The sequence below is a fragment of the Hemicordylus capensis genome, chromosome 1 (genome assembly GCF_027244095.1).
Source record: "Hemicordylus capensis ecotype Gifberg chromosome 1, rHemCap1.1.pri, whole genome shotgun sequence".
Taxonomy (NCBI): Eukaryota; Metazoa; Chordata; class Lepidosauria; order Squamata; family Cordylidae; genus Hemicordylus; species Hemicordylus capensis.
Genome location: NC_069657.1, coordinates 347969995 through 348210673, shown reverse-complemented (window position 1 = coordinate 348210673; position 240679 = coordinate 347969995). Strand labels below are relative to the sequence as shown.

The 240679-nt window shown below is 43.4% G+C and overlaps 2 protein-coding genes and 1 long non-coding RNA gene across 5 annotated transcripts; 2 read left to right on the top strand and 1 right to left on the bottom strand.

The window, feature by feature from the left end:
* Positions 1–23237: 23237 nt before the first annotated feature.
* LOC128341999 (uncharacterized) lies at positions 23238–28512 on the top strand. Its single transcript, XR_008314712.1, has 3 exons — positions 23238–23908; positions 25229–25285; positions 26942–28512. It is a non-coding gene; the product is annotated as an uncharacterized LOC128341999 (long non-coding RNA).
* A 22996-nt stretch (positions 28513–51508) lies between these two features.
* Positions 51509–157567, bottom strand: ENPP3 (ectonucleotide pyrophosphatase/phosphodiesterase 3). The gene is made up of 25 exons (XM_053281260.1): positions 157416–157567; positions 152413–152491; positions 149577–149699; positions 146036–146161; positions 142758–142821; positions 129964–130061; positions 127960–128039; positions 123287–123406; positions 118748–118857; positions 117331–117396; positions 114595–114667; positions 103155–103263; positions 102926–103054; positions 100227–100258; positions 95657–95784; positions 91464–91530; positions 90338–90425; positions 88384–88553; positions 88243–88294; positions 83693–83847; positions 66448–66586; positions 64729–64806; positions 63415–63547; positions 54976–55132; positions 51509–51685 (listed from the first exon to the last, which is right to left on the bottom strand). The coding sequence occupies exons 1-25, from the start codon at positions 157530–157532 to the stop codon at positions 51509–51511; spliced, it is 2670 nt and encodes an 889-aa protein (XP_053137235.1). The 5' UTR covers positions 157533–157567.
* Positions 157568–176045: 18478 nt separating this feature from the next.
* MED23 (mediator complex subunit 23) lies at positions 176046–240215 on the top strand. Of its 3 annotated transcripts, none has more exons than XM_053287197.1 (30): positions 176046–176298; positions 180672–180703; positions 180803–180890; positions 181533–181657; positions 181779–181890; positions 188507–188605; positions 189414–189515; positions 190157–190226; positions 191569–191681; positions 193146–193241; positions 193826–193843; positions 209165–209362; positions 210223–210366; positions 213631–213776; positions 215933–216178; positions 216370–216512; positions 217758–217932; positions 220325–220488; positions 222848–222972; positions 223436–223641; positions 224870–225050; positions 226951–227121; positions 228201–228417; positions 231453–231689; positions 233189–233354; positions 233653–233725; positions 234591–234805; positions 235090–235210; positions 237379–237510; positions 239199–240215. In XM_053287197.1, the coding sequence occupies exons 1-30, from the start codon at positions 176155–176157 to the stop codon at positions 239367–239369; spliced, it is 4230 nt and encodes a 1409-aa protein (XP_053143172.1). In that variant the 5' UTR covers positions 176046–176154; the 3' UTR covers positions 239370–240215. The 3 variants fall into 3 exon arrangements, with proteins under 3 accessions (XP_053143172.1, XP_053143182.1, XP_053143192.1); XM_053287217.1 differs by lacking the exon at positions 176046–176298 and adding an exon at positions 176504–176592; XM_053287207.1 differs by lacking the exon at positions 193826–193843 and having other exon boundaries at positions 176047–176298.
* Positions 240216–240679: the final 464 nt, after the last annotated feature.

The following is a 240679-nucleotide window of genomic DNA, read 5'->3' as shown; positions in this document are numbered from 1 at the left end:
AGTACACTGTTCCTTAAATACATATCTAAATAAAACTTCTTAAAATTGGCTTACCAAACAAAAAAGAGTGGTTTTGTTTTTAAATACTGACCTTGAATTTTGTTCCGTTTCTTTCTTTCTTTGGATGTACACCTGTAATAGGAATAATTTCTAGTGCACTTTCACTTTTCTTTTTGGTTATTTCTGTTTACTGATAAATTGTAATAGTAGCAAACTGACTCCCCACCCCCACCCAATTACATTGCTAACAAGCAGTAGCACCTACAGCAAACACCTGCACTTTACTCCTCCCAGGTCTGGAAGTTGTTTGAGTCTTTGTCGTGTATGTAACTGGGTAAAAGGCCAAGTACATTAACGATGCTGCATACACACACACGCGTGCACGCACACACCTACTCCTGTTCAAAACATAAGGCTACTATCCTAAACACACTTACTTTGGAGTATATTGAACACAGTGGGACTTTTGAGAAGACATTCAAAGCTCTCCACTCTGTATGGTCTCTTCTGTTAAATCATGCAGGCCCTATCACCACAAGTCATACATGGTCATTAAATTAGCTTTGTGGGAGGAAGACTAAAATAGGCCAAGAACTCCTGAGCAGAACATTATGGGACAACTTTTGTTTACAGGACAGTTCAGAAATGATGCCAATAAACACCAATAGCAAGCTTTTACCAGAAGCTTACTTGAATTTGTCATACAAGATCTACTGTTAGATTTAGAACTGCACATCAAGGTGGTGAAGTGATCTGGATTCAAATCCTTACTCAGCCATGACACTCCCTCTCTTGCCTCATCTACCCCATAGGGTTTTTCTAATGATAAAATAAGTGGGAGGGGATGGGGGAGAACCATGCGCACATGCTGAGTTTGTTGGAGGAAGATTGGAATAAACATGTAATAAATAGCATTATCTAATATTTCAGGGTTAAGAGTTCTTTTCCTATTGAGGCTTAATCATTATTTTCATGAATGTAAATATCTAACAGACTGGATATATTTTCTGATACAAGAAGATCTTTTATCATTAGAAACTGTAGTAACAATTCTGGACTGGGCCCCCTCTGCAGCTTTGGCACCAATGGGATCTTCCTTCCCTCCTCAGGAAAATAGCAGTTATGGCTGAGGGAATCTGATCCAGGCTGGGACAGGCAAGGGCTAAAGTCCCTCCTAGATCCCTAATCCAAATTCTCTCTCTCTCTCTCTCTCTCTCTCTCTCTCTCACACACACACACACACACACTGCAAAAAACAGGAAGACAAATGATCTAATAACAGTTCAACAATTATGCTCAATTCTGTTTCTTCACTTGTAATTTAGTATCTATGTTCACAAAGAAACAGACATTTCCTTCCTTGTGCTGTGCTGGTTCTGAAAGTGAATCCATGTTAAACAAAAATTCAAATGCAGGTTTCAGAACAAACTGTGCAAAACTGAGCAAAATTTTGCAGTGTACATATATGATAATGATTTTCATCAGTACTGTATTTAATTTTAGACACAACACTGCACTGTATTTGATCTCCATGTCATATAACAAACAAACAATTTATCATATGATGGGAGCGGGGATGGTTGCTAGTGTTGGAGAAACACAAGCCAACATCCTTTTGGGCCCACAGAACTACTTGTACAATCTTTGGATTCCAGTATATGTAAACAAATTGTTCTAGTAAGAACTAATCTGCCTACTTTCCTTTCACTACCTCTACAAGTGAACTTAGTTTGGCACAAGCCAGTTAGGCAGTTCACAAGTTAGCCCACTTGTGCCTCAAACGTTCATGCATCTGTCATCTTGAACTGGGGTGGATGACATAATCACAAACGATATGTTTGAGGTGTCCCTATGCGTCCCTACAACTGTACCAAATTTGGTCCAAATCATTTCCCATTTGCACCTCAAACATTCACATGTCTGCCCTCTTGAAACAGGGTGGATAACATCATTACAAAGTATGCCATTGAGCCTATGTGTCCCTACATCTGTAGCAAATCTGGTTCAAATCAGGCGGTTCACAAGTTAGCCCAATTGTGCTCAGGTGTTCACATGTCCACCATCTTGAATTGGGGTGGATGACATCATCACAAACTACACCACTGAGGTGGCCCTGTGTGTCCCTACAGCTGTAGCAAATTTGGTTCAAATTGGTTAGGCAGTCCACAAGTTAGCCCACTTGCACCTCAAATGTTTACGTGTCCACTAGCTTGAACTGGGGTGGATGACATCATCACAAACTATGCCCTTGAGGTATCTCTATGTATCCCTACAAGTGTACCTGATTTGGTTCATATTGGTCCAGGCATTGTGAAGTTGATAGAGGGGAACACAAACACGGACACACACGGACGGACAGACAGACACATGGAATGTTGGGTGATCTCATAAGTCTACTGGAAAGTAGGCTAAAACTGGCAACATTCCATTGAAAAACCAAAAGCCAATACAACAGCTATCTCTTAGCCTAACACAAAATACAGGTAGGAAAAATAAAGTGTCCTGCTCTGAGCTCCTTTGATTAAGGATGAGATACAAATATCTCACAATCATGGAAGCACCCATCATCATGAATAGGGTGCTTACTGCTTACCTATTCACACAAATGCCACCCTAAGCATGAATGGTGGGAAGTGACAGTGATGGACAGGTTGGGGGCAGGACTTCTATTTGTACCACTTACACACATACAGCAGCATGTTTTTGAAGGTCTGAATGAGGCTTATGGGTTGTATCCAAAGAAAGTTAGTCTTGATTAAGCACCACTGAAATCAATGACAATCAATTGTGCTTAATTTAACTTCAGTTAATTTCAACAAGATGTGCAATGCAATCGAAAGGCTTATTGACTTGGAAATAAGTCCCACTGTTAAATGGGGCTTACTCCCAGGTAAGTGTGCATAGCATTGCAGCCTTAGTCATAATAAACTAACTTTCTTTTGATGGCAGCCAAGATGGCTATTGCTTTAGCAATAACATAAACGAAAAATTTGCCTCCTCCTAAATTAGGCTGGCTAAATTGTGTTTGGAAAATCGTGTCTATGATTAAGTTGACCTGTTATAAAAATCCAAATGAGATTGACACTACAGATAAATTTGTGCATGAATGGATTCTATTTATTCAGTATTGGAATAGGAGGGTACACTACTGTGTATTTCCTTACAATTTATTCTCAATGATATGAGATTTCAGTGAAGCATTAGCTAATTGTTTGAACGATGACAGGTGTGGTATGTATTTTTCTATGTTTATAATACTTTCTTTGGATGAAATTTACATACCTCAAAAAAATCTAAACAAAATTCCACAACCTTCTAGATAATGGACAGCTCAGTAGCCTTTTTAAACTTTTGAACTGTAGCCTTTTTTTAAATGATGATGTTCTATTTGGCTGTAGCTAAAATTGTATTAGCTATGTTCAGTAAACCAGACATGAACATCTCCAGTCTCCTAGAAAGAACACTTCCCGTCAAGGATAAAAACCACAGTTGCTGGTAAAAAGGCCAAGCAATACATATGCGAAGCCCATTTATGTAATTTCTATGAACCTTCTCTAAAAAGCTGAAGATTATGAAGCTTCCAGGTTTGGTATCACATGAGGCAAGTTCAGGAATTAATTCTGTCCTCCAAAGATGTTTAACATTCTAAAAATAAATTTATTTATTTTTTTAAGCCTCATCAAATGATTATTATGGCTGTTTTACTGATCTTCAAAAATACTTAGGCAGATCTGTTTATGGCAATGGGACTAGACTGCAACTGTAGCCCCACACACCTGTGAGCAGGGATGTCTCCCCATGAGGCAAGGGGGCACAATGAACTGAGTTAGCGAGTATGCCATGGGGAAGCAAATCCAGGCCCCCTGCCCACCAATTCGGGAATCACCCCACCTGCCTGCTGCCACTGCCCCACCTCACCTCTACTGCCACTGCCCTGTTTTGTAGCTCCTCTTCTGTAGCTGCTTCCTTTGTAAACACAGATAATCTTATGATGATAATGATAATTATCATCATAATTATTATGATAATCTCACAGATAGTCTTATAACTACGACTTTATTCAGAAGCAACTCAATTTTTCTCCTCCTTTCTTTCCCTTTTCTTTCTGACTCCACCCTCCACACTCTCTAAAGGATCCCCGCTGGGACAAACGTCCAAACAACAAAAGGCAAAATATGTCAGGCCTTTGTTCAAGGACTCAGAAGAGGAGTGGGAGGCAGTGAATTTACCTGAGGATCCCGAGGGCCAGCTTTGTGATCAGAGTGAGGAGACACTCGAGGAGGGCTTGGTTCAGGAGGCAGAGCAAAGTGACAAATCTTAGGAGGAACTCTTGCTGCTGGTGTTATCTCCCAGGGCACGCAGGCTCGAGAAGCAGCATGACCAAATCAGGGAGTTGAGATGCAACAGTTGCTTGCAGCATGCATGAGACTGATTGAGGGTGGCTGACTGGGCAGAGCACTGGTTGATTCCAGCTGGCAGCCTTCTATCAATCCTGCAGCTTCACTCTGCCACGCTGCTGGAGGCAACTCGTCAGACCGCCTTGATACCTCCCTCTTTGACACCTTGGACCCAGGATCTCTGGAATCTGGTGAGTGACCTTGGTTGTGGGGGAATGCAAGTTGAGCTTGGTACTTGGTAGTGATTTGTTCTCTTGTGCTTTTTACAGATGCTGGATGAAAACCTCATGCCTGCCTGAAAGAAGTATTGTAACCAGAGTCATCTCTTCACCTGCTGCTGCATTGTAAATTATGGATGGCTCATCAAGTGTGGCAAGTATATGACAAAAGATTACAAAAGCCAGCATAGCATAGTGGTTAGAGTGTTGGAATAGGACTAGGAAGACCCAAGTTCAAATTCCCATTCAACCATGAAACTTACTGGATGACTCTGGATCAGTCATGTATCCCTCAGTCTAACCTGCCTCACACGGTTGTTGTGAGGATAAAAATAAGCTCTGAACTCCTCGGAGGAAGAGTGGGATATAAATGTTTAAAAAAAATTACTAAATAAAACACAACACATTCCTCCCATTCATAACAATGAAAATTGCCACTGCTCCACTTCACCTCTACTATTATTGCCCTATTGGTTTGGTGGTAGCTTTGCGCCCTCTCGGCAGTTCAAATGGTGATTTTCCTGTAGTGGAATGAGGAGTAGTTTGATAAGCAAATAGAGTTTATTGGATTGCTTCTTTCCAGGATTGTTGTTGCATAGTAAACCTTCCTTCATTAACTTGTTCATTCTTTCCATTAAGCCATTGCCTTGAGGATGGTACAAGGAAATAGACTTGTGTTTTAACCCATGGTTATGAAAGTATTGCTCTATTTCAAATGAGGTAAACTGTGTCCCATTGTCAGTCACTAGTTCTTTAGGAAGACCCTCTCTCACAAAAACTGATACCATGAACTGGATCACCTTATTTATAGGAATGTTGTCAGCAAATGAAACTTCTGGCCACCTGGAATACTAATCCACCATCAAAACAAATCTATGTTTTGTGGGTTGATTATCAAAAGGCCCTATTATATCCAGAACAAGTTTTCTCCAGGAACCATTGGGATACTCTACTAGAGTCAAGGGGTGGTAAAAGTCTTCTATGATTTGTCACATACAGAACAAGCCATACAGTGCTGAGTTACATTTTCAATATGTTTGTCCATACTTCGCCACCAGAAATTTTCTTTGATTCAGCTTTTAGTCAAGCTCAGGGGACCTTTGCAGACCATTTTGATCACTTTTGCTTGTAAGGAAATTGGAACCACCAAACGATCAGTCCTCAACACCCGCTCATTTGGAAGGGACTACTACATGCATGTATGCTTGAAGATGTTCAGGTACCTTGTTTTTGCATGGACATCAATTAGTTATGTAAGATTTCAGTTCAGTAAGCACCTGATCAGTACTGAGGCCGCTTTCCACTCAGAAGGCATGGACGAAACTACTTATGCAATAACTACTCCTTCATCCTCTTCTTCTGGGATCTCCTCTAGTCTTCTTGGCCTGGTAGTGGAAATTGAGATAAACCATCTTCAGTTATATTCCGAAGACCTGGAAGATATTCCACCTGGAAATTGAAATCCATATGTCTGGTGATCCATTAGGCTATTCTTGGAGTTGCTCGGCTTGATCCTCAAATAGTAAATAAAGCAGCTGGTTTATGTAACAGTAAAGTGAATTTTCTGCCACACAAGTACTGAAATGTCGTACTACCCAGAAACAGGATAGAACTCCAACACCACCACTGCAATGAAAGAATACATCTTCTCTGATGCAGTAAGCACTCTTGAAGCAAAGGCAACTAACTTCTCTGTCCCCTTTTTGATGTGTCAAGACAGCACCCAAACCATATTCAGAAGCATCAGTAGTTACAGCAGTATGCCTGTTGGTGACAAAAGAAGTGAGAGCAGGGCTTTCAGCAATGGCCGATTTGATAGTCTTGCAGGATGCATTCCAGTTAAATGCTACATTCGATTCTTGACTTCTGGTTAAGATGCTGATGGGAGGACAGCGCTTTTGTGAGCTTGTTCTTTTAATCTTTTAGCCTTGTTTGTTTTGCTTTTTATCAACTTGGCTAGCTGCCCTCAAGGAAAGCTTGAAGCACAGCAGTTGCTGTTTGGCTTGTTTTAATCTGTTTTTACTCTATTTGAGTTAATATCTACTTTACAAACCACGTGAGAAAGAGAACTGAGCATTGAGCATGGCTACCTGATTGTTTTCTACTATAAAGAGATTTCCTGACTGGTCTCCAAGGTGTTATGACTAAGAATAAATCTTCTGTATTTAGATCACGAGAGCAAGGGCTGAATTCTGGATCTCCAAAGCATGCCTTTGTTCAGACTACATTGGATACCTTCTTATCAAAACAATGGAATGCTCATAAAAGTGATGGTAATGATGAAGTCATTTTATGCCAAGAGTTTTGAGTTCTTGGGGAATGAGACTCTCCCTTCTGAATTAGATGTAGCTGGAAGGCAGAAAGGGGATGGAGTTAGAGAGAACTTTGCTTCTGCCTTGTCTCTATCTTTATCCACTCCCACTCCCTTTCTGCTTACAGACTCTCCTCAAGCACAGAATCTGTCTGATCCGACTAAAGAGTCCTTTTTCCCCTTGGCTAGCGCAGCTACTGATCCATGCCTTAAACTCCCACTTCTTACATCAGAGACGCTTATTTGTTTATTTCAGTGTATGTCATCAATTGTTGCTAAGCTTGATGAATTTAAGGTTGCACTCAATAAACTATCTTCAATCTCAACTTCCTCCAAACATGAGACTATGAAGTCTGATTTATATTCTGCTGAAGGATCTCAAAAGATTTGTCAAGAGAACTCAGGTGATTTGGCTAATAATGTTAATTCTAATTTTGCCTCTACTCATTGCAAGGAGACTCTCAATGAAAGGGCAGCCCCTATAGGCTGTCTCAGTAAAGTTTTACAATTGAAGCAAGTTTCTCTTTTAATCTTCTTAAACCGTTTGAACTCAAGCGGATGGTCTAGCCAGTTTTTAATTAAGCGTTCTCTTACACAACTTCTTTCATTCCATATTAATTTTATCTATCTCCAGTCATATGATATACAACCCACCAGAAGACTGAATACTCTTAAGCTTCTCCTTACTTTTAAGTCATCCTTAATTCCGCTTTCTCTTCTACGTATGCATGATTTTTTGGCTATCTACAACATTCAACCTCAAAGAGTTTTTGCTGATGTTTATTCTAAATCATTTAAAAGGAAGAGCTCTCCTGAAGTGTCAAATAGGAATCTCACTATGGCTGTTAAATGCTCTGTATTTCCTAGGATATTGTTCAGGACATTTTCCCTTTGGCTGATTCTGCTATGAATCAATTGCAAACTTTATCTGCTAAGATGGACTGCGAGTCCCTTAATAACTCTGGAAACAATCTTAGTATTTCTCTGGATGAATTGAATAGTAGTCAGCTTTTGACCTTATCAGAGATAAATTCTTCTTCTGATCATTCTTCTTCCGCCTCTGGAATAGATGAACAATTAATTGTTATGCAGGAGGACCTGGAGTCTAGTCAGAGGATCTGTATTAAATCAGATACTTTGCCAGAATCGCCAATCCTATTAGACAGTTCATCCCAAGACAAGAGGGACCTTATATTGGAGGGTCAAGTATTGCCTTTCTCTGCGGATCCACATTTTGATCAATGTATGTTACTCTTAAATTCAGGTTCATTCCGTCAGCCTTTGCAGGAAGCTATTCAAACTAGGGAGCACTATCTCATATGCCTGCCCTACTGAATTTGCAAGATTCTGGTTCTCCAGCTCTTCTTTCTTCTCTGCTAGACCAGTCATTTCAGCCTGAGGTGGAGGATCTTCAGGCACTTGCTGATTTTACTGGTCCAGATTTGGGACATAGGCAATTTTTGGATTATGCTAATATTGTAACTGAGCATTCTGACTGACAACTTTGTAAGAGCCGTTTTCTCAAAAGTCTCTCGTGGAATGTGGCCAGACTAAGGACAAAACTGTTGGATTTTGAATTTTGGAAATTTCTGGCAGATGCTGACCTTTTTCTGCAGGAAACTTGGATGACCGAGGACCTGTATTTGAATAGTTTTGTTACCTTTTCACTTGCAGCTATTCCTCCAATGAATAGAGGCAGAGCGACTGGTGGTCTCTGTATATCAGTTAACACTGCTCTCAATTTTGAATGTCTTTCATTACCAAGTTGTGATCAGTTTGCTTTGGCCCTTCTTGTTAAATCTAAGGCCTTGCTCCTATTACTCATTAATGTATACATTCCACCTTTGAATCAGATTGTTTGCATTAAGACAATATGGTCTAAACTGAAATTATATACAGAAGGTCTTCAATGTTTGTATCCTCAAGCGCATTTGCTGATTGCCGGTGATTTCAATGCTAGACTGGCTGACAACAATCAAAAACTATTTGCTAAATTAAAATCTTATTCATTTGATGGGGAAATTCAATACCCATTGTTAACTCGTCAATTTAAGGACTCAAAGGGAAATTTTGCTGGGCTATGCCTGTTACAAACTTTTGGTGAACTTTTCAACAATCGATTATATGGTTATCTCGCCTTAGCTTTTTTCTCGGCTGGTAAATTTCAGAATTGTCATCCGGTGTGAGAGTGACCACCTCCTGGGGGAATTACTCCTAAATTTTGATACTTTACCTAAATTGGATGTGATTTGTACCCCCACAAACTGGAGGTTTGTCCCTCTTGGGTGAGATGGTCAGATAGTTTAAGTGCTCGGGTGGACTCCTTACTGACTTCTCGTAACATTGATATGCTTTGCTCAGTTATACTATCCGGTGATTGTGAACGTGGGCCAGACTTTTTAAGATCTTATGATAAAATTATACAGGCCCTACAACCTATTCTTACTCGGCCAAAGCCTGGGGGAGCTGGTGGGATCTCAAAAAGCTCCCATGGGAGGTTTGATGAGGAGTGTTACAAAGCTAAGCACCAACTTACTGCCGCCCTTTTGGTCCACAGAACTACTCTGACCTCCGCCTCATTGGCTGAGGCGATGGATAAGAAGAAAGCTTATCAACTTCTTTTAAAGCGTAAAAAGGGTGAAGCAGTTAAGGCTGACTGGAATCAATTAATTATGGCAGCTAAAGCTAGAAGCTCTGCGGTCTTTTGGAGACTGATAACCTGTCAGTTACGAAGCAATACTATTCATTTTGATTATGTAATTCCCCCATTAGTCTGGGAGCAACATTTCATGAATTTATTCCGAAAGGAGGACGATTTAGTCTTTCATTCAACAGACACTTTGGCCCCATCATCAGACTGGCCTCCAGTGTCATGCAGTGAAATTAATGCTCTTATTACTAGGGATGTGCAAAAAATTTCGGGCACAGAACGATCTGTGCCCGAAACGAGCAATTTCGGGTGATTCGGGTCCGAGCCGAATAACCCCCGATGCCCCCCGATATTTTTCGGGGCTGAGCCGAATCACCCAAATTTCGGGCCCGAAAAATTCGGGTGATTCAGGATGACATCTCTTTGAATTTCCCACCTTTTTGCATCCATTGATTTGAATGCAAAAATGTCTGAAGTGATGTCAGCCCGAATTTTGGGTCCCAGGGGCAAAATAGTGGTGTGGGGTGGTGTGGTATTGCCTAATGTTGGAGGCTACCACCAAAATTTCAGGGGAATTGGGCAAAGGGCTTATTTTTGGGGAATTTTTGAAGTTTTAGTGTCTTTGGGGCAGTTCGGGGGCATAGAGTGGGATCTGGGCAAAAAGAGTGGGGTGGGGTGGTAGTGCCTAATGGGTGAAGGCTACCACCCCAATTTCAGAGTGATTGGGCAGAGGGCTGATTTTTGGGGAATTGTTGAAGTTTACGCTTCTTTAAGGTTTTCCCACATAGAGAAGCATTGAGGTGTCAGCAGCCCCAGAAGTGAACTTGGGGGGTGCTGGGGTGGCCCACAGCGAGTGGTAGTGTAGTGCACATAGGGTGCCAACCACTCCCATGGGTTTCTAACCCATGGGGTACAGGGTTCTGTTGTTTCAGAGGTATTCTGTGTGTGGATTCTATGATAGCTAATCATTAGCTATCATATAATCCACACTCAGAATACCTCTGAAACAACAGAACCGTGTACCCCATGGGTTAGAAACCCATGGGGGTGGTTGGCACCCTATGTGCACTACACTACCACTCGCTGTGGGCCACCCCAGCACCCCCCAAGTGCACTTATGGGGCTGCTGACACCTCAATGCTTCTCCATGGGGAAAAACCTTAAAGACGCGTAAACTTCAACAATTCCCCAAAAATCAGCCCTCTGCCCAAATCCTTTGAAAAAAAATTCAGGTAGCTTCCTTGACCCTACCTGGCACTATCACCAACCCCACACTGCTCTAGGCCACCCCTTTGCCCCCTGCGTGAAGCTAACCATTTGCTGACACCTCAATGCTTCTCTATGTGGGAAAACCTTAAAGAAGCGTAAACTTCAACAATTCCCCAAAAATCAGCCCTCTGCCCAGTCACTCTGAAATTGGGGTGGTAGCCTTCACCCATTAGGCACTACCACCCCACCCCACTCTTTTTGCCCAGATCCCACTCTATGCCCCCGAACTGCCCCAAAGACACTAAAACTTCAAAATTTTCCCCAAAATAAGCCCTTTGCCCAATTCCCCTGAAATTTGGGTGGTAGCCTCCAACCATTGGGCACTACCACCCCACCCCACTATTTTGCCCCTGGGACCCATTTTTCCTTCCCGAATTGATTTGGATTCAGATTTAATCCAAATCTGAACCGAATCAGGGGTGATTCAGGTGGCCCAGATTCGGGCGGCCCAGATTCGGGCACAGAACAGATCGGGGGTGATTCGGTTCGGGTCCCGAACCGAATCACTGAAAACCCGAATTGCACACCCCTACTTATTACCCAGTTGAAATCAGGTAAAGCCCCGGGTATTGACCATATTACCGCAGAGATACTTAAGAGTGACATGGCTTGGTGGTCCCCTGTTTTAGCTTCCCTATTCACTTTTATAGACTGAACTACTCTGATTCCGAGTGATTGGGGCATAGCGGTCATTATTCCTATCTACAGAAAGGGAGATAGGAGACTCCCAGAGAACTATCGCCCAATTAGTTTACTTAGTACTATTGCTAAACTCTGTGCTAGGCATCTATATGGTAAATTAGTGGATTGGTGCGACAGAGAAAACATTCTATCAGGTGAGCAATTTGGACTTATTGCGGATTGATCAGTTTTGGATGCGGCTTTAATCCTTCAACATCTTGTTGGGAAATATGTGCTTGCCCATAAGGCTGCCCTTTTTGCCGCCTTTATCAATTTTAGGGCTGCATTTGATTTGATCCTATGTGATAAATTATGGTCTAAGCTGTCTGAATCCACAGTTGATCGTCACCTTTTATGCCTCATTCGTAAGCTTCATGATAATTCTTGGATTAGAGTTGGTTGTTCTAGATCTTACTAAAGAAGTACTGGTATCTAGAGGAGTTAGACAGGGATGCATCCTGGCTCCCTTGCTGTTTAACCTATATATTAATTATTTGATCGCTCACTTGAATCAACTGCATAATCACCCTCCTAAGTTAGGAACAAGACATTTATCCATTTTGCTTTATGCTGATGATGCGGTCATTCTATCTAGAACTCAAGTGGGTTTAAGGAGAGCTATGCGTGCCCTTGACGATTATTGTAAGTTGAATCTGTTGGAAGTTAATTGTTCCCAAACCAAAATTGTGGTATTTGCGAGGCACCCTAGTTTACATCGCTGGTTCTTTAATGGAGTCCAGCTTGAACAAGTGAAACAATTCAAATATCTTGGGATTGTTTTTTCTGTTACTGGATCACGACTATTGCACAGAGTTTGTTATCCAGAGTGGAAGAAGAAGTGCTAATTTGACCCAGTCCTTCTTCCACTCTAGAGGTGCTCAGTATGTTCCAGCAGCCATCAAACTATTTAATGCAAAGGTAAGGGCTCAGCTACTGTATGGTGTTCAATTGGGGCTATACTCCAATTTTGAGAAAGTTGAGGCAATACAATCGACCTTTCTGAAAAATATCTTCCAAGTACCTGGTTGTGTGCCCAGAGTAGTGCTGCGCCTTGAGGCAGGATTGATTAAGGTTGAAGCTTGGGCATGGTTTTTCATTTTGAGTTATTGGCTCAAATTGATGTTTAGGCCTATTGGTATTGTCTCATTGATTTTTCAAGATTCTTAGCAGTCAGCCTGGTTGGAAGCTATTGAAGGGAGATTGCAGTATTACGGATTTTCACCTGCAGCCATTCTTAGTTTACCTTATAAGGAGGCTAGGGGCAGACTTAAGGAAAGGATTCTGGATGTGGAATCTCAGATTGACAGGAGTCTAATTCCTAGGGGTGTTTTCCTGAATGTTGAAACTGTAAGCTATTCTCCAGCTAGATATTTATCTCTTCTTACAGTACCTAAATTTTGTAGGGCTTTAACTTTGGCCCGTTGTAACGCCATGAATACGGCTGTGCTGCAAGGGAGATTCCAAAATACTTATCATTGTCATGTTTTTCCGTGTGGATCAGGAGAAGTTGAGACGACAGATCATGTCCTTTTGTATTGCCAATTTTACAGTGACAATAGAAAGAAATACATTTCACCTCAACTTATCCTGTTTCCAGGATTAACTGAAATGGTTTATTTAAATTTAATTTTAAAGGATTGTAAAGAGGAGAACTTACTCAATGTTGCTAAACTCCGTTATATTTTTGGTGTTATTCGGAATGAAGTTGTTAATTCTAAATGATTTTATTTTTGTGATTCTGGCCATTGGCTGTACTAATAAAGACTAACTGCTACATTCTTTTTAAAAAGAAGAAGCAATGGAGCAACTTTTGAGGCAAATTGTCCAAAAAAATTATAGTAAGACTAATAGAGTCCTAAACATGAAAGAAGTGCATCTTTGTTTTGTGACTCTGGTGTTTCCCGATTGCACTGTGAATTAGTTTAAATCCTTGTACATCCTCCTGTAGATCAGATCAAACCACCACATCAAATACTATTTGACTGAACAATGGGCTTTCATGTGTATAAGTAATCATCAAACTGCTGACTCCTTCCACTTGGCCCAGAGCTTCTCAGTTTCCCTAAATGATGCGAGAGGGAATTGCCCTGTAGTGATAGATGTGACAATGTTAACCATTATAAGAGGAAAAGTATAAAACATTATTCATGTAATAAAAAACACACTAGGCAATATTCATTTTTAATTCAGAAGTGGAATATCCTGTTCTAAGGGCACTGATGATATCATACCTATTTCTATAAATGCTTTTTAAATCTGGAAGTTAAAAAGATAAAACTGTAGGTTATCAGCTAAAATAACAGAGTATGTTTGGAGTAACATTAAAATTTATATATGATATGGCACTAAAGGACTTTATAGGGGAAAAAATCTCATTTCCTGCATTCTCTCACTGCAGACTAACACGTCTGGGAGTGTTGCTGATATTCCAAGGTCAAAGCAAAATGCACCTTCCCCCTCTTTAAAACAAGTTTTAAAGTATTGTAAAAATAAATTTAAAAAGAGTTCTGGAACAAATATTTGCTTCCTGAGTAACTCTATATTTATGAGCCAAAATTATGCTTTAGCACCCCATTGTCAAAGCATTATGAGTCCCCTAAATGTTTGTTAGTTTTGTGTTGAGAGGGTGCAGGAGAAAAGAAGAGCAACACACCTAAGAGAAGGGGGAGGGGAGGAAGAGGAGGAGGAAAAGAAAGGAAGAAGTGGAAAGTGACTATTTCCACACAGGTCTGTCACTAAGACCCTGCCCTGAGCACGGAGTTGGACTAAAAGATGTTTAAGATCATTCCCAATTCTGAAATTCTATGATTCTGTTATTTCTTCTGGCTTTGCTTCACTGGATTAAACCTTGCATGGGGGAAAGAGCCACAGGGGCAAATACACTCTCCATATGGAATTTCTTTGATATCTCCCTTCCAACACAGCTGTGCACAAGGCACTGCATCAGGCACATCATTGCACAAGGCAATGTCAGGGCTCTGTGGTACTTGGGGACTGTTAGCTGGTTTAAATAGTTGGCATGGGTAAAGCTCAAAATTTGATTGCCCAAAAAGACACCAACTGGAATGGAGCCCTGATCAATTTGCCGCTCCATATCATAAATTTTCCCCCTTATTTTGAGTCTGGCATTTTTATAACCCAGGGTTAGCAGTGCGTTGAGAGAAAACCCGTAATAATATAGACTTTTCTCCCCCCTCCACCTTTTCCCCACTTTGAGTGATATATGTCCTTTAGCACCAATGGAGCTAAACCAATGGAATGGAAAATCAGCTTAAGCCATTATTCAAAAATAATAATCCAAGCCCTAGCCTCCACCCTAGGAACACAGCTGGCGACCTGAAATATATTCTTCAGGAAATTAGATTGAACCGCTTCTAATTTAGAGAAATTAGGGTATATGCCCAGCTGCACTTCGTACAAGAGCTGTGCACGGACTTTGGCCTCAAAGAGTTTAATAGCCGCAGGGATAAAATGGGCACCCTTAGTAATAAGATTGAATCAATAATCTTAGTAATAAGATTGAATTGCCTGTGTGCTCTTCTTAGCATTCTGTCTAACATATTCTCTGTGTGCAGATCTGCAGCCAGAGGCCTGAAATATTACACCAAGATACTTAAATTGTTTTACTTGTTCCAACTTGTACCCATTTAGTATCCAATTGTAAATTTTTGGTCTTTTTGCAAGCACTAGAATCTTGGTTATACTATAATTAATTTCAAGTGAGTGCTCCTTACAATAGGAGGCCTAAGAGCACAATGCTCTTCTTAAACCTATTGGTGCTTGCGAAAGAATGACGGCATCATCTGCGTAGAAGAGAATAGTGAGATGCTTATCCACTAATTTGGGAGAGTGATGATCCAAATTGTTTAAATGGGAAGCAAGGGAATTAATGTAAAAGTTAAATAACAGTGGAGCCAAAATGCATCCTTGTTCCTGCTCCCATAAATGTTAGAATTTCCTTGGTGAGGTGCCCCTGTGCACTACAGTGTACTCTTATACGGAAGTTGTTCTGAATCTCTGAGAGCACAACTAGATGAGATGGTGGGCTTTTAAAAAATCGTAAATGCAGCCATAAACTACTTGACTGCTGCAATGCACTCTATGTGGGGCTGCCTTTGAACTGCATTTGGTACTGCATTTGGTACAGAACGCGGAAGCCAGGTTGGTCTCTGGGTCATTTCAGAGAGACCATATTATTCCTATTCTAAAAGAGCTACACTGGCTACCATCAAGTTTCTGGGTAAAATACAAGATGCTGTTTATATAAAGCCCTAAACGGCTTAGGCCCTGGGTATATAAGAGAATGAGGCTATTCTCATGATTGCAGAAAATCAGGCTAGCCTCCGCTAGCCCAGTTTTCTGTAATTGTGAGAACCACCGGGCTCTGCTGTGAGCCTAGTGGTTCTAGAGCAGGTAACCCGATCAATTACCCTTCCCCTAAAACCAGGTTTGTGGAGCGAGTACTCTGCAAACCTAGTTTTCAAGATTATGTGTAGCTGCGGCACGGCTCCGCACCGTGCCTACTCATGAGGAGACCCCTGGAGGGAAGGCAAAAAGCTGCCTCCCAGCTCCGGGGGTCTCCCCAATATGCCCTGTGCACTTACACAGGGCATACTGGAGCTTCCAGGAGCTCCCCAGCCCCTGCCAGCTCCATCACGGAGCTGACAATTGTGAGGGCAGCCAATCTGGCTGCCCAGGGATCCTGTTTGCTCGTGTGTGGGGACAGCGGGCTTAGCCCGCTCTCCCCACTCAACTTCGCAAACCGGGCCTCACTGATCATGAGATCTGGCTCAATGTCTTCTTCTCCTTGAGCCCACTGCCCATTGAGATCATCTGGAGAGGTTCATCTACAGTTGCCACAGGCTTGTCTGGTGGCTATGCAGGGACAGGCCTTCTCTGTTGCTGCCCCAAGACTCTGGAATGAGCTCCCTGATGAAATAAGAGCCTCCCCATCTCTGACAACTTTTTAAAAGTCTCTAAATACTTTTTTTCACCCAAGCTTTTAAGCTGGACTGTTGTTATAAATTGTTTTAAGGTTTTCATTTTTAGTCTATTTTATGTTGCTGTAAACTGCCCAGAGACAGAAGTTTGGGGCAGTCTACAAATTAGATAGATAGATAGATTCAGATTGGGCAGCATTTTCTTATAATGCTTTCCCTCTCACCATTTTCCTGATTACAGTCCTTCCCCCTAGCTGCTATTTGCACTGCAGGGCAAAACATATATGGATATTTATAATTCAACTCATCTCATGTTTTATCATCTTTCTCCTACAAACTTTTTCAGCATACGTACACTTCACATGTTGTATATTAAGCAAAAGAATGTTGGGTTGTATCTATCTACTCTCTTTGATTTGCTTTCTTGGAATTCCTAAGTAAATATTAGCATAACTATTTTTGTTCTTAATAAAACTTCGTGAGGATAAGTCTTTCTATGGAGGATAAATCTACAAATTTTATGTAACCACTTAAGAGTTTTATTTAGATTTTGTTTTCTTTGCAGTTAATTATTTCTCAGCACAGAGGATAATATATATTGATACGATATGTTAATAAATGAGAAAACTAGCAAACAAGGACAAACTTTGCAATTTCCTGAGCAGCTTAACCCATTTGTTGTGGCTGGCAGTCACCCCTCACCTTTTTGGAAGCACCACAATAGATTTCAGTAGTGGAGAGAGGAGGTGACAACATTTTAATACGGGGTTAATGTTCTCAGAGGCTTGCTCTTGGACAATTGCCTTATTTTGCCTCATCATAGAGGAGTCAGCCCTAAATAGAATGCAAAAAAGAATGCAGGTCCCCCATTTTGCTTTCTACCAAACTTCCATTTGTAGATTGGTTTTGCTTCATGAGCTGAATAGTTGCCATAATCTGGTCTGGGAAAGAAAGATGAGTATGCAAAAAAACCCCAAAAAAGCATTAATGTATATTTCTAACATTTGTTGTTGTTATACCTCATAATAATTATAGCAGTGTCAAAAACAGAGACTCGTAATCAATGTCCCAGTATTAAGCAGGGAGAGACTGAGAGAGCAACTGTCCCTATGTATCCGAGCATGGCATCCCTCCAGTGACTGCTGCTGGTGTCTCCCTTGTGTTTCTTTTCAGATTATGAGCCCCTTGGGACAAGTTGCTATTTATCATTCCTTTTACTACAACAAGATATTAAGACCACTTTAAAGAGTAAGCAAAACAATTAAAAACAAAGATCTTACCCAACTTGAGCAAATGTGTTTCAAGGTTAAAACATCATTCTCAATGCTCTCTCTCAAACAGCTGAAAACTCTTGAGATTAAATACAGCAACTGAAACCAGTGGCGGATTAATGGAGAGGAGGAGTAGGCATTTGCCTACGGTGGCAAATTTTAAGGAGGCCAATTTTGCCACTCCTCAAATTTTGCTGCCTTCTCTGGGGGTGGTAGCAGCTGCAGCTAGGGTGGGGCCGAGGGCGAGGAGAACCCCCCCCCCTTTTTACCTTTTTTTTAAAAAATGCTGCGGCACTGTGGTGGCAGTAGCTGCGGAGAGGGAGGGCGAGGGGAAAGTTTTCCCCTTTGCCCTGTAAAGAATGCTGCTGCGAGTGGCAGGTTGGGGTGCGGTGACAGTGGCTGAAGGGAGGGAGGATGGAGTAGGAGGTGAGGAGGGGAAAGATCCCTCTTTTACCTTTGAAAAGGCCACTGTGTGGCAGGATGGGGGGGGCAGCAAGTTCCTTCCAGCACCACTCCTCCTAAGGGACTGACTGCATTGCTTCTCTGCAGTGCAGCCCATTTTTGAGAGGCCGTGCAGTCAATTGGGAGGAGGGGAGCTCACGGCCTTCCCCCATCCCACTGCATAGGGGCCTTTTCAAAGGTAAAAAGGGAAGCTCCCCGCCTCACCCCCACCCACCATTCCTGCAGCCACAGCGGCACCCCATCCTGCCACCAGCAGCAGCCTTCTCTACAGGCCGAAAGGGAGAACTTTTCCCTCACACACACTCTTCTCGCAGCTACTGCCATGCAGTGGCACTTTAAAAAATTTAAAAAGGTTAAAGGGCAATTTTTGCCTATGGGCAGCAAAAAGCTTAATCCGCTCCTGACTGAAACTAAATAACGAATCCAAAAACAAAGGGTGGGGGAGGAGGTGATGACACTGCAGAACAATTTTTTAAATTAAAAAAAAACCCTTTTATAAACCAATGAATTGCATTGCCTCTTTCATTTCTTCTCTAATATTAATAGTTGGCTGCAGCTGTTTAATATACATTGCTTCTTTAATCTTACACTTAACTGTTTCACCTTCTATAGCACCCCCCCCTTATTGTTCTCTTGTTCACTTGATATAACTCTCCATGTTTCACTCGATATTAACAAGTGTATCTATTTTCATCCCAAAAATGTTGGAGGATATGATTAGTCTGAGAATTGCAGTTTTACTACTGTGAAGATCATGACATGATGTTCAGCACAGGCCTCTGTATGCCTCAATACTGAGGTAGGGAGATGGGATAAATAGTTGCTGGATCTCTCATTTGAGGGCTTTAAGCCATCAGGACCACAAATTCAACACTCAGTGTGGGCAATATCCAGATGAAGTTAGTCATGACTAAGCCCCATTGAAATCGATAGGACATCAGTTAATCATGATTCTTGCCTCGCTGGCCAACACCTTGACTAAATTTACTCAAAGAAGTCCCTTTGAAATTTTAAAAAATAAATTCTTTTTTGAAATGAAATATTAATTTCAATGGGACTTGGAGTAAATTTAGTAAGTCATTGATTTCAATGGTGCTTAGTCATTACTACTAGTCTGGGTGTTGCCTAATGTATTTTTAAGAACTGAAGAAACAACATCTGGAATTACTAGAGATTCCTGTGTTGTGAAACTGCACTGAAAGAAATGTAAATGTTCTCGTGGTATTGATGGAACATCTACTTTTAGTCAGCAGAAGTGAAATTGAGGAGGATATGAGTGGCACTTAAGCATAATAATGCTGTGGACTGTATTCCTGACTATCTGAGGTTGGTTTCACAACATATACTGTTATGCCAGATGGAGACGATCCTTCTTCTTCTTGGAAGAGAACACTTACAGATGATACTAACATGAACTTCTCTCAACTTCTGTTCTTTTAGCAGACTATACATTCCTGCAAAACTATTTCACTGTGAATTGTCTTGCATACAACTAGCATCCTAAATTATTGGAATGTAATATAATGCTCTCTGGCTCCATTTGATTTTTGTAGACTCGTGAAGAAGTGGTTCTAATAAACTCTAATAAACTCTAATATATGACATGCATTTGGCTTCTTCCATTCCACCAGTTTAGTATGAAGAGCTCCATAGCAGAAATCATCTATTACCACCTGTGGATCCTAAAATTCTAACAAATATTTAAGCAATACTTTATTAATGGCTTCTTGTAATTTTAGGAGAGCAACCTCCTTTTGGAAGAAACTCTGTATTGCATACTGGTACACGGTGGTACCCATGAGGTCCTGGAAAGCAATGGCCAAAAACATTTTTTCATTTAAACTGAAGGAAAAGCTTCTTAACTGCAGTGTTTTTTGCTAATCAATTCCTTGATCCAGGCCAGCTTTTGAATGGTGCTTTAGTTACTTTCAGTCCAGTCCTGAAGTGGAGGCAGGGCTAACACAACCAGCAGCAAGAGAATTGAAAGCAGTCTGCACTTGCCTTTCTGTAAATAATATCCATTTCATTGAACCCAGGGGCATAACAAGGCTGGAGTGGGCCCAGAGACAAAATTTTAAAATGGGCCCCTCGCTGATACACACATACTCACTTCACATGTGACTTGCCTCTGGGGGGGGGCCTCGAGGGGTGGGGGCCCCCAGGCAGCCGCCTCCCCTTGCCTAATGGTAGTTACGCCCCTGATTGAACCATTAATGTTCCTGTTCCTATTCCACTGCATTGTCCTTGTGTGCCACAACTCTTTCATCTGGATTCTACACTAATTATCAGAAATAGCCAGGAAAGAACATTTCTTTACCAAAGCAATGGAACAGGTTGCTAACACAAGGTGTGAAAAGTAGGTTTTCCTGTCAAGGAAGGAAGACCTTCCCGACAAGCAGGAAAAACATGCAAGTCAGATTACTTAGCTAGTAGAGAGGGATCCTACCCAAGGGCAGGTAAATTGGGCTGGGGCTGTGCCAGATTTTCACTCTCAGACATTTTCAGGATGAAGAGTGTGTTCTTGATGGGGCAAAAAAATCTATTCTATCGCTCCTTACTGTTACTCTAAACTGAATGTGATGCCATAAATGTTACAAAGCTTACTTTGCTTCTAATCTGTGTGTGTTTTATTCACTAGGCAGTGAGCAAACAAATGCAGGGGTGTGGTCTAGTTTAGTCTTGCAACTAAGCTGTCGTCAGGCTGAAGCTGCAAATAATTGGGGGGGGGCACCTACTAACACCAATACGTGATCCCAGCTACTTAGAATCACATAGTGAAAATGACAACATTCATCACAATCGGATTTGGCTACATTATGACATCATTGAGAGCAAATAAACACCATCATTTTGAATATGTGCTAAGGTGGGGGGAAGGAATGTATCCCTGTTGCCAAAGTAGCTGGCTACATGCTCATTGTCTTGCCATGCTGCACTGCGTCAGTTGCTTTTTTTATTGTTTACCCTCACCATTGCCACTACTGAGCTGCACAGCAAGACGGGGAGTGCCAGCCATTTGTCTTGGCACTGGTGACCCATCCGGTTTGCTTTAACAGCCACCCCCACAGTATGAGTGAACACTGTTGCTTCCTTTCACAGGACACACCGCATCCAAGTGAAAGAACTGAAAGGGGACATTATTCCTTTGCAAAGCTTGATAGGCTTCTGGTTTACTTACAGCTTCATGTTTTCTGTGACTCCATAGATCTTGTAGCATGTTTGGATCACAGACTGCAGATTTGTTAATGGGAGCACAGAACTGGGACAGATTTTTTTTTAAAAGCACCATGTAATCCAATCTCTCCAACAAAGCAGCAGCATTCAACAACCCTTCACTGCATCACAGCACACACTCAGCACATTATGGACAAATGCCTGCAAATCACATTGCTCCTGCGCACTTTCCTGCTTACATGCTGCAACGTACTTGCAACGTGTCTAGAAAGTGCCTGTCCATATTGCCCATGTCTCCACATCTGTATTTTTCCATAGTAGGGAGGCTTGATACAGACTTTGGGCGTTGCAGAGTGTGGCAGTCTGGACAGCTTTTTCCTATTTCTTTTAAAATTGAATTCTTCTGCTTCTTCCTGCCTCTTGAAACGTTTAGCACTTATGACAGGCAGGGAGTTGGCAGGTGCAGCACATGGCGGGGAGGGCGATTGTCTCCCTTTCCTTCCACCCCCACTGGAGGCCGGTGAGGCAGCAAGTGCTGCTTACGGTGGCGAGGGGGGATAGTCTCCCTTCCACCTCCCATTCCCCCCCCCCCTTATTGCCTCTCTCCTAACCCTCTTTGCCCCCATTTTAAAAGTGTTTATACGTGGGGTTTTGTGCAAAGATGCAAGCTCATCCATCAATTCTTTCGGGCTGCTGAACCCGAAAGCATCTGTTGTTATTTTGCAGACACGTCAGACCCTTTTCTTGGTAAGCAGCTGGGTTAGTCAGGGTCTGCAGAGCCAGATATCAGCACGGAAAGTGGTTTGGTGTTTTTTTTTTTAACCATATATAGACACATGGATTTCTTTCATGAGTCTTGTCAGCACTTCCGTGAATTAGCAAGTGGAGCAAATGACTTTGGCCAATTTCCCAGTTCTGGAGTGCATGGGGGGTTGAAACTGTTCGTGTATTGAACCCTTTTTGTTTTAATAATTTTTAAAAATAAAACATTAGTTCTTGCACAAAAGTGCAGACTATATTTTCAAGAAATGTATTCATCCCTTCAATCTGTTTCTGAAATCGGTCTATTCAATCATGACATTGATCTCTACAGTTTTACAGAGTATCCAGCAGGGGAGGGAAGAATTGCCTCTGGGGTGGGGGTGGGGGTGGGGTGTGTCTCCCCCCCCCAGTAGACCCATGCCTTTCCACTGTTTCCATCCCCCGCTGGTGGACACGAGTTGCTGTAAAAAAGGCATCCTACCCAGGGGCGTAGCAAGGTTGAACTGGGCCCAGAGACAAGATTTTAAAATGTCCCCCCCCCCACTGAAGCTCAGCTCCTGAAGTAAAGAAATCTTAAATGAGGCTGAATAGTGGTAACAAAAAGCATAGTAATATAACACAGCTATGTGCCACAATAGAACTTCATCCTAAATTATGTTTTAAACAGTTTTGTAAATTGTGGATGATGCAAGTCATCTAAAGGTACTAGAGAAAGAGATGCGGTTCTGGTAGATCCAGGTCTTAACACCCACATCAATTTCGGAGGATGAATACAACTGAAGGAAGCCCGGGCGGGTGAGCGGCTGGGGGTCAGTAATGTGACTTGCCTCTGGAGGGCCCCCCAAGGCAGTGGGCCCCCAGACAACTGTCTCCCCTTGCCCTATGATAGTTACGCCCCGATCCTACCCAGCAAGTATATTCTGCTGCTAATCTCAACTCTGGGGGCATTTTCTGTAGGACCGAGGGAGGCTGCCCTTTGTCATTATTCCCCTCTATCTATGCAAGATCTGTGAGCTCCAAAGGGGCATTTTTTGGGGGGGAGCCCCTGCCTAGCAACAGGAGAACACAAGCTGTAGACTGCTTGGGGAAAGCAGCAAGGACAATTCAACCCTGTTTAAAAGGGGAGGGAAGCGCAAAGTTGTATCTGCTTTCAAAGGCCTGCTCACTGAAGAGGGGCTAAGAACTGCTTTTGTGAAAGGCATAGATTCGTGGAAACAGTTGCTGTTGAGGCAAAATCCCATACTCCACGAGATAAGCTTTTTCTTTGTTGTTTTTTGCAAGAATTGCATAAGGGGTGTATTCTGAGCAGAGTTCTTCCCACCACATACAGCCTCTTTTCCCATGACATATGTCTGTACACAGGTAGCTTTGCACAAGCGCTCATGAGAAGATTGGTTCGTGTGATTGCATGGTGCTACAGAGGGTGTGGTTTCAGGGGGCGTGAAGGTACTGCTTTTGTGCATGCCTGGAGTACAATTGCCTGCTTGGCCACCTGACCCTTGATGACCCAGGGCTGGGCTGATTGACCTGCCCTTCCCTGTGAGGCTTCTCTTCATCCACTTTTAGGGAGCATGGGTGATACCCCCGAGACAAGGCACAAGGGAACCTGGATGTTGTCTTGGAGACACGGCGCAGTGATTGATCTCATATCTATCTGGGAGGGAAAGGAAGTCCTCAGCAGACTTTGTGGGAGCCACCGCAACATCAGAACATATTGCTAAAAAAATGTGCGCAAAGGGACACAAGAGGACAGCGCTGGAGTGCAGGACGAAGGTGAAGACACTAAATCACATTTATAAGACCATCAGGGTGAACAATTCAAAATCTGGACGTGCGCCAATGATGTACTCCTTCTATGAGGAGCTCGATGTCTTCCTCCAAAATTATTCCAGCATCTTGGTGTGTAGCGTGGTGAGCAGCATTCGGCTCAAGTACTGCCAACTGGCTACCAGCCCAAGGCAGGAGGGGGAAATCGAGAACCATGACTTGACTACTGTGAATGCAGCAGACTACCTTGTGTCCAGCAGGTTTCTCATGTTCCATGATATTTGCTAGGGAGGAGGGATGTGGGTGAGGAGAAAATTCTCCATCAGCCTGACATGCATTTCTAGTAGTGGATAACACTGAAGATACCACGATGGATCAAGGTCAGTGTCCTGGTGCTGGGTATGCAAGATTCCCGCTCTCCACCCCGGCCCTTCATGAGATGTCCCCGGTTAACTCATGCCGGGACTCCAGGATTACCGAGTGTTCCGCACTAGCGCAAGCATGAGAGGAGCTGCACAAACACTTGAGACCTGCAGCTTGGTTGGGGGAAGGGGCAGATTTACCAGATGTTGGTGGGCTGTTTGCTCCCAAGTGGCTGCTTGTGGGCTTCATCTCCCCCAGATTAGTCCCCAGAAACAGGGGCCTCTTGCAAAGGGGGTTCTCAAGAAGGTACGGGTGGGCATTCCCTGCCTCGGAAGTGGGGAAGGGCATTTTTTCGGCAGGCCATTGGTCCTTTTAGGCTCGACGGCACAACTTTATGTATTTCTGTATCTGACAGAAAGATTGAGAGAGGCAGAGTGCGAGAGAGGGAGACACAACACTGTGAGCAATCTGAAACAAGACCTTGTTCTCTGAAAGAAGAGTGCTGCTTCAATGCAGGAGAAGTAGTTGCCAGAAATGTGGCTTGCTTTGCTTTGCTACCTTAGCCTGTGGATGGTTAATCACCAGTGTGACTGGAAGCCTGCTTTTTCTCCCCTCCCTTCCCCCAAGCTGTGGAGTGGGCATTGATGAAGTGTAATTGTCCTTGCAGAGCTGCATATCCACCACTGCAAGATTTATTTCCCTGTGCATGCACCCTGCCCCAAGGAAGACTGTTCTTTGTATACACAATTCCTGAAATTGGAAACTACTTTGCTCCCCTTATGAGGACTGGGATTTTTTCAGGGAACTTTCCAATGGGGAATTATTCATCTAATGCATGGGTGGCATTAAAATGCCAAAGATCCGTGAAATACAGCTAAGCCTTCTTCTGCAGTGCATTGAAAATTATTTTTATCTTGAATTCAATTATTCTCTGTTCTCTCCCCTTTCCTCCATACCTTGCAGATGCCTCCATCTTGATGCCCATCACAGAATGCGAAGTTGGTGAGGAAATTACTGAAGGTAGGTTGTTCATTGAAATTCAGAAGTTAGGGCGTTGAGGTTTTCCCATTCCCTGTGGCCGGCCCTTCATAGCTGAGAACAGCAGACATCTCCTCCCTCTTCTCTGCTCAGCAGAGCCTGCACAACCATCGACATCACACAGCACAAGCAGAAACCTTGTGCAGACTCCACAACCTCAAGAGACCCCCTCGAGGACTGCACACCAAACTGACTCTTTGGGAAATCATGTCACTCCCAACCGGTCCTATGGACCTGGACAGAATGCATTGCAAGGTAGTTCCATGATGCAAACTCTTCCTCTGTCGCGCAAAAGGCTATCATGCACAGCTAACTTTGTGCTAGGACCTTCTGCATACAAACTGGATGCACCAATAATTAGCAAGGGCACCACACCTCAGGACAGTCAGTGCCAAACCTCATACATTCATCCTGAGTTCATCTGTGGTGTGCTGATAGTTGTTCCCCCCTGAATGTGTGAGTCTGCAGTGTGTTCCGTTTACATGGTGCAGGACTGCTCCATTGAAATTAAGGGGAGGGATGACCTGCATCATGATATTGTCTTAGGGGTTTTCAGGGAAACACATACGTTGCAGGCCACAGAGGATTAACTGGAACAGCATGCAGGACCAGCTATGCTTCCGTCAACAGCAAGCATGACTACCATAATCCCCACCTGAAATGGCTTATCCTTGGGGGTTGTGAGAGATCTAGTCAGCAAATTCTTGTATTCTGGAGAACTGATTAAGTTCCTCTTATTTATTTATTTCTTTTTAAAAAATATAACTAGAGCAAGGCACACTCCGGCACACAGGTTTCTAAAGTAGAGTCTTCAAGGATCTGCCCACAGATACAGAGAAGTGCATGATTTACCAGCACTTGATTCTGACTGTGATATGCAGCAGCAAGACAAAAACTAGGGTCCATGACATCCAATGAAGTCAAACATATTATGTTTTTATTATTTACATTGGAAAAATAAACGATTCTCAATGAACGTAAAATAAAATGCTATGTGCATCCAGCACACATTCCTTATCTTAATAGAAAGGGGAGGGGGGAAATTTGGGACTTATGGCTGCCCTGATTCCACAACCCATGATGCTGAACCACTGATGGTCTGCAATGAAAGGGGAAAATACAACGGGGTCTTGGCACGTGTAGTGGGTGATGACTATGTTTGGCTGCATTGAGCACTACTCACCTACTGCGTCCTCACCGAGGTGGCAAGCCCTCTCGGAGTTCCTGGAGGCACGGCTGCATGAAGGCCATCATGCGCTCCTCAGTGCTCAGCTCCTCTGCAGCAAAACAAGAGTGGGCTGGCAGGCATTACCAGAGGCATCTCCAAGATAGGGCTGAGAGAGATTCCTGCCTGCAGCCTTGGAGAAGCCGCTGCCAGTCTGAAAAGATAATACTGAGCTAGATGGACCAATAGTCTGACTCAGTATATGGCAGCTTCCTATGTTCCTATGTTCCTTTGCCAGTCTGTGGGGAAAACCCGCATAGTTAAGGCTGTGGGAAAGAATACGGGTTGCGGTGTTCATTTGCTTATTAGTAAGCAGCTCCTGCTTCAGAATTGCTAAAAGCAATATGCACTTATGTGCAATTTGCCTCCTTCAGTCCAGTTTCTAATGTTGTTTAAATACTTTTTAAATCTAGTTATCACTTTTTGGAAGGATGCATCAGGGTGTGCTTGCTTACCTCTCTCTGCATCAGTGAAGCTTGCCTCCCGCTGCTCAAAATGGAGATCTACAGCCTCCTGGACATGCCTCCCTAGATCTGAAAATGACAAGCAGAGCATAAGCAGTTATATCGTGGTGTGGTTGGGGGTGGGAAAGGAATGTGGTATCGTGCTGCAACATACTTTGCTCGATGGCAGCAACATGAGCCTCCATGGCCTTGAGCCGTGGCCACCACTCCACCTGAACTGAGAAGGAAAGAGCACAATTCTGAGTCACATGCATTTCGCACACATGCAAGGGGGGGAACACGCGAGGCAACATGCGGGAGGAGTGGTTCTAAGCATATCACACACACAAACACACACACACACACACCCCATTCTCTAGGGCAGCAAATCGCTCCTCCATGTTCTGCAGCCCGAACAGGCACTCCTGGAGTTGTCCCACTCCAGCCTATTCCAGCTGCCCCCCAGGAGGACCTGCCAAAAAATTTAAAAAGGACATGAAGATATGAAGCATCCACAAGGAAAGGTTGAGAACACACACACACACACACACACACACACACACACACACACACACACACACACACCTCTGCCATGGCACAGCACCCACCCACCCCAAAGCACAAAAAACTCATAACCCTTAACATATCCTACCATACCCTATCATTCATTATGGATAAGCTTTATTTCCCATGTGGAACCAGAGTTGGCCCTTGCTGCAGACGCCATTGTACCCATACGGGAGCCTCACTGGGTTGGTGACCCTCTCCCAGTCACTCATCTCTGTGCCCAACCTACCTCACAGGGTTGCTTGGAGTATAACAGTCACCATACACATCTCATGGCTCCTGGGAGGAAGAGCTGGATACAAAATCTTGAAGACACCACTAAAATTTGTCAACCTACCTGGCAATGACACCTCAGAGATCTCTCTCTTCAATCTCCTGCTTTTGCTCCACCTCCTGCCCCTGCCCCTCCTCTGTGTGGGGTGCCAGCCCTGCACCCCCCTCTGCTGCTGCACATCTGTGGAGGATAGAGACAATGCAGATAATGCTCCCTGCACATCAGAGCACTAGAGGAAAGGAGTAGGGTATGTGTGCTGATGAAGCACAAGACTGCAATTGTCAGCAAACTGGAGGCATTCTATATGAAACGTATTTATTTATTATTTATTTTTCATGTTTCTGTACTGCCTGATACATACATCTCTAGGCAGTGTGCAATAGATATTCCCACTAGAAACTACAAACGTTTTTTAAAGCAAATTCTTTTCCAAATGCACACACACACACATTTATTTACTTAATTTTAATCAACATATTTTTGAGATGCCCACAAATGGCATCTCTGGGTGGTTTGCAGTATACATATTAATAGACAAGTAATATAGTATTGCCAATAGGAAGCTCAATTATTATAATGTGTCCTGAGTATACTGAATACATGGAAAACATAGAAATGGAAGGGTATGAAATCCCGCAACCAATATTTAAATCTCAGTTTCTACAAAAACAAGAATTAAATTCAGGCTTGGTTGATCTTTTATGCTGTGTTTCTGTGTTTCACTGTGGCTCTGGGGCCTTGCAGTGTTTGGGGGATGGGAGAGGGAGAGAGAGCGTGTGTCAGGGCTGAGTAAGGGGGAGGGGTGATGTGCAATGGCACAATCCTCCTCTAAACTACTTCAAACCTACTCGTACAGTCACAGTTTGGTTCCTTAGAATTTGCTTTCCTGTTATAAAGGGTCTCTGGGTTCTTGTGTTTGGGGGCGGGGCTGGTTGGGTGAGAGAGACAGAGAGAGCAGGGCAGGGCTGAGAGGAGGGGGGTTGAGCACGTAGGATGGAACTCAAGTTTCTACCAATGAAGTTTCATAATTCTTAAAACTTGCAATGATCTTTCAACTTACTTTCTGGGTGCCTATATTCCCAGCTTGGCTTTCCAGCCAGCTCTCACAACTGCCGCATGAACCAATGGTGGGGAGGGCATGGCAGGCTTGTGGTGGCTCCCCCTGGAATAGAATCATAAAATGAGGGCCCGAAGCACCCTAAAAAATATGCCCTCAGAGGGGAGGCAGGAACTGCCCATGAACTGTGGCAGAGCAGGAGATCAAGCATACGTTCCACCTCATCGAAGAGCGAGTACTGACCCTTCCTGGCTGCCATTTTTTTCGATGAGTGGATCAATTGCGCTAAGAGGTCCTCCCTCCCAGACAGCCTTGTGCAAGGAGGAATTCCCTACGCAAGGCAGACAGCAGCCAGCAGCCGGAACTATGTCCAACTAATATGAATGCAGAGGTGTGAAAAGCACTCAAGGAACACCCCATGCAAAGGCCAATACAGCACACACACAGGGGCAGGACTACAGGGCATGTCCACCTAGGGAATGTTGGCTCAAGTTTGAAATACAGCCAGCGAAATCGCCTTGTCCATCAATGAAGCAGATGGAAAGTCTCACAACAGATCACTCACGTCCTGATCAATTGACTTTCCGCTAATCATTGACAATCCCCCATTCCTTGACCATCCCCCAAGAAAAGATATCTGGAGGGGCTGTGATCCTCACATTTCTGTGCACCAGGGCTCCGCAACCGATGCAGAGGACAGAGGCAGATTGTCTCATAATGCGTGCTGCAGGAGGTTCATATTTTCCCACCAGTGTCTTGATGTAGCTTGATTGGCCATTGGAATCCCTCTGTGCTGTCATAACAAATTAAAGCTGTACTGTGACACACAGATGACTGACGATGGCATAAGCGACTAATTTAGTGGCATATAATGTATGCAGTGATATCTGTCATGAACTGTATTTAACTTCAAACCGCCGATTGTGCGGAAACAGGGAGACACGGTGATGAGGATGGGAAGCGGCAGTACAGAGGCAGACCATTGGTCCAGGCACTGTCATCACACAACCAATATGTTACCATCACTCTTGGTTGTGCACAGATTGAACTATGCTTCCCCCTACTGACGGGCTTGTGCAAGAACACCGATTTTTTTTTTACCCTTGCTGTGTCAGCGGCTCCACACACACCCACAACCCAATTGGACCGAAGAGGAGGAGGAGTGGTAAAAAAAATTCAACTCTAGTAGAGTATGGACACCCTCCCCTTTGGAAAACCCAATTCATCATAAGTCTATGGACGCGTAAAACCACTCACCGATGCATATAGGAACAGCTTGGGAAATGCTGCATTTGCTGTTTCAGTCTGCTGCCTCACATCGTTGTTTCACTTAACTTTGCAACACTTTAACCGGCGCAAATCTCTAAGTCTGGAAAACACCCTGATGTGATGACTCAAGTACCTGTCATAGGTGTAAGCCACATGCTACAGGGGGATGCAAAACACAGGCCCAAGTTATGGCAGCCAAACAGCTCATAAAGCAAAGCGCATCTACCAATCGGAGTTTGGGGATCATCCACACTAGGCAACTTGATTCCTGTAGTTGTGGCAGTTCCTAGTATCTCAGAGGAGGCGCAAAAACCAAGGATCAAATGTGGTTCAAAACGTTTTCCTGCCCACAGACTGCAAACAAGCCACAAGAACAGAACACCACAAGACAGTCTTCATAAATTCAGCTTCTGGTTCACAACTTTACTAGAGGAATCACTGACATTTCAGAGGCACATTTCCAGGCTAATAGCTGGGATTTCCAGGCCACTGAGGGTATGCATTAGAACATTTATGGTTTGTATCCAAACATCTGGGCTGGACAGAAATTAGTTCTCGACAATGGAGATGGCAAATCAGTATAAGCTTATTTTAAGACATGATGCAAAGACAGCTAGCCAGTCTCTGCAGTTAAATCTCCTGTACCTGAATGAGAAAAGAAGGGCTGGAAGTGATATGGATGTGTCAAAATGGGGTGAGGCAGCCCCAAACACAGAATTAAAGTTGGGAAAGGAGCAGAGAGGAGGAGAGTGGTCCAACCTGAGACCAGCAGATGCACTCCAGTTCTCAGGGACAGAGAGGCTGTACTCATGAAAAGCCAAGTCCAGGCATAATTTTTATTTTTTATTTAACACATTTGTATACCACCCAAAATGCAAGATTCTGGATGGTTTACAACAATGAGGCAGCCAAGCCCAGGCTTATGCTTAAGCCTGGGCTTGGCTGCCCATGAGAACTAGGGATGTGCACGAACCGGTTCGGTGCTCCTTTTCTGGAGTGCTGAATCAGTTTGAAAATCCCGTTCGAGCTGGTTCGGAGGTGGGGGGTCCTTTAAGGGGCGTGGGGTGCCATTACCTGCCCCGCTGCTTTTCCCCTGCCAGCACTCTCCCCAAAAGCATTGGCGAGGGGCTGCAACGTACCTCCTTACAGCCCTGGTGAACATCACCGCACAAGTGGCCCACACACATGCGCAGGCTAAGCAGGTGTGAACCTGATCACTGTCTCAATGGAAACCCCAGCTGAGCCTATCTGAATTATATTTTAAAGATATAAGTAAGTATTATTAACAAACAAGCACATGCATATACATAAATAAATCCATTTATATGTCAGAGTGGCTGACTTGGGTCACAAACTGAACTATTACACTAAGTGGATGTCCAAGATCTGGTGATCGACTGCCAATTATAGTTAGGTGGCTATCAGTACTTATGGGGGTGCATTTCTTGATTTACAGACATTTACAAAACTGATCTGGGATTGTTAATCATGTTTCTGTCAATCAGTCTAATGTATATGCTACTGAACATGTCACTTATGTCAAAAGCAGTAGTTCCCGACTTCTTGTTCTCTACGTTGTCAAGAACTGCAGCATGTAAAGTATAGCAAGCTCTGGGAAACTATTTCCACCTCACTGGGAAAGCTTCTCAATGAGCAGCTGCTGATTGCAGCAACCACTTGAATACATGGTAAATACAGAGAAGATTCTATTTATTCCAGAAGTAGTGGGAGCATGTCTATGAGTGAGGAAATTAATTACAAGAAAACATCAAGGGGGCCTATTTAAGGACATAGACAATTTTTCTTGGCACTTTTTGTGGACCACTTTTTGGAGTCTACTTGGGATGGGGGACTTGGGAAACATAGCAGGCTCCCATTTAGTTTATCAAGAACATTCACCTTTGACTGAGACATAGTGGTGAAAGCAAACCATTTGCCTAGCTGCAAGGCAAACCAGTTTGTTTACAAATGGCAAGTCCTGTACTATGTGAACTAGGATTAACACCATGTTTCTGAATTAGTTACCTAGCAAGGTAAGCATAACTGAAAAGGATAGCAAAACTGAAAACTTAAGCTTCAAGCAAACTGAGCTGAATGCCTGAATCAGCAAAGGTAGCTTTCTGGAAGACTGTTTTGAAGCTTTCAGTTAATGTTGTTAACTGCGACATAACCACAACAAATAACCACTAACAGATTATTTTATGTGATATGAAACACTAGGCAGGGTGGTTTGCTGTGACAAGCATGCTCTGCTCCCAGGATGGGCCACAGTTATCTCTTTAGGCAGAACAAGACATGCCTGATAGTACAAGAGCCCATGTCAAACAATTTACCTGATAAGATACAACAGGTTTGACTATCTAGAGTTGTTAAACTAGCTCTGTCATTTCCAAATGCACCCGTCTTATGAGCAGCTGCTGGGGCTTCAAGGGGGTGCAAGCCCCTAAAACACCTTCTTAGGGCCATTACTTACATTTAAAAGTACATGGATGAAACAAACAGTATCTGTTGGGGAAGAATGAACATAATTCCTATCTAACTGACTTTGTTGGGGCTTAACCCCTTTCAGGCTGCTCCGAAGAGGGGTAAAGGGAGGCATCAATTACATCATAAGGTACATGGCTGAAACTAATACCATTTGGTAGAAATGACCTTCCTGCATCTTAAAATGTGAAATCCAAATACTTTATGTATGGCTAATCCCAAATCAGACTATTTAATGTGTTTGGGGCCATAACTGCTTCCACAGCACTGGAGCATGTTCAGATCAGCTGGAATATTTGTGAGGAGAAAAGGGGAGGGGGAAGCGAGTGCTGATCTGGAAATACAGACCTCATTTCTGAAATTATGAATTATCTTAGCAATTAAGTCAAATACAGTTGATTTCTGGTGGGATTTTAACTTCCTTGCTTGATAACTTTCAGCTTTTTAATTTGGTTTTAGCTAGGTATAGTTCACAAAATTTCAAAATTTTCATTTATGGGATCATTCATAAGGGATTTATGGGATCATTCATCGGGGATCAGATTGTTATGAAAACAAACTGCTCCAAACTGTATGAAAAACTGTTATTGGAGTGGAAACATATCTTGGATAAAAATATATAGAGATGGCTAGTGGGGTGGAAAGTGCTCTTCACTGTGCCAAATCACTCGTTGGTACCCCAAAACCAACTTCCTGGAATACAGCCTGTACAGTCTAAGTCCTTCCAGACAAATTGTCCCATACAGCACTATTATTATTATTTTTATCATTATTTTTACATTTATATCCCGCTCTTCCTCCAAGGAGCCCAGAGCGGTGTACTACATACTTAAGTTTCTCCTCACAACAACCCTGTGAAGTAGGTTAGGCTGAGAGAGAAGTGACTGGCCCAGAGTCACCCAGCTAGTATCATGGCTGAATGGGGATTTGAACTCGGGTCTCCCCGGTCCTAGTCCAGCACTCTAACCACTATACCTCGAAAGTGGTAGTACAAGAAAGGAGGAGCTAGCTACCAATGTGGAGACTCTGCAGACAAAAGCAATCTTGCTCACTGTCCTGCACAGAAGGTCACTTGCAACAGGTCCAAAAAACGGGGGATGCTTTGCTAAGGTTTTCAAGTCTGCTGTCGACTCCCTTACTGATTCACCATATGATGAGGCAGATTAACCACTCCCTGACAGTGTTTTAAGTGTGACAGAATCAGAGTCTGCTTCTCCACATTGTCAAGTAAAAAGTAATAGCCATGAAGTATGGATGACGGCTGATTCTGGTTCTCTGTACACTATCATATCCTGTATGCTTTACAAGAAACTTCTTACAACATCAGATCTGCACCTGCAGCTTTCAGACATCCACCCATAGGGATAGAGAGGTTCCCCTATTGCCATAAATGGATACTTCACTGCTGTCCTGGAATACAAAGGATGTATGGCAGAAGGGAAAGTGTATGTGTCATAAAAGAAATCTAAATATTGGACTGAAAACATCAGAAAGATCTGCAGATAGTGTTAGACCCCAATAGCATAGAACCCGTATTACAGGTGGAGCATCCATTTGCTTAAATGGCTGCTGGTTTCTCAGACATTTTTGCTAATACTGCTGGCACTGCCATACATTTCAAACATACAACTCAGATGATGGCAAATGCAATACTTGTGCAACACAGCGTAAGGAATGTACCCATAGCATTGCACCAACAACTTAAAGAGGAGCTCTTTAGACTACAGCATGCTGACACCATAGAGCTTGTTGATTCATCAGAATGAATCTCTCCCATTGTTCTTGTGCAGAGATCCAACAGTGCACTTTGAATGTTCATAGATTTAAGAGATGTCAACTCCAACATGGTAGTGGGTTTTCATCCATCACCCAATATCAATTAAATGCTGCTTACTCTGAAAGAGGTCTCAGTGTTCACAACTTGGGGCTCATTTTCGGCTATCATCAAATTCCTCTGCTCAACAGTTCTCACTAATACACAGCCTTCATTACCGCAGAGGGTCTTTTTCAATACAAAAGACTGCCCTTTGGATTAGCCTCTGCAGCTTCCGTATTTCAACAAATGATGCATGCAATTTAAGGGACTATGGATGGCATCACTTAATTTCAGGACCACAATTTAGTGTATGGCAAAACCATTGAGAAGCATGATGCAGCTAGACAGACAGACTGACATGGACTTACTATCTCTGCAGAGAAATGTCAGTTTTGCACACACTCTGTGATGTACTTGGGTCACACAATGAAGCTATTCTCATGACCAGCAGAAACCGGGCTAAGGGAGCCCAGCCTAGCCTGTTTTCTTCTGGTCGTGAGAACCGCTGGGAGCTGTGCAGCTCTCGGTGGCAAGCCCGCTTATGGAGTCTGCTGTTTAACCTGGGATTGAGATGTGAATGAGCCCCAAAAATGGGTTATCCAATCATGTGCCTGCTGTGGTTGCTAGCGTGGTGCATTACTGGGGCTCCGGGGGTGGGGCACCACACGGCAGTGCTTCCCTTCGCCTGACCCCCAGAGCTGCCGGACAAGGCATGGGGGGATGGGAAGAGAGCTCCCACTTGTCTGCGCCGCCAATCCACCCATGCAGGGAACCCCTTCTGATCATCTGCAGGGAAGGTAAGGTTAACCCTCCTTCCCTGCAGTTAGCCCTTAAAGCTCTTCTCACTGATTCTGAGAAGAGCTTCAACATGTCAGAGTGGCGTACATCCCAAAACAGACTCGGTGAAAGCTATTTGGGAAGCAGCAGAGCCACACAGCAAGGATGCAACACTCATTTTTAGGACTTCGCAAGTATTACTCTGAATTTGTTAGACAATTTGCCTCTAAAGTTGCTCCATTGCATCTTCTGTTATTGATTTATCATATGTCTATACCACCAGATATGTACATCTCTATGTGGTGCACAAAATTTAAAATATTTAAGAGTCACAGATTAAAAAACATGATACAATAAAAATAGAATAAAATAGTTATTATAACATGTTTTTAAAATGATTAAAGTTAATCCTAATTAAAAGCTTTCAAAAACAGGAGAGTCTTGAGGTTCTTCCTGAAAACCGACAGAGAAGGACATGCTCTTATTTCAGTAGGGAGCATATGCCAAAGCCTCAGGGCAGCCACACAGAAAGCCCAGGCCTGGATCACCACCAAACAAGTCGGTGGCAGCCATAACCAGACCTCTCCAGAAGATCTTAACAGGCGGCAGGGTTTATGACAAAGGAGGCGCTCTCTTAAATAGCCTGGACCCAAGCCGTTAAGAACTTTATAAGTAATAACAAGCACTTTGTATTTCACTCAGAAACATATTGGCAGCCAGTGCAGTTCTTTTAAAACTGTTATATGGTCCCTGTGTGTTGTCCCAGAGACCAATCTGGCTGCCGCATTCTGTACCAATTGTAGTTTCTGAATTACGTACAAAGGCAGCCCCACATAGAGTGCATTACAGTAGTCAAGCCTGGAGATTATCAGCATATGTACCACTATTTTAAGGTCATTCACCTCTAGAAATGGGCATAGCTGACGTATCAGCCGAAGCTGATAAAAGGCGCTCCTGGCCACTGAGAAACCAGGGAAAGCTTAGGGTCCAGGAACACTCCCAAGCTACGTACCTGATATTTCAGGAGGGATGTATCCCCATCCTGAACAGGAAGATCTAAACCATCTCTTGGGTCCCACCCCACCCAGTCAGTACCTCTGTCTTATTTGTATTCAACTCCAGTTTGTTATCCCTCATCCAGCCCATTACCTCCTCCAGGCAGGCATTTAGGGAAGATATGCCATTTCCTGATGAGATCGACATGGAGAAGTAAATCTGGGTACCATCAGTATATTGATAACACCCAGCACCAAATCTCCTGATGATCAATGACAGCAGTTTCATGTAGATGTTAAAGAGCATTGGAGACAGTATGGAGCCTTGTGGGACTCCACTCTTCAATTCTTGCTTAGCAGAACAACATTCTCCAAGCAACACCATATGGAATCTGCCAAAGAGGTAGCAGCAGAACCACTGCAAAACAGTGCTACCCAATCCCACCTCCCTTAGGGGTCCCAGAAGGTAACCATAGTCAATGGTAACGAAAGCTGCAGAGAGATAGAAAAGGATCAGCTGTCACACTCCCTCTGTCAATCAACTAGAGATCATCCACCAAGCTGACCAAGCAGTCTCAACTACATTGCCCCCACAAAAGCCAGTTTGAAATGGGTCTAGATAATCTTCATCATCCAAAACTTGCCTGGAGGTGAGAGGCCACCACCTGCTCAATTTCCTTGCCCAACCATGGAAGATTAGAAACAGGTCTGTAATTAGCCAACTGAGGGATCCAGTGTAGTTCTTCAAAAGTGGTCTAATAATAGCCTCCTTAAGACAAGGAGACACCCTGCCCTCCCTTGGAGAAGCATTTATCATATTTCCCAGACCCTCTCTGATAATGATTATCACATGAGATAAGTCAAGTTGGGCATGGGTCAAGGGAATAGGTTGTAGGACACACAGGCCAAAGCAGTTTGTCCACTTCCTCAGGAGTCACAAACTGAAAATTATCTAATCTAATCCCATAAGAGGAGTTGCTGGACACCTCCACAATAGACTCCGTAGTAACTGTGGAATCCAGCTCAGCCTGAATATGGGAGATTTTACCCACAAAAAGTTAAAAATGTCAGAGCAAGTGACCAATGGTTCCAAGTTTGAATTCAAGGGAGGAGAGGGTACATACTAGCCCCCTCACAACCCTAGACAACTCAGCTGAACATGAATTTGTGGAGCTAATGTGGGCAGAAAAGAACTGCTTCTTTGCTGCCTGCACTGCCAGAGCATAAGTCTTCAAATGTACTCTGTGTTGCACCTGATCAGACCCATACCAAGTCTTCTACCACTTATGCTCTCATTGCTTTCCTAACCGTTTCAGCTCCCATAACTCATCTGAATACCAAGGGGCTTTCTTTAAAGCAAGTCGGAGAGGATGCTTAGGAGCAATTGTGTCTACTGCTCTAGTGAGTTCATTATTCCATCTTTGTACCAGAGCATCAGCAGAATCATCAGCAGAGCCAACCCTAAGGCTTCTTGGAATCCTATTGGATCCAATAGTGGTGATAGGCCTGCTGGAAGGGGAAGCAGCAATTAAATTTCTGAATTCCCTTCCCCTATAAAGGCCCACTGGCCAACCAATGCCATATGGGGCCAGGGATGAGTGACTCAGCAGTTCCTGGGGTCACCTGCCCAGTGCTGGGTCTTGATAGAAGTACTGCCTGTCTCTCAGTCTCCTAGAAGCCTAGCAGAGGGGAGGAAGAGTCCATCTGCTTCCCATCCAGTGCTGCCCGGTGTGAGAGACAGAGTGGGTGGTGGTGGCTCCTGCTGCTGCCTGCCTGCTTCTCCTTCCCCTGTGAGACTGCTTCCAGCTGCCTATGGGTAACATCCGTGGGAAGAGTGTGTGCAGGATTGGGGCCAGGGGTGAGTGACTCAGCAGTTCCTGGGGTCACTTGCCCAGTGCTGGGTCTTTATAGGAACGCTGCCTGTGGTGGCGGGCCCACCACCAGCCGGGTCGCCACCAAAAGGGCGACACCAAAGATCTATGCTCAGGTGATACGTGCAGCAAAGAAGCAATTCTTTTCCTCCCGTATTGCATCTGCAAGCTTTGTGTCCAGAAACACCACCAGACTGCATACCTGTTCCTTCTGAGGAAGTGTGACCCTATCCAGAACTGGCAGATCAAAATCATCTCCCGAGTTCCGATCCCACACAATAAGTATCTCAGTCTTATCTGGATTCAGCCTCAGTTTGTTACCTCTCATCCAGCCCATCACTCCCTCCAGGCAGGCATTTAGAGAGGTTATGGCTTCTCCTGATGATGTTGACATGGAGAAGGAGATTTGGGTGTCATCAGCATACTGATAACACCCTGCACCAAATCTCCTGATGATCTCTCCCAGTGGGTTCATGTTTAATATCTACATGAAACCGCTGGGAGAGATCATCAGGAGATTTGGTGCAGGGTGTTATCAGTATGCTGATGACACCCAAATTTGTGTTTCTGGACACAAACCTCTCCCTGGTGTCCCAGGCTGAGGCAATGGCCAGAAGTGCCCTTTATCAGCTTTGGCTGATACACCAGCTGCATCCATTTCTTGAGATAAATGACCTCAGAACAGAAGTACATCAGCTGGTCACTTCCAATCTTAACTACTGCAATGCACTCTATGTGGGGCTGCCTTTGTACGTAGTCTGGAAACTGCAGTTGGTCCGGAATGAGACAGACAGGTTGGTCTCTGGATCATCTAGGAGAGACCATATCACTCCTGTGCTGAAAGAATTGCACTGGCTGCCAATACGTTTCCAGGCAAAATACAACAAGCTGGTTATTACCTATAAAGCCCCTAAACAACTTAGGCCCTGGGCATTTAAGAGAATGTCTTCTTCACCATGCCCCCCACCATCTGTTGAGATCATCTAGAGAGGTTTGCCTGTCATTGCCACAAACTCGTTTGGCGGCTGCTCAGGAACAGGCCTTTTCTGTTGTTACCCCTGGACTTTGGAATGTGTTCCCTGTTGAAATAAGAACTTGCCCATGTCTGGCAACATTTAAAGAGGTGCTGAAGACAGATTTATTCACCCAGGTTTTTGATTAGATTCATGGTTTACATTTTTAAAGCGGGTTTTAAATGATTTTGATGTTGATGTTTAAATGACTTTGTTTGTTTGTTCCGGACTTGGTCGCGGAACTTGCGTTGGAGTCTCCCAGACTTTTGGTGCTGGGGGACTTCAATGTTCATTTTGGGATCAATTTGTCTGGGGCAGCTCAGGAGTCCATAGCGGCCATGACAACTATGGGCCTATCCCAAGCGCTCTCTGAACCGACGCACACTGCAGGTCACACGCTTGATTTGGTCTTTTTCTCCTATCAGGGTGGTGTTCCGTAGGTGGGGACTCCTATGATTTCCCCATTGTCATGGACGGACCACCATCTGGTTACGGTTGGACTTACGACCACTTCCCACCTCCGCAGGGGCGAGGTGCCTATTAGAATGGTCCACCCAAAGAGGTTATTGGATCCAGTAGGATTCCACGAAGCCTTGGAGAGATTTAATGTTGGCTTTGCCGTTGATCCTGTTGATGCCCTGGTTGAGAATTGGAATAACTTGCTCACCAGGGCAGTAGACACGATTGCTCCTAAGCATCCCCTCCGACCTACTTCAAAACTGGCCCCTTGGTATACGAAAGATCTCCGGGGGCTGAAGCAGCAAGGTAGGCGACTAGAGCGCAAGTGGAGAAAGACTCGACATGAATCTGACAGATTACGACATAGAGCACATTTAAAGATCTATGCTCAGGTGATACGTGCGGCAAAGAAGCAGTTCTTTTCTGCCCGTATTGCCTCTGTGAGTTCACGTCCAGCGGAGTTGTTCAGGGTTGTGAGGGGACTAGTATCTGCCCCCCATCCCTTGAACCAGAACTTGGAGTAATCAGTTACCTACTGCGATGTGTTTAAATAATTTTTCGCAGATACAATCTCTCGGATTCAACATAGATGGAGACTCCACAATTAATTTGATGTCTGAACTGGAGGTGTCCGACAACTCCTCTTATATGATTCGACTGGATCAGTTTCAGTTTGTGACTCCTGAGGATGTGGACAAGCTGCTTGGAATGGTGAGGCCTACCACTTGCTCTCTTGACCCTTGCCCAACATGGCTTGTTCGATCTAGCAGAGAGGCTGTTGTAGGCAGCCTGGTGGAAATCATAAATGCTTCTCTGAGGGAGGGCAGGATGCCTCCTTGTCTTAAGGAGGCAATCATTAGACCTCTTCTAAAGAAGCCTGCGTTAGATCCCTCAGAGGTGAGTAATTATAGATAGGCCTGTTTCCAACCTCCCATGGTTGGGCAAGGTAATTGAGAGGGTGGTGGCCTCTCAGCTCCAGGCGGTCTTGGAGGAAACTGATTATCTAGACCCATTTCAAACTGGTTTTCGGGTGGGCTATGGGGTGGAGACTGCCTTGGTTGGCCTGATGGATGATCTCCAATTGGGAATTGACAGAGGAAGTGTGAAGCTGTTGGTCCTTTTGGATCGCTTGGCGGCTTTTGATACTGTCGACCATAGTATCCTTCTGGAACGTCTTAGAGTGTTGGGGGTGGGAGGCACTGTTTTACAGTGGTTCTGCTCCTACCTCTCAGACAGATTCCAGATGGTATTGACTGGAGATTGTTGCTCTTCAAAATCTGAGCTTAAGTACGGTGTCCCTCAAGGCTCCTTACTTTCTCCAGTGCTTTTTAATATCTACATGAAACCGCTGGGAGAGATCATCAGGGGATTTGGAGCTGGGTGTTACCAGTAAGCTGATGACACCCTGATCTACTTCTCTATGTCAACCTCTTCAGGAGCATATCCTCCCCAAATGCCTGCCTGGAAGCAGTAATGGGCTGGATGAGGGAAAATAAACTGAAGCTGAATCTAGATAAGACGGAGATACTTATTGTGTGGGGTTAGAACTCCTGAGACGATTTCAATCTACCTGTTCTAGATGGGGTCACACTTCCCCAAAAGGAACAGGTTCGCAGTCTGAGAGTACTTCTGGATTCACACCTCTCCCCGGTTTCTCAGGTTGAGGCGGTGGCCTGGGGTGCTTTCTATCAGCTCCGGCTGATATGCCAGCTGCGCCCATTTCTCGAGATCAATGACCTCAAAACAGTGGTCATTTCTGAGAGACCACGTTACACCTCTGCTGATGGAGTTACCCTGGCTGCCTATAGGTTTCCGGGCAAAATACAAAGTGCTGGTTATAACTTATAAAGCCCTAAACGGCTTAGGCCCTGGGTATTTGAGAGGACGTCTTCTTCATTATGAGCCCCACCATCCATTGCGGTCATCTTTGGAGGTCCGTCTCTGGTTCGTCAGGTGGCCACACAGAGACGGGCCTTCTCGGTTGCTGCCCCGGGACTATGGAATGTGCTCCCTATTGAGATACGATCCTCCCCATCTCTGACAATTTTTAAAAATCCATCTTTTTACTCAGGCCTTTTCAGCTAATTAATAATGCATAGGTTTTAATTCTGATATTTATTTTTAAATTGTTAGTTTTAAATTGTTAGTTTTTAATTGTTTTTATGTGGCTTTATATGTGTTTTAACTGTTTTATCATTGTGAACTGCCCAGAGACATGTGTGTGGGGCGGTATAGAAGTGTAATAAATAAATAAATAAAATAAATAATAAAATGAATAATAAATAATAAAATGAATAATTGATATAGTTTTGATTTTAACTGTTAGATTTTAATTTTTATTTCTTGTAAACCACCCTGAGCCATTTTGGAGGGGCAGTATATTAATCAAATAAATAAATCTTCATCAATTCCCCACCACTACTGGTACAGCTGCCCCAGGATCTTCCCCCATCTCCCCATCTCTGTTCAACCCCAAACACATATCTGTACCAGGCCTAACTCAATACTAGGCAACAGTGAAGTGAGCAGGAGTCTTTCTTCCAGCGATCCAAGATCATAAGTCAGCCCCAGCCTTCAGTCCCACCCCTGAAGACCTCCACCAAAGGCCAGCCCTGTTTGGCAGCCACCTACAGGCAGCCTGCATCAATGGCTGTGCCTCTGACTACTGCCCAGCCTAATAAGGGCCAGAAGATCAGAAGCTCAATGGGTGCAGCTCCCACCCCACCAATCAAGCAGTTTGGCCAGGGGCAAAATATCAAAGCACAATTAGAATGAGGTCCACCCCAGATAACAAACAGCCTGCAGCCTTTCCCTTTTTCTTGAGGGAAAAAGCACAGCAAAGCCTTGGCTGGACCCTTTTCCCACCCAGGAAAGTGGAGCATAGAAGCCAGATAAAAGCTCCTTACTCCACAGCATGTCTTCCAGTTACTCTTCTGAGTTCCCTCTGGCTGTTGCCCACCCTAATAAGAGCCAAGAGATCAGAAGCCTAATGGGTGTGGCTCTCACCCCCACCAATCAAGCAGTTTGGGCAGGTGCAGAATATCAAAGCACAATTAGAGTGAGCTCACTCTTATTTTTAAAAAGCATGTAGCATTTAACTGGGATGTATCTGGCAAGGCTAGTTTTTAGCAAGTTGGCCAGACTAGCAAATTGGTCATTGTTGAAAGCTCTGCTCTCACTTCTTTTGACACCAACAGGCACACTACTGTAACCACCGATGCTTTTGAATATGGTTTGGATGTTGTCTTGGCCTAGCTAAAAAGGGACAGGGAAGTTACAGCTGACCTTGCTTCCAGAGTATGTACTTCATCAGAGAAGATGTATTCTCTAGCATGTTTCTGGGTTGTGAGGCACTTCAGAACTTACTTGTGGGGCAGAAAATTCACTTGATGATAAGACTATAAGCCCTTATCTGGTTTATTTACTAGTCAGGGATCTTATGGATTTTGTTTTCCAGGTGGAATACAACTGCAGATTGTTTATATCCACTTCCATTTCTAGGCCAAGAGGAGATTTCAGAAGATGAGTATGAAGGAGTAAAAACTGTGCAAATAGCTTCATCCACATCTTCTGGAAAGAAAGTGGCATTCAGTGCTGATGACATACTTAAACCTTACATAACTAATGGATGGCCACGCAAAAGGTAGCTGAACATCTTCAAATATACGTGCATGTAGCAAGTGAGCTGTCTCTTCAAAAGTGATCGGAATTGTCCATGAAGGTCACCTGGGCATGAGCTTGACTAAAAGGTGAATCAGAGAAAGTTTTTTATGGCCAAATATGGACAAACACATTGAAAATGTAACCCAGCACTGTATGGCTTGTGCTGTATGTGACAAATTGTAGAAGACCTTTACCACTTTTTGACTCCAGTAGAGTATTCCAATGGTCCCTGGGAAAACTTGCTCTGGATATAATGGGGCCTTTTGATAACCAACCCACAAAACAAAGATTCCAGGTGGCCAGAAGTTTCCTTTGCTGGCAACATTACTACAAACAAGGTGATTCGGTTCATGGCTGCAGTTTTTGTGAGAGAAGGTCTTCCTAAAGAACTAGTGACTAACAATGAAACACAGCTTACCTCATTCAAAATGGAGCAATACTTGCAAAGCCATGGGATAAAACACAAAACTATTTCCTTGTACCATCCTTAAGGGAATGGCTTAGTGTGAAGTTGTTTGAACTGCTGAGCTTGAATTGCTGAGAGGATGCAAAGCTACCACCAAACTTACCTAATTACAACAATTGATAGGGATTTCCATGGCATCTCACTCTGAGGATGTGGAGATTCATGACTGGATAAGGGATAACCAACAAAAATACAAATTGTATGTGGATTGGAAATGAGTACAAAACTGTGGACATTTCTGGTACGGGACATTGAGTATGGCTGCCTTATCAAGTGAGAAAGGGATGCTCCCGATATTCTGGACCAATGGAACAGTTTGAGACTTTCCAGCATGCATACTATGGGGAATAGGAAAGGGAGTCTGATCTCCAGAGAGGAATTTGATCTTGCCTCTAGTTTTGACCTCTTAGAGGAAGCTGATGAAATTAGTGGACAGTCTTTTATACTAGAAAAAACACAACTTACAGCTCTTGTGCCAGATAACCTAAGAATTTGAAGAAATGTGTGTGACAGGAGACCACCTAAGAGATTTCAAGTCTTGTCACTAAATTAATTCAGTTCTGGTTGTTATAAAGGGGAGGGATGTGTTGCATTCTATCTAGTAATCTTTTATATTTTGTTGTTGGGAAGTTTGTCCCAGTGGGATCCTGTAGAGTGAGTTGGAGGTGGAGTCAGAAAGGAAAAGGGAGAGAAAGGAGAAAATGGAGTTGTTTCTGAATAAACCCTTAGTTAAATCTATGTAAGATTACTTTGCATTTATGAAGAAAGCAGTTATAAAAACATGGGCCTAGATTACCCTTGGGAGAGATGGTTTTGTTACCACACCTTATTTATACTCCCCAAACCCATATCAGTTTCAGGGTTCCAAAGACATGGGGCTACTTTATGGCAGTAAGAAAGAAATGAAGGCAAAGACTGTCTACAGACTTTCCATCCAGACCATTTGAAGTCTCCAGACATGTCTAGAGTCACTCATCATGACTCGTCTTGTTGAATTTAGTGGCAAGACATTTTCCCATAATGGTTAGTACAAATAGCAGAAAATATTATGTTTTTAAACAAGCATATGGTTACTTTGAAAAACAAATATAATGGGCAAAAATCTTGACAAAATATTATTAGGAACAAATATCAAAAGATATTATTACAAACTGGGATATAACTGTAGTAGCTAGGGAGAATCTGTTAAGAAACCTTCTGTCAACCCCACCACTGGACATAAAAGTCACACCTTTTGTGACACATGCTCTGAGCATGTGTCTGCACAAGCATGAGGAGGCAAGCATGCATGTGCAAACACTTGTTATGTGCCGTGTTATTGAGCAAGGTTGTTCAGGACATAAGATATGATGTACTTCTGAGGAAGACTGTTTCGAAACTGGTGAGATTACCTAGGACACCTGTTAAGAGATTCATTTTCCAGTTTGTGAAGAAAGGGATTCATATTTCCAGTTTTGTGAAGAATGAGGATTTGTTTGGCATCTCTGGCTTCAAAGTACTGTGCATGTTTTGTACTCCAGCTGTGAAGATTTGGCCTTGAACTTTCACACTTGTATTTTGTCTACCCTTCCCAAGTCTGTTTGTACTGACATAACATTTTCCAGTCTGCTGCATTTGTTGTAACTCTTTGCAATTATATCTTGTTCTGTAAACCTGGTAAATATTTGTAGCATGCTTTCATGTTTATTCATTAGTATTTATATGCATATATATGTTTACCTTGTTTAAGGTTTTTTCACAGATTTCTGTTTACGCTTTGGCTTTTTGTCCGTGATTCCCTGGTTTTGTTTGAAAAAGCTAGGCCCACCAGCACTGCTTGTCTTATTGACCCACAGAAAAATGTCCAGATGCAATTATTCAGTTAATGATATAAAAGTACATTATTATGTTTCCCACTGGTCAAGCTGAATGCAATCTTTTTCAGCTAGCTGAGGTTACCAGGCCTTGGACAGCAGGTGCGTAGGAAGCTGTCAGCGCCATGGGAGCGACCCGCCATTGGTGGCCCCTGGTGCACTAGCCACGCCCCGTTTCTGACATCAGATGCGCAGGGGATGTGGCAATATGCGGAAACATGGCATGGCCCAGTTTGTAACACATTTCAGCCAGCACTAAGTTTCCATCCTGGCTTGGGAGTGCCTTTCCCTGCCTTAAAAGGCAGCGAGATGCATTCTCCGACAGGCTAGGAACCCAGCGCTGGCTGAAGCTTTTTACAAACAGGGCCTCATGGCCCATTTCCGCATATTGCCATCATGCCCCCTGCATCTGACGTCAGATTATTATGTTGGATTATTGATTGGCTAGAACCCTTATTCCTTAACCTTTTGTGTCACCTGATATGTGTACATCAATTGTGGGTTTTCACTTTATGTAACGGTGCAGAGAACATCTTTTGATGTAGGTGAACATAGCTACTGTGGTGAGCTTAACATTTCCTAAGCACTTGTCTTGTTTCCATTGATGGGAAAATTTTAGCAGCAAGTTGTCTGTCTGAAAGATGAACTTGGGGAGAACTCATGGAAATTGATCTTTTGCTGGAAGTGGAACCAATTAACCTTTTAAGGAAGCTGAAATCATAGGTCATACTGCCCTTCTTGTAGCCCAATTGCTTTGCTCAAGGTTGACTCAGCCTTCCATCCTTCCGTGGTCGGTAAAATGAGTACCCAGAATTTTGGGGGCAATATGCTAAAATCATTGTAAACCGCTTAGAGAGCTCCGGCTATAGAGCGGTATATACATGTAAGTGCTATTGCTATTGCTATTGCTATTGCTCAAGCCAAACCAAGCTAACACCTTATCTATTAGCATCTATCAATACTGAACCTATGTTCTATTGATGCTAAATATTTCCTCTGCTAATAAATTTCTGCAATAGATACCACTTGGCCTTGGACAAACATTTTAGTCTGTGGCTAAATGCTCTGGATGTACCAGAGCAATGCCCTGCAGACATGCCGGAAAGAGCGTTGGCAAGCTTTTCTAACTGTGCAGCATTGGGCACGCAGTAGGGGGAAGTGGATGTTGCCACTTTGTGCTGCCTCCAGAAATACCCTGTGTTTCCTGAAAATATTCCCTAGGTTGTGCTGTGTAGGTGCAGTGGTAGTAGGAAGCATTCCATGGGGCATTGTTCTGGATGGCAGCCAGTATACTTAGCCCCAAACAATTATTACAACATTCCCTATTTATTTTGAATCCAAGACTAGGTTCCCCACCCCCACTCCAAGATCTATGATGTAAGAAATTGACAGTTATCTCAAATTCAGTGTCCTCCTCCTTTCAGGTAAATATTGGTTACACCTATAGTGAACCTGTATGTTTTAAGGGGGTTGCCTTAAATTCAGCATCATCTTCTATTTGGGTAACTATGGTACTTGCCTGTTCACTGGAAGAGAGCTGGTCTTGTGGTAGCAAGCATGACTTGTCCCCTTATAGCTAAGTAGGGTCTGCTCTGGTTGCATATGAATGGGAGACTTGAAGTGTGAGCACTGTAAGATATTCCCCTCAGGGGGTGGAGCCGCTCTGGGAAGAGCAGAAGGTTTCAAGTTCCCTCCCTGGCTTCTCCAAGATAGGGCTGAGAGAGATTCCTGCCTGCAACCTTGGAGAAGTCGCTGCCAGAATGTGAAGACAATACTGAGCTAGATGGACCAAGGGTCTGACTCAGTATATGGCAGCTTCCTATGTTCCTATGTTCCCTGTATTGGCAGTACATATTACTTTTTCATGTTCCTATTTTGGCAACAGTTAAGCTTTACAATTTTGCTAATTCCACTACTCAAAGAAAACTGCTTTTGAAAGATCAAATACTGACTTTTCCAAATCCAGTTGTTCATATGGAACTGAATAGCAAAGTGAAATGTTTTAAGCAACTCACTGGAATGTTTTGAGCACGAAAAGCCTAGCCCAGGCTAGAACAGGGGCTAGCACTGTGACAAGCAGCACAGTGAGATGGAGCTGGGAGGAGTGAAGCTTGGCCTCCAGGAATCCCACAATACAACACATAAGCAGCGTGGTGCATTGAGAGAATGCTGGCTGCCGGGATGCTCCTTCCTCCCAGCTCTGTGATTGAGCTGGCTGCTGGCTGCCCACTCACCCACATGTCCAAGGGGCGTATGTTCTATTGGGCAAGGGAAGACAAATGTCTCTAGGCCCACGGGCCCTGGAGTGCTCCCCAAGGCCCCTTAGCCAGTCCCTCTTGCCTTGCCTGCTGGCCCCCTCTCCTGCTAGCCCTCCTGCTTTGGCCAGGGGAGTTAAGCAGCCTGCAAGCTGCTGCAGCCCCTTCAGTCTCTGTCAGCTGTTCAGCAGGTAAGCAGGGCATCCAGAGAGGCCTCCATGCAGGCCTCCCTGAAGCCTGAACTCGAATGCTGGCAGGCAGGCAGCAAGGAAGGAGGGAGGGAGGGAGGGAGGGAGGGAGGGTGGCCAGCGCTGGCTGCCCTTGCCCACCACCACTCTGCCCAGCTTTTGACTCCTCAGGCTTAGTAATGGAGGTAGGATGCAATTTCCTTTTTGTGGTTATTCCCCTCCACCAGATATTTAGGGATTGCTTGCCATAGAGCAGAGTTTCTCAACGTGTGGGTCCCCAGATGTAATTGGACTTCAACTCCCATAATTCCAAACCAAAGGCCACTGGGGCTGGGGATTATGGGAGTTGAAGTCCAATAACATCTGGGGACCCACACGTTGAGAAACCCTGCCATAGAGTTTTAATATAAGGTGGGGGAATGTAGGGCAGATTAAAATGACACTGAATATTTAATTCAGAGATTGAGGAATTTGCTGGTTTTAAATTTTTTTTTTTTAATTAAAGAAACTATTTTTTAAAAAGTAGTTCCACCCCGATATGGAAGAATCTGCCTTTTGCCTTCATAAAAAAACAACCTCATTTCAGCCCCAGCCTTTAGATCACCTGGAATGAATGGGCATAGGGCTTTGGTTTTGAGCAGAGAGGTGTGGGAGGAATATGTATATTTAAATTGAAGTGGATTGGACAAATTGTGGATTTTAAATATTTTTTTAATTTAAAAAGCATCAAAAACGTCCATGTTTCATGACAAAAAATTGCAAAGTCCTTTAGGTTTCAGTGAAATGCACTTCCAGCTAAATGTGCTTAGATTTGCTGCCTGAGGCTGCAATTCTCTACACACTTACCTGGAAGCAAACTGTACTGAATTTGTTAAGATTTATGAGAAAACATACATAAGATCGCATTGCATGGTTGAAAGTCTCCTTTGTTAATCAGCAGTGAGGGGCCCATTTTAAAATCTTGACTCCAGGCCCACTCCAACCTTGCTACGCCCCTGTGCCTTCAGGCTACCCAGCCGAGAAGCACCGGAATCACAACCAATCCTGGACGTTCTCATGACATGCCCTGCTCAGGTAGGGCAGTTCTAGTCTGGATAAGGTTGGTCATCAGAATGGTCTCAGTGTCAGGTAAATGAAAACACACACACTACCAAGGAGCATGCTGTGAGAATCTGGAAGTTTTTCCTGATCTCCGGTTGGCACTGCACAGAGCAACAGATGGAATTCAGATGTAAAATTTACTATATTAGGTAAATAAATGCATCTTTAGAGACTTTTTCAAAGCTGTCAGAGATGGGTAGGCTCTTATTTCAGCAGGGAGCTCATTCCAAAGTCTCAGAGCAGCCGAAGCGCTGTCCCTGAGTAGCTGCAAGACAAACAGGTGGCAGCTGCAGATGAACCTCTCCAGGAGGTCCATTGGATCTCCATGGGCAATGGAGCTCATAGTTAATTTTTCATCAGTTCTCATGATTGACAGGAGAGCATGCACCACTGAGTTTTCATTTATTGGACATTATTTTGAACATGAGAACTGGCCCTAACTCTCTTAACAAATAAGCCTTCATTTCAGCCTTTTAACAAGAATGCCCCACTGAGGTCATGCACACGACCTCAGCTGTGCACTCCCCAGGGCTGTGGGGGGGGGGCAGGAGCATGAGTGCAGTCGCTCCCCCACCCCCAGCTTGCTGCTGGAAATGCAAGTGGGCTGGCATGGGGAAGCCATTTAACCCTGCAGAAATTGCTCATATGATTGCCGGCCGAGGTTAAGCACCAGTTTATTTAACCTTGGCTAAATGCTGGGTTTCAAAGTTAGGCTCGTCACGGGGGAAGCACTGAGAGTGACCTTGCTCCTGGCACTTCACATGGGCAGCCAAACCCAGGCTGGGCTGCCCTAGCCTGGAGTAGGCTGCTCATGGGAATACCCTTACTGTATGATTGTGGAATATCAGTTTGCAAACTAAAAAAGTGACTGTTGCAAATCTGTTAGTTCGGATAACCCAACTGGATTTACAACCACTTCAGCTCTCCCCCTGTGAGTTAAACAGAAAGTAGCAGTGTAGCTGCACGAAGGAAAATGAAAGACTCACAAAGAAAAATAGTAGTAAACGAATAAAATCCCCTGAACTAAACTAGGTACCCCCCTCTATGATAACTGAGTAATAACTGAAAGGAAAACAACAAAGCAAGGAATGAATAGAACAAGGGACAATGGAGCAAGGAATAGAACAGAACAAGGGCAAACTGGAACTCGAAAGGTTGAGGAATTCTAAATAGGAACATGGTCTGCGGTAAGCGAAAGTTGCTGACAGCAATTTGTGCAAATAACAGACTGCTTAATATAGGGCTCAAGATAACTGGCAGCCAATCAGGCTTTCCTGAGTCAGCACTTCTACTTCCTCTCCTGTGATATCCTGCGCCTGCGTGTCTCCCACTGAACCTTCCTCTTGAGACGTCTTCTCTGATCAGCCTCCCCGCCTCCTCCTGATCAGCCTCCTCCTGATCAGCCTCCTCATGTCCAGAAGCTGTTCTGATTCCACAGCTCCAGAGTCTGTTCTCCTTGCCAAATCCTGTTGCTGTGCCTCTGAGCCTGCACTCCCAACTGAGTCCTCCTGTTCCTCCTCTGACTCTTCTCAGTCAGAGGTCTGGGACATGACAGTGGCCCTTTTGTATGATTTAAAGATCCCTGTAGCCCTTTGGGGACAGGAGACCATTTTATTTAAGTATTTTCTTCGTAAACCGCTTTGTGAACTTTGTTGAAGAGAATAATAAAACTCTACAAATCATACATAAATTTATTATACTTCATAATTGCCACTGTACTTTTGTGATATACAATATGCTTTAAATTTGTGTGTGTGTGTGTGTATACACACACACACACACACACACACACACAACCTCCATAGTTTGATGTAATCTGAAGGCTTGATATCATCAAAAAAGAGACAGAAAAAAACCCTGCAGGAAACATGCAGAACAGGTAACTGCAGGAAAATCATGAAGTATTTTCTGTATTGATTTTATCATCTTAATTAGTTGTAGCAGGCCCATCGTTTAGGTGAGGTGAGTGGAGTGATCATCACCAGTCCCTTGCTCTCTCAGGCCCTAGGGCCAAGCTCAACCACCCCACACTCCCTGACAGCTGCTGCTCCTTGCCCCCCTTCCTGCTCCATGAAATGAAATGAAAGGAGTGCTTTTGTAAAGGAAAATTCCCTAGTAGCTTAAGGGTTAATTTAGTATCCAGTAGGACAGCACGAAGGCAGGAATTTTCCTCTACAGAAGTACTCCTTTCATTTCATTTCATTTCATTTCATTTCACAGAGCAGGGAGTGGGGTGAGGAGCAGCAGCTGAAAGGGAGTGTGGTTGAGGGAGAGTGCCACTTGACCCTAGCCCCACATCCTCCCAGGGGCAGTCCTGAGTTGAAGTTCTGAAAAGGATTTATGATTCCAATGGGTTCTTCCAGCTAACAAGGAAAGAACCTATTTAACCAGATCCCACCCCCCACCCTCCACCAATAAATTAGACATGATCAGTAAATAACAGTTTCAAACGTTGGCAAAAATGTCTTCAGTTGCAGAATCTCAGGAAGAAGAGTCTGATTTCTCTCCTGGTAGAAATCCAGGCCTGTCAGAAGCTCCACATCGCGGACACGTGCTACATGAGCTTGCATCCTTTCTTCAACCCACAACGATTCGGACAATCCATCCTGCTGAAGCAAACAAATGAAACAAATTCTAAGTACAGCACAACATTCTAACAACATTCTCTACATCAGCAGACAGCAACTTGTCAGTCATGTAAAAAATTACACTCTACAGATGCCTTTTGTTGATTTTTCCTATATAGCCATGCACTGGGGTATCTGGGCAATGGATCCAGCGAATGCTTTCTTTGCTCTGGGACCTTGTACTCTCTTTAATAGTTAATTTCCCAGCAGGTAAAAGAACAATGGTTACTAAAGACGAACTATGGCCTATAAGAATCAACAAACAGGACACATCTGTTGAGGGGTGTTTTTTAAAAAAAAGAAATAAATCAAACAGGATGTTTCCTTTGGGAAAATGGGTAGAGACAAACGCTACAAGCAAAAAGCAGTCACAAGAAAGCAAAACATTAATGGCAGAAAGTTCTGGTGGTTTTCCCTACTTCAGATACTGCCAGTATCTGAATTAGTGCTAACTGTTGTCAGGTGCTTTACAGACTCTCAGAGCTAAACTTATGTAGACATTGGCAAAACTGGTCAACCCCTGATAAAAAGATATAAGGAACATCTGGCAGACATACAGCATAGAGATAGAACAAAACCATGGGCAGTGCATGTTAAAGAACAACATCAACCCCTGCTAACTGGGCAAAGAGGCACCTTTTACCATGGTGATTCTCTTTATTTAGTAGGGGGAGAGTAACTGGCCCTATCCACCCCCAGCACAGTACTTCCAGTGACTGTTGCTGGTGTGTGTCTTATGTTTCTTTTTAGAATGTGAGCCCTTTGGGGACAGGGAGCCATCTTATTTGTTTTATTTCCCTTTGTAAACCGCCCTGAGCCATTTTTGGAAGGGCGGTATAGAAATCGAATTAATAATAATAATAATAATAATAATAATAATAATAGGCCGAGTAGTGAATACAAAGATATTCACTTTGGCTGTGGAGACAGATGTGAGGAAATGAAAAATCAGAGAAGCCATATAGAGAGCAGTTTCACCCAACTATAAATGTTAAAGAGGAAATGAGGAAAGCAATGAAATTCTATGAGGTAATTCACACAATCGAAAACTGTGTTCTACCTGGGTTTGGAAACTGTGTGTACTCCCAATTTTTGATTGTGTGGAAGCAAGGTTAGAGGAAAACCTGGGTAGAAGTGATTGTGTGGAAGCAAGGTAGGAGAAAAAGCTGCCCAGGCTTTCCTCTAACCTTGCTTCCACACAATCAAAAATTGGTAGTACACACAGTTCCCAAACCCAGGTAGAACACAGTTTTCGATTGTGTGAATGACCTCATTGTTTATTGAGTATATGAACTTCATCATGCTTTTGTGTTCTTTTCCCTCCTTCCACAGTTTTTGGTTTTTTCTTTTTCTCCCCCCCCCCCCCCCACCATATGTGATATTGGGAGCTGCACAGGGTTGGTTGATTTGCCTTCAGTTCTTTAGCTGAATCATGGTATGGAGTTGTATTTAAGAACAAAACCCAGCCACCTTTTTATAGCACTGAGGATGATGTCTTACATTGAAATGTTTGCTATTTTGTTACATCTGTGGTTTAGTTTTAAGTTTAAATTTAGAAGTTTAACTTTTGAATGTTTTTAAACTTTTAACTATTATTGCGCTTTAAAGAAGGTCATTGAAAAAGCTTTGCTATGTAGACATTTCCAAGCACTTTAGTGACCGCCTGGAAATCTTCCTCTTCTTCAGTTAAGATGCACAACCACCATTCACAAGTTATGCCTTTCCCACTTTAAATGTCACTACATTACCTCCAGCTAGTCCAGAAGAAGATAGGCCCTCATTTGCCCACCTCTGTTGCTGGCTTCTACACCCTGCAATTAAAATCTGAAGGTAACTCCATCCTGACATGCTTGGTAGCAGTCAGAGTGTGCCATTTACCCTTTGCATTACCTAACCACCCCTCTGCCATTTTCCTTCACTGTCTCCCACTCTGATCAGTTTGAAACTGTCAAGACAGAGGCAAAGTAAAGGGAAGTTTTACAGATGCCTCATCCTTGTTTTTAAAATATTAGTCTGCTCGCCAACACTAGTACAAGGAAAGAAACACATCAGTGAAATTGACAAGGGTGCCTCTGCATATCATTGTCACCAGAGATGGGGTGAACAACACTTAGGGAAATGTCATGCTGCATGGTCATGGAGAAGGTGGAGAAGGAGAAACTCTGTATGTAAGTGTAAGGGATCTATACCTACATACAGGGAAGAAGGTTAAAATGTGGAAGAGCCTTCCCACAACTCTACAAGACAGGTGGTGTTTGAGGACTAAAAATGCACTTAAGAGAGAATGCATCTGTCCAAAAGTGCCACAAGTAATGAACTTGGTCAGTTCATTGGTCAGTTCAAAAACCTGATACGTGTGCACATTAAAAGCTCTGACTTTCACACATGCACACTAACAGCAAAAAAGGAAGTTAAAAGGTTCTCTAAGTAGCACATGTGAAATTGGTCTAATCAATACTACTCATCATTGTTTTTGATGACAATAATTGACAATGATGACAATAATTAACATTTATATCGTTCTTTAGAGTTATCCTTACAAAAATACTGTGGCAGGTCAGTAATATTATCCCTAGTAATACAAAATAATATAATATAACTGTGGCTTACATGCCCTGCAGTGTAGCATGGGTGGTGCCAGACCTGCCCGCACCATTTAAGGGCTCTAACACAGACAGCCATGCTGCAGCACAAGAGAGCAGTATTGGGACTGCTACCTCTTGTGCAGTTGCACATCCTCACACAGGGCTTCCATTTTTCCCAATGGAAGTCTTGCGTGATGTGCAATCACGCAGGGGCAGCAGTCATGGTACTGCCCTCTTGCGCGCAGCATTGCTGTGCATTTTAGAGCCCCGCAGCTGTGTGAGCAGGTCTGGCAGTGCCAGCATTATGCTGCAGGCCATGCACACCATTATCATTATTATCATTATCATGATTATAAATTCAAAGTTGAAACTGAGTCAGTGTAACATGCCTAAGGCTACTTCTGAGTCCATGGCAGCGACCAGCGATATCCTGATTGGTAGCTTAGTCTCTTATCCATTATGTTACATCAGCTCCCAACTACTATATTGAAAAGAAAAATGAGTTTGACAGAGAAGACATGGTTCCTAATAACTCAGTTTCATGCCTATCTTTTCCAATCACAGCCAGGACTACCCATGTGGGTAGGTATCGAATCTAAAGATCTCCTAGGTGACAACATTTGAAGGAATCACATATCCAGTGACAAGAGGAGACTTGCCCAAAGTGCACAATGCTATACTTACGGCACAGCTCTCAGTGTTGTCAGGACGATGAGGAAGAATGAAAGGCAGAACATTCAGAGAGCCCAAACAGTTCAATGGAGTGCTGGATTGATTCTCACAGCTAGTCAGCACAATAAAGTAATGGGTTGGAATGGGAATCTGAGTGCCATTCACATGCCTACAAAAGATTAGCAGTTAAGGGCTAGGTACCAAAATCTAGACTGGAGAATCATATCTACACTCTTCTGCTCAATAAAATCACACTCACACACCCAATGAAAATGAAAATATCTCATTATGGGTCCCCCCCACTTTAATTCAGAAATTGTTGCATTCATTGGGTTGGTTCATATGTCATGCAGAAGCATGGTTAAATCTTGGTTCCACCATGTGACATCTCCAGACTCAAACATATGCTCCTCCCTCACTTGCCTGCATGTGAGATGGAAGAATTCTACAGACTCTGATTAGAACCAAACCAAGATTCGTTGGTTTTCGTTTATTCTAACCAAATTGCTTGAAATAAACTGAGATACAATATCCACTTCAAACCTTGGGTTCAAGTCACAGTTTATATCACACAACTTGGTTAGAATAAACTAAGATAGGTTGATTTGGATTGGATGTCACAATTGACCTTTGCTTGTTTGTAATCACAATCAGAAGTTGAATTCTTCTGATTTGTGTGCAGGCAGGAGACAGGGAGTGTGTGTTCCTAAGGGCCAGAGAAGCCACACAGGGCCAAGATTTAACCATGTTTCCATGTGACATCTGAACTGGCCCACTCTTGCAACATTAATTAGCAAATGCAAGAATCACCCACACCTTGACTTACTCTCTAATAATGTAACTTATGAGTGTGACAGATAGATCTCTGCAGTAAGATGTGTGTGCTCCAAGAATCACTTTCATGACATAGAAATGACAATGGGTGAGCTTGATATAAAAGTAATTGGCATATTGCATTCTTAGTGGGCAAGTGGAAATGAGAGCTTCAAGTTGTATTGGGTCAAACAGCTTCAAGACTAGCACACTGGGTTTCCATTTCATTTGACTGATATTTGAAAATATAGTAACATTTAATCAGTAATAAAATAGTAAAGATATTAGGAGAAGCAGAAGGAGAAGGATAACATTTTATTGTGCAGCCACAGGTCATTACAACAGAAAATCTTATACTGATGAGTAAGGTATTAAGATAATGACATCCTGATGCCCTCGATGCAGTTAGGATTTATCCCTATTTGTATTCTGGAAAGTGAGAGTCATAAGTATATGAATGACACAAAGATAACTTCCAAATTTCTCTCTTTCTCTCCATTAAATCACTGGATAGGGTTCTCTTGCTATGACTAATTTTGTACAGATTTTGACATGTTTGGGAAGCTTGTAAATTGCACTGTGTGGTGGACAGGATATGAAAGCCCTTTGACTAGGAGGAAATTCTAGTCTGTCATCTCATCTATCCTCCTACATTGTGGCAGAAATTCTCGCTCTCTGTCCAAACCATCATTGACCAGTGCAGCAGTGAATCTTGCCTGGAAGACAGGATCTCTAGTAACACCAATGCCACAAACCTTCAAGCACTGACATGCATAGCCAAACTGTTCAAACATAGGAAAGCTTTTTCCCCTTAATTTTTACATAACTAACACTGGGGTAGGTAGTACTTTTGAACACAGCTCAAGCCAAGAGAATTTATTGATTCACTTCAGTGGGCTTTGCACTTGCATACATATTCAGCAGTGACTACCAAATCACAGTGGGGCTATTCACACACACAGGCAAAAATGGGCTAAGGAGGCCCAGCCTGGTTTTGCTGGCATGTGTGAACCATTGGGAACTGCATGGCTCCTGGTGGTGGCACAGCAGCAAACCCACTTAGGAAGCCCATCACTTAGCTGGGGCTTGGGGCACAAGGGCGCCTAGAAATCGGGCAAACGGATCGTGTGTCGGTGAAGTGAGGCTTCACGTGGCACCCACACACAGGTCCTCACAGCCGGCACCGGGAGACTCCCCACAATTCACCCACTGTGCACTCACGCGGAGCATGATGGGAGTTCCGGGGGATTCCTGGCCCCCAAACCTCTGTGCCGCCAGAAGCAGGCGGCAGTAGTCTGGGCACGTGATCCGCCACCCAGCAATGAAAAAGGAGATTGTCAGTGGGGGAGGTATGTATTTCAAGGCTTCCTCCCCTCACCCCTTTGAGCCCTTTCTCCTGATCACGAGAAAGGGCTCAGTCAGTTCTGACAAGGAAAAGTATTTGCCCCTAGACCAGGGGTGGGGAAGCTTGGCCCTCCTGCAGATGTTGAACTACAACTCCCATCATCCCCAGTGGCTGGGGATAGTGGGAGCTGTAGTTCAAAAACAGCTGGAGGGCCAAGCTTCCCCACCCCTGCCCTAGACAGTGGTCCAGAGGGTTCTATTTCCTGTGACACACCAGGCCAGATAAGAGAACTATACTAAGTGCACCAGCTTCCTCTGCAACGGGGGTGAGGGGTGGGGGGGGGGAAGAGCTGTAATTATTCCACCTAAGCTACAGTGAGGCTATTTACACTACCCGTACTGCTCCCAGCAGCACAGATCAACAAAGGCTGGGATTCATTCTCCCCACCACAAGGCACCACACAACAAGCACCCCATCAGACAGGCACTCGAGGCACCCATCTCTGTGTCTCCTTGGGCTGTGTTGTTACTGAGATAGCTTGTTTGGAAACTCCCAGGGAGGAGAGCTGGTCTTGTGGTAGCAAGCATGACTTGTCCCCATAGCTAAGCAGAGTCTGCCCTGGTTGCATATGAATGGGAGACTTGATGTGTGAGCACTGCAAGATCTTCCCCTCAGGGGATGAAGCCACTCTGGGAAGAGCAGAAGGTTTCAAGTTCCCTCCCTGGCTTCTCCAAGTTAGGGCTGAGAGAGATTCCTGCCTGCAACCTTGGAGAAGCTGCTGCCAGTCTGTGAAGACAATACTGAGCTAGATAGACCTATGGTCGGACTCAATATATGGCAGTTTCCTATGTTCCACCCTTACACCTGGTTTGGAGGTACAGGCTTGTAGTTTGCATTTCTGCAATTTAGAGTTCACGGGATTGTGAGTTCACCATTTGATTCACATGAGCTAACTCATGGGGTATGTCGCCTGGCATGTAGCCTGGGAAAGAAGTGACTCTAGGTCAAACCCGGGACTGCAGGACTATCCCTGTGCTCAACCCCCCTCTCGATTAGTTTACCTTAATGGAGGGGGGTAGATTAGTAGTCTATCCTCCTGATTAGTGGGGAAGCTAGAGTAGACACAAGTTAATTAAGTGCCATTCTTCTCAAGAACCAGCCAAATACTCTCCCCTATCACAGGAAGGGACCAATAAAAGGTAACAAGTTCATCTCGTTTACTAACAAAGTGTGAATAGCTGGCACAGGGCATGGGAAGCAAGCCTGTTAGAACATTCCTAGTTACTCCCAAGATTTTCTAAAGCCATGAGATAAGCTCTGGTGCACCCATTTCATTTTGCCCCACACAGGTTTCTCAAACCTATTCACCTTTTGTGCTGAAAGAACACACCGAGCTAAGTTGGGCCGGACAAAGATGTGATTCTTTGTCTATTCCTATTTTCACCTTTGTCAACATTCTGCCTCAGGGCCGGATGCTGTCTACTTCTAGGCATGACACAATCAATCAGTGTGTCTCTTCCTCGGATTCACCAGTTGAATATCTGTACGTTTGGGCATTGGCCACCCCATCTTGCCTTGCTTGGACTCTTGCTCCTATTCCGTTTGTCGCCTCCAGATCAGCCCTTTTCCCAAGCCCGATCTATGCAGCATGTTTGGCTGCAATGAGATACTGGTCTTCCCAGATCAGATTCCCTTTGGATTTTGCCTGGTTCCTGGAGCCTTGCTTGGCCCTTGGTTCCTGTTCCTGCCTTTTGCCTGCTTGCCTGCACTGGAGGAGAGAGAAACCTCAGCAATGGCTAAGCTACAAGGGTCCATTCACCCCACCAGATGGATTTAGGTAGTATATCTAACATCTGCACAGATCCTGGCACTCCACATGAACAGCCTCAGTCTGTAGTAAATGCTGAGGCAGAGGGAAGGGTCTTCCTCTTTCTGCCTTTCTCCACTTCTGCTCTTTCATTCTTTTTCCCTCTCACAACTGTGTGGATTGCTGGGAATTGTAGTTTTCTGGGACAGTGGAAGTTTTCTGGCTTGGATTAAAATATGGACTGGAGAAGAACTTGGGAGTCATAATGACTATTTTTTAAGGCTAGCTTTCTGAGTTGTTGAGATTTGTATTCCAGCTGAAGGAATTTCAAAGCAAAAGAGAGGAGAAGTCATCTTGGGCAGGACCTGACTGTTTGTCTGCCTCTGCTCCACCCCTCCAGGGAGTTATTTGCACATGGCTTTATGGTGCGGGGTAAATGTTGAGTGAAGCCACTTTGAATTACAGTCATGGCATTGAGGGAAGAAGCCCCTCCCCTCTGCTCTTGTTTTGATGCAAGTTCATATGGCATCCCTTCGTGTTTTCCTTCTAGCCAAGCGGGGGGGGGGGGAGTCCCTCTTATCATGCTAATGATTCCACGTCAGTGCCTCTCACTATTTGCTCGGGCGTTTTCAGAAAGAGTTACTTAAAACCAGCATTTTAAAAACCCAGAAATACACCGAGATAAGCTAGAATTCATAAGACAAAGCCCGATTTGTGTGTGGAGTAGGTCCAAGGATCTCAAAGGGACTTCAGGGTAAGTTTGGCTGGTATGTGAATGCACACACTCTCTCCCGAAGGAGATTTGGAGTAGAAGCCCTGTGCATAAAGCCTCCTGGTGATCCTCGCTGGCTATAAAGACCAGGCTGCACCAGGGCCTGAGGGAAGGGGGGAGAAGTCATCTTTTTTAAAAAAATGTTTTGTACACCACCTTGAGATTATTTTAATGAAAAGTAGTATAAAAATTTAACAACAAATAAAAATAAAATAAAATATAGCTGAGCAATGTCTCCACACACAGTAAATGTTTACAGAGGGCCATCTGGCTAACCTACTTGAGTCTGGATATCAAATATTTGGGCAGGGCTAATTCCATATACATTGATTTTTTTCTTGCCTACCTTCATTTAATAAATATAATACTATGTATTCTTTATTATCCCACAGTGGAACTTATTGTTTTTATTCTAGTTATTATTATTAACAGAGAAAATATAAGAATTAAGAAACTGGCCTATATGAAGAAATGTGCAGTAAGGGAAAGGTATATAGAAAGGTGAACATGATTATGAAATATATTGTTCCAAAACAATCCGAAGAATATCAGTTTTTCTATTAAGGTTCATAGCTTGAACATTCTATCAATATTCAAAATACTTACCAACTATTCTGTATTGATACCAATTGTTTGTATGTCATCTTCACATATGCATGTTTAATTAAAAAGAACTGGTCTACCAATTGGGGTCGGCAGGTCGACCACCTCCACTCTGGACTTCTTCTTCTTCTTACATTTCTATCCCGCCCTTCCTCCAAGGAGCCCAGAGCGGTGTACTACATACTTAAGTTTCGCTTTCACAACAACCCTGTGAAGTAGTTTAGGCTGAGAGAGAAGTGACTGGCCCAGAGTCACCCAGCTAGTTTCATGGCTGAATGGGGATTTGAACTCGGGTCTCCCCGGTCCTAGTCCAGCACTCTAACCACTACACCACGTTGGCTCATATGTCACAGAGACATGCGCGCACTCGTCTCTGTGACATGTGCACGCGCGCCAAGGACTCCTGGGATTTCAAGCAACGTCGGGGAAGGGGCGGCAGGGAGGTGTCCTGCTGCCCCAATCACTCTACGGATTACGGGCGCCAGAGTGGGAAAGCGGTGGGAGGGATAAGTAAACCCTCCCGCCGCTCTTAAAGGGACCCCCCCACCTGAACCGGACCGCCCAGGTCCGGACCAGTCCAGAGGCTATTTTAATGGCCTCCGGACCGGTCCGGGCCCATCCCTAGAGGAGGCAATTGTAAACTCCTCCTATATTCTACCAAAGAAAACCACAGGGCTCTGTGGGCTCCAGGAATTAAAATTGACTTGATGGCACACTTTACCTTTAGTACATACATACATTCTTAAACCGCAGGTGGTACTGCTTTATTTCCAGTTACTGCTACACAAATGTTTCTGGATGTTAATAAATCCACTATTGATCAGTATCTTGGACAATAACAATATATTTTAGGTAGCCTAATAAACTTGGTTTAGGGATTAAAGGTAGAGCACAACCTGTCCTCTCATTATAAAGAGGTAAAATCATTTCTTAAAAATTTGGTATGGTGGGAAATATCCAAAATATATGTATAAATGTGCATATGTTGTCATACAGAAGTGGAATGTATTTCATAAAGTATATTTGATCAATTCTATGTTCCCATCTCAGTCTTTATTAAAGGTAAAGTGTGCCTTCAAGTCGATGTCGACTCCTGATGACCACAGAGCCCTGTGGTTGTCTTTGGTAGAATAGAGGAGGGGTTTAAGAATAGACAATATGGAGTTCCAATACTTTGTGAATATATAACATTCCCAATAAACCTAATATTTAGAATGTGAATTGGATAACTTTAACAAAAAATTAAAGTTTTAGGTGTAAATTATAGAGTGACTTCACATGATTGCCACCAAGTCGTTAAGCCAGGCACCAGAGGTTTCTGGTGAGTGGGTATTCCTAGAAGGTGCTTCATGTGAAGCCACCAACCACTGGTAGCCATAAGAACATAAAAACAGCCCTGCTGGATCAGGCCCAAGGCCCATCTAGTCCAGCATCCTCTTTCGCACAGTGGCCCACCAGATGCCTCTGGAAAGCCCACAGGCAAGAGGTGAGGGCATGCCCTCTCTCCTGCTGTTACTCCCCTGCAACTGGTATTCAAAGGCATCCTGTCTCTGAGGCTGGAGGTGGCCTAAAGCCCTCAAACCAGTAGCCACTGAGAGACCTGTCCTCCATGAAGTTATCCAGACTACTCTTAAAGCCATCCAGGTTGTTGGCTATCACCACATCTTGTGGCACAGAATTCCACAAGTTGATTATGTGTTATGTGAAAAAGTATTTCATTTTGTTGGTCTTAAATTTTTGGCAATCAATTTCATGGGTTGGCCCCTAGTTCTAGTGTTATGAGAGAGGGAGAAAAATTTCTCTCTGTCAACTTTCTCCATACCATGCATGATTTTATAGAACTCTATCATGTCTCCATGCTGCATCACCAAGATTCCACCATGTTGCATCATCAAGACTCCCCCAACATTCACCTGACTTCTGTAACCAAGATTCAAAGTTGGTTGGACAAAGTCAGGACAATAATGCAGCATAGGAACCAGCAATTCACACAACATCCCCATTGGGAGCACACACTCACAGAGAACCTCCCGTCCCCAGCTTTATGATTTGGCAGTGATTGTGCAAAGCCAACCATATAATTTCCTACTACTAACTAGACCTCTGCAAAATCAAATCGGTAAAATCTGAGGAGTTCAGAGAGAGTCCAGTTGGCCAGCCCAGTTCAGATTGGATTTCCAGAGCTCCAGATGGTAGCAGAAGTGTGTGTGTGTGTGTGTGTGTGTGTGTGTGTGTGTGTGTGTGTGTGTGTTGGGTTTAAAGTGATTGTGGCTGGGGGGGACATCTTCTCTCATACACACACACACACACACACACACACACACACACACACACACACACACCTACCTATATCTATCTATCTATATCAGCCAATTCCCCAGTTTTTCTTGTGATTCTTTGGTGTGAGGTAACTTCCCCTTAGGCTCTCTGGTGTTAGCTCATTTCCCTGGTCTTGTGGTAGCAAGCATGACTTGTCTTGTCTCCTTAGCTAATCAGGGTCTGCTCTGGTTGCATTTGAATGGGAGACCACATGTGAGCAGATATTCCCCTCAGGGGATGGAGCCGCTCAGGGAAGAGCAGAAGGTTTCAAGTTCCCTCCCTGGCTTCTCCAAGTTAGGGCTGAGAGAGATTCCTGCCTGCAACCTTGGAGAAGCCGCTGCCAGTCTGTGTAGACAATACTGAGCTAGATGGACCAATGGTCTTACTCAGCATATGGCAGCTTCCTATGTTCCTTTGTCCCCCTGAGATTCTCTGGTATTAAGTTAGTTTTCTTCCAGGTTCACAGTGAGTATCTGCAATTACTTATAAAACTTTTAAAAAGTTTTGTCTGACCCTGACCCCAATCCCAAGTTATCCTGACCCAACTTTGCAAAGAGTCCAAAGGACCCCAAACTGACATTTTTAGGGTCGGATTAGATAGGGTCAGACCCAATCCTGACTTTTGCACTTGTGCACAGGTCTACTACTATATACTACTATTGGTCTTATATAAGCTGCCTGGATATATAAGACACTGAGCTCCTTGGAGGAAGAATGGGGTATACGATATTTAAATACATAAAAGAAAATAAAAGAGCCTGACAAACTGGTTTCCTTTTTTTCTTTACTTACTGTGTGATTTTATCAAGAGAATCAAAATGGCCATCATAATCATAATCGAAAATAGGCCCACTGATCACATTCAGTCCATTCTTCTCCATAGCATATTTTGGAAGCAGTGTATCATGAAAGTAATTCCATAATCCTGTGGTCAAGAGTACAGTGAGATAAAGTGAGTTTCAAGGGGATCCCTTTTCAGTTACATAGACAAGTGATAGCTGCAGGTGATGAGAACATGGATACATTGCAGGTTCACATTTAGCTCAAAATGTGCGATTTCGGGGCTTCTGAGACCTGCTCACCTTTTAAATGAATAGTACTGGTTTTTATTAGCTGTGGTATGCATTGTGTGAAAAAGTATTTCCTTTTGTTGCTCCTAAATTTCTAATTGGCAATCAATTTCATGGGTTGGTCCCTGGTTCTAGTGTTATGAGAGAGGGAGAAAAATTTCCCTCTGTCAACTTTCTCCATACCATGCAAGATGTTATAGAACTCTATCATGTCTCCATGCTGCATCACCAAGATTCTGAGATCTGCTGACCATTTAAATGAATAGTACCGGTTTTTATTAGTTGTGTTATGTCTTTGCTCTTGTGAACTCTGGCTAAAATAAAGCTGTGTTCATATCTAAAATGGGAATCCCCAACCTAATGCACAGAGATAGAGCTCTACAGGGATCAAAGGCTCAGGTCTGATACAGAGTTTCTCCTGACTCCAATGTATACCCTGTTGCACTGCTAAGGAAGCCTCCTCGCCATGCGATGCATATTGTTTCTGGAGTAACAGGCATCCCTACAGTCAGCTATCAGGGCCATCATTGCTTACTTGAAGTGACTGCAACACAACTCCGTAAGCCCATAGCAAGGGGCTAGAAGAAACCCTCCTGGGTGTTAAAAGCTGACAGGAAATCCTCCCCATTACCTCACTGGAGTTATCAAGGTGTACAAAGCTATAACTTTTCCCCAGCAACTTGTGACACAGGGATTGCTCCAATCTTTTCAAATCAGAGAAAACTCGGGGTGGGGTGGGGTGGGGTGGGGTGAGGGAAATACTGAGGCTGTTCTCACAGGCAGCCAAGACCGGGCCTGGCTGCCCATGAGAACCACCAGGAGCCACTTGGCTCTTGGTAGTGCCTCAACGGCAAACCCACCTGCAGAGCCCATACATTCACCAAGGTTAAAGGCATGAGTGTGCCATTAATTGGGGCAACTGATCATTTGTCAGTGCTGCACCGCACTGCCACAGGAGTAGGCTCAAAAATGCATTGCACACTCTTTAGCAAAAATAATGCAATCCAAATTGTGAATCAATATCATCAGAACTTACTTTTGAATTCTTTATACATGGGAACAATGTTGCTGGTAAGTAAAGCATCTAACTGTTCAAGAGCAGATGAATTCAAATCTGTGGAAAAGGGTACATATTAATCGCTTGGATCTAGTGAAAAATGTCAAAACTCCATCTTGGCTCATATTCTGCAGTACTTCGAGGGTAGAAGAAGGGCTCTGCCCTCGTACATCAGCTGGATTATGGCTGTGCTGAAGCCTTGCTCTACAGAGAACAAGGCTTGGGTACAGGGGAGGGTAGAAGTGATTTTTCGCTTCTCTTCCCTACCTCCCAAAGTCCTTTTTACTTCCAGTAATATGTCCTGAGGGCTGCATGACCCTCAGGGACATATTCTTGGTTATGTGTGATGCTTCTTCATGTCTATGTTGAGCTTGACCTGATTCCGCAATTTGTCTCTAGAACCAAGCATGGGGAATCCTAGGCCAACATGTCTTTCAGACCACAACAATAAGTCTGAAACAGATAGATCCCTTGACTGTGCAAGCGCGCAGGGCATATTGGAGAGACCCCCGAGCTGCCCACCGCGGCTACTCACAGTTTAAAAAACCAAGTTTGTGGAGCACTCGCTCCGCAAACCTGGTTTAAGGGGAGGGCTAATTTGGCGGGTTAACCGCCAGGAAGCCACCGGGCTCACCTGCGAGCCCAGTGGCTTCCACAATCAGGCAAAATCAGGCTTGGCTCCCATAGCCTGATTTCGCTTGATCGTGAGAGTAGCCCCCCTGTGTTTATTCTGGCTATGTGGACAAAGTAATTTGGTGGTGAGCCTCCATCCTCTAGTTTGTGTGAGCAGAAGAGAGATGAAGCTAAGCTCTTATTAGGGGTGTGCATGGTCTGGTTCACCCCCAGTCTGGCATGCGGGGGACTGTTGCTTTAAGTGGGGGGGGTGGCAGTACTCCCCCCCCCCGCTCTTCCCCCTCCAGCGCTGTGTCATTTGAAAATTTCTTGGGGCAGCAGAGTTCCTCTGCCGCCCCTACCCCGTCGTCGTTTGTAAAGCCTTCAAAGAGCCGAGCGCTAGCGGCGCGCACACTCATCTCTGACGCTGCCGCGCGCGCCGTGATGTATGCAGCACGCATGCTGTGACGTATGCAGCGCGCGGGGGCAGCGTCAGAGACGAGCACGCGCGCCGCGCAGGGCACATGCGCACCACTAGCGCTCGTCTCTTTGAAGGCTTTACAAACAACGAGGGGGGCAGGGGCGGCAGAGGAACTCTGCCGCCCCAAGAAGATTTTTCAAATGACACAGCGCCGGAGGGGGAAGAGCGGGGGGGGGGGTAAAGTACCTCCGGACCAGTCCGGCGGTCTTTTGAATTGTGCCGGACCGAACCATGCACATGTCTAGCTCTTATCAGCCCCCTGTGCTGTAAGATAGATATCTCACTAGTACTTTCCTATTCAGCTCCTTCACTTGTTCTGACCCAGTGTAAATCTAAATTTGCTGAAAAACAACAAAAAATGAATGGAAAGTGGGAGGGAGGCAATGTGGCCTGATTACTCCAAATACAGTGATTATTATATAGCAAGGCTATTCTTTTTTCAGGCAAGAAACACCACTGAAACCTTCTTTTCTTTTTCCCCCCTTCCCTGAATACCACGCTTATCCCAAGTGGGTAGTTTCAGTGCTGCATATATGTTTAAACACTCAGCCACATCCAGCTGATTAAAACGTTAAGGCTCTTTCTATATAAAGAGCTCTACTAACTGGGAGGATAGAGGAAACCGTGGGTGATGTTCAGGTCTGGCTGGTAGATGGAGCAGTTTTGGCTCTGAGCTGTAGGGATTCTAACATCAGTCCGCAGACAGTCTGGAGCAGTGGGAGGAAGGGAAGGTACATCTCCCATCTGGAAGGAAAGAGGTGGGGGGGGGGGAGAGAAAGAGTATTACACCCACGGTCGTGGCTAACCTAAAGTTTTGCGACTTCCTAGGATAGCTTTCATTGATTCTTTCTTTTCCTATTTTTGTAATGAATCATGACAGTTCTAAAAATAGGAACTGGTGTTTTTCCCCCCAGACTGTTTATCCTTGGTTCTTTAGCCTTTCGATAATGGACGGGTGGAGGGGAGGGGGAAGAAGCAGGCAGGAACCTTGGCCTATATAAAGTTGTACCAGCAAGATCATAACAATTGCACTTTTATCAAATGTAATACATTTACCCCCTGCAGTTTTCTAAAACACAAAAGTTGTCCGACTGTAAAAGACAAGTTAAGGTGTATGACTCACGGTGAGACTTTATAGAGATTACCCATTGGTCTGGTTGAGATGAATGAAGAAACCATGGTTTGTGAATGCAGTCTAAAAAGCGTTTGAGCTTATGTGCTCCCTCTTTCCCCACACCCATGATCTCCTGACTTCACAATCATAGATTGTTAAACCACATCTGTTGTTTCCTCAGCCTGCAAGCAGAAGAGGTAAGGGAAGGAGGAAGTACATGGGCTCAGGATCTTTGATTGAAAAAGCCATGGTTTGTTCGTTTGTTTGATCATGTAAATTGGCCCTTTGTTGCAATACATGGACAGAAATATTTCCCAAAGGATAAATGCTAAAAAAATTAAAATGCATACATAGCAGTGAGGCACCTAGTGAGGGAGAAAACCCATACCTACATCCATTGCTGCTTGAGTGGAAACCAGAGCAGAGTGAGGTTGATTGGAGATGCCTGTTGTTAATGGAGGGTGTCATGTGGCAATGGTGGAGGCAAGCCTGGAGGACGGCTCAAAGAGTCTGATGTGGGGTGAAAACATCACTGGCCCCTACTGAGTAGCAATACACAGTTTCTAGATATGGTGGCTACAGTGTGCAGCCTGCTACAGCCTCAGTGCACCCTCCACCATGGTTGCTATGCAGCAACATTGGCTCAGCTTAACAGACTTTCCATACAATGTCTGAAGCCACGTTATATATTGGTTATGTTACCCTGTGTTAAGGATGTGTGAGCTGGCTCAAAATTGAGCTGGCTCATCTTCGAACCGGCTCGGCAGCTCAACCTTAAGCCAAACCTGATCCAGTTTGGTTTGAGCTTGAACTGAATCAGGCCAGCCAATCTGGAGCTGGCTCAAAGCCCTACCGGCAAAGGGAGGTCTGGTGAGTATCCCCCTTTACCTGTAAAGTGGAGTCTCTTGGGCCACCGACAGCCCAGTTTGGACTTAGTTCAAGTCATTTCAGGCCTCTGTGCAGGCATGGAAGCTATTTTTAAATCTCTGTGCATGTGCACAGACCATTTGCATCATCACCATGCATTTATGTGGTGATGCGAATGGCCCATGTGCATGCACAGAGGTTAAAAAAATGATCTCGATGCCAGCGCAAAGGCCTGAAATGGGCCCAGACCAAGCCCAGGAGACTCTAGGTGAGGCCAGCAGGGTTTGGGGCCACCTAATGCCAAAACTAGTGCCAAAAGCAGATGAATCAAACAAGGATTATACCCAGTAACAAACAACAGCATAATTATTTCTTCAGTTTGCACCATAAGGTGTTCCATGTTTCTTCTAGCAAACAATGGACGTTTAGGTAGATGTCATTATGCTTTGCATTGCTTTACCCCACCCACCCTCATAACCAATAGCCAGTGATGTGAGGCAGGAGCAAGCCAACATAGCAGCAGCAACTCAGAGTCTTTCCTAATTTTCAGTTAAGGTGAGACTCAGAGGGAAAACACAGTCATGGCCTTCAGTAACAAGAATTTGCTTTAAAAGGGAGCTAGTAATCAATGTCAAGAGGCATAATTTATTTGCGTTCTGTGGGATTTTAACTATAGCATTTGAAAGCCAGTGCTCTGGTCTGCCAAGACATCTCTCGGCCACTTCCAGGTTTGCGTTTGTTTTTATATATATATATATATATTTTTTTTTAAAGGAAAGTTTTATATATATATGCCATAAAAAAGAAAGATCCCACAAACTCATTGAACCAGAGATGTTAAACCTATTAAGTTCCACTAAAACCTCAATGCCCTTTTAATTTTGTTAGAGCGCAGATTTTATTATTATGGGCCCAATTTCAAAAGCTCATCCAGCTAATCTTGGGTTTACTCCATACTCAGAACAATATCATCAATAAATGTTTACCACTCCAAGAATGTAGCAACCAAGTGATGAGTTTCATGGATGATGCAGCACAAATCTTCCCACACCCTTAGAACTTTCATATCATGCAAAGCCACATCAAATGCCATAGTTGCCAATGGTGGAACTCAAGTTTGTGTTATATAATCAAGCAGCACATATGGATGTTGCAAACTGGCCTCCTAGTGGTTTCAACCTACAGATCTTCTTGGGAAATAGTGAGCTGCAGGGGTACCATTAAGCACAGACCTGGCGGCCCAGCTCCGTGAGTCCACTTTCCTAGAGGGCCCCATTATTTTCTCCAAGGGAAAAGAAGGTTTTTTTTATATTTCCAGAATGGCTTGGTCTAGAGCAGGGATTCTCAACTTTGGGTCCCCAGGTGTTATTGGACTTCAACTCCCAGAATCCCCGACCAAGGTCACTGGGGCTGGGGAATGTGGGAGTTGAAGTCCAATAACATCTGAGGACCCAACGTTGAGAATCCCTGATCTAGAGTGCTGAAATTGGGTTCAGATGTAGAACAGGTAATGGAAAGGGTTACACAACCCCTCCTAGATTTTCTGCTCTAAATTCTGAATGGCAAAGTTGCTTTTCATTTTAAAAAAAATAGCATCAGGGCCCAATTACACATGTTTGCATGTAACAAGCAGTTTATCCCTTATTATAATGAGCTTACTATAGGTGAACTTAAATATTCTGCTGCAGAACAGTTACAGTGGAAAATAAGCTTATGTTTCTACAAGACTGTGAGTGTGTGTTTGTCTCTGTCAGTGTGGGAGATGTGGGGTTGATCAGATACAACCAAATCCTTCCTCTCCAGGAAATGATTGTTTTTCCTTATAAACGTTCCTGGTCTCCAAGCAGCCAGAGGTAAATCTTAGCTTTTCCTCTCAGTCATGGTTATATGTCTCAGAAAATCTGGCTGCTGTGTCTGCTGTAATGCCTCTGACTCATGATAAAAGTTCTTGAGTCACTCTTAAAATACAAGGGGCTTGTTCTGCTTATTGCAGGCCTTATTGACCCTAGCCTGTGCCTCGATCTACTGTTTATTTGGGCCAAACTGCATTCACAATGTGATTGGTCCATGTGTGCTTGATTTTTCTTCCATAGACAGCAGCGACAGGGACACCCAATTTGTATCAGAGCCATGTCATGGTGATTTAAGACTTGGCCTCCACCACTGTCTCAACAGACTGCTCCCACACTGAAGCTATTTGCCCCAGAAGGAAGGCTTCCATTGGTTCCCATTGCAGCTGTGAGGGAGGAAGATCCTCATAAGGACCATAGAAGAGGCAAAGGATTATAGACACCCCACCCCACCCCATGCTACATTCCCAAACCAGATTGGGCACCTGTGCAGCTTCTATTTACAGAAGAAAAATGCCAGTGCAAAACACATTCTTAACATATTTAACATAATTAACATATGCAAATTTGATGCAAATTCTTGGGGGGTCCTCTTTTTTTATAATGATGAATGTCCTCTTCTTTGGTGATGTGTACATGGCCACTATACCTCCTCCCCTTACCTCTTCTCACAATTGTCCTCTCCTGAAGCAGTTTTTCACTAGCAAAAATTGGTTTGTTAAATGCATTTGTGTGTAATAAGTAGTCCTGCCTTTAGAAAAGCACTCCAAAAAATTCACTATGAAGAAGAGTTAGGCAGAGACAACAGTCATTGTATAATTCGTAGCAACCAATGTCTTCTCTTTGAAAGATGTGTTTTCCAATCCAGACTGGCACAGCTTTTATTCAAAAACCTGATATTACTTATTGGTTAAAATATGAAAAGAAAGGACAATAACATATAAATAGCCACTAAGTAGTGAAAGAGAAAGTGAACCATTTCTCCCTTGGCCAAGTAACCTCTGGTCTCTCCCCTCATGGATTCCATCATTGGCCAGCTTCTATGTATGGGACAGAGGGAACAAGGGATCCTTTTTAAGTAGCAATACACCCTGACACAGGACAGGAAGCCACAGTCCAGGCGGAACATGGTGAAACAGACTGGTTCCAGATCAGCAAAGGAGTAAGACAAGGCTGTATACTTTCTCCTTCTTATTCAATTTATATGCTGAACACAGACTGAGATAAGCTGGATTGGAAGAAGATGAGCATGGTTTTAAAGTTGGAGGAAGCAAAATCAAAAACCTGCGCTACGCTGATGACACCATTCTGAAAGCTGAGAATGAGGATGATCTGCAAGCTCTAGTAATTAAAGTCAAGGAGCACAATGAAAAAATGGGTCGAGGTCTAAATGTAAAGAAGACTAAACTAATGACAATGAGTACAGCAACCAGCTTCAGAATTGACAATGAAGACACTGAAGTGGTGATCTGCCTTTTAGGTGATCAACCATCAACAGTAAAGGATCAAAGTGGTGATCTGCCTTCTGCCTTTTAGGATCAACCATCAACAGTAAAGGATCCAGAAGTCAGGAAATACACTGTCAGGAATTCCTCCCCTCCCCCTCAAGGCAAGGTTGTGTACCCAGCCAAATGGCAGGGTGCCAAGGGAAGCCGGGGGCTCCAAACACCAAGGCAACCCCAGCAATTACCTCTCAGGATTCAGGGATGATTCAGAGAGACGTGCAACAGCTGCTGGGGGATGGGCAGGGACAGCCCAGGAGACGGCAGCTTGGTAGAGAGGGAATAGCCACGATAGTAACTCCACAGCTACAAATGGGTGCAGGGATATTAAGGAAGGGGATGGAGTTAGAGAACAAGTCCCTTTTGGGAGCCAGGTGTTGGCTGGCCACGACACCTGCCCAGCCAGGGAAGACGGAGCAGGTTGGAAGTTGGTGGGTGGGGAGTGTCTGAAATGCAGGGCTCTATTTAAGCCTGGGGCTGCCGAGGATGAGGAGACCAGCCAGGATGGGCTTGTTGGTCTGACTGTCTCCCAGGGAGGAGCTCAGCCCTTTGTGCTCCCGCTGATAGGAGAAGAAGGGAGTGAATGAACTTCCCTCCTTCCCCAGCTCTGGGGCCATGCACATGCCCAGGGGCCTAACTACTATTAGGCAAAGGGAGGCAGCTGCCTGGGGGCCCCCACACCTCAAGGGGGCCCCCAGAGGCAAGTCACATGACTATATATTGTGAAGTGTGTGTATGTGTATCAGCGAGGGGCCCATTTAAAAATTTTGTCTCTGGGCCCACTCCAGCCTTGTTACGCCCCTGCACACACCTAGAAGTTAGTGCTGGAAGGTGGAAAGTTTGCCTTAAAGAATTCCTTACCCCAGGAACGCTGACATACGCCACAGACTAGCACTTGGTAGGGTTGCAATGAAGGCCTTGGAAAGGATATTTAGATGCCATTACGTGTCTATACCTACAAAGATTATAATAGTTTGGACAATGGTTTTTCCCGTGGCACTCTATGGATGCGAAAGCTGGACTTTGAAGAAGCAAGATAGAAAAAGTATTGACACTTTTGAACTTTAGTGCTGGAGAAGACTTTTGAGGATACCATGGACAGCCAGGAAAACAAACAAATGGATCATAGAACAAATCAATACAGAATTTTCACTCGAAGCACAAATGACCAGGCTCAAACTATCATACTTTTGACACATTATGCGAAGATCCAGGTCAGGGGCATAGCAAGGTTGTAGTGGGCCCAGAGACAAGATTTTAAAATGGCCCACCCTCACCCTATGTGCCACAATAGAACACCACCCTAGATTATTATTTTTTAATTGTGGACAATGCAAGTCATTTAATGGTACGAGAGAAAGACATGCTGTTCTGGTAGCTCCAGGTCTTAACACTCACATCAATTTTGGAGGATGAATACAACTAAAAGAAGCCCGGGTGGGTGCGTGGCTGGGGGAGTCAGTCATGTGACTTGCCTCTGGGTGGGGGCCCAAGTCAGGGGGCCCCCAGACAACTGTTTCCCCTTGCCCTATTATAGTTACATCCCTGATCCAGCTCCCTTGAGAAGTACATAATGCTGAGAAAAGTTGAAGGAAAGAGAAGGAGAATACGACCAGCAGCAAGGTGGATGGACTCGATTACGACAACAATGAATGCACCACTGAGAGACCTTAAAGGCCAAGTTGAAGACAGATCATCCTGGAGAGAATCTATCTATGTGGTCACTAAGAGTCGCCACCAACTTGATGGCACTTAATCAATCAGTCACAGCCTGACTTTCCTCATCTGATTCTCCTTTCCTTTTGCTCTTCTTTCCTTTTCTCTCTGGGGTGTCATATCTTTCAGTTGTAAGCTTGAGAGCAGGGCTTGTATTGTTTCTAATTTTTATACAGTGCCTAGAAATTTTAGGCACAAATAATGAAAACACCACCTTTATTTTTTAAACATTTTCTCCTTGGAGGAACAATAAACTATTTTGTCATAGTCTCTTCTATTTACATCGGTTGCTTCCTGCAGCAGCAACTGGCAAAACCCCAGGGCTGGAGTAAGGACTGTTGCCACCTTTTCCCGGCTTGGAGCTGCTGCAGAGAAGAGAAGGCAGCCAGGGGTCATTCTTACATCTGCAGCCCAAAGAAGAAGAAGCCCCATGCTTGAAACCAACAGCTGTGTTCTTCCTGTTTGCCTATTTCTTGAGGGCTGTTTACATCAGACCTGCTCCATTTTAACAACCACCAACAGCAAAGGCTAGAAACCTGGTTATTTTCTTTTTTTAACTGTATGTTACTGCTTTGAGAGGCCTCAGCTTGAAAGGCAGTGTTAAAAAACGCATAAAATAGATGTGAATTAATGGATGGTTTCATGATTAAAAATCTACCCAAATGACACCGCCTGGATTTTGATGGCTCGTCATTTCTTGCATGACTGCTGTTGCTTTGGACTGCATTCCTGCAGTCACTCTAGAGAGAGACAGTAGTTTCTTTATGGTGTGGAACTGTTCTTCTGTCTACTCATATTTGAGCATCTCTCCCAGTCTAGGTAAGCACACACTGTCACCATATGGATTCTTAAATGTCAGTTGGGCAGTAGGACTAGCAGGAAGAAGACAGTGGAGATGCTGTGTTCCAATATAATCACAATTAATTTCTGGATTATCTGGGATTGTGTTAGGAACAAAAGAAGGGCATGTGTATCAGGCCAAAGGTAGGATTGCCAACTAGGGACTTTTAAAGAGGACATAAAACTATTTTGGGAACCAAATGAGGGTTTTTGGGTTTTTTGCATTAGGGGGAATAGAGACATGACATCACGTGCAAAGAGGGCATGGCCTCGGGCTCCAAAGAGCCCGAGCGAGCACTTCCGTGTCATTTCAGGCAGCGCTTGCTGCCTGAAAGCACCTATTCTCCCTTTCTTTCCCTCTCTGGAGGGAGAGAGGGAGAAATAGATGCCTTCAGGTAGCACTGCCTGAAAAGGATGGGGAAGCACTCTCTCGGGGCTCTTAGTAGCCCGGGCGTGGGGAGTTCGCTCGGGGCTCTTCCGGAACCTGAGCCATGCCCCCTTGGGGGCTTCAGGGGAACACAGGGGACATCGCTGGAGGGGCCGTCAGGTGGGGCCAGATCCGAACCCAGGCCGCCGCTCAGCTGGCTCCATTCCTGGCTTCAGTGGCAGGTTCCATAGTCACATGATGCAGGAGCATGGATAGGTGGGCCCAGCAGGTGCAGCTTGCGTCCTTCATGTGGTGGCAGTGAAAAGTTAGCAGTTAGCTAATTAACTTTATTCAATTAGCAGTTACCCCTGCTAACTGAGTAAAAAGGCACTTTTTAAAGTGGTGAATCTCTTCTATTTTTCATGGGGAGAGCAGCTAGCCCTATCCAGCCCCAGCACAGCATTCCTTCAGTGGCTGATGCTGGTGTTACCTTCCATTTATTTTTAGATTGTGAGCCCCTTGGGGACAGGGGAGCATCTTATTATTTCTTTTTCTTTGAAAACCACTGTGCATGTACTTCTGTACCAGCATGCAAAGAGGCTGGCTCAGCAGCTTGCTGACTACCCTGCCTCGAGCCAAGAGGTGAAGTTGCTGGCCTGGCTGGGGAGAGCAGGCTGGGTGACCTGTGGGAAGGAGGAAAGAGGACTGCGTTAGGGATGTGCACAAAACTGGTTTACACAGTTTGGTTCAAGTCTGAACCAGACTTAAACCGAACTGGTAATGTTCTGTTTTGGCACCCCAAATGAGGGGCCCAAACTGAATTCAAATTGGTTTGTTCCTGGTTTGGGGGTGCCAGGGACATCTAATTTTTTTTTAAAAAGGCAGATTTACAGCCTCAGAGGGCTTCCACAGCTTTGGGGGGATGCAGCTGCAGCTGCAGGGGGAGTCTCCAGTGGTTTCCCCTCCCCCCACCAGCCTCCCCCCAGGTCTTCCAAAGGCTGGTTTGGCCCATTTCGGGGCCATTTTGGCTCGTAGTGGCCATTTTGGAGGCTGCTGCACATGCGTATGTGCAATTTGTGTGGCTAGGTCATGACCCAAAATGGCCCCCAAATGGGCCAAACCGATCTCTGGGGAGGCCAGTAGGGGAGGAGGAACTGCTGGGGACACCCCCCCACACACACACACACAGCCGCAGCAGTACTCCCCGGGGCCATGGAAGCCCTCAGAGGTGGTAAGGCTGCCTTTTAAAAAAAAACAACAACACCCAAACCAGCCCGAGAAGTCTGGCTCGACCTTGAGCCAAATCAGGCCCGGTCCGGCTCAAGGGCAAGCCCTTGAACTGGGCTATTTCAACCACAAGTTGGCTCACACATCCCTAGACTGTATGCGTGGTAAACCTAACCAGGAGCTGCCACGGCTCCATGCACCCCCCGCTGCCAGTGCCAGCCTCCCAAATGGCCAGCCGCGATGTGGCCCTTTTCGGGCCTCTATGCATCTGTGCACAAATGTTGCCTTTCAATTGAAAAATCCCGTTGTGTGTGCCAGCAGAACTGAGCTTGGGGAGGAGAGAGATCCCTGCCTTGGAGCAGAAGGAAGGACGGCTTTGATCCAGTAGGAGCTTCCCCCCATCTTGGTTTGGAGACTCCTCCTGGATCGCAGCCATCCTTCCTTCTACTCCAAGGCAGGGATCTCTCTGCTTCCCCAGCTTGGCTCTGCCTGTTGATGGACGCTCACACTGTTGATGGACCTGCACTATGTTTTAAGTTTGTAAATAGGTACTGGTAAGAGTCAGTCAGAAGCAAAGTGCATAGACTCTTCTATGGAATATTCCTGCTTATTTCTATGCTACCCTCTGTTTCTCCTGCTTGTTTTTCTTGCTGCTTGAGCAAGAAAAGCAAGTGAGAGAAAAGGAGTTGCATTCGCTCTGTGTCCCCTTTTTAATCTCCCCCATCTGCTTCACTAACCCCTTTTTTGGTTCCCATATATTGATACGCCATCAAGTCTTCTAATCCTCTTTCAAAGCCATCTAAGGGCCAAATTCCATGTGCCATAAACATGTTTTTTTTTAAAGGTGCTCGTACTGTGGAAGTGGACCAGAAGTGATCCTTGTTTCTTTAAAAGTCAGTCAAAGGGGGGCCAATCAAGGCTAGGAGTGTTGCATGCAGTGATGGGGGCTTAGTTCTTTCCCCGGGGCTGCCCCACCCCAAATTGCTCCCTAAACAGCAATTTACCCCTAATGCTGTGATTTGCTGCAAATTGCAACTTTGGAAGACATTGCTGTGTGGGGGGAGGAATGATTTTCTGGGCAAAAGTAGCACAAGGAGGAAGTACTGCCCTCCTCACCACCACCACCCCAGCATGGAATGCCACACTCCCAGCCCACATCAGGGTCCTATTCAGCTTATTTTACAGAGAAAAGTACCACTCCTAGTCCATTTCTGGGTTGAGCACATTTTCTAAAGACACTTTTAATGTAGTTTGGCCCTAAGTTGGAAGTCATCACCACAACTTGTTTGTTGATGTCTGAGTGGCGGTCTAGAGAGCACTGATTGGTCTTTGGCATTTTATCCTCTGGCATCTTTCATTTCTTGCCAATGGTGTAGTAGTCCCCCTGCTGACTGAAAAATCTAAGTGCATGAGGCACAGCAGCACAAATTTATCTGGCTCAGGCAGTCTCATTTTGTGATTAACACTTTCGTTCCCACCTTTGCTGCAGTGACTGAAGTTCAGCTCTGGGAATTTCCCTTGCAGTGATATCTAGGAGAATCAAATTATGGCACCCAGCTTGATTTAGTAGAAAGATTATTGGATTTTGATCTGGAGGATTCTGATTCAAGCCCCACTTGGCCATGCATCCCCATTGGGGCCACCTTGGCTGCCAATAATTTACTCTCTGACTGTCTGATTTCACATGTGCCACTTGTAGTGTTTTGCTGTCTCTCCCATTACTGGTGTTCTGGAAAAAGTCAGCTATGCAGTTGGAAATGTATCAAGTTAGCAAATTAGTTAGAACATAAGAACAGCCCTGCTGGATCAGGCCCAAGGCCTATCTAGTCCAGCATCCTGTTTCACACAGTGGCCCACCAGATCCCTCTGGGGAGAGGCACAGGCAAGAGGTATGTGCATGCCCTCTCTCCTGCTGTTGCTCCCCTGCAACTGGTATTGAGAGGCATCGTGCCTCTGATGGACAGGGAGAAGAGTGGATTTATAACCATTCCAACCTTCCTACTATGTTTGTGTCACTTCTGAATAAAAGTATCCTATCCAAAACATGTTTTTAATTCCTCCAACCAACACAATTTTTCCACAGAGCTGTTCACTTTTCAGACATGGCTTTTTCCTCCTTATCTGGAAGTGTCTCTTGAATCACTATTAACTTATTTTAACAAGTTTTAAAAATGTGTCTTCGAGGGAAGACAGCCGCTCCCTGAACCAACTGGCTGGTGCGGCTTGTTTGCCCCAGCCCCCTTTAAGGAGCACGGATGCCTGGGAGCCTTGTGATCCCCCCCTCCCCGGTGCTCCTGGGGCGAGGCCCACAAGCGGCACAGAGAGCGTGCGCCTATTCAGTCCGTCTCTCGAGGGCAAGTTCCAGAAAAGCAAAGCAGAGCTCAGAAGCTGCCACCTTGCTCTGGTGCTGGTTTTGCCTCTCAAGGGTATTCTACACACACACACACACACACACACACACACACACACACACACTGTAGTGACTGTAACATAAATACAACGTAATAAAGGCAAATGGGTACTTCATTTCCGTCCATGCCTGCGAGCATGTAGCTGGAAAGTGACTCATTAAAGTCGTTCAGGAGCCTCTGTCAACATACTTATGTCATAAGGAACTGATTTGGCTATCTAGACATGTTCAACTAGTTCTGGCATTTCCAAAACTGCCAGTCTTATGTGCAGCTTCTGGGGTATTTAGAGGGTAGCAATCTGTGTATCTGCCTTCCAACACATCTCCAAGCTGTTTTTAAAAAGAATTTTTTTTAAAAAAAGATCAGAGTGTACCCCTGCTAACTTGGCAAAGAGGCACCTTTTACCGTGGTGATTCTCTTTATATAGCAGGGGGAGAGTAACTGGCCCTATCCACCCCCAGCACAGTACCTCCAGTGACTGTTGCTGGTGTCTATCTTATATTTTGGTTTAGAATGTGAGCCCTTTGGGGACAGGGAGCCATCTTATTTATTTATTATTTCTCTGAGTAAACCGCCCTGAGCCATTTTTGGAAGGGCAGTATAGAAATCAAAATAATAATAATAATACCCATGCACCATCACCAAAGCACATCATGACATTTTAATTTTTAAATAAAGAAACAGAACAGTGGTCAACATAATGTTTCTTTTTAGATTGTGAGCTCTTTGGGAACAGGTAGCCATCTTATTTATTTATTAATTCTCTGTGTAAACCACCCTGACCCATTTTTGGAAGGGCGGTATAGAAACTGAATTAATAATAATAATAATAATAATAATAATAATAATAATAATAATGGCACTACCTTGGCGTGGTTGTGGGGCTTGCGTGCTCTGAGGAAGGTGAGAGCTATGCCAGAGGTCCAACCATACTGGACAGGTCTCACCAGAGGAGCCAGACAAAGAGTGCCTCTCCCATCAACAATATGGTGAGACGTAACTTTAATAAATCTATACCGGATCGGTCGTCGCCCGGGTCAACAAGGACCGCGCCAGGTACTGGAGTCCCTGGACATCTGGTGGCAAGTGGGCAACAGGACTCAGGATCTTCAGTTGAGCAACCAGGGCTGAAGACAACAAAGTTACTGGAAGAAACGTCGCTTAACCGAAAAAAATATACGAAAAATGCCAACAAGGAAATAATGATCTGCTATTACAAGTCTAGTCCAACTAGAAGAGGTTATTTAAAAAGAATGTACCAAATTTGGAAAGCGAAGCATCCAGATACAGAAATAACAGAACAAAGGCTAGCAGACGAGAGAAGGTTCATAATAAGAAATAAAGTATTCACAGGAGTCGAGCTGGAAGAACTGCAAAGAGCAACACAGGCTCAAGATATGGAAGAAGAATTACCACCAACTGAAGCAGTTGCTCAGGCATAGGTGGAGGAGGTGTTGGAAATAGAGGATACCACTGTTGCTGAACTGTTTCAAAATAAAAACCAGGCAACCTCCCCTTTGCCTTCACCTCTAAAACCCGAATGCCATTTAACAGAAAAGCAACAAGAACTAAAGCAAAAAATAACTGAGCACATGAACCAAACAACCACCAGGGTTCGACTTCCAGCTCTAAAAACAGTTGCCAAAAAACAACTTGCTCAGAATCTCCAATTCCAGTCGAATCAGAGACGTTTCTACCAAAGCATAGAAGGAGAAACTGCAAGAAACATAGAAACACCAAATAAAGAAGAAACAGTGCAATTCTGGGGGAAATTATGGGACAATCCAAAAGATTATAATCAAAAAGCAGGCTGGATGAAAGAGGTCAAAAATGTAACCAACAAATGCAAGATCTAATAATAACACCAGAATTAATAAGTGAAAGAGCAAAGAAAATTAAAAATTGGACTGCTCCAGGCGACGATGAACTGCATGGCTTTTGGCTTAAATGCCTAACAAGCCTTCATAAACAACTATTAAAACAGTTCAATCACATTTTGCAAGGAGGTGATATTGAACAATGGCTAACAACTGGGAAAACCCATCTCATAATGAAAGACCCAGCAAAAGGTGTGGTTCCAAGTAATTATAGACCGATAACCTGCCTGCCAACCATGTTCAAATTATTAACTGGAATAATAGCAGATGAAGTAATGCAACTCTTATTAACTAATAAGCAGCTTCCAGTTGAACAGAAAGGAAATTGCCCGAACACCAGAGGCACAAAAGACCAGCTGCTGATTGACAAAATGATTTTAGAAAATTCAAGAGAAGAAAAACAAATCTAAGTGTTGCATGGATTGACTACAAGAAAGCCTTTGACTCATTGCCTCACACATGGATACTAAAATGTTTAGAAACAAATGGTGTCAGCAAAAACATTCAGATATATATATAAAAAAAGCAATGAGCATGTGGAATACACAGTTAACAATCAATGGCGAGACACTTGGACAGGTTAGCATTAGAAGAGGTATTTTCCAAGGGGACTCACTATCCCCTCTGTTGTTTGTAATCGCCATGACCCCACTTTCACAAATGCTAAACAAAACAGGCCTCGGATACCAAACATCTAAAACTTCAAGTCAAATCAACCATCTGCTGTACATGGACGATCTGAAGTTATATGGAAAGTCCCAGTCAGAAATCGAATCACTGCTAAACACTGTCCGTATATTCAGTAGCGATTTAGCAATGGAGTTTGGACTAGACAAGTGTGCTGCATTAATAATGAAAAGAGGAAAACAAGAAAAACAGAAGGAATAGAACTGCCCAATGGAAGCAAGATCAAGAACCTGGAAGAGAAAGAATATTACAAATACCTGCGCATTCTCCAGGCTGATAACATCACACACACTGAAGTTAAAAGAAAAATGGGAAGTGAATACATCAGGAGAGTTAGAAAAATCCTCAAGTCCAAACTCAATGGCGGGAACACCATACAAGCCATAAACACCTGGGCTATACCTGTTATCAGATACACTGTAGGAATAATAGACTGGACCCAGGCAGAGCTAGAGACGCTAGATCGTAAGACCAGGAAAATCATGACCATCAATCATGCTCTGCACCCCCGCAGTGATGTCGATAGGCTCTACCTCCCTCGCAGCTGAGGTGGAAGAGGAATGCTGCAAGTCCATCAAACAGTAGAGGAGGAGAAAAGAGGCCTTGAAGAATATATCAAGGACAGTGAAGAAGATGCACTTCAAATGGTCAATAATGCGAAACTATTCAACACCAATGAAACAAAGCAGGCCTACAAGAAAGAACAAGTCAAGAACCGAGCAGAAAAATGGAAAAATAAGCCACTGCATGGTCAATATATGCACAATATAAGTGGAAAATCAGACATCACCAAGATCTGGCAATGGCTTAAGAATGGCAACTTGAAGAAAGAAACAGAGGGTTTAATACTGGCTGCACAAGAACAGGCACTAAGAACAAATGCAATAAGAGCAAAAGTAGAAAAATCCACCACAAACAGCAAGTGCCGCCTTTGTAAAGAAGCAGATGAAACCGTGGACCACCTAATCAGCTGTTGTCAAAAGATCGCACAGACTGACTACAAACAAAGGCATGACAAAGTAGCAGGGATGATACACTGGAACATCTGCAAAAAATACAAGCTACCTGTAGCCAAGAACTGGTGGGACCATAAAATTGAAAAAGTTGTCAAAAATGAAGATGTAAAAAATATTATGGGACTTCCAACTACAAACAGACAAATATCTGCCACACAGTACACCAGATATAACTGTAGTCGAGAAGAAAGAAAAACAAGTCAAAATAATTGACATAGCAATACCAGGGGATAGCAGAATAGAAGAAAAAGAAATAGAAAAAATCACAAAATACAAAGATTTATAAATTGAAATTGAAAGGCTGTGGCAGAAAAAGACCAAAATAATCCCAGTGGTAATTGGCGCCCTGGGTGCAGTTCCAAAACAACTTGAAGAGCACCTCAACACCATAGGGGCCACAGAAATCACCATCAGCCAATTACAAAAAGCAGCTTTACTGGGAACAGCCTATATTCTGCGACGATATCTATAATAATAATAGCAACAACATAGATAAAATTCAGCCATCCCAGGTCCTTGGGAAGGACTCGATGTCTTGATAAAACAAACCAGTCAATAACACCTGTCTGACTGTGTAAAATAATAATAATATGCAGTGTATTGTCGAGGTTGTGAACTGGGCTGGGGCTGTTGCAGACTTGTAAGGCAGCCCTGACATTGCTGAGAATAAGCAGTTACAGAAGGGGAGTGATCACGACCCTTCCCATGATAGATGTGAATCACATGGCCATTTGTTCTAAGTCCTGTTTGTTCTCGAGGCTACATCACAATTCCACAGCAGCCCCAGTGCACTTCACAACATCGCCGGTACCCAGCGCATCATGTCAGCCATTGTAGAATTGAAATTGACAGGAATGCTAAATGTGAGAAGCAGCTGCTGAGGCACAGAGGCATCAGCTGCAGCTTCATCTTGTAGAGGAAGCAGCAGTGGGCAAACTGTATATTAAGGAAATGTGTCTGCCATTACTGATCTTCTCATTTTGGGAACTCCTGATAAGCTGCTGAGGAACCCGTTTCCCTCCTAATATGGCTTGAAACCTACTGCTCTAAACTGTGACCTCTACAAGGTTTGCTTTGCTCAGCTCCAGCAATGAAAAGAATTCATACACAATGTCATTTAGAAAGCCTAACTCCGTGCAGAAACTTCAGTGGAGTAAACAGTACAGAAGCTCTGTGTATATGAAATAGAAACATTGATAAGGAAAATGATTATGTCCATGGCCTAGATTTTAAAAAAATGGGATCATGCATGAGGAATTGGAAAAGACATGTGTCTGCAGCTGAAGTTTCACTTGGTTTTCTTGATGATAACAATCCCTACACTGCCAACAAAACAAATATTTTTACAAGTTTAAAGCGGGGCTTGTTTCTCCAGCAATGGGGATTGCTGCAACAAAAAACATCAACACTCCAGAGTATCTCTCTGGTCCAGGGATCCTCTAAATGCAGACTATGTTCTCTGCCATTGACCTGCAGCCCAAGCCCTAGACTCAGTTCTAAAGACTACAGAGGGACCATTTCTTTGGATTGCCCAAAGGGATTATTACAAATAATCAGTGGAAACAGGGATTTATAATTCTAGTCTCCATATATCATCTCCAACTTTGATTTATAATAGGTTTGCACAACTTGTGATGCACAAATCTGGTCACAGGCCACTAGCCATATTTGGCAGCTCATTAAGGGTTTGATCATTTGCCTTGTTGTTGGCAGCAGCAAGGAGGTGCAGCACAAATGGGGATGGAGGATTTTGAAGCACCTGGCAAACCAAAATGCATGCATGGCTGTGTGAAACATGGTGGAAACACTGTGTGAAACATGGTGGATCACCAATTGTGCAGGCCTGTTGGATAAACTTAGTACCTCTGCTAGTATCTGTCAGCAGCCACCTTGTAAGAGTTCTGAGCTCAGATGATGAATATGCATCTTCTACTTGGCAATCAAAAACAGTTATATTGCCCAATGTTCCTAAAACAACCAGCTTTGCTATGGGATGCTGCCCTTTTATTTTTATTTATTTATTTTATTTATTTATTAACATATTTTTATACCACCCAAAACTTATGTCTCTGGGCAGTTTACAACAAAATAAAAACATTAGTTAACACTAAAATGAACAGTTTAAAACATTACAACAATTTAAAAAATTTTAAAAGAATATTTTAAAACAGCATTAAAACCATTAAAACAATATTAATTAAAAGCCTGGGTGACCAGATGCATCTTTAAAGACTTTTTAAAAAGCTGTCGAGATGGGGAGGCTCTTATTTCACTAGGGAGCGCATTCCAAAGCCTCGGGGCAGCAGTGGAGAAGTCTGCTTTACTGTATTAGCCTGTCATTCTACTACGAAAAGGTAAATATATCTGAAAACTTACTGTTTTGTTGACAGTATATGAGCTCCATAGTGGCATCCAGATGTTCTTGCTGTATCCACTCACATATTTATCCTGGTAAAGGAGGTAATAGGTATTTTGCTTCTGTAGAACTCTGGGTCTACCGTAGGGCAAATTATAAGCCTCAGCCTTCTGCTCTAGAATTTAAACAATAAATTACTGAGTTCCACATTTGTGTGATCATGTTGGGGATGGGCAGACTGCACATGATAGGAAAATTCCTAGAAGGGATGTAATAACTGAATACAATTTGTTAACTAAGTTATTATAAAATAGATGTGTTTATGCACCATCCTTGCTTTTCAATACAATGGAAAGAGTATAATAGTTATAAAGAAGTTCCCATGGATAAGACAAAACCTATCTACTCTATTTATTTATTTAATCCATTTCTATACCGCCCCAAAACGTAAGTTCTCTGGGCAGTTTACAAGAGAATAAAAACAGCCAATAAAAGATTAAAACATTTCAACAATTAAAATTAAAAAGTTAAAACCATTAAAACACAATTAAAGCAATTAAAACAGTATCTAATTAAAAGCCTGGGTGAACAAATGTGTCTTGACTGCCCTTTTAAAAGTTGTAAGAGATGGGGAGGCTCTTATATCAGCAGGAAGTGTGTTCCAAAGCTTCAGGGCAGCAATGGAGAAGACCTGTCCCCAAGTAATCACCAGACGAGCCGGTGGCAACTGCAGAGAAACCTCTCCAGATGGTCTCAATGGGTGGTGTGGTTCATAGTGAAGAAGACGTTCTCTTAAATACCCAGGGCCCAAGCTCTTTAGGGCTTCATAGGTTATAACCAAAACCTTGTACTCTGCTGGGAAACTTACCAGGAGCCAGTGTAGATGTTTTCAGATAGGAGTGATATGGTCGCTCCGAGATAACTCAGAGACCAATCTGGCTGCCGCATTCTGGACTAACTGCAGTTTCCGGGCTATGTACAAAGGAAGTCCCACACAGAGCACATTACAGTAGTCAAGTCTGGAGGTGACCAGCAGATGTAGTACTGTTCTGAGGTCATTTATCTCAAGAAATGGACGCAGCTGGCGTATCAGCCAAAGCTGATAAAAGGCACCTCTGGCACTGCCTCAACCTGGGACACCAGGGACAGTTTTGTGTCCAGAAGCACCCCAGACTGCATATCTGTTCCTTCTGGGGAAGTGTGACCCCATCCAGAACAGACAGATCAAAATCATCTCCTGAGTTCTGACCCCTGCACAATAAGTACCTCCGTCTTATCTGGATTCAGTCTCAGCTTGTTACCTCTCATCCAGCCCATCACTGCCCCCAGTGCTCCCTGAGTCAGCACTTTGTCTTCCTCTCTAGTGATCTGCACCTGCGTGATTTCCACTGAGCCTCACACTTGAGCCGTCTTCTCAAGACAGGTGAAATCCCAGGTTCCTCTCCGTCAGAAATCATGTCTGGCAGCTGTTGTGAATCCTCAGCTCCAGAGTCTGGACTCCCTGCCAACTCCTGTTGCTGTGCCTCTGAGCCCTTACTAGCAGGCGAATCCTCCCGTTCCTGCTCTGACTCTTCTGAGTCAGAAGTCTGAGCCATGACACATACTGATAACACCCTGCACCAAATCTCCTGATGATCTCTCCCAGTGGTTTCATGTAGATGTTAAACAACATCAGAGACAATATGGAGCCTGAGGGATACCATACCGAAGTTCTGTTTTTGAAGAACAACAGTCCCCGAGAGACACCATCTGGAATTTGCCATAGAGGTAAGAGTGGAGCCACTGCAAAGCAGTGCCTCCCACCCACAACCCCCTCAGATGTTCCAGAAGGATACTATGTTCAATAGTATCGAAAGCCGCCAAGAGGTCCAAAAGGACCAACAGAGTCACACTTCCTCTGTCAATTCCCAATTGGAGATCATCCATCAGGCTGACTAAGGCAGTCTTCACTCCATAGCCCACCCGAAAGCCAGTCTGAAACAAGTCTAGATAATCAGTTTCACCCAAGACTGCCTGGAGTTGGGAGGTCACCACCCTCTCAATTACCTTGCCCAGCCACGGAAGGTTAGAGACAGGCCTATAGTTGCTCAACTCTGAGGAATCCAGGGCAGACTTCTTCAGAAGTGGTCTAATAATCCTTAAGACAAGGAAGCATCTTGCCCTCCCTCAGAGAAGCATTTATGATCTCTACCAGGCCTTCTACAACAACCTCCCTGCCAAATAGTATTAGCCATGTCAGGCAAGGGTCAAGAGAGCAGGTGGTAGGCTGCATCGCTCCAAGCAGCTTGTCCACATCCTCACGAGTCACAAACTGAAACTGATCTAGCTTAACCACATAAGAGGAGTCACTGGACACCTCCGATTCAGACACTGCAGTAATTATGGGGTCTAAATCCAAGTCAGCCCAAATACGAGAGATTTTATCCACAAAGAAATCATTAAACACATCACAGCGGGTAATAGATGGTTCCAAATTCTGATTAAAGGGAGGAGGGGCACTCACTAGCCCTCTCACAACCCTGGACAACTCCACTGGATGTAAACTTGCGGATGCAATACAAGCAGAAAAGAATCGCTTCTTTGCCGCCCGTATTGTCAGAGCATAGATCTTCAAATGAGCTCTATGTTGTAATCTGTCAAATTCGAGTCGCGTCTTCCTCCACTTGCGCTCCAGTCATCTACCTCACCACTTCAGCCCCTGTAGTTCTTCCATATACCAAGGGGCCAATTTTGAAGCAGGTCGGAGAGGACGCTTAGGTGCAATCATGTCTACTGCCCTGGTGAGCTTGCTGTTCCAGTTCTCCACCAGAGCATCAACAGGATCACCGGCAGAGCCAACACTAAATCCCTCCAAGGCTTCTTGGAACCCTATTGGATCCAATAACCTTCTTGGGTGAACCATTCTAATGGGCCCCTCCGATAGCAAGGGCTTGCTGTTTTTTCCTCTGACAGTTAATTCATATCCACACCCCAACTTCCCCTGCTTCTGGCTCAGCATTTATAGTTACAAACTGGAAGAGTAGCAAACAGTACCTGTATCAGGGGAGGACAGTGAGGGTAGGGTGGGGTGGGGTGGGGGATCACCTAGTCGTTGTACTGTGCAATGCATGTACACATAATTCTGCATCTTCCTCTTAGCTGAGTGTCAGATCAGAACGGTGGGTTGGAAGGAGGAGAAAAGTGACCCTTTACGGGTCAGAATGCTTTCATGGACTTCACCCCCCCCCAAAGCCACACAGCCATTGAAGTTTGTGAAGCTCTCAAAGCAGGTATGCGTGTAAACCATAGTCCCTGAGCTGTGAAGCCTCTAAGGACCAATGAATCACTTGCCTGTTTTAAATTAGTCCAAGGGTGTTCACCAATACTAACCCCACTATTTCTGAACCCAGACATTTAAAAAAAACACCTCCTGGCCAAAGATCAATCATGGAGGAAGCAAAAAAGTCCTACTTGGCTCCCAATAGGACAATCAGTAACACCCATTCTGCTCCCAGGATGGGAGGGAGGGAGATCGTGAGAGCCTGCCTGTCTGGCTAAGACTGACCCCAGGAGGGAGTTAAAAAAGGGACAATGCTGCATTTTTATTATCTAATCAGGCATTGTCCCCCTCCACCAGGGTTCTGACCTTTAAATAATTAATCAATTGTTGGTTTTCACAGAAACCATTTTAGCACAGGGAACACTAAATATGACTGCTAGCCTTGGGAGAATCTGTGTCCCTTCTAATGTCAATGTACTTCTGTCTTGATCTAAAAATAAGAAGGTACCTTTCCATTAATTTAAGGCTTAGATCAGTAGCCTTCATCTTCTCCAGACCTGGGAAGGGCTTTTAAACCTCAGTCAGAGCTCAACCTTTTTCTTCTTCCCTCTTCCTTGCCCATCTTTCTCCTTCTCTCAAAAAATCCTCAAGAAAAAAAGAATGGTGATGATGCCACTTGTGCAACCCCAGTTTAGATGTAGCCATGGTTTGGGGCCATATGTGAGCCCCAACCCACTTGTAGGCAGACCAATGGTTTAGATCCAGTGGTGAAAGTAGACCATAATGATTTGACATTGTTCCTGTTCATGACAACTTCCTCTCTTCAATGTTACCCATTTGGAGCCTGTAGCAACTACCACATCATCTCTTCACCCCATTAAAGAAAGGTTTGAGAGAAAACTTGGTAAAGGGCATATATGCAACTCAGCATGGGGTGCCTCAGAAAGGGGGCAGGGAGGCCCCTTCACCACTGCTTTGGCATGTACCGCCCTTAGCCAATCAACATTGCATTGGCCTACCATTTCTCTTTTTCCCCCTCAGTCTGTTGCTTCACTCATATATTCCACTCTCTGTAGTCCACCCTACCTGGTGCCATCAATCTAAGGAGATTAGGACAAAGTTTCTCCCAGGCCCTAATGCCTGCTTTCCCCCCACCGCATCTCATGCTGAATCATAAATGAACAGCAGCAAAACATTGCAGAGGTAAAAACAAATCACACATTTGCCACTGTTTGGACATGGCAGTTCTTCACACCCTGGGTAACTTCACTGAAACTACTGCTACTCATACATATCATTTCCTATACTCACTTGCTTCACCACTGAGGTTCAATCTTTTATTCACCGTTTCTAAGTCAGTTATCTGCAACAAACAAACAAAAAGCAGGAGAATCATCAGGCATAAATAGACTAGTTCCAATTAAAAATGAGTATCTGTAGGTCAGGACTTACTGAGCCGCAAACACATCCTGAAGCATTTATGGAAGAAGAGGGGCTGAAGGAAGAGGGAGAGGGAGATGACTCCTCCTTAGCAAAGGATGGCTTGTAGAAAGGAGCTTTCAGAAGGTGATTTAAGCTGCCATGTGTTCCATTGTTTGGTGCTGGCTGAATCTGAAGTAAATCTGTTAAAGGGAAAATAGCTGTCTTTCACTGTGCACGTATACTTTGATTTAGTCTGATCTGTCTCTGTCCAAGAATTCATTTGAGCCAGAGCTCAGACCCAGATTTGGGGAAGGGCAGAAGCACATGCTTTGCATGCAGAAGGCCCCAGGTTCAATCCTTGATCTGGGAAAGATCCCCTTCTGAAACTCTGGAGAAATGCTCATAGTCAGTGTAGACAACGTTGAACTAGATGGACCAATGTTCATGTAAATGTAGCTATAAATGAAACTGCCTAAGCATTTCCTGCTGAAAGGTTAGTATTCCCCAACCCCACACGAGCACCATTGCCAGATTCTGTTAATCTTGTTCTTTACAAGGAAATATAAGGGGATAGAATAGCATGTACTTATGATATGTATGATGATCAGATACATATGCTACTAGAGCAGTGTGATCCCAAGATTGGATCTTAACCCTTTACTATGGTAGAGTTTGATGGGAAACAAGGACATGGAGTGGGGTGAATCATGTAGAAAATACTGTTTGTTTATGTATTTCATACCACCTAATAATTGTTTCCCTCTAGGCAGTTTACAAAATTAAACAAACCATTAAAATATCAATCAAAACCGTCAATTAAGCAATTTAAAACCAATAAAACAAAGTAACCATGACAATGACCTTTTCCCTTGATGGTCAGCTGTGTGATGGAAATAAGCTGTATCTTTTAAAATTTGCTTAACAGCCTCCAATTTGGAAGGCTTAAAACCACATTTCAGAACAGCTTGCTGCCTCAGGCTCAGACATGTTTATCTGTGTGTGGACACTTATTTAATTACCCTGTACAAAAGGAGTATGTCATCTTGGCAGAGATTGTCCAGACTTCCCCACTATATCACCATTTGCTTCTGCTCACACTCCTTCTCGATCCCAGCTTCAAATGTCCCCTTTCTCCCTGCTTACAGGGGGCAGGAAATGGAGCCACAGTGAGTCCATACTTCCTGTTGCTCCATTTCCTACCTTCTGCAGGCAGGGAGAGTGTTGAAGTTTGAGCTGAGAGAGGGACAAGGAGGAGCATGAACTGGGGCAGTGGGAGCATGGGAGAACTGCAAGCTCTCAACACCACTGCCTACAGTCCACCACCTAAGATGACTGCCTCACCAGGGCTCATAAAGGTGCAGGGCCAGCTCACTTTTATGAGTTGGCCCTGAACCCTGTGTAGATGCCTTCATCCAAACAATACTAAGTGGCATGGGATCCAGCCATGAGTAAGTGGCAACTAAACTGCACCAGTAATGTGTGGATCGGACCTGTGTTACAGGTTGTGTTGCATCAGAAGCACACATCACACACTCTAGTTTTGGCCATGTCACTTCAGGGTACAACTGGAACTGGTGCTCACAAGCATCAGCTGTGGACATTTCTCCCTACCCCAATTTTTGGCTCCCTAAGCCTGAATCCCCCATATCATGAATAAGGTGCAACTATTTTCTCTACACTTACACACTCAAAGAAAGATTGCTGGAAAGCACTTTCAGAATGCACTTCTCTCACTTCTGAGGAACCTCAGTTTGCAGGGCACAGATTCCACAGCAGGCAGCATGGATTCTTAATTTGCCATGCACCCCCCCAGCCTCCAGATCGCCATGCCACTCACCACAGCAGTAACCATGTGGGCATGCAAGTGGTGCGACAATGGGCTGTCATGTGGGGGAAGGTAAGTATGGTCCTGCCTTCCCCACAGCCTATCCAACCCTAGAGAGTATAGTCATGAGAATGGCCTTAATATCTAGTTTATACTTACCACACATTAAATTGTAAACTTCAATGTTTTCAAAAGGCTTCACCTCCGTTTTTTCTTTAAATCCTGGCCCATGTGCTACAAAGATGGCCTGGATCATCATTATAAAAACAACAACAACAACTGTGTTACTTTGTGGCTTTCAATGTCTAAAACACTAAAAAAAAGTATTCTATTTATATAATAAACCAGTTCAGTAAAATTTTTAATTCAAGCCAAATGTGGAGGAAATGACTAGCGATTATAGATTTGAGACATCCATGTTCTAGAAAATATTCTAGAAAAAAAACCAGTGGTTGATGTGATGTGCAGTGTTAACATTACCATAATGCTCCATCCTGGGACTGATGCTGTTCAGAACCAGTGGTTGTGTAAGCAGTGCTACCACAGTTTCCCCCATTGTGGCGAGTGGGGACAATTGTGGTAGCACAGCTTGTACATCTGCTGGTTCTGAACAGCGTCGGGGGTGCTAACAAGTCTGCTGCAGGCATGGGGTGGCACATTACAGCAGCGTAACACTGCTCATCATTTCAGACCACAAAGCATAGTCCATCTCAGACTATTTTTGGTACATATGCAACATAGGTCTCATTAGTAACAGCAGGAGGGAGGGCATGCCCTCAACTCCTGCCTGTAGGCTTCCAGCGGCATCTGGTGGGCCGCTGTGTGAAACAGGATGCTGGACTAGAGGGGCCTTGGGCCTGAACCCAGCAGGGCTGTTCTTTATGTTCTTATTATTTAATGTTAGCTCTGAACAGTTCCTTTTTCCTACAAAGATTTCTCACAACACACTTGTGTCACAATTTGGTTGTGGAGCTGCTCAGTACTCCCTGACCCATATAATGTGGACCTTGCAAGAGGTCTGCTCAGTTGTGTGCTAAGTGTATAACCATACAGTAGGACAGGGGTTCACAACCAGTGGTACTCCAGATGTTGCTGAACTCTAACTGACATAATCCCCAGCCACAGTAAATTGGAGCTGGGGATGATGGGTGTTGTAGTTTAGCAATATTGGACTACCACCAGTTGGGAACTCTGCATAGGACATGAGAGGCAGTTTGGATGATTTCTGGGGAACAATTGTTTCAAAAGTGAATATCCTCCCCGCCCGCCGGAGGGGGGATCTTACCTCCATACTTTTGAATTCATTGTCATAGCCATGGTTACCACCACCACAGAAGCTGTAACTTTTAAACCTAAAAACAGAAATGTATTGAATTAATATATAACACTCAACAAAAAATAGAGTTGTCTTACTGTCTTTTTATGGATCATGGATTGCTAATTCCCATAATGCATATCTTCTCTGGCATCTGTCCTCTTTCTCCCGGGATTTCTCCCCCCTGTTCTTTAGTGACATGCATTGCTCCCACACCCAAAGGTATGAGGCAAATAAAACACAACAACCAACTGGAAGAAAGGGCCACAACATTATCAATGAAATACATGAACTATTTTTTAAAGAACTCCACCCCCTGCGTGTGGGCCTAAACTAAGATGGGGGTCAGACTTTCTTAACCCATTCTCCCCTAGGTTTTTTTGGGCAACACACCCTGGCTCAGAGCCTAGAATCAGTGCAATGCTGATTCCTGCTCCTTCCATGGACTTCACACACTTCAGAACCCTTTCATGGACTTCACACACACCTCAAAGCCACACAGCCATTGAGGTTTGTGAAGCCCTCAAAGCAGGTAGGAGTGTAAACCATAGTCCCTGAGCTGTGAAGCCTCTGAGGACCAATACTAACCCCACTATTTCTGAACCCAGACAGCAAAAAGAAAAAAGAAAGAAAGGAAAAGGAAAAGGGGGAAAAAGAAAACACCTCCTGGCCAAAGATCAGTCAGGGAGGAAGCAAAAAAGTCCTACTTGGGCCCCAATAGGACAATCAGCAATGCCCATTCTGCTCCCAGGATGAGAGGGAGGGAGAGTGTGAGAGCCTGCCTGTCTGGCAAAGACTGACCCCAGGAGGGAGCGCATCAGTCCAATGGCTGCCTAAGCCCAAGCCCCTCCCAGAGCTCAACCAATCAGATAAACTTCATGCTTTCTCAATTTGGGGTGAAGCAAAAACACCACCCCATGAACAAGGCTGGTGAGTGGCCACATTCTGACAGATATTCCCCCAGACTCCCGAATTATCTTAAGGTTAAACTTGTTTTAATGCTGTTGCATAGAGCTGGGAACTTAGGTGGGGAGGTAATCCTACAGAAAACTAGGTTTCAATAGAACCAGGGGTCATCCCATGAAATTGATTGCCAGGAAATTTAGGACCAACAAATGGAAGTACTTTTTCACACAACGGATTATCAACTTGTGGAATTCTCTGCCACAAGATGTGGTGACAGCCAACAACCTGGATGGCTTTAAGAGGGGTTTGGATAACTTCATGGAAAAGAGGTCTACCAGTCTGAGGGCTATAGGCCACCTCCATCCTCAGAGGCAGGATGCTTCTGAATACCAGTTGCAAGGGAGTAACAGCAGGAGAGAGGACATGCCGTCAACTCCTGCCTGTGGCCTCCAGCAGCATCTGGTGGGCCACTGTGTGAAACAGGATGCTGGACTAGATGGGCCTTGGGCCTGGTCCAGCAGGGCTGTTCTGAGGTTCTGAGGTTCTTTCTCTCCTTTTAACACCCTGCAATGAGTATCAAAAGCCAGCTATACAGACAGTACAGTTCAAAGTGTCCCGTACTGGTCCCTCTCATACTTCTGGACTTGCAGGAATGAGCTGAAGCACCCATGATTGAATGGCAGAAAATGAATGCACTAAATCAATGCTGCTGATTACAGAAATTAGAGTCTTTGGACACATTCCTAAATAAAAGAAAAAATAACAGCACTTAGGCCATTCATATGTTAGGGAAGTGCTGCTGTTTAGAGTGGCTTCACACTTAATGCAACACACTTAATGCAAGTGTTTTTGTGGTGGTGGCGGTGGCAGTGGGTGTATCAGTGTTACTGCAGGGTTTCCTGAGACAAACCATAAAGTGACACACATCCTTAATATATACTCATGCACATACGTTGGGGAGCCATAGACTGAGGACTTTTAGGCACATGCATACAGGTGCTTAAGAAGGAACACCTGCCATTCACACTTTGAGGTCATTCACACATTCAAAAGCTGTGTTCTACCTGGGTTTGGGAGCTGTGTATGCTCCCATTTTTCAGTTATGTGGAAGCAAGGTAGGAGGAAAACCTGGGCAATTTCCTTGCAGCATGGAACTGCTCATAGGCTTCTTGGAATATATCCAGTAAAGACTGTGTAAATCGCTACTCTTTAATAAAGGAGTATACATATTTTAGAACTGGCTGCTTTTCAAATCATCGTTATATTCTTGCCTTTGAGAATCAAAGAAATTGCACAATATTTTGACTAATAAAGACTTCATTTGCCTGGAAATTTTAACTTACTCACTTTTAGCTTATTCATCTGGGAAACACAGAGCTGACAGACTAACATAATGAGGCAAATCTCACGATCAGTGAGACTCGCCAGAAGGGGCTTTGCAGGGAGAGCTGGCTTAGCCTGCTCTCCCCTTAGATGATCAAGCTGACAGCCCTGGGTGACCGGATCGGCCACCCACACAACTACTGGCTTCATCACGGAGCCAGCGGAGGCTGCGGGGATTGGGGGCCGTGTGGCCCCCGGAAGTTCCAGGATGCCCCGCGCAAGCCTGGCCGGCCGGGGGTCTCATCATGTGTTGCCGTAGCACAGAGTCGTGCCGTGGCAATGCACGATTTAAAAAACGGGGTTAGTGGAGCACTCGCTTTAAACTTACCCATTGAAGGGGAAGGGTATTTGAGGGGGTTACCCGCTTTGGGGAAACTGGGCTCGCCTGCCTCTGGTCTATGCCTAGATGAGTTTAAACACATGGATCTGCCATTTAGGCAAGTCTGCTAAGAACCAAAGAGGAGCAACCTCTCCAGAGAGTTCTTCAGACCTATATTCCTCATCTAGCTGTGCTCCATTTACCAAGCAGGCAGCTGTAGCCTGACAACTCTTTAGCAACTCTTTTCAAGAAGACTACAGAAGGAGATGATTTGGCTAAAATTATGAGAGGGAATCAGGGGGAATGGTCTCCATCATTTAAGCATTGTACCCTAGACCAAAATTGAGGGAAATGTTCTAGGAGAGAAAAATGGGCATTTGTGTGCTTAATAAAGTTTGACAATGGTGACAAAGGAGACTCCTTTGACACCTAACAAAACACAAAGTTCAGACAAGATGTGAAAAAGGCTCCTGGATTGCAGACCAAGATGATTCATTGCAGACCACGGTGATTTATTTTCCAGTGCAGGCAATTGGAGGCATTACAAGATTATGAAATAAGGCCATACAAATCGCCTTGCTGAATCAGGCCCAAGATTCCTCTTTCAGCATCAGCTAGCCAGAGCCTTTGGTGTGAAAGTGATTGTGGCCTTCCCTTGTTGTTTGTTTCCAGCACTTGTTACTGAGCAGTGTTCCCTCTAACACGGATTCCAAGATGTTGTTGACTACAACACCCAGAATCCCCATCTGGAATGGCTTTTGCTTGGGGATTATGGGAGTTGTAGTCAACAACATCTGGGAATCCCTGTTAGAGGGAACACTGGTACTGAGAGGTATACTGTCTCCTTTCATAAAACTGCCTGCAGTGAGTCCTGACAAAGGCACATCATAATTCATCTGTAAAGAAGCATTATCACAATTTCCATAACTCACATTTGCAGTATCATTTCTATAATTCAGAGAGTACGTCTATGGGCATCCTTTATTTGATTTGGCTGCCCTTCCTATTTCCATTCTCAGAAAAGCTAAGGTGGAAAGTCTTAACACTGACATTTGTTTTCCCTACCCAGCACCTCCCTTTTTCACTGAATACCAGGAAAGCTGATTTCCAGCATCCTACAGGAATAGTTCATAGCCACATGAGAGCAGACATAACACAAATGCATTATGCAGTTTGATTTGTAGAACAATAACAGGTTTATTAAGTGGTCCACCAAGACTCCATGAATACAAAACATTTGAGAATTTCTGGCTTTAAAAAAAAATGTTCCCTTGGCTCAGAATGTTCAGTCCAATCTGATCTTCAACTTAGACTATGAAGCTGGCTATATTTTCTCTCCTCGTGGATTCCAAAAGCAACATGCTGATCCATCACATGGTTCTATGATCTCATCTTATTTTTTTAAGAAACACAAACTGATGAGCTTTTCAGCTCAAAGTCAATTCTATCCTTTTGAAGATAAAATATACCCTAAAATATGCCAGCTAAGTGGGCCATCTCACCCTGCCTGACAGTAAGGCCAGCTCTGAATGCAAGTTTATCACCAGGAACATACCTCACAGCCAACCACTGTCGATCCACCATAAGATGAACTCTGTCAATACGAATGTTGTTAACATAATGGAGTCGCTTTGGTAAGTTTGGAGTCAAGTAGGCTTTGAAGTGCTGATTTGGCTTCCGGCACTGAAAATGGCAAAGTGAACTTGTGAGATTTGTATAGCACAGAATATAAACACTAATATCCAAACATACAAGCTGCAAGGATCTCAAAAGCCCTTGGTTCTTTGTGAAATATCTATATCCTTGGAAAGCTGGGTGGTATTAATGGACATATAAACTAGGGCTGTGCAATTCGATTCGCTCATGAATCAATTCAGGTCAGATTGAGGGTGATTTGGTTATTCTACCCCAAATCAAATCACCCTGAAAACAAAGGGCCAGATTCAGGGTAGAACAGAATCACCCCCGATTTGACCCGAATTGATTGGTGCTATTCAGATACTATTTTGATGTCCATTTTGCTGGGAAAACAGGCCTCAAAATGGCACTTTTTTCCAGGGAGAGCTGGTCTACCAATTGGGATCAGCAGGTAGAACAGCCCTCTGATGCACTGTCTGGAGAGGAGGGTTGGTCTACCCCGCTGATCTCAACTGATAGACGAGCTTCCCCAGAAAACCAGGAGAGCTGGTCTATCAGTTGGGATTGGCGGATAGGCCAGCCCTCCACTCCGACTTAGTGTGGTAGCCCACCTTGGAGGACATGTCTACCTGAGTAGAAATGTTGCTTGTTTGTATTTTTTAGAAAAAAATACTTCCCAATGATCTGCAGATTCCAAATTTTGCACTGGCAATCCTGCCACTTAAATTAGCTGGATACATTACTTTTTTACACCAGAATATGCTTAGAGAAAATAGTATAAATACAAATGAAAAAATGTTTTAACTGTTATTGTTCTCAACATATTTTTAACAAGAATAATCATATCAGAAAAGCAGAAGCTTTCCCTCCCTTACTCTCCTTTACATAAACCCTCTTTTCCCCTGGTTTGTTTCCATCTGATGTCCATTTGACAACTGGGTATGAAGCCCTGCCTGATGATAGCCACGAGATTGAAAACTTGAAACTGAATCTACAGCTAAAAGTCTTCCAAACCCAAAAAAGAAGCTACAGAATGTGCAAATAGCAACATTATTTTCTGTTTGAATTCATCACCATTGCTACATTAAGGCATGTTATTATTCAGCTATATTAAATGATGAGAAATCATTTTTTCTGTAGACAGGTTTATGGTCTGACTGTAAAGTGAATTTTCTGTCCCACAAGTAAGTCCTGAAGTGCCCAGAAACATGCTGGAGCTTCTTTTTCAATGACAGAATACATCTCTGATGCACTACACACTCTGGAAGCAAAAGCAATTGTAACTTCCCTGTCCCCTTTTTGCTGGGTCAAGACAGCACCCAAATATTCAGAAGCATCAGTGTTTACAATAGTGTGCTTGTTGGTGTGAAAAGAAGGGAGAGTAGGGCTTTCAGCAATGGCCAGTTTGATAGTCTGAAAACTAGACTTGCAGGATGCATCCCAGTTAAATGCTACATTATTTTTAAAAAGAAGACACAATGGAGCAATTTGGAGGCAAATTATCTAACAAATTTAGAGTAATACTCACAAAGTCCTAAAAATGAGTGGTGCATCCTTGTTGTGTGGCTCTACTACTTCCCAAATAGCTTTAACCAAGTCTGTTTTGAGATGTACGCCGATCTGAGATATTGTGTATCCCAAGTACATCACCAAGTGTATGCAAAACTGACATTTATCTGCAGAGATAGTAAGTCTCTGTTGTCAGAGTTTTCTTAAGACTCCTGTCAGTTTAGCATCATGTTCCTCAATGGTTTTGCCATACACTAAAATGTCATCCAGAAAGTAAGTGATTCCATCCATAGTCCCAAAAATTGCATACATCATTCATTGAAATACTGAAGCTGAGGAAGCTAATCCAAAGGGCAGTCTTTTGTACTGAAAAAGTCAAAACTGTACTGAAAAAGTAAAAAAAAGGCTTTTGTACCGAAAAACTCTGGGATAATGAAGGCTGTGAGAACTTTAAAGCAGAGGAATCTGATGATAGGCCGAAGACAAGACCAAAGTTGTGAACACTGAGGCCTCTTTCAGAGTAAGCAGCATTTCATTGACATTGGGTAATTGGGTAATCCACTACCATATTGGAGTTCACATCTCTTAAATCTATGCACAGTGTACATAGTGTACCATTTGATTTCCTCACAAGAACAATGGGGGAGGCCCATTCTGATGAATCAGTCGGTTCCATGTTGTCAGTACACTAAACACAAAGAGCTCTTCTCTAAGTGGTTTGTGCAATGCTCTGGGTACGTTCCTCACTTTGTGTTGTACAGGTATTGCATTTGCCATCATCTGAACTGTATGTTTGAAATGTATGTCCGTGCCAGGAACAGCAGCAAAAACATCCAAGAAATCAGCAATCATATCAGCATGCACCATTGTCTGTAATATGGGTTTTGTGCTATTGGAGTCTAAAACTATCTGTAGATCTTTCTGATGTTTCCAGCTTGATATCGAGACTCCTTTTTGTGGCACATACACTTTCCCTTCTGCAGTACATCCTTTGTATTCCAGGACAGCATTGAAGTATCCATGTATCGTAATAAGGGCACCTCCATATCCCCATGGGAGAATGTTGAAAGGCTGAAGGTGCAGATCTGATGTTGTAAGGAGTTTCTTGTAAATCATATGTGAAATGATAGCGCACGGAGAACCAGAACCAGCCAGCATCTGCACTTCATGGCCATTTAACTTGACAATGTGGAGAAGCAGACTCTGATTCTGTCACACTTAAAACACTGTCAGAAAGTGGTTCACCTGCCTCATCCTTATATAGTGAATTAGTAATGGAGTAAACTGCAGACTTGCAAACCTTAGAAAAGTGCTTTTTTTGCACCTGTTGCAAGTGACCTTCCATGCAGGAAAGTGACCAAATTGGCTTTGAGGGCAGAGTCTCCACATCGGAAGCTGTGATAGTTCCTCCTTTCTTGTGCTGCCATTTCTGGAGCAGTGCCATTGGGCTGGGAAGGAATTAGACTGAACAGCCTGGATTTCAGGAGGTTGGTTTTAGGGTACCAAAGAGAATGATCTGGCACTGTGAAGAGCTTTTCCCACCCTCCTAGCCATCTCTTTATCCAAGGTAGGTTTCGGCCCCAACTTGGAGGCAGTTTATCACACAGTTTGGAGCAGGTTTTTTTCATAACAATCTGATCTCTGATCATTTCAGCATTAAAGTTGGCAAATTCAGGTTACCCTGAAGACACACAATGCTGTGACATACTGATCGATAGATTAACCAGGCAGATGGAATCTAGAATAGAACTTATTTATTTATTTATTTATTTATTTACATATTTTTATACCGCCCAAAACTTGTGTCTCTGGGTGGTTTACAACAGATAAAAACAACATTAAAACATTAGTTAAAAACAAAACAAGAAATTTAAAACACAACAATTTTAAAAATTTTAAAACAATGCTCTAGAACAACATTAAAAACAATCAAAACAGTATCAGTTAAAAGCCTGGGTGAACAGATGCATCTTTAAAGACTTTTTAAAAGCTGTCAGAGATGGGGAAGCTCTTATTTCACTAGGGAGTGCATTCCAAAGCCTCGGGGCAGCAACAGTAGCAAGAATGTTCAGCACTCGCATTCAAAGTGGGGTTGAAATGATAATGAAGCTTGAAGATTAGCTTCATAAGAGGTGGCTCTCCAAGTAGGCAGGAAAGAGCAAATGTATATATACTATTTGGCCTTCAGGGCCCAGGCAGTAAAGCAATATAGACTTCTGCTTTGCTGGATTAAATTCAGGGGTCTGTATAATGAGGAGGTAATTGCAGAAATAGGACCTCCATTGTTTACAGGGAAGAACAAGAAAAAGGGTGGTGGTGGGATCTGAGTGATGCTGCAGTGGGCATCCAATGAACAACAGGGTCCAAGACTGAGAAGGAAACAGTACCTTCAGAGGTTGTGCAGGTCAGAAAGCTGGAGAAACAAGCAGCAGCAGCAACAGTAGAAAGCAGTTCAGGAATGTAGGCCCAGTAATGCAATGAAATAAGGTCAACTTTTCAAGTTCCACACATCATACATATGCATCACAAATCCTGAACAGACTTCATCCATCTGATCCATGAGCAATGTGTGTAGGAAGGACTTAGGTAGGTCCCACCTACATAATGCTCCATCGTTAAATGTTAGGCTAACAACATGGGATAAACCCATGGGGTAAACTCATGTCCACAATGTCTAAAAGTACCTGTATATTCAAGAGAATGAGATTCAGACATTAAATGTATCTCTGAGCCCCACCAATGAAGTGATAACAGACTATCCAGTAAAGTGATGAAACACTGAGAATTCTTTCTTCCAATCCCCATTAAGACATTTCACTTGAAGTTTTATTGAGGATGTATACAACACAACTTCTAAGGAAAACAACGTGGACTTGCTGTAGAAATCAGAATTCGGGTTCACTACTGCAGAGTTATGCATGGTGCTACAATACTATTAATATAGCTGCAAATTAAAAGGTATAAAAATGTTTACTCACTGTAAGGTTTTTAACAATTCCTTCTGAATCGACTGTTTAAAAGAAAATAAAGGTAAGTTAGACACTATATTTAAGATACCATGTGATTCTGCACCACCGCCACCCTGCAGTTAGATATACACTCTTAAAATTTGCTATGAAACTTTATTAATTTTGGGTTTGCTCTGTCAGTCCCAGTCTGTAAGACTCACCTACTTATTGTCAGAAAATGGGATTCCACTACATTGTTATGATCGTGTACTATTCTTGTACATTCAACAGAACCATTAAAATTCCACACAGCACCCTTTTACACAAGCAGAAAGGGCTGGACAGAGGGGAAAACACAATCTGACCTGCCTTTCTCCCACACAATCCGTGCCTCTTCTGGGCTCCGCTGCTCATGCACCCACAAAATTGGTGCAGCAGCGGCCTCCCAAAATGGGATCAGGAGGAGGAAGTCCTTTTGTATCCCACAATGCAATATGCAATTAATAGAGAGGCTGTTTCCAGCATTGTTGCCGCTCCACTCTGCCCAGCCTTTCTCCCCAACTCACTGATTAAAATGGCATCGGGACACCTAGGAGCTCCAAAGCCCAGAGCGACCATGCACATGATAGCCTGCTGCTGAGCCAGGACAAGGGGAGCAGGTTTCTGTCCTATCTCAATTAAAGCTTGGGCTCGAAAGCTGAGCTACCTGGTTTGGCAAGCGCTGGGTAGGTCCCATGGCTCCACACAAGCTCTGTACCCTGATTTCCCCACTCCTACCCAGCTTTGGCTGGTTGTGAAAATGACCTCAACATCTTCAGAGCCTGTTTGGGCCACTTGTGGTACTTATTGCAGTGTTATCACCTGAAACAACACAACCCAAACCAGCATGAATCAAAAACCTTCCTTCAGAAATAACATGTGAATGGGAAATCTCACCTGGTGTGGGTTTCTGATTCATGAGTGTTCATGTTGTATCATTTCAGATGATAACACAAGTGGCCGAAGGGCCAGATCCAACCTGCAGGGACTTCTTTTGCTAGCCCCCAGGTACGAACATTCTGGAACACCATCAGGAGCCATGAAGAGCTCTTGGTCTGTCCTGCTAATAAGCAGCAGCAGCTCAGTGAAATTCAGACCAGTTGCCCCTGTCTATGGGCCACAGCTCACTAAAACTACCTATCTACCCTCTCACCTTTTCCCCTGACTCCAAGCCTCTGCCCCTCACTTTCATTAATATTTGTAATAATTAATTTTAATGTAATAATGAATGTGTCGGAAATTGACCTTCACACACACACCCGACAACAAGCCATGGTTGGCTCCTGGCCTTTGTAGGGATGTGTGAACTGGTTTGACCCCGAACCAGTTCAAGGTTGAACCGGTTCAGTTCGATAGTTCCCAGTTCGGTTCGGGGGGTTCGCAATTTTTTTTTCTTACAGACTTTTTTTTAACCATTCTCCCCTTCAGGGGAGTTCCTTGGGGCAGCGCGGTGGGTGGGTGGGTATTCCATGGAGTTCCTCCTCCCCCCACCAGCCTCGGTTATCACCACCTCTGGCCTGTTCGGGTGATTCAGGCCTCCGTAGTTCGGCGCGGTGACAAAAATGGCGGCTGCCGCACATGCACAAATGGCGTCTCCCCTGGCATGGCCCAGGGCCTCGCAGAGGCCATTTGCACATGCGTGGCGGTCACCATTTTGGGCAACACGTCAAACTACATAGGCCCAAATGGGCCAAAGAACCGGCTGAACGGGCCAGAGGGGATGATAATGGTGGGAGACAATGCGTTGAATTCAGGCATCTTGCCTCTGAGGCTGGAGTTGGCCTATAGCCACAGACTAGTAGCTGTTGATAGACTTCTCCTCCATGAAGTTATCCAAACCCTTCTTAAAGCCATCCAGGTTGTTGACTGTCATCACATCTTATGGCAGAGAATTCCACAAGTTGATTATGCATTGTGTGAAAAAGTACTTCTGTTTGTTGGTCCTAGATTTCCTGGCAATCAATTTCATGGGATGACCCCTGGTTCTAGTGATACGTGAGAGGGAGAAGAATTTCTCTCTCTCCACTTTCTCCACAGCATGCATGATATTTATAGACCTCCACCATGTCTCCCCACATTCATCTTTTTTCTAAACTAAAAAGCCCCAGGTGTTATAGTCTTGTCATTTAACCTCTCCACCTGACATAAAAATCTAAATGTCCACATATCCCAGGGTTTTAAAATTATCCAAAAGATCACTCCTTGTCACTTCAATATTAAGCCTAAGCTAGCTAAAGCAAGAATAGGCTGTCATTCCCCAAACCTCTGATTCTCTGGTCAGGGGTGTAGCTATAATTGAGCAGATGGGTTCAAAGAACCCAGGTCCCCAAGCTTTTGAGAGCCCCCCAGATCCACCCCTCCCTATCTTCTTCATTATGTCCCTCACTCCAAGCAGCCGCCAGAGAGAGGGGTGAACACGGCCCCCTCTCCCCTCGGTATGCCCCTATCTCTGTTCCACAGATTAAATGCAGGTGACAGAGTTTCCATGTACCCACAGATCAGTCCCAGCCCTAAGAACTGCCCTATTAATCTCAATGGAAACAAACTGCTCTATGAGCAGAGTTGCTCCGTCCAGTAAAGTGAATGGGCAAGCCAGCTCATGAGAGATCTCAGAAGAGACCCACATGGCTCTCGCTTAGGCTAAAGGTGGTCTCTGCTGTTTCTAGACAAACTACATGGTTCAAGCTTACATGAAAAAAAGTCCTTTGGAATATTTCTCGCTCGGATACGAGGTGCTGGTCCATCATACATATAAAAATTAATTCTATCAAAATAATCAGTCATATATTCCATCTTATTGCAAAAAGTCTTATCCATTCCTAAAAGAGGGAGAGAAGAAGATGAAATGGGTTGACAAATATTCAGTCTGTAAGGTCAACAAAGCTCTTTACTGAGGCACATAAAACCAAAACAGTATACCATGATCAGCCAAAACAATGAGATTGACACAGTTGTGCAGGTTTCTTTGTTTTAGGCCTTCCATTAACATTCCCAGAGCCTGATCTGCCCGCTGCAAGGCTTTAATGGTCTAAACAAAAGGAGAAAAGGTGTTTTTTGTCATTTATCCCTTTGTGAGTTCAAGATTACAATGAAATCTATCACAACGTACAATGGAATAAAAAAATAGTGGCCAACATCATGACTAATGAAGCACCAGCACTCTGTTGGAAGGAAGTTCGGCATTGCAGACTAGCAGCACTCCACTAGTCATACATGGAGCGGGGGCAGGTTTCACCAATCTCCTCCAGCCCAGAAGTGTATCCTGCAGAGGCGTAACTATGATCGGGCAAGGGGAGGCAGCTGTCTAGGGGCCCTGGCCTCTGGGGGGGGCCCTCCAGAGACATGTCACGTGCCTCCCCCCACCCAGCGCCTGCCACAGCTCCTTAAATTTGAATTATTTTATTTTTTAAAAAATTCTCCTTCATGTTCATGCGAGTGCACCATATTTCCTTGCCCTCCCTCCATCCCTCCCTCTCCACCCTTTTCCCTTGTCAGCTCCTCCTCTTCCTTCCCTATCCATTGGCTGGCGGCACCCCACGTGATGAAGAAAGGGAAGGCAGGCACATGACTGGGTGTGTCGACGCCCCCGAGAGCAAGGAAGAGGAGGCCAATTGTAGTCAATCCAACCACCAGGCTAGCCACTTCTAAAAAATTCAGTTCTTCTGTTATGGAGATGGAGGAGCTGCAGCAGGACTCAGGCCCCTCAGGTTAGCTTGAGAGTGCTGCTCGTGCCGTTGCTCGTGTTGGGCATTGATTCATTTGAGGGCATTATGGCCCGCTTCCCCCTCCCCCACACGCACACACGCTGCATGTCTGGCAGTGGGAGTGGGCATATTGATTCATTATTTGGGGCATTATGGCCGCCCGCCCACCCGCTCCCCCCTGCCTGCCCAGGCTTTGCTTCTGTTTCCCTAATGGGGACGAGGAAGGGGAAGCAGAGCATTTTTAATTGCGACACTCTGCTCCCCCTACCTCCCCCCTTTAGGAAAACAGAAGTGAGGAGGCACACACAGGGGAAGAGTGACAAGTGTACGCTTTTCACAGTTCCTGGGCTCCGTTTATCAACTGCCTTTTAATAGGGGTGTGCATTTTGGAATTTTCTTGTTTCAATTTGTATCCAAATCGAAACACTCCCATTTTGTTTTGTACCCAAATTTTCAGAATCCGAATCAGCCCTGTTTGTTTTGTAGCCAAATTCTCGGAATCTGAATCGATTTGGATTTTTTAAAAGTGTCCCAGGGCAATAAGAGTGGGTGGTGGTGGTAGTGTCCAATGGGTGGAAGCTAGCAGCCAAATTTCAAAGGAATTAGGCAAAGGGCTGATTTTTTGTGAATTTTTTAAGTTTACACATCTTTAAGAATTTTCCCATAGGGAATAATGGAGATTCCAGCAAATGTATCGCTTCAAATCAAGGGGAAAGGGATGACCCATAGTGGAGTGTGGTGAGTGGTACTGCCCAATGGGGGCAAGGAAACTTCTAGAATTATTTCAAAGAAATTGGGCAAAGGGCTGATCTTTTGTGATTTGATGAAGTTTACGTGTCTAAGATTTCTCCCATAGGGAATAATGGAGGTTTAGGTTTCAGCAGCCCATAATTCCACTTTGGGGGCACTGGGGGTGCCCAGAGTGAGGGGTTGTGTAGTGCACATAGGGTGACAATCACCCCCATACCCACAAGCCTGTGGGGTACTGGGTTTTGTTGTTTCTGAGGTGTTCATTGTAGATTCTCTGGTAGCAAATGAGATTTTCAGTGAAAAACAAGAATCCACTCTCATATGCTACCAAAAAATCTACACTCAGAACACCACAGAATCAACAGAACCCAGCACCCCATGGGTTAGCAATCCTTCCCTGGCCAATGTGGGGTCAGTGAAGAGCGGCAAGAAGCAAAAGAGCCAATGGGGAACAAGGAGGGAATTGTCAGCAGGTCAGCCCATGATTTAGGTCACGGATCAGAAGGCTGGAAGGGTGGGAAATTCAAAGAGATGTCAAACACAAAATGGAGACTGACTCAGAGATCACCACAACATGGAGGTCCGAAACAACAAAACGTTTTGTAGCCGAAACAGGGACGTTTTGTTTTGTATACAAAAATTTTGGATCTGGAAAATGGGTGTTTTGTTTTGTCTACAAAACACCCGAAACAGGCTGTTTTGGGTACAAAACGTTTTGTATCCGAAACGTTTCGCACATCCCTACCTTTTAACATCCAAGGCTGATCTTTGACTCTTAATCACTTAACATGCAAAGGTAGGTAAGGGAGTGGAGAAATCACTCAAACATTACAGACCTGTCCTTGGCACATGAGATCATATGGGTCTTTTAAAAGTATACATGATGAAGGAGAAGCAGCCTCTCTTTCTAGCTCTCCCAAATTGGAGAGAAGTCAGTAGTTGCAAGGTTCCATTCATAGCCATTTCATATCCTGCATGATTATAATCTGCTTTCTGCCCATTCTGTATCCCATCCCATCCAGTAGGGATGTGTGTTTTGTTTTTGATACAAAACGTTTTGTGCACAAAACAGGCCATTTCGGCTGTTTTGTAGCCAAAACAAAACACCCAATGCTCAAAACAGAAAATTTTGTAGCCAAAACAAAATTTGTTGTTTCGGCTGTTTTGGAACTCCATTTTGCAATTGCAGAAAGTCTTTCTCCTTCAGTCTCCATTTTGAGTTTTGACATCTGTTTGAATTTCCAGCCCTTCCAGCCTGAAGATTGGCCAGTGAAAGCATGGGTTGATCTGCTGGAAATTGCCTCCTTATTCCTTTTAAGCAAATTTAAGGGTGAATTTTACCCTCATTGGCCAGTGGGGCAGTGTGCATTTCATTGTTGTTATTTCACACTGTTGTGTGTAGATCAATTGCATTTTGGGAAGGGGGATGTGGATGTGCATGACCTTTGGAAATCTGCCTGATTTTTTCCAAAGCTCTGCTGTTGTTGATGTGTGATGTTGATGTTATTTGGGATGGATTGGAGGCAGAAAGGGGGCTTTAGGGGCAGAAGAGTGGTTCAGGTGGTAGTGCCCCAATGGGTGCCTGCTGCCACCCAGATTCCAAAGGAATTGGGGAAAAGGCTGATTTTTAAAGAATTTCTGAAGTTGAACTGTCTTTGGGGCAGATTCGGAGCAGAAAGGGGGCCCGAGGGGCAAAACAGTTGGTTGGGTGGCAGTGCCCCAATGGGTACCTGCCACAACCCAGATTCCAAAGGAATAGGGCAAAGGGCTGATTTCTTAGGAATTGTTGGAGGTTTACGCTTCTTTAAGGTTCCCCCCCATCCTGGGAATAATGGAGGTTTCAGCAGACCCGTAACTCCATCTGGGAGGCACTGGGATGGCCAGGAGTGAGTGGTGGTATAGTGCACATAGGGTGCCAACCACCCCATGGGTTGCTAACCCATGGGGTGCTGGGTTCTGTTGTTTCTGAGGTGTTCTGAGTGTAGATTCTCTGGTAGCATATGAGATATTCAGTGACAAACCATGAATCCACTCTCATATGCTACCAGAGAATCTGAATCTACACTCAAAACATCTCAGAAACAGAACCCAGTACCCCATGGGTTAGCAACCCATGGGGGCGGTTGGCACTCTATGTGCTCTACATCACTACTCGCTCTGGGTGACCCTGGTGCCCCCCAAGTGCAGTTATGGGGCAGGAATTATGGAGGTCCATCATTCCCTATGGGGAAGAACTTTACAGACACGCAAACTCCATTATATCTTTAAAAATCAGCCTTCTGCTCAATTCCTTTGAAATCATTCTGGCAGCTTCTTTGCCTCCACTGGGCACTACCACCCACCCTACTCTGCTCTGGGCCACCCCTTTCCCCCCAACATGAAGCTATAATTTTGCTAAAACCTCCATTCTTCCCTATGGGAAAAATCCTATACTTCAAAAATTCACCAAAAACCAGCCCTTTGCCCAATTCCTCTGAAATTTGGGTGGTAGTTTCCACCCATTGGGCACTACCACCCCCACCCACTAGTTTTTCCCTGGGGCCATTTTTTAAAATCCCAAACGTTTCGGATTTGGATTTTGCAATTTGAACAAAGAACAAAATTGGGGTGTTTCAGATAGGCTGGTTTCGAACAAAGAACAAAACGGGGGTGTTTTGGATTCAGGCCAAAAACAAAACAGAAAAAAAACCAAAACGCACAACCCTACCATCCAGCCTCACATTTATTTGAGACACCTTGCTTCCTGAGATTCCTAATTCCCCTCCCTTCTGTCCTTTAAGAAACTTCTGAAAACTTATCTATTCTGCCAGGCTTTTAGGGGTGTGTGTGTGTGTGTGTTTTCCCCCACCCCACCCCGCTGTTGTTGTTTTAATTATATAAACCGCCTCAAGTCTAAGGGAGTCAGGCAGTCAATAAATTTGGTTCTGCTGTGCTGTTATTTACACCTTTTAACTAGTTGGGATAGTTAGCAGAGTCTACATTGGGCCAGGAGAAGGAGAGGAAGGTTGTGGAGGGGGGTACATTTTAAAATATTGTCTCTGGGCCCAAGCCAACTTTATTATGCCCCTGGTATCCTGTGAACTGGAAAGGGGCCCTTAAGGGTTGTGTGACCTTCAGGGACCCACTTCTGGGTCGCAGGGAGTGCTTCTGAGGGAGATCAGCAAAAATCATACACGAACACACCCATGCAAGTTCACAAGCAAGTTCTGGGAGGCAAGAGCAACAAGATATCAGCCAACAAAAATATTTTTTAAAAAAATAATTCAGGTTTCCTTGTTGTTTTCTGTCTTCCTAAAGCATTTTTTGAACTGGAGTCCCATTCTGTAAAGAAATCTATCAAAATGATTACTGGAAACGTTCATGCATTTAATTAATCAAAATAAGCTTATAATTTTTCTTCTAGTATTATGCAATCCCTTTACAATGCAGAGACATATATTGTCATAGTTTCCAGATACTTATTGTTTGATCTTTTTAGAGAGAGGAAAAATCAGTATAACTAGATTATATTATATTATTATTCTCCTCCATTGTCTTTCTCCTGATGTGATAGAAAATGGGGAAATGGTTTGTAAAGTGCATCAGTTCAGTTCCCAGCCAATGCTCAACTAAACCATACTGCAAGATACTTCACATGACAGTATCAGTGAGTACACATTCAATATTTAGCATGTTCCTACTTAGAGCATGTAATGTGTGTGTGGTATCTGCATATATATGGATACTTTAATACAGAACAAACTGAGAATATAATGTGATTTGTGGATACATAAATAAATATATTGAGCAACATTGTATAAATAGCCTAACTACACCATGGTTAAGGGTGATCATGCAGTGATAATAGACTCCCTCCTCCAGGCATTCCTTTCTCATATGCAAATCCCCTCACACAGACATTCCTCCAGTACCCTTAACCATGCTTCATTATTATGGCTGCATACGCATGTAACGTGAAACAGGAGGTGAATAACATGTGAATCACTGAATTTCTGTTAATCACATTGCAGACATTTGTCCAACCATGGTCCAGCAACCTCAGTTTTCCTGATCTGATGAGTCTGTATCCCAGCAAGCTCCAGAGCACTTGTGTCGCTGGACTGTGGCCAAAGCAGGATCAGCAGCCACTGGCCATTATCTTAAAGGGGGCATACTGGGAGATACCATGCCTTTTTGTAATGCTGAACTTACCCCCGGCAGGGAAATGGCATTTAAATCCCTTTAAATGCCATGCTATGCAAGCCCTTCTTCTGACAGCGATTGCACCACCACCCTCGTAAAAGCCCTGAAACAAAACTGTCTCACACAAGCTTGATTTCAGGAGGGGTGGATTGTGGTGCTTCTGTATCGGAAGAAAAGGTGAGAAAGCTTAGTGGTATGCACTCTTTCCCCCATGTGCATACATTTTTTGGTTTTTTCATTTCCCTTTTTCAGTTTCTATGTTTTGGAATAGCCTGGCTACAGGAATGTTGTTTATCTTTAAGAGATGTTCCTTCGCTACCTTCCAGGCTGACCACCTGGAGAAAGGAGTGTAGGAGCGTTATCTTAATGTCCTTGGCAATTTGCTAACCAACCAATCAGAAAGTAGCTGTAATGAGTGTGATTAAGTATCGACGGAACGTCCCTAAAGATTGGACCTTGGCATAGATCAAGGTTCCTGGGAGGATGCTACGCATCTGCCAGCTTGGGGTTCATCAACCATTATCTGGGGTTCCTAATGCACAGAAGGGACGTAAGACATTGAGGTGCTTCACACAATCCGTGTGAAGTGCCAGACAGGGTTCAGCGGGGAGAGCGGGCATAGCCCAGTCTCCCCATAGATGAGCAGTCACTCATTGCTGGGCAGTGGGATCAGCTTCCCAGATGAACAGTTGCTCCAGTCGGGTTCTCCCGCGCCCGGCCGCACCTCCTTTGGGAGCTCTGGGGGAAGGGGAGCACCACCATGCGGCACCCCAGAACCCCAAACCCCAGGAAGGTCCTGCCTCCCCTCTCCCCCCCCCCATATGTGCCAGCTGTGGCTGCAAGCTCCTGCCCCTGTGGCAGTTTGCTGTCAGCAGAGCAGCACTCTCATGGGAGGGCCAGGCTAATGGGGAGGATCTTAGTCTCATCAAAACCATCAGTCTTCTGTTGGTCTGCAAGTTCATGAGTTGAGCTAACCCAACAAAGGGGGTCTTTAGCGGATTAAAGCCTTTGTCTCAGAGCAAACGCATATGAGAGAAAGAAATGCTGAATCATCCCTGCTAAGCTTTCTGGCAAAGGCTACTCCTAAAACGCTTCTTTTGTGTAGGTACAAAAATGGCTGCCGCCTCCACCCCTCTTTATTACAGAGCTTGAATCTCTCTGGACTTGGGGTGGAATTCCCAGGGAAAACTCTCTTCCTTTTGCTATTGGAAAAGTATACAAAAATCTTCCACCTGCAAGCCTACATGTGGTGAGAAAACTGATAGCTCTTAACAGCCTGAGGTGTGTTTGCACCAGAGGGGAAAAAACCCTTTCAGCCCCGCCCCCGCTTTCTTCTGAAGAGAGGCTTGTAAAAGAAAAGAACAAAATGAAAAACAATTTTATTCAAATGCTACAGACTGCTTCCATCTGAGCCTTTCTCAGCTTTTAGTTACTGGTAAAAATACTCAGTAGATTACTTCAAAAAAGCACCCCAAGTGATGTTGGGTGGCAAGCTTTAAGAATCGTGGTTACCTAGTTGCAAGGAGCTCTGGCGTTCACCTGCCTGTCAGTCAGGACAGGGTTCACTTCCACTATGTGTCTGGGCATAGCCGGGTGTGCAGACAGCAGAAACAGCAGAAGCACCAGAAATGGGGACAGATCTTTACTCTCCTTCAAATTCCCAGACTCAAATTCTTTACTCTTCCATTCTCGGGCTCAGTCCAGCATTGTGCTGTATGTAGATCTGCCGCTGTGGGAAATCACGGGAGGGGGAGTCCCAATTTCCAGCTAGGAGAGTGGGGTTGCCATTCCAGGCAAAAATAAAGATGTACATGTTCAAATGGGTGGATGGGCTGGCAGAGGGCATGCTTTGACAGCTTCGTTCTGTCAGTTATCAAGACAGGGAGAGCTGTTGCCGGGGTACCCATCCCCATGGCTTGCTTATATAGAGTAACCTGCTGTCTGGCCCCCATGGCCATCCGGCCCACATCTGCCGGTCTGGCTCCCTTGGCCTTACACTCTCATGAGATAGTGGTCCATGGGAGAAGAGGGATTGTTGTCACACATTATTAGCAACTAGCTTAACCTGCACAGAGCAACTATGTGCTAGTATTTGATTGCTCCCCTCACCCCCTGCCACAGCCCCCATCACCTCAGAGATCTCTCCACCCTCACCTGAACCACACTCCTGCTCCTGCTCATCCATCCCCCTCACACCTCTTGGTCACTCCTCCATCCCTTTACTCCATCCCCCTCACCCCTCTTGGTTGCAGCTGCAGCGTTGCTCCAAGCTGAAGCCCCCTATCTCCAGAGGCCACCCCAGCCTCACCCAAGCCCCGCTCCTGCTCCTCCCCACAGGAACAGCCGCAGCAGCAGTTGACCGGGCCCTTCCTTGGTGCCACCAGCACCACGGCTGCTTGTTCCCCTCCGGCTGCTGACAGGCCTGGGCCTGTCCCTTGACTGCCTGCCTGCCTCCACCAATAACCTCAGTAGCCCAAAAACACCAGCAGTGGTTGTCTGGGCCCTTCCTTTCTGCCAATGGGTACTGCCATGGCTGCTCATTCCCCTCAGGCTGCTGACAGGCTTGGGCCCGTCCTTCCTTCTTTCTCTCTTCCCCTCCCTTCTTTCTCTCTCTTTCTCTCTCCTCCACTCACTCTTCCTCTCTGACTTTCTTCTCCTCCCTTTTTTCCTTTCTTTCTCTCTCCCTCTCTCTCTCCCTTCCTGAGCTAACAGATCTTGTTCATCTTGTTTCCTCATCTAATTCACACAACAGCAGACCCCTGACATCTATCTATCTATCTATCTTCCTCTCCTCTACAATCAAGAACATCTTCCAAGTAACAGTTGCATTCCAACTGACCTTAACCATCACAGGCTCCTCCTCTCTATCTGCACATGGAATCCCCACTGCCCAATCACCATGGTGCTTCTGCTCTCACAGGCTCCTCCTCACTATCTGCATATGGAATCCCCACTGCCCAATTAGGTGCTTCTGCTTGCGAACTCTCACGAGAGCTGCCACACACACGATGAGCCACGGGTAAGCCTTAGAGAATTATATATAGAGATTCTACCATCTTACCCTGCCTGATTTAAGGTTGTATTTTGATGCTGTTTGTTTGACGTGGTTAAAAGAATGGATAACATTAAGAAATCCCACAATACTTGATCTGGAAGGATTTGATAGAAGGTTTGGATGGCATTCATATCTGTGGTACGATAAAAGTAAAGTGCATAAAGATTTTCTTAATCATTATGTAAGAAGGAGTCTAATGAGAGTGTGGGTAAAATATAAAAAATGGTTGGAATCTAAAACTCCATTATGGCTATCCCCGATTGAAGCTTTAGTACGTAAAGAGATAAATATGCAATCTGAATGGGGTACCTATAGGGATTTGTTATGTTTCCAAGAAAAGGGCTATAAATTAAAAAACCTAATTGAAGTACAAAATTTGGTTAGTAACTGGTTTCAGTACCATCAGTTAAATGAAATCTATAAGAAGGATCAAATGTCGAGATTTGAGAAGGAGCTGTGTGAAAACGATGAAAAATTAGTTTCTAAGATGTTTAAGTTGTTGCTTTTGGAGGAGACTAGATGAAGTGGTTAAAACGACTATGATAAAATGGGCTCAAGATGTGGGTCATAATATAGATATGGCAGCTTGGGAAAAATTATGGAAAATGGATTTAAAGTTCACTGCATGTTACACTTTAAAAGAAAATTATTATAAGATGATGTATAGGTGGTACTTGATACCCAAAAATTTAGCATTAATGTATAAAAATGTTCCAAACAAATGTTGGAAATGTGGACATTGTGAAGGAACGTTTTTTCATATGTGGTGGTCTTGCGGGAAGGCAAAGGCCTTTTGGGATATGATATATAATGAATTTTTAAAATGACATTTCCTAAGAGGCCAGAATCCTTCCTGCTGGGAATAACGCAAGCAGAGTTTTCAAGAAGAAACTTAACATTTTTTATGTACACAACCACGGCGGCCAGAATAGTATATGCGCAGAAATGGAAGGATAATGAAATGCCCTCAAAAGAAGATTGGTTGATAAAAAATTTGGAATATGCGGAGATGGCAAAACTTACAGTACTGATAAGGGATGAAAACTTGGAATCTTTTTTTAACAAAATTGGAAACCATTCTTACTATACTTAAAGAATTAGTTTTCTAATATGGACCTTTCAGCAGGGTTTGAAATTTAGTAATAATAGCAGGTTGGGTAGAGCAAAATCGAGTTTGCAATGTGTAGGATATATGTTTTGAATTACTATAGCAATGGTTGACTTGTACAGTTAATGAATTGCGCAGATTGATGAGCGGGAAGTCTATATTTACTTAATTAGATGTAACGGGATTGTTAAGATATTGTAAAAACCAATAAACATTTTAAAAAGCAAAGAGATTCTACCCAACAGCCCTGTCCCCACAGATGGTTCTTCTCATCAGTTGTGAAGGGATATCCTTATCATATATCTAGGAATCGATCCTTTCACAGGGGTAATGCCGATCCTACTTCCTGGTCTTTCTCATGAGTAAGCCTAGGGCCCGCACGGGTACCCCCCAAGTGTGAGGGGCTGAGCCCCCCTTCCCCAACATCACTGTATTTAAAAAAACAGCCTTTCAATAAATCCTGATTGGGGCTGCCCTTTAAATCCAACCTGGGTATGGCCACCCTGTAATATGCTGCGGTCCCAGTGCTCTAATGGGGTTGCCCTGCCTATGATGCAATCTCAAAGGGATGTGCTTGTGAACACACATCATTGTCACTTCATTATCAGAGAGCTAAGCACTTAGTGACCATCTTGCCATCCCATCTCCTTTCTCTTCTGATTGCTAGGAGGGAGGAGCAAGGAACAGAATGGGAAGAGGGAATGCTCCTGTGTGCTGTTTGACAGGCTGACAAGCTTGGGCTGGGATGTGTTGGCGTCCCTGTTGCTGGGTGACTTCTTTGAAGACAGGGGTCAGGGTAAGTGCTTGGAAAGGCAGCCAGCAAGAAGCACTGCAGGCATGGAGCAGGCACAATCCTCCCAGACAGGTCTCTCTGTGCCACCGTCTCTATGATTGTGGCTCCACAAAGCAGACAAAATCATGGTTATGGCACCATCCAAATTCGGACATAACGCTGCTGCCAAAAAACCCTCAGGTTATTGCAGCAAAACTCACTACAAACTGAAGGTTCAAAATGGACTTTGGTGAGGCAAACCGCAGGTCGCTTTTGCTGCAAAATCACAGTAACAGACACAACAGAGTTCCAAGCTCTGTCTTGTTTACCTCCAGTTTTGTGTTATGTACGGATGCCTCTATGATGTTGAACCATGGTTAAAGGAGAACAGGTAGGTAAGTATATTGGCCAAAGACTGGAGGTCTGATTGGGTGATTCTGTGGCTTGCTCCTGATGGTAAAAAGTTACATGGCATCAACCCTCTGTTTTAAAATGCAGCCTAGGTTGGCTTACTGTCTTTCCAGACCATAATCCTTCATGCAAAAAGGTGACATCTGTTACTCTTGTTGTAGAGGATTCGGGTATCTTCCCACAAGACATCACTTTTGTTACAAGGATATAACACTTTCCTGGCACTCAGATCACAGTGACAGCACATCCATTGTGATTAGAAGTACTGTGCAAAATGTGGATATGCATATGTGACAACCACCATTTTGAATATAGGCACCTACTTACATTTTGCTGAAGACATTTAATTAAAAATAATAATAATTTTAAAAGCTTACCCCCCCGCTAAGTGGTCCAAATGAGTGTCCAGATTTGTCAGGTTCTTCAATGTACAAGGTATAGAAATCTGGCCTAGAGTTCAAAGGAAAAGAGTGCTGTGAATACTTGAAAAGGGATTGTAGTCAGCCTTCCCCCAGATAATGCAATATATTCTTAATAAGGTATAATCACAAAAGGTTCAATTTTTGGTGCATATTTTTAGAAACAGTAGCCACAAGCTAGATTTCTAAAAGTGGCCATCCCTGAAAACCAGAACCCAGAGATGAATGTTTACCATTTTTAACAAGGAAGTCTCCCTATCTTAGCTGCATTACCAAATAATGCAACATATTTGCCCATAATATAGAATTTTTTAAAAAATGATATAAACATATTTTATAGATATTTTATATTATAGAAATATAAATATTTTAAATAAACTTTTCACAGACAATAATTAAAAGAGATATCTTCATTTAAAAGTTGTAAAGTTGTGCCATCGAGTCAGTGTCAACTCCTGGCAACAACAGAGCCATGTGGTTTTCCTTGGTAGAATACAGGAGACGTTTACCATTGCCTCCTCCCACTCAGTATGAGGTGATGCCTTTCAGCACCTTCCTATATCACTGCTGCCTGATATAGGTGTTTCCCATAGTCTGGGAAACATTCCAGCGGGGATTCGAACCAGCAACCTCTTGCTCCCTAGGCAAGTTACTTCCCTGCTGCGCCATTAGGTGTCTCGTCATCTTCATTTAACCACATTTATTATTTATTATTTATTTAATGGATTTTTATACCGCCCCAAACCAAAATCTCGGGGCGGTTCACAATAATAAAACAATACAAATAAATAAAACATTAAAATCAATTAAAACTCCAAAAAGTAACAATATTTTAAATTACAAAAGCTAAAAGGCCTGGTTAAAAAAATGAGTCTTCAAAGATCTTTTTAAAACCGCTAGAGATGGGGAGAGTCTTATGTCAGCGGGAAGTACATTCCAAAGTCTCGGAGCGACAACTGAGAAGGCCTGTCCCTGAGTGGCCACCAAATGACTTGAAGGCAGCCACAGTTGGGCCTCCCCTGACGTACGCAGTGGACAATGGGGATCATGCAGAAGAAGATGCTCTCTTAAATATTGTGGGCCTAAGCTGTTTAGGGCTTTATAGGTTATAACCAGCACTTTGTATTTTGCCTGGAAACCTATTGGTAGCCAGTGTAACTTCTGTAATATAGGAGTAATGTGGTCTCTTCAAGATGACCCGGAGACCAACCTGGCTGCTGCGTTGTATACTAATTGTAGTTTCCGGACTATGCACAAAGGCAGCCCCAAATAGAGCGCATTGCAGTAATCAAGTCTGGAGGTTACCAGCAAATATACTACTGTTCTGAGGTCATGAATCTCAAGAAATTGACGCAGCTGGCATATCAGCCGAAGCTGATAAAAAGCACTTCTGGCCACTGCCTCAACCTGAGAAACCAGGGAGAGGCCTGAATCCAGAAGCACTCCTACAATCCAGAAGCACTCCTACAATCCAGAAGCACTCCTGTTCCTTGTGGGGAAGTGTGACCCCATCTAGAACAGGCAGGTCAATATCATTTCCCAAGTTTCCACATGTAAATTTAATGACTCATTTCTTCATTTGCATTACCGTATTTACCCAAATAAAAGAAGACTGGATTTAGGATAGTCCCCTTAAAAAGTAGAGGTTAAATACATTTACTTGAAAGGAACAATTTAAGACAACCTCCTGATTTCTAGTATCAAAAAAACTTGGATAACCTAGACTTGTATTCAAAACCTAAATCCTAATCTTGCATTCAGGTAAATACAGTAATACTTCCTAAAACAGTGATTTTATGCCATTGCCAAGAACATAGCTCATGATCGAATAAAGCCAGTGACACCACCACCACTACCACCACCCTCTCTAAGGCAAACTCAACCCATCAGCTGTGTGTGATGGCCCATCAGAGTATTAATAAATCTTTTGTTTTAGCTGTTTATCTGAGACTGCCATGGAAATACTGTAAAAGTTAAGAAGCCTATTATTAGCTTTTGCAGCTAGGAACTGCAAAACGGAACCTTTTCACATTGCCCTCACTCTGAGAAACAGCCTCTGTTTAGTGCATCATGCAGCTGAGGAGTTTAGAGAGGGAAGAGAAAAGGAGATGAGGTGATAGTAGGAAAAAGAAAACTTAAACCTGTCAAGACAACATTTCTTAAAAAGAGGGCTATTTGAATGAGGAACTACACATAAGAGAAAAAGGTTCCTCCTCCACAACATATAATGCAACTTTCCCCATGTCATCTCAACATGCATTCCCTTACCCCTGCCAACCAATGATATGAACATGCGGAAGGACATAAAGTCACTGTATGTTACAGAAGGAAGGGGAAACTCAACACATGACTGTTGCTTCCAGGAGCACCTCATGTTTCTCCAAGTTTCTACCCAGGGAATACTTGAGAAAAATGCAGGAAACAGTCAGCTTGACACAGACACTAGAAATTTGATATGAACTGGGTGGAGCTGGTGTGTGTGTGTCCAAAAATAAGATAAAGAGAACAGGGAAGAGATGGGACATATTAAAAATGAGCAAGTGGGGATACTGAAGGAAAGTGAGAGAGTTCAGAGTTGGAGATAGAGGAGAAGAAAGACAGAACACAAAATCATAGCACATACTAAACATTTCACAACGGAGAAAACATTTAGAGTTTGAGTTTGTTGCTTTATTAGCTATTACTGCAAGTTACCTCTCAGATTTGGGAAGATCAAACCAATTCAACAATTTTGTTACTCTTGCTTCATATGTAATTGATCTACAAGGAATAAAAATATATTTAGGCATTAGGAAAAGATTGTGTAATACGATATTTTAATGTAAAGCACGGCAAACATATTTTTACAGAAATTACTCTTCATTCTTGTTCAAGAATGAATTCAATTATCTCATTATTCAAATAACCTCATCATTAAACTCAACAATTCCACATTTCTGGTTCAAAGGGGCTAGTGGTGGACATATCCTCCTAACTAATGAAGTGCTAGCAGAAAGACGTTATACTAGCATAAAACTGTTGGTCTAGCTACTTGTGCAAAGTCTATTCCAGACTACTGTTGCATAATTACAAGCATGCTTGTGTTTCTGCAACAATTGCACAACCTGCAGCACATCTCATTTGTCTTAAAGGGAACTTCTCACAAATTGACTTGTGCAGTGTTTGGTAAGTAATGACTCACTAATTGTAAAGTTAACGGAACACTAATTCAGTGCCGGTTTTCCAGAAATGCATTACAAATGCCTGCACTTAGGACATATTGATGTCAGTCACACAATCAAAAACTGTGTTCTACCCAGGTTTGGGAGCTGTGTGTGCTCCCAATTTTCGGTTGTGTGGAGGCAAGGTGAAAACCTGGGGAGAAGTGATTGTGTAGAAGCAAGGTAGGAGGACAAGCCAGGTTTTCCTCCTACCTTGCGTTCACACAATCAAAAATTGGGCACACACACAGCTCCCAATCCTGGGTAGAACACAGTTTTTAGGGCTCTACACACAATCCATATGTAGAGCTGAAAGGGGGTTTGCAGGAAGAGAGGGCTTGACTCGCTCTCCCCGCAGATGATCACTGACTGTTGCTGGGCAGGCAGATCGCCCACCCACCCATATGAGAAGCAGCTTTGCTCGGGTGCTCGTTGGGCAGCTCCGGGGTCAGGCAAACGGAAGCGCCGCTGCGTGGAGCCCCCGCCAGCCCCAGTAATGCACCGTGCAAGTGCGAGGTGCATTTCTGGGGTACCCCCTCCCCAAGTGAGTCCACCGCAGCTGCAAGCAGCCATGGCAGACAAGCAATCAGAAAAACAGGGGTAGCAGTGCCCATGCTCCGCTAACCTCGTTTAAGGGGGGCATTTAAGTAGGCTTGCTGCCGGGAGCCGCACAGCTCCCATTACAGCACACAACCAGCCGAAACCAGGCTAGGCTCCCTTAGCCTGGTTTCGGCTGGTTGTGAGAATTGCCTCATTGATTGTGTGAATGACTTCATTGGTAGTTAAAAGTAATCTTCTAAAACAGAAGTCTGTAATATTGACATCTAATATTACATCTAATTTACTTGACCTGGGGTAAGTTCTTTTCTTTCTTTCTTTCTTTCTTTCTTTCTTTTAGTTCTTCAACTTACGTGTTGTACAACATATATATATTTGGGAATGTGCCACTGATGTTTACATCAGATCCAGGCCAAAAGTAGGTGGCAGCTTTCAAACCCTGATGCATCGCTGTCTGCCAAATCTGCAAGAAGGTAGCACAAGTTAAAGAGTTGAAGATATTATGTTGGTAGGACAAATCCATATAAACATTCCCATGCCCCAAGGTCAACTGATGGTGAAAAATTGAAATCAAGCTGATGGCTACAAGGAACAAGGCCTTTTTGGTGGCAATACCATTGCTAGGGAACTCCTTGTCATTAAAAGCTCATCACTTCTTAGTTTTCAGAGATGGCTCAAGACCCTTTTATCCTGCAAGGTGTTTGAAGGAGCTGGCTATACAACTCTTATTTATTTTTTAGCTCTGCTGTAGGTGCATAGGACTTTTAGTTAAGAACATAAGAACAACCCTGCTGGATCAGGCCTAAGGACTATCTAGTCCAGCATCCTGTCTCACACAGTGTTTGATGCTTTTGTAATATTATTTTCAATTATGTTTAGGATTGTATTAAAATGTTGGGAGACACCTTCTAGGCCTATTAGTTAAATCAAAATGCATAGTTTGATGCTCTGGTTCCCCCCACCCCCAAATAATTCACAGCCACAGCAGGGACCAGCATTGGCGACACAGCACAGAGGAAGCTGTGGAGGGGAGCAATTTTTGCTAAGAAAACCCTGCTGGAGAAGGGTGTTCCCCCACTTCCCATGTGCAGCTGCTGCTGCTTTATAACAACAAAAAGACACTTCCTCTTTTAAGATGACCTTAAAACAGGAAGGCATAATCTGTGTTTGGTTCTGGTTGTGAGCTCTTTTCCAAGAACTTTCCTATCACTGGGAAGCCATGAATTCCTTTATAAGATTTCAGATTTAGGAAATAATTACCCTTTCCCCATGAAATTCAAAGCCACATACATGGAATTACCAAGAGGTAACGAAATCTGCTTAGCTTCAACCATTAACTGCATTGTGCACCTTCAGACACAGAACACTGGGAACAGCAATGTTCCAAGATCAATATATTAGAGTGTTTTGCAGCTCTTTTTATAAACTAAAACTTCATGTGTTATCAATTAATATGGTGATTGATTGATTGATTAAGAACTGTCAAGTTGGTGTCGACTCTTAGCGACCACATAGATAGATTCTCTCCAGGATGATCTGCCTTCAACTTGGCCTTTAAGGTCTTCCAGTGGTGCATTCATTGCTGTAGTAATGGAGTTCATCCACCTTGCTGCTGCTCAACCTCTTCTTCTCTTTCCTTCAACTTTTCCCAGCATTATGGACTAGGTATGTGCCCGAAACGTTTCGGAGGCCATTGTAAAGGCCTCCGAAACGTTTCGGCGCTGGGGCAGTATTTGGCGTTTCGGCACGGCGGGGGTAGTACTTTAAGGGCGGGGGAGAGTGTACTCACCCCCCGCCGCATTTCCCCCACCGGCGCTCTGTAAACTTTAAGCCCCTCGGGGCGGCAGCGTTCCTCCCTGCCGCCCTGTTCCCCCCGTCGGCCGGAAGTGGCCGGAAGTTGCGAGCGCACGTGCGTGTGCTCACTTCCGGCCACTTCCGGCCGACGGGGGGGGGAACGGGGCAGCAGGGAGGAACGCTGCCACCCCGAGGGGCTTAAAGTTTACAGAGCGCCGGCGGGGGGGGGTTTAGTACACTCTCCCCCGCCCTTAAAGTACTACCCCCGCCGTGCCGAAGATTTTTCATGCACATCCCTATTATGGACTTCTCAAGGGAGCTCGGTCTTTGCATAATATGTCCAAGTATGATAGTCTGAGCCTGGTCATTTGTGCCTCAAGTGAGAATTCTGGATTGATTTGTTCTATGATCCATTTGTTCCTGGCTGTCCATGGTATCCTCAAAAGTCTTCTTCAGCACCAAAGTTCAAAAGCGTCAATACTTTTTCTATCTTGCTTCTAGTCCAGCTTTCTCATCCACAGAGTATCACAGGGAAAAGCCATTGTCCAAACGATTCTAATCTTTGTAGGTATAGTTACATCACAGCATCTAAATCTCCTTTCCAAGGCCTTCATTGCAACCCTGCCAAGTGCTAGTCTGTGGCATATTTCTTGACTGCTGGATCTTTTACTGTTGATGGTCGATCCTAAAAGGCAGAAGCTATCCACCACTTCAATGTCTTCATTGTCAATTCTGAGGCTGGTTGCTGTGCTTGTTGTCATTAGTTTAGTCTTCTTTACATTTAGTTGTCGTCCCATTTTCACTGTGCTCCTTGACTTTCATTACTAGAGCTTGCAGATCATCTGCATTCTCAGCTATCAGAGCGGTGTCATCAGCGTAGTGCAGGTTATTGATGTTTCTTCCTCTAACTTTAAAACCATGCTCATCTTCTTCCAATCTAGCTTCTCTCAGTATATGTTCAGCATATAAATTGAATAAATAAGGAGAAAGTATACAGCCTTGTCTTACTCCTTTGCTGATCTGGAACCAGTCTGTTTCACCATATTCCATTTGGACTGTGGCTTCCTGTCCTGTGTGTACAGTATGTCCTTTTCTCATAAGATGTTCTTGGATGCCCATTTTCTTAAGGATATTCCACAATTTGACATGGTCGATGCAATCGAAGGCTTTTCTGTAGTCAATAAAGCACATATTGACTTCTTCTTTTTTTATTCTTTGGCTTTCTTAATTATCCAGTGTGTATCAGCAATGACGTCTCTTGTTCCTCGGCCTTTTCTGAGACCAGCTTGAACATCCAGCATTTCCCTTTCCATGTAGGCCTCTAATCTGCATTGGATGATCCTGAGCATTATTTTGCTAGCATGTGAAATTAAGTATATTGTGCGATGGTTTGCACCACCTGTTACGTCTCCTCTCTTTGGTATGGCTATGTAGACTGACCTCTTCCAATCTGTTGGCCACTGTATCATTATTCAGATTTGCTGGCATACTTTACTTAGAACCTTGATTGATTCTTCTTCTGTTGCCTGCCATATTTCTGTAGCTATTCCATCAATTCCTATAGCCTTCTGACTTGGTAATGACGGAAGTGCTGATCTAACTTCATCTTCCTGTACTAGAGGTACTTGCAAGTAGGAAATAATTTCTAGAGTATCTTTGGTGTTGATGTCTCTACTGTACAGATTTTCATCTCTGTTTGATCTTCTCTGAATCAGTTACTATCTGACCTTTGGCAACCCTTAACATACCAATTCAAGGTTGGAACCTTCTGAGTTCAGAGATCTTTTGGAAAACATTCCTTGTTTTTCCATGTCTATTTCCATCCTCAATGTCTTATTATCAATAATCAATATTATCAATAATGATATTATTGTAGTACTGCTCCTTATCTTTTTCACACAACAAATAATAAGCTTGTGGAATTCTGTCTGTGGTGACAGCCAACAACCTGGATGACTTTAAGAGGGGTTTGGGTAAGTTAATTGAGGAGAGGTCCATCAACGACTACTAGTCGGAGGGCTATAGGCCACCTCCAGCCTCAAAGGCAGGATGCCCCTGAGTATCACATGCAGGGGAGTAACATCAGGAGGGAGGACATGCCCTCAACTCCTGCCTGTAGGCTTCCAGTGGCATCAGGTGGGCCACTGTGTGAAACAGGATGCTGGACTAGATGGGCCTTGGGTCTGATCCTGTTCTTATATTCTCTTCTAACAGCTTTCTGAAATTCCCTGTTAAGTTCCTTCCTAAGGTCTTTATCTTGCTTGACTTTGGCTTCTCTCCTCTTCCTGGCAATTTCCACCATCTGTTCTGACACCCATTTTGCTTTTTTCTGTTTTTTGGACTTTGGCAGTCTCTTTTCACATCCGTCCTTAACTTCTTTGATTTCATTCCACAGTTCCTCTGGTTCCCTATCAATGAGGTTCAGAACTTCAAAGTGGTTCCTGATGTTCTCCTTGAAAATGGTGGGTACATTCTCAAGATCATATCGTGGAAACTGGATAGCTTTGTTTTTCCACTTTAGCTTGACTTGGAACTTGCACATGAGCAGTTCATGATCTGTTCCACAATGGGCCCCCGGCCACATTTTTGCTGTTATAATCGAGCTCTTCCACCTCCTTGCACCAATAATGTAATCAATTTGATTTCTGTGTACTCCTTCTGGTGATGTCCAAGTGTATAGGTGCCACTTTGGTTGTTTGAAAAATGTGTTAGCAATAAAGAAATCATTGGCTTGGCAGAAACTAATAAGTCGTTCTCCTGCTTCATTTCTGTTTCCTAGGCCATACGGTCCGACTGTGTCTTCCTCCTTACCATTTCCAACTTTGGCATTCCAACCACCACCAGCACATCTTGCTTGCATGTATTGTCAATTTCAGACTGAACTTGAGCATAAAACTCATCAACTTCCTCTTCTTCTGCATCAGTCATTGGGGCATAAACTTGAAAAACTGTCATGTTAAAGGGTTGTCCATGAAATCTAATTGATATCATTCGGTCACTGACCGCCATTTGTTGCCATTTGTTAAAGCGGGGGAATGCAGATTGATGAGCTACTCCAGAGGCTATGAATGGCACTACAGATTTTATACAACACATACGGGCTGTCCACTCCACCAGGCAGGATTCGACTTGGCGGTCCCAGAAAGTGAGAAGTTCTGATTTAAATTCACATCGTACATATTGTTGTCAATGATGCCATGGGATTCTGGGTACAGTCCCTGATGAAAGAAACAAATACTGAGTTAATATGAAATAGTTATCCTAAACTTATTTAATAAAGTATATATTATTCTATGATAAATCAACCCACTGTACAATGTCCAATGCTACACTAGATTGCATCACCACAGTTACTAATGGATCCAGCGTGGTGTAGTGGTTAGAGTGGTGGACTAGGACCGGGGAGACCCGAGTTCAAATTCCCATTCAGCCATGATGTTTGCTGGGTGAATCTGGGCCAGTCACTTCTCTCTCAGCCTAACCTATTTCACAGGGTTGCTGTGAGGAGGAGCTTAAGTATGTAGTACACCGCACTGGGCTCCTTGGAGGAAGAGCGGGATATAAAATGTAATAATAATAATAATTTTAAAATAGTGATATTAAAAATACAACAGGTTTTACCTAGATGCTTTTTGTCCTTATTCCTGTTTCTAGTCCTCTCTTATTTCAATTTAGTTTCCATTAACTGGGGTAAGATTATTACCCTGACATGTGAATGGCTTTATGCCCCTTATTCCGTATTTTGTAAAGGAGACAGCAGTTGTGTTTGATCAAGAATTTTATTTAGGAATAACTCCATTCATTTTTCTCCCCCCTTTCTCTCAGCCTTGCTGACTCCACCACTTTTTACAGGATCCCTTTCAAGACAAACATACTGAACTGATTAACTGACAGAATGTGACGATATCATTTGCTAAGAGAGGTTAATTGTGGGCTGGAACACTTGATAAAGAACTTGGTACGTGTGATAAAATGTCATGCCAAGAGCATACTCCCTGTGCGGTGAAGGAAATTCCATGTAATCCCAGTACATCCCTTTATTGCATGGGATGGCTATTCATCTGAATTTCCCCCCACATGTGCTTCAAATTTAACACACTTAAAAAAAAAAGAGGTATGTGTGTCCATCTAAAGGGCCTGTTTGAACATAGAATGAAACCTTGGGTAGACAAACGTTAATCCATGAAGCCGGGAATCATCCCACAGACGGTCATTCAACCCCAATCCCTGGCTTCTGGACAGAGGGACCCCTTCCTCTTCCTGGACCACTGCAGAGGCCGCAGTGCATCCTGGGGCAGGGCACCCATGTATTAGAGCAATCCCTGGCAAACCAGGTGGCCATGCGGGGCAAAAAACAACAAGCCTGGGACTGGGAAAGGAGTTGCTGGAGTGCCCATCCCTGGGGCTTGCATGGAACTAGCAACTGGTCTGGGCAGCAACAGCCCTCTGGTCAACATGTATCTCTATGGCCAGGCACTCTCATGAGAGAGCAGTCCTTGGGAGAAGGGAATAAGCATCTATTGCATGTTCTATCATCACACAGGGCTCTTGAGCTCATGCCTTTTGTCTCGCTGGATGGTTCTGCTCATGAAGTATGGCCATTGCACCAGAATGAACCAACACAGAAGCGAGGATACAGCATGAATCTTCCTGGGGAGGAACTTTCAGTCTTGGGGTGCCACCAGTGCAAATGACTCATCTCTGGTTATGCCACCTGCATGCTTTCTGACACTTAGGCCGCCTTTGAACATAATGTGCAACCGGAGGTAAACATGGCAGAGGTCTGAGTTTATGGCCATCCAAATCTGTGAAGCTGAATGCATGAAACTGCATGCTTGCACCCCAGGGGAAGGGGCTGGGCCCTCCTCCCCCTACAAACTGGTACAAAAAAATAGAACAGGGCCACTGGAAAAAAACAGGGGCTCTCTTTTAACCCACTGTTGAGGCATCCAGGGCAATAAATGCCCTGCTGCCCAACCAGATAGCACACACAACACCTTTAAGAGGATGCTTTGCTGAGCAGACATGCTAGGTCAGGTGTGTTATGAGTGAAAGGGTTCCTTGCATGTGTGCCCCTTCTACTTCCCCAGAGGGAAGGTGTCAAAATATTTTGCATGGTAATTCTTAGAAAAGGTCCTGCATGCTGGGCAATGCGTCAAGGTGTGTGTTGCAGGTTGCTCAAGAAATCCAATCCAATGGACACCAGATTTGTGGGGGCTACATGTTGTCTCATTAATTGACTGGACCACAGGACATTTGCCATGGCTGGGATTTCTGCCAGTTTATTCCAGATGTAGCATTGCTGGAAACCATGCTGTGTATGGGGTTGTCACTTTGGTATTTCTGCTAAACTAACCATGGTATCACTCCCACAATGACCTGGCACGTGTACCCTTAAAGAACATAAGAACAGCCCTGCTGGATCAGGCCCAAGGCCCATCTAGTCCAGCATCCTGTTTCATACAGTCACCCACCAGATGCCACTGGAAACTTACAGGCAGGAGTTGAGGAGTTGAGTAACATGCCCTGCTGTTACTCCCATGCATCTTATACTCAGAGGCATCCTGCCTTTGAGCCTGGAGGTGACCTATAGCCCTCTGACTAGTAGCCGTTGATAGACCTCTCCTCCATGAACCCTTCTTAAAGCCATCCAGGTTGTTGGCTGTCACTACATCTTGTGGCAGAGAATTCCACAAGTGGATTATGTGTTGTGTGAAAAAATACTTCTGTTTGTTGGTCCTAAATTTCCTCGCAATCAATTTCATGGGACAATTCCTGGTTCTAGTGTTATGTGAGAGGGAGAAGAATTTCTCTCTATCCACTTTCTCCACTCCATGCATGATTTTATAGACCTCTATCATGTCTCCCCGCAGCCATCTTTTTTCTAAACTAAAAAGCCCCAGGTGTTGTAGTCTTGCCTCATAAGAAAAGTGCTCTAGGCCCCTGATCATCTTGGTTGCCCTCTTCTGCACCTTTTCCAGTTCAACAATGTCCTACTTTAGATGTGGTGACCAGAATTGTACACAGTACTCCAGGTATGGCTGCACCATAGTTTTGTATAAGGGCATTATCATATTTGCAGTTTTATTTTCAGCAGTTTTATTTTCAATCCTCTTCCTAATGTTCCCTAGCGTGGAATTGGCCTTTTTCACATAGGCGCACATTAAGTGGACACTTGCAACGAGCTGTCCACCATGACCCCAAGATCCCTCTCCTGGTCAGTCACTGACAGCTCAGATACCCTCAACATATACTTGAAGTTGGGATTTTTCATCCCAGTGTACATCACTTTACACTTGCCAGCGCTGAACTGCAATTGCCATTTTGTTTCCCACTCCCCTAGTTTGTAGAGGTCCTTTTGGAGTTCCTCAAAATCCGTTTTGGATTTCACTACCTGAAAGAGTTTGGTATCATCTGCAGATCTGGCCACCTCGCTGCTTCCCCCTGCTTCTAGATCATTTATGAATAAATTAAAAAGCACCGGTCCCAGTACATATCCCTGGGAGGGACCCCACTTCTTACTTCCCTCCATTGTGAAAACTCTCCATTTATACCTACCCTCTGTTTCCTATCCTTCAACAAGTTAGCAACCCAAACATGTACTTGTCCCCTTATCCACTGATTTGTGCCCTTGTCCCCTTATTCCCCTGCCCCCCACTTTGTGGGGAAACAACCTAGATGTTCAATTTCTGGTGTTACTGGGGCTTCATGTGTTTGTGCACAAATCTCTGCAGTCCTGAGTCTCTTGCTGTCCCTGTCTTGTCATCTCATCCTTTTTGTGCAGATGGATAAGGGGAGGGGGCAATAAGACACAGGGGAAAACAGGCTTTCATTCTTTCCCTTTAATGAATTAACTCTAGGAACACAGCATCTCTGCTACCAACCACTGGCAGGAGGAGTGAGGAGATGGCGGAGGGTGGGGCAGAAGCTCTCAGAGGCGACCAGAGAGAAACACAGCTGGTATAGAGCTGACCTATTGCTGGGCTGCTCTGAGCCACCCTTTCTATAGTTTCAGGAGGAACCACAGCACAAAACCCAGATTATGGTGGAGGCAGAATTTGGACAAAACAGTAGCCCTTTGGAGCCTGTGGTCTTTGGCAGCGAAACTCACTACAAACCAAAGGTTCAAATTCAGGTTTGGAGAAGAAAACGGAGTCACAGTTGGGTAACAAAACCACGGCTTCACACATTTGAATGACTACAAACTCAAACCTCTGCCACATTTACCTCCAGTAAACCTATCTCCGCTTTAGTATGAAGGTGCCCTAAGTGTCAGAAAGTAGGCAGGTAGCACAACCAGAGACAGGTCATTTGCAATGGTGGCGCCCAGAGACTGAAATTCCCTCCCCAGGAAGCTTCATGCTGTTTCCTCCCTTGTGGTTGTTTCATTTTGGTGCCAGTCCAAATCTGTTTTATTTTGGCCTTTGTGGAGTGAAGAAGCTGGTTCTGCTTTGATTTTGTTTAGATTGTTTTTGGATTGTTATTAGATAATATGAGATTTTAAACCATTAAAAAAATTACTGCACTACAATTGATCTTAGTCAAGAGGCCAAAAAGTTATGTGTTTAAATTATTTGCCATCTTTAATATATAAGAAAAACAAGACAAAGGTTTTAAATAGCTAAATAAATATGAGCAGTCAGTATTTCAAGTAGCAGCAGTTAGTACTGTATTTAAAGTAGAACAATTAGTATTTCAAGTAGCAGCATTTAAAGTAAATGTAATAGTAATAGTAAGGATGATGGTGGCAAAAGGCAAAACAAATACTTACAGTAACTATAGTATAGTGATTTGTGAAGGTTTTGGTTGGATAAACAGCTCTCATATACTTTGAGTGTGTCCCACATGTTTCTGCAATAGAAGAAGTCTGCTGATTATAAAATTACAACCAGGACATTATTCTGTTGTTGTTGCTTTTAAAGGCAAGCATGCAAATAATTTTTTTTAAACCCACTTGTGAATATTTTCTTCAGATTATTTCCTCTTTTAAAAAAGTAGGTAGCTAGCATGTGGAGACACTGGGCACAGGAGCTAGAAGAGAAAGGCGTTGGTCCCTAAATTCAGTCAGCCAGGTTGAGAGTTGGGAAGGGAATAGCTAGTGGCCTGATGCTTGACGCTCCTCCTGTTTCTAGGGATGTGCACAAAACTGGTTTGCCTGGTTCAGTTCGAATTCGAACCAGGTTCGAACCAGGAGGGGGTGGTTCGGTTTTGGTTTTGCTCGAACCTCCCCCTGGTTCGGTTCAAATTTGAACCAGTTCAAACTGGTTTGGACATCCAAAAATTGGTAGGATGGTAGGTGACACCCAGGGGTACCTGCCACCCAAACCCCAAAGCAATTGGACACTTGTACGACTTTTTATGAATTTTTGAAAATTATTTCTATTTTTTTCTCATAGGGTATAATGGGACTTGAACCAGCCCATTATTCCTTATTGTGGAGCACCCATGGGTGCCAACAACCATGCAAACCCTGAAGCAATTGGACACCCCTATGATTTTTTAAGAATATTTGAAATATTTTTAATTATTTTTCTCATAGTGTATAATGGGACCAGAACCAGCCCATATCCCCTATAATGGAGCACATAGGGGGACAAAAGTGGGGTGGGTGGTAGACAACCAGGGGTGCCTACTATCCTCAAAGTTCCAAGGCAATCGGACACTTCTCTGATTATTGGTGAATTTTAAAATTATTTTGGAATTCCTCAGAGAATAATGAGGATTGCAGCAAATGTATAGCTTCACGTCGGGGAGAAAGGGGTGTCCTAGAGTGGAGTGTGGTGGGTGGTAGTTCCCAAGGTGGGCAAGGAAGCTATCAGAAATATTTGAAAGGAATTGGGCAAAAGACTGATTTTTAAATGATTTTTGAAGTTTATGTGACTGTAAGGTTTTTCTCCATAAAGAAGCATGGAGGTGTCAGCAAATGTTTAGCTTCACGTCGGGGGGAAAGGGGTGTCCAAGAGCAGAGTGTGGTGGGTGGTAGTGCCCAAGGGGGGGCCAGGTAGCTATCATAATTATTTGAAAGGAATTGGGCAAAGGGCTGATTTTTAAGTGATTTTTGAAGTTTATGTGTCTTTAAGGTTAGCAGATGAGAGTGGATTCATGGTTTGTCATTGAAAATCTTATATGCTACCAAAGAATCTACACTCAGAACACTTCAGAAAACAACAAAACCCAGTACCCCATGGGTTAGCAACCCATGGAGGTGGTTGGCACCCTCGCTCTGGGCCACCCCAGCACCCCCCAAGTGCAGTTATGGGGCTGCTGAAACCTCCATTCCTCCCTATGGAGAAAAACCTTAAAGCCACTTGTGGGGTGCTGGGGTGGCCCAGAGTGAGTGGTGGTCTAGTGCAAAGAGGGTGCCAAACACCCCCCGATACTTCTTGCAGAAACAGAGCATACACATTTTTAATTTAAAGATAAATTCACAAATCCTGTGCTATGAAGTAAAATGCCACAGATTTAAATCTGCATCTGTGGATAAACAACATGTACTGTTGTTATTTTGAAAGTGTTATTTCTGTAAATGAATTTAATATTTCATTCTTTAATATTAACCTACTATTCAGCCAGCTTTAAATTTCTTCTTCTATTCTTTTATGAAGGACCACTAAGGTTTGTGTGAATGACCCTCAAGATTCAAGATTCAAAAGGCAGAGAACTATTTCTCCAATCAGTTGTGATGTCATGTACAGAAGATGGTAAAGGAGAGAAATAGCAATGCCACCTTTGTATATCTCTTCTTCTTCAGAGGCCTGAGTTTCAGATTACTTACTGAGCTTTTCAATATTTGGCAGTAAAGCACTCCATGTTTCCAGGTATTCTGCCCTGAAGCCATCCATTGAAAAAAGAATTAGTGGGGGTCGATCAAACCTGAAAGTAAATGTAACACAGTCAATATTTTATTAATCAGGAGATGTAGCTACTTCCAGAAACATATTAGTAGTCATGATCCTCTAAAACCCAAGGGTAGATATTCCAAAAATAACATTTTAAAATGCAGAATCTACTTTTGTTTAGCCAGAGGGAAACCAAAATAAAAGCAGGTTATCATGGGAGCTTCACATTTCTTTTTGCTGTCACAGTCCCTTCAGTATGAGACATGAAAATAAGGCTTCATTTGAGCCAGTAGGGAAAGTATGGATGGGAAAGAACCTGAAATCACACCATTCTGGCCCCTGTGTGGATGTCAGCAAGACAACTGCAGTATTGATGGCTTCAAGTGCCACTGAATCCCGCTGCAGTGATCCTGGCTCACAGTCATTATAGCACAGAAAACATCCATGTTAAGAGTACATCAGCTAAAAACTAATAGCATCCATGAAGAAGCTGTTGGAGTTCCAGTGCATTGACCTTTTGCACCAACTATCCTAATGCCCATTAGGGGCATTGAGAGTAGAGAGTAGAGAGAGTAGAGATAATAATAATAATAATAATATAAACAATCAATGGCGAGGCACTTGGACAGGTTAGCATTAGAAGAGGCATTTTCCAAGGGGACTCACTATCCCCTCTATTGTTTGTAATCGCCATGACCCCACTTTCACAAATACTAAACAAAACAAGCCTCGGATACCAAACATCTAAAACATCAAGTCAAATCAACCATCTGCTGTACATGGACGATCTGAAGTTGTATGGAAAGTCCCAGTCAGAAATCAAATCACTGCTAAACACTGTCCGTATATTCAGTAGCAATATAGCAATGGAGTTTGGACTAGACAAGTGTGCTGCATTAATAATGAACAGAGTAGGGATGTGCGAACCGGTTCGGATCGAACCGAACCACCCCTGGTTCGGTTCGAATCCGAACCGAACTGGGGGTGGTTCGTTTCGAACCGGTTCGGACCGGTTCGGATCGGTTCAGAAAGCTGAAAATTGGTCAGATGGTAGCTGGCACCCAGGGGTACCTGTCACCCAAACCCCAAAGCAATCGGACACTCGTACGATATTTTATGAATTTTTGAAAAATATTTTTATTTTTCTCTCATAGGATATAATGGGACCCGAACCAGGCCATTATTTCTTATTGTGGAGCACTCATGGTTGCCAACAACCATGCAAACCCTGAAGCAATCAGACACCCCTATGATTTTTTATGAATATTTGAAATATTTTTAATTATTTTTCTCATTTAGTATAATGGGACCCGAACCAGTCCATATCCCCTGTTGTGGAGGACCTAGGAGCAAAAAAGCAGGGTGGGTGGTAGATAGGCATGGGTGCCTACCACCCAAAAAATCTCAAGGCAATTGGACACTCCTCTGATTATTGGTGAATTGTTAAGTGTTTTTGAATTCCTCATAGAGAATAATTAGGATTGCAGCAAATGTATAGCTTCACGTCGGGGGGAAAGGGGTGTCGTAGAGTGCAGTGTGGTGGGTGGTAGTTCCTAGGGTGGGCAAGGAAGCTATCAGAATTATTTGAAAGGAATTGGGCAAAGAGGTGATTTTTAAGTGATTTTTGAAGTTTACGCGTCTTTAAGGTTTTTCCTCATAATAAGTTATAATGGAGCTTTCAGCAGCCCTATAAGTGCACATGGGGGTGCTGGGGTGGCCCAGAGCAAGTGGTGGTGTAGTGCACATAGGGTGCCAACCACCCATGGGTACAGGGTTCTCTTGTTTCTGAGGTATTGAGTGTGGATTCTATGATAGCAAATGAGATTTTCAATGAGACACCATCAATCCACTCTAATATGCTATCATAGAATCCACACTCCGCCTCCTGCTTCTTCTCTGTGTGTGTGATTGGGCAGAGGGGTGAATTATGGTGAATTTATTTGTATGAGGTTTGTCTTCATAAGGTGAAGTGTGCTAAATTGATTACTTCCTCATATTATTCATAGTAAAGGAAAGTGTGAAAAAGTGAAAGTGGGGTCATGAGAGTTGTTTAATTGAAAAATATCTCATTTGCTATGATAGAATGAGAATTCACACCTTTTCTATTCACCATAATTCACCCCTCTGCCCAATCACTCTTAAATTGGGGATGGGTGGTAGCCTCCACCCATTAGGCACTATCTACCAGCCCACCCCACTCCTTTGGGGCAGATCCACTTTCTGCCCCCAATCTGCCCCAAAGACACCCAAACTTCAAAAATTCTCAAAAAATCAGCCCTCTGCCCAATCCCCCTGAAATTAGGGTGGTAGCCTCCACCCATTAGGCACTACCACCCCACCCCACTATTTTGGGGCAGATCCACTTTCTGCCCCCAAACTGCCCCAAAGTCACTAAAACTTCAAAAATTCTCAAAAAATCACCCCTTTGTCCAAACCCCCTGAAATTGGGGTGGTAGCCTCCACCCATTAGGCACTACCACCACACCCCACTATTCTGCCCCAGCCCCCACTTTCTGCCCCAATATGCCCCAATCTGCCCCAAAGACATGAAATTTTCAGAAATTTACCAAAAATCAGCCCTTTGCCCAATCCCCCTGAAATTGGGGTGGTAACCTGCACCCATTAGGCACTACCACCCCACCCCACTCCTTTTGCCCAGATCCCATGCTATGCCCCCGAACTGCCCCAAAGTCACTAAAACTTTAAAAAATCGCCAAAAATCAGAGGAAGGTCCAATCGACTTGAAATTTGGGTGGCAGGTAGAACACAAGGTCCCCTTTCAAACCAGCTATTTTTTGAGATCTGAACCGGTTCGTTTCGGATCCGAACCGGTTCGGATCCGAACCGAACCGGGGGGGTGGTTCGGCAAAACCAAAACCGAACCACCCTGGTCCAGTTCGGACCCGGTTCGGATCCGAACCGAACCGGGAGAACCGGTTTTATGCACATCCCTAGAACAGAGGGAAAATAACAAAAACAGAAGGAATAGAACTGCCCAATGGAAGCAAGATCAAGAACCTGGAAGAGAAAGAACATTACAAATACTTGGGCATTCTCCAGGCTGATAACATCGCACACACTGAAGTTAAAAGAAAAATTGGAAGTGAATACATCAGGAGAGTCAGAAAAATCCTCAAGTCCAAACTCAATGGCGTGAACACCATACAAGCCATAAACACCTGGGCTATACCTGTTATCAGATACACTGCAAAAATAATAGACTGGACCCAGGCAGAGCTAGAGATGCTTGATCGTAAGACCAGGAAAATAATGACCATCAATCATGCTCTGCACCCCCGCAGTGATGTCGATAGGCTATACCTCCCTCGCAGCTCAGGTGGAGGAGGAATGCTGCAAGTCCATCAAACAGTAGAGGAGGAGAAAAGAGGCCTTGAAGAATATATCAAGGACAGTGAAGAAGATGCACTTAAAATGGTCAAGAATGAGAAACTATTCAAAACCAATGAAACAAAGCAGGCCTACAAGAAAGAACAAGTCAAGAACCGAGCAGAAAAATGGAGAAATAAGCCCCTTCATGGTCAATATTTGCACAATATAAGTGGAAAATCAGACATCACCAAGACCTGGCAATGGCTTAAGAATGGCAACTTGAAGAAAGAAACAGAGGGTCTAATATTGGATGCACAAGAACAGGCACGAAGAACAAATGCAATAAGAGCAAAAGTGGAAAAATCCACAACAAACAGCAAGTGCCGCCTTTGTAAAGAAGCAGATGAAACAGTGGACCACCTGATCAGCTGTTTTAAGAAGATCGCACAGACTGACTACAAACAAAGGCATGACAAGGTAGCAGGAATGATACACTGGAACATCTGCAAAAAATACAAGCTACCTGTAGCCAAGAATTGGTGGGACCATAAAATTGAAAAAGTTGAAGAAAATGAAGATGTAAAAATATTATGGGACTTCCGATTACAAACAGACAAACATCTGCCACACAATACACCAGATATCACTGTAGTCGAGAAGAAAGAAAAACAAGTCAAAATAATTGACATAGCAATACCAGGGGATAGCAGAATAGAAGAAAAAGAAATAGAAAAAATCACCAAATACAAAGATCTACAAATGGGAATTGAAAGGCTGTGGCAGAAAAGACCCAATTAATCCCAGTGGTAATTGGCGCCCTGGGTGCAGTCTCAAAAGACCTTGAAGAGCACCTCAGCACCATAGGGGTCACAGAAATCACCACCAGCCAATTACAAAAAGCAGCTTTACTGGGAACAGCCTATATTTTGCGACGATATCTATAATAACCAACAGTATTGATGATAAAATTCTGGCATCCCAGGTCCTTGGGAAGGACTCGATGTCTGGATAAAACAAACCAGTCAATAACACCTGTCTGACTGTGTAAACAAGATAATCAGAGGCATAACTATAGGGGGGCGGGGGGAGGCACGTGCCCTGGGCGCCATCTTTTCCGGTCACGTGGGGGGCGCCGCCATGACCAATTTTTTAAAAAATTTTTTAAATTTTTTGTTAATACAAATGTTTCCTGCTCAGTGCAGCAGTGCTGCAGCAGTCAAGGGAGCGCATCGGTGCCCCCTTGCCCACGAGTGGTCCCTTCCGCGCCACCTGCGCCCCCCTGCATTGCTTTGCTGGCACCTGGTAGCCAGTCAGTGGCCTGGCTTGGCAGCGGTGGCGGGCACTTGTGAGGAAAAACCTAAGTATAATGTAGTATGTTGGGGGGGCGGGGGGGGCGCGGTGGGGGGCGCCATTTCAGTGCTTGCCCCGGGTGCCCTTTTCCCTAGTTACGCCTCTGAAGATAATAATAATAATAATAATAATAATAATAATAATAATAATAATAATTCGATTTCTATACCGCCCTTCCAAAAATGGCTCAGGGCGGTTTACAAAGAGAAATAACAAATAAGATGGCTCCCTGTCCCCAAAGGGCTCACATTCTAAAAAGAAACATAAGACACACACCAGCAACAGTCACTGGAAGTACTGTGCTGGGGGTGGATAGGGCCAGTTACTCTCCCCCTGCTAAATAAAGAGAATCACCACGGTAAAAGGTGCCTCTTTGCCAAGTTAGCAGGGGTACACTCTGATCTTTTTAAAAAAAAAAACCCTTTTAAAAAAGAGCTTGGAGATGGTCTCCCTAGCTGTTCTACCTGTCTCTACTCTATGGACCCCTGATATGACTCTTCATGTGTTTCTTGTGAGAGTCAGAATCCCTTCCTTTCCTCTTAGAGAGCCGCTGGAAACATCTCTCTCTCTCCCTACCCATTCATTATGTAGTTCTATAGATTAGGATTAGGTCTCTCCTATCCAAAGTGTACTTCACCAATAAATGCCTAGTATTTAGTTCTACAAGAATCTCTGTGTGTCTTCTCTATATAGTTGCAACAACTAAATTCTGCATTCTGCTCTGTAACTGGAGTGGGTAGCTTCAGTGCTCTGCTAATTAACTGGGGGATAAAAATTACAACCTTCAACAGCACCCCAAGTACATAGTTCACCAGATACTGCTGCACAACTGCTATGTATTTTAGAGGGGCTTATGCAGAGTTTTCTTACATGAGTGCCATTGACACTAATGCAGCTAGCACAGCAGTATCTCTATAGACAACATCCCAAAGCTATCAAACTGACTGTTGCTGAGGAACAAAAGAAGTCTATACCCTGACTATAAGACCACTGTACCGGTGCTTAGTATTGGATGCATGATACTTCTTGGAGAAGAACAACCTAACAATCTTCCAGAGGCGTATCTAGGGAAAATAGCGCCTAGGGCAAACACTGAAATTGCGCCCCCCTGTCCAAGCATCTGACACCCATCTTTCAGATAACTTTACCATAATATCAGCTGAAAAATACAAGTCAGGTTCGTTAATCTTTTAATATTTCAAAAACTATTTTAGCAGTGGACTTAGCCAGACCAAAAAATGCTGGAAAACTACAAATTTGAGTATGCTGGGGCTCATGCAATACCCAAATACTATGTGGAGATGTACTTGGAAAACTAAACAGAAGTGCCTGTCTAATTCTCTACTATGCATTGTAGCATCACCATTACATAAGTTTTAAAAATAAATGGAGAATTTGACTTTTCCCAGATACTCTGAAAATAATTAAAGGATATGCAGAGTAAACTGTGTCACTGCTTGGAATATATTCTAGTCTTTCAGAAAGACAGTTAAAATGAGCGAAAGAGAGCAAGAAACTCCCAGTGGGCCTTAATATTAAGGATTTCACACTGATTCAAAGACAAACTCACCATTAATAGCCATATTAGCAAGACATCACATTTAACTCACTTATCACAAGAAGCAAAGTAAGAGCAAATGAATACAATCCTAGCTCATAAGCATCAGCTCAGTATTCACAAGCCCTGATTCTCTGTACATAGTGCCAATCTGAATATGTGTACAGTGACTTATATTATATATTATTATTATTTTACCTGTAGCCCCTTCAGGGGGCTTCCTAAAGGCTGGGAGGGTTGCAAAGGTTCCTCCTCCCCCCACTGGCCTCTAGGGCCTTGCAGGGACCATTTGAGCATGTGCAGTGGCCATTTTAAAAAATCTTTTTTTAAAAAATGGCCACTGAAAACAAAATGGCCACCATGCATGCTCAAATGGCCTCTGCAAGGCCTGGCAAGACCTAGGGCCTCACAGAGGCCATTTGAGCATGCACGGTGGCCATTTTCTTTTTGGCAGCCATTTTTTTTTAAAAAGTAATCTTACAAAATGGCGCCCCCCTTCAAGTGGCGCCCAGGGCACATGCCCTGCCTGCTCTACCCCTAGATACGCCCCTGCAATCTTCTTTCACGTTATGTAGCCGTGGTGAAGAGAATACATTGATGTAGCATTGCTGCTAGTGCAAATATTTGGTTGAGAATATAAAAGTGTCACCATTCTTACCAGTTCCTGTTGTCAAAGCCAGCACAAACAGGAGTAAAGATCACAACTGCATTTCTATGGAAGCCTAAGGTCTCAGTTGTAGGGATGTCTACAAAACTGGAAAGCCTAGTTCAGTTTTGTACATACCCGAACTGAGCCTGGTTCGGGGGCGGCATTTGAGGTCATACTGGTAAAGGGGAATGTGGTAAGGATTTCCTTTTACTGGTACAGGGGAAGGGGAGACCAGGGAGCTTAAATAAAAAGAGTTGGGGTGGAAGGAAAGGAATGGCCTCAAATTTGCCACCAGCAGCAGCTGCAGGGGTGGTTGGGGTGTTTGCGGGTGGTGGCAGGGGCTCCTCCTCACCCCCACCAGAGCAGGTGGGCCTGGTTCGGGCCCGTTTCAGGCCTGGTTTGGGCCTCCACCCCCAACCACCGCCCCCAACCACCACCACCACCCCACGATTTTCATAAAGGGGAATTTTCATAAAGGGGAATCCTTACCAGATTCCCCTACCAGAATCCTTACCAGATTCCACTATGGCCTCACTATGTGAAGATGCATACCCTCACACATAGCACATCTACCACTGTGGATAAGTCCTAATTTGATAACTAGGCATTTAAGTTCATGAATAAAACTGACAAAATCACCAATTTCTAACCCCAGGGTAGTGTGCGTTTCATTTCGGATACAAAACGTTTTGTGCCCAAAACAGGCCATTTCGGCTGTTTTGTAGCCAAAACAAAACACCCAATGCTCAAAACAGAAAATTTTGTAGCCGAAAAAAAATGTCCCTGTTTCAGATACAAAACATTTTGTTGTTTGGGCTGTTTCAGAACTCCATTTTGCAATCGCGAAAAGTCTTTCTCCTTCATTCTCCATTTTGAGTTTTGACATCTGTTTGAGTTTCCAGGCCTTCCAGCCTGCAGACTGGCCAGCGAAAGCATGGGCTGATCTGCTGGCAATTGCTTCCTTATTCCTTTTAAGGAAATTTAAGGGTAAAATTTACGCTCATTGGCCAGTGGGGCAGTGTTTTTACCCCCATTGGCCAGTGGAGCAGTGTGCACACTGCGTGGGGCAGTGTGCATTTCATTTTTGTTGTTTCACACTGTTGTGTGTAGTTCAATTGCATTTCTGGTAGGGATGTGGATGTGCATGACCTTTGGAAATCTGCCTGGTTCTTTGCAAAGCTCTGCTGTTGTTGATGATGTGGGCTGATGAAATAGAATAAATAAAATAATGTTGATGTTATTTGGGGTGGATTCAGGGCAAAAAGGGGGCTTTGGAGGCAGAAGAGTGGGTCAGGTGGTAGTGCCTCAATGGTTACCTGTTGCCACCCTGCTGCCACCCAGAATCCAAAGCAATTGAGAAAAGGGCTGATTTTTAAAGAATTTCTGAAGTTCACATGTCTTCGAGACAGATTCAGGGCAGAAAGGGGACCTGAGGGGCAAAACAGTGGGTTGAATGGCAGTGCCCCAAGGGGTGCCTGCCACAACCCAGATTCCAAAGGAATAGGGCAAAGGGCTGATTTCTTAGGAATTGTTGAAGTTTACACATCTTTAAGGTTTTTCCCATAGTGAATAATGGAGATTTCAGCAGACACATAACGCCACCTGGGGGGCACTGGGGTAGCTGGGAGCAAGTGGTGGTGTAGTGCACATAGGGTGCCAACCACCCCCATGGGTTGCTAACCCATAGGATGCTGTTGTTTCTGAGGGGTTCTGAGTGTATATTCTCTGGTAGCATATGAGATTTTCAATGACAAACCATGAATCCACTCTCATATGCTACCAGAGAATCTACACTCAGAACACCTCAGAAACAACAGAACCCAGTACCCCATGGGTTAGCAACCCATGGAGATGGTTGGCACCCTCTGTGCTCTACACCACCACTCGCTTTGGGCGACCCTGGTGCCCCCCAAGTGCAGTTATGGGGCTGCTGAAACCTCCATCATTCCCTATGGGGAAGAACTTTAAAGATGCATAAACTCCATTAAATCTTTAAAAATCAGCCCTCTGCCCAATTCCTTTGAAATAATTCTAGCAGCTTCCTTGCCCCCACTGGTCACTACCACCCACCCAACTCTGCTCTGGGCCACCCCTGCCCCCCGATGTGAAACTATACTTTTGCTGAAACCTCCATTATTCCCTATGGGGAAAATCATCAAAAATTCACCAAAAACTAGCCCTTTGCCCAATTCCTCTGAAATGTGGGTGGTAGCTTCCACCCATTGGGCACTACCATCCCCACCACTAGTTTTTCCCTGGGGCCATTTTTTAAAATCCAAAACATTTTGGATTCAGATTTTGCAATTTCAAACATAAAACAAAATTGGAGTGTTTCGGATTGGCTAATTTAAAACAAAGAACAAATTTGGGGTGTTTAGGATTCGGGCCAAAAACCTAGCTAACCTGGACTAAGGAGAGGGTTTCACAAGTGGGTTAGCCACTTGTAAACCACCGGGCTCCCCTGTGACCAGTCCAGTTTTTGCTGGTCGTGAGAATAGCCTCACTGTCTTTCAGGTCATTTAAATCAGTGGAATGTGAAAGAAGGGAACTGTGCTCCAAAGATTCTGTTTTGCTTTGATTCTGTTCTTATTCTTATTCTGTTGGTCTGTGTGTGTGTGTGTGTGTGTGTGTGTGTGTGTGTGTGTGTGTGTGTGCGCGCGCACACACACACACACAATCAATCTATCAATACTTAAGTGGCAAAAGACTATCAACTAGAAATATAAAAGCAATCTCCTGACATATTATATATCTTATATATAACAGATTAACAACTTTCTATCCCTTTATAACTCATTAACCTATTTTAAAGCTAATTATTACTTGGTTATCAGTATGCAGTGTGACCATTGGATTCTGACCTTTGGTTCAGGGGTAATCATACATCCACCAAAAAAAAAATCAATATTAACACCTTTAAAATTCAAATCTCATCACTTTTCTTCATATATTTATGAATATCAAGGGAGGGGAATTTTCCTCCTGTTTACTTCTTTTGGAATCTCTCAAAATTAGTGTTCTGTTGTGTCAAAACTGATTTTTCTCACAATGGAAGATACTGCAGTTCTATACCTATTTTCTTGGAAGTAACTCTCATCGATTAAAATTGAGTTTATTGTCAAGTATGTTTGCTTTGGGTCACAGCCTAAAGCTGTAATTCTGAGAGTAAGCCTTATTTAGAGCTTACTAAGAGTAAGCCCTACTTAACCCACGGATATATTTTTAAATAAACATGCTTAGGATCACACCATTAGAAATAAATTCTCTGGGGCTATTCTCACGATTAACAAAAATCGGGCTAGGAGAGCCTAGCCCAATTTTTGTTAATCGTCAGAACCACTGGGATCGGCTGCGAGCCCGGTGGTTCTAGAGCGGGTAACTCCGCAAACCTGCTTTTTACAATTGTGAATAGCTGCGCCGCGCCTTCGCGCCACACCTACTTACAAGTAGACCCCTGGCCAGGAGGTAAAAAGCCACCTCCCGGCTCAGGGGTCTCCCCAGTATGCCCTGCGCACTCACGCAGGGCATACTGGGGCTTGTGGGGGCCGTGCGGCCCCCGAGCTCCCCAGCCCCCACCAGCTCTGTCTTGGAGCCGGCAATTGAGTGGGCGGCCGATCCAGCCGCCGAAGAAACCGGGTCTCATGGATTGTGAGACCCGGCTCTCTATCAGTTACCAACACCTTGTGCAATAAAATAGCTAGAGTTTGGTGGAAGTGCTGAAAGAAATGCCTATCAGCTGAAGTTTAAGAGCAAACCCATGAAGCAAAACATGAAGGTCCCTGAGATGTGGAGCAACCATCTGAGGAAATGTTTTGAAATTTCTCCTTTGTAGGAACCATAATGTTGTCTTCTGTTTCTCCTTGAGAAACTCTTAAATACCCTTCAAATTTGTTTGAAGAGAAATTTCAGTTCCTTAGAAATGGTAGGAGGTAGAGGTGCTTCATCCTTTCCTTGTCCACTGCTTTTCGGCTGCAATTCCTCCTTCTCAAGCCACTTTTCTCACTACAAGTTTCCAAATGCCTGAACATTTAAATTGTTCTTTGGAGAGACAGCATGGAAAGTTCAGGAATTTGTGGCCATAACATTGGATCCACAAATAAAAACAGTTTGCGTCACATATACTCAGACATTGCAAACATACTGTGGAAGAGGAAATATGTCTGCTTCTGTTTTGTACTTCCTGTGAAATATGTTTTATTTTAATTATATGTTTTATTCTATCTTGAGTTGTTTTTTATATGTAAGTTTATGGTTTTAAATTGAGAGTTTTTGAATCATTTTTTGCTTTGGAGAGGAAGCGTATACGTGTTTTAAACAAATCAATTTTAAAAGGGAAGTTGTATTTCTCCCCCTCCCTCCCACTGCTTTGCTGAGATGTGTTAATCCCAGGTACACAAAAAGCTCACATACCATTCAGTGGGAAGAGATGTATGATCTCCCATTTTATATATTACACAGGAAACTTGAAAGGAAGAAGTGCACATCTCTCACCAGTTCGGACAATTCAAAATGTAGCAACAGAGGAAGTACTTTCAGAAAGGCAATGCAGGAGCTTTTCCACATAGGGCATTTATAGCACTTTTGCATGCTGGGGCTTGGGATACATTCATATGAGGATGGGATTTAGCCCAAATTCAATACTGAGACAGCAAGGTACTGTTCATATAGTAAGTGAAATTGTTCCGGTTTTATTTTTACAGATGGAACCTAACTTAGATTATCTGTGTCCAAAAATAGTTGTACTTTCTAACACATTTTCCTGGGATACCCCGTCATTCTGCGAAGTATGATTCTGATGAATAAAGTGGATCAAGATGAAATGGAGGTGTGGTTTTGCCAAGTGTCTGCTGACATGATAGCACTCTAGGCAGACATGTTTCCTTTGTCCTGGAATCAACTTCCATGCATTCGTTTCTATCCCCCCCCCCCTTTAATTTTAAAAATTCTTCTTTCCTGAAAAGCCTGACGCATTTTTATTTATTTTTTAAAATCAATTTGCCATAGGTTTTTGAATTTTCCATTGACCTTTATGTTTAAAAAAGCAAAAACAAAACCTCATAGCTGGCTAGAGAGATACAGTGGCAGCCTTGCACAAGACCCACGGCAAATTATTATTATTATTTAGTCAAACTTATATTATTTTTTTAAAAATAGCAAAGGTTTAAAAGAATGTAGGATCTATGTGTGCATACCTGCTCCTTCTCTACCTGTTCACCTGAATATGAAGAAGGAGGCGGGGAGCTCACTTCCTCTGCAACCCCATTGGCCAACAAATGGACCAGAAGGATGACAGGGAGAGCATGCAGTATGAACAAGCTCTGCTTGGGGAAAAACCTAAGGAACCTAACTTCATAAAACCTAATTTCACAAAATACAGGAATATGAATAGCCCCAGTTTTACTCCAAATTATGCCTGAAAACTTTTATTTCCATGTATTTCCACTTTAACCACTCTCTTCCTAAGTCATCCAAAGTTAGACCACTTCCTCTCACACTACCTGGCAGTCTGGAAAGGCTTCAGGAAAGGAGAAATTATTGCAATAATAATGTCAAGAGTAATTACAGTTCACAAACTAGATCATCATGATAGCCAAATGATAACTATGAAAATACCATTAGAAACAGCACAAAGCTGAGATGTAACTGTAATGATTCATGGACTTGGATCACAGACTACTGTGATCTGGCATGAATCTCACATAGAATCATCTAAACTATGTCAGCTTTGGAATGCTGTTTTGCAATAAATGAGCATTTCTTTGAGTATTTATGTAACACAACAATAGATTTACAGATGTTTATAGCCAGTGTATGTTAACCAGTGGTGAATAACCTAACCTTACCCTGCTGGGCACTGAGAAGTGTCAAAAGAGGGACATGTAACTTCTTTTAGCCAGGCTGTTTCTCCTGCAAAGCATGTACAAAAAGATACATTTTAAATGGGAGAAAGGGGGAAAGAGCCATTTCTTAGCCTCTCCTTTGATCATCATGAAAGCCTACATGACCCTCATAAACAGTAACACATTTTCGTTAACAACTGAAGGGAGGAAAAGGACAAAATGAGGAGGTTATTGTAATGAGGAAGATATTTCTTGAACTCCTTCCCCTTTCCTTTTCCCTCTTTGAAGCAATCTGTTTCTGTTTGCATGGCCAGCTGTAAATGATTAAAGATAATAAGCTCACACAAACAGGGCAGCAATATGACCTTCTGAGGAAAGCTCAGAAAAGTGCTTTAACATCTCTGAATAAATGCCCCTGTATTTAGTGCTCAAATTATGGGGAAAAGGTAGGGGATCTTTAATGAAATTCCCAAGCTCCATCTCTCGACTCCCCCCAATTTTAGCTAAATCATGTCCTGTAACCTCCTAAAAACAGTATTTAAGGGACCTGCCCCCCTTTACCCGCCCAGCCCCCAGGGCACAGAGAGTGCTTCCAGAGAGAGGGATAGTTGGCAAAAATGTTGGAGATGGAGTTCCAGTGCATAAACCTTTTGCACCAACTATCCTAATGACCACTAGGGGCATTGGGAATAGAGGTAGTTAGTGAGGGTCTCCTTATCTGTCCCTGCGCTGCCTCTACTCTATGACCCCTGCCTGGACTCCTCAAGTGCTTCCTGTAGTGAGTCAGTCCTCCTCCTTTCCTCTTAGAGAGCCGATGGGAACATCTCTCTCTCCCTGCCTATCCATTATGTAGATGATGTTGGAAGTGAAGGACTTTGCGCTGTCTCTTGTCTCAAAGACAGTGGAGGACAGACTAGTGAGTCAGAAGGCTAGAGGGTCAAGACATTGGTCATCCCTTCTCTACTGCTCTGACACTATCCCTTTGGAATGTAGATTGCTAATCCCAGGGACTTACTTACTTCCTGCCTTGTCACTTCCTCTCTCCCTCCTCTTCCCTTCCTTCTACCTTGCAACATGCAAGCTCCTCTCCCCTGCACCATGTGTGCAGAGATGCATAATCCATCTGCATCCAGCTAGATAGATAGATTAGAGATCCTAACTCCTCACTTTCCTATCTAGAATGGAGTTCTCTAATAAATACTACTTATATTGATTTGAAACTATGAACTGGTTCCAAGTTACTTTACTCTCAGCATACATGCATGCCTAACTAAATTCCGCTGTGTTGTGCCTCTGTGCACTCTGCTATAACGAAAAAGGGTCTCTCTTACCAGAGAGAACGTCCAACAGATGATAGATAAGACTAGGTCTTTCCTATCTCAAATGTACTTCACCAATAAATCTATTTAGTTTAGATTGTACAACAGTCTCCATGCGTGTTCTTTAAATAATTGCAACAGCTAAACTCAGCACTCTACTCTGTAACTGGAGTGGGTAGCTTCTTTTGGCGTTTTGCTAAATAATTACAAACCCCAACAAAAAATCCCACCGCCCATGCACATGCAGCACAATTCTGCATTACCGAACGCTGTTGAGGCACTTTGTACACTGTGCCTCCACACCATTAGTGAGGATGTCAGCCACTATGCTGGAATTAGCACAGGGCTGGGCTAATAATGCTGGTCAAAGGGGCGGGGGGGGGGAAGCAGGACGGCAAAAGAAGCATGTAAAAACATCCATACAAAGAGCAATTTGTATTGGCAGCACATACATCTTTTAATAGGAGGGTGTTTTTTTTAAAGCAACACCTGATTGTATTGCTCAGTGTTTGAATTAATTGGCTGACCAACCCACCCACCCCATGTGTGTCTCACTCACTTCAATACATGGGGCAGCTCCACACACACACCAAACTGTTTTCATTCAAACTGATAGCTAGTGAAGCCTTTGATGACAAAATTGTTCCTTGCACTCATCAAAGCTTCTTTTCTGGAAAAAAATAGCTGGACTGAGGGCAATTATGCCCTCATGCCATTCTCTTACAATCTCTTACTATTTCTATCCAACTCTCTTACCATTTTTGTCTTATCACTCGTTACAATCTCTTACCATTTCTATCCCACACAGCAAGACTTTTTTTTTAACCAATTGAGGGTAAAAATTTCACAACAAGATTATTGTTGATTAAAGAATATATTGCACCTCTTTGTTAAAATATCCCTAACCTACCCCTAAGGTGTTGGTGTGTGTTGTGCCATCCAGTCGGTGTCAACTCCTGGCAACCACAGAACCATGTGGTTATCTTTGGTAGAATACAGGAGGGGTTTACCATTGCTATCTCCCACGCAGTATGAGATTGTTTTGAACCTCGCAACAAGATTAGTGATGTGCACGGACCGGTCAGGAGGCCATTCTGAAGGCCTCCGGACCGGTCCGGACATGAGGGTGGTTTGGCGGTCCGGCACTGGGGTGGGGGGCTCTTTAAGGGCGGGGGAGGGTGTACTTACCCCTCCTGCTGCGTTTCCCCCGCCGGCGCATTAGTTTTGGAAAGCTTTTGGGGTGGCAGGATACCTCCCTGCCACCCCTTCCGCCAGTTGTCGGCCAAAGGCTTCAAAAAGCCTTTTGCGCGTGCGCACGTCACGTCTCCGTGTCACGTGCACATGCGCATCGCAGAGACATGACGTGCGCGCACAACGTGTGCACGCGCAAAAGGCTTTTTGAAGCCTTTTGCCGACGACTGGGGGAAGGGGCGGCAGGGAGGTATCCTGCCGCCCCCGAAGCTTTCCAAAACTAATGCACCGGCAGGGGAAACATGGCGGGAGGGGTAAGTACACTCTCCCCCCTCCCTTAAAGAGCCCCCCCCCAGTGCCGGACCGCAGCTCCATGGTTCCGTGCACAAGCCTAAACAAGATGATGCCTTTTAGCATCTTCCTATATCGCTGCTGCCGGAAATAGATGTTTCCCATATTCTGGGAAACATACCAGTGGGGATTCGAACTAGCAATGTCTCGCTCCCTAGGCAAGTTACTTCCCCACTATGCCATTAGTAAGCTTTACTTAATTCTTTCAGTACATCATTTTATCTACAACAGAGCCTGATTAAATTAAATAAATACTTAAATGTCCCAATTTACTCAGTCATGTTTCGCCCCCTACCCACCGCTCCAATTTTTCTCTTTTATTTTTACTTTATATGGAGGGTTAACCTTTATTTGTTTCTGGAAAAATATCTACAGTAGTAGTGTATGAAAATACTTTTGTATTGGTCCCACTAGCCTTACCTTTGCAAACGCTTTTGTAGTCCGTGCAGCAATCTTTTTTCTCCAAGCAGTCTTGGGAACAAGAGCATAAGCTTCTGCTCATCCGTGTCTCATCACAGCGTGCTTTACTGCAAGACCAACTCTGAGCTACAAAATATGATATTTCTTTTAATATAGATGCATTAAAGCTGGCTGAAAATATCCATCTAAAATTAGTTTCCTAATGTGAGTTTTTCTGGAAATGAACTTTCTTTTGAGACCCAAATAATTTGTGTATAATAAGTGTCCTAAAAGAACTTAAACAAAGAAACTGAAGAGTTCCTTTTAAAATATAATTCTGTATTTATTTGTTTGTTTGTTTATTTAAAATATTTGTATACTGCCCAAATCTCATGTCTCAGGGCAGTTTACAATAAAATACAAATTAAAACAATATCAAAACATTAAAATAATTTAAAATATTACACAATATTTTAAAAGTTAACAACTGTAGATCTAATTAAAAGCCTGGATGAACAAATATGACTTAACTGCCTTTTAAAAAGTTGACAGAGATGGAGAGGCTTTCATCTCAGGAGGGAGCACATTCCAAAGCCAAGGGGCGGCAGCAGACAAGCCCCATCCCTGAGTATCCACCATAGAAGCCAGTGGCATCTGCAGATGAACATCTCCAGATGATCTCAATGGGTGATGGAGCTCATGGCGAAGAAGACATTCTCTTGAATACCCAGGACCTAAGCTGTTTAAGGCTTTTTAGGTTATAACTACCATTATGTATATCTAATGGACATTGAATTGGCTGAAATGTCTTTGAGGAGACTCAGATAGGGCAGCCTAGGTTTTCCACCTGGGGATCCCTTGAAAATGGCCTGCCCCATGATGAGCAATCTCCACACCACTGGCCACAAAACTTACAAAAACTCTTTATGTGTTTGGCCTCCATCACATCACATGTTACATCAACATGTCCACCTCCTACCTAGGATTATGAAGTATGATATAGAGAGGTTCACGAGGTGATAGATACAGGTCACATAGCAATTACTTACAAATATTAATGCCAGGGTGAAGATTACTCAACACAGAGAGGCTAATTTCAGCAGGTATCCTGTGACAATTACAACTATAATGTATGCTCTGCCTCTTACATAATAAGCTCTGTGGTAGCCATTGACCCAGGTCAGGTCTAGAGCTCTAGATCTGACAGTACAATAGTAATTTACAATCTGCATTGCATTGTGATCTGGCTTATTCAGAAGGATAACTCTCCTGTATTCGGGCCGACGTGGACTCCACTATTTCTGCAATAGTGGACTCCACTATTTATGAAGGAGGTATCCAGAAAACCCGCTTGCAGTGTTAGGTTGGATCAGTTTCAATCTGTGACTCCTGAGGATGTGGACAAGCTGCTTGGGGAGGTGAAGCCTACCAATAGTTCTCTGGATCCTTGTCCAACTTGGGTGCTTCTTTCTAGCAGGTAGATTGTTGGAGGTGGCCTAGTTAATATCATAAATGCATCACTGAGGGAGGTTAGGATGCCTCTGTGTTTGAAGGTAGCAATGGTTAGACCTCCCCTTAAGAAGCCTTCACTGGATCCCTTAGCGATGGATAGTTATAGACCAATCTCCAATCCCCCTTGGTTGGGCAAGGTGATTGAAAGGATGGTGGTCAACCAGCTCCAGGCGGCTTTGGAGAAAACTGATTATCAAGACCAATTTCAGCTGGCTTTAGAGCAGACTATGGCGTTGAGACAGCCTTGGTCGGCCTGATGGATGACCTCTACCAGAGAATCGATGGAGGGAGTGTGACTCTGTTGGTTCTTTTGGAGCTTTCAGCGGCATTCTATACCATTGACCATGGTATCCTTCTGGATTGCCTGGGGGAGTTGGGGATAGGAGACACCGCTTTGCAGTGGGTCCGTTCCTATCTCTCTGGTAGATTCCAGATGGTGGAAATTGGTGAAAGTTGCTCCTCAAAACAGGAGCTGTTATAGGGAGTCCCTCAGGGCTCCATTCTGTCACCAATGCTTTTTAAAATCTACATGAAACCACTGGGTGAGGTCATCAGGAGGTTTGGTGCTGGGTGTTACCAGTATGCTGATGACACCCAAATCTACTCCTTTTCATCTGTATCATCAGGAAATGGTGTTCATTCCCTAAATGCCTGCCTACAGACAGTAATGGGCTGGATGAGGAATAACAAATTGAGACTCAATCCAAGCAAGACGGAGGTGCTCATTTTAGGGGCTCAGAATCTGAGGGGTGAGTTAGTTCTTCCTGTGGTGGATGGGGTTATACTCCCCTGGAAGGAGCAGGTGCACAGCTTGGGAGTACTCCTGGACCCAGGCCTCATCGTGGTATCTTAGGTGGAGGCTATAGCCAGGAGTGCTTTCTATCAACTTTGGCTGATTCAACAGCTGCGTCCATTCCTTGAGGATGACAGCCTCAGAACACTGGTGCACCAGCTGGTTACCTCCAGGCTTGACTACTGCAATGCGCTCTACGTGGGGCTGCCTTTGTATGTAGTTCAGAAACTTCAGTTAGTTCAAAATGTGGCAGCCAGATTGGTCTATGGGGCAACCCAGAGAGATCATATTATGCCTGTTTTGAAACAGCTACACTGGCTGCCGATATGTTTCAGTCATGATACTAGCTGGGTGACTCTGGGCCAGTCACTTCTCTCTCAGCCTAACCTACTTCACAGGGTTGTTGTGAGGAGAAACTCAAGTATGTAGTACAGTGCTCTGGGCTCCTTGGAGGAAGAACAGGATAGAAATGTAAAAATAAATAAATAAATAAATAAATAAATAAATAAATAAATAAATAAATAAAATACAAAGTGCTGGTAATTACCTTTAAAGCCCTGAAAAGCTTAGGTCCAGGTTACCTCAGAGAGCTCCTTCTTCTGCGTGATCCCTACTGCATGTTAAGGTCATCTGAAGAGGTCCGTCTCCAGCTACCACTGGTGCGTCTGATGGCGACTCAGAAGTGGGCCTTCTCTCCTGGACTGTGGAATGCACTCCTTGCAGAAATCCGCAGTTTGAATTCTTTATAGGTCTTCAGGAGAGCCCTTAAAACCTATCTGTTTGGCCTGGCCTTCCAGGGTTTTTAAATAGTTGTAATTGGTTTTAATGTTGTAACCTGGTTTTCAGGGTTTTTAAGCTGTTCTGATTGCTTAATTGCTATTTTAACTGTTAACTGTTGTTGTTTTACGCTGTTTTATAATTTCTGTTTTAATTGTTAACTGACTTTAATGGTTTTGACTTTAAACCGTCCTGAGCCATTTTGGAAGGGCGGTAGAAAAATTAAATAAATAAATAAATAAATAAATAAATAAATAAATAATAACAGCAGCCTGATCAATTTGACTGTAGTAAGCAAGCATGAAAATCTCTTCTGCCAGTTGACCCAACCAAGACATACATAAAATATATGCTAGGAAAGTTCCGCTTCTTCTTTCCCCGGCCAAAACTGCTGATGCCTCCTAGGGGTGGCTCACATTGATTCAAAAAAACATGGTTTAGTCTAAAATGAAAACATCTGGATATAAAGATCACACCTACTTGGTTCAACACAGGTAGGCATATAATCCCAACAGCAGGTTTGACGTTCTGTACACTTCTCATCACAACTACAGCCAGTTGTCTCTTTAATGAATGTCTCATTACATCTGTATTTGCAGCTCACTGGAAGAATCAAAGAAAACTGAGTAGGAACGAAACATGTAGAGATCTCTTCATATCTTCTTGGAGTCTGCTCATAGGGAAATGACCATGCACATCTGGAAGACTTTCCTCTCATTTAAGAGAACTTGAAACTTCTATACTAATGGACTCAAAGGGCAACTGCAGACATTCACAGTGGCATTCACAGTGGCACGTGCTTCCTTTTTCATGTGCATCTTCTGCACAGTGGGATGCATGAGTTCTAGCTGCATATGGAGCTCACACACATCACAGCAGAAAGGAAATGCATAACATTTCTTGCCCATAACACCAGAGGCATGAAAAGATGGCATGAGAGTTAAATCCTCTATTGCAGCCTTTTAAAATGCCCAAAGCCCTCCTAAATCACCTGTGTACTGAGCTATGCAGGCACATAGCTATGCAGGCACCATAGCACACAGAGTTATGCCTTTCTTACATGGTTGCACCCACATATAACTGGTGAAAAACAGGCGAAAAACAGTAAAGGTGGCATTGAATGCAATAATTAGGAACAACCATTATGCGCCCAGATTAATGCATGAATCATATTCCAGTGTGTCATCAAAATAGGAACTATAGGCTTACTTATCCGACCCATATTCTGAGGCTCAAGGAGCTATGGTTTTCTATTCAACATTACTTCTCTAATCTAATTTAGAATAGATGTGAATAATTCAAGAAGATTTTTCAGGGGTGTTGAAGGATCTTTGAGATCAATCAAAAATGATAATTCAATGCTGTTATCTGCATATCAGGAGGAGAACCATACCTCCATAAATGATCAAATGTTCTTGATCAGAATACTGTTTAGTATGAAAGCACTGGCATTTCAAGGATTCTGTCGTTTCATTTCACCTACTAGCAGGAACTTTGGCACAATGTGTTAGGAACACAACATTCCATGATTAGCTTGTGTAGGTCTTCTTGTATTTTAAATCATTCATTGTGCGGCTTTTCATCATTATAGGGTAGAAATGTGAATGAAGGCTTTTCATGTGCCTTATCTTATCTTGGCAGTTTAGATTTTCTGAACATGATCATAGTTTTCTTGATGAGGCTTTATTTTTCAGATCATTCTGAACTATGGGAACTCAGTGCTCTGTGTTGCAAAAATAGCTTTCATAATTTAAACCATTCATAATCTGGTTCAGCAAGGACCATATGCTGATTATAAATTACATGCTGAACAATCTTCACAAAGAAATGTAAAAAGCATTCTTCTGACAGGCTTCATATTTCAATATATAGTGCAATCCACAGAAAGTGAAGTATGTTTGGGTCTCATTTCAACAACCCCTTAACTATGGCTTTAAATCCCATTCACTTCACTGGAATTTGGTCACATCACTGAGTCCAGAGACAGCAGAAAGAGAGAGAGAGAGAGAGAGTGTGTGTGTGTGTGTGTGTGTATGTGTATGTATATATAATTTATTCAAATAAATTGAATGAATGAATAAATAAATATAACATAAGAGCTGCCTTTTCTGTTTACAACAGCAACCAGCCAGATGCTTCTAAGAGTTCACAAGTAGGGTCACCATACTATTTGTCTCTAAAATTTACCTGCTAACATATGGCCAGTTCAGATGGCATGACTGTGTGCTGTGGCCCATTGTGTGAAATGGAGGAGGGATGTGCTGTCGCTCCCTGCCCCTGCACGGTCATGTGCGAATGGAATATCTGGAGCAGCCCTAATCACACACACATGTAACATTCCCTTGCTCCTCTTTGCACAGTGGCCTTACTGATGATGAGCAAATCATCTAAAGCAGCCCCAGACATTCCATTTTGCTATTGTGGCTAGTCGCTGCTGTACTTCTAAGAAATCTTGCAAACTACTACCCTGTTACAGGGTAAAGTAAAAAGTGTGCCGTCGAGTCGGTGTCGACTCCTGTGGTTGTCTTTGGTAGAATACAGGAGGGGTTTACCACTGCCATCTCCTGCACAGTATGAGATGATGCCTTTCCGCATCTTCCTATATCACTCCTGCTCGATATACCAGTGGGGATTCGAACCAGCAACCTATGGCTTGCTAGTCAAGTCATTTCCCCACTGCGCCATTAGGTGACTCATATTACAGGGTAGCAGTCCAAAATAATACCTAGAACTATATATATCCAACTTCTTTGGTAATGCTTTTTAGCACTAGTGCAAAATAATACTTATCTTGTTTTTGCAACAATTATAAAAGGGCCATTTCAATCTGTTCAATTCCATCTTTTACACTACCTCATGATGATTTGTCATTTGATGTCTCAGTTCTATGTTCTGAACCCTAAATCATACATGTGCCTCCTTTTCAACAAATGAATTATGGCCTAGTTCTCACTGAGGTGGTAAAGCTTTTTTTAGATTGTGAGCCCTTTGGGGGCTGGAGACCATCTTATTTATGTATGATTTATTTTTCTGTGTAAAAATTTTCTCAAATTTTCTTTGAGAACTTTGTTTGAAGAGATGTTTGAATGTTTTTCCATACTGGAAAAAGCTCTCCATATACAAAACTTGATGGAAGGGAGGAGGAATTATATGGAGGAGCATTGAATCATATCCTCCACCATATTCTGAAGTCCATTCAGTCATATAGGCCACAGCACCCCATATTCTGAAGTCATATTCCTATCAAGTCTAAGACCTACTATATCCACTTTTAAACAGTTTTGACAGCTGTGAACTGAGGTTATAGTAAACGTACCTTGTGGTGTTGCTGGTTTTCTCAGTCCAAGTCCCAAACCAAGTCCAAGTGCTACAACTACCAAAGAAACAAAAAGAACCTACAAAACCAAAACCACCCAAAACAGATATTATAAGGCAAAAAATGTAGATGCATATATACTGTGGACAACATTGCATAATCATTGTACTGTGGACAATATTGCATATGCCGTTAACAAATGGTGTGTATATATGAATGGAAGCTATTTAAGATGGGTTGCTCCTACTCTCTCAAAGAGCAAAATAAAAAAAAAGCAGGGGCGGTGGAGGCAGATAAGGGGAGTCAGAGAATGTTAAAAGTTTTGCGGGGGGTGAGATAAAGACTGAGATGCAGAATTGAGTGACAGGGCTTTACTAATTACTCTCTGAAAATCCATTGCAGGCTACACGGTTTGCTCGTATTAGTAATTGTCTCCACTGTGCTCTGCTTGTATATTTGTAAATAAAACAAATATCACAGACTCCAAAAGCCTCCAATATTCTCTGATCCTCAGCAATCTATACTCTGTAGCACTGCCCTGGAACTCCTTAGCAATCAGGAAAGTGGAACGAGCGCGTAACAGTATATTATGGTGCAGTCCTAGGTACACAAACTCCAGAGTAAATCCTATTGAATATGCTTAGGGTTTGAGCCGCACAGACTCTTACAGAATACACTTCTTAATTGTACTGATCTCCAGGATATGCTGTGATGTTTTAAGCTGTTAATAATTATGCATGTGGTTGTATTGTGCAACACTTAATATGTGAACATTGAAAAAGGCCAATAAATTGAGTAGTAATTATATTTCATGACCACTGAATATGAACAAATAATTCTAATAATGATGTTCATAATGTTAATAAATGATGATGATGATATGTTTAAAGCTGCGGTACTAATAATGTTTACTTTCTTCTGAGTAAACATGGTTAGGCTAGGCTGCAATCTTATCCCTGATTATTTTGAAATTCCCCTTGAAATTCATGGGACTCACTCCATACGAGGTATGTATGTAATTGCAGTCAATCTCTTCCTTTTGCTAACTATGAGGACATTGTTTCATTTTAAACATTTAAAGCAGGGCTAAACTCTACAAGCTAAGCTGCTTTATTTGTATTACACAACTGCTTGAGAAAAGTAAGGAGTTCCCTTTTATACTTGGAATTTCTTTCACAAAAACTGAGAACCAGATGCAGACCCATCCTCTTGTAGGAGGTCCATCTCCAAATTTCCTATTCCCTTTATTGGTATCCCAGCCTTACCTCACGGAGCATGTCCCTCAGAGCTATTCTGACACAGCTCATAGAGTTTGTCCTTGAGTCACAAGGGATGTGTGGAAGAGGGCCAGTGCCTAACCTTCTTCCTCAAGAGGAGTGAAAAGATGCAGGCACAAACGCAGGCAGTGTGGTGAATTGTCTACTAGATTAAAAGCCTCCCTCACAGCTAGAACTGCTCTTTCCACCTCTCTTCATAGCTTCTGTACTGTTGTTGTTATTAATAATTCATTCTTCTATCCCCAATTTTGTACTTGTGATGGGTTTTTTAACATAACTTTCTGGCCTTTGGTCAGTGAAGCAGGACCGTAACTAATGGTCATTACTCAACAATTTGCTACAGGATTATTGTGAGGATAAAATGAGGCCAAGCATGTACTCTGCCCTGAAGAAGGGTAGGATATATATGTGATAAATTAAATAAAGAAGCCTTATGTAGAACCATGACTTGGCATGCCTTACTGTTGGTTTCATAAAACTTTCATCCACTCTCTACTTTGCACCTTCTTACATGATCTGGGATACCTGTAGATACAGAATTCTTTTCATGAATCCACTTTTGATTCTACATCAAAGAGCTAGAGTATCTCAACTGCAGCTCCTTACCTGCTATTTCAGGTTGCTCATTGAGAATTCTCAACCTTAGCGTTTCTCTGTACCAGAGAAAACTGTAATAGCTCAAGGAACAGGGACTTTCCCAGGCCACTCAGGGAAAGGCTGGTTAGGGGCCATTTGACTTCCTTGAGGCTGCACTCACCTGTGAGGAACTCACTAACTAAATAAGTTAGTTAGTAATACTGGTGCTCCTGAGGAGGAATAATTGTGTTGTTGGAAACACAAAGGACCTATGTCCTGACCTCTGTAAATGGTGCCCTTAAGACTATGGAATGCAACTCCAGAGAATGTCACTGATCCTTCATGTCTCTCTTCCTCAAACGGATTTCCCCCATGAAAATGTTTCTGCTTTTAGCTAAAACACTGATAAAAATGATGAAGAGTACCAGGCCCAGTTACTCTTGCGGCAGCTCTTTCAAAAACATTCCTTCAGTTTAATGACAAGCCATTGATAAGCATTCTTTAAACATGGTTTTCTAATCAGTTCTGAATCCACCTGATGATATTATAATTTAGCCTGAATTTGACCAGCTTGCTAACCAAAATATCATGGAAAACATTGTCAAATGCTTTGCTGAAATCAAGATAAATTACACTTGCAGCATCCCCACAATCTACTAAGCCAGAGATTCTTAACGCTGGGTCCCCAGATGTTATTGAACTTCAACTCCCATAATCCCCAACCCCAGTGGCCTTTGGTTGGGGATTATGGGAGTTGGAGTCCAATAACATCTGGTGATCCAATGGTGAGAACCCCTGCACTAAGCTAGTAATTTAAACTGATCTGAAAAAGAAAGTTAAGCTTGGTTTGGCAGGATTTATTCTAGACAAACCAATACTGGCTTCTATTAATCATTGTAGACAACACTGGGTAGAAAGACCAATGGATGGACTGACGTAGAACAAGGCAGTTTATGCCTTGTATGTACACTACAGGCACATTCTGGTCACACATGCTGGAGCAGGTGCTGAGGAATCATCTTACAACCATTCCACTACAAATTAACACGTTCATCTATGGTAACAAAACCCTTCTGCTCAATGAAGAGAAGCATGGGCATTATGTAAGAGCAGGGAGGCAGTCCTCTGCTCAGGCTTCTCAGTATATCACATCTGGGTTAAGGGCAGCTACTGCAAGGTTGTTCAGAGTCTAAAGTTGGGACTGAGAGGGCCAAGCAAGGAAGAAGTAATGACGTGACAAACCAGAAACCAAGAACAGGAAGGAAGCAAACTGCAAGTCAGGGCTGAGGCCAGGGATCAAAACTGAGCAGATAAACAAGGAATGCAGAATACTACACACCAGGATCAAGAAGACCCTGATACTGAGGCAAGGTCTTAATCCAAACAGATACATTTTATGTCCTTCAGGAAGGATCCAATAGCTAGTCCAGTTAAGAAAGGCCAGTCCAGGGCCTGAGAGGTCCATGTTAAGAACATAAGAAAGCCCTGCTGGATCAGGCCCAAGGCCTATCTAGTCCAGCATCCTTTCATACAATGGCTCACCAGATGCCTCTGGGAAGCCCACAGGTAAAAGCATAACAAATAAAGCTGTATAAGGTAATGGTGTTGCAGTTCAGCAGCCTGCCACATGGGGTAGCTGTATAAAGAGTCAATGAGGTGGGTCTCACGATCGGTGAGACCTGCCTCCAGAGGGTTTGTGGGGAGAGCGGGAAGCCCGCTCTCCCCGCAGACTATCATTAGCCCTCCCCAGGCAGCCGGATCGGCTGCCCACACGGCTGCTTGCTCTATCACAGAGCTGGTGGGGGGCTTGGGAGTTTGGGGGGTCCATGGTCCCCATGAGTTCCACTATGCTCTGCGCAAACGTGCAGAGCATGCTGGAAAGACCCCCGAGCCAAGAGTCTGCTATTTTGCCTCCCGGTCGGGGGTCTCCTCATGAGTTGCCGCAGCGTGAGAATAGTCTCTATGACTCTCAGGCAGTTCCTGATACTGTATTTCATAAATGTTCTCCTTTATGCAAGGAAGACATCCACAGCTTTAGTTATTATGTAATATAAAAATCTAATAAGTGCTTTTATACAGTGCTTTTTGGCAAGTTCATCTTAAAGATAGCCAAGACCAAACTTTTCAAGCTTGTTGTAATGATTGCCCCTGCATTGAAATCTTTGTAATCATCTTCCCTCCCCATTACAGAAATTGAATTGTGCTCATGGGAAAGGTATTTTCACATTGCAGCATATGTTTTGGAAATGGAACCATTAGGGGGGGGAAACATAGATATCTTACCATATAACCAAATTTTAACTTCAGCACATTTAAATGTGTAGATTACTCTGGTTTGGTGTATATGAACACTAAGTCATAGCTTGGTGTCACATGATGAGGCCTCGGGCTTCTGTGCCCCCTTTTCCCCATTGCCTTATGGCATGATCCACTTCATTAGTTACATCCGAGCTAGCAAATTATAATTTGTGTTTGCCACGTAAACCAGGAACAAATCCCAGTTTACAGGGCAAACATAAACCATAGTTTGCCACTTTGGATGTAATGGCAAACTATGGTTTGCTGAAAACCAGGAGTTATTAATGAAATGGAGTATACAAGAAGAGCAGGGAGGAAATGTGTGAACAATAGTGCTCATTTCCTTGGCACCAAATCATGCTTGGGTATGATATGTGAATTTGCTTTATATGTATCCTTTTGTTTCTGTGTACTCCAGTTAAATTAGACTGGAGGATCTTAGATGACAGGAACCCCTCTATTAACATAACCACCACAAATCACTAGGCTACAAAAGGCAATGAATGAGGCAAATGGTAAAACTTTGCAGTAATAAAAGTCTTTAAAAGGGTTGCATAATGTCTACAGATTGAAGAATCTATGTTGCAGTGCAGGTAATGGGATTTCTGCAACTGTATTTAAGCTTGAAAGTTTCAGGTTTCCAATCTGCCCTTTAGCAAAGTGTGAGACAAGAACGTTAATCATTGTTCTAGCTCTGGGCTACAGTCTATCCATGCAGTCATATCCTTAGATCCCTCCCAATAAATATTATGGAAAAACCGAGGATATTTATAATGTTAAATGTCATGAAACTTGAGCAGCCAAAGCATTAAACACATCAAACTTTTCAAGTAAGCAAAGAAAATTACTTACAGCACAGAGTATCTTGTATTTCTGAAGGGTACTCTTTTTAACAATTTCTCCTGTCTGTAAATCCATCAGCTCCATCTTGCTGTTGCTACTGAAGTTGGTTTCCCTAGCAGAAGACATTTCTCTTTTTTCAGACACTTATTGTACCTCTTTGTTCTCTTCTTGTTCTCTCCCCTTCCAGCTCTGCTCCTGCTGTGGTGCACCCCAGCACAAGTCAAGCGATTATCACTCTGGTGTCAGGATATAAATAAGATCAGAGTCCTTGCGGGCTGAGGCATGAGGAAGCTATAACTACAAAAAGCAGCCAGTTCAAAGGGTGGGACATGTTTCTGAGAACAGTTTCAGTAACACGCAATATAACTTTTATTATTTGTTGTTTGTTATTTTTGTGGAAATTTGAGGGAAACCCAAACAGTGAGAATGTTCTGTGGTTAAAAAAAAATTCAAATGAACAAAGCAAAGCAATGTAGTGAAACTGAAGCGGGGCACTGGGGGTCCAGGTCCATGTGCCACTCTCTTAAGGGGCCCTATGATGATGATGATGATGATGATGATGATGATGAAGAAGAAGAATTCGATTTCTATACCGCCCTTCCAAAAATGGCTCAGGGCGGTTTACACAGAGAAATAACAAATAAATAAGATGGCTCCCTGTCCCCAAAGGGTTCACAATCTAAAAGAAACATAAGGTAGACACCAGCAACAGTCACTGGAGGTACTGTGCTGGGGCTGGATACGGCTAGTTACTCTCCCCCTGCTAAATAAAGAGAACCACACCATGTTAAAAGGTGCCTTTTTGCCAAGTTAGCAGGGAATAATGAAGTTCCCCTAGGGAAAAAGAGGACCCTTTTATATTTCTGAAATGGCTTGACCTAGAGTTACAAAAAATTACAAAAACATCTGGAAGGGAAAGCTCTCCCTTGGACCATCATTCCACCCCCATGTGGAGGAATCTGCCCATTGCCTTCATAAAAAAGGATAAACTTCACCCCTTCTTTGCATCCTTTTATATTTCCAGAATGGCTTGGCCTAGAGTGCTGAAATTGGGCACAGATGTAGGACAAGTTAGCAGGATACTGTGTATTCATCTTGAAGCAGATTGGTCAATCCATTGATTTTATTATTATTATTCTTTGATTATTTTTTTAAAAAAATATTTATTAAAACAAATTTGCAGCACTAAACAATATTGATCCAGGCACATACAGCAAAGCATAATACAACAAACCACAATTCATCAATCCATCCTCACTCTAATATTGTCTGTGGTAGGGAAACAACCATATTTTTTCCAACTGGTGTAAAGAGTAAAATCTGACCAAATTATGTAAAAAGATTTGTAGTCTGGTTTGCATGGGACCAAATAACATGGGTTAGCTTTACTGAGACAGCAATATGCCATAAGCTCTTATACCAGATGTCCATTGACCAGGTTAGATTTTTCCAGGGTTTGGCTATAGTTAACATGGCAGCAGTTACCATAAACACAATTAATTTTCTGGATGTCACATCCGTATTGACCCCAGAAAATGCATTACTAACACCAGTTGGGGGCATAATCCTATTTTCTGGTTCATGATTCTGCACATCTCTGTGGATACCTCTGTCTAAAAGGATAAGATCTTAGGACAGGTCCACCACAGATGAAAATAGGTTCCCTTCATCCCACAATGACTCCAGCAAAGCGGAGAGCAGTCTTTTGGGATGTATGCTATTTTTACTGGGGTCAGGTACAATCTATGGGAAATGTTGAGAAAGTTTTTAATTTTTTAATTTTGTTTTTTAAAAAAAACTTCAAATAAGTCATATAAATGACTTCTTTCATGACAGAAATTTACAAAAACCTCTGGAACTCACCCCCCCCCCCACACACACACACCATTCCACCCCCAGGTGAAATATTCTGCCCTTTGTCTTCATACAAACATGCAGCATGCCCCCCCACACACACCTTTTGCCCATCCCTTTACATTTCCAGAGTGGGTGGACTTAGAGTGCTGAAATTGGGCACACATGTAGCCCAAGATGGCAGGATTATTTATTTTTATTTTTATCAATTTTAATGAATTTTATTTTTAATGATTTTTAATGAATTTTCCCTATGTTGAAAAGCTGCCAGAAAGTGTTATCTCTAGCCATAGAGCACACCTAGTGAACGTGTTACTGTTATATCTGAACAATTTTACAAATGCACTATACTCAAGTTGGTTTGTGATCCAAAAGGTCTGCATGAGAACTGTGAAGCAAGGGGCATGTGTTGTGGTTTTGTTTTCCTTGCAAATGTACTATATGTCTATATGGTTTTGTGTTTGAACTGTGGAGCAATGGACACATGTCAAGAAGCTATGTTAATCTATTAATGTAAATTAACTCTGGTCTGGATCTGTGGGTTTGTGATCTGTTGGGAATTCTCTCTGGTAAGAGATACCCTTCTATTACAGCAGAGTGCACAGAGGCAAAACACAGAGGAGTCTGCCTGTGCTGTGAGCAAAAGAAACTTGGAGGCAGTTCATAGCTTTAAATCAATATGAGGAGGAGTCTTTATTGGAGAACTCCATTCTAGATAGTAAAGTGGAGAAATAGTATCTCTAATCTATCTATCTAGCTGGATGCAGACAGATGCTGTCTGCATCTCTGTGCACACATGGTGCAGAGAGGCAAGCGTGTGTGATAGAGGGAAGAAGGAGGAAGAGAGGAAAGGAGGGAGGGAGGAAGTCCCTGAGAGTAGCAATCTACATATCAAAGGGATAGTGTCAGAGCAGTAGAGAGGAGGAATGAGCAATGTCTTGACCCCTCTAGCCCTCTGACTTACTAATCTGACCTCCTCTGTTACTGAGGCATGAGGCAGCGCAGAGTCCTTCACTTCCAACATGATCAAGAAGATTATCATTCTTAAAGGGGCAGGGGAGGAAGCCTCAAAAAACTTACCTTCCTCACAGACAATCCTCACTGTTGGTCTAGGTGCAGAGATTGCGCGTCCAGACGTGCAGCTGCCTATTCGGGCAGCACAGAGGGTCATGAGCTGGGACACATCATCCCAGCCCCCAGAACTCCCATAATGCATTATGGGCATTCCCCCAACACCAGCCGGGAGCCCCACAGTCTCCCAGCTGCTGGCAGATGATAAAAAATATTAGGCTAAGAGCTCTGTTTAAGAGGCTGGCTGGCTTAGCGGGTTTGCCGCCGAGGCGCCACTGGGATCGGGCACGATCCCGGCAGTCCTCATGCAAGACTGGACTTGGCTTCGCCAGCCTGGTTTTGCCTACGCATAAGAAAAGCCTCAATGTATGGATCCTCTGGGGGTTGTGTATCTCCTCCCCGACAAACGCACTCTGGCCCAGACCTATGGGTTTGTGGTGAAATGTATATATACGGAGACACTGCTTATTTTGCAAGGGGGTCCCCATAAGCTCATTAGGTCCAGGGTCCAAAATTATCTAGCTGCACCTCTAAACTGAGGTAACGTGCTTGAATTCAGATTTGCCCCATGTTTTCAGAATCATATCCTACACAAAACAGTCCACTCCACCCCTCCCTCATAACCTTGTCTTTATTTAATTAATTAATGTATATATTATTTAACATATTTATATACCACCCAAAACCTGTGTCTCTGGGTGGTTAATGGACAGCATTTTACATAATCCTTCTGGTTCGGGGGGAAGGGGAAGTTGTATTGGAGCAATACATTTGCTCATCGTATCTACATGGATAGCACCATTTTGCCTGAAGGCTGCCAAGGCAGCAAACACCAATATAAAATGAATAAAATAACAAAAACATCAAATAAATAAATTAATGATAGCAATATCTGGAACAGCACCTTTGAAACCACAACATTATGAGCAGCAATAAAACAGACTGTCAAAGGCTCAGGAGATTAAAAATGCCTTTTCTTGCCAATGGAAAGATCACAACAACAATACTTAGCACTTGCGCTGTATAGTGCTTTTGAGTGTTCAGAGCTGAACATAACACGTAATGTTTTGTTGCAATCCTTACAACTACAAAGTCCAGCAAATAAGTAGAATTATCCTCATATTGCAAATGGATTGCTGAGAGAAAATGGCTTGCCTAAGTCCACATCATGAGTTCAAGGCAGAGGAGAGAATCGAACAAGATTAAGTCTCTTATTTATTTATTTATTTATTCATTCATTCAGTTTCTATACTGCCCTTCCAAAAATGGCTCAGGGCGGAACCCTGTCCCCAAAGGGCTCACATTCTAAAAAGAAACATAAGACAGGCACCAGCAAAAGTCACTGGAGGTACTGTGCTGGGGGTGGATAGGGTGTTACTACAGGCCCAGTTAGTCACTAATGCACCAAGTTTTTCACACCCAGCTTTTAGAATGGGCTGGTCTGTTTGGGTGAATACAGTCCTTGAGGTTTAACTGAGGAGAAATGTCCATTCCACCCATTGTTGTGTATGTTCAGTCTATTTACTAGGTTTATGAAACTGCTTTTCTGGTGGATGACCTCCCTAGAGGGAGGAGGTAATCTGGGTGACTTTTCCATATGGGAAAGTAATGGGGCTATGCATTTAAAGAACTGACTGTTGAGGGTCTTTTATTTATTTAGACTGAATTGGGAAGCGGGGGAAGGGGAACCGTTGTCTCCCTTTATCCAATACTTCCAACTATCATTTGCATCACAAAAATTAAGAGTCATGAAAATGGGTTGCTAATTTTGGGGAGCGGTGGCTGGTGAGGGCGGTGCCAGGGGAGTGGTGAGAGGCACCTTTAATAGTAAGTTAGAAGACACTTACTTGCAAGCTGCCTCAGGCAGCAATGCTCTGCCTGGCATCCCGCATGGCTGCGCAGCTCCAGCACTCACCTGGCTTCTGCACATGTGCAGAGGCCAGGTGATTTCCGGAGCCTCGTCACTGCTACCCGGGATGCCAGATGGAATGCCACTGCTTGAGGCAGCTTGCAGTTGCCATGGTGCCGTTGGTAACCAGCCTCTAATTTCCTGTTAAAGGTATATAGGTGTATATAGTTTCCATTGGAAAGACATTTTTTTAATGTTGTTATATAATATGTTCGAATATATCTACCTATCATTTTTGTATACTGTTATTTCTTACCTTTTTTTTTTTAATTTTTAAAGGCTTTTTCAATACTTACCAACTCTCCCATCAAACTGAAATTGACCTAGAATTTAGATTCAATCAACATGTATTTGTTTGTAAACAGAGGCCATTACAAATGTTGGAAAGATCTAAAGCAATGAAACACATTCAGTTCATAGCTTTGGACTTGAATGGGTGTTTCCAGATGTAACAGTAGTTACTTACAGGTCCCCGTTAGGGATGTGCAAACAGGGATGTTAATTCACATGGCCTTTTGACCTTAAAATCTTGGCTTGAACTGCTGCATTGTGTTTGTCCTCTCAGACTGCAGCTTGATTAATCTGTTTTGCACTGCAGAGCTAGTTATACAACTGGCTTTTGGGAAGGGTTTTTTTTTAAAAAATGCATATATATTACTAACCTTTTGTTCTTTCACAGAACTCTCATCTGCGTAAGAGCTATTTGTGTTTCATTAATCCAGACAGATATGTTTGGTGTTATTAGTAGGAGCAAGAGGCTGTCAGTTTGAATCCCCACTGGTATTTTTCCCAGACTATAGGAAACACCTGTATCGGGCTCAGTGATATAAGAAGGTGCTAAAAGGCATCATCTCATGCTGTGCGGGAGAAGGCAATGGTAAACCCCTCCTGTATTCTTCCAAGAAAACCACATGACTCTGTGGGCGCCAGGAGTCAACACTGACTCAACGGCACAATCTTTCCTTTTCCGTAGAGTGTCACTTGAGCACAGAGGCGCTGTTACCCTGGACTTCGGGGATGAAGTCCAGGGCCTCCACAGCCCCTGGGGACCTCCAAATCGTCTTTAGTCTGTCCTGGGTGGTGTGGTCACCCGGCAGAGTATGATGGTGCTTAATCTCTCTCTCTCTCTCTCTCTCTCTCTCTCTCTCTGTGCCTCCAAAGGACTTTAAGGTCCAAAATTATCTAGGTGCACCTCTGCTTGAGCAGATGTACAAGAGTAGATATGGAATATGAAAAGATATGGGAACACAAACCTATGTTACCCCATGCATATCATGGCCTTTCATCCCTGTTAACCATTTCTGTCTCGGTACCTATGTGTACTTGTGTTATATGCATGCCAACTGAAGATAGCATTTTATTAGATTTATATACCGCCTTTCATTAAAAACAATCACAAGGGGGTTTCATTATTCTAATGAATTATTTCATTATTCATTATTTATCCCTGGAGGGTTCACACCTTTATATTTTGAGACTTCAGACAATACCTTCCATGTATCTGGAGAGGCGATATTCTTGTAATGCAAAGCCTCTCTGCAGGCCTCTACTCCTTTGATTTTAGGTCTGGCTGAGTCTCAAAGCTGGGAGTGGTGTCAGCACCCTCAGCCTTCACTTCCCAAAGCTGCTTGCGTTCCGTCAGTCACTGTTTGCCTCCCAGGCTCACTCCAGAGTCTGGTGACAGCAGCCTCACCATTGAGCTCATATTGTGGCTTCCTGACCCCACCCCTTCCTCATCCCTATACCAGCTTCCTCTCATTCAGTTGTCCTTTCTTTATTCCCTTCTTTCACATATAGCAGCCCTTGAGGTCGTGCACATGACCGCTTTGGGGAGTGCGGGCGGGGAGGCAGGCTCCTGCCTGCCTCCCTGCACATGATCACCCTCCCCAATTATCAATTCAATTTTATTGCGGCCGTAGGCCATACAGAAAGCATACAAAATAAAAATTAAAAACAAAATATACCAACAGTGGTACGGTACATAGTAATAAACAGTAGCTCCTAAAATTTAGATCTTAAACAGGATCTTAATCTAATAGCAACATAGAAGAATTTCGCCGCCACCTTAGTAGTCACGTTATCTCAATCCTCGAGACAAAAATTCAAATAAAAGGGGTCAGCTCTTCCTGGAAGATGCTTTAATAGAGGGAATATAAGTTCTTTCCTGGTATCAGAGTACAGGGAGCAATGAAGCAGCACGTGCAAAACTGTTTCAGGAAGGCCTGCACCACAAGGGCATAGGCCATAATCTGACGATCCCTTGTTAAATCTTTTTTCCAGATGGGCTGAAGGCAACACATTCATGCGGGCCCTAGTAAAAGCTATCCTGAACTTTGGAAAGTGTAGGGAAGCTAAATATTTACAACCTCTATTCCCCAAGTGGGGCATGATACCAAAAAATAGAGGGGAACAGGTCCTATTTCCCCTAGAAACAAGATTCTGGTGCTCAATATCATGGAGGCGTTGTGTGAGTGTAACCTTCGCCTTCTCATTTCCCATGAGTAGAATTTCAAAGGGAGGTAGACCCATTTGTATTATTTTATTGTTAACATATGACAGCCAAGAACTAGGAAAGGAGTCTCTCCATAGAAACAGAAAATAGGAGGGCTCCTGAATACCCAAGCAAAGTTTGATCCATCTGGTAAAAGTAAGTTCCCATGCTTTAGAGAGAATAGTAAAAAGTCCAGATTCCAAACATAATGCAGAGTAAGGAACACACCTGGGTACCCCAAAGATAGCCCTAAGGAATAATGATTGAACCATTTCCATCTCTGGTATTACTCCCTGGATCCAAAGTGGGACGCCATAAAGTAACTGGGCTACAATCTTTGCCCGAAAAACTTGGAGGGCCATAGGCATATACTGGCCTCCTTTAGAGTAGTAAAATTGCAGAAAAGCATTAAGGGTTTTACGGGCAATAGAGATAGAATGCAATCTTTGGGTTTTCCAGTTAAGATTATGTTGGAAATGTATACCAAGATATTTAAATTTATAAACCCGCTTGATATTTTCCTTATTTATCGCCCACTTATAAATTTTCCTAGCTTTAGTAAAAACCAGGACCTTAGATTTCTCGTAATTAATAGATAAGTTGTTGTCATTGCAGTATTGGGCAAAGGCTGTCAGCAATCTAAGAAGACCGAGTCGAGTCTGGGACAATAGCACCGCATCATCCGTGTACAACAACACTGGCACACGAATGTCAGCCAATTTTGGGGTGTGTGAATCTATCTTTTCTAAGCACTGCGCTAAATCATTGATAAAAAGATTGAACAAGGTAGGGGCCAGAACACAACCCTGCCTGACCCTGCGAGTGACGGGGATTGAATCTGTTAGTGCCCCATTAGGAGCATATCTGACTCGGATAGAGGAATTGACATGGAGCTACATAATCAAAAACAACAGTCTTTTGTCCATCGAGGATTTCCCAAGCTTAGACCATAATAATTCCCTAGAAATTAGGTCGAAAGCAGCTTTCAGATCCATGAAAGCTGCAAAGAGTCTACCCTTGGGAGCACTAGAGTATTTACATGTGAGATCGTTCAAAATCATGCAGTGGTCAAGTGTAGAACGACCAGCTCTGAAGCCTGCCTGTTCTGTCCCTAGGATCTGCTGGTCAGAAATCCATGTTTCAAGTTTGGATAACAAGTAGAGGGCATATACTTTGCCCACTACCGAAAGCAGGCTAATGGGTCTGTAGTTAAACGGGTCAAGATGGGAACCCGGTTTAAAAATCGGAACCACTATTGCTATTCTCCACTTAGCAGGGAAGATACCGGTACTGTTTATTGAGGTAAACAGATTAGCTAAGACAGGGGCCCACCATTCCACACTGGCTAGCAAAACCTCAGGAAGAATAGTGTCAGGACCTGGGGCTTTACCAGTTTTGAGATGGCTAAGCAAATCAACTATTTCATCTGACACAACCGGGGGCCATAAGGGTAACACCTCAAATAGAGGTGACGCAGAAAGCTGCGTGGGTTGAGCATCATTATAAAGAGCATAAAAGTGGGATTCCCATGTTTTAGCTGGAATCCTACACAACATATTAGAACTAGTGTTCTGAAGCCCGTTATAATAACGGGTGCTAGCCTTTTCCTCTCCCCTTTACTGTTTTTTTTTTTTTTAAATGCAGCCTCCGCCGCTGCCTCTGAAGTCCCACCCTCCCTCTCTCCCAGCTTCCGAAACCACCTTACCCTGTCCCGTTACAGTTGAGCAAAGAAAGTCCAAAATTGAGGAGGGAGAAAGGAGCTCTCAAGCAGTGCTCCTCCCTCTGCAAAGGCTCTGCCCGAACTGGCGCTTGGGACTGAAAGGACGCCTCTTGCGTCCTTTCGGCCCCAAGCGCCAGTTCGGGCAGAGCCTTTGAAGAGGGAGGAGCACTGCTTGAGAGCTCCCCTCTCCCTCCTAAATTTAGGACTTTCTTTGTTCAACTGTAATGGGACAGGGTAAGGTGGTTTTGGAAGCTGGGAGGGAGGGTGGGATTTCGGAGGCAGCGGCGGAGGCTGTATTTTTGCTTTTCTGTTTACTTCGGCCTTCGCTCGGCCCCCGGTCCCGGCCTCCGTCTCCCTGCGGCGGTCTGGGCCTCCGCCGCCATTCCCCCTCCCGCCACCCACCGCGGCCCGTGTCTCCGGCCGGGGCGGCCACCCAGGGCTCCGGCGGGCCCGCCACCCGCCGCCGCGGCGGCCCGCGGCTCCAGCGGGCCCGCCACCCGCCGCCGCCCGCAGCTCTGGCCGGGTCCTCCGCTCCCTGGGGCCTCTCCCTTGTCGCCGCGGGTGTCCTCTGGGCAAGGCGGCGGCCAGTGTTCGCCGGCGCCGCTCACCCTGCTTTTTCGGGGCGGCCGCTTCTGGCCGCCCAAGATGGCCACCGGGTGCCGGCCGTCGTGTCTCCCTTGCCCTGTTCTGCGCCTGCGCTTCGCGCAGGCGCAGAACAGGGCAGGGAGGCACGGACACACGCTTGGTGTCCGTCCACGGACGGACACCAAGCGTTTTATTAGAGAGGATGGTTTGTCACCGAAACAATTTTCCAAAAAGCATGACTGTCTTTTGGGTTTGTAGCCAATATTAGCTTACCCCAGGTATTTTTAAATGCCTGAGTCTTGGCAGATCTAAGGCTCCTTTTGTAGGCCTTCTTTATCAAAAAATATGTTGGTGGAAGATTGTGATCTGAACTCAATCTATAATCTCTATATATGCCTTTCAACTGATCGCACAGCCGCCTACAATGCGGGTCATACCAGTTATTAGGTCGTTTTCCATTATGCACACAAGAAGGATGTGGGTAGCTAGAGGGCAAAATCTTTTGAAACAACATACCTTCTAGGTCTTCATATGCAATAATTGCTCGTGGACCCGGTTGATCTAGTACAATTAAGTTATACAAATTACTTCCCTCAGGGGAATCATATAAGGTATTCAGCTCATTTTCAACTTTCTTTGACCACTTGATTTTACAACCCAGCTTAGTTGATCTTTGCTCATACAGACAAGGGAAAGGGGTGTCCCCCCTCACCCGAGGTAGATCTAGACAAGTGAGCATCGGGAGATGGTCACTAAAGATTTGCTCGCCCACCTCAAAAGATGTAACCCGGGGGAGCAGGGAGCGAGAAACCATAGCGTAATCGACTACACTACTCCCCCGCGAAGAAATGAATGTATATTCGCCTGGAATATCCGGCAAAATAGTAAAATTTAATAATACCAGCTCAAACATTCCAGCCAAGTGGATCAGTTGAACTCCAGACCTATTGATAACTTGATCTTTTGATTGCCAGGTTGGTGCAGAAAATCCCTCAATGCAATCCCCCCAGTTCCATAAATGAGAAGCCATTAGAGCACTGTCATCTGTACCGCCTCTAGAATTGAAATCACCCATAAGGACGACCACAGCATGCGGGTACTTTAGTATTGCTTCTAATATATATAGATCTAACTGTTGCCAAATATTATTGGACAAACTGGAGGTTAAACCAGGAGGGATATATACATTGAACAGCAAAATATCCCCGCTAAGACCTTTAAGGAGAATAGTCATAGCATATGGAGGAAGATCAGGCAAACGAATAGATTCGACATTGAGGGCTAACGAAACACAACATGCCAAACCCGCCTTAGACCTTCCCCTATTATTATCTGAATGGGCTTTTAATGCATGAACAATATAGCCACTAATAATCAAATCTTCTTTGGACCAAGTCTCTTGAAACATTAAAATGTCCCATTGTTGCAAGAAGGTGATAAACTCCATATCAGACCTTTCCCCAAGCCACCCAGCTATATTCCAACTAAGAATTTTCCAGTCAGATTGCCTACAGTTTGCATTGTGTTCCTCCAGTTCAACGCGGGGATGTAAATCAGATGGAGTCTCTATAGGTGAAGATCTAGAGCCACTTCCTAGCCTAGGTGTAGCCAGCGGGGAATACATTGGTGGAAGACTGGACTCTCCACCAGCGAATAAGGCAGAATCACTGCTTGACTTGTGAAATCCCCACCTAGGAGAACCTAGCAGGTGATGTCACTTTTGCACAGGAGGTTCTGCCAACTTTTCTGGGGCTCCACTTATATTTGTGGAGGGGGGAAAAGAAATTGGAGATTTTAGTCTGCCTAAGATGGAGGGAATCTAAAGTAGGCAAGTTATTCAATTGATTAGAGGGAGCAGCAGGGGCCTTCTCCAGCAATACAGGTCTCCCATTAGCCTCCTCTGGCACCTTCCTTCTGTGCTTGCGATTTTCTGCTAGAATATTCTCAAGAGAGATTAGCTTCCTGATATTAGCCCAAAGTCCATCCTTAAGAAGGGATCCATTATTTATTTCGAGAATGCTATCCTCAGCCCGGGATCCCAATGAGCTGGAATTAGAAGGAATAAAAGAGGAACAGAGGTTCTGAGACCCCAGAGTCAACAAAGGGTCCTTAGAATGTGGACCGCTCAGATCCACTGGTTCAGGAGACTCCTCATCCCCCAAAATCTGCAAGAAATTGAAATCTTCTGACAGTGTTCCAACTTCTGAAATTGTTGTAAAAAATAGATCTTTGTATTCATCAGAAGGCGGGGGAATCGGACTAGATGAAACATGGCCATCCAAGACGGGGTCTCCGGGCCAACAGTCCTGAGGAGGATTCTGCGCCACAGAAGAGGGGTGTCTCCCTTGAACTCCCTTCTGGGGATTCTCTTTCCACATATGATTCCACTCTGGCAAACTAGGGTTCACAGCCTTGTTAGAAGAATTCATCCAGTTCACATCCATGTCCACAACTTCCTCAAAGACCCTCGTTGGAGAAATTTCCCATACAGCCAAACGATTCCTCATTCTTATCAGAGATTGCGGGATCAAAGCATGATCAAATGTAAGCAAAAGTTTAAGCGTATGCGCTTTAGAAGGTCTAAGTTCTAAGAATGTCATCAAATCAATGGCTTGTACAGGGAAAGCCAAAATTTGAGCAAGAGACCTACAAATTAGCGTTTTTGAGTACCACCTCTGGCGATTGGTTGAATTCATACAAATGTCCAGAATGAGTTGTTTGGGTTGGTATATTAACCGAGATGTACTCCCATTCCCCCCATAGTTATGATATCCAGAATGAATCGAAGAGGAGACCCCTCCACGAATACTGGAGCCAGCATACAGTGGTATTTGATTTGTAAGTGGGGGCTGAAATTCTGTCTGCACACTAGCATCAACAGGCTGGTGGTTCTCCTTCAAACTTGTTGCTATAGGAGCCCTACATTTATCATTTAAAACAGACTTAGATAGTTTCTTCAATTCCAAAGCCAGCTGGTCCATTTGTTCTGAGACTCTAGAAAGGCATTGGAAAAGATATTTCAAAGTTTCCAGCACTAATAAAGCCAAATTAGAGGAAAAATCCTCACCGGAATCAGGTAAGGACGCTTTCCTGGGAGTAGAGGGAGATAAATCAGCTGAGTCATTCTAGAGTATCAAAGAAAGCTCATTCGCTTCGCTTAGATTATTAACCGGAATGGAAGATTTGTAGCCTTCACACTTTGATTCTGAACAATTCCCCACCATGCTGCTTCTCATTCCAACACCTAGTTTATCAAAAGCGTGAGTATCCTCGAGAATATCTTCAGTACCTCTGCAATTCAGCTTACTTTCATTCTGAGGTTGCAGCAGCTGTCCTGGTTGCTCACAAAACTGGTCACAAAGTATATCCTTCTCTGCTTGGAATGTTTGATTTGCTTGAGATGTAAAAACCTCTTCTCCCAGGGATTCTCGAGCTGAAGGTCTCACTTCTAATTGCTTATTCAGCTTTGTAGTTCGTTTGTTTTGCTTTCTTCTCATGTTTCAATTGAGGTTTCAGCCACCTTATCAGCTACCATGCTGACAATAAAATAAAAGCAGACTAAAACAAATAGTGATTAAGATAAGAAGCGGAGCAGATAGAGTCAGCGTCCTTCCCTCAGCGTCCCACCCTCCCCAGTTCACTCTGCCACTCACCATGACAGATGAGCCATGCTGTGTTAAGTGACAGACCAGGGAGCTGGAGAAGGAAGTCCTACGGCATCCCTCAGTGCTCCATGTGAGGAGCACATGAGCTGAGAGATACCCCCTCAGCCGGGTGATCTTGCCACCTGGCTCTGTGTGTGCTTGGGCACTGAGCACCCACATGAGTACCCATATGAGCCAGAACATGAGCCCAAGCACCCACACAACCCTGGACATAAGTCCGAGCAGCCACACAACCCCGAACTTGGGGTGAAGGGCGCACTTGTGCCCTTTAACCCATGTTAAGGCCTAGGACAAATTCCCCGGCTTGCGAGGGAGGCAGCACCAGGATCACCCTCAATCCCTGCAGTGCACACGAGCAGCCTAACCCAGGCTTGCCCCTCCCCCAAGTCTGAGTTGGCTGCTCGTGTGCACAGCCTCCTTGTTCACATGGCAAATCCTTTCCCAATCCATCCCAGCCATCCCTTTCCCCCTGACTATGCCCAGGTAAGTCCGTTGTCTGGGAAGGTGCTGCTTGTTTATGTGCTGCCTCAAGGGTATGACAATTCTAAGATGCCCATTACATCTGTATATTTGTGGACTCCAAAGCCTGATTCAGATATTATCCTGAAACGCTGCTGTAGTTGTGTACAGTGGGGCGAAGGGAGAGAAAGTCCCAACCCTGCCGCATCGCTTACTCACACACCCCACCACTCATGATTTTGACGGGGCTTGTCTGGAGAGGGAAAGGCTCTCCCCATAATGGCGGCACATCCATGATTGCATGGAGCCATCATGGGGACAAGTCCTCCCTCTTCAGATGAGCCCCATAGTAACCATGAGTAGGAGGGGTAGGACTTTCTCTCTCTTCGCCCCATTGTATACTGCTACAGCAGGGCTTTTTCATCTTGTCTGAAAGAAGCTCAGGAGTTGAGATTATCCACGACTAGCATTTTTTGATACCCACTTTATACATTCCTGGGAATACATTTCTTTCTGTTTATTATCAACGCTACCTCTAGAATGAACTGGATAAGATTAATTACCATTCTGAGTTCAACATAAACATGTATCCAATAGAATTTCTTTTCCTGGGCTTTTCAAAATATGAGGTGTTGTAAAAAAAAAAAAAAAACTTCTGCAATAACTATTTATGGGCCCTTGTGCACAGTCCAGACAGTTGTGTAGAATTTTATAGATTTTCATGCTCCCTCTTAGTAAATTTTGGCCATGTGAATTAACACATTCTGTGCAAGTATAGCTACAAATGGGGATAGTTCATCTATCTATTTTGTCCATTCCTGAAAAACAAGTGTAACTCTGCTTCTTCTATTATTTATTTCATTTATTTATTATGGATTTATATCCCACTTTATCTGTAGATTGCAGCCTAAAGTGGCTAACAATATTTAAAACATAAAAACTAAAATCTTAAAATACAAACTCAAATCACAAAACTACACTGAAAGATATAGTTAAAAGCAGCAAGCAAATACAGATAAGATCAAAATATAATGTAGCTGATAAAAACCACTGTGAAGAGGTTGTGAAAAAGAAGTGTGTTCAGTCTCCTTTTAAAAACAGACAAGGAAGGAGCCAGTTAGATTTCATTGGAAAAGGCATTCCAAAGTTGTCTTGCCATCACCAAAAAGGTTCTGTTTCTGGTACCTGTCCAACAGATTTCTCCTAAAGGCAGGGCTTCAGAAGCTGATCTCAGGGCTCTCTGTCAAGTTCATAAAGACAGACGGTCCATAAAGTAACCTGGTCTCCAGGTGTTTAGGACTCTAAAAGCCAAAGACAGAACTTTGGAATTGAACATGGAAATGAACTGGCAACTAGTACAGGATAGTATGTATTTTGAAGTGTTTGTGCAGAATAAAGTCATACTTCCCGATTGCCTACAGATACCAAATTTTGCATACACAATCTTGCCACTTCAAGATCTTGTGTGAGTTGCCCCTGATCCTGCGACAAGTCACTGTCTTCAAGCGGTGATCCACTGCTATCCTGTGGGGGCCAGGCAGATGCTCCCTGGCCGGGGCAAGCAGCCGCCTCCAGGGCTGCATAACTGGGAGGGACCGACACTGGCTGCACTGAGAGGGTAGGCTCCTGAGTGCTGGCTCAGTCTCTCACGGCATCCCATAGTCTGTCCGGGGATCCCTGACTCAGGTACGGATCTGCTCTCCTCTGTTGTTAAGGGATGTGCCACAATTTGGACTCCAAATTGCATTTTGTGCCCATACCTAACTCCAAAAGGTTAATGAGGCAAGGCTTGCCCTTGCAGAAGCTTTGCTGGTTCTCCTTCAGCAGGGCCAGTTCTTCTATATGTTGAACAATTTTTGTCCTTAAGTATGCTTTCCATCAATTTACCCCACACAGAAGTTAAGCTAAACAGCCTGTAATTTCCAGGATCCCCCCCGGATCCCTTTTTGAAAATCGGAGTTACAATTTCTACTTTCCAGTCCTTGGTCTCAGAGCCTGATTGTAGGGACAAGTTATATGTTTTTTGCTAGGAAATCAGCAATTTAACATTTTACTCCCTTCAGAACTTGTGAGTGGATGCCATCTGGCCCTGGCAATTTGTTAATTTTTAGTTTTTCAAGACAGTTTAGAACATTCTCTCTCATCACCACAATTGGCCTAGTTCTTCGGCCTCCAAGCCTGAGAAGTTCAGTGAGTATATGGTCAGTGTCCTTCATCATGAAGACAGACACAAAGAACTCATTCAGCTTCTTTACAATCTCTTGTCCTCCTTAATAATCTCATTATCTAAAGGTCCAACCGCCTCCCTTGCAGGTTTTCCTGCTTCTGATATATTTAAAGAAGTTTTTGTTATTCTCCTTGGTACTTCTATCTATTTGCTCCTCAAACTCTCTTTTTGCATCCCTTATTGTCTCCTTGCATTTCTTTTGCCAGAGTTTATGTTCCTTCCTATCCTCTTCATTTGGGCAGGACTTCCATTTTCTGAAGGAAATCTTCTTCCCTTTTATAGCTTCCCTGACTCTACTTGTTAGATATGCTGGTGCCCTCCTGAACCTGGTGATACCTTTCCTCCCTCTTGGTATACATTCCAACTGAGCTTATATTATTGTGGTTTTAAATAAGCTCCAGGCTTTCTGGAGTGATTGACGTGCCTAACTTTCCCTTTCAGCTTCCTTTTTACTATTCCCCTCATTTTTGAAATGTTTCCTCTTCTGAAGTCCAAAAAGTCCATATGTGTTTGACTTCCTTGGCAATGCTCCATGAGCATATAAGCTGAATTGGATCACACTATGGTCAGTTCCCCAATGGTTCTACAACTCTGACATCTCGCACTAGGTCCTGGGCACCACTCAGGTCGCCTTCTCTCTGCTTGGTTCTGTGACCAACTGTTGTAAGGAACAGTCATTTAGAATGTCTAGAAATTTTGCCTCTCTGTCAATACCCATACGTGAATTTACCCTGTTTATATGAGGGGAATTGAAGTCACCCATTATTACAATTGTATCTCTTTGATGTCTCTCTCGTTTGCTTCTCCAACTCCAGGTCACTCTCAGCATTTTGATCTGGAGGGCAATAGCATGTACCTAGTAACACATTTTCTTTCAGTCCTCATAATGTCACCCATAATGATTCTGTGTAGGACTCCGGTCCTCCTAGATTTTCAGGCTTGTTGGATTCTATCCCTTCTTTAACATACAGTGCTACTCCACCCCAATCTTCCCCTCCCTGTTCTTTCTTGTTTGTATTCTTTCTTTCTTGTTTGTATTCAGGAATAACAGTGTTCCACCAGGTTTCCGTTATGTCCACTATGTTTTAATTAGCAACCAATTAACTATATAAATACACTGTACCAAGTTGACAATACATTTCTAATTGTACATTATTTTGTTTGTTTGTTATTTTATTTATTGTTAAATGTCTATACTGCCTTTCATTAAAATAATCTCAAGGTGGTTCACAAAACATTTAAAACATTTAAAACCATAAAAACTACACAATAAGAGTTAAAATGGAATATAAAAATACAAGTCTAATTAAAAGTTTTAAAAAATATGTACAATAACCATGACATTCAAAGCAGCAGCAAACAAAATACTCATTTAAAAGTCTGGGTAAAAAGCCAAGATTTTACTTGCTTTCTAAAAACTATGATGGAAACTGGGGAGCAGAGGCCCATTGAGAGAGCATTCCAAAGTCTGGGGGCAATGACTGAGAAGGCCCTGTCCCATGTGCACGACAGGCGAGCCTCCCTCAGTGAAGTTAAAATGAGGTTTCTTGCTGTTTTGGTACTATTAGCTACTTCTGTTTCCAAGGTCAAGTATTAAAAATAGCACTGGATAGGGGAGGAGGCTGGAAGAAAGGAACAAGAATGCATGCATCGTCTCCAGATACTGAAGCAAGCATGGGCTTCCCCCCATCCCCATAAAAAGGGCACTCTGCACTTGTTCAGAGATCCTTCATCTCTTAAAAATGCTTTGCTCCCTGGCAGCAAGGAACCCTGCACTGGGCCCAAAGGCACCACAGTTTTTGCAAATAGCACCGATCATAAATTTAGTCATGTTAAATTCAGTGGGACATATTCTCGAATATGTTTTAGGACTGAAGCCCAAATTAATGAGTGTGGGAAGCAGTAATAATAACTACTAATGTTGAGGAATTAGCCAAAGGAAAATGATGTAAATGACCTGGCCATGCACTTTTCCTTATAGAATCGACAAAGATCTCTTGGTGCTGCTAGACAGGTGTATGTAAAACAGGATTACAGTATGTAATCTTTTTGCACCTACAGATTCTGCCCGCCCGCCCACCACAGTCTCCAGTTAATATTACCCACTGATTGATCTCCACCTCGGATCTCAACCCCCGCTGCTATATTTTCATAAGGCAATCTAGTTTTAAAAAAAACAGATGGGGGGAAAGTAATCGGGACGGTTATTTCCAAGAACTTTTTTCTGGCTCGCCACCAGGAAGCAAATTAAGTTCAGTGCAGCAAAGATCTCCCCACCCGCCCTGGAAGTACAATAAAGCAGCATGCTGTCTCCTACAGAAAAAGCAGAAAGGGGGCCAGGGGCTGCAATTGAAGCACGCTTTCTGGGGGAAAGTCCTCTTGAAGTCGGTTGTTGTTCTGACTTCTGCGGAAGCACAATCAGAATTGTGCTGCCTGCCATACACTGCATTCCACGTACCGATGCACTGAAAGCAAGCTCTATACCACGCAGTGGGACTTCTTTCCAAGTTAACGTGCTAGGACCAGGCTGCAGTCTTGTGCCTCGGAAATTAAATTCCCTTTTATGCCCTGGGGCTGACTTCCGAGGCAGCAGCATGCCTGGGTCCGGTGTAGTAGCCCTCTCCCATATTTACTGCTACACCGGGCTGATCAGTCTTAGGGCATGCGCCAGAGTGTAGGCGTTGCCCGGAGCTAGATCCTGGTCCTCCTACCTCCAGTGGACGCCAGAGGAGTGAGCTGTAGTTCGTGTCTTCGGAGCTAGACCCGGATGCGAAAGGGAGAGGTTTCCGGAGCACGCCGGGCCCCGGCCTGTTGCCTCTCCTCTCGCACGGCCAAGGGGCGCACGGCTGGAATGGCCATCCCCATGGTGCCCATGGAGACCCAGCTGCAGAGCATCTTTGAGGAAGTGGTGGTGAGTCCCGCCGCTGCTTTGGGGTCTGTCTTGGGGGGGGGGGGGTCGCGAGGAATGGCCTCCGGGAGAGCTGGGCGGGCTCGCGATGAAGTAGTTTCCTGGGGAGAGGAATGGCTGTAAGGAGATCAGGTGTGTCTCTGCAATAAAAAGCGGGGCGCTCAAGAGTGGAAGTGGGCTTTTAGGACAGAGGCAAGTCCGGCTCTTGCACCTGGAGATGATGTCGGTTGTTTGGAGAGCTACACGTTACCTGCCCCTGTTTTAGGGATTGCGATCCCTTCCGGGAGGGATAACAAGGTGCAAGTGAGCCTTTAGAACGGCTAGGAGGAGCGTGCGGGATGGCAGCATATGTGATTTTCGAGGCAGGCACTGTGGCTGGATGTGAGGAGATGTACTCCTTTGCTTGGATAAATAGGGCGTGAGAAGCAAATTGGATTCCACCTTTGATGAAGTCTGGTTGGGTGAGGGTGTTTGAGAGAAGAAGCGGTGCTTTCGGATCGTGGGGTGGGCTGGAGAGGGCCTGTGGCATGATGCCCCTTCCAGAGGATCACAAAGGGGGGAAAATGAGGTGAGGTGACACTGCTGGTCTGTTGGGTGGTGGGGAGGTCGCAATCTAAAGTAGGCAGTGCTAGTATTTACCAAAAAGTAGCAAAACACGAAACATTGAGCTTTAACATTCTACAAAACTCTTTATCAGGCTAGATTGCAAGAGAAGGATTTTGGCGGCGGGGGAGTAGCCTTGTTGCACCTCTACTTTTTAAGGGGGTCATCTTAAATTCAGGGTCATCTCCAATACTGTAACCAATAAATTTAGTAACTGATTGTGGCATGAACTTTTGGGAACTAGAGCCTACTTCATCAGATGTATAAAGTGTTCTCATTTGGCAGGGGTGTGTGTGTACACATGTGCACATACAAATTATAAACTATGAAAAAGGCCGTTAGATGCAAGAAATCCTGGCTGTGACACTTATATGCAAAGTAAGCAGTGTGTTTGATCAGCTAGGTTGGTTGTATTGGCTTAGAACCAGTTCTTGCTTTTGCAGTGCAGATGCTAAATTAGTAGTATTATCACAATTATTTGTGAATTGTCACTACGCTTATTTTGTGTGCATTTGGTCTTTGCATAGAAATGTCACAGATTGACCAGGGGTGGCTCATATAGGCAGAGTGGGATTATGGTACACCAGCTGCAATTGGAGCTCATTCCCACTCTTCTCTCGCTGCCCATTCACTTCTGTGCCTTGTTTTGCCTGCTGCTGCATTAACCCCAGGTGTGTGGGCTGGCTATTCTGGTTGGGGAATTGCAATGAAGAAGAGTGCAATTTGGAGGATCATGCATCGGTGGGGTGGTGGTTGTGGATCCATATCCAACTTGTGGGAAGTGTAAAATGAAGGCAAATGGCTACTGTCTGTACGGCACGCATACACTCTAACTCTCAATGAATAAGAACAAAGCAATTGCTATCCTATGGTTTTTTTATTTACAGTCATCCATGTGGTTACGTATTAAGGCTCTACACACGATTCACACGAGGCTTGACCCGCTCTCCCCGCAGACAAGCACTGGCCTGTTGCTCGGTGGGCAGATCACCCTCCCAGATGAGTGGTGGCTTCGTTCAGGCGCTCCAATGTCCGGCTGTGGCTTGTACAGCAGCTCTGGGGTTGGGCAAAGAGAAGTGCTGCCGCACAGCGCCCCCCCCCCGGAGCCCCAGCAATGTACCGCACAAGTGTGTGGTTAATTTTGGGGGTATCCCCTCCCTGAGTGTGTTCTCTGCAGCTGCAGGGAGACATGTGATCAGAAAAATGGGCTTAGTGGAGTATGTCCTCCGCTAACCTCATTGGGGGCGGGGTGGGACATTTAAGTGGGCTTGCTGCTGGGAGCCACACGGTTCCCATTGCAGCACATGACCAGCCGAAACCGGGTGGAGCTCCCTTAGCCTGGTTTTGTCTGGTCGTGAGAATTGCCTCATTGTATTCATAGTCATTCAAAATGAGGGCTGTTGCCTCCAGGAAGCCCACAACCAGGGCATAAAGGCATCTGGCTGGCCATTCAGGGAAACAGAATGTTGGACTAGAAAGACTTTGGCCTGATCCAGCTCTTTTTCTCTCCACTGATTCCCTAGATATCGTTGAAAAATGTGAGAGTAAAAATATTGACAGGTATCAAGCTGTGGTGGAAATTTACTTTTAGCTAACCAGTTCTTTATTCAGTAGTATGGTATATGTTGGTAATATAAACAAAAAGGTTAAGGCCTTTAGTACTACAAAAAGAAGCTTTATTTATTTTTTTTTACTACGAAGAATGTTTATTTTATATACTGTTTTTCAACAAAAGTTCCCAACTTTTATTTACATAAATATAAATAAATAGATGCAATCAATCAATTAATTAACCAATAAATGGCTCCCTGTCCCCCAAAATAGGCAACAGCCACAGGAGGGATGCTGTGCTGGGGATGGATATGGCCAGTTGCTCCCCCTCACTAAATAAATACAACCACCACTTTTAAAAGGTGTCTCTTTGCTCAGTTATTTATTTATTTAATACATTTTTATACCTCCCAAAAGGCAAGTTCTCTGTGCGGTTTACAAGACAATAAAAACAATCAATAAAAAGATTAACACATTTCAACAATTAACACTTAAAACATAAAACTATTAAAACACAATTAAAACACTATCTAATTAAAAGCCTGAGTGAACAAATGCATCTTCACTGCTTTTTTAAAAAGTTGTAAGAGATGGGGAGGCTCTTATTTCAGCAGGAAGTCTGTTCCAAAGCCTTGGGGCAGCAATGGAGAAGGCCCATCCCTGAGTAGTCACCAGACGAGCCAGTGGCAACTGCAGACGAACCTCTCCAGATGATCTCAATGGGCGGCGTGGTTCATAGCAAAGAAGACGTTCTCTCAAATACCCAGGGCTGTTTAGGGCTTTATAGTTTATAACCAAAACCTTGTACTTTGCCTGGAAACTTATCGGCAGCCAGTGTAGATGTTTTAAGATAGGAGTGATATGGTCTCTCCTAGATGACTCAGAGACCAACCTGGCTGCTGCATTCTGGACTAACTGCAGTTTTTGGACTACGTACAAAGGCAGCCCACACCCCGCGCTGCCCGAAACTCCACCTGTGGTCAGTGGTAGGAATGTGCAGAACTGGTTCAACTGCAAACCAGACTGTAGTGAACTTGAGCAGTTTGATCACAAACCACTTTGAACCCGTTTGAGCTGGTTCATTGAGCAGACTGGCCCAGCCGATCTGGTCTACCAAACCGGTTCGCATACCTGTGTTTTGGTCCAAATTGGATTCAAATTTGGACCAAACTGCAGGAAATGGTCCATGAATAGCACTAGCCAGTAGTATTAGCAAGAGCTCTTGCTAATACCGGAGCTCTCTAAGCGGTTTACAATGATTTAGCATATTGCCCCCAACATTCTGGGTACTCATTTTACCGACCTCAGAAGGATGAAAGGCTGAGTCAACCTTGAGCCCCTGGTCAGGATTGAACTTGTAACCTTCTGGTTACAGGGCGGCAGTTTTACCACTGCGCACCAGGGGCTCTTAAGTTCATTAAGTATTGAGTCTTAAGTTCATGTGCCTCACCGAGCCTGGATGGCAACCCCTGATCCAGAGTTTCTCACTAATGCTGAATGGGCAGCTGCTGGAGGGTATGGCCAGCAGGCACAATCTCACTTACATGTTCACTGAACATGTGGGAGAGATCATGAGAAGAGGACTTCTGAGGTTGCTTCAGGATGTGGGAACTGGCATTATGCCACCTTTTGTTCGATTTGATACTGGCAACAATTAAGACCTACTGGGCCAGTTCAGATGCCACATGGAGCCACAGTTAAATCTTGGTTTTGTGCAACATCCTCAAACTTTGGAAGCACATGCTATCCTCTCCCCTCAGAAGAATTCTACTTCTGACTGAGGTTAAAAAGAAACCAAAATCAGCCATGATGTCCAACCTGATAGATGTCGGATCATTCTAACCAACTTGTGCGACATAAAACAAGTTATGGTGCTCATTTCAAACCTTTTCTAACCTGAATCAGAAGAACTCTTCTGAGGCTTGCACTGGCTGCTTGTTCTTCTGAAGTTTGTGGATGCTGCACAGAACCAAGATTCAAGCAGGGACCTTCATATTGTCTGAATCAACCTATTGTTTCTGTCTGTCTGGACCTCCTTACATTTGTTGTTTTGGAGGCTGTTCTCTATTTCAGTATTTATAATTTGATTTGAGTAGTTTCACCAGATGATTATGGAGACCGTGATTTAATATGGGGGAGAGAAGATGTAAGGGAATAGTTTAACTGCCAAGATGTTTTTACCAGTAAGAATCGGCAATTAATATTGTGTTTTCCCTTTACAGAAAACAGAGGTCATAGAAGAAGCTTTTCCTGGGTAAGTGTAGAGGCAGTTTATGTTTATGATGGTAAACATTCTGTTGTATTTACTGATGATGAAGTACTTTACAAATAACAGTGCTTTTATTTGAAATAGCATGTTTATGGACACACCTGAAGATGAGGAAACCAAATTAATCAGTTGCTTGGCAGCCTTTAGACAGTTTTGGAGCAATCTTTCCCAGGTAAGTATTTTGACTGTTGCTGACAAATAGCTTTCTAGCACCCAAACAGAAGCAAAAAAGCTGCCCCAAGCAGTTCTGATAGATCAGTTGTTCAAAAATACAGACTAATAGCAGCCAAGAGCTCTGAGGATCTCTCACAGGAATCTGTAAAACACATAGGACTACCTCTACAAAACCCTGTGAAGGAACTGAGAATCAGATTGTTTACAGCAACAGGCAAATCCTGGCAATCCTTTTGGGTAGGTTGTGTCATTCCCTTTTTAAGCTGCTAGAATGTCATCTCCAGGCCTCTGTCATCTTCAGGCCCCAGCTAGTTCACACTGAAAGCTGTTGTTCCTGTAAGGCTTCAATTCTGTAATGCCAAAACCTTCCTGTTCCTGCCAGTTACCTGTGTTATTTGGTTGGGTTCATGACAGTGCGGTATAGAAGGCTTAATACCCAGAAGAATGTACATTTGAACAGGTTTGGACTATCAGTCTATACTGTTCACTTGAGTAGTTTCATCTATTATCACATTTAGGAAATATTAAGATGCATTTGTTTATAGGAGTCTTAGCTTTAAAAACACTTATCTTGTCTCATCTTGTTTTTGTCCATTTCTGAAATGAAGTTGCTGTCTTGATTTTGATATTCCTTTTACAGGAATCTCACGAACAATGTGTCCAGTGGATTGTAAGGTTCATTCATAACCAGCATAGTCCTAAAAGAATTTCCTTTCTGTATGACTGTTTAGCCATGGCTGTGGAGTCTGGGCTGCTGCCCCCCAGGTATGTGCATTTTGGACAAACCAAATAGTACAGTGGAAATTTTAAGGCTTATCTTAGTGATAATGCTGCTTTTTATTTTTAAGTAATGCATCACTCAGGGTGTTTTTTTTTATTTCTCTAGGATGGTTTGTGAATCTCTGTTAAACTCTGACAACCTTGAATGGGAAAGGACGCAGCTTTGGTCATTAACGTTTAAGCTTATCCGAAAAATAATCGGTGGTGTAGACTACAAGGTAATGGTCTTGAAAAAAGCTTTTTATTGTAATTCTTTATCTTTTGCTGGGACCAGGGACATCACTATGGGTTATACTCCTGACAAGCTCCAAGGCAGGACAGATTTTATTTGCTAAGAAAAAAGTGCATGCCTACTCAAGCCTGAGGGTGATAACCCGACTCCAGTTCTGTCTGTTCTCATAGCTCCATGGCAGCATTCTAAATCTCCCTCTCTTTTCTACTAGTTATTATCTTTGATTTGACTTCATTTTTTCCTCAAAATTCTTCCTTATTTTTCTCACCTCCTCTGACTGAATCTTTATAGTAAAAAAAAACACCAACCTCCTATCATGTCTGCTACGTTTTCCTCCCCCCCCCCCCGCCCGCTTCCCCTGCCTTTGTTTTCTCTTCTGTTGTATGGAGCATAGGTACAGGTTTATCCTAGTACCTAAGGGAAGGAGGCAGGGAGTAAATTTTCCAGGGTGGACGAGATCTTTTGGAGACCCTCCGCCCTGTTTGCCACCAGATAGAGCATCAGTTACAGCCGCATTGCAGCCGCCCGTACCGACTGCCGTGACAATGTCAGCAATGGCCGCTTTGGAGCTTCCCGTGCCCCACACTGCCAGGACTGCGCCCAGTCTCCCGCCTTTGGTCCGCAAGACTCGTGCTTCTGCGGCCCGGCGTGTTCTCCAGGCACTGCAGCCCACAGACCCAACAGGGAAGCTATCGGAGCCTGGGCCACAAGTCAACGTTCTCTTTACACACAAAGGACAAAGCTTCCTCTAACAAAACTGCTACTCACCTCTGCTGAAATAAGGGCACTTGGATCAGCAGGAAGGCAAGGCGCAGCTGAAATGGCAGCTTCCACACCCCACAAAATGGCATGGGTCTCAGAAAGGAGCACCATTTTGGCGTGAGAGGAGCAGCATGACAAGGAGGGCAGAGAACATCGTGGAAGGCCCCAACGAGAAGGGAGGTGATGGGGGACTCCCGGGGGCAGAAAGAGCAGGGGGCAGTAGGGCCAGGGGACTCCCCTGTAGAGGAAAATATTACTCAGCATGGTCCATCTGTTACCTCTTCTGTATTACCTAAGGCAGTCCCACCTGAGTGGCAAGCCTGGTTTAAAAACACTATTATAGACACAATACACCAGATCAGACTTCACAAAAAAGAGAAAAGGTCAAGGAAAAGGAGAAGGGCTACTTCTTCTTCGGATAGCTCCCCCTCCCCTGGTTCTAACAGTCCACCACCCAAAAAAGGCAACGTGTAAGCGAAAACACATCAAGAAACAAAGGGGGTCTAAGAATAAAAAGGGAGGATCTAAAATTTTGCATGACTCTGAGGAATCGGAGCAAGACACTGGGGATCCTGATGCTTTCAATCCTAGGCCCCTGGTTTCTAAAAAACAAAGATTTGCAACTAATCCTGTGTCTGAACATGAGACTGATCCTGAGGAAGATGTAAATAAAACTGGGGCAGATAACCAGGATCTTGATACCATCCCTGACAAAGAAGAGGGGAAATGGTCGGGGGGGAGGATACAGAACCTACTAATGTGTCCCAACGTCTGTTTGTGTCAGAGGACTTTAATACCCTTATGGCAAGGGTTATTAATGCAATAGGCTTGAAGGATAAGGTGAACTCTGAACCTACTCCATCTGAAAAAGGGTACTTAGTCTTCCCTAGGTCTAAGCCCAGGGACATGCTCTTAACTATGCCAGAACTGTTCACTGAAGTTATTAAACAGGAATGGTTGTTACTGGCCACTAATAGAAAGCCAATGGCCGTGGCTAACCATTTTTATTCTTTTCATCAAGAGACAACCGATTTGTTGAAAACACCTAATGCGGATGCTCCCGTAGCACAACTGGTCTCTGGATCATTGGTCCCTAGAGATGGGGAGGTCACCTTGAGAGATCTGGCAGATAAAAAAGTAGAATTGGCTTTCAAAAGAGTGCATGATAATTCCTCACTAGCTACGCATGCGGCAGCAGCAGCTTCTATGGTGGCAAGGGCTTCCCTATTATGGGTGGATGACCTTCTTGACGTACCACCTTCTGATCCTGCAAAGATGTGTCAACAATTAGTAAAAATTCAGAAGGCACAAGCATTCGTGGCTGACGCGACCCTGGACACTCTAAGGTTTTCATCTCACGCCTCGGCAGCATCAGTCTTTGGAAGAAGGCATTTTTGGCTAAAGAGTTGGCAGTAGATGCCACCTCTAAAAATAACCTGACAGCAGTCGCTTATGATACCACCAAGGTTTTTGGTGAAGCTGCCTTGAAAGAGACTTTATAGGCCAAAGAGGTTCCTGAAATCGTCAGCGGTTTACCTACAGAGGCACAGGGAGTTATAAGCAGCAAGCCACTCAAAATAAGCAGTCTAAGCCTCAATGACTCACAGCAAATCTGGCTCAGAGGCTGTCTTTCGGACTTTTTTCATGCCTGGGAATCTTCCACCACGGACAGGTGGGTACTGAATGTTGTTCAACATGGCTACAAGATAGAACTGGATGCCCGCTCCCCTCCACAGGTTCATCCCAATGCCTCACTTGCACTCTTTTATCAAACACTCAGAAACTTTTCAAGCAATTTGGCACCTGGTGGAAATCGGAGCGGTGGAACCAGTTCCATTCCAGCAAGAGGGAGGGGGCATCTATTCTATCTTGTTCACTGTCCCAAAAAAGAATGGATCAAGGAGATCTGTTTTCAACTTAAAGTTCCTGAACAAATGCATCAGAGAACTTTTCAGGATGGAAACACTGAGGTCAATATCAGAGGCCCTCCACCACCTCAACATCATGACCTCAATAGATCTAAAGGAGGCATACCTCCATATTCCTGTTCATCAGGACTGTTGAAGATTACTCAGGTTCAAGTACGCGGGTGGTCACTACCAATACACAGTGTTACCGTTTGGTCTTTCCTGTGCACCCCGGGTTTTCACATAGGTGCTGGCACCACTCATGGCCTATTTACGGGGAGTTCGGATCTTCGCATATCTAAACGATCTGCTCTTCCAGTTGCTCTCACAACAAACAGCAATGCAAGATTTGGACATAACTATGGCATCCCTGAAAGAACATGGTTTGCTGGTCAACAGGGAAAAAAAGTCAACTAACTCCGACCTACAGGCTACAACACCTTGGGGTGGTGATAGGTACAGAGAAGGGCCACTTGTTCCTACATCGAGACAGGTATGACCATCACATCAGAAATAAGACAGGCTCTGGCGACACCAACAGTACTACTCACAACTTTGGCAAGGATTCTGGGGCTAATGGTCACAATGTTTGATTTGGTTCCGTGGGCCCGTTTCCATCTAAGAGATCTACAGTGGTTCCTGCTACCATACCAACTAGCCATTGCTCAGAAGAAACAAGTGTGGCTGCACCTAACAGCGCAAATTCGCAAGTCCCTGAACTGCTGGCTAGTACTTTGAAATCTTCTTCAAGGAAGGTAATTCTTGGACCTTCCAAGGATCATAATGACCACAGATGCCAGCAACAGGGCTGGGGCGTGCATTGTCTACATCTCTCAGCACAGGCGATGTGCTCTCTGAAGTAGAAAGAGCACAGTATAAACTGGCTAGAGCTGCGTGCCATTTGCCTAGCCCTGGAGGCATTCCAACCGACCATACAGGGCAGGCACATTTTAGTAAGAGCAGACAATACCATGGCAAAGGCGCATGTCAACTGTCAAGGCGGGACATGCTCAAGGTCATTACATCAGGAGGCAGTACTACTGATCAGCTGGGCGGAGACACATCTAGGACACATGTGAAGGGGGAACAAAATCAGTTAGCTGACTGGCTGAGTTGGGAAGACCTGTTTTTCGGAGAATGGGTGTTAAACAGTCAAGTCGTCAACAAATTGCAGCATGGATGGGGTTACCCATTGTGGACCTGTTTCCGGCTCTGGAAAATGCAGAACTGCCAAGGTTCATGTCAAGGTTCCCCTGCAGAGGAATGGAGAATGTGGACGCACCCTCAAGCCCTTGGCCAAAGGGCCTATTGTATGTGTTTCCTCCAACTCCTCTGTTGGCCAGAGTGTTAAGAAGGATAGGCCTGCTTCGTGCAAGAATAATACTAGTGGCTCCATTTTGGCCCAGGAAACCATGGTTCCTAGAACTGCTACACCTAGCAACTGAGGACCTGTGGTCTCTTCCAGTTTCTCAGGATCTGCTCATGCAATGTCTGGTGCAGCATCCCAACCCCGGTTGGTTACAGCTTACCGCTTGGAAACTGAGTGGCGAGTTCTAAGTCAACAGGGGTATTCCAATAGGGTCCTTCAAACTATGCTGGCTTCATGCAGGCTCTCGATGAATAGGATTTCTCAGTACACGTGGCGGACATCTCTATGTTGGTCGGCACGCCACTCAATTCCTAGGGGTGGTGCAATTCTGCAGTTCTTGCAGGATGGTTTGGAAAGAGGCTTGAAACCAAATACACTGAAATGGCAGGCAACATCTCTCGTGGGCCTCATATCTGGCATCTCCAAAAGGTCTTGGCAGGCAAAACCTCATTTAAAGCGATTCCTGAGAGGAGTGACCCTATTATCTCCGCCAGTCGTGCATAGATTCCCAACATGGGACTTGCTCATTGTTCTGAGAGCCTTACAATTTCCACCATTTGAGCCCATTTCCAAAATTCCTGTTAGAATTCTGTCTTTTAAGTTGGCCTTCCTAATCGCCATCACCTCGGCTAGATGTGTCTCAGAGTTGTGGGCACTGTCGATCAACAAGTGCTTCTGTATTTTCCAAAAGGAAGCTGTTTGCCTCATTCCTGATCCATTTGTGAGACCTAGGGTGACATCTACCTTTCATCAGTCTCGGGACATCTTCCTGCCATCCTTCTGCTCACATCCAGTGCACCAGAAAGAAAAACAATGGCACAAGTTGGATATGTGTCACTGTCTTAGAAATATCTGGAAAGATCAGCATCGTTCAGAACCACAGATCCCATGTTTGTATCATTCCTTCGACGTTCCATGGGAATGGCAGTGTCATCTTCAATGATTACAAGATGGATCAGAGCATGCATAGCCATGGCATACAAGGTCCAAAAACTCAGACCTCCTATGCATGTTGTCGCACATTCTACAAGGGCAGCTGTGACTTCAGCTGCTTTCTCGACAAATGCACCAGTACAAGACATTTGCAGGGCAGCAATATGGTCTAGTCCATTTACATTAACTAGACACTACAAAATTGACCCTCATGCATCAGCGCAGGCTGCATTTGGTAGATGAGTCTTACAGCATGTGCTTCCCCAGGAATAGACAAGAGCACGCACACCCTAATTGGTGTCCAAGCTGTGGTATGTCCCATAGAGATGTTCCAGGTCCCATCAACACAGAACGGAGCATTGGTTCACTTACCATGAAGGTTTCTTCTGGTTGCTGGGGCCAGGGACATCTCGGCCCACTCAGTTTTAGTGCACTTGTGTGTTCCTGGGTGATCGCCTCTTAGACACGTTAGGTCCTCTACTGTATTAGGCCTGATGTCAGAGGTACTGAAAGAGGGTGCTCCTATGCTCTTCCTCTCCTGTATTCTATGTATGTATGTTCTTCTGTTGCCCTGAAAGTACTGGGGCGGGCTTATCCCCCTCAGGCTTGAGTAGGCGTGTACTTTTTTCTTAGCAAATAAAATCTGTCTTGCCTTGGAGCTTGTGAAGGGCATAACCCATAGAGATGTCCCTGACCCCAGCAACCAGAAAAAACCTTCACGGTAAGTGAACCAATGCTCTGATTTGCACTTTTTATAATGCCTATTACCAGCTTTTCAGGCAACAAATAACTTATTTATATCTTTATTTTGTTGCTTGTTTAAATTTAATGTCTGTCTTAGCCTGAGATATTTCTGTATTTTGGTTTTACCCAGCAACTGTGTGATGCAGATACCAATAATCCTATTTGATGGTGGTAGAATTGAAGTTGAGCGAGAAATTGGTTGCCCAAGGGCATCTAGTACTTCCATAACTTGGAAACCATGAAAAGATAAATTCAAGCCCGGCACTGATCCACAGGCAGTTACACGAGTAATTACTATTTGCAGCGGTTTCAGATAGAGGATGGGATGCACTTTTTTGTCTACATCTCAAAATAAGATGAAAATGCATTTCCAACTTCATTATTCAATGCTGGTGTGGCATTGAAGCATATATCCAATATGCAGGACCTTATATTGGGTACTGCACTTGTGTTTCCACCTCACTGTTGGGACCTCCAGTGTTGGGACCTCCAGTGTTGAATGCAGGCATCCAGCACCTGTTGTGTACATTGATTCCAATCCAGCAAAGGGATCCATGTGCAGTAGCCTGCTTCTGTACATGGTTCTCCAGTGCTGGCTCCAAGGAACTATGTACTGGTCTAAAATGCACTTTTCTTTAGGTGGAAAAAGAGGCGTGAGTGGCAGGAAACTCCTTTGATGAATCAGTGTATCTGTTTTTTTCCTCATGGTTTTTTTGTTGGGTCTTTTAAAAAAGCAGGTAGTAGAGCAGACCAATGCATCTTAGAGTGAAAAGGCCTACGTGCGTGTGTGTACGAGTTAGTTGACTATGTAAAGTTCAAATGTGCATAATATTACTTTTTATTTGTATTTTTACAGGAAAAAATAATCTTACCTGCATTTTTTATAGGGTGTGCGAGATCTTTTGAAGGTTATCCTCGAGAAAATACTAGCTATTCCTAACACAGTGAGCTCTGCTGTTGTGCAGCAACTTTTAGCAGCAAGAGAGGTAAACTTGTGAAATGGTACAATATGTGACAATGAGCATTAGCATTTTCTCTGCTAATCTGGCATAGCTTTTGGGGAGACTTTGCGACTGACATCGTAGATCTCATTAAAAAGAAACATCTGAGGAAGATGTTGTTTGTCTGGCACTCTTTTGTTAGATCAAGATAGACTGTTTTTGAAGCATTAACAGTGCCTCCTTGATCTCTTAAAGGCAAATTTCTTCCCTTGAGACCTGGCCAACATATTCAGCTAATACAGTGAACATTTAAATATGCAACAACTACTTGCAACATAAAATATTTTCTGTCAACATGCTGACATGATGTTGTAGCACATTAAGTCTTAAAACTATTGACTGACATGTTGCTCGGTCTCCCATCAACGATCAACTTGATGAGGCTGCTGCAGAATGACTTGAAACTGAGCAACAGCAACAGCCCATTGCTGCACCGTTGGGGCTGCCTTTTAAATTGCACAGCAGCCCTGGCATGCCCTTACCATTGATGGGAGACTTCACATCATGTTGGCCTTGTCGTGTCGGAGTGCCTGAAAGAAGCCTGATGTCAAATATACTATTTTAATTACTCTCCGGTCACAGCACTGACATTTGTTTTTCAGCATCCTTTCAGATGACACATTTTTAGCCTTCTGGGATGTAAGAGCATATAACATACAGTAGTTTGGACATAAACTTATCTGTACTCTTGCAATAAATGTCCTAATTCTGAGTGTGCTTAATGTTTGGAGTCTACCCATATGGTTTATCCATTTTATTTGTTTTATAATTTGTACCCCTTCTTCTCCCCTAGGTTGTTGCCTATATTTTGGAAAGGAATGCATGTTTATTACCTGCCTACTTTGCAGTTACAGAGATTCGAAAGCTGTACCCTGAGGGAAAACTTCCACATTGGGTAAGATTCTATTGATTCTCTAAAAAGCAACAGACACACATATATATTTGTTAAACAAGTGCAGGTTATGAATAGAACAGAACAGATTTTCTGATCCTAACCAGGAAAGCAAGACACCTCAGGAGTAGCAAACCATTAGACCATTCCTGTAAAATCAGAAGTCTAGTTGGTGGTAGACATTGGCTCCCTAATGTGTATAATATCATCCCATGATGTCAAGACACTTCCTATTAGTATATTGATACCAATAGGAATATGCTTCCTAGAAAAGCCTCCAGCTTACGTTAGTTACTTGTAGCGTAAGTGGTAGCTGTCACAGGAAACTGTTTTATGAACTCCAGGTACAGCACATTGTTATATTATGTGCTTGAACAGGCTTCTACTAGTTCTACAAAGACATGCTTAATCAAAAAATGACCAAAACTGAGAATTAGGAAGTTGTATAGGAACTTCCTATTTGGCTCATACCAATTGTTGGTAGACTAGCTCTTAAGTAAAAAATATGATTCCTGTTAAATTAATTGCTGAACAAGATTTATATTAGTGGGGCAATCTTGTAATATTGATTAAGGAGCTGTAAAATAATTTGCTTGATGAGTGCACTTTATTCAACTGGTGGTTTGATTTCTACTTTTTTCTAGTTGTTAGGCAACCTAGTGTCAGATTTTGTGGATTCCTTCAGACCTACAGCAAGAATAAATTCCATCTGTGGTAAGCATCTGTGTATGTTCATGATGTGTGAATTTAGTTGGCTGCAGTTGAAGGATCTAATGGCTCAAGGGAAGCTAGGCCATGAAGGTCTAGTTGGTGTTTCTGCTTACTATCCAGATTTGCAGTCTATTCCTGAGCTGCAGTAATCTGCCATTTGAGGGTGCTTGGGATCAGGCTAGTATTTGGGGCAAAACAATGCTTCAAATCATGGCATTGTGCCAGAACTTAGTCCTGACATAGTGGCATCAGAAGTGTCTTACAGCAGTGCAACACCTTTGGGGATTTGAAGGAAGCAGAATCAAGGGTAACTTCACTCAGAATGCTATAGGCCTTTCAGGTTCCCCAGAGCTTTAGAAGTTAGCACTGCTCTCAGTTTGACGTGAAAGTGAGTTATTTGAGGTTTTCCTGGTCAGGTAGACAAGATGGTGGTGTTATATTGCCATATACAAAATGCAGTACTGGTTGTCTTAGCCTAAGCCACTGCTTGCACCATCACAAACTGCATATCTGGATAGGATCAGGCTCTTTGGATTATAATTTAGTTGGTTTTTTCCAAGCGTTAGTGTTTTTATTTTAAAAATTAGAGAATTGTCTGTAATTCTTTCACAGTTGCTAGAAAGCTGAAACTTATTGTTTGTGTGGCTCAAGGCACTCTGATGATTAGAAATATCTGAAAAACTTGACATCCTTTTCATCTAACAGTCACAGCAGGCCATGCGATTTATGTTGGGTGGCTTGTGCAATGAACCGTGCCTGCACAGTGGCAGAAGCAGTCTTCTTGGTCCCCTCCTTCCTGCAGCAACCTCTTACACACCCTGACAGGCATGCCTGAGGGTAGGGGAATCCTTGGCAATGTCATGGTATGTGGCAGGGAGAACAGGTAGGGGAGGCACCTTCTGGGGAAGGGGCAGAGGTGCCGCCAGCCTGTTTCTGGACACTTACACTGCCCCCAGTAGCCCCCTGGGCCATTTTCCACACTTTTGCCAAGGGGTTCCTTGACCACAGGAATGGCTTTCCAGGGGGTGCAGAGGCTGTTGTGGGGAGGGAAAATAGCTCGCACCATTGTCTGGGCACCCACTTCTGAGTAATAAAGGGCAGCTCTGCAGCACTGAACAAGACAAGCCTTCCCATGTTTGTGTTGAGTTTGGACTGAAGGAGGGGATAGGCTCCACTTGCAGTCAGTAGTATCTGCAGAATGTGAGCTGTTCACTAGTATTTATATGGAGATTATGTATGCATGAAAAGAGGTCTATCCCTATCGCAGGGCTTTTATGCTTTAAAGATATGGGGAATGATCTACTTTATGAATCACTTCTCTCTCTTTGGTATCCATTGCATGTAGGGCGATGTAGTCTTCTTCCTGTAGTCAATAACTCTGGTGCTATTTGCAATTCCTGGAAACTGGATCCTACAACTCTTCGTTTTCCATTGAGAGGCCTTTTGCCATATGATAAGGTATATGTGCTTGTGACACTTGAGAAAGCCTTATTTCTAAATTAGAAACATGAAGAAAAAAATATTGAAATATTTGACGCATGCTGGTTAAGATACTGACCTATCAAGACCAACCAACATTTGTGAACCCCCTTTGCTTCCACTGAATTGGGTGTGCGGACGAATATACAGCAAAGTCCAGGATTATTTCTTGTTTTTTATGGCCACCTACTCTGTGTGCTGTTTCCCACTACCTTCAGATCCTCCCAGAAGCCTATTTTCAGGAAGCATGAGCACTTTTAGTGATACGTTCTTCCTGAAGTGAGAATGTGATGGATGGCTTGTGAAGGTGTTAGTTAATGCTTGTGTGATGCCACAGGAGAATCCTGTCAGAAACAAATTCACACTTCTGGAGAGAGCAGCTAATACTGCACTGGGGAAAAGGCTCTTGAATGTGGCAATTCTCTATATAACCCCAGAATATTGTAGAAGTAGCAGTTATTTCTGCCTTCTGTTTTACCCAAAAGTGTTGTGGATCCATATGGAAAATACTTTGAGGGTTTTTGAGAAAATAGTAAGTGGGCATCTATAGCTAAAAAGAGCTGAACTATTTATACACCATATAATACAACAAAAGGTACAAAGAAGTGTCTTCATGTTGCAGAGTGTGTTCTGTCTGTGTGGATTACAGAGCAAACACCAGTGAAAGGTTTCTAAGATAACTTTATCTGGGAGACAAAGGCACTCAAGGGTCAGTACTGAGCTTGCTGACTCCTACACAAAGGAACCTGAACAAACGAACAAGAAGAATAGAAACTCCTAGCTAGCCCAACCGATCCAGAGGAAGCTATAGTGCCTCCTCTGGCTTTGTAGTAGCTTGCATTGAAACTATACAGCAAGAGAAGCTGTAGCTGTTACATATCAACACTTCAGACATTTTACTTCTTATGTCTTCCTCATTCGCTGTGCCCCTATGTACATGTCTGCCACCGAACATTAAACAGGCCTTTTCCATATTGTTTCCATGACAAAAGGTGGTGTAGCTATTCTTAGTATATGCCAGTTCAACTTTGCAACAATAAAATAACTTGGAACAAAGCAAAATGAATCCAAGAGCAATAAGGAATATGGCCGAAAAGTTAATTCTGGTATGAAAGGTTTCAGACCTACAGATATGAAGTGTTGACATTCATTCCTTACTCTTGAATGGTAGGTAATGATTTGGTTTTTATGCACAGAGTAATCATGGTGATTGTCAGACTTGCATTGAGACTAATGTTATATCTCTTAACTCCTGTTGTTTTGAGAGATTTAAACCTGAAGCAAGAGTCATGCAGTATGAACACCGGAGGGAAGAGAGCAATCTTAATATCTGGCAGAATGAATGCTGTAATGGGCAATGAAGAATCTGATTTCACTTTTTATCTTAAATTAGAAATAGTGTTGCCAATATGTTGGTATTTGTCTGCAATTTTTGTTTTCAAGGATCTCTTTGAGCCTCAGACTGCTTTGTTGCGCTATGTGCTGGAGCAACCGTATTCCAGAGATATGGTCTGCAATATGCTAGGTCTAAACAAGCAGGTACTGTATTGTGCTATAATGCATTTTGTTTTGCATAGACCCTGCACTTTTCTTTTCTCTTTTTCTTTGCTGTAGCTAACTAAGCAAAACAGTTGAGGATCAGATCATGATTTTTTTCCTCTTCAATATTATTGCTTTAGGTTGATTGGGCACTATTATTATCTATTGCTTTAAAGATGTCTAAATTGAAAGGTAGAAATTTTTTTTAAAGAAAAAATATTTTTTTTGGCATTGCTTTCCCCCCCTATAAGGCCAGCCTCAAATATACCCTGGACAGATGTTGACCTGCAGCAGACACACTTTTTTTTTCCTTTTGGGGGGTGGTAGTGGTGGATGCACTGTTTAGATCACTAGAACTTGTCTGTTGAATGAATTTGCGTGTTTTCATTGCCTTCAGTGGTAATGAATGATTTAATGTTAAGTGATTTATTTTTATTTTTATTTTTGCCTTGCCATGTGGGAGGGCCTGGTCTGACTTGGCTTAACTTGAGGCTGGCCTCATAGTCACTGTTTTGTCTTTTCTTTTTTTCTTCCTTTATTTTTGTTCTGTCCTGTCTTGTCCTGCCCATCCTCCAATGCTCTAGACCTTGAACATTGCTCAGGTATGTTCACAACCTTACTGTTGTATTGTGACTAACGATACGCTGGCTGCTTTGTAGCCGCTGATTCCAGTTCGAGAATACACGTCTGGCCAGGGCTTGAAATTGATGGGTCCATCAAATGCTAAGACAACGTTAACTTCCTATTAACATTCGAGGTTATGAAAATGTAGTTTAAAACCAACATTATCAGCCAGTTCAATAATTGGCTTTAGCCACCAATTACTTCTCGAATCTGCCATAGATGCCCCCCTGCCTCTGTAAAATCCCCCCCCCTTATTTTATCTTAATCTATTTGTATAAAAATCTGAAAGAAGAATCTCAGTATGCTTAAAATCTAGAAGTAAAAATCCATCTTGACTAGGGAAAGGTCTTTCTCAGCCTCTATCATAAATTCGCTTCTAAGTATCTCTAAATGGGCTGAATGAAGCTTTGGTGCGGAGAATATGAATATGGTTTTGAAAGACTGTTTACATAAATTTATAACTTATTTACTGTCATTTTGTCTGCTTATATAATATTGGCCCTTTTTAGTCCTTTTTTGATTCAACAAGTTTGTCTCATATGATATTTAAGCAAAGTACAATAGCGTTGGTGTTTGCAATACTATAGTGAAGGTTGTGTCAGTGTTTTCATTTTATAAAAACTCTAATTACAGGGGTTTGTACTTGACCATATTTGCTTGATGCTAAAACATTGATGGTGTGTTTAAAAAACAAAAACAAAACTTGCTTCCATGATCTTTTTAGATCCTCACACATGCTCACTTTACATATGGTAAGGCAGTACTCCACTTAACAATATAAACGTAAAAATTATACAACCATTCAATATAGTGAAGTTGCAGAATGTCAAATGAAGAATTAATGCCTAATGGGGCACTGTTTACATCTAATTTTCTAATTGTAAAGAAGTATATGCTTTCATTATCTCCCCATTTTTTACTGCTAAGTTGTTAAATAACCCATACCACTGGCAGTGCCCAAGTGTTTGGGCATGTCTTATGTCCATGGCTTAAAATACATCAACCACAATGCAGAACCTCAAGTGTGAAATGAGGCTACTTTTGCTTCCTATGGGAACACAAATGGCTCTTCCCCAGCCATTGTTGGCAACCGGGAAGCCCTGTTTACATGTACAGTACTGGATCATGGCTGTGTAACCAACCTGATCTGGTGAGTATCAACTTTCCAGCCTGATCAAGCCTCCCTGTTGGTAAGGGTTTTCTTAATCACTTCTGTGAAAGAGGGCTGTTCTGCATATTAAATCCATTGGGTACATAAAGCTCCCCTTGTAACCATGGTGGACTTTTAAAATAGAGGGGGAGCTTTATGCACACCAAAGTTTCCATGTAAGATGCAACATTTTGCATTGCAGCAAATGTGTCCATTGAGCATGATGAAAACAAGAGTGGAGTGAATAGAGTGCTGGACAGTGGGCTGATTTATGCTTTGCTAATATGCGCAGTGATATTTTTAGTGCTGAATGCCTTCAATTGAAATGAGGAGATGTGTATCTCCTTTTATTTGGGAATACACAATGGATTTGAGGCAGGGAGTCATAAGCTAATCATAGGTTCCAAGCATGTATTCACTGTGTGTCTTTACAGTAAGTGTCTGTAAATGCACAGTTCTCCTGTATGATAGTTAATGCTTCAAAAACTAATATAAATATTGCTAGCAAGCTTTATGTATGAAGTGTATATTGAATCTTAGACCTGGAAGATGTAGATTCAAATCTACGTGAAGCCATGAACTTGCTTTGGTGGCTATGTCACTGTCGTGCAGCTTCCCTTTTCCATCTGTTAAATACGATTAATAATTTCCCGTTTTTAACCGGTGACTGAAATAATAAGATAAAAATTAAAAGCCCATTAAATAGTAAGGGCCTGATTGTTCCCTGCGCATAGTGAGTTCCCCATAGGGCATGCCAGAGGTCTGTCCCCATCCCACCAGGTGTTCTTCAAGATCCACACTAGGCCTTTATAGGAAATGGGAAGTTGGTCTGAATGTTCCATATCCCATGTAACTTCCTCCGTTGAAAAGAGTGGGGAAGGATTGAGCCCTAAAACTGTAAGATATTCCCCTCAGGGGATGGAGCCGCTCTGGGAAGAGCAGAATGTTTCAAGTTCCCTCCCTGGCTTCTCCAAGTTCGGGCTGAGAGACATCGGCCGCCACCTTAGAAACATAGGAAGCTGCCATATACTGGGTCAGACCATTGGTCTATCTAGCTCAGTATTGTCTTCACAGACTGACAGTGGCTTCTCAAGGCTGCAGGCAGGAATCTCTCTCGGCCTTAACTTGGAGAAGCCAGGGAGGGAACTTGAAACATTCTGCTCTTCCCAGAGCGGCTCCATCCCCTGAGGGGAATATCGTACAGTGCTCATACTTCTAGTCTCCCATTCATATGCAACCAGGGTGGACCCTGCTTAGCTAAGGCGACAAGTCCTGCTTTCTCCCACAAGACCAGCTCTCCTCTCCTATACCTTCACCTCTAGTGTAAACTTTCTAGTATATTAAATGTTTATAGGCAAAATAAATTTTGGGGGAAATTTTTGAAAAGCTTCATGAAATTAGGTTCAGTAATGACATTGTAATAATGTCTTCTAAAACTCATCTACATACATGGTGAAAGAGCAAGATTAGTCAAACGTTTCCCCTGCCGACATAGTTTTCTCTCTCGTTACAGTTTCAACCCAGAGCAAACTTTTATGGCCAAGTAACAAAACTTTGAAATTCATGGTTTTTAATGGAAATGCTGACAAACTATGAATTGTAGGTGTGCTGCCATAATAACAACAGTCCGTGGATTTTTTTGTTCATTTGTCAGTGAAAAAGCATGAAAGGGTTGTCTGTGCTCGGTGAGAGTTCAAGGCTGATGCTGCGAATGATACCAAATTTTACGGTTGGTTTGAATGTAGATTAATCTGTCAAGAAATGTGTGTCTTCTAATGCTTTCAGTGATTTACGCTTTGCACCTCAACATGAACTAGTCCTAGCTCCATCAAACAATTCATTAATCTGACACCACATATGTGGCTTATAACCCATTAAGTAGAAACAGGCTTTAATAATACAAGTCCTGTGCAACAAAGTTGTAGCTACCCATCCCAGTGTTGTGCCAACTCCACTCCAATTTGATGTTTGTATGTTTGATTTCATATTTACTTAGAGACCTACATGTGTGAAGCACACCCTATCCATGTGGTATGCATTTCTTGATTTTGTTCTGAACAAATGGCGTGGATAGATAGGTGTATTTCATTAAGAAAGGGAGACTGTATTTTGCACTGGAGTGTGTTGTCAGGAGAAACATTTTGTTTCCCTTCATGGTCTCATTTGTGCCTTCTTTCCCACACTGGTATATCTCCTTCTGCTCTTCTTCGCCTCCTTTTGTATCTCCAAAATCCCTTCACATATCTCTAGGAAACTCCTCTGAGACATTTCTCCTATACCAATATTTTTAGTCAGCTCACAGTGGCTGACCCCTCACCTGCCCCCACCTGATCTGAACGGATCGCTGGCTCCTTCATAACCCCTCCTCTGTCTAGATTGACTGTTGACTTCTTGATGAACTCTTTTTGAAATAATAATTATTTTAAAATAGTGTTCTTATACTTTCTCTTAAACAGTTTGCAAGTTGCTTTAAAATGTATTCAGATCATGAAAGTTTAAGAAATTTGTGGAGACTTGTGAAATTTCATAGCAATTTGAGGGGACAGCCTTTCATCTCGGATCATTCACAAGGGTTCAGGATGGTCCATCCTTTGACCACACTGCCTCCACTTCTCACCAGCTGCCAAGGCAGTCATGGTTTGTAGATATATAAATAAAATCAGCTTCATCATTTTTCTGACATCTTTCCAGTCACTACCAACTTTTAAAAGCTGGTTTAAAGGCCACCAGATTACCGTTGCACTGTCACTTGGGAGAGGGAAGGGGCCATTTTCGCGAATTTTCCCTTTTGTCAGAAGCTCACTGTGCATTACCAAAATATGACCCCAAAGGGTCGTGGTGCCTTTGGGGACATATTTTGGTAATGCATGGTGGGCTTCAGAGGGAAGGCGAGATAAGCGGAAAGCGCTCTTTCTCCTGCTGAAGTTATCAGTGCAGCAGTATTCTGGAGCTCGCACTGCTACATTTATTTATTTATTTATTTATTTATTTATTTATTTGATTTATATACCGCCCTTCCGAAATGGCTCAGGGCGGTTCACAATTAAAACAACTTATAAAACAGTAAAAAGCTAAAACAAATTAAAACAATAAAACAGCTAACAATTTAAAACATTTTAAACAAAAATAAAACATTATCCCCAGACCCCAGCTCAAGAAAACATAGACTCAGTATAGAGGAAAAGGGCCACAACTTTGTTAACTATTACACACAGCATGGCAGACTGGAACACCAGGTGATTAATCACCCTTAAAGAACAGTGCGGGCCAATAGAAGCAGGTCAGAACTCTGAAATCCTACCCAGCACCCTACTGGGGGGGAGACACCCTGGCTCGGGAATGGGCAGGTACATCCCACCCAATTCCTTCAAAGCCAACCCCCCCTTCTGTAAGAGAGGGTCTGGATACTTCAGTACATGCATGCATTCATAGTCCCCCTGCCCCAACTTGTAGTTGAATATTTCATTTCAACTGCTTGGCTGCAACGTTTGGGATGTTAATATGGTGGGTGTTGGGGTTTTTTAAAGTTTTTTTTTTTTAAGTCAAACATCATGCCCAATCAGATCACAGCCTATTTAGGGCATCAGGAAAAATTGAATGATAAAAATTGCTAAGGAAAAGACCATAATGCAAATCTTATGCAAACGAGGAAAAAATTATATTGGAAAATTTCTGGAAAAGTTTCCAATTCAAAATTTTCCAGAAAACCCACATCTTTGCCACCTTCTTTTAAATCATCTCATGCAGAATGAATTTGGGCTGTTCTACCAGTGTGTTTCAGACTATTTAGAATTAAAAGATTTCAGCTGATCTGTCACATTCTTAGCTTGCACTAATTCTAAAGTGACATGCAGTCCCTTTTTTGTACCTCTGCCCCACCCTATTACAGCTGAATATCTAGGTTTCAGTTGGGGGAAGACGATGGACTAGGGATTTCATTGCCCTTAGTTGATGATGGGCAACTGAAGAGAACCATTGTTCAAAACATCCATGGTCTTCATTTTACACAAGAAGTATATGCCTTGAAGTTATTAGTGTGCCAAGATTAAAAACACATGAAAGAAGACATTTTCTAGATCTGAAGTTCCAGTAGGAACTGAACTGGGAGCATACAAGTACGGGTTGGAATGACTGCATGGAATAGCCCAGATTATCCCTCTGCCCCAAATATAATTTCTCCTTCAGTCAAAAGCTGTTTTCTTCTGTGGTTAGGCAGGATTGGATTCCATAAGTGGAATGTGCTCTATTGCATATGCACCTTGTGTAACTTTTCTGCAAATCTATAAACCCTCATTTTGAACATGGTTACTGATAAAAATCCTCACTATGGTTTTGAAATGGAGTATTTGGGAGTATGGGTATTAGTATACAACTCAGGACTATCTGTGTAGGATTCAGCTTCTGCCACTCCTGAAGAAATTTGTGTTGGGTCAAATAATATATATTGCATCATACTTCACAATATTCCTTGATTGATTGATTGATTGATTGATTTTCGATACCACCCTTCCAAAAATGGCTCAGGGTGGTTTACACAGAGGAATAATAAATAAGGTAGGCAGGCATATTGATTGCATAATCTTCAAAAAGGACTCTGTCTTGCTTAAAATTTAGGATGAAAAAGCACAAGTACTGTATAGTTTCTGCCAAACTTGAGCAATTGATGCCAAAACTCATTAAAACAGCTTTTTGTTGCCATGCCAAAATCAACAAAAACTGAGTACTTAATCATTTTATGACTGTTGAGTCTCACGTATTTCAAGATTCAAATATTTGTTTTTAGAAAAGCAAATATAAGATAAAAATCAACATTTCTAATTACAGTTTGATTCACAACAATTCCTTGGCATGCTCATTAAACTAGTAAACAATTGTCCTGATTATTATCAAACATATGTTTCTTTCATCTATAATTCAGTCCATTTTGATCCAATAATAAATATAATTTACTAACACCCAAAATAACAAAACAGATAAATTGTATTTAAATTATTCCCAGCAATAAGAATGCCTAAACTGAGTCCTGAACTTTATTGTTCCACTAGATGATGAACAGATTCCATTTCTTAATAAGCCAACCAACCATCTGTCTGACATCCTTCTCTTCCTTTAATTTTGTTGGCTAACTGACCATGTAGGCACTGTCTCTTATTGTCAAAAGACATATAAATATAATCCAGTGGAATCTGGAGCCTTTTCCAGTTGGTTTATGGCTAGTCCTCCAGCTGTTAATAGATAAATGAGCTGCTTTAAACTACCCCAGATTACAAGAAGAAGTTCTGGTAAGAACTAATCTGCCTCCTTTCCTTTCATTATAATCTTAATTGATCATTACCATCTTCACAAGATAGCCCACTTGTGCCACAAATGTTCATGTTTCTGCCATCTTGAACTGGGCTGGATGACATTATCATAAACTACGCCATTGAGGTGTCCCTACAGCTGTACCAAATTTGGTTCAAATTGGTCCCTTGCAAAGTTGATAAGCACATACTCAGCTGGGTAATCTCATGGGTTTACTTTCCTTAAGGAAAGTAGGCTAAAAAAAAAATTCCAATAGCACACCTAAAAGACCAAAAAGTTCATGTCGTCATCTTGATATGTTTTAAAATTCACTGCCAAAATGGAATGATTTTTTAGCAGTTCCAAAATATGTGAATCGCATCCATTCGTGGAGCCCCATATTTCTCACATACATCTGAGGCCTCAGTTTTTGTTCCCATTAAAAATATTGCTGCCCTTACAAATGGTAGTTGTATAGAATTAAATGGCTTTATTTAGTGTGTCTGCCGTGTTATGTTTCTAGATGAAATATGTATTTCAGATCAGCTGAGAGTCTCTTCGGACTTTAGGTCAAAGATGTGTTTCATTTGTATTTTCCATAAGGTTTGTACTGTAACATTGGGGTGGAGGTGTGTGAATCTGAAAGCATATGCTCCAGAGAGCTGCTACTAGAACATTCTGTTCTGCCTAACACTTGTCTGCAGCTTTCTCCCTTCAGCATTAAAGTCTACTTAACTCTTGTGTTTTGCACAGAACTTAATTTGGCAAAACATTTTGATTCGGTTAAATGTTTTATATTTTATTGTTTCAGAAATGCTACCACTTGCTACAGAGGCAGTTGAGGGAAATGAAAACTTGCCAGTGAAATATAATTTTCATTTATTCAGCTGTTCCATTTGTTTCCTACCTGAGGAACTTAAGAGTTGATAAATTGATTGATCAGTAGTATTTATTTATTTTAAACATATTTATATACCACCTAAAACCTGAGTCTCGGGGCAGTGTACAGCAGTATGGTAGCTGCTTATGTGATCATGATCATTCTTGCAGCACTGATGCTGTAATGTGTACATACTGTGATACCTTCCCATCATGAGAACTCACTAAGACATTTTTATCATCATAGTGCAACACCTCTTGGTAACCCCTTCCTACCACCATTCCCTCCAGAACAGCTAAAGGAGCATATCATTAAGGAAGCTGTTCTTGCATCTCTCTTGACAGTAGATGGAGAATGGGCTATAAGACAATACAAACTGCTTTAATATTATGTTAGTCCCTTCTGATACTCTTGTAAGTATATGTGGAGGTATTTTGATGGGTTGCCATTTTTTTTAAAGACAGCAAGCCACATGTTACACAGCGTTATGGGCATTTTGGATCAGCCTGTGCTGCTGTAGGCATCTAAGCATTGGCAGTCTTGCACAAAACTGCAAGTGCGTAAATATTGAAAGCAATGTACCCTCATTTAATGAGCACTGGAAACAATGCTTCAAGTATTTGCATTCTTGCACATGAACACCTACACTTCCTTAGATGCCTGCATGTAAATATTTTATAAGATAAAATCTACATAAGGCAGCTTCCAGAATTTAAAAACACAATAAAACCTAGTACACAGTATTATCTGAATTCAATTAAGAGCCAGCAGAGATTTTTTTAGGCATGGGAACATTTGGGACATATTTAAATATATTAAATAAATAAAATATTGTTTTATTGTTGTTAGCCACCTAGAGACTTTGGTAGTGGGTGGTACACAAATATGTTAAATTAAAAACAATAATAATCCAAGCATGTAACAAAAGAAACAGGCTGCACTTGAACCAAAATGTAATCAGAGTGCTGGCACTTAATATCAAAAAGATGGCAACTTTTAAACTGCCTTCTAGGGGAAGGCCAAGGAGTTGGGGGATATCTTGTTTGGGAGAAATAATCCCTAAGGGATGAAGGTGTAAATTCTCCAGGTTATTCACCTTGAGATAAAGTAGAATTTGGCAGTGAGTGTGCAGAAGGGCGTGATAGCTCTTTGAAGAAACCAGAGAAACTTAGTCGAAAATTTGCATGCCAAAGACAGTTGGAGAAGGACACAAGACATAGGTGTTGATATGCTAATGCTAGAAGTCTTAGCCTCAATAAAGACATAGATAATGGGCAAATTGGAAAAATTGTTGTGAAACACTATAGAAAGAAGGATATACTTTAGGTGGTGGTCTTCTGTATGTCAAAGAGGTCATAGAGTCCAGTAAACTTACTGTAATGAGTTTAACCTTTTAAATTTTGTTTTTGTTTGTATTTTATTGTAAACCGCCCAGAGACTCAAGTTTTGGGCAGTATACAAATAAGTCAAATGAAAAAATAAACTTGAAAACTTTCGAGGAACAAACTTCTCCATAGAATTGCTGTGGTAGTAATATAAGTCACATTTAATTTTAAAAGAGGAGGGATACATTAAAAGGAAGTTGAAATGCAATTTGACAAAAAGGAAAAGCAAACTAAAAAAGAATTTGGGAAGTGTGTTGCTAAAAACATTAAGATGAAACAGTAAAATGTTATTTAAATACATCGGGAGGAGAAACTGGCCAGTGAGGCAACTGGGCTGTTAAAACGAGATGGGAGTGCCAAAAGAGATTGCTGAAAAGTTGAACGAGCTCTGTGCAACATGTCTGAACCATTTTCTTTTCAGAACCTAGAGAACTGACTCAAATAGAGGTGACGTGGTGATAATAGGAAACATATAATAGGAGTAAACAGGCAGTCCTCACAGTGGAAGGAAGGAAGGAAGGCTCAGTATATTGGGAGTGGTGCTATTTAATTTTTTCATAAATTATCTGGAATTAGAATGAGTAGTGAAGTAGCTAGGTTTGCAGAAGACACCAGGATGTTCATGATGGTGAAATCCTAAGTGAGTTATGAACAACTCCAGAAGGATCTCTCCAGCCTTGGTGAATGGGCAACATCATGGTATATGAGGCTTCCTTGAATGTAAGTTTTTAAACTGTGATACATTTTGAGGCAAAAAAAATCCTTACTTCACATGTATATTGATAGATCTGAATTGGTGGTAACTTGTTGCAATCTCTTTCAGAAATAAATTAAAATACCATTCCTTTTTTCCTGATGACCACAGAAAAGAAATCTTAGGGCCATGATAAATAGCAATTCATAGTCACAGTATGTAGTGGTAACCACTAACTTATATGTCATTAAAAGGATAGAAGACACATTCATAGAGGATGGATCTATTAGTGGTGAAGACTATATACCGGTTCTCTCGATCAGTGAATCCTGGTTATGCTGCCATGGCAGATGACTAGCCCAGATCCTAGGTTAAATATCCTGTTGAACTCCGTGGAACATAGCTGGAATTCCTGCCAGGCATAGATTCACACAATTGCACTAAGCTCAGTCAACCCCATTTGATCAGGATTAACATGGTCATAAGAACCAAACCTATATAGGATCATTGGCCTTGGAGGCAGGATGTTCCAGAACACCAATTCCTGGGGAGCAACAGTGGGAGAGGGCTGCTGTCTTCAGGCCTAAGTTGTGGGCTTCCCGGAATCATCTGGTTGGCCACTGTGGAAAGTAGGATACTGAACTAGATGGACCTTTGATTTGATCCACACAACCCCTTTTGTTTTGTATTGGAAGTTTATAATGTAATCCTTTTTAGTCTAGTCTAGCAAAATGCCCATCATTGTCAGTCAGGAAAAGGGCCCCAGTTGGCAAGGGACGTTACATATCCTAGAAGGCTCCATACACTTGATACTGGACCATCCAGTGGCAGAACTAACAAGCAATGAGACCCACAAGTGCAGCCCTTTCCTCTTCCCAGATGGAAGCATTGCATTATGGAAATTGCTATGCTTAGTAATACGATTGCATTGAGAGAAAAACGTGTTTCTAGCCCTAATATTGGACAATCTGCCTCAACCAAGGAAGATCCCATTGTGGAATAGGGGTGCATAACATGTCTCCTAGACTATGACCAAACCTGCCCTAGTGTTTGTGTTTGGAGGAAGCAGGTATTATCCATCCAAACTAATCAATGTTTGACCCCTTTTGCCCTATAGAATTTAGCTGGGGCAATCGAGCTAATTCCTGGCTGTACATCTTGTCCCACATCTGATCAAGTTACAGTCTTATGGAAGCCAAGACTTGGCTTCTATATTTTCTCCTAAGCTGTTTTTAAAAATTGAAGCCATTTATGATTTTCTTTCCATTGGAAATCCTGGCTCTTTGATAATAACTTGTGCTTATTTCCTTTAAGAAACAAAACAAAAATTGATTCAAAACAGATGTAGCCTTGCATTGTCTGGGGCCTTGGAGATTTCCCTCTGCCTATCAAATTATAGTGAATTTCAAGCCCTGTACACAGTAGTTTTGCATGCTGGATCATGAAATAGTTTGTAGTGTTGTCTGTTGCATTCTGCTCTGCTTCATAATTAGTTGCGTTTGGAAAAAACCCCCAAAGTATTCTCAACTGGTGGTGTTAATATTGCTTTTTGTAAATCTGTAACGTGGTTGATCTGTGATAATGGCATTGTGTTTTTTGAAAGAGAGGGACAAAAGCAACTAATGCTTTCCTTTTGGTTAGAAGTCTTCTGTTTTAAGCATGCTTCAAGAAAGCACAGCTAGATTGTAGCTTTTGGCAGTTTTTAGCTGGCAAAGAGCATGTGAGAGAGAGAGTGCTGTTCTCAGTTTGTCCAGAATTTTGCCATCCTTGCATTATATTGTTAATTTAAAAACATAATCCCTTTTTCATGGCAAAAAGCTCTCCGCATTGGTTAAGGTTAAAAGATGTTTCTCCTTCAGCAATCTTTTCCCCTGCCTCTTTTTCTTTTTTTCCTTTTTAATTCAAAGGGGCTTTTTAGTCTGCCTACTAATCAAAGAAGCCATTGGTTAAGAGGAACACTAACATGTACTAAGTAAATCATATTTGGGTTTCATGGCAAATTCCTCTTTTTAAAAAAAATCCAAAACAGCCCCACAGAATTCCCATTTTTGCCTCTAGAAAGGGACACGGCATTTTCATGATTAGATTCTGAGCAGCTCCGTTCCTTTTCTGTATTGTCTTTTAAATTAATATTTTTTCTTTTCATTAAGACTGTGTTATGTTACAGGTATACCATAGAAAAATCTGAAACTTTATTTTTAAAAGATTTATAAAAAATGCCTGGAGTGTACACAAATCCGCATAGCTTTCTACTACTTGCTCTAAAAAGTTAGTTTCAAGCTGTAGCGATGTGGAATGTTTCAAAGTTTCAGTACAGAGGAATTGTGTATATTATGTAGGCAGAATAGATGATCTGTTTATCTATTATGTTTTTATACCGCCTGATATGTACATCTCTAGGCGGTGTACAAAATTTAAAAACAATATTTAAAAGTCAACACAGATTAAAATACATGAGACACAATAAAAACAATAGCATAAAACAGTGATTAAAACAGATTGTTAAAATTAATTGTAATTAAAAGCCTGAGAGGACAGGAGAGTCTTGAGGGTTTTCCTGAAAACAAACAGAGAAGGACATGCTGTTCTTTCAGCAGGGAGCATATTCCAAAGCCCTGGGGCAGCCACAGAGAAAGTTTGTATGGTGAAGTCCTGGATCTCAACTATACAAGCTGGTGGCAACTGAAACCGGACCTCTCCAGAAAGGTCCAGAAGGATACCATAGTCGATGGTATCAAAAGCCGTAGTGAGATTCAAAAGGATCAGCAGAGTCACACTCCCTCTGTAGATAGCCAGTTGGAGATCATCCATTAGACCGACCAAGGCAGTCTCAACGCCATAGCCCACATGGAAACCAGTTTGAAATGGGTCTGTATAATCTGCATCATCCAAAACTGCCTGGAGCTGAGAGGCCACCACCTGCTCAGTCACCTTGCCCAACCATGGAAGATTAGAAATAGGTCTGTAATTAGCTAACTCTGAGGGATCCAATTCTGCTTTCTTCAAAAGTGGTCTAATAACCTCCTTAAGACAAGGAGGCATCTTGCCCTCCCTCAGAGAAGCATTTATAATATTTACCAGACCCTCTCTGATAATATGATTGCCAGATGAGATAAGCCAAGTTGGGCAAGGGTCAAGAGAACAGGATGTAAGACGCGCAGTCTGAACAGTCTGTCCACTTCCTCAGGAGTCACAAACTGAAAATGATCCAATCTAGTCCCATAAGAGGCATTTCTGGACACCTCCACAATAGACTCTGCAGTAACTGCGGGATCCATCTTGGCCCGAATATGAGATATTTTACCCTCAAAGTCATTTAAAATGTCACAGCGAGTGACCAATGGTTCCAAGTTTGAATTCAAGGGGGAGGGGGTACATACTAGTCCCCTCACAACCTTCTATAACACCTGGATGTGAATTTGCGGAAGCAAAGCGAGCAGGAACTTCTTTGCCACCCGCACTGCCAGAGCATAGATCTTCAAATGTGCTCTGTGTTGTGCCAGATCAGACTCGCTCCGAGTCTTCCTCCACTTGCACTCTAGCCATCTACCTTGCAACTTCAGCTCCCATCGTTCATCCAAATACCATGGGGCTGTCCTTAAAGCAAGTTGGAGAGGATGCTTGGGAGTGATTGTGTCTACTGCTTTAGTGAGTTCATTTGTCCATGTTTGCACTGGAGCATCGACATAATCACTAGCAGAGCCAACCCTGAACCCTTCCAAGGCTTCTTGGAATCTATTGGATATAACCTCCTCGGGCAGACCACTCTAATAAGTCCTTCACCCCTGCAGAGGTGTGTTGTGGCTGTAAGTTCTATCTTAACCAGACGGTGATCCATCCATGAAAATGGGGAGTTGACAGGAGTCCCCACCAATGGAACACCACCCTGATCAGAGCAAACGACCAAATCAAGTGTGTGGCCAGCATCATGTATTGGTCCAGATACCAACTGGGATAGGCCCACAGCCATCATAGCTGCTATGAACTCTTGAGCTGCTCCCGATAACCTGGTCCCAAAATAAAGTTCCCCACCACCAATAGTCTGGGCCACTCCAATGCCAACTCAGCAACCATGTCCATCAGCTCAGGACTCCACTGGGCAGCGGGGTGATCGGTACACCAGCAAAAGTCCCAGTCTATCCCTGGTCCCTAGACGTAGGTACACACATTCAATATAGGCGAAATCCCTGACAGGGATCCTGCTAAGAGAGATGGTATTCTTATAGACCACAGCCACTCCACCTCCCCACCCACATCCTCTCACCTGCTCCACCATGGAGTAACCCTCTGGGAGTTGCTGGGACCAAACTGGCCCACTAGCCTCTCCCGACCAGGTCTCTGTGATACATACCAGGTCAACTCCTTCATCCATAATTAAGTCATGGACTACCTCAGATTTATTTTGAACCAACCTGGCATTACAGACTAATAAAGTGAGGTTTGGTGGGTGGGTGGGTGGGTGGCATTGCTCTTCAAGATCAAAGAGATGGTAGGCCTGCCAGAAAGGGAAACAGCAGTTACATTTCGGAGTTCCCTTCCCCTGGGCTTGCAAGTCTACCAACGCTGTATGTTTGTCGGTACCCCCAGAGCAGTGTTTCCCCAACAGGGATTTCCAGATGTTGTTGACTACAGCTCCCATAATCCCCAGCCAAAGGCCATTGCAGCTGGTGATGCTGGGAGTTGTAGTCAACAACATTTGGAAATCCCTGTTACAGGGAACACTGCACCATAGTTGTCCCCCACCCCACCCCACGTCTGTTCAGCCCAAGACACATACCTGTACCAGGCCTAAGTACTAGGCAACAATGAAGTGAGCAGGAATCTTCCTTCCAGCACTCCAGTAGCAATAGCAATAGCACTTACATTTATATACCGCTCTATAGCTGGAAGCTCTCTAAGCGGTTTACAATGATTTAGCATATTGCCCCCCATCATTCTGGGTACTCAAGACAATAGGTTGGCCCTAGCCCTCAGTCCCACCCCTGAAAGCAGCCACCAAAGGCGGTTTCCTGCAGGTGGCCTGCACCGGAGGCTGCACCTCTGGCTGCTGCCCACCCTAATAATGCCCAGGAGATCAGAAGCCCAATGGGTGAGGCTCTCAGCCCCACCAATCTGGTCTCATGAAGAAGAAGAAGAAGAAACTAGGAAGCAATTAGGAGGAGCCAGCACGTTTCCAAGTAGCTAAGCACACCAACGAAGGTGTTCAGCAGTATAGCTGCAGCACCAGGTGGGGAGCTGGTATTTCCACATAACCTATCAAGTCTCATGTATACTGAGCCATGGTTTGGAGTTACATGACTGAGCCTCAGGCTCACATGCTTTCCCTTCACCTGCATGTTAGATTTAATTTACTTCCTGAAGGGCAGCAAACTGTGTTTTGCCATTCCTTCGTCATCAGAAATGGTATGTGCTTATTCTCCAAACCCGGATTGCAAATGAGTTTCAAACTATAATTATGAATAATGACTTTTAATTAATCATAATAAAGCAGAGTAAGAGAGGGGAGGACGGAATGCCTTTCCCATATGCCAAATTGCGGTTTGCTATTGTGCCTGAGCTGCTGAAGCATCAGGAACTGGCAACCTGAAGCCCATTAATAATGAAAAGTTCTTTGCTAAGTCTGTTTTCCAAGAACACATTTCCAGCCTGGAATGGTACTACATAAAGGATAACAAACGGACTTTGATGTTTGGGAACAATATGTTGCCTGGATAACTGGCTAAATTGAACAGTTGTGACCTGTAACGTGAGACAGTTTTAATTTCTTGGCTTTTCTTGCAAACTTTTATGTTCAGACTTCATTTCATGCTTCCCAGACTTCTGTCAAAAGCAATTCTACTGAAATGAGCAAAGTTAAGATTGTAGTTTTAGTCCTTTTGGAATACTGTATCTGATCTCTGTTTGCAGCACAAGCAGCGATGCCCTGTGTTGGAGGACCAGTTGGTGGATCTTGTGGTGTACGCCATGGAGCGTTCGGAGTCAGAGGACAAATTTGACGACGGAACCAGCCAGTTGTTATGGCAGCACCTTTCCAGTCAGCTTATCTTCTTTGTACTTTTTCAATTTGCAAGCTTCCCCCACATGGTCCTGTCTCTCCATCAAAAGGTAGATTACCTGCCATTATCAACTATCCAAGTAGATCAGTATTTTTCTGAACTTCCCTCTCTCAACGTACTGTTGCCATTCTCTCATGTTCTACCCCAAACCTATCGCTGACCATCTGTTTGGCAGGTGAGTGTGTTTAGTTACTTGCTATCCTGGTACTGCCCATTATGAGCTGTAGATCAGGGCAAAGGAATAAAGCAGGAGGCAAGAATGGAGCTTAGCACTAAGAATCTACTGTTGTGAAGGGAACCACTGAAAGGTACTAAGTATGCTGGAGAAAATGTGAAGGGCTGTCCTGCTCACAGAAATATCCAGGTTTTACAAGTTGAACTGTCTAGGCAACCAGGTGCCATGCCTTCATCTTTTATTTTAATTTTATTTTATGTTTGTGTTTGTTTGTTTGTTTGTGTCATTTAACATATTTTTTATACCACGGTTTACAACAGAATTTACTGTGGTACATATATGAAGCTCGCTTTTCAGAGAGTTGCCATTTGTTGATTGCAATTGGTTCCAATTTTCTGTTGGCCCCCTTTTTTATTTTTAGTTGACATCTTGAAGCTATGTGTTTTGGCTCCAGTTTTTAAAAGGGAAAAGGTGCCTTCCCAATTCTTCATGCTTGAGGGACTATTACTTGTTGGCCCTGTAATAAAAATAATCTGAAGTGTTTTCAGCATTGAGACTAGTGTGTCCACCTTGATAATACTTAATGACAAATCATTAGCCCGTGGTGTCTTGTGGAAAACAGAATATTTTCATTTGCCCAAGTGTACTTGATTCTTTAACAATTAGAATGGATGTTCAGGATTACCCCCTCCCCCTTCAGATTGTGGTCTTGCTATTTAGTGTACCTTTTATAGTTGGCAGGACGAGGCCTAATCAAGGGCAGAGACCATCTGATGTGGGTATTATTGCAGTTCATCTCTGGCAGCATTCAGAAAAATGCACTGGCTGACTTCCTCCCTGTTATGAAGCTTTTTGACCTCCTCTACCCCGAGAAAGAAGTGAGTCTTTTCTATGAAACAGTATGATTTTCTATGCATATTTCACCTAAAATTATACCCAAAGGACAAAATATTGCAAGATCTTTGCAACATATTCAGTATTCTGACAAAAAACAGTGGCTTGGATCCAAATGTGTCGTCATCCTTGTGTAGGGCTGTACAACTTTGGCCCTCCAGCTGTTCTTGGACTTCAGCACCCATCGTTCTCAGCTACAGTTGCCAGTAGTCCGGTATTATGGGAGTTGTAGTCCAGCATCTGCAGGACTGAAGTTGTGCAGCCCTGCACTAGTGGAAAGCCTTGCCTGTTTGTGGCAGGGCTATTTCTGACTTTGTGAAACTGTGTTGCATGGAAAAAGTAATCCGAAATCCAGAGTAGTTCTTGCATTTCCACTTGGCACATGCTCTTTTCAAGATCTATTTGTGTCTCATTAGGATTTATATTCTCCTTCCAATATCGTCCTCATTCACCATGTTTCTTATACTGTAATGCAACCCCAATTTGCTTTGGTGCTACATTGGAAGAAGTCTTCTGCTACCCTTGTGCTAACACGCGGATCAGCACTAAATTTTCCCCTTCTGCTCATAGTTTTTCTGATCCAAGCCATTTGAATTCTCCAGGTCTGTGCTATCGGGAGTATTGGAACTGAGATCAGCATTGAACAGAGTGGGAAAATTGCATCTCTGTCAAAAGAGAATTTTCCTAAATACTGTCACTGTGTTGTATGATAGAAGTCAAAAACAATTACCAGGCTCAAACATAATGTTGAACCATGATTAAACCATTGTTTAATGTCACTAGCATAAACTTTGGGCTCATGAGCTGCCCTCTTCCCTTCACACACAAGGGGAGGAAATTTGCTGCTTTCGTTCATAGTTTACATATACAGCAAATTGTCGTTGTGTACGAACTTGGCAAATCTCAGTTGGTTCTAACCACAGTTTGTGAACAAGACAGGATATAAGGAGTTTTGCAGCACTGCATTCTTTACTAAGAGAAGCTCATCATTAACTTAGAGAAGGGTGGCTTCAGTGATGTGAAACTACGGAAGAATGAATTAAAAGTAAGTGTTTTAGGACAATAGGAGCAAACAACTGAAAGAAATTAGAAGACAACTGAATGGAGAACATAAGTCAAAAGATTTATATTTAAAAGAAGAACAATAGCATAACTGTATCTAAAGGAAGCAGCCATTATTTCAAAAGCAAGAGACATGAACACCTACAGAATGACAGTGCAAAGTATCTCTCTAAGAATAACAAAACTGACAAGGAATCAAAATGAGATTGGAATTCAAAGTGGGAGGGAAGATGGGTTAAGATGAGCTTCACGGAATAATAAGAGCAAATAAGAAAAAGGAGAAAGGAGTCCAGAAGTTCCAGGGCAGCTGGAGTGGGCGAAAAACAAGAGGTCTAACAAAAAGAGAGAGAGGTTGCCCCAGCAGTGAAATAAGCTGGTGATCAAAGCGGCAGTTACATACAGAAATCTAGCAGGACGTCACTCGCTCATGTAGCTAAGACAAGAAGAGCAGCAGGGTCTGAGTTTCCAAGACTTGTAGCCCAGATGCGACTTAAGCAAGATATAGTTTATGTGGAGGAGAAATTGATTCGGTTGTAAATTTTTAAAACAAATTTGAGTAAGGAAAGGACAGGCAGAGGGCATTAAAGTCCTAAAAACTCTTGTGTAAGTGGTTTATATTATTCATTAGGATGATTTTTGGGCATACATGTGTGCCTACCTACACAGATATGTAGGTTCTTCTTAAGACAGAGTTTGGTTCATTGACAAACTGGGAAATTGCAAATACTTTAGCAGGAAGTATACTGATGGAGTCTGAGTTGTCCTTAGAACATAAGAACAGCCCTGCTGCATCAGGCCCATGGCCTATCTAGTCCAGCATCCTGTTTCACACAGTGGCCCACCAGGTGTCTCTGGAAGCCTACAGGCAGGAGTTGAGGGCATGCCCTCTCTCTTGCTGTTATTCCCCTGCAACTGGTACTCAGAGGCATCCTGCCCCTGAGGCTGGAGGTGGCCTATAGCCCTCCAACTAGTAGCCGTTGATAGACCTCTCCTCCATGAAGTGATCCAAACCTCTCTTAAAGCCATCCAGGTTGTTGATAAGAACATAAGTGACTGACCAGGAGAGAGATCTCGGGATTGTGTTAGAAAGCTCATTGAAAGTGTCGACTATGTGCATGGTAGCGGTGAAAAAAGGCGAATTCCATGCTAGGGATCATTAGGGAGGGGGATGAAAATAACAATGCTAATATTATAATGACCTTATACAAATCTATGGTGCGGCCACATCTGGAGTACTGCGTACAGTTCTGCTCACTGTATCTTAAGGACATTGTAGAACTGGAAAAGGTGCAGAAGAGGGCAACCAAGATGATTAGGGGCCTAGAGTGCCTTCCTTATAAGGCAAGGCTATAGCTTCTGGGGCTTTTTCGTCTTAAAAAGAGGTGACCCTGGGGAGAGATGATAGAGGTGTATAAAATTATGCAATGAGTAGAGAGAGTGGACAGAGAAATATTTCTCCCTCCCTCACAACACTAGAACCAGGGGTCATCCCATGAACCTAATGGCTAGGAACATAGGAAGCTGTCATGTACTGATTCAGACCATTGGTCTATCTAGCTCAGTATTGTCTACACAGACTGGCAGCGGCTTCTCCAAGGTTGCAGGCAGGAGTCTCTCTCAGCCCAATCTTGGAAAAGCCAGGGAGGGAACTTGAAACCTTCTGCTCTGCGCAGAGCAGCTCTATCCCCTGAGGGGAATATCTGACAGTGCTCACATGTGGTCTCCCATTCATATGCAACCAGGGCAGACCCTGCTTAGCAAAGGGGACAAGTCATGCTTGCTACCACAAGACCCATTTAGGACCAACAAAATAATTTCACACAGCACATAATTAATCTATGGAATTATCTGCCACAGAATGTGGGGATGGCCACTAGCTTTGATGGCTTTAAGAAGGGGCTTGGACAGTTTCATGGAGGACAGGACTATCAATGGCTACTAGTCTGGTGGCTATAGGCCACCTCACAGGCAAAATGCCTCTAAATACCAGTTGCAGGTGAGTAACAGCCTGAGAGAGGGCACCCTTGCCTCTTGCCTTCTCAGAAGCATTTGGTGAGCCACTATGGGAAGCTGGATGCTGGACTAGATAAGCCTTGGGCCTGATCCAGCAGGGCTGGTCTTATGTTTTTATGATGTTCAATCTTATCTGGATGGCAACAGAAAACAGGTTTCTTCTTCTTTTTTAGTGTATTCCTGTGCCTGATATCAACAAACCTCAGTCAACACATGCTTTTGCAATGACCTGTATCTGGATACATCTCAATAGAAAAGCTCACAGTGACAATTCTAAGTTACAGATTCCTATTCCTCATTCTCTCAAGCTTCACCATGAGTAAGTGCTATTTGTAATACCCCACTTTATTAGTGACAGTCCAGGAATATATGGTAGAAAATACAAGGGACCCCTGTATTATGCAGACTGTAGGTGAAAATAGGATGAAAAGCTATACTGGCCCACAAGAAAGCTAGTTCAACTAACAGGCCGTATGCCATGCTCTACATTTTTCTGTCCTACTGTGCCCTTTTCACCTTAGTCCCACCCCTGAAGGCTGTCAACTCCCATACCACGTGTCTTGGGGGTTTTTTCCTGGTTCTGCATCATATCAAGCAGCTTGCTCATTTCTTGCATATATCACTTATTTATATAATACCCTTAAAACTCTCATCTGGATTTTTGGGGTAGATTTCTACCTCTGGCTGCATAAATGTGTGTAAAGAAGCAAATAACTGCGCTCCCAGCTATGCCCTTGTTGTCATACTCTTACCTGCAGTATGGCACACAATATATCCATAAGTATGGCCCCCCACCAGTTAAGATATTTATGTTATTAATTAAAAACATATATATGGCCCAGGGTAGAAAACTACCCTAGAAATGAATTGAATCCCTATGGTGGTGCAGTGGTTTCTATCCCATTCCCACATTAAGCCATTTGGGATAGGCGATAGTTTATCTTTGGAAACTTCAGTTGTGTTGGTCCTTGTAAACTCAGTTGACCTTGAAAGGTGATAATGTCTGAAAAATACTGAGGCACTGCAAAGGTCTGTGCTCTCAAGTTAGGGCAGATGAAACCATCCTCTCCCACAATGTCAAAGCTAGTCTTTGGAACAGGTAAACTATTCAGAAGCATCTGACCTTGAAGAAGCAGGGCATTTAGCCAGCAAAACAAAGCAAAAAGGGTCACAATAGCAGCAACCACAAAATGTCAGCTTCAGTAAGCCTGGTATCAGTGGATCAACTAGTCATAGTACATCTCTGGTCCTTTCACATTTCTTCTAGTGGGACACAGCACAAAAAAAGGGCTGCTGCCGCCACCCAAATATTAAATATTAATATGTGTATAGGATTGTGTTCCTTTGACTTGCCCTCAGAGGATTATGGTGGGGCATAAGTGTACGTCTGGCCAAGACTCTCCTGAGTAAGGGGTTGATCTATGCAGGCACTGTGAGACACACTAAGTCAGAAATACCCCCAGAGATTCAACTACATTCACAAAGGGAATCACATTCATCTGTGTTTGGCTTGGATGGACAGAAGATGTTGCTTTTGTATGTATACAAGAGGTATATGCCCAAAGATAGCTGACAAGAAACCAAACAAGAGATGTTATTGTGAGAGACTGGCCTGTAGAATGCACCTGACCACCTACCAGGCCTGTGATGATTGCCTTTAGATGAGTCATATTTTTTCTTTTAGCTTAAATGCTGAGAATTGAGATGTTGAAGCATGGATTCTCATTAGTGTAGTTGGGTTTGAAATGTTTGTTTTTCTTGGCTAATAACTCACATTCTCATTGAGTTGTGCAGTCGCACAGGGCGCCATGCTTGGGGTGTGGGAGTCACCAGTGCACTCCCTTGAAGTGAAACATTAAATTATTGTAGATTCTGTGATCTGGAAAACTTTGGGGCATCCATTGTAACCAATGGGACTACTTGGGAGTAGGAAGTCCTAGTCATGAATTTTAAAAAACGGGATGAGGGTTAATAAATATGGTGTTTTGCAAAGTGATGTAAGCAAAAAGGCAAGTCCCTGCCTCAAGACGCATACCATTTTAAATGTTGATGCGGGTGGGAAAGAATAGGCTAAGAGTAACAAACCACAGAGTGAAGAGAAACAAGGGTTGTAAGAGGTAATGGAGGATGAATCCGAGCAAGCTTGTTTACTTTGGCTGTTTATAACATTTCTATATTGCTATTGCATAAATCTAGATGCTCTCACTAGGTGGTAAGCTCCATGGTATATAGTGGGCCTTACTTAGAATTATGCTACACAACAGTCTGCAATAAAATAATTGTCCTCCATTATTTGAGTACATGCCAAAGGCACAGATTTCCTCTGAAATGGCTACTAAGCAGCTTCTTCAAAATAAAGTTGAAAATCTCATGACCCCAACACTTGCTTTGATCACCCAGAGATAATCTCTGTTGCCTGGATCCAGTAGGCATTACAGTATAATCCCTTTCACTTAACTTCCTCTGACATTGCAGGTTCTTGCAACAGAGTCTAAGGAATAAAATTTTGCAGATGAATGATTACAAGATTGCCTTGCTGTGCAATGCTTATTCCACCAATTCAGAATGTTTCACGTTGCCTATGGGAGTTCTAGTAGAAACTATTTATGGAAATGGCAACATGAGGATACCTCTCCCAGGAACCAATTGTATGGCTTCAGGCTCCATCACACCGTTGCCCATGAACCTCTTGGATTCACTTACAGTTCATGCCAAGATGAGGTACAGTATGTTCAATAAGTGTATAGAAGGCCCAGTGTGTTTGCTTCTGTACAGAAAATCTGTGTTCTCAGTAAACGTAAGAGAAATCTTAGTGAACGTAAGAGAACTTATTCTCAGACCAAGGATTCATATATAATTTCAAATGTATGATTTTGAAAATAACATGGCTTTATTTCTCTCCCCCGCCCCAGCCTTATTCACAGCATAGCTACCAGAGTGATCAAACTGGCCCATGCAAAGTCTAGCCTGGCCTTGGCTCCAGCCCTTGTGGAAACATATAGTCGCTTGCTGGTTTATATGGAAATTGAATCCTTGGGCATCAAAGGTTTTATTAGTAAGAAACTTTATTTATTTAACTAACATAGATGATAACTTTCAGCTGGAAGCTATGATTGCGATTTGCTAGAGGTGTGCACAAAACGCATTTTGCATTCTTTTCTGAGCTTGGAATAGAATGCAAAATGCGCAGGACATTCCATTGGAACAACAAATTCTGTTGTTCCGACCGAATGTCCCTGGTCCATTGGAATGTCTTGAACCATTTCGAGAGCCATTTTGGATTTCAAAATGGCACTCGGAATGGATCAGTATATTCCGCCTCAGAACTGGTTGTTCTGTTCTGGAGCTCGAAACAGGGGATTCTGTTTTAAAGGGGATTCTGTTCTGAGCTCAGAACGCTCGAAACAGCCTGCCTTGGGGCAGAATGTTCGAACCATGGAACATTCTGCGCATCTCTAAGATTTGATATTCCAGCCCCAAGTGTTTTATTTTATAAATTTTAATCCCACCTTTTAGTATTAAGCTTGCCAAGGTGGCTACTAACATTAGAACGGCAATAAAATAAATGAGTAAAAGTACAATAGTACTAAAAAACAAAACAGAACATAATATTGCATATTTTGATGTTGAAGCTTATTCATTGCTTCCTGCTTTTAAGCTCCAGTGTAAGATTCCTGTGATTTTAAAGAATAATGCAGTACATGTCCAGTGTTCTCTCTAATTTTTTTCATCTGTGTGTGGAATGAGTTTTGTTCTGGGTGGCAGTATCAAGGCAGTGTGTGTGCATGTGCATTCAGAATGGGACCTTCTTGATTCAACCTGAGCGGGATCTAAAATTAACTGAGCGGACATAAAAAAAAAATTGTGAGCGCGTGCACATGCGTATGCCTTAGAGGGAACACTATACATGTCCTAATTGTATACTAAGGTATTTATGGGATGGATTACAATACCCTGCTGTTTTAGCCCCAAATTGCTAAGATTTTACTACATGCTCTGTAGCAATGGTTCCCAACCTGGGGGCCTCCAGATGTTGCTGAACTACAACACCCAAGATTGTAGCAGGGGATTATGCAAGTTGTAGTTCAGCAACATCTGGAGGCCCCCAGGTTGGGAACCAATGCTCTATAGTTTCAGTATAAGCTTACTTTTCTTAAGGAAAGTAGGCTTTAAAAAGATACCTAATCTTGCATGTCTCTGTACAGAATAGGCACCTGTGTGCATTTGTGTTTGCAAGGAAAGTATATTTCTCTGAATGTTCTTATTGGAAACCAGCTGACATTCCTGTTCTTCTTCTCAGGTCAACTTCTACCCACTGTTTTTAAGTCTCATGCTTGGGGAATTTTGCACACTCTTCTGGAGATGTTTAGCTACCGCATGCACCATATCCAACCTCATTACAGAGTCCAGCTGCTGAGTAATCTTCATTCTCTAGCTGCTGTGCCACAGACAAATCAGAACCAGCTTCATTTGTGGTGAGTATTGTTTCTACAAATTGACATTTCTATTTGGAGGCATTGCGCACATCAGGAAACTGGTGAGACATTGGATAGGACATCACATCTAGTTTAAAAAAAACAACCAGGCAGTCTTAAGAAGAAATGTTTATTCAGACATTACAATCGCCTTGTTGGAGGTTGCAGGAAAAAACTTTTATTTGACAGCAGTTTATATATGTGTCAAACCACAACGTTGTTTGTTGTAGAGGCTGGAGTGGTTCCGTTGCTAGGATGGGACAGGACCAGTTGCTCTCCCACCCTGCTAAATATAAAGAGAAACACCACTTTGAAAGGTGCCTCTTTGCCCAGTTAGCAGGGGACTGTTCTTATAGGATAGTGATTTCCCAGCCAGTATCCTGAGTAACGAAGTGTGCATGCAGCAAAGGAAGTGTGTGTGCAACATTCAAGAATAAAACCATATCTTAGCTCACATCTGTGGGGGTGGGGGTGTGCTGATCTCCCATTCCCTCCGAAGTTATCTGTGCCCCTCGAAAATATACCTGAGAGCTTCATGACATAAATGCTTCCTTTGCTACACATGCACTTCTTTACTCAGGATGCTGACCATTATCTTTTTCGGTGACTGGGGAAACTGTAATTTGAATCAGTGGAAACTTATTTATTATTGTATTCATTTATTTATTTATTCAATTTATATTCCGCCCTTCCTGAAGTGGCTCAGGGTGCCTTACATTAAAATCAAAACCACAAAATAAAACAATTAAGATCAAGAAACATTTAAACCAGATTAAATCTCATTAAAATTAAGGTTCAAACTAGATATCTGTGAAAGCCAGGCTAAAGAGATGGGTCTTTAAGGCTCTCCTGAAGGCCTCCATGGAAAACAGTCCTCTTATATCCACGGGGAACGCGTTCCACAACCCAGGGGCAGTAACTGAGAAGGCCCAATCCCTGCTCACCACCAGATGACGTGGCGGACCCCTCCTGATGATCTTAATGAGCGGTGGGGTTCTTGTAGAGAAGGGTGCTCTCTACTGGACCTAAGCCATTTAGGGTTTTAAAGGTAATAACCAGCACGTTGTATGTTGCCCAGAAACATATCGGCAGCTAGTGCATCTGTTTAAGAGCAGACGTAATGGAGTCCCTCAGGGCTCCATTCTGTCACCAATGCTTTTCGATATCTACATGAAAACACTGGGTGAGGTCATCAGTTTTGGTGCTGGGTGTTATCAGTATACTGATGACACCCAAATCTACGTCTCCTTTTCATCTTCAGGAAATGGCACTCATTCTCTAAATGCCTGCCTGCAGGCAGTAATGGGCTGATGAGGGATAACAGATTGAAGCTGAATCCAAGCAAGACGGAGGTGCTTATTGTGGGGGCTCAGAATCTGAGGGTTGAGTTGGATCTTCCTGTGCTGGATGGGGTTACACTCCCCCAGAAGGAGCAGGTGTGCAGCTTGGGAATACTCCTGGACCCAGGCCTCACCCTGATATCTCAGGTGGAGGCCATGGCCAGGAGTGCTTTCTATCAGCTCCGGCTGATTCGAAAGCTGCACCCATTCCTTGAAGAGGATCACTTCAAAACAGTGGTGAATCAGCTGTTAACCTCCTGGCTTGACTATTGCAATGCGCTGTATGTGGGGCTGCCTTTGTACATAGTCCGGAAACATCAGTTTAGAATACGGCAACCGGATTGATCTCTGGGGCAACCCGGAGAGGCCATATTATGCCTGTTTTGAAACAGTTACACTGGCTGCTAATATGTTTCTGGGCAAAATACAAAGTGCTGGTCATTACCTTTAAAGCCCTGAACGGCTTAAGTCCGAGTTACCTTAGAGAGCGCCTTGTTCTGAGTGATCCCCACCGCACATTAAGGTCATCTGAGGAGGTCCGTCTCCAGTTACCACCAGTTCGTCTGGTGGTGACTCAGAGGCGGGCCTTCTCTGTAGCTGTTCCTGGGCTGTGGAATGCACTCCCGGCAGAAATCCGCAATTTGAATTCTTTACTGGCCTTCAGGAGAGCCCTTAAAACCTGTCTGTTTGGCCTGGCCTTCCAGGGTTTTTAGGTCGATGTAATTGGTTTTAATGTTGTAACCTGTTTTTCAGGGTTTTTAAATTGTAAACTGCCCTGAGCCATTTTGGAAGGGCGGTATAAAAATCAAATAAATAAATGAAGTGGACTATCAACTGACCCAAATGTGATGGGTCAGTTGATAGTGAACCCCCAAACTGAAATCTGAAATTATTTGTTATCCAGTGATTTTTTTCTTGCTATTTTTTCAATAACGATACTTCTGTCTTATTTGAAACACAATGATTTCAAAAGGCTATTCCAAGTTCCTGCATTGCTCCTAACAAAACATATTTTTTTCTGCTCAAATAAGACTGACATCTTCTCTTTATAGTGTTGAAAGCACAGCCCTGCGGTTAATCACTGCCTTGGGTAGCTCTGAAGTCCAGCCGCAATTTACACGCTTCCTTAATGAGCCCAAAACGGTTCTTTCAGCAGAATCTGAGGAGCTCAACAGAGCACTTATTTTGACTCTGGCAAGAGCAACTCATGTCACAGGTAATGGCCAATCTCTCACAATTTCACAAACATTAAGCAATAATGGTTTTGAATGTATGAACGAGCACAAAAGATGTATTAGTGTAGACTGTGTTATTGTAGAAATCTGGGAGAGTATTGAATTCTCAAATGTTTAATGCATTGTTTGCTTTTTAAAAACGATTGAAGTAACATAGGGAAGAGTGAAAATACATACATTTTTTAATATGGGCTCACATATACAGGGATAATTTAGGCTTAACTCACTGGCCATCTATTATTTGTGGTCGCCTCCAGTCTTGGATCCTTTCCTGGCAAACTGGCAAGGGGCTTAAGAAGAGGGTCTTCACTTATACTGGAATATGGATTTTGTAAGAAAGATTGGGAGCCCTCTCCAGTGTTCCCTCTAATATTTTTTCATCAGTGAGTGGAATGACTTTTGTTCTGGGTGGTGTTAACAAGGCAGTGTGTGCACATGTGCATTATTATGTGCTACGATAGATACAGCACACACCATAAATATGGAAGGGAAGAAATATTTTACAATTCCACCTATTTTAAAAAAATTGGATTTATACACATCAGTTGTTAGAGCACTGTACGCCCCAACTTTCAGAAGCAGATTTTTAAGGGCCATGAATGATGGTTTCAGTGGAAATACAACACAGACTCCTTCCCAATTGTGAGCCTTTTGGGGACAGGGAATCATTTTATTTTTTAATCCTATTTAAAATCCCTATGTAAACCTAGCAGAGTATTCCAATGCAACGTGCTCGGCAGCTATATAAACCTTTTAAAAACATAATTCCCTCCCTGTTCCAGGCCCCAGAGTTTTCCTTTCAGCCCGTCATCCAAGCAAGGCTTTACCCCATATACATACTAGTTATCTGTCACCCTTCAGTAGAGTTCAATCATTTTGCTTCATGCTTAGACGAGGCCTAAGTAACTGAAGGGCAGGTGGAGGGTGGGGACAAAACGAAAGTATTTTGGACTTGTAACCCATTTGAATGAATGAATAAATAATGCTATGATTGTTTTAAAAATACGAATGCAAGTATAATGGACATATAATATAAATATAATAAATATTATTTTATTGTATGATAGCTCTTGCAATGTATAGAGAAAAAGAAAGAACCCTGCTGGAGATTATTGGGGCAAAATTAAGATGTTGTAAAAATAATTTTATTTTTAAACAAACCACCACCAAGTTGTACTGGTTTCTATGATAGGCTCCACCTTTAAGCACAAGACTCAGGAACAGTGAGCCTGGGTGGGGAGATCCTTCCCTCCACCGTGTCTCGAGCTTAAAGGTGGAGCCTGTCAGGCAAATTCCTCCCACACCACACAGTTTGAGAACTTCTGCTCCTCTAATGAATCAAAATATTGTCTTAGAAATAAATCAAAAGTGCCTCTCAGTAATGCAATGGATTTATGCACCCTGCCTACATTAGGTGGTTGGTAGCAGCGTTCTGCCCTCCACCTACAATCTCATGGACCACTTGGGTGCTGTTGCTGTCCTTGGCCAGTCTGCATACGTTAACAAAAAACCAGGTGCTTCTTGGGTGGTGGCTGCCTCCTACAACCCAGCTCTGTGTTACCCTCTCTGGAACCCACACAAGGGCAACTGCATAACCTGCAAAAGGGCTGCTGCTGACACATGAGGGTGAAACGGCTGTGCAAATATGCCAGCCAAGTTGCTAGAGGGCGTATACACGAGTATTTGACTAGGACTGACGGTTCAGAATGAGCGCAGGCAGCCGCAGCTTGGGCAGGAAGACACAACTCAGATCCCCTGCATCCAGAAACAGGGAAACAAGTTGCTTCTGTGTGGAGTGTGTGGCAGATGTGCGCACACCTTGATAACGGCGGCAGGGCACGTGCATGCCTGTTGCTAAATCCAATAGGCTCTTGTTGCAGCTAGAGCAGGAGAGCCAATTTCCCCACTCTGGCCAAGGCAAGAGCCAGTGCAGGTGGGGGGAAAGGTGGAGGGTGGTGGCAGCAGCGAAGGAAAGGTGAGGGGTGGCAGCGGGGGAAGTCACTAGCAGTTGACAGCGAGCACTGAGGCGAGCAAGCACTGAGGCGAGCAAGACTATCTGAGCGGCTCCTTGAAACTGCTGCCCGGAGGGCTGAAATCTTGTGAATGGGTGCACAGCCGCTCGGTGTAGAGGGAACAGTGGCCCTCTCCAAAAAGGATGCTAACTGTACACATACTTAATGGTCACAAGCTCCTTTTGTGAATAGAAGGAGCTTGTGGCCAGGAAGTGCCCCCATGTGAACAGTTAGGATACCCGAAACATAGCGTCAGTAGGATGTAACCATCATCTTTTGGTTAGCTTTTAAACATGAATACTAGTTACATTTGCATATTTTGTGTTAGATTTTTTCACAGGATCAGATTCCATTCAGGGGACTTGGTGCAAGGATATACTGCAGACTATCATGAGCTTTACCCCCCATAATTGGGCTTCACACACCCTGAGCTGCTTTCCAGCTCCACTGCAGGTAATTTCCACAAATGTAATTCAGTTGTGTTGAGACGTATGAACAAATTCCTACAAAAGAAGGCATGATGCTCTTTTTATCTGGGGGGCTACACAGTGTATTTCTTGTGTATCCTGGAGGGTGTTTTAGCTATGTTCAAAGATTTAGTAAGTTTGCATTATCCAAAAAATGTCATCCATCTTAGGGATCTTTGCAGAGATAACATTTGAACATACGTATATTGGTAGGTAATTCTCTCTTTATCATGGTTCGTTGAAATGAATCTGAATCTTGTACAATGTGTGTTTGAAGTATAGTTCAAGAACCATGCTAACCTCTGCCTTCTTCAAGCTGTTGAGAAAAGCTGATGTTTCTACCGATGTGTTAGGAAATCCAAGTACTGTGCCATAACCACCAGTTCCTTAATTTCAGAAGGAAATCAGAATGTTCTGTATTAGCTCATGACAAAATGACTTTATTTCAGGCATTCTTCAAACAAAATAATGTACCCCAAGAGAGCCGCTTTAACCTGAAGAAGAATGTGGAGGAGGAGTACCGCAAGTGGAAGTCTATGACCAATGAGAACGACATCATCACTCACTTTTCCATGCAGGGCTCCCCTCCCCTCTTCCTTTGTCTCCTCTGGAAGATGCTCCTAGAGACTGATCATATCAACCAAATTGGCTATAGGTCAGTCTTTTTAAAGATTCAACTGTGTGTGTGTGTGTGTGTGTGTGTATACACACACACACACACACACACACACTTTTCTCCTAAACGTACCCACCACTAATCCCATGCATGGCAGCTCTCACGAGAGTTTGCGAGCAGCTGCCTGGGGGACGGGGAGAAAATGGCAGCAGCAGGTGGGGAGGGAAAGCTCCCGCAGCCTGGCCGGCGGGAAAGGAAAACACCAGCCAGTGAGGGAAGCCACTGCCGGTGGGCAGGGAAAGAAAGGAAAGCCAAGCGCAGAATGGACTGAGACTGAAGGGAGTGGGGAAAAGGACGGAGGATGGACTGGGGCTGAAGGGAGAGGGGATTATAGGGAGAACTAGGGGCGCAGATGGTCTGCGCTGGATCAGCTAGTTGTACTGTAAAATTGGCAGCATAGTAGATTTGCATAGAAGCTTTCACAGAAAAACCATTCAATTAACAAGATGTGCCAAATAGTGTATTTAATGAAACCAAACATCATTAACAGTGTCCTCACAGATAATTGGTGATCACAAAGCACACTACAGAACTCTTCAGGTCTTATCATATAACTCAGAGAAAATCTGTAGCTCAGGAGTTGAGCATCTGCTTTGCATACAGAAAGTCCCAGTTTCAATTCTTGGCATCTCGAGGTAGGACTGGAAAGACTCCTGCCTGAAACACTGAAGAGTGGCTGTGGGTCAGTGTAGACAATACTGATCTGAATGGACCAATGGTCCAACTCAGTAGAAGGTAGCTTCTGATGTTCTGTTCTGTTCTGTTCTGTTCAACAATCTGAGCATCTGGAATTGCCACTTGTTTTACTGGGGTTATGTTGCTTCATGTATTTTGACATGTGAACATTCTATAAATAGTATGACTCTAGAGGATGATTGCTTGGTAACGGCAGCCTTAGACTGAATATCCATCCTCGATGTGGTTGTTAAAATAAATTAGAAATGATGTAGCAATCATGGTTAAGATGGTGAGCTGCAAAGTAGGACTTCAGGACTTTCCTGGTTCACATCTCAGCCCTGCCATGTACTCTATAGGTGTCTTCAGCAAGTCACTTCCAATATGGAGATACTACTTAACTTTGTTGTAAAGGTGACGTCAGGATAATTCATGAAACGTGCCTTGCACATGTAATAAACTCTGTGTAAATACTAATTATTATTAATTCGAAGTGAACTTGTTGCCATTGCATTTCTCTTCTGTTTTCCAGAGTGCTGGAAAGAATTGGAGCCAGAGCTCTGGTTGCTCATGTCAGGACATTTGCAGATTTCTTGGTCTATGAATTTTCCACATCAGCAGGGGGTCAGCAGCTTAATAAGTGTATTGAGATTCTTAATGACATGGTGTGGAAATACAACATTGTGACCCTGGATCGGCTGATCCTGTGTTTGGTAAGGAGGAATGCTACCAAAGACTCTGCCTTTTATATAATGACTACAAAAGTTGTTTGTTTGGTTTATATACTGGCCTTCCTAAAGTGGTTTAGGGCAGTTTACACTAAAATAAAAAATACATAACAATTAAAATCAAAATCAAAAACAGATTAAAATTACAATTAAAACTAGATAACATTATAACTAGATATCATTAAAAGCCGGGCTAAAAAGATGAGTCTTTGACTCTCCTGAAGGCCTCCAAGGAAGACAGTCCTCTTATATCTATGGGGAGTGTGTTCCACAACCTAGGAGCAACAACAGAGGTGGCCCTTATCCCAGGTTGCCAGCAGATGAACCACCAGAAGTAATCCTTTTTTGTGATTTATGAATTATATGATGGTGGAGACCAATGCAGTTACCTTGCAAAATTTCTACATTCAGAGCACTGTTTTGACATGTTTCCTTTGGTTCTTGGTATAAGTAGAAATAATGAACCGATTTGGAAGATTCATCCACTGGCCCATCCTAAATACATGGGGGAGGAGCATGGGTGCATGTCTCCCCCTCCCCACTGCTGTACTATCCCATTGCCAACTTATTGAGCAGGGGGCATTTTAGCCTAAATGCAAAAATGAAATAGTTCAGATTTAGGGGATAGTTCAGATGAAACCCTCCCCCATGTGATCAGGCAGCAGCAGTACAGCATGTGGGGGCGAGAGACATGTAGGTACCCACACTCTCCCCACCACCATCCAACATGCAGTTACAATGCACCACAGGACATAAGGCTTTATGGTTCTTAATCCTTTCTAGATTGTGATGCTGTTAATCATGAAACAGTAGGTGATGAAGATACAGTGAGGAGAGCTAATTGCATCTAGAGGATGTAATAATTAGAGGGGAGAGTTAACATGTTTACTTGGCTGCAGATTTGGGCAGCCTCAGTCCCTTCACCTATGGACAGAGGATAAAGGCAAATTGTATTACGTGTTGTGGAGGCTTACAGGGGTTGTAAAACACACTTTACAGTTCAAATGAGAGATGAAGTATCAATAGTAGTGATTAGCAGCTCTTTTCGGGGTGAGGGGGCGCAACCTGATCTTTTGACTCACTGATGGCTGCCCATATATTAAAAAGAACTGTAATATAATGAAAATATTTTGTAGGAAGTAACAGCTCTCTTACTGCTTCAGAATGTAGATAGAGGTGGCCCTCATTATCCGCGGTCTTGGCACCCATGATTTCACGTATCCGCAGCCGGGTAGTGGAGACTGCTTTGGAAAAGAATGAGAATTGTCCGTGGTTACTGGATCATTGGAAATGACCTCCAAGGTCATTTCCAGCCACCATTTTGCACATTGGAGCCATTTTGTGGCTCTTTTGTAAAATAAAATAATTCTCTGCTATTTTTCCTAGGAAATTGAGGGTTTGTGGGGTGGAGGGGTGCATTGATGGACAGCTTGAGACCTGGAGAGCATGGTATGGCATTTTATTTCTCTAGTTAGTTTATCTCTCTGCCTTTTTTAGCCTCAGAGTTTAGCCTTTGCCTTTTTTAGCCTTAACCTTCTGCCTTTAAGAATCTAACTCTCCCCCCACCCCGCCATTCCCATTGCCTCAGGGTCTTGTTATCTGCCATTTCCTTATCCATGGTTGTAGCCAAGAATGGAACCACCACGGATAACAATGGCCACCTGTAGTAGAAATCCTTAACAAGTAAGATGTATTGAAAATAAAATCTTCATTGACCATCATCATGAAGATTTTTGAAAGTGTCAAGTAGTAGCACTGTAGGAAAGTCTAAATTCCTGCTTCTCTTGAATTGGTTTTATTGAGTCAAAATGTTAAATTACACCAACCTAACTGAAGGCTCTGTCCTGTAGTATTTTGCTGTACTCCTGTTATACATTTCTTACAGGCCATGCGCAGTCATGAAGGAAATGAAGCCCAAGTGTGCTACTTCATCATCCAGTTGCTCTTACTTAAACCCAATGACTTCCGAAACAGAGTGAGTGACTTTGTGAAGGAGAACTCCCCAGAACATTGGCTGCAGAACGACTGGCATACTAAACACATGAGCTATCACAAGGTACTTTGGGTTCCTGCTATCTCATTTGGCTAGTAAGACGGTGCTGTGATGAAATACTTATGGTTGTATATGAAGTTGTACGAGCACAGTGCCAGTCCCCCACCTGGGGGGGTGGGGGGAGAGATCCACATCTGAGGATTGGGAGACTGTTGGGAACAGCATGGCATATGGCACCAAAGGTGCCAGTGGGAGGAGCAAATTGCCCGATGTAGGGTACAAGCACCTTCTGCAACAGGTTGTGCCTCTATGTGATTTCCAGGGATTTCCCCCTCCCACTGCAGACCCCACTCTGCAAATCATCCTGTTCCCAAGTGTCCTTGGCCCCAAGGAGAAATTCCTCCGATCCTCAGGAAGCTGCCTGACTGGTAGTTGGGGGGATGCAAGCAGGTAAATGGCTTGAGCAAGTACTGTGACATTCATTCCACTTAAGATAAAACTTGAAGTGTTTAATCCTAACCCCAGGCTAATGTAAAGTGGTTGAGAGTGGATGAAATAATTGACTTGATAGAACTTCAATATTCTATTCAATTTGAAGCAGTGTTCTAAAAAGGACAGAACTAATACACAGAGAGAAATACAGCCTCCATGTTGGGGAATATGAGAAGTTGGATAGGTGATCCTAACCTTCTTCAGGTGCTAAGGATTATATTATTTCTAGGCTGTATATATTTCTGACTACATAGCTGTAGGTGAATCTGTGTTAGTGCCTCCACTAACAGAGATTTTATAGGGAATCGTAAACGTAAAGCACAATCACTTTCAAGTGCAAGACGGGGAGGGATGGGATGGGCATAGGGAGCATTTGAGTAGATAATATAACATTAGCTTTGAAACATTATGAAGGTTAGGGCCATGCTATACTCTTGGAGTCCCAAAACAGCTTGAGGAGGAGGATTTTAACAGGAAAATAGTATCCTGTTACCACTATGTCAATGTCACCATCCCGATCTGGATCTGACCCTCTCACAGCTGCTAGTTTAAAGTAAGAATAAACCCCAGACGAGACAGTGATGCAATTAATGAAGCATCCAATTTGGTCCTTAATGAGATACATATTTTTAAAACTTTTTTTCTTTCAGAAATACCCTGAAAAGCTGTATTTTGAAGGGCTGGCAGAGCAAGTCAATCCTCCTGTTCAGATCCAACCCCAGTATCTCCCAATATACTTTGGAAATGTGTGCCTCCGTTTCCTGCCAGTGTTTGACATTGTGATTCACAGATTTCTGGAACTCCTTCCAGTGTCCAAGTCACTGGAGACTCTGTTGGATCATCTTGGAGGCTTGTACAAATTCCATGGTGAGCTCGTAACAGAATATACACTTTTTTGCTTGCTGTAAGATCAGTGTATTCTTCCACAGAGTATCTTGATTATAAAAGGTATGCCTAGTCAAGCTTAATGTAAATTAAGAGTGTGCCTGAGCCCAGTTATGCTTGACTTTGCTTGCCTCACCATCTAGTAGAGAAGTTACTGACTATGGCTTTGCTAGACTCACTGCTGCGAAAACTACTCCTAGGTAGACTGGAAGCTGCAAACTTGGTTGAAAGGAATTCTTTGAAGATGTGGCTAGATAGATTTAAAAATCGCAGTGTGGAAGCAGCTCCATGGCTTAAATTCACAGTTCTGAAACTATGAAGGCACATCAGTGCAGGCATAGAGCTCTTGCATGAGTGGTCACCTTTCCACATTCCACATCAAATAAATAAATTTCCACATTAAGATCTGAGAAACTCTGTATATGCAACACAGATGCATGTACACTGGACTGTCTTCAGCATTAAAGTAAAGGGGAATCCCTTGCAGGCATCAGAACTCCTGCAGGTGCAGGAAGGAGCTGGTAAGGGTTAGTGGTGTGCACGGAACTACGCAGCGCGGTCCGGCACTGAGGGGGGGTCTACCTTTAAGGGCGGAGGGGTAGAACTTACCCCCCCCGCCGCTCTTACCCCTCTGGCGCTGCATTTTAGATTGAAGTTTTGGGGGCGACAGCGTTCCTCCCTGCCGCCCCTGCCCTCATCGTTGCCCGGAAGTCACAGTAATACGAGCACGTATGCATGCGTCGCGGCGTGCACATTCCTGTCGCCACCATGCACGCGCCGGCAACAGGCACACGCGCGCATGCGTGCTCGTATTACTGCGACTTCATGGCAACGACGGGGGCAGGGGCAGCAGGGAGGAACACTGCCGCCCCTAAAACTTCAATCTAAAACGCAGCGCCGGAGGGGGAAGAGCGGCGGGAGGGGTAAGTTCCAACCTCCCCCCCCCCGCCGCCCTTAAAGGTATACCCCCCTCAGTGCCGGACCGGTCCGGTTCTGAACCGGTTCGGAGGGCTCCAACATGGCCTCCGGACCGGTTCGTGCACATCCCTAGTCAGGGTGACTTCGAAGAAAAGTGTGACACTGGAGTGTGGACATACAAAGGAGTCTTCAGGTGGCATCACAAACTGATGAGAGCTCACAGAGTTAGTGGTTCAGCAGTTAGGGAAGATGGCATGCTGGACAGAACAATAATGGCTTTCACATGCCTTCCCTCCTGTCTTGAAAACAAGGATCAAGCAGCATAGGATTAATCCTTCATGGTTTAAAACTAAATCCAAACTATGGGATCATACAGCTTGGATTTGAGATCAGTGTAAATGAGATTGTGTTTGCCCCATAATTTAATTGCAAAATGAATTCTTTGCCTCCCTGGTTTTTCAGCATTTTGTCAACCAAAGAGTAAAGAATGTTGTGGGGAAACCACATTGGCTGACATCCTGACTAATGCTGTGTGCATGCTTAAAATCAGTGCACACACAGCAGTAGCCCCCATGCTATTCTGAAGCACACACGGGTGCTCTTATACAAGGGTGTGAATATTTGGGGGCTCTCTCCATACTCTAGAAGCATTCTTTTATAGCAAAAACATTTCCGAGGGTTAGATACTAAGGCTAATTCACTGAGCTATTTTGAAACCTGTAGTCAGGGTGGAAATAGGCACTCTCGCTCTGTGTTACCCTCCAGTGTCCAGGGCTCTGGGGTGCTCTCCACTCCATCCACTAGGAGACAAGTTGTTTGACGAAAGGCTTGCTCAGATGTGACCTAGGAGGCATGCCCCACTTCCTCTTGGAGCCAGTCTTTCTCCTGCCCCCGCAGTGAATGGACGCAGGTTTGCAGCCTGGAAGAGGGAGCAGCTGCAGCTGGTTGTGTACTACCCCCCAGGTGAGAAGAGAGAAGATCTAAAGAGTGAAGCCAGTCGCAGCCTGCTTTGAAGGGACGTGGATCAGCTCAGCGCTGTCCCTTGAATTCCCCGCGAGTTCAAACAGGACTCCACTGAAGAGGGATCAGCACCAGCTACCAATAATATGGGCCCTTCCTCACTACCACCAGCACCACGACCACCGTTGTGACTCTCTCCCTTATTCACTGCACAAGGCAGGTGCCTTCCCCAGCCCTCCCCCAATCCCAGTCTGCTGCGGCTCCTGATGCAGTTTCCTGGTTCTAAGTGGAAGTTGGAGATGCCGCTTAGGCTACATCCAGGAAAGCCTTTCTTCAAAGAACCTGCCTCCTAATGGATGAACTGGAGAGTATCCCAGAGTCCTGGACCACTGCTGGATGAACAAGTAGACAATGTTATATTTATAGACAATGTTATATATAAAAGGGCAATGTTATATTTAGTACAGCATGCAGATTCTTAAGAATCTCCACTTTCATTTTTAATGCGAGTCTTTTGTCCTTATGTTTGCAAAAACAGACTTGAAAGCATGTGTACAGTACCTGCTGAAAACTCTCAAACCCGAAAGTTTGCAGAATAGGATTACCAGTGGGTCAGGGTGAGCTTGAATGCCACTGTCCCACTCACAGCTAGCAAACTAAAACTATACAAAATAGTAAAAAATGCACAATTAGAAATGGTAGAAATTGATCAGTTGATATTGATCGATGGAGGAGAGCTGGTCTTGTGGTAGCAAGCATGAATTGCACCATTGCTAAGCAGGGGCTGCCCTGGTTGCATTTGAATGGGAGACTACATGTGAGCACTGTAAAATATACCCCTTAGGGGATGGGGCCACTCTGGGAAGAGCATCTGAGGTTCCAGGTTCCCTCCCTGGCATCTCCAAGATAGGGCTGAGAGAGATGCCTGCCTGCAACCTTGGAGAAGCCGCTGCCAGTCTGGGTAGACAATACTGAGCTAGATGGACCAATGGTCTGACTCGGTATATGGCCACTTCCTTTATATAATGTAAACAGGGCACCATTTCAGCATTTCTTCATACAAAATTTGTATTGCCTGAATGACAAAAATGAATGTATGTGACATAAGTGGATAAACACACCTGTTCTCTTCTTGTCAGATCGCCCAGTAACGTACCTGTACAACACTCTTCACTACTATGAGGGGCATCTCCGAGACCGCACAAACCTAAAACGCAAGCTGGTCCATGCCATCATTGGCTCCCTTAAGGATAACCGGCCACTGGGGTGGTGTTTGAGTGACACTTACCTCAAATGTGCTATGAATGCACGAGAAGATAATCCATGGATACCTGATGATATTTATTATTGCAAACTGATTGCAAGGCTGGTAGACAATATCCTTACCAAAAAAAAAAAAAAAAAAATTGGGGTGTGTGTTCTAAATATCAGAATTCCTCAAAATAACTGTTCTCTTTACAATGAACTATGGCTGTGTTGTGACATTCCTTTAGTGTTTCACCCCTTTATAATTTTGTAGTCTGTATGTCAGGATTCAGAATGCTACTGCAAGTTAAATAGAACATGTATTAGTTGCCGGTTCGAATCCCCGCTGGTACTATATCTGGCAGCAGCGATATAAGAAGATGCTGAAAGGCATCATCTCATATTGCACGGGAGGAGGCAATGGTAAACTCCTTCTGTATTCTACCAAAAGAAAACCACAGGGCTCTGGGCTCCAGGAGTTGAAATCGACTTAACGGCACACTTTACCTTTTATTAGTACATGCTCAGGGATTTACCTCATTTACCTGAATCAAAACAACTCTGAATTGAAAACAACCCCCTTAAAAGTAGAGGTTAAATACAGGTTATACCTGTACTTACTCAAAAGGAAGGACTCTGAATCTAAGGCGACCTCCTTATTTCTAATATCAAAAATCTTGGGGGAAACCTAGTTTTTGATTCAGTTAAATACAGTACTTCCTAGTAATTCAGACCAATCTTTATTACGGACTTTGACTAGCAAAAAGTAGGTTTCATTAAATTACACTGGATTGCATATATTACATTAAAATGGTAATTAAAATCTTAAAATCCCCAAATCCTAAAAGCTCAGGATCCTAAAATCTGTAAGGCTGTAAAACTATAAAATACTAACGCAGGACTGTAAAACTATGTGCTGTGTCAGTCCTGCTTAGGTCTTGGTGTCAATCAGGACCCGATGGATTATACACGCTGCTGCGCAGAGCTTGGCAACCTTATGCATGGTAGCAGGATTGGAGTCAGAGAGCAGGAGAGAGGCATAGAGTTGTCTTGAGTGACCTAGGGACTTGAGTAGTAGCAGCAGGATGAGGGTGGTACAAATGTCTCTGTAGAATGGGCAATGGAGGAGGACATGCGCTGTTTGAACTTGCCCGGAGTCGCAGGGGCACAGGCGTTCCAAGAGGGGAGTCTTCCTGTATCTGCCTTCTAGCACAGCTGAGGGGAGGACACTGCATTGGGCCAGGGTAAAGACCCTTCTGTGTTTTGGAACTCCCAGTGCATTAGATATATGGCAGGGGATGCAGTGAATCTTAGTCTTTCATTGATAGGTTTGGGACCCTGCCTAAGTTGGTTTGGTGCTCTGTGGAGGGGAGAGTCACAGTATGAAATATAAATATGCTTAGGATCTCAATTTAGGGAAATTTTAGAAAGAGTACAGGACCAAAAGTTTTCTTAACTTACCTTTAATTTGTGTTGGAGTAGTGTGCCCACAATGTATAGCTTATTTCATTATTTGATCGAAAATACATCAAATTGTTATTGCTCGGATGCGAATGTCAGGATGTCCACACCTTGTTTCAGTGGCTGCTTCCTACTTCATATGTCAGCTTATTACCTTAATCGCTGTCACCGATGGCTGGCAAATCATCGAGTCCATTTCCAAACTGTGACTGGAGGTTCAATGAGTTCCCTAACCCAGCTGCCCATGCGCTCCATGTCACTTGTGTTGAACTCATGGCATTGGCTGTTCCAGGAAAGGATGTGGGCAACGCCCTTCTGAATGTTGTGCTGAAGAGGTATGTTGAGCTCCTTTGGAAAGAAAGCAAACAATATTGTGTAATTACAAGCTGTTACCTTATTGCAAAACTTCATCTGGAAAAAATGGATCCACCCCAAACAGTAGTATACTGGAGGGGTTGGGTATAAATATTTTAAGTAAATTAATAATAAATCAAATATAAAGATTTCCAGAAATGATTAACCATATTTAGTTTATCTGTTTCTAAAATGTTTTCATATCTCTAAAATGATTGGCCTGTGCCAGAATATTAAGTATGTGTGTTGTGCCTTATTTATCTCCTTCCCTTCTTATAGTCAGCCTTTAGTGCCCAGGGACAATATCACAGCATGGATGAATGCAATTGGATTGATTATCACCGCTTTACCTGTAAGTTGTCTATTATCTTGAATTCTGACTAAAGGAGGAGAAAATTAATTCTATGGGGCTGAATCCTATCATTTTGCACTGCACCTCTCTGTGGCGGGAAACTCAGTGTGCTCTTTGTAGGAGCCCTTCAAAGACTACAAATTTTCATCCATTCATGGAAGAGGTTCACAGCCACAAAGTGTCATAGCACAAAAGAGCGGGATCCAACCCACCACAATTGAAGAAAGGGAATCTTAAAATTTGGTGTTAAAATACCAACCTATACATTTTGGACATGAGGAATAAAGACCTCTCTCTGGGTCACTGAAAATCTAGTGTCCATCTTTTTGAGCTTTTGGCAGACATTGCATACCATTAAGTGGTATGCACGTGCTAATTTTGTAATGTGAGACTGTACCCTAACATTTATGCCTGCTTTACAGTTATCAAGAGCTGGTTTCATATACAGATTATTTAGCATCTCTGGGCACCCAGATTTTTTTTTTTTAGCTTCCAGAACTGTATACTAACTCTTTAGAGTGGTGTTCTGAGAACTTTTATTTCTTGATAATATATTATGCAGTTATTATTTCTAAACAGATGGTGTGATTTCCATTATCTTAGTAGCTGATGTTGCCTTCTGATGTTGGCATGGTTCTTCCCACATGACACCACCCGTCCTGTATGGTTTTTCTATCCCTGTGATCCTAGAGCAGTGTGGGAGGGACCAACAAGGAAATTACAACCATGCTACCTCAGTTGAATTGGGTCCCAATGCCATGATAGTTTGAAGTCACTTTGTGTGCTTGATGCTTCTCTCTGTGTACACAAGTATCCCAACTAAAAGTCTGCTAATACTTGGCTTTATTTGGCTTTATTTTGCAAGGAGCCCTACTGGATTGTCCTCCACGAGCAGATTGTGAGTGTTATCAACAGTCCCAGCTTGACTTCAGAGACTGAGTGGGTTGGGTACCCATTCCAGCTGTTTGACTTCACAGCTTGCCACCAGTCTTACTCAGAGATGTGCTGCAGCTACACATTGGCACTGGCACATGCTGTCTGGCACCATTCAAGCATTGGCCAGCTGTCCCTCATTCCAAAGTAAGTGCGGTGGGTAAACTGTGTAATCTATGAATATTTTGTTCAACTAAACAGTTTGTATAGTTTGTGTATAAACTACATTTGCCCTAGTATAAGACACAACTGAGAGAGAGAGAAAACCATCTGTTTAATGGCATGGTGGTAATCAATTGAATATGCTGTTGTTGTCAGTACCAGTAGACTCTTGCCAGAATTTGGCATCTTTCAAAATATGCATTACTTTATGTCTGATAACATGTTGATGTTGTGCTTGCTTACTTACTATGGTTTCTGAAATACTACAGGTTTCTCACCGAAGTGTTGATACCGATAGTGAAGACTGAATTCCAGCTACTTTATGTGTATCACCTTGTTGGTCCGTTCTTACAGCGATTCCAGCAGGAGAGGACAAGATGCATGCTAGAGGTAGGTTATTACAAGAGGGGCTGCTGTGTTGTGTTTGTTTATTTATGGGAAAGGTAGCACAGAAATCTTTTGAACTGTGAAAAATCTATCCAGAGAGGAATTCTCAGAAAACCTCCAGCTTGCTTTTCCCTGTTCTGCTAAAGAATTGATCCAGTACAGGGGTATTCTGTATATCCCCCTGCCCCAGGTTCATTTTTCTGTTTTGTCTTTTGAGGACTCCAGATGTAACATCATTTGTCATTAAGTTAATTAATGCTTGAGTTTGAATATGTCCTACCATCAACATAATAGGGCATGGACATTCATTTATCACATAAAAGTGATAAATCATGGCATCTCTCATCTCCTCCTCTTCCCCCTCCTTTCTATGCGATCGTTGCTGCTGCTGCTGCTGCTATCTGGGATTTGTTCATCAGCACAATGAAGGAGTGTAAAAATAAACTTACTAGGACAGGGATTCTCAGACCTGGGTCCCCAGATGGTGTTGGACTTCAACACCCATAATCCCCAGCTGTGATGCCCAGCACCTCTGGGGACGCAAGTTTGGGAGTCCCTGCTCTAGGACATTTTGGGTGTAAAAACTGATTTATTGCCTACGCAATAAGTAGCTAAACAAAACTGGCTTCAAGCTCTGTCTTTTGGAGACAGAAAGGAAGGGAAATCAATAGCTGTTAAAAGCCGAACAAAACACCTCTGCTTGCTGTAGCTAGCCAGGGAGATCAAAGAATATGAAAAATGGTTTGGTTGCTTACTCACTGCTGCTTTTACTCTTGTCTTGGAAGGATTAAATTTCCTTAATGCCTAAAAAGTTATCTTCCTTTGCAACGCTAGGTGTCCGCTAGTGTAGGAGGTCACCCATTGTAGGTTATCCCCACCCACTTGTTCCAGAAGGCAGGATCATGTAAGTGAAGAGATCTTTAAAAGGCCCCTTGTGGGCGGAACCCTTCCATTCTTGTCCTGCCTTCACTCCAGATAGCCACGTCTTGCCTTACCTTTCATTGCCATTTGTACCTTATGTTTTTGTCAATTTTTATTCAAACTCCTACATCTTACCTTTTCTTCAGATTCTTGTTCTCCTAGTATTTTTTATATATTTTTTTAAAAGATCAATTATTTCTTGTTCTTCAACCTTCCCTTTTTTACCACCCTTTTCATGGCATCTGGTCAGAGGAAGGTAAATGTGCTGGTCTTCAGGGCCAAGCATGGGAATAAGACAAGTCTCCCGCCCAAAAGCAAGCAGAGGCCTGAAAAGCACCTGTTATCTTTGCTCAAGCTGTTCCATTGAACTGAAGGGATCCACCCACAAAGGGCCTCTTAAAGATCTCTTCATTTACATGACCCTGCCTTCTAGAGCACGTGGGTGGGGATAACCCACAATGGGAGACCTCTGTTACACCAGCAAGAAGAAGCTTTCATGATGAGTACCAATGTTCCATTCACACATTAGTAATTCCATTATTTCCAGTGGGATTACTCATGTGTAAATGTATTATCTGAACAACTGTGTGCATACAACTCATAACATGCACCTAGTGTTACATATTATTACTGGCATCAAATTCCATTTTCCAACTTGAAATCCTTGGAATGACTAAGTGTATCTTAGCCACATGAGATCCTATTTTGGATAGAAATGTTCTTAAACTAAATCCACAGGTTTGGATAATAGTTTAGTAAAGAATTTTATCTTGGACAATTGATCTCTCTAGTGGAGGGAATTGTTCTTATGGATAAATGACAAAGCATAGAGTACTAGTACATGTGATAAATTCAGTTATGTGTAATATAAAGTACTTTGCATGCCCTACACATTTCTTAATACCCCTTATAGAAATCACTTTGATCAAGAATTACTTTGTCTTTTTAATAAAATATGTAATTGGCAGGTTAGGGTTATGGCTGCGTAGTATGCTGTAGCCACTGAGATTACCAGACTGATTGTGAAAACACACATAAGTATAACCTCCCAACATTTTTAGCCATCTTTGAGGTGTTATGTTATAGGTGAATTTTTTGTAGTATGCAGTGGAAGTGTAGACCTTGCACCCTTAGATCTCCTTTTCATTCTCCCCAAAGAGACACATTGCAAATAAGAATAAATGCAATTTAAACAAACAATCAGGAAAATAGTTACCCATCTTCAGTACATTATGTGTGTCTGATAATAGATTGGCGTCGCTTTTTATGAAATGCTTCTGGAGGTGGACCAGTGTAACACGCATCTCAATTACATGGATCCCATATGTGACTTTCTCTATCATGTGAAGTATATGTTTACTGGAGACAGTGTGAAAGACCAAGTAAGTAGAGGGGTGGGGGAGGGAGGTGCATGTTGCAAGTAGAAAGAAAAGCGACACAAATATAGCAGTGTGTTATATGGTTTGAATTATATTTGGTTTTCCAATTTAAATTCTGAAATGACTCACTGAGCACTCCATTGTTAGATAAGCAGTAGGGACATGCACAAAGCGTTCCTGTACCTATATTTTGAGGCACCAAAATGCTTTGAGATGCCCCCACCAGATCATTTTGGTGGAGACAAGTGGGTGCTTTAAAAGGAGGAAGGTAGGTCTCACTTGCCCCTCTATGGCCCCTTCGCCACCCCAGCGTGGCAGTGTTTCCAGCAGCCTGTGGGCGGCATCAGCACAGAAATGGCATCTGCGCATGCACTGATGCCATCTTGAGTGGTCAGCAACACCATGCTGACCACCACCCAAGATGGTGTCTATGCATGCACAGATGCCCCTTCCGTGCTGATGCTGCCTGTAGGCTACAGGTAAGACCTGCCTTCCTCCTTTAAAAGCACCCACTCTCTGCCCCGCCTGCCCCCCAATGTGCATGAAATGCTTCCCGTGTATCCCTAAAAAGCCATTCTTTTGTGTAAGCCTTATGAGGATTCACTTTTGTTCTAGGCTTTAGATAGAAGTGTTGAAGCTTGGTCTAAGTCAAAGACTTTAACTAGGTTTTGAATGTGTAGCAAGACATTTAGGGGTGTGAGTGTGTGTGTGTGTAATGTAATTATGTGCCAAAGTTTGCTTTACAGTTTTATATCAAGGAAGTATAGGAATTTAGGATATGAAGTCAGAACGTAGGAAGCTGCCATATGCTGAGTCAGACCATTGGTCCATCTAGCTCAGTATTGTCTACACAGACTGGCAGCGGCTTCTCCAAGGTTGCAGGCAGGAATCTTTCTCTGCCCTATCTTGGAGATGCCAGGGAGGGAAATTGGAGCCTTCTGCTCTTCCCAGAGCGGCGGCTCCATCCCCTAAGAGGAATATCTTACAGTGCTCACACATCAAATCTCTCATTCATATGGAACCAGGGTGGACCCTGCTTAGCTAAGGGGACAAGTCATGCTTGCTACCCCAAGACCAGCTCTCCTCCCCTTAGTGATTCACATTAACAGTTGGTCAAACCAGGCCCCAGCCCAGTGTTCTACTGCTGCCACTTTCTGACAGCCAGTTATGATTACAAATCTTCAGTACAATATTAATAGAATTAGAAGTGTGAGGGGTCTTTTAGACCTTCTAGTCCAATCCCCTGCTCAGTGTCAGCAATCAAGAGCTAGAGCATTCCCAGCAGAGGGCTTTCCAGCTTCTCTGCTTGAAAGTCTCCTGCATGACCTATTGCCCCCCTAGTAATTGGTTCCATTGTTGAATTGATCTTACTGGCTGACATCTTAACTAATGAAGTGTGTGTGCAGGCATGTCAGGCCCTCACAACTCCCCCAGTCCTCCTGTGTGTTCACTGTTAAGCCCGGGGGATAAGACTCGAAAGGAAAGGTTAGGAAATAACTGCAACTCCTTTGTGATGTTGGGAATATGAGCTAGGAGCTGTTTAGGAAGTGGGGTAGACATTTCTACTCAATGAGGAATAGGAATTTTACATTACATTATTTTGTTTGGATGCTTAATTTTCTGTATTGAACCTTTGCATGCTCTTTCTCTTGCTTTGTAATATCTTTATTTTCTCTGGATGTTGATTAAAGGTTGAGAAAATTATTTGCAACTTGAGGCCTGCTTTGAAACTGCGCCTGCGATTCATACATATCAGCAAAATGGAATTGGCCTCTGCTCCTCAGCAACCGGTGAGCACTGTGTCTCCAGCACCTCTGCCTAGTCAGATGCCCGTCAATGTTGCTCTGCCAGGCTCACAATAAAACGAAGCACTGAATGGATATTTGCACCAAGAAGAACATCCTAACACTGACCAAGATGAAGCGCCACTCGGTGTGGAGTTCATTTGAAAACAACTGCGAGCAGGATAGTTTTCCACCAGGCTTCCTGACTTTATATCTGTGGGCTGACATATTTGACATATGTATATGCTGCCTTTTTCCTGATCAAAAGAAGCTCACGCAGTGGCCAGTGCAGATATAGAAATAGTCAGTGATGCCATTGTCCTTATTTTCCTAATGTGTGTCTCATTTTTCTACTGGGTGGTACTTGGAACTGTTCTGCTTTAATAGTACATATAACTTTACAGTGGAATATTAATACCTCAGGCTTCTCCACCATTGACATATGTTGTTTTCCAAAAACAGCCATGATTCTCATTCTTCAAACCAGAATAAGTTAAGACTTGCAGGTGGGCTTAAAGCCAATGGCCCTGCTGCGAAAGGCAGATCTAAACGCTGACTCCTTAATCACTGTGGGGCCAGATTTTACTTACATTGGCTAGTATCGAAATCAAGGATAGTAAATATGCTCGATGAACAGGTCTCGTTCCTGTGGCACCAAATTTCTGAAGTGTAATTATGTTTAAAATCTGTATATCAGTGGGACATCTGTCTGTTTTTTCATTATTATCATCGCCTACCTGAATTGTAATTATTAGTGTATTTTGGACTTGTATCATACTGTTTTTGTTCAGATTTGTGTGTTGTGTGGGATTCTAGTTTGGCTTTGGATTCTGGCCAGATATGGTTTGACAGCTAACATTAATATTTGTAAAATATTGTTTATATTTTGTAGCATTTGAAAAATAGAAATGGCTTTTATAACTAGTTACTATTTTCATTTGATGTTGAATTTACTCAATTTTATGCTTGCACTTCTCTAGTGCTATAAGACTAGGTGATCCCAGACCATTAAGAGGGTTAAGGGAAATACAGTTATTCCTTCTTCCAAACTTTCACCACCCACATTCCTTTTGTCAGTACACTAAATCTACATAAATACTGTACCAGCTATTTCTACTTTATCATCTGTAGTAAAATGAGGGGCAAAGATTAACAAGCCACCTACCTATACATAACTATATGGTGTTATAGTTAAAAAAACCAAACTTCATATATTCAGTCAATATTCATAGATATTTCATATCAAGGAACACAACAGGTAGAATAGTGAGACTCTCCACATGAAGCTCCAGAACAAGACAATTGCCACAGATTTGCTGACAGTGGTGTTCACTTCTTTGGGTGTCTTACCACATACTGAGTTGATTTCCATTATAGCCACTGCTGAG

What these genes read in the sequence shown, in the direction of transcription:
- ENPP3 (XM_053281260.1), bottom strand. Translation starts at nt 157,532, where the DNA reads ATGTCTTCTGCTAGGGAAACCAACTTCAGTAGCAACAGCAAGATGGAG. An exon ending in AAAACCAGCAACACCACAAG is followed by an intron (nt 149,700 to 152,412) that starts GTACGTTTACTA and finishes TGATTCTTCCAG; the next exon opens with TGAGCTGCAAATACAGATGT. An exon ending in ACTTCTCAGTGCCCAGCAGG is followed by an intron (nt 130,062 to 142,757) that starts GTAAGGTTAGGT and finishes ATTTACTTTCAG; the next exon opens with GTTTGATCGACCCCCACTAA.
- MED23 (XM_053287197.1), top strand. Translation starts at nt 176,155, where the DNA reads ATGCGAAAGGGAGAGGTTTCCGGAGCACGCCGGGCCCCGGCCTGTTGC. An exon ending in GCATCTTTGAGGAAGTGGTG is followed by an intron (nt 176,299 to 180,671) that starts GTGAGTCCCGCC and finishes TTCCCTTTACAG; the next exon opens with AAAACAGAGGTCATAGAAGA. An exon ending in AACACATGAGCTATCACAAG is followed by an intron (nt 227,122 to 228,200) that starts GTACTTTGGGTT and finishes TTTTTCTTTCAG; the next exon opens with AAATACCCTGAAAAGCTGTA.